At 35.3% G+C, this 288,358-nt stretch overlaps 6 protein-coding genes and 2 long non-coding RNA genes across 17 annotated transcripts in view; 5 read left to right on the top strand and 3 right to left on the bottom strand.

The window, feature by feature from the left end:
* Positions 1 to 25,104: 25,104 nt before the first annotated feature.
* Positions 25,105 to 30,472, top strand: RpL31 (ribosomal protein L31). 2 transcript variants are annotated; one of them, XM_069830148.1, is made up of 3 exons: positions 25,105 to 25,245; positions 25,472 to 25,701; positions 30,284 to 30,472. In XM_069830148.1, exons 2-3 carry the CDS (start codon positions 25,478 to 25,480, stop codon positions 30,432 to 30,434), a joined length of 375 nt encoding a protein of 124 aa, XP_069686249.1. In that variant the 5' UTR covers positions 25,105 to 25,245; positions 25,472 to 25,477; the 3' UTR covers positions 30,435 to 30,472. The 2 variants fall into 2 exon arrangements, with proteins under 2 accessions (XP_069686249.1, XP_069686258.1); XM_069830157.1 differs by lacking the exon at positions 25,105 to 25,245 and adding an exon at positions 25,273 to 25,380.
* Positions 30,473 to 39,622: 9,150 nt separating this feature from the next.
* On the top strand, positions 39,623 to 53,469 carry LOC138702792 (RWD domain-containing protein 2A). Its single transcript, XM_069830093.1, has 3 exons — positions 39,623 to 40,308; positions 48,310 to 48,738; positions 52,019 to 53,469. Exons 1-3 carry the CDS (start codon positions 40,024 to 40,026, stop codon positions 52,271 to 52,273), a joined length of 969 nt encoding a protein of 322 aa, XP_069686194.1. The 5' UTR covers positions 39,623 to 40,023; the 3' UTR covers positions 52,274 to 53,469.
* A 25,105-nt stretch (positions 53,470 to 78,574) lies between these two features.
* Positions 78,575 to 112,334, bottom strand: LOC138702743 (acid ceramidase-like). Of its 4 annotated transcripts, none has more exons than XM_069830060.1 (8): positions 112,195 to 112,334; positions 102,053 to 102,186; positions 89,509 to 89,549; positions 88,882 to 88,966; positions 86,941 to 87,224; positions 86,706 to 86,850; positions 84,733 to 85,188; positions 78,575 to 80,478 (listed from the first exon to the last, which is right to left on the bottom strand). In XM_069830060.1, the coding sequence occupies exons 2-8, from the start codon at positions 102,143 to 102,145 to the stop codon at positions 80,389 to 80,391; spliced, it is 1,194 nt and encodes a 397-aa protein (XP_069686161.1). In that variant the 5' UTR covers positions 102,146 to 102,186; positions 112,195 to 112,334; the 3' UTR covers positions 78,575 to 80,388. The 4 variants fall into 4 exon arrangements, with proteins under 4 accessions (XP_069686161.1, XP_069686152.1, XP_069686146.1 ...); XM_069830051.1 differs by lacking the exon at positions 112,195 to 112,334 and adding an exon at positions 112,048 to 112,186; XM_069830045.1 differs by lacking the exons at positions 102,053 to 102,186; positions 112,195 to 112,334 and adding an exon at positions 94,620 to 94,957.
* A 58-nt stretch (positions 112,335 to 112,392) lies between these two features.
* On the bottom strand, positions 112,393 to 123,816 carry APC10 (anaphase-promoting complex subunit 10). Of its 2 annotated transcripts, none has more exons than XM_069830083.1 (4): positions 123,361 to 123,816; positions 120,816 to 120,944; positions 115,696 to 115,858; positions 112,393 to 112,678 (listed from the first exon to the last, which is right to left on the bottom strand). In XM_069830083.1, exons 2-4 carry the CDS (start codon positions 120,925 to 120,927, stop codon positions 112,393 to 112,395), a joined length of 561 nt encoding a protein of 186 aa, XP_069686184.1. In that variant the 5' UTR covers positions 120,928 to 120,944; positions 123,361 to 123,816. The 2 variants fall into 2 exon arrangements, with proteins under 2 accessions (XP_069686184.1, XP_069686179.1); XM_069830078.1 differs by having other exon boundaries at positions 123,349 to 123,651.
* A 23,730-nt stretch (positions 123,817 to 147,546) lies between these two features.
* LOC138702734 (uncharacterized) lies at positions 147,547 to 149,098 on the top strand. Its single transcript, XR_011332889.1, has 2 exons — positions 147,547 to 147,973; positions 148,744 to 149,098. It is a non-coding gene; the product is annotated as an uncharacterized lncRNA (long non-coding RNA).
* A 1,739-nt stretch (positions 149,099 to 150,837) lies between these two features.
* On the bottom strand, positions 150,838 to 153,674 carry LOC138702724 (uncharacterized). Of its 2 annotated transcripts, none has more exons than XR_011332886.1 (5): positions 153,305 to 153,674; positions 152,277 to 152,468; positions 152,019 to 152,077; positions 151,802 to 151,871; positions 150,838 to 151,065 (listed from the first exon to the last, which is right to left on the bottom strand). It is a non-coding gene; the product is annotated as an uncharacterized lncRNA (long non-coding RNA). The 2 variants fall into 2 exon arrangements; XR_011332881.1 differs by lacking the exon at positions 153,305 to 153,674 and adding an exon at positions 152,900 to 153,212.
* Positions 153,675 to 168,608: 14,934 nt separating this feature from the next.
* Positions 168,609 to 271,499, top strand: LOC138702705 (putative helicase mov-10-B.1). Of its 2 annotated transcripts, XM_069830030.1 has the most exons (20): positions 168,609 to 168,793; positions 195,485 to 195,748; positions 209,323 to 209,539; positions 215,539 to 215,753; positions 222,547 to 222,662; positions 224,474 to 224,595; positions 225,867 to 226,004; positions 227,394 to 227,577; positions 229,296 to 229,438; positions 234,572 to 234,739; positions 237,761 to 237,911; positions 238,112 to 238,263; positions 241,563 to 241,682; positions 242,027 to 242,241; positions 244,240 to 244,406; positions 245,620 to 245,741; positions 250,362 to 250,485; positions 254,266 to 254,442; positions 254,975 to 255,185; positions 256,410 to 271,499. In XM_069830030.1, the coding sequence occupies exons 1-20, from the start codon at positions 168,769 to 168,771 to the stop codon at positions 256,451 to 256,453; spliced, it is 3,075 nt and encodes a 1,024-aa protein (XP_069686131.1). In that variant the 5' UTR covers positions 168,609 to 168,768; the 3' UTR covers positions 256,454 to 271,499. The 2 variants fall into 2 exon arrangements, with proteins under 2 accessions (XP_069686131.1, XP_069686135.1); XM_069830034.1 differs by lacking the exon at positions 195,485 to 195,748 and having other exon boundaries at positions 168,610 to 168,793.
* Positions 271,500 to 283,792: 12,293 nt separating this feature from the next.
* LOC138702597 (BBSome complex member BBS7-like) overlaps positions 283,793 to 288,358 on the top strand; it is a 35,251-nt gene continuing 30,685 nt past the window's right edge. For 2 of the 3 annotated variants that reach the window (XM_069829940.1, XM_069829938.1), the window contains exons 1-2: positions 285,392 to 285,504; positions 286,267 to 286,378. In XM_069829940.1, the coding sequence (XP_069686041.1) occupies positions 286,277 to 286,378 (102 nt within the window). In that variant the 5' untranslated portion in view covers positions 285,392 to 285,504; positions 286,267 to 286,276. Of the gene's footprint in view, positions 284,042 to 285,391; positions 285,505 to 286,266; positions 286,379 to 288,358 lie in introns of those variants that run through there. The other variant, XM_069829939.1, reaches the window with a different exon arrangement.

Here is a 288,358-nt window from a genome sequence, read left to right as displayed (position 1 = left end):
ATACATACATACATACATACATACATACATACATACATACATACATACATACATACATACATACATACATACATACATACATACATACATACATACATACATACATACATACATACATACAAGCCACCGGCGTGGCTCAGTCGGTTAAGGCGCTTGCCTGCCGGTCTGAAGTTACGTTAGGGTGCAAGTTCGATCCCCGCTTGGGGTGATTACCTGGTTGGGTTTTTTCCTAGGTTTTCCCCAACCGTAATGTGAATGCAAGGTAATCTATGGCGAATCCTCGTCCTCATATCGCCAAATATCATCTCGCTACCAACAATCTCATAGACACTAAATAACCTAGTAGTTGATACAGCGTAGTTAAATAACCAACTAAAATAAAAAATACATACATACATTTTTTTATTTTTTATTGGGTTATTTTACGACGCTGTATCAACATCTAGGTTATTTAGCGTCTGAATGATATGAAGGTGATAATGCCGGTGAAATGAGTCCGGGGTCCAGTACCGAAAGTTACCCAGCATTTGCTCGTATTGGGTTGAGGGAAAACCCCGGAAAAAACCTCAACCAGGTAACTTGCCCCGACCGGGATTCGAACCCGGGCCACCTGGTTTCGCAGCCAGACGCGCTGACCGTTACTCCACAGGTGTGGACCACACATACTTACAGTCCACACCTGTGAGTAACGGTTAGTGCATCTGGCCACGAAACCAGGTGGCCCAGGTTTGATTCCCGGTCGAGGCAAGTTACCTGGTTCCTAATAATAATAAAAATAATAATAATACCGGTACATACATACATACATACATACATACATACATACATACATACATACATACATACATACATACATACATACATACATACAGTATAATGTACGTGTGTGTGTGTGTGTGTTTGAAAATTTTAAATTTGAACAATTGCTGAAAATATAGCATTACTAAAGGCAGCCTGACAAGATATCTGATGTCAACAGAACAACTTGGCCTCAGTTTGACAGGTAATTTGACCTCGATATTACTGTAACATATCTTAAACATGAAGAGTAGCAACATTGCAATGGATCTGTGAACGTGAGTGAGGTTCCCCCTTCACATTTCTTGCTCCATTGCTCTTCCATTCATCAACCCCATTACCCAATTGAGTATCTTGTTAGCCGCCGGCATTCATTTGCCATTCCCTTGTTTAGACTGGCGGGCGATTATACCCCCTACGGTCCCTTCGTGCCCTCCCTGCCACAACCCTCATCTCATGGACCTCCTTCCGCTCTTTCCTATCTGCCACCCTCTTAATCAGCGACCTATTATCACCGTCAAAAATATAGCCCCGTGAAGGGACAGCTGGCTTTCAGGAATAAACAAACACAGCACCTCCTCACAGAGTGATATATTGTAGTGGGAGGAAGGTGAGTTCTCCGGCATTTCCTTTCCTGGTCCAATAGGTTTGTTGGAATGGTTTTCAAAAGGAAAATACCCAGCCATAGCTTAGTGAAGTAACGTCTTCTCATCAAAAAGCCAGGGTTCAAACTCCGACAGGCTCTGCGGTATTTGTGTATCAGAACGTATGCGACACATGTTTTCTCCGATTAGGTACATCAGTTGACATCATTTTAATTCTTATCTTCCTTCATTATTGACGCATGGGCTTATAGCCTGAACGGCTTTTATGTAATTTAAAAGGGACATTAAATAATAACTTCAAATTTAACTACTATAAGTAGTCACAAAAAACGTTTACAGTTGATGCAGTCATCTGGATCATAATATATAACATATTATGTTAAGATTTTCGGTGGACAGTGTAGCTTTATGGAAGATTTTCTCCGATAGGCCTATTTCGGGTTTTCTGTCATTTTCGTTTCATGATTGCTAATTACTAGAGACGAGAACATTTTCATTTTTATATTCATAATTCTTTATTTAGGATTGCGATGTGCACATAGGCTAACAATAAAACTCAGCTGCAACGTTTTGTAGAAGTCATGATCTTGCATTTGAGATCCACATGGGGAGCGCTAGCGTGCTAGTTTTCCATCCAGGCGGCCCGGGTTCGATCCTCGACCTGGTCGTAATGAAATTTGTGGGGGACAACGCAGAAGTTTCGAAAAGGTTAAATAAATAAACTTTAAGAATTTTTTATTACAGCTGGCCCCAGCGTTTTTGGCGTGTGTCCTAGATATATAGTGCCCAGTTTGTGAGCATGTTGCTAGTGCAGCTGAGAATGGTACTACTTCCTATACACGTCACACCAGCCATTTGCCAAACAGAGTTGTCAGAGTGACTGCGGCAAATGTAAAACACTCGCACTTAACGTTCCCATTACTTATTTCACACGCCAAAAACGGTGATGCGGACTGTACAGCATATAAACTATTTGACAAAAATCACATAGGCCTAAATCGCATGTGCGTGCATCTATGAAGACTGAACTTAATGGAATCTGTAACGATAAAAGTGACAATGGGTAAAATCTATATTAACTTTCACTTCATTAGCTTCTTATAATAATTGAGGCGCTAGGTGAAAAACAGCTTAAGTTGAAAACCTATGTTTTGAGAAAAACAATGTCATAGTTTTAGAACAATGTAGAAATTTTATTAGTACAAGTACTCGTATAATTTTTTTCTATAATACACACTTCAGAAAAGGTTTTGCATCATTAATATTTTCTATTAAGGCTTTGTCAAAGATAATATTATAGGGATATATCAATAGTAAGACCTTTGTTGAAACAAATTTAGCTTCAATAATTCAACTGTTTCAGTATTATACCCAGTCTAGTATATAGAATCACGAAGCTCAATACGTAGGGAATATGCATCCATAGATAGTTGCTAACCACTAGGATCGCTACTATTGCCTCATCACAGACAATGCGAAATAGTACCGGCATAGTCTATTGTTCCTAGTACCCTCACCAACTCAAGCTTCCTGACTGTATACACTGTATAGACTGTGATTATACGCTATTATTACGTAGTTTATTGATTAGCTACAAATTGTAGACCTACAGGCAAATTAAATTTTCTTTGAATATAGTGGTGTCTTCTTCTTCTTCTTTCTCTCAGTTTAACCTCTCCCTTCTAGGTACATTTACACGACCCACGCCACCCGGGCCTTACAGGGCCGCGACCTGTCGGGAGAGGAATTACTCTATGGATCACATACATACTTTTTTGACCACACAAGGACATGGAGGGCCTCCCCGGATGAGGGATCAGCTCAATGCCAGGGCCACCTCCGATACAACACAAATATTTAAGACATTACACATCATTCACTCACACATATGAAAGGATTAAGGGAAGGATCGCCGTCCATGGCCGGACTTTCAAGAGGTACAATCCCGGAATTTGCCTGGAAATAACTGAGGAAACCATGAAAAACCTCAGTTAGGATTGCCGGCCCCTGGGATAGAACCCCGGACCTCCCGAATGCGAGGCCAGCCCTCTACCACTCCGCTAGCTAGTGGTGTCAAGCAGATTATTTTTTGAAATGGCATTGAATAGAGCAATATGGGAGCTTATTTTTCCTTTTGAAAGGCATAGAATTGTATCATGCGTCAACAAGGTCTAAATATGAGAGAAATTATTGCTCTTGAAGTCTAAAGATCCCAAAGTGACGTTTTTCGGACATGTAAACGGTTTCAAGACACTGAAATGTTGAGGATAAGCCACGAAGTGGACGTCCAAGATCAACTAGAGTTCACGAAGACCGTTGTCTCATGTTGATGGTTCGTAGGAGCTCACTGCAGAACGCAACAGAACTTTACCGACGGTTTTTAGATGCTACTGGAAGGCGCATATCTACACAGACAATAAGAAACCGTCTTCATAAGGGAAATCTGCGCTCAAGACGTCCTTGGAGGACACTGAAGATGACTCCTGCACAACGGTACCAACGAGGAAGATATCACAGCGGATGGTCTTTAGATGATTGACACCGGGTACTGTTTTCTGACGAAGTGCGAATCTGCTTATCACCTGATTGTCGTCAATCTATGAGCTGAGAATCTGGTGAAGCGCCCGTCTCCAACATGCAGTTCCTCGTGTCCCATATGGGGGTGGTTCAATCATGTTCTGGGTCGGTATCTGTTATGGTGGCCGGACAGTACTTGTGCCTGCCAAAGGCCAATATGACTGAAGTCCAGTATAGAGACTCCATCCTAGAACCCACTGTTGAACTCTTCCGTCAACAGTAGGGTCATAACTTCATTCTACAAGATGATAATGCCCGAGCACTTCGAAGTCATCTTGTAGAAGAATACACTAGAGAAGTTTGCACTATGAGGTTGGAGTGGCCCGCGAAATCAACAAACATGAATCCTATTGAACATGTCTGGGACCAGCTAAAAGGCATCGCAGAAACCCTCCAGGCACCCTGACAGAACTCAGAGATGCAGTTATTCAAGAATGGGATAGATTGAACCAACAATTCATTGATGATCTTATTAACAGTATGCCAAGAAGGATAAGGGCTTGCTGCAATGCAAGAGAGAGTGTACACAATATTAAAGGCTTGCCGTAATGCTGTAGAGAATGTAACACAATATTGAGTAATTAACTCCAGTGTTGATAAATACATATTGTCATTTGTTTTTGTTCATAGGTTGTTGTTTTCAATAAATATCCTCTTGAAATAATAACCTACCAAAGTCTGTATTTTAATTTATATATTCCAAATTTATGGTAGGTCTTCAATTACTGATATAAGTTTGGTGGTGCAAAACTTTTTTGATGTGTGTATTTTAGACTATATAAATTATTCAAATCTAATATCGGTTATAATTTAAACACAACCCATTTTTAAAAAGCAAGGAAAACTTATGTCTTTATTGCATAGAAAGTCTAAGAAATCAATGGGAGACAAGTACTATGAGACAAAATGTCGCGTCGCGCCGCGCCGCGCCGCGTCTGATTCTTTGTGCACCCGGCCTAAGACTTCTTAAATTAGAATACTTAAAACCAGTAGTAGAGTGTTATTTCACTAACATACACGGACTTTATTGAATGAATAATAAGAAATAATAGCCCGTACAGCAATTGCCAACCTACTAAGAAACAGAGGATGGGAAGTACATGAGGAGATTCATTGTGTGTCTGAAGGTGATTCTCATAGAAGAGTCGATATAATTGCCATCAATAGAAGAACCCAGAAAGCGATAGTCTTAGACCCTACGATTTGCTTTGAACGAGACACAAATCAAGCACTGCAGATAAATGATGACAAGCGAGCTAAATATGTACCTTGTCTTCCATACCTCAGTGAAAAATATGGCATTTCGCTTTACAACTTGGATGTTACATGCTTACTATTTGGAGCGAGGGGTTTTTTACCAAAATTTACATCTAATATTCTTAAATCCTTTCAAATTCCCTTTTATGAGGTTCAGAAGATTGTAATGGAAATTCTTAAGGCCTCTCTTCAAATTCTACACTGTCATCTATATGTTAACACGTAAATTTTTGTTTTAATGTACAAATCGAATCATTATTTTGCTCGTTTCATTTTCCTTTATCTTTTATGTTTGTTAATTCCGGATCCCAATGGTCAACCTCACTTGAGGACAGATGATTTGTAATAAATCTTAATAGTATCTACAAATTCTCAAAAAGGTTTCAACTTATCAAAATATTACAAAATAAGAATTCTTAGCCGATAAACCCTTACATTTTTATGTAAATATATACATACTGCAGTCCACACCTGTGGAGTAACGGTTAGTGAGTGTGGCCGCGAAACCAGGTGGCCCGGGTTCGAATCCCGGTCGGGGCAAGTTACCTGGTTGAGGTTTTTTTCCGGGGTTTTCCCTCAACCCAATATGAGCAAATGCTGGGTAACTATCGGTGCTGGACCCGAGACTCATTTCACCGGCATTATCACCTTCATTTCATTCAGACGCTAAATAACCTGTGATGTTGATACAGGTCGTAAAATAACCTACTTAAAAAATAATACATACTGCAGAAACAAAATAACATTTGTTCTAAATTTCTAATAAGAAAAACAGAAAATGTTTTAAGAAAATGAGTTCTGAAACTATGCTACAGAAGAAAACTTCTCTACTATAGCCTAGTGTCAAATATTCTTATTCATGTTCGCTGATTTCACTTTTAGAATGATTTTCGTCCAGCACAGGTTCAGGATCCAAAATATTTTGAAGAGAACATGCATTTTCTGATTTCAAGAATTTCAATAATGAAATTATCATTTTTCTTTGACTAATACACTTTTACTACGCCATACTACTTTTGACCAATAAAATGGTACGAAAGGATGTGTTTCCACCAATCATGGCTGTTTAGCCTACAATTTTATCATCTCTATAGCATTTATTTGTTTATTTTATCACTTCCCTAGCATTTGTTTTTATCACTTCCCTAGCATTTGTTTTTATCACTTCCCTAGCATTTGTTTCTTTGTTTGCAAACATTTCAAACTGCAAATTCTTTACGTCTTTACGGTACTATAAAACATGCTTTGGGATCGTCATTTGTTTCCCGCAGAGATAGTCGACTGAAAATGGTAGCTCCGTTCAAACGTTCTGGTGAAGCTAACATTATTGAAATATAATTTTAGTAAGTCAATTAGTATCTATTTTATTGTAGATTCTTTCTTTCTTTCTTTCTTTCTTTCTTTCTTTCTTTCTTTCTTTCTTTCTTTCTTTCTTTCTTTTTGTTGGGAAAAAGTAATTTTGAAAAATATTGACACTTACAGCCTTCTTTTATGTCAAGTCTTCAATTAATTGTTGAAACCACTGTATTCTATCATAGCCCAAGGAGGTAATTCCATGCGAACCGTACAGCGAAGTATATCTCATCAGCTAAGTAATCACTGGGAACCCCTACACTTGGCGCCAACACTTGAGTCATCACTATAAGGTACGATGTCCGTCAATCAGTCAGTCTCAGTGTGAACGATACTTTATTCACCAGAAGTTTCGCAATTTATTGAAAACAATTTGATGAGCAAGTGGGAAGTTGTAATGTGATGAAGAAGGGTAAGAAAATGATACCAGAACTCGAAGAACACAGAGTGATTTTCCTGACTTTTGTCATGCGTTTGGTCGGCCTGGGTGGCACAGTCGGTACAGTGCTGGCCTTCTGTGCCTGAGGTTGCGGGTTCGATCCTGGCCCAGGTCGATGGCATATAGGTAAGTGTGCTTCAATGCGACAGGCTCATGTCAATAGATTTCCTGGCCTGAAAAAGAACTCCTGCGGGACAAAATACCGGCACACCGACGACCCTGATATAACCTCGGCAATTGCGAGCGTTGTTAAATAAAACATAACTTAAATTTGTCATATGTTGAGTCCATCCTCCTAAATAATTCCGTGTAGGGTAAAGTTGCCTAATGCCGTGATACCCCTAATTCCGTGATACGCTTTTTTCACTGACTATCACGGGATTGGGTATCTTGCTAGGAAGTTCACCGATGTCTCAAAAGTAGCTGAAAGGTGTACTCTTTTGAGAAAGATGTCTGGCGCTATCGTCGAACGGCAGAGCTTTGAATGACATTCAGTTTAAAAAAAGTATCACGGGATTAGGGGTATCACGGCATTAGGCAACTTTATCCTCTAGACTCTTTTCCGACTAAACTCTACAATAGAGGAGGCAAGACCTGTCCTGTATCCTTATCATGTACCGTGGCTAGGCCTATTTCACCATTGGGTATGGAGGGGAAGATAAGTTTCAGTCTGAGATGAAGTTCCGTATCAGTAGATTCGTATAATATTAATAATCCTGAAACTCTCTTTCTAATAGCTCATTCTTTCTCTTCTCGCACATCTCACATGCCAGGTCTCGCCTCCTCACCTTTGCCTGTAGCCTAATGTCCCTAACAGTAATTCTGACAAGTCGATAAATATAACAGAAAAAAGTCATTATAAAATTAACTATTGTTTGTAAAAGCCAATTAATTCGTTCCTCAAACATAAAATAACTGCATTTATTACAACGCTATTATTAGCCTATTATTATTATTATTATTATTATTATTATTATTATTATTATTATTATTATTATTATTATTATTATTATTAAACCGGATCACTAACAAGAGACACCTACTTCCCAACAATCCACGACCGACTCAAAAGCCATCACTTCAAACCTACTTTCGTAACAACGCAGTTTCTTTCTGGACATGAGAAATTTGGAACTTACTTCGACAGATTCAACATTCCAGCAGACATCGACTCTACATGCTCCTGCCGCGAAGACCTTCACAGTGTGAAACACCTTCTATTTGACTGTCCTATTATTGAAGCAAAGAGATTTCAAATAAAGACACATCTTCTGGACTGCAACACCGAATACAGGACTTCACTATGTGAAGTGATCAAAAAAACCTTGTTGCTATAGTCAATTTATAGACTTGCTAAACTTTATCTTTAAAAGACTGTAGATATATATTTCACCATTATCTGTGTAAAAATAAGTAGTATACCGTATAACAAAACTAAAACCCTAGCATACCGCTTGGTGAATTAGGGTTCTTTTCCACGGATATTTAATTATTATTATTATTATTATTATTATTATTATTATTATTATTATTATTATTATTATTATTAATTTTTTTAACAAGTCGCTGAGGTTTATCAATGTTGAATATGACATATGAGATACTTACCAATGGACGTATTACACAGACAATAGGACTCCACAAGCTTATAGTGAGCACGACAAAAAGTCACGTATAAGACAATAAAAGACAGACACTAAACAAGGAACAAGCATTATACTTATGTAAGAGCCCGTATTCTCCTACATAATCTCAACAATAGGCCTACATTTGTTATTATTTTTCAGAGCAAGAAATCAATGATATGTCCATATAGACCTACTGCAATTACCTTAGTTCATAAAAGTTTGTAAGTTTTTTGAGTACAATAGGACTTATTTTTTTAAATTACAGTATTTATGTTACAAGGATTTTTAAATAGTTCTACAGAGACTAATAATTATATCGGTAAGGTGAAGGTATCATGATGCTGGAATGTTAGTAAAATAAAGTTGACTGAAGGAAACGAAATTCTCATACACAATCAATCTCATATTCCCTTTCCAACCACAAATCTGACAGGAACGAATCCCAGTATTAATTCGGGTACTGAAATGAAATACTTCAGACGAAGTTTCATAATTGTTACATAAGGGATTGATCTATCAAATTATATCTCTAAATTCAGCTGTTTAGTCTCGTTCGATTTTATTCGTATCGTTTCGTAACTATGAATTTCGGATAGGGTGGAAGGGCATTATCTAGCGAAATTTATAAACTTGTACTTGCAATTTGAGATAAGGAAATTGTACCAGAACAATGGAAGGAGTCCATAATCGTACCTATCTTTAAGAAGGGGGACAAGACTAACTGTAGTAACTTTCGAGGAATATCACTTTTGTTGACGTCGTACAAAATTTTGTCCAATATCCTTTTGAGAAGATTAACTCCATATGTAGATGGAATTATTGGGGATCAATAGTGTGGTTTCTGGCGTAATAGATCCACTGTTGATCAGATTTTTTGTATTCGACAGATATTGGAGAAGAAATGGGAGTATAAGGGTACAGTACATCAGTTATTCATAAATTTCAAAAAGGCGTATGACTCGGTTAAGAGAGAAGTTTTATATAATATTCTTATTGAATTTGGTATTCCCAAGAAACTAGTTCGATTAATTAAAATGTGTCTTAGTGAAACTTGCAGCAGAGTCCGTATAGGCCAGTTTCTATCTGATGCTTTTCCAATTCACTGCGGGCTAAAGCAAGGAGATGCACTATCACCTTTACTTTTTAACTTCGCTCTAGAATATGCCATTAGGAAAGTTCAGGATAACACAGAGGGTTTGGAATTGAACGGGTTACATCAGCTTCTTGTCTATGCGGATAACGTGAATATGTTAGGAGAAAATCCACAAACGATTAGGGGAAACGCGGAAATTCTACTTGAAGCAAGTAAAGCGATTGGGTTGGAAGTAAATCCCGAAAAGACTAAGTATATGATTATGTCTCGTGACCAGAATATAGTACGAAATAGAACTATAAAAATTGGAGATTTATCCTTCGAAGAGGTGGAAAAATTCAAATATCTTGGAGCAACAGTAACAAACATAAATGACACTCGAGAGGAAATTAAACGTAGAATAAATATGGGAAATGCCTGTTATTATTCGGTTGAGAAGTTTTGTCATCTAGTCTTCTGTCAAAAAATCTGAAAGTTAGAATTTATAAAACAGTTATATTACCGGTTGTTCTGTATGGTTGTGAAACTTGGACTCCCACTTTGAGAGAGGAACAGAGATTAAGGGTGTTCGAGAATAAGATTCTTAGGAAAATATTTGGGGCTAAGAGGGATGAAGTTACAGGAGAATGGAGAAAGTTACACAACACAGACCTGCACACATTGTATACTGATATAATTAGGACCATAAAATCCAGACGTTTGAGATGGGCAGGACATTTAGCACGTATGGGCGAATCCAGAAATGCATATAGAGTGTTAGTTGGGAGGCCGGAGGGGAAATGACCTTTGGGGAGGCCGAGACGTAGATGGGAAGATAATACTAAAATGGATTTGAGGGAGGTAGGATTGATGGTAGAGACTGGATTAATCTTGCTCAGGATAGGGAGCAATGGCGGGCTTATGTGAGGGCGGCAATGAACTTCCGGGTTCCTTAAAAGCCAGTAAGTAAGTGTGTGGATGGGTGGGTAAATGTGTAGATAGTTGGATGAGTTGATGGGCTACTGAGTGAGTGAGTGAGTGAGTGAGTGAGTGAGTGAGTGAGTGAGTGAGTGAGTGAGTGAGTGAGTGAGTGAGTGAGTGAGTGAGTGAGTGAGTGAGTGAGTGAGTGAGTGAGTGAGTGAGTGAGTGAGTGAGTGAGTGAGTGAGTGAAATGCATTAGGATGAAATGGATTGTTGGATGGATGGATGGATGGATGGATGAACATATTATGTACTGTATATCACAGGTACAAACATATGTAATTCTGTTTGTGTCGTACATACATTACTTTACGGTAGCTGTTTAAGTCACTACCTGAATATATGAAAAGAATATAAATGATATACAGAACAAGAGAAATGTCAGTTATGAGTATGAGTCGTTAGGTAAAAAAAACGAATGAAACAGTAAAATTGCTGAATTTTGTTCCTAACTACATAAATTAATTGCGAGGTAGATTAGCAAGACCTGTCATTGCCGTCAGTAATGTTATACTTTAGCACAAGCGTTACAGTTAGCCAATTAAAAACATAAACTGACACGAAACAGTCAATACAAATTAAAAGATCAAATGGGTTACAATGAAGCTGTTAACTTATGGCGCGTGTGCCCAGAGCAACACGCAAGATTTTCATAGCACATGAAATGTATTGTTAAACTATAATCGTTTCTTTCCCTTTCGTTTCCTTTTATTTTTCCCTTTTTTCTTTGTCTGGCCGTCCGATGTTTTATAAAAACCGCACGTTACATCTACATACACAATAATTACAAAAAGATAATGTCTCTCTTCTTTTATCAATGACAGCCCTTCAATCATTACTATAATATCCCCAATATTCTTACATTTTTTATGAAAGACTGGTTGCTACATATACACATAACCACTAATAATTCAGTAATTCAGTGACAAAATGGCTTACTTAATTACAAACACACCGATGGGTGATTATATAGGGTGTTTAAAAAGTATCGCATATTTTTACAGGAGGTAGCATTGGTCGAAAGTAGAAAAAAAGTTTCTCTAAACATGTGTCCGGAAACAAATATCTGTTGAGATACGGGCCATGTTGTATTGTGACCTGCGATACCAAGCCTACCTGTCTGTTACGTAGACACTACAGAAGATGCTCTATGTGGTTACCATGCATTGTTGCACATGCTTCACGCCTTCTTCTAGTGAATCACAAACTCTTGCGACCACACCTGGCTGTTGTCGGATTTGCTCACATGCATTGGATACACGCTCCTATAACGTTTGTGTGTTGTCGATGGGTGTGGCATTCATCAATGTCTTTAATGTCCCCATAGCCACAAATTCAAAGGACTTAGGTCAGGTGATCGGGGAAGCCATTCTACTAGACCTCCTCAACCAATCCATCGCCCATTAAACGCACGAGGCATAGAAAATGTGGTGGTGCCCCGTCGTGCATAAACACAAGAAAACCTACACCACTGAATGCTGCACATACTGTACGTACTTACTAACACAAGTAAAATGATAGACTCCGTAGTATCCCGAACCTTTGTTTACTACTACATTCTCTGTTTACTTCTGTTGAGGGATGCTATCCACTCTCAAAACATGCACCATTATTTTGTGTTTTTAAACGAATGACGATCATAGGCCATAATACAGCATGGCCCATAACTCAACAGATATTTGTTTTTGGACCCATGTTTATAGTAACTTTTTTTGTACTTTCGACCTATGCTATCTCCTGTAAAAATATGCGATACTTTTTTTAAACACTCTCTATTTGTAAGAGATAGACTACATTGTATTTCCTTCGCAGAAGTTATTGATATTGTCATTAATTTGTTCTTTGAAGTGAAGTTTAAACAATGTATAATACATAATTTCATGTAAATACCTCTCCCTTGATCGAAACGATTCGTAGATATTATACATGAACCAAATTAACTCAGTACTTCAACACTGTACAAAGACAGACAGACAGACGGACGAGAGGCTGACAGACAAGCCAACAGAGAGAGAAACAGCATAACAGAAATTACGGTTTTAACTATCAGGACCGTATAAAATGTATGCGAATATGCACGAAAATCTCGAGATGTTGATAGGCCTTAACCGCTACTATACAAACTGTCCCCTCTTTGTTCATTCATAGTGTTCTGCCCAACGTCTTTCATTGCAAACCCAGTTTTACTAAAATCTTTCCTATTTTCTGCCTTCCTCTTAGTCTCCGCATATGATCCATACATCTTAATGTCATCTATCACCTGACATCTTCTACCCCGAACTCTACCCCAATTTCACCATTCCTTCCAGTGCATCCTTCAGTAGGCAGTTTCTTCTCAGCCAATGACCCAACTAATTCCTTTTCCTCTTCCTGATCAGTTTCAGCGCCATTCTTTCTTCATCCACTCTTTCCAACACAGAGTCCACACCTGTGGAGTAACGGTTAGCGCGTCTGACCATGAAACCAGGTGGCCCGGGTTCGATTCCCAGTCGGGGCAAGTTACATGGTTGAGGTTTTTCCGGGGTTTTCCCTCAACCCAATATGAGCAAATGGAGGGTAACTTTCGGTGCTGGACCCCGGACTCATTTTACCGGTATATCACCTTCATCTCATTCATACTCTAAATAACCTAAGATGTTGATAAAGCGTCGTAAAATAACCTACTAATATGAAAAAAAAATTCCAACACAGATTGATTTCTTATTCTGTCTATCCACTTCACACATTCCATTCTTGTCCATATGTATGTATTTATTCACACTGCAAATGGGTATATACCCGGTAGCAATGGTAACTAATTACGCTCAATAATGGCAATTAATAATAAACACAATTAATAATAATAATAATAATAATAATAATAACAGGGAGTATCCTAAATTAAATGAAGAACGATCACTTAAAATAATATTTAAAGTAAATCTAATTTATATCTTAACCCTAAGTTCGAACTAAAATCCACGAGTATGATAATGATCATACCTGCACAAGTACCTTTCAGCACCACACTCATATCGCTGACAACTCACTCACTGCACTGGAACTACGACACATTTCACTGATTCTATCCTGATTTCACTAACACATAGGCTATTTCAAATGCTTCTAATCGCTTCTCTTCACTTCGTTGTAATGTCCATGTTTCTGCCCCATACAATGCTACACTCCACACAAAGCACTTCACTAGTCTCTTCCTTAGTTATTTTTCCATAGGTCCGCAGAAGATACTCCTTTTTCTATTAAAAGCTTTCTTGTCCATTGCTATCCTCCTTTTGACTTCCTGGCAGCAGCTCATGTTACTGCTTATAGTAGGCCCATACCCCAAGTATTTAAACTGTCCACTTGTTCTACTGCCTCATTTAGAATTCGCAAGTCTATCGTCTTCATTTTTCTTCCTGTGACCATGGTCTTTGTCTTATTTGCATTTATCTTCATGCTATGCTGCTCACAGCTGTCATTTAGCTCCAGTAGCATATCCTTTAGTATCATCTCCTCTTCTGCTAACAACGCCATATCATCAGAAAATCTTGTACAGTAGTGGCAGAAAAAAACCGGACCGGCCCTTGTAGCTGATTTCAGAGCCTTGTTTACTCCAGAGCACGATAGACTGGTAACTAAGACTTTCGTGGTTCGAATCCTGCCTGGGAAATAAACTTTTTTTTTTGTTCCTTATTCAAATTTATTCCTAATATTTTTCTATTGCAGCGATGTTTTACTACTTAATTAACTTCTTATTCCCAGACATGAATTTTACCAGCTTATTTTCTAATGGCTTTCGAAATGGGCTACGTCAGCAGTCGAAACTACAACAATTTCAATAGATTACTCGCTATTTTGTGAATGCGGGAGTGGCATGCGCAGTGGCTCATTTCGGGAACTTTGATTATTCCGTCGGTCCGGTTTTTTTTGCCACTACTGTCCTACTGTCCCTCCTACTGCCCCATGTTTTGAAAACAGTTCTTCGCTAAATCCCCCTCTTTATTGGAGTATCCTTTTTAAATTATGATGACTATTCAGAATCATTCACTTGATAGCACAGCGATATGGGACTATGGCAGAATGAGAATTTCAGAAGAAACAGAATTACTCGAAAGACATAGGCCTACAAACAATAACTATGTTTATCATAAAGCTCACATATTGATTTCGTCCTCGGTGGTCTTGCGGTTAACACGCTGGCCCTTGTATCCAAGACTTGCGGGTTCAAACCAGCCGACAACGATGGATTAGGCGATAAAATCTTAGCGTTCGGAAAGTAAAGATGTGTATCCTATATCGTGGATTTATGGTAGGGCCTACGTAAAACAACCCTGTGCCTTTTAGAGAGCTCCAGTTAAAATCTGTCGGCCTTTCTCGCCCACGTTGAATTTCAACGCTGAATGACCTGTGCAGTTGAAACGTAAAATAAAACACCTATTTATTGTGTGTTATTATTGTTTATTATTTGTAATTATTGTGTATTTTAATTGTATTGTGTATTATTTTTATTGTGTGTAATTAAGTTACCACTGCCACCGGGTATTTGCCCACTTGCAGTGTAAATAAATACATACAATACCACCATCACTGGGTCGTGGCGATCATGATAATAATATTATAGTGGAGATTGTAATGATAATGGTTATGGTGATGATTTTTACGGTTAATGTGACAGTAAAGAAGGAAATGTTATGGAAGGAAGAGAGGAAGAAAGGAAGAAGAAGAAGAGGGAAACGAGTATGAAGATGATTGTAGAATAGAAAGAAGAGCCGGAGGATGAGGAAGAGAAGAGGTGAAAAATGAAGAGAAGGAATTTTTTTAGTTGATTATTTAACGACGCTGTATCAACTAGTAGGTTATTTAGCGTGGATAGCGAGATGGTATTTGGCGAAATGAGGCCGAGATTCGTCATACATTACCTGACATTCGCCTAACGATTGGTGAAAACCTCGGGAAAAAACCAAACAGTAATCGAACCCGCACCCGAATGCAACTCCGAATCGGAGAAAAAAAATTAAAATAATAATGATGGTGCTATTGGTGGTAACTTTATAACACGTGATTTAATGTTCGATCTTTTAAAAACGATCATTTTAATACTGTACATTAAAGAGCAGAACAAAGTTCTTTCATGCAAACAAGGGATTATCAGAATTACTTACTTTGTCGAAAACATGGCAGTAATGTACAGTACAACGAATGCAACTACGAATAATATAGAAATTAAAGTACTAAGACAATGTAGGAAAGTTTAAGAACCCCTGAATTTATAACTAGACTTTTTTATTATTATTACTCTTCCCAACACCAATGGACCATTGACAATTGTATGGAGATTCGGTATAGCCTATCGTTCCTACTTCTCGTTTCTCCTATCTGTTTCTCCCTCCCCTGTATATCTCCTAGCGTACGCACTTCCCTGCATCTCTTCTTCTGCCGTTCTATGTCCTTCTGATGACCTCTGGAAGTCTAGAGACTTGAGGGTCATTGAATTTCGACTCTTGTCCTCTATCCAGCCAAACTTTTTTTACTTGGTCTTTTGCGGTGCAATGCCCTCCCAACAATCTTATGTGTATGAACAACACATTCACTCTTAAGACCGCTGTCTGGACCACGAGACTTTGTTAGTAACGCCAAAATTTTATAATGAACATATCACAGTCTATTGTTTACGTGACAGATCACATTGGCAAAAACACAGACTGTGCAACAGATTGCAGTCTTCTTGCAACAAGAGGAATTTAAAAAAAAACTTCACATTTCTTTACTTCGACAGGTGAAGTGTCGTAATAGGCCTACATGATATGGAATTGTGTTGGACGCAGAGAACCCTGAAACGTTTTTAATCTTTGAACGAATAATATCCCAGATCACATATAGATTGCTCATTCCTATGTTAAAATCGGTTGCACTTTGAAGAGAACAACCGCCAGGATCGCCACCCGTCCGCCGTAAACGTACACAAGATGGCAGTACAGTCGCTAATGCAATTCAAATGGAAGTTATAGATTGAATCATTTTATGATTTCATCAAAAGAATTTTAAATAACTTTTCTCGAAAGTTGCTGTATCATCCTAACCCTCTCATTCGAGCTCTGTCTACCTGAAGCGAAATTTGATTAATTAAATGCCTTCAAGAAAAGGATAACTAAGTTGGAACGAAAAATCATTTTAATATCTTCTTATATTACTTTAAAGTAAAAGCCTTATTTATACATAAGGCTGAAACTTATGTACAAATCAACATCACGACAATAAAAAAAAATGGAAGTTATGATGTGACTCCTTATGTAACAACTAGATGGCAGCATAGTAAACCTGACAAAGTTGTTACCGTCAAAACCTATAATGCCGAGCAATCTGGGTATATATGATCTAGGATAATATTTAGATAACTAATGCAAAGTTCTAGCCGTATTTAGCATCGGAAAAGAACAAGAATGTTCACGTTGAGACAGGCCAAAGCTTTTATAACGAAAAATGCATCTTCTCTGCTGAGGATTGAAGCTACTCCCTTTCACTTCGCATTCATTTTTTCTGTCAAGTGAGGTAACCATACTTTCAGCTTTAAGGATGATTAAGATAATATACTTGTTTATTAAGTACACGTTTTACATGTTCAGCAGCAATTCAGTTCCTGCATCATGTGCGAATGATACAACCGTTTATAGTTCCTTGTAACTATTATTTAAAAATTAAAAAACTATACCTAAGTGAAATCAATTAATGTTCACCCAAAAAAAGGAACTTAGTCCTCTGGATATGTGAAAAGAGGTATATAGTGAGAGACGGTATTCGGAGAAAACCTACGTCACTGTCATTTTGTCCACCATAAATCTCATCGGATCTGATAGGAAGTTAAATTGTGTATAAACAAGCACTAGAAAACGGATACAACCCTAACATAATACACAACATAATACGAAAGACAAAACATAAGAATACGACACAAACACAAGAACACAAAAAATACATCACACTAACATACGAAAACAAAAACACACACAAGATTGCAACCTCATTCAAGAAATTAAATTACAACATCGCATACAGAACAAAATAATAATACTCTACAAAAACATCTCAACACACAAACAACACAAACAAACAAATACAATCACACAGGCGTAAACAAACTCAAATTTAATACCTGCAACAACTCCTACATAGGACAGACAGGCAGATCATTTCAAACATGTTACAAAGAACACAGCACAGCCATAACAAAATTACAAAACATTTCCACAAATGCAGAACACATCACAAATGCTACCCACACCACAGAGACATCAACACAGACATGGAAATTCTACACATCCAACCAAAAAGCCAGAAACTAAACACACTAGAACAACACGAAATATACAGGCACACAAAAACACATCCAAATGAAATTCTCAACACACAACTCAATTTCAGAACACTCACACTCTTTGACTCCACACTACACTACACAAACACACCTCCACAGGAAACAAAACAAAAGGTGCCAAGACCAGCATCAACCAGTTCTGAAGAAGGCCAATAGCAGGCCGAAACATGTTAACCAGGTATGGTAAAATTTAACACGAGAAAGACATATAATATATATTCTGATGTGTATGAACATTTGTAGGGACACAAAAACCAGGTTTGCTTAGTTATCAAGATTTTAAATACTCGTAATTTTCAGAAGTTAAAATTCTCAACATCAAATTGTCTAATTTTAAACTCAGGCTCTTTTTATTTGATTAACCGAGATAGCCGTGAGCTAGAGAGCTGGCTAAGGACTGTGGAGATAGGAATTCAATCTTCGTGACAGATTAAAGTAGGAAACAACTGCTCCCGTTTAAGTTGTTTCTACTTGCAAACTCATTTTATCATGTAAGTTTTAGGTTTTCATGATGATTGTGTTCATAAAAAGACTTTGGATATTCTACCGTGTGCTGGGATTTAACACATCCAACGTTTCAGAACTGCATACAGGTTTGATTTTCAGTTCCGAAATGTGTGACATGTTAAACCTTGGATATAGTAGAATAGCAGAAAGTCAACTTCTGAACACAACCATCAGAAAGCATAAAATGTCATACCATCAGCCTCTATAGGGAGCGAATTCACCGTAATATTAGAAAATTTTAACGACTTCTGTTGGAAAGAAAGAAATTGCTATGTTCTCTAACATTCCTTTCTATATTTCGATCCATAGGCGTAAACATTGCCGACAGAGAAATATAATTGCTATTCAAACAATGGCAGAGGTCTCATTCCACGCTTTTCTTGAAGTTTGGCGAAGTTAGAGCGCTTCAGACCGTCCAACGTCAAGATCTCTCCTCTAGCTCTCTGCCGGCAATGTTTACGTCGCCTGTCATTGTGGAACGAAATATATGTGACGTTACACAAACACTATAATTATTAAATTCTTACAATTATAACATAATGCCTAAAATAAAGTCGCTTACCGCGAATAGAATCCATTTTTGTGCAAGAGAGAGAGAGAGCGAGAGAGAAAATAAACTATATTTTCATCAATAATTTTGTCCCTCAAGTGCTTTGTACGCCACAATCACAAAATCTGCCGATAATATAATTAAAGCCCGTGGTGACATGCCGTTTGCTGAGCTATGACCTATGCTGAATAATTCTATTTAGCTCCAATGTTGAACTTGCTCCTATAGGTCACGTTGATACATTGTACAGTACATATAACTGACTAGGTCTACTCTGATTCTAAAGCAATACAAAAATCTTAAAACGTGCCGCGAGCATTAGAATGTTGAATACAAGCATTATGACTCGAACAGTGAAAAGATGTTGACCGAGCCGTGGCTCTTTGTATAAGAACAGAATCAACAGCCTCCAGCAAAGCTTTTTATTCAATAGTGGCTTGCAGATTGTGACTTTTTATTCAATTCTCGAAGTAAGGGACTGCTTATCTGTCTTGTCTCCATCCTTAGGGACTAGAATTCACGTAAATGAAACTGTGCCGTACATATTTTATCTTCTGTCCATTCTAATTAAACCATCGGAGAAAGGGAGAAGCGATTACGATAATATTTGAAACAGCTAATTTTACATTAAGTATATGTACCGACTGTAACAACTAATGAAATCGAAATACGAAAATACTCGTACTTACGAGTTACTTATGCCATTAAGATCTAGCTCACTCTATCACGTAATTATTGCTGGCAAGGGGTTATGGCTGAAGTAGTACATTAGGTTGCCAAAAGTGATGTTAATTGAAGGAAATGTCAAACTATGTAAGGATACGTTTTTTTAAGATGTTAGGTACAGCTTACAGCAGTAAATTTTTTTAAATATTCAATATATTTTTCCCTCCATTACTATATCTTGTACAATAATGAAAATTAGTAGCCTATGTGTAAAACACTGTCCTTCTGCTATACGAAAAAAATATTTTTATGATTCTTAAAAATTATTTAAATTTTTTTCTTTCAAAATTCAATTCACTGTGCAGTGATGATGCGTTAACTATCCAACTTTTTGTGATGAAATTTTTTGTATATATTTATGCATCTCATATCTATAATATGATGCAATATCACTTCTCTACCTTTGTTAGATTGTCTGATAAAAAATGATCAAATATCAGTATTTTCTATTACACAAAATAAAAAAATGTTATTTATTAAGGAATGTAGTTGAAAGAGCATTATATTGTAAACATGAGTTTCAGCAATAAAATAAAAGAGAGAGAACATGAAAAAGTTAACAAGTTTTTAAGTTATGAGGGAAACGCTTCATCACTGCACAGTGAACTGCTAACATTTTGAATTTTGAGAAAAATGTAAATATTTTTTTAAACCGTAAAAATATGTTTTCATATAGCAGAAGTACAGTGTTTTATACATACCAATTTTCATTATTGTACAATATACAGTAATGGAGGAAAAAAATGTTGAATTATCTCCAAAAATTTTAGAGCTATAAGCTGTACCTAACCTCTTAACTGACATTTCGAAGTAACTTAAATTATACCTCTTTTCATGCGACTTAGTTGTCCAGAACAACACGAGTTATTCGTGCTTAAGCAACGTTACTTAGTTGTGATGTTAAAACCCAATCGCTGTTAGTTACGGTGAGTTAAATATTACATTCGCCCAGACAAAACACTGTAACCACGAAGAATTTTTTTTAGTAGGTTATTTTACGACGCTTTATAATATCTTCGATTATTTAGCGTCTGAATGAGATGAAGGTGATAATGCCGGTGAAATGAGTCCGGGGTCCAGCACCGAAAGTTACTCAGCATTTGCTCAATTGGGTTGAGGGAAAACCCCGGAAAAAACCTCAACCAGGTAACTTGTCCCGACAGGGAATCGAACCCGGGCCACCTGGTTTCGCGGCCAGACGCGCTGACCGTTACTCCACACGTGTGGACTAGCCACGAAGAAGATGAGAAGTATGAACTAAGTACTATAATGTTCGGATAAGTAGAGCACTAAAGTTGTATCAAGTTAAGTTTGATTATGATAAGATGGGGTACGATGGAATGGGACGGGATGGAATGCTAAGGAATGGAATGGGATGAAGTTCGGTGAGATGGAATGAATAAGATAGAATTGAAGAGGATGAAGCTTGAATTGACTAGGAGGTGTTGAGATAAGAAGAAATAGGATGGGTTTGGAAGAGATGGGATAAGGTGGGCTGAGATGATGTAGGATGAGATGGAATGGGATAGGTCACACAAAGAGGAAGCTAAAGGGGAAGGGGAATCTGGCCGAGCAAATGACCCGAGCTATGGAAGAATAAGAAGAAGAAGAAGAAGAAGAAGAAGAAAGGCGTCAATAGCATGGCAACCTATGGCGATGGCGATCTGTCTTTGTGTTTGTTTTGTAAAGGGGATGTAAGGAGTTTAGTCTTTGTCCCGAGTAAAAGAAATCCCAATTTTACGTAGATTAGACTAAATTATGTTACTTTTTACTTATGTTATTATATTAGATCATGGTAAATCGCAGTTGCTACATCAAGTCAGATTAATATTAAGTTTCCTGTAAATTATTAAAACAGTCAGTAACGTGAAGAAGACACAGGCTACTTTCTAATCAAGGCTATACGTTCTCGTTTTTCACAAAGATTCACTTCTTTGTCATGTTACTCGTCATATTACCATCTGCAGTTTAAGGTATTGCACTGAATTATCATTTAAAAGGCACACAGAAATGACATAATCATAATACTGTGCACAGCCTATAAAATACCTTCTTTACATTCCTTTTTGTAGTCCCGAAAAATAATATGACTTCAATCACACTGTACGACTAAAGAAGAAATTGTAATGTAATTAATTTTGCACAAAGAAATTGATATAATACATTCCTATATTATAATCGCTTTTAATATAGCACCTACATATGAAAAAGATATACAGATCGTTTGCGGAGGAAGGCGGAAAATAGGGAAGATTGGAGAACGCTGGGTTTACAGTGAAAGACCTGCCCTTGGACAGAAACTATGAACGAATATAAAAAAGTGTCAGTAAATTATTATAATAATACACCGTGTTTCAAAATGAATATCGGGGTTTTAAGGCTTTATAGTACTTATTACATTTAATGTACATAATAATACAGTTTTGTATGCGCATGCATTGTTTCCTCTGTCTGCCGTTAGAAAGCGCGTTGAACGAGTGAGAAACACAGCAGTGTATTTGGTGAGAGAGTCTTTCAAGCGCACCCCCAAGAAATCTGTTCCGAAGACTAGTCGTGAATTAGCAATTCCAGCGACGTCTATGTGGAGGATTTTAAGGAGACGCATATGGAAGTATGCGACTGGTTAAACGACCTTGTACCCGACCGCTGGATTGGCCGAAAGAGGCCGAATGACAGAGCTTGTTTCGCATGGTCTCCACGTTCACCAGATCTTACGCCATATGATTTTTACCTTTGGGGATTCATAAAGGATCGTGTGTATGTATCTCCGCTACCAGCTGACCTACCAGACTTAAGCCAGAGGATTGAAGCAGTTGTTGAAACACTTACTCCAGACAAACTGATCAAGGTTTGGGAAGAACTCGCTTATCGACTCGATGTGAGCCGAGTGACGAATGGTGCTCACATTGAGCACTTGTAGCAAAACTGTTTGAGTTGCTCTTTCATTTGGTGTATTATTTATAATTGTACATTAAATGTAATAAATACTAAAAAGCCTTAAAACCCCGATATTCATTTTGAAACATCCGGTATTTTAACTAAATTACTTACCAAACAAGCAAGAAACCAACAACACTATGCAAACAGATTTTCCAAGAAAAAATATTTTATGGAAAAGAGTTTCGGGGGAAGGTAATTCGGGAAATCGGATTCGGGGAATGTCCATTCGGGTGATTGTCTTCGGCTATATGTCCGGAATCTTCCCGCAAATATAAAATGGTAAGTGATTTACAATTCAATGTGAAATCCAGGTACTCCTTCATTACAAAGTGTGATCGAATGTATTTTAAATTATTTGCGGAGAGGAAAGAATTCTGTCTGTACAGTTTGCAAATAAGATAGTATTTATTTTCTGTAACGGCTAGGATTATGTTAATTTTGCAAATTAATTCCAACTTTTTTTTTCTGCAGAGGTTCTTAATTCTAACATAATTTTATAGACATTAATACAGGAAAATGAAGTCTTTTTTTTTAACTCTTTTTGCATGATGCATAGTGATACCACAGTCTAATATATATACAGTCACGAAGCTTGAGTTGTGAGGGTGATAGGAACAATAAACTGTGCCGATACTATTTCGCATTGTCTGTAATGAAAGTCATTGGTAAATCAGAATGTTTAAAAGTAAATTTCCGTGCCTAAAAGTACTTTTAAGCACGCTAATTAGAATTTATTGAAAACATAAATTGATTTTTGTGGGATCAGCATACTCATCGCAGCTCCTGCTGCATTTTCTATGTCGGAATTGACTTACGAATCACTCATTTTCCTAATTATATTTATCATTTTCGTTGTAATAAATGTAGGTATATTCCAAAATTACATGACAAGTAGAACTCACTTTTAGCAACTTCCTAATAACCAGCAAAACAATCACCATAGCCTATTACATATCCGAAGGCCGTGAAATCTCTTTCCATACGTCTTTAACATCAGAAGTTCGCCATTGCGAGAGAACGAATCAACAATTTTATTCTCTTTAAAATATGGATACATTGGGGATTCTCAAGCGACTGCCTAAAAAATCTTGTATGAAACAGTACAAAACTAGCTTTTTAAGCACTCGCTGTGTTGTTCACCTCCCCTCACTTCTCGTGCTTAAAACGCTATCATTTCGCAACTTGTTGCATAATATCTATTGCCACTTTGATTTGTTTCTAAACAAAGCTTCAATGTGTTGTGTTGTTTGGTCAGCAGTCCGAAGAATAGTTGTAACCTCATAAGTGATACCAATAAGGCATCACTCGTGAGACAACTAAGCCAGGAAATAATGGAGTAGGCTGGGCAGTTCCTTTCTCCATCAATTGCATACATCGCTGGCTGATAACATAATTCACTAATCATACTTGAGATGTATGCAACAATTAATCCTTCTCAGGTGAGATGTACTGTCTGATATAATAGATGTATCAGCCAGCACCTCAATCAGAGGTAATTATTCTCAAATAAGAATACATTTAATTTGCGCCATTTCCGGTTGATTTGACTAAACTTATAGATACTGAATATGAACAATAGTTCAGTACCTACTTGTCAAATCGCTGTGCCTGAACAGACGGCATACCGAAAACTATTTCTGGAGTGCTGAAAATATCTAAATATATCATTTTCATCATCATAATATTTTCTCTTTATATAGGCCTATAATGAGAATGTAAAAATGTCGGTGGTTTCGAACTGATCTTAATTTCATTGACATTATTACAATGGTACTGTGAGTTGCATGAAAAGTCGTCCGATAATAAAACATGTTTTCACACACATACACACACACACACACACACACACACACACACACCCATACCGGTACTTTTGTTTCTGACAGGCCTATTGCTGATACACAGCTTAAAATAACATTGTTTTCACACAAATAACTATTTAATAATCAGCGTTTATCTAGTTCACAAGCGTTGTATATATTTGTAGAAGGAAATACAACTTTGCATTTTTTATTCTATTATTTTTCTTTCGTCTTGTGGAAATTAGCAGTCACATCATCAGCTCTTGCTAGCGTTTGTTTCCACCCTAACGATAAGCTCACGCCTTGTTTCACGTGATTAGACTGTCTCTCCTTGGGGACATCGGAAGGACAAATGCAATCTACCCACGCCCATTGCATTGTCTCGTTTACTATGTTGTAAAAAAACTCGACGCATCTCGGTTGTGGCCGGAATCAAGAATACGTCAAAACACGCACGTTACTTCACAGATGCCCCCAGAGACCGGAAGTTATTTACTTCTGCTTTCAACAACTACCGTCGAGGCAGCACTGAACAATATTGTTAGCAGACAACATCGTTTCGATATATTGCGGGAATCGATTGTGTTTCACATTTCTAGCACAAGATAGAGTTACAAATTTCCGTCTTTTTCGCATCTTTGTGTATGTAGTGTTGATTGGTAAGAAATTGTGTTTGATTTTTCATCTGAAATCATCTGTAGTAAATTACGCTTATGTTGATCATAACTTAAAATTTTATATTTCGTAATTATTATTTTTCATTACTGAATTTATGAAAACATATTTTGTGAAGTGTAAGATATCCTACTTGAACAAACTGTGACTGTAGAAGTATACGATGTTGGCATGTGCCTTGAGTACAGTTTATTAATGTATTTATTATAGGTAAAAATGGCAAAGCCAAAAGGAGAAAAGAAGAACAAGTCTGCCATCAACGAGGTAGTGACGCGTGAATATACTATTAACTTACACAAGAGGTTACATGGCGTGGGTTTCAAGAAACGTGCACCTCGTGCAATCAAAGAAATCCGTAAATTTGCAATGAAACAGATGGGTACCCCAGACGTCCGAGTCGATACTCGACTCAATAAGCAAGTGTGGTCCAAAGGAATCAGGTATGTTGATGTTTAATGTAGACCATTTTATTACTACAGCGACTAAATAAACTTACTGTTCTAAATCAGCACAAACTAACCTCAAAGTCGTTAGTCAACTGTCCGAAGACAGGTCTGGGCCTGAACCTCACAAGTGATAGCACTTATGAGGCAACTAAGCCAGGAAATAATGGGGTAGGGTGGCCAATTCTTTCCCTTCCCCTCTTTACATACATTGCCGACTAGCTACATATTATAATCCCTAATCAGACTTCAGATGTATATGATTGGAAATGTTCAAATTACAAATTTTCAAAAATAAAACAAGTTAGTATTAATTTAAAAATTCATTTTTGCAGGACGCCTCTTTTTCTATTACAGGTTTGTAAAATTTGACAATCTTTTGAAAGTTATTTGCGTATAACCTATTTATTATTGCCAGTAAAAACATATTTTGTTCAGCCATAAACTTATCTCCACATCACACGAAATGAGGACTACAAAATTTAGTCTAGAATTAATGTCCGCAACTTAGGGTTTCCATACCAATAACACAAAGTTTAAGGCATTTTGACGTGATAAGTCTGCACTTATTATGTCTTTTCAAAACTCCCATTGCATTGATAATATTTGAGGATATCGTATTAATAGCACAACAAAATAACAAACTGGATTTTGTACAGTTACGTATTGTTTATGTTTACATTAATGTTTTGTGTAGCAGTTATACTTATCAGCTTGGGATATTTTTTAATACAAGACCCCATCTTTATTCATGAGGTAATTAGGAAATGCAACACATGTTATGTCTTTAAAATTATATTGGCACATTAAAATTACAGAGATCATTTTAAGCCTATTCTTTTCATCATTTTATTCATTAGGAAAAAATCTTTTCTACATTGGCATTATGCCCATGTAGACAAAAATAAAACTGAGACAGTTTCAGTAATCCTGAATTTTCCTCAGAATTCTTATGAGTTTTAAAACATTAACCCACTTTTCGTAAATTACGCATTTAGCGGAGAGTAAATAAGGGCTGAAGCTGTCATTTTACTCCAGCTCTTGAAAGACAAATTTGCTTAATAAGTGATTGTGTGAATGTCACAGAGTATTCCACTTTACATTCCCTTCCCAGCAAATTTTTGGTGCTTTTGGACGGATGTGGTAGTTCGATTTGATATATACAACGTTCTTAAACCTTTGCATAGGTGATTCTCATTCCCCTGAAACTTATGTGTCATCTTTCTGAATTTTAGTATAGGAACCCGTTTTATATTTTTCAACGATAATAATTAAATAAGATTATGACTTGAGATAATGGTAATATTTTCCTGTAAAATAAATTGGTAATATTATTTACTTCATTATTAAGGGGATGCATTTAAAGTACTATAGCATCATCAACCTTCAATGCTCTAACTAAAGGAAAGAGAAGTTTGGAATGATTGAATAAAGGACTGATTAAAAATGTAACAGATCACAGTGCCTAGAATGGGAAAAGAATAATAGTAATGATTATAATACAGTAGTATTATATATGTTTTTGTCTATAATTTAAGAGCACATTTTGGAGAAGAAAGAGTAAATGGGGCCTGTTTTGCCCATTGCTAGAATTATGGGAGGAATAGTATTTGCTTTAAAAATTGGGAGAAATTTGGTGACAAAAATAACCCAAGAAAAGTGTTAGAAAAACTTAAATGAGTTGGACAATGAAATCACAACACCTGTAAATAAGTGTCCTACAGAAACAACTTTTTTCAGACCAAGTGGTGTAGTAAGGAGGCAAATACATTAGGACCAGGGTTGTTGTAATTTAACCCGACCCAAAAAAACCTTCAATAAAACCCGACACAAAACCCAAAAAAACCCATATATTTATTTCTCGTAATTTAATCAACATACAAAATATTACAAAAAGGTGCATCATATTTATTTACTATAACAATTTGTCAGCAGAAGTTATTAATTAGGTAATGTTTCATTATAAAGAAAAAATTACTTTCATCAACACGGTGTTTTATTGTAGAATGGTATTAATATTAACTACATCACAATTCAGTCCTTAACATGCAGAAATCTGTAGATCTTCACTAATTTCTCAGCCTTTTCCTCACCTAACTTATTTCTTAACTTTGACCAAACAAGCCCATAGGTGGAGAAGATTCTCTCAATGGATGCAGTGCTGGCAGGGCAAGAAATTAAACTTTTCACAAAGCTAATAAATCCTGTTGGCAAGTTCCCCTTTTTTTGTTGTTTTCAATTTCATTATTTTCCACCATTTGTTTGGACTGAACTGTTGTACAACTGCGTCAGAAAACATAGTAGCAGGAAAATAATCAGAATCAGCAATCCTAAAAGACATAACACTTGTCACCCACTCTGGATGAATCTCTGTGAGCCAATTTTCTGCACTTTCCCCTTGATCTGCAGTTATTCTTGCCCCTCTGAATCTTGGATCTAACATATTAGCAAGATAGTGGAAGGGCAGGCTGCCAACTTAAGAATATTTAATAATAATTTACCAATCTTTGCTTATTAATTTACCAGTTTTTGCTCATGAAGTAGTTCTTAGAATATGTTGGTGTTCTGAATCACTTAGTCACGAAATTGAACTATTTAATACCCATTAGAGAAAAACCCAATAAAACCCAGTAAAACCCACTGGGTTGGGTCTTTTTTTAATACCCGGGTTTTTCTCAACCCTGATTAGGACAGATCGAGGAAGTGCCTGACACTCATTTGTGTAATTTACAGAATGTGTTGAGATGCTGTCCATTTACCTATTCATAATTCATCCTACTGCAAAGAGTGTTTGAGTGCAAGAACAGCACAAATGAATGTAAGGCTAATGATTGAGCCTAGTTACAAGTCTAACCCCATTATCGTAGTAATCTGGAGGCTAACCGTATTATTATACTGTACATTAAAGTTTTAGCGGGTTTAAGAAGCTACTTGTGCAGAAGTAATTACGTTTTCTATAACTTATGTAGTCATAATCACGGCCCCCTGCAGTAAAAATTTACTGAAATATGAGACAAGTTTACTGTGATTATTGCAATTTTTCTTGTAACAGTGTTACTATTTCTCGATAGAAGACTTGGGTCTCACAAGTTAACATTTCTTTTGGTACACTACAGGAGCATCGCACCTGATTCAATCCAGCTACTCAAGGAAGACTGTAAATTGAAATCGAAAAATAATATTCTGAAAACTAGTTTAATATAACCATTTAGTGAGATACGAGGTTCATCCAGGAAGTAAGTTCCAATCGCGTCCAGAGATGGCATGACTAGTTGGATAGGAATGCTCATGCATAGCAGTAGAGAGGAAATAATGCAGTGCAGTTTGTCTTGTTACGGCAGTAGTTATTTCACAGTGCTAGGAGAAAATGGCTGCACTGATATTGTCTCCCGCTAACTGCGAGATTCGTGCAGTTATCCAACTTCTGCATGCTCAGAAGCAATTTTCAGCAGAAATTCACCACCAATTGTGCAACATGTATGGACTCGACATTATGAGTGGCAGTATGGTCAGACAATGGTGCAGGCAATTCACTGAAGGCCGAACCAATGTGCATGACGAAAACTGTAGTGACGCCAGAACTGATGGAAAGTGTACGACAGTTTTGCAGAACCAGCACATCACAATTTCGGAACTTTCTGGTCAATTCCCCCCAGATGTCTCTCTCATTGCTGCACGAAATCGTCTCCTGGTGACTTGGTTTTCAGAAAATGTGTGCAAGATGGGTGCCAAAGCAGCTGACAGATGAACACAAAACAAAACGTTTGGCCGCAGCAGTGACATTTCTCCAGCAATATGCAGAGAAAGGTGACGAGTTTCTCGACAATGTTGTCACTGGGGATGAAACATGGATGTCGCATGCCACATCAGAAAAAAACAATCCATGCATTGGCAGCATAGTTGTTCACCTATGAGGACCAAATTCAAGCAGATAATCTCTGTCAAGAAAAACATGTGCACTGTCTTCTGGGATCGACATGGTGTTCTCATGTGCGAGTTTGTATCATGAGGGGAGACTGTTCATGCTGAGCGGTATTGTCAGACATTGTGAAATCTGAGAGACGTATGCTGACAAGAAGCATTGCACTTTTTCACGACAATGCACGACCCCATAAAGCCAACACCACACGGAATCTGTTGCTTCAGTTTGGATGGGAGATCTTCGATCATCCACCCTACAGCCCCGACCTCATGCCAAGTGACTTTCATCTCTTCCATTTCATGAAGCGCTTTCTGGCAGGAAAACATTTCCACAACGATGCTGAGATACAGATGGTAGTGATTTCATGGCTCCAGACTCCTATGACACAGACTTACAAATGTTGGTGCACCAGTATGGCAAATGCTTCAATAACAGTGGTTACTATGTTGAGAAGTAGCCGGTGAATCTCTGTAAATAGTGCAATAAATATTTCTTACCTATTGATGTTTTTGTTTTCTTTATCGGCCATTGGAACTTACTTCCTGGTTGAACCTCGTACGTAACTGATTATTTTCTAGTTTAGAATGTTAGTTTAACAATCAAAAACTTGATTTATATTAATTATACATTAATACACTGTGGATGTAACTTTTACAGAAATGTACCTTTCCGTGTGCGTGTCCGTCTTTCCCGGAGAAGGAACGATGATGAAGATTCTCCCAACAAGCTGTACACCTTGGTCACATATGTTCCAGTTGTAACATTCAAAGGACTACAAACAGAAAATGTTGACGCAAGTCAGGAATAATTTTATGTACTCGATAAAATAAAATAAATACTGTTCTATTTTGTGTTTTAATTAACAATGGTCTTAATATCACCCTGCTACAAGTAAAGTTCTCCGCTCTTTCACATAGTTTCTCTCTCCTACACTTTTACAATTTTAAAGTGTAAACATACCTACTTGTTATTTACAGTAAATACTCAAAATGAAAAATGATCGCCATCTATTTGTACATATAGCTAATAGCTTTGGAATATGTTTATCAATGCTTAGTAAAGATCTTCACGTAAAATATTAAGAATTTTTATTCATATAATTTAGGTTCAGGTGATAGAGCAACTGACTAAGAACTGGAAGGTCCCAATTAGTAGCAGAGTTTTTCTTGTTACCAAAACTTCCAAAATGTCCCAGAGGTTCACTCAACCTCCTATCATATTATTCAGATTCACATGTATTTCCTTTGAAAGATTGTGGTATGAGATGGCTTGAAAATTGAAAAATCTTTGAACATGCTATAAATGTCCAACCTAATGTTGACAAGATATGTGGAAGGAGTAAAAAGAGAAAAACACTAACAGCTTCAAAGTAGCGACAACTTCAATAAAATTAAAGATAAACTTCTTAAGGCAAAGTTGTCATTTTTATTATCACTTGTTGGAGATTTGAAACCATTCTTAAAACAGTTTCAAACATCTCCCATTTGCACCATTCCTGTATGAATTTCTCATAGCAACAATGAAGACAGTGAAGAAAATCTGTCTACATCTAAAGTTGATACAGGTTATACTGCTAGAGCAGCACTTCGTGGCACTCCTGGGTTAAATGATAGAGCTGTACTAGAGTTTCGTACCAATGGCAGCTTTGTGCAAGAATTTATTGGAGCTGTCACCTCTGGCATATATACTGACTAAAGGAATATCCTGTTTCGTTCCTAATGTAGTCAAGCAACCATTACTAAGCAGCAAATGGCTGATCATAGCTTCCAATACCTTTGTTGAACAAAAATGGATCTCAGGTAATGAAGCTGATCATATACAAAAGGAGTTCACTTCTCTATGTAAGAATGATAGTTTCAGAGAAGTAGTAAATACTTTGTTTACAAAAGATGAGATGTTAGATCACTTCTGGCTCCACACTGTTTTTCCAACAGTAAATTTTAAAACACAAAAGTTGACTTCATTTTCGAAAATGATACTAATAATGTTCTATAGAAATGCTTCACTTGAACGTGGGTTTTCTGTAAATAAAGTAATATTATAGTAGCAAGAACCCCTTGCAGCATAAAGAATAATATATTGTTGTCGTTCCTGCAATAACTCCTATGTGACTTATTTATCAATTTTTCTTAAATAGTGATACAGCAAATAATAATTTTCTGTATGTAATTATATTTCTTTGTTTCGAAAATGTAAAAATTCACAGTCTCCTATGTATGGCTGCCATAGGATGAAGAAATGTGTTTTCTCTTCCTACTGAAAAATTTTATATTTTGCACATAGGAGTTATTGCAGGAACAACGACGATATGATTTTGTTTCAAACCTTTATGGTTTGGTGGAGTTGAAAAGGTCTTCATTAATAAGAACATGCTCAGGAATTGTATTAAAAATGTAAAGGATAAACGTGAAGCATTGGAAGTCCAAGGTGCTTTTGAAATAAGGAAGAGAAAGGCTGCTTTGTTGCTGAAAGAATTAGAAAAAAAAGAAGAGAAGATAGAAGAAGCTCGATAATATTCAGTAGCTATAGCTGAAATTTCCTCACTGAAACAATAAAGGTACTTCATTTTTTATCTTAAAAGTAATTTAATTGGATTAAACTTAAATTTTGAAATTTAATAAGCATTACATTGTGCATTTATTTTTTGGATATTAAGTATTTAAAACGCATTTCAGAATTATTGTCATAGCTAGAAACTTCATTTCCAATTTCATTTTTAGTTATGTGTCGGTGAAAAATGATTTTTGAATCTGGAAAACAGGGAAATGTCAGGGAATTAAAAAATTTGATTTTGGTAGCCTCTTTCAATTAATTCCAAGAGTCTTAAAATTCATGCTACTGTGCTTAATGAGTGTTAAATTTAAAACATTATTTCGATAGTTTAATTTCACTTAAAATTATCAAATAGTTTAAATACTCGAGTGTGAAAGGTTGATGACATACAAGTAACATTTGTTTACATCCATGGCCAGCAATACTTAGGCCATTGCCACCGGAGGAGGGTTGAGAAGGTGATGCAGGCAGTGCACTGTTGCCAAACTGCAGACTTTCGCCAATTTTCTAATTAACCATAGATGTATTGCAAAACAAATAATAGGTGTTTTATTTATTTTTACTCATTCCATTGCCTTTGACAGTTATATTATACTGTATATTTTTAGTCGAGAATAAAAAAAACTTCTATTTCTTTATTGATGCACTTAAAGTTGCTAGAAATGACTCATACAGTACAAATTTCACGAGAGGATCCCTGTGAGGGGAGCATGGTCCTTTGCAAGATATGAGGAGAGGCTAAGCTTGTAACTCAGGTATCTCTGAAGGAGTAGGTGGATGGGGGTGATGTCATTGACCACCTAAGACAAACAAGGCTCAGTCATTGGCCGGCCAGTTCTGTGTTGGGAGTTGGTTGTAAGAGTGGGGAGAGGGGAAAGTTTGCATTCCTCGCTCGGATCTTCTCCTGAAATGCGAACAGTATATGATTGACTTTGATTCATTCTTAACACATTTTCATTTCCTTAGTATTTAGAAATTTTATTACAAAGCACTACATTATAATGGCACAGTACATCCGAACCAATGTAGAGGAACAATATGATTCCATAATGTTGTGGTATCGAACGTTTGTAGAAACTGGTTCTGTGTTAAAAAAAAAAAACATGCAGGAGATCGCAGGCGAAACCCAGTATGAGAAGCAGTCTATTCCATCTACCATTGTTAACTTGCCTTTTCTCTTAGTAAGTAAACACACACAATTTCATAAGACCTTTCTGAAGTTCTTGATTGAAAATTCACATATCTCCTACGAGCTTTAAAGGTCAAGTCCAAAAGTTAATGTATAGTGTGGAGTGAGCCGCAATGAAGTGTATGGACCATTCTTCTTTGCAGAAAAGACAATATGCTATGGATCTTAATTAGATGTGTTGCAGTTGTTTCTGTTGCCACAACTTGAGGAAGACATCAATATGAGCACTGTAGTCCAGCAAAATGGTGCACCACCTCACTGGGCATGGGAGGTTCGTCATTTGCTAAAGCTTTCAATCGTATGTGGTGTGGTCGTGATGGACCAATTGCTTGGCCCCCAAACTTCCCAGATGTAACCTCTCCTGATTTTTTCGTGTGGGATTTTGTTAAAGACACTGTCTATTCACAGAAACCCAGGAAAATTGATGATCTATAGGTAAAAATTACTCAACCTTTCCAACAAATCACCCCTCTAATGTTACATGGGGTGAATTGCATCGCCGTTATGAGTTGTGCAGAGTGCGCAATGAGGGTATGTAGAGTTCTGAGAAATCTCCTATCTTTCAATGCTGTATACACAAAGTTTCAACAAATAAATTTCAGTAATAAATGTTTAACAGTTTTTATTTTATCCATACCCAAACTGATCACCCTGTATATTCCAGCATTTTTCTCATCCACAACCAGAGCAGTTTCCTTCCCTGCATACCTGAATCCTTTTATTCCACAACAATACAGCGTCAGTCTTGACCCAGCTGTAAGCCTGTAAATATATTCTCAGAATTTATCTCTCCATTGTTTGGTGTGAAAATAAACCTACAGATGATAAGATTTTTTATAAGAGTTTATAACATATTTGTATAGATTTCGTCTAAAATATTCAAGGCGTGTAGTGAGCAAGATCCAGAAGAACAAAATGGACACGAGGACATAAAAGATGTAGGTCTATGAAGCAAGATCCTCATTCTGTTATTTGTATTTCTGATTCTGCTTGTGATTTCTTGTTATGTTTGTACTTTTCTGTTTGTGTTTCATATATTCCATGTCTAGATTTGCATAATAGCCTACTAACATTTATGTCCAAATGTTTTTCATTACTTACTATTATGTGACACACTAGGCCATCAAAAAGATTTAGAAGACGATTACGACATATTACATAGTTCAAATAAAATGTAGGTGATTCCCTCTCTAATTACTGATTTATTAAAAATGAGTATTTTATTAAAATATTGTTTAGAATTTATTAACACTTTGCAATCAACTTAATAAAGGAAATACACTTATTATAACAAAATTTCGCGTGCATCTAAATACGTAACTCTGAGCACGCGACTAATGCAGGATTATGGCCACAATCTAGTATATACAGTTACGAAGCTTGAGTTGTGAGGGTACTAGGAACAATAGACTGTGCAGACTATTTCGCATTGTCTGTGATGAGGTGATAGTAGTGATCCTTGCGGTTAGCAACTATCTATGGATGCATATTTACTACGTATTGAGCTTCATTGACTGTATATACTAAACTGTGTTATGGCCATCTTCTAATCCATACCATCATTCTTCCTACACAACTGACTAATCCTCTCATGAGGCTAGCAGTCTAATACATACAGTCACGAAGTTTGAGATGATTTTTTGCATTTCTCGCAATACAATGTTCTAAGCGGTTAGCAACTGAGAGTACTAGGAACAATAGACTGTGCTATAGTAGCGATCCAGTAACTAACAACTAAAGTTCAACTGTCATTGGATGCATATTCCCTACGTACTGAGTTTCGTGACTGTATCTACTAGACTGTGGGGCTTACTTACTACTTACTGGCTTTTAAGGAACCCGGAGGTTCATTGCCGTCCTCACATAAGCCCGCCATTGGTCCCTATTCTGAGCAAGATTAATTCAGTCTTCTATCATGTCCCTCTTCCCTCAAATCCATTTTAATATTATCTTCCCATCTACGACTCAGCCTCCCTAAAGGTCTTTTTCTCTCCAGCCTCCCAACTAACACTATATGCATTTCTGGATTCACCCATACGTGCTACATGCCCTGCCTATCTCAAACGTCTGCATTTAATGTTCCTAATTATGTCAGGTGAAGAATACAATGCGTGCAGTTCTGTGTTGTGTACCTTTCTCCATTCTCCGGTAACTTCATCCCTCTTAGCCCCTAATATTTTCCTAAGCACCATATTCTCAAACATCCTTAATCTATGTTCCTCTCTCAAAGTGAGAGTTAAAGTTTCACAACCATAAAGAACAACCGGTAATATAACTGTTTTATAAATTCTAACTTTCAGATTTTTTGACAGCAAAATGGATGATAAAAGCTTCTCAACCAAATTTCCCATATTTATTCTGTGTTTAATTTCCTCCCAAGTATCATTTATATTTGTTACTGTTGCTTCCAGGTATTTGAATTTTTCCACCTCTTCAAAGGATAAATTTCCAATTTTTATATTTCCATTTCGTACAATATTCTCGTCACGAGACATAATCATATACTTTGCCTCTTCGGGATTTACTTCCAAACCTATCTCTTTACTTGCTTCAAGTAAAATTCCCGTATTTTCCCTAATCATTTGTGGATTTTCTCCTAACATATTCACGTCATCCGCATAGACAAGCAGTTGATGTAACCCATTCAATTCCAAACCCTCTCTGTTATCCTGAACTTTCCTAATGGCATACTCTAGAGCAAAGTTAAAAAGTAAAGGTGATAGTGCATCTCCTTGCTTTAGCCCACACTGAATTGGAAACGCACTGACAGAAACTGACCTATACGGACTCTGCTGTACGTTTCACTAAGACACATTTTAATTAATCGAACTAGTTCCTTGGGAATACCAAATCCAATAAGAATATTATATAAAACTTCTCTCTTAACCGAGTCATATACCTTTTTGAAATCTATGAATAACTGATGCACTACCCCTTATACTCCTATTTTTTCTCCATTATCTGTCGAATACAAAATATCTGATCAATAGTTGATCTATTACACCTAAAACCACACTGATGATCCCCAATAATTTCATCTACATATGGAGTTAATCTTCTCAAAAGAATATTGGACACAATTTTGTATGACGTCAACAAAAGTGATATTTCTTGAAAGTTACTACAGTTAGTCTTGTCTCACTTCTTAAAGATAGGTATGATTATGGACTTCTTCCATTATTCTAGTACAATTTCCTTTTCCCAAATAGCAAGTACGAGCTTATAAATGTCGGTAAATAATGCACTTCCACCCGCTTGTATTAATTCTGCTGGAATTTGATCAATACCTGGAGACATAATTTTTCAGATTTTCTATCGCAATTTCGATTTCAGAAAGTGTGGGTTCGGGTATAAATGGCTCAGCAGTTTGTATTTCAATTTTGACCCGATTATTTCTAATTGGCCTATGTGTATTTAGTAGTTGCCCAAAATAGTTTTTCCATCTGTTCAGGATTGAATGAGAGTCTGCAAGAAAGTCACCATTCTCATCCTTGATCACAGTTAGCCTTGCCTGAAATCCGTTCTTAAATTCCTTTATGCCCTTATATAAATCTCTAATGTTTTTATTTTTACTATTTGTTTCTACATTATTCAGTTTTTCCTTCAAGTAATCTCTTTTTTATTCCTAAGTGTATGATTTGCTTCCCGTCTTTTATTGAAATAATTATCTCTATTCACCTCAACTGGATCCTGTAAGACAGGTGTGCTCAAAATTGTAAAAGCACCGATTACAAGATTGATGCTGCACTGCATAACACACACACAGTGTATGGACTGGGCTCCGCAACTACATTGCAGCTCCGCCCGTGCCATAGCTCTCACTCTCTTACAAATATGGATAATAAACTGAATTTGAAAAAGGAAAGTGTATACATTGTAATATTAAGTTATTACATTATATTTTATTATATTTAATATAGTTATGATATTATTATATCATAGGTAATGTTATTTTCATATTCAACCACACATTGCGGTCTATTCAATATGTGCATTCTTTTCTGCAAGTAATCGGAAATCTATTTTCAACGAATTTATTGAATGTGCAGCTGGCTCAAAAGATGCTCATCTGTTAATCGGGACCTATGTTTGGATTTAGCAATCTTCATTCTGGAAAATAGTTCGCATACTTAATGTCGAGGCAAAGATAGTCAACATAGTTAACATAGTCGCAGCGAATAAGCTCAATAATAATAATAATAATAATAATTGTAATATACCTAATAACAATAATAGTAATAATAATAATAATAATAATAATAACAACAACAACGTTGGTATATGAATACATATCACAGAAAACAGCTTGTCTGTCACTTCGCCAAGTTCTTGATGGCAGAGCATATAATGTCGTTTTATGTTGTTCAGTAGTAGTCCTGACAGTATCTTACACATAGTAAACACTTTACGTTTTCACCGAACGCACAACAAAAATAGTCTTCTTCCCACACTGTACGGAATGATTGTTTGCTTACAGAAGGTTTTGTCTTGTCATTGTCCCGCACTGTTCGTATGTTTACTAAGTACTTGAACTGCCTTCCGCAGTCATCCGTCGAGCTTCGAACGAGGAACAGCACGCTCTACATTCGAAGGTTGTGATTACAGAATGTAATCGGGAGTCAGAGAATGAGCATACCTGCTGTAAGAATTTCAGTTTTACCTGTTTCCTTCTTTCTACTACCGTGCAACAATCTTCACCAAACCATGGTTTCTTTTTCTTAGTTTAATAATAACCTATGCTCTATTTAGCTGCAATTTTGATATTATCTCGGATATTTTCCCACACGCTATTAACATCTAACTCTTCCTAAACTTCGTTGGAAGTTGCTAATATGGAAAACCTATTTGAAATTTCGACCTGATAATGTTGCTTAGTTTCCTCGTCCTTTCATTTCAGAATATTGAATCTTCTAACATTAACTTGTTGCTCTACTCGCTTGGCTACTGATAGTCTTTCTCGTAGTTCTCCAATTACCAAATAATGGTCAGGATTACAGTCTGCCCCCCCCCCCCGAAGGTTCGAATGTCTACTATACTAGTATGTTTTCTTTTATCTATCAAGATGTGATCTATCAAGTTATGTGTCAATCCATCTGGAGAAGTCCAAGTATATGTATGTATATCCTTATGGGAGAATGTTGTACTTTTGACAATTAAATTTTTTGATGTGACAAAGTTGACTAACCTAACTCCATTATCATTACTATTACATGTAGGCTCTCTTTTCCAATAGTCGGTTTAAAAATATCCTCCCAGCCTACTTTAGCATTGAAATCTCCCTATAAAATTTTCATGTGATATCTAGGTAACTGATCAAAAAGTGTGTTCCAATTCCTCATAGAAGCTAATCTTTATATGGTCGTCTTTCTCTTCTGTAGGGGCGTGAGCATTTATAACTACGATATCGCACCATCTACCCTTAAGTACTAAATACGATAACCTGTCACTGATAAATTCGACCTTTTTTACTGCTGATTTTATTCTTTTATGGATAAAGAATCCTGTTCCTAATTGGTGATTATCGTTTTCTTCCCCATAATACAAGTAACTCGTATTTGTTTTATGCCATTCCCATCTAACCTAACCTCCGGTACTCCAACAAAGTCTATTCTATATGTAGCTAGTTCTTTTGCTACTAATGTTACCTCTCCTGTTCTATATAGACTTGTAACATTCCAAGTATCAAATCTCATAACCTTATTCCTTTGCTGTGTTCGTGCCAGAGAATCAGTCCCATTCCGAGGCTTATTTTGTGGCTTCGTAACAAGCTGTTTTTTTACGGTGATGGGTTGTTAGCCCTTCGCCCAACCCCCAAGCTGGAGGACCACCCTCATCGGCTGTCCGTGACTATTTATTTAATATATTCACAACTATCCTCCATATCTGGATGTCGTCTCCTCGGTGAGGACGCGCCATGCCGTGGTGATAGGGACCCACAATACATGGAGACTGTGGGGCTAGTTAGGATAAATGAGTAAAATACTCGTATGCTTAGTTTTCGTCCATTACCTTTGTTTATGTCGATAACATACAAACACGGATCCACAATCATTCAGCTTCGGAAAGGAGGGAAAGGCACCTTTATTTAAAGGTGTCCACAAGACCCAAGTAAGTTACTAATTCGATTTATGTGGTGCGAATGTTTTATTAAGGTTTTATGTATTACACCAGTTTTAAATATACCGCCACAACTTGGTACGCACCATGTGACAGTCTCACTTCCGTGTTGTCCCGCTTAAAATATACATATTGCGTTTGGGTATAGAAGGCAGTGATTTTGTCTTCTCCGCAGTCTCAATGAAAATGTTAACGCTTATAATCTTCGATATTCTGTATAATAGGAATCTATGAAGAAAAGTGTGAGAAATAAGAGGGAATTACATCTGTTTCAGTACTAATTTAAATGATAATAAAGTAATTTCTCGTGTTGATACAATCAGTAACATGAAAGGACATAAAAATCAATACAGTTTCTGTGTGCGTTTTGAAATTGTCGACGGACTGTTTACAGCTGTAAAGCGAATGCGAGCACAATAGATTGTCATTTATCAAATCCACGTGCCTCTCCAAGTTGCCATTGAACACAGATGTTTACAACAACAAGAAAAGGAACAGTAGTTTGGTAGTAAATATATTCCAATTTACTATTACTAGAATGAGTTTCGATGAAAGTACAGCGTGTGATTGGAAGGACAACGAATGTTTGGACTTTAAGGAGTTAGAAGAACAAATTACACAAATTGTAGATAATGGAAATCTAGAAGAGATGTTGAGAATACAACTCTCGGAAGTGGAGATGTTACAATCAATGTTTTCAAATCCAGGAGAATTTTGTGTTTATGATCACAGTGTAATAGCGGATATAAATGAATTTGTTGATGGAAAATGTTCTATTTATCCTCCACGACTTGACTTTACCATAAATTTATTTCTGGACAAGGTAGGCCTCCCTATCTATTTCATCAAAATTTTCATCACCTCTAGTTTTCACAGTTGTTATTTCTAAACCTTAGTAGAATTAGAACAGAGGAATAATGGACCTGACGTTCACTTGTGCGAAGCATTTGTTATTAATGTATCTCGTGAAATTTTTCTTGACCTTACCATTGACAGTATGGTGACCTGTCACTAAACTATCTCTCTCTGTAAGAACGGCACAAGTAAACGTTAGATGATCTTATCATGCTATTCGGCAGAAGTAATATAACCGTGTTTTAAATAGGGCCTACCTGGTGTTTTTATTATCAAAGATGATTTGTCTCATAGTTTAACAATGAACAGTGATTGTGTGAATATGAAGAAAATTACAATAACTTAAGTATTAAATTTCATACAATCACAAGTTGTGTACACTATTTTAAGAGCCAGGTAGAACTGTTGTGATATAATGTAAGAGGGACATGACTGAGACATGTAATAAGGATGAATGAAAAATCCATTTCCAGGCAACTTTTGTTTACTGACGTAGAAGGCAGCAGACGACCAAACTGTGACATGAACTTAGCCGAAGGGGATGGGGCTAGACCTACATAATTAGAGAAGGAAAGTTCAGAGACGGGAAGTTTGACAGAAAATAGCTGAATAAGCCAACGACCACTCTGAGCTGTGAAACTCCTGATTATGGATTAAATTTACTGCAAGATATTTTGATGTGCAGGCCAAATTCGATGTTACTTATTACATTTTGTAGATAAAACTCTATTCATCTATAGTACGTGCTATGTCAACTTATCAGAGTGCTGCAGAACAGCGCTTACAACCAGTTTATATTCGACCAGTTGCAGATCAACCGGTGAGGTTGGACATTCGTTCGAATATCCGGCCTTGAAGTGGTTGCGCCTGGCTAGACAGAATCACAGATATAGAGGACAGAATACTAAAGGCATTTCACCATACAGGAACTCTGATGACATTTTGTAACTGCACAAATTGAGTAACAATTGAAGGAAATTTACTCTTCCTAATTAAAACAGTGTTAGCTTGAAATTCTTAGGAAAATATTTGGAGCTGAGAGGGATGAAGTTACAGGAGAATGGAGAACATTACACAACGCAAATGCACGCATTATATTCTTCACCTGACATAATTAGGAACATTAAATCCAGATGTTTGAGATGGGCAAGGCATGTAGCACATAGGGGGCGAATCCAGAAATGCATATGGAGTGTTAGTTTAGAGGCCAGAGGGAAAAAGACTTTGAGGAGGCTAAAACATATATGGGAGGATAATATTAAAATGGATTTGAGGAAAGTGGGATATGATAGAAGACTGAATTAATCTTGCTCAGGATAGGGACCGATGGCGGGCTTATGTAAGGGCAGTAATGAACCCGCGGGTTCCTTAAAAGTCATAAGTAAGTTAGCTTGGAATAGGGTTATAATTGATTGGATACTTTGGTACATTTATCTTCATGTCCACACCTGTGGAGTAACGGTCAGCACGTCTGGCCACGAAACCAGGTGGCCCGGGTTCGAATCCCGGTCGGGGCAAGTTACCTGGTTGAGGTTTTTTCCGGAGTTTTCCCTCAACTCACTACGAGCAAATGCTGAGTAACTTTCGATGCTGGACCCCGGACTTATTTCACCGGCATTATCACCTTCATTTCATTCAGACGCTAAATAACCTAGATGTTGATATAGCATCGTAAAATAACCCAATATAATAAATTTATCTTCATAACTAATAGGCTATATAAATCAACTAATGGACACCAGTAACAACAAAGAAAATAAGAGTAATGCATAGATGAAATCTGACATGTAAACAAATACAAGAATAAAATAAATTAAAATTACTTACAAAAGGGAAGAGCAAATATGTACACACTTACTATTGTGACGTTCATACTCTAAACTCAAAATACATAGGTTAACATCTGAAAGAGTAGTTGTTAATATAGCCTATGTCTTTTAATTATTCTAAGTGGATGTATTATTATTTCTCTAATAAATCGTTTTTAGGGAGATAACAAGTTATTAACAAAAATAAAAGTACTGTCAAGTATAATGATTGTAGTTTCATTATGCGTGCTTCAGTCAATGAGGAGAGAGGATGAAATATCATTTGAAAGGTACACGATGATAATCGCGTTCTTGCAACGATTCTTGGAACTCCTCAATATTGTCTTTCACGGTCCAGAGCCGTCCAACCGAGTGAGACTCGGACATTCGTTAAACCGAACATTGGACTACTCTGCGAGATGGAAGAGCTTTGCATACTGTCTATAATGCCAGGCGTTCAGTAGCAATCTATCTTTTCTATCTTTCTTAACCGGTTATGCAGGACTCTACTATTTATATTATTTAAACGGAAAAATCGACCAATAGGCCTATAGAACACAGTGGGCATGGCATGTACTATGGATGAAGAACAAACATGATACCGTAGACAGTTCTACATGACACATCATTATGGCAGGAGGTTGTGGTGGCAGCAGCTGTGGTATTCTGAAAGTATTGCTTTATTTTACGTTGATAGTTTCATATGCCTCAATTTTGTTGTGTGGATGGCAAAAACAAGATTAGGCCTCTATATACAGTATATAACAGTGTTGTTTGTACACCTCGTATATTATTATTAAACTAACTTTATAATTAAAAATATATCAATAAAACTAAATCCATTATGTTTGATGAGTTAAACACGAACAGTAACATGAATAAAATTAATTTACTTACACCTGTTACTTACATAAAAATTTAAAACTACATATTCCGTGAAATTCATGTAACACTGTTGTTTGTACACTTACTCCACGGACCAGAGGGTAGTTACGTTTAGATGCGTAGTAAACAAGCATGCAGTGCGCACAGGGATCTCTTTCAATGGAGGTCACTTGCTGTTAATCTGTCATTCAGAATTGTGTACAGTGGAGTGTCTTAAGGAGCTCAGTTCCGATTTAAAGAAAGTTATTGTTTGTCTGTCTCTGAAAGGCTATTCCTATAGAAAAATAGGTAAAGTAGTGCATAACATACATTCTACAGTACAACACATTGCAGGAAAATTTCTAAATCATGGAACTTGGAATAATTAGCAAGAAAAACCAAGCAAAAATTGCTAAATGCACGTGACGAGAGATTCATAGTTAATCAAGTTGTCAAAAATCCAAGAATAAGTGCTCCATAAATTCGAATCATGATTAAAGAGTCTTCAAACACAAAGATCAGTAATCAAACTATCCGGTGTGTGTGTGTGTGTGTGTGTGTGTGTGTGCGTGTGCGTGTGCGTGTGCGTGTGCGTGTGCGTGTGCGTGTGTGTGTGTGTGTGTGTGTGTGTGTGTGACATGTTGGTAAGGATGAAGAATTTTGGAGAAGGATGATTTGGTCAGATGAAACGAAGATATATCTTTTTGGTTCTGATGACATTCACAGGATATGGAGGAAGCCCAACACAGATAACGACAAAAGAACACAATGGCTACAGTAAAACACAGGCGTGGATGCATACTGTTGTGTGGGGTGTATGTCTGCAAATGGTGTGTGAAATTTTGAGTTTGTAGATGGGATTATGGATAAGTATGTGTACAATAACATTTTAAGATCAAATGTTAGGCAGAGTGCACAAAAATGGAGATGTCACCTGTGTATATGTTCCTACAAGACAATGACAGTAAACATAATGCTCAAATTAATAAGGATTGGCGCATATGGAATATATCCAGCAACTGCGAACACATCCTTCATCACCAGACTGAAACCCCATTAAACATTTGTGCGAAATTTTGCAAAGGAGTGTGAGAAAGTGTAAGTGTAGAACCATAGACGAATTTAAATATGTAGTGAGAGAAAATTGGGCTAAAATCAAATCAGAAACAGTATAAAACTTGGTAAAATCAATGAGGAGGAGATGCCAAGCAGTAATAAAATCGAAAGGTTATGCTATAAGATATTGTTTTTCACAATTGTAAATAATCAAAGTGTACGAACAAGACTGTTACATAGAAATTGAACATGTTTTTGTTTATTTTGTTTTGTTTAATGTATTCAGAAATTTATATTTCATTTTTTGACTTTAATATGTTCCAAAGTAATTTTTAAGGCTTAACTCTCAATCCTTAAAACTCATAGTAGTTTCCTAGAAAAGGTAACACAGATTAAATCCAAATTGAACATTCCTAACACCAGAGAAAACTTACTCATAAGAGAAAATCCATTGGAATTATTGCAACCTACCTTCAGTTTGGAATTATCAGAGGAAATAAGTAAATCAGGCACACCAAAAGAAATACAAAAACTTCTAGCACTGGAAACGATCAATACTAGATACCCTACAGAAGAATGGCTACACATATATACCGATGGATCCACCACAGAAAACCTTACTGGAGCTGGGGTTACATGTACACATTTTTCCTTTTATCATTCTGTTGGCAGAGACACAACAAATTATGATGGTGAAATAGAGGCTATACATATTGCTCTCCGACAATTATTAAATCTTCCCTTAAATAAATATAACAAAACAGTAATTCTTTCAGATTCTAAAGCTGCAATTCAGGGAAAATGTTCCAATACTACAAAGAAGTCAACAAAAATAAGAGAATGCTACAAAATGTTAACACAACTCCAAAAAGTTAATAAGATTGTCCATCTCCAATGGATTCCAGCACACTGTGGAGTCATGGGGAATGAAACCGCAGACACACTTGCAAAGAAAGGCACAACAATAAAACAAAAGCCTAAATTTAATTTCTCATATTCCTCAATAAAACGCTTGATCACTACAAAATTTTCTCATTCATACCTACAGGAAATAGAATCAACTGCTAAAGACAAAAAACTGGATTACACTATTTTCCAACCCATATATAATTCCCCAGAGACCAAGGAAAACAGCAGTTGCAGCCTTCAGACTATTGACAAATCATGACTGTCTAGCAAGTCATCTCTGCAGAATAGGTATCTCAGCTTCACCAATATGTGTCCTGTGTAATGATCCAGCAGAAATGAATGAAGATCACTTGAAGACCTGTGAAGCATTAAGATCAGAAGAAACTACAGTTCAAAAGTATTGGAAAGCTCGATTGCTAATGGCTTCATTGCCAGATGCAAGGCACTAGACAACAACAACATATATTCCAAAGTCAATGTGTAATAAATAGTTCTCTCATATTAAAAGGAATTAAATTATATATTTTCATAAGATATATTAGCGATTTATTTGGAAAATAGAACTGTATGAACAACAAATTTCTGAAGCTTAAAACAGGACACTTACTAGTAGACCTACTACAACTTTGCAGAAAACTCCCTTTCCTAGTCGTACAACATGCAGTACCATCATAAATTGAAATTTAAGTTAATTCTTCAATTTTAAAATAAATATAAACACATGATGTAGGCAGTGTCTGTGTTTGCGTGTGCGCGCGTGCGTGCGTGCGTTTTTTTTTCAAGCCAGACATGGCTATCCAACAATATCACAAAAATTCCATTTCTTGTCTTAATTGCACCTTCTTATCTTAATCTACCTTGTGATAAGCATGAATAACTATTTCCTTAGCTGCAGAAAGCTACAATAAATTGTGAGATAAAGTTTGGCACCATATGGATTTAACTGTTCACAGTTAAACTTAAAGCTTGAATTTATCCAAAACTGTTTCATGTGGCACTAGCCTGACGATCTGGAGTTGCGCTCGGGCGCAGATTCAATTTCCGCTTGGGCTCATTATCTGGTTGGGGTTTTTCCGAGGTTTTCTCCAACCATAAGGCAAATGTCAGGTAATTTATGGCGAATCTTCGGCCTCACCTTCCCAAATATTATCTCACTATGACCAATCCCATCAACTCTAAATAACCTCGTAGTTGATACAGCATCATTAAATAACCAAGTAAAAAAACAATATGCGAACCCTGAACTTTGTAGTCTGCAAGCAAGCACTCTAGCACAGAGCTATCAGAATGCTTACGATGAATTGTCATAATCATGTTTGTTTTTGTTTAATAATAACTCTTAGGCATTAATGATGTAATTTTCAGATTAATTTCTTATTGGTTGTGAACACTTTTCACTTCCTGTAATACTATTCAAATAACATTGGGTTTAAAACCGTTGTTAAGACATTGTGGTGTGAATCATGCTCTGAAAGAAGCTTCAAGAGTGACGCCATTTTTTATTTCTGGAACTATACCAGGGGTCGGTGTACATATGCTAACATGCTGACAGAATTACAGTGTCAATAATATAATAAAATTCTCGGACATGATGTTATCAGTCCACTAATCTTTATTTTTTCTCTCAGTTAAATCCAAGTATTTGAAGGATTTTTCGTAGCTTGAATATGCTGCCATAAATAATTACAGATTTTAATTGAGCATGGATTTATTTCGGGTTGGCCTCTGCTTTCCCGTTATATACAAGTCTCATTATATTCAATTAATAGCCTACATATCTTATCATTTTTACGATTCCTAAATTTGAACCCCTTGCTCTTTATTAGGCAATTCTTTCTTTAATGGCACTAAGAAGCATATTTTCCTACTTTATAATACTAGAAGGAAGTTAGGCACACAACACTTTTATCAAATTCGTCGAGTTCTGATTGTTCTTCCAACATGAATGATGTTTCACTCAGGGCTCTAATTTCATTTCCATCCGTTTCGACTTTCTCAAACTGCCTGGCAATGTTACACACAGTTTTTTCCACTTCTGCCTACCTACAGCTTTAGCAGGTCCTTCCAAAGTTTTCTTTAACAAGATAATGGAATCGATCTTGTTTTCCTCTTTACAAAATTTTATAACATAGCAAATAATTTTTCTACTCTGAGATTGGTTCACTTCGCGGTATTTCTTTGGAGGCATTTCCATTCTATAACAATAATAATTATATGCTGAAAGAACTATAGTTGTTCAATAAGTAACACTACTGAAATAATAGAAATAAAATAGGTATGTTCAATAAGATTGTACATCTGAACAACAGCAAGGCATATTACTGTTGCAATAATTCATTAACTGTGGTGAAAATTGGAGTGCACTGTCCTGCTATGTCTGAGATAACAGATTGTGGTCACAAGGTTCATGTAGAGTATTGTTGGTAACTCAGGAGAAGACGAGTGCAAAGTGAGGAAAAATGGTATTTAATAGAGAATGTTACGACAATAGTACAAGTATTGCACGTGTTGTCGTAACATTATTAACCACCCTTTTTCCTCACTTCGTGCTCGTCTTCTCGTGAGTTACCAACTATAGTTCCCTTCACTGCCATGGGTAACAACTTGTCAGACAAATAGTACATGAACACATTTATAAACTATAGATGTGCTACTAGATAAATACCTTAAAAATAAATAAGCAAAAATATACCTTTAAGATGAACAGATTGGAGATGGAAATCAGGTAGTATGGAAATGGAGACAAACTTCCAAAGTAAAACTTGTTGCAGAAGAAGAATATAACTAATATTCTTGTCATATTGATGTTTAATGTAGTAGCTCTCATCTCTCTTACATTCTAATTTTAAAAATTAACAACAGCACCAACAAGAGAGAGACATCTGAAATATAATATTAAATATTAAAATCTTAACAGTTAGATCTAGGACTGTCCAATGATTTGCAAAAGAAGCAAAGTCTTTGTTGTATTGCAGTTTAAGAATCTACAGTTACTGTTTCAGTCTTTGTAGTTGTCTTAACTGCGTCCAGCTCAAATTTTAATAGCAAATATCGGTTATTTTCAAGAAGAGGTAAGTTTCTTTTCCTATACAATAGATTGTAGAGGAAAAGAAACTTACCTCTTCTTGAAAATAACCAATGTCAGTTCTCTTGTTCCTTGATTTTAGGTAAGGTTAGATGAAGGGATGCGAATTTTTCTTGGTAACCAAAAATATTACTGTGTTGTAATAGTAGGCCTGCCTCCTACTTCTGCTTGTAGAAGAATATTTTTTCCGTCAGTCATTTGTTTAGCTCTGTCTTTTTATACTTTGATACGTAATTTTTTTTTCTAGGTGAAGTTGGAAGTATGCATAAATTTACCACATGATTATCCTGCTAATGAACCAGATATTTATGTCCGAAGTGACACATTGGATCGCAATCAGCAGCATATTTTAAACAGTGATTTAGCCAATTATATATCAACTCTTGAGAGAGGAGAGATTTGCATCTGCTCTGCAATATCATGGCTCCAGGAGAATGCATCACGATACCATGTTGAGTCAAGTAAACCTGAACCAATTGTAAACAACAGTGATGATAATGACAAGTTCTTTACACGTTACTGGATATATTCCCACCATATTTACAGTAAAATTAAAAGGAGGGAGATTCTGGATCTTGCTAATGAATTTAGCATTACAGGATTTTGTTTACCTGGCAGACCTGGAATTATATGTGCTGAAGGATTGGCTAGAGATTGCAATGAATGGTGGCATAAGGTATGATTTGTATATGTAAGTTATATACGAGTGTTTGTCATTTATATTGTTTGGAAGACTAGACCGTTCGAAACAGTTATGGAGACAGGAAAGAGATTTTTAATTTCTGTAACATGTTCAGAGTCGCTGTAGAATGATTGTGCCATTCTGAACTTGAGAGTAAAGCAGACGAAACACAGATTAATGTATAGCCATGTGAAACCCTGTTCCTGGACAAGGGAACTCTTAAGATTTATTGCCTGTTTCTTAGGGTGATCATTTTTTGAACTGAAAACGGGATATGATCACAGTTGCTTTAGATAAGGTGAGACAGGTACCAGAGTCAGTTTCCCCCTCCTTCCCTTTCTGGAAATAAACTTATAAAATTAATGTCAGAAAGTTGTGAATGCAGTGCAGTCGAGAAGTCTCTCCACATTTCCATTAGTTCCAGTAATCCAGAGGAAAGTTGGCACTCACACATTCATTCTGGTTTGACACCCTCACATCCATACAGTCCATCATATGCTTAGTGGCCAGTGCTGCCACTTGAATTCTCGTGCCTAGTGGATTCTCTGTTAGACAAGAGGGACTTCTCAATCACACTATATTATAATTTATGTTAAATGATATCACAACAACAATTATCTTCTCCCGTTACAAATGTATTACAGTGAAACCTGTTCAAGATGGAAGTGACATGGTCCTAATTTTTTTTCCGTTGTGGACAGGTTTCCGTATTATTCAGATGTGACATTAAAATGGAATATTTTGTCATTCATATATATGAAAAACAAAATGGCATGCTGCAAACTGCAAGAAGTACAAAATATTCCATTTAACACTCATCACATTAAATCAGCTTTCTGTCGCTCATTACGTTGGTGAATCATCTTGATTAAAATCTCATTTTCTGTATAAATATTATCGTAACTCACTCAGTCATTAAACATTACTAAAGTTTACTAATATAATTCTATTTAATATCTAACACTATACTCTAATACTGTACTGCATATCACTGCACATTATTAATTAATTGAACTAGGAGCCATCTATTAGAAGCCTTGTATTGTGGTTTATTTAATTTCTTTCCCAGTTCAATAGCTTGCTTTGCAGAATAGATCCAGAAATTGGCTTGTTCTTTGAAAGGTCATGAAGAACCCACTCCCACAACAGTTCATTTATTTTCACATAAACAGTTGCTTTCTGGTTCATTTTGTGTCACCAATATTGGCTGCACGCCACTAACTCATTATGATCTTTATTTTTTAAAGTGTCACACCTGAGTTTTCCACAACTGTACTTCTATATTATTTCACATAGATTTTGTTTCTAATTTTTCTTTATTTCGATAACTTTTACTTCATCACTTAATGTTAATGCCACATTTTATGCAACTTTTTTTTTACCTGGAAATCACTACACTTGCGCTCTGTTTAGCTACGACAGTATATGGGTGTGAAGCATTGAAAATCTTTGAAGGGACTCGTCTGCCTAGTCAACAGGGTAATAAAATTTATGACCGACAGGCCAACATACCCTCGTACCCTCTAGAATTTTGCAAAGAAAACTTGTTTTTATCTTAGTGGCCTACATATTTCGTACAGACGTGGACAAATTATTAGACTAAAAGTTTTCCTGGAAACATAATATAATTCGTCATTAACTATCAGTATAATTCACAGAGTCTCTATTGTTGTAAATATGATTCTTCACATCTTCTGGTATATTTTTTCCAATGATTAAGTATATTTTTCTGGCTATGTTGGTACTACTGATGTTTTAATTATATACTGCAGAAGATATTCTCCCATGGCCTGCAAGAAGACCGGACATTAACGAAAATGAAAATCTGTGATCTATATTGAAGAAGAAAGTGAACAAAAAGAGGCTTACAACAAAACATGGACTCCTTTAAGCAGTGTGTGATATCTGGCTAAATGATGCTGATATTCAAAGAAAGTGTCAAACTTTGGTTTCGAGCATCCCTGACAAAATCAACGTGTTATAAAGAATAAGGGAATGTTCACAAAATATTAGTAACCTCCAGACTCAATTTTCTGTTCATTATTTATATGCAAAATACTTTTTGTTTATTATTTCTACCAATAAATACAGCTTAGTTGCACATATAATTAATTTAGTCTAATAATTTGTCCACTTTTGTATATTCCTTGAAATTACACGCTGTTTCAAAATATAGTTACAAAATATAGTGTCCAAAATATTGTTTCCGTTTTGAATAGTAGCAGACAGTTTCCGTTTCCGTGTTGAACAGTTTCCGTTTTATTCAGGAAAAATTACACATAATACATACAAATTTCGCCTGGACCAATAAATTGTTCTGAAATAGACAGGATTCCGGATTATTCAGGTTCCGATTTGAACAGGTTTCACTGTATTTAAAATAAACACTAGAAACTATAGATAAAGGAATCAATGACAAGTAACTAATAAAAGGGTTGCCTAGGTTAATGTTTTCACTTTCCACACTTTTTCAGGAAACTGAAAATATGTTAATTTCATACTGGCATTGTTAAATAAGATGTTCTGAGGATCATACCGATACTTTACCAGGTTTATGCAAAATTTACACATAAGTATTTCGTTCATCACCCAAACGACAAACTTTTTATATACTTACAGTGGAAAAACGTTGTAGGCATCAGACATAAATACAGTCCAGATTTCCTATTTCAGAATATATTACATTCAACATTAATAATAAACAATAAGCAATGCAGTGAAATCCTGATTATCCAGGCTAATCATTGGGAGAATGGGTATGGATAATCCAAAAATCCTGCTTTTATTTTAGATATTTGCTAGGACCATATCTGTCATAAGGTTCGTATTATGAAACGTTTTGCTGTGCAATAATATTTAATACTGTACATCATTGTTGTCATAGCAACCCCTTTCTTCAGAGACCATGACATCAAGTATATATCATTAACAATATGATGTTATTTCTTTATTAATTGTTTTATAATGCTGTCATACAAAAAATAACGTATGAAACACGTTTGTAATGTTATTCAGTTATTGTACTCGTCAGATTCGCTCGTTTCCTAAACATTGACTCATGCAATTAAGTATAAATTGTAAACTAGTTTTGTATTATACTATTTAGCTAAACTCTGACTTTGGTTAAAAAGTGACTTACAACGTTATTTTAAGCAGCTCTTCAAATGTATAAAGCTCAGCATAGCATACATATATGAAAATTTCCTTGTATTTAGGCCTACAATATGTTGTGAAATATTAGTAGGCTTATACAGTTTTCGATCTTCATTTTCAGGTAAAATGTATGAATTGGAAGAAGATAATGTGCAAGAAAAAAGAAGTTGTTAATATAAACTCATTGAGTGTGGACACTCTTCGCAAATTTGCCACATTTCAAGAAATTTCTTTTGAATGTGGGAAAAGTAAATCCAGGGATTGCCACATGGATATGGGTGAATTGTACCGCTACCTCGCTGAACATAACTGTAGTTATGTTTTCAAAGATTACTTCGGTGTTGATGGCAAGTGCAGCAGTAACCCTCAACATTGAAACACATCACATATGTTCTGCTTAGCAGCTTTCTTTCTCTTAAAATTTATTCTACATATCAAAATAGTAAAAGACATACCAGATAAAGTTATTTGTCGGGAAGAATTATGCCGATTATCGTTTGTAATTGATCTATTTATCAGTGGTTTATCTGGTGGTAAAGTACTCGTAGGAATGCTGTGATTTTTATAGTTGTGAGTCTAAGAATATTTCCTAATAATATGTTTGATATCATTGTTGGAATTTTGCTCATTTTTTCATGAATAGGTATACTGTAGTTGTAGTGGCTAGTTTTGTCATGTATGACTATTTTGTAAACACCTATATTGGGAGCTTTAAATTTTTTAATGCCAATGATTGGCATATTACTTTTATATTTTTGACGACCCATAGGGTTACCAAATTTCAAATACCAAAAATTTATTACTATATTATTTTTAAAGTTATTGTTAATTGTAAACACTGCCTAAGTTGTATCTTTACTCTTTAGCCAACTGTAGCCTACAACTTTATTATTAATATAATTTTTTTCTTTGTCAATAGTAACTACAGACATTCCCCTACTTCATGAAAATGCTTTGCAAGTTCTTGCATAAAGGAATTAATTTGTGTATTTATTATTTCGTTTATGAAATTGTTGACACAAGTGATGATATGAAGAAGAACTGTAAGAAGTTCAGAAACACTATTTATTACAAATTAAGAAACATAATATTCTCATAATATTAAAATGTACTTTGATCCAAGGGAAAAGTTGGATATGTCAGCGTTCTTGTAAGTCTGGGAATATCTGTAATTTGAAGCTTTTCATTTTTAAAGTGCAGTATGAATGAGAATAATTTGTAGATACTATAGAAAATTCTGGCCAATAATAATACTAGAAACTTATTTTCAATTAAACACACTCAGTACTGTCTCAGTGCACAAACTGAAATTTTTAGATCATAGAAATACTGATAAAAATATACACTCTTTCTCAGTAAAAGCGTGTATTTTTTTATTATATGATGTAGTTATTGGCTAATTTTTACCTTACTGCCTTATGTGGAATATATTTTTGCCACTGGGAGAAAAGAAAATATGAACCATTCACATGTAAAATGTTAAAAATCATGTTAAGTTTGAGTTTAATGACAGTTTTTAATTTTCTTTGTAAGAAGCTGAAAAAAATGATTAAACACAGATATTGCAAATGATGCCGTAAAATATTACTTTTATTGTTATTTCATTGGAACTGAGAGGCAATGAAACAAAATATATGATTAAGAATTAAAGTTAATAAAGCATGTACAATATGTTGTGCAACCTGCCAGAATTCCAACACATGCAGCATGATTATGATGATTTATTTCACCTTAGAAACAGTGTGCACAATGCATAAAGTGAGTAATTGTCAGACTTTCTTGATTTGGGGAACTCTGCAAATTAGTACCATTACTATGCGCATAAATTCTTTGAAATCATTTAATATACCTATTTAAAGACATAAGACAGCACATATCCCACAGAACGTTCAAAATAAATTTTTGTTGATGACATAATATAAATCATATTAGCCTGCATGAGAAATAACATTAGAAGAAGAAGAAAGAAAGTTAGCTTCCCTTTTGAAAAGGTTGCCAGATTTGACAAAGCGTATTACATATAATTTGGAAACACACCTAAAAGGTAAAATGATATGCATTAGAAATGATGAGGGAATCGAATATACAAAATGTCAGAAAAATTTACACCTGAGTAGCGTTTGTGCTCATTTACAGTTAAGAAAGGGGGGAAAAAAATATCATCAGATAGGTTAGAATGATATGAATGCCATATACCGCGAGAAAAATAATAGTACGGATATATTGGCATTGATATCTAAACCATTCAACAGCCATCGGTTAAGATGACTTGAAATTTCCATTATCACTCCCATACAAATGATTTCTCAATATCTGAACCGATCCTTTGAGGGCACTAATGGCTATTTCCTTCACAATGCTGTGTGTTAGCCCCAGGTTTTTACATTTGTTGGCAAAGAAGGAGGGTATGGTACCTCGTGCTCCCACCATCAGACCTATTACATCATTGTGGGACAGGCTATATTTATCTTTATAGAACAGGATTGTTGGTTCATAGATCCGTTTCTTTTCACTGTCCAGCTCATGCAATTGATCTGCATGTGTCTCAAATCTGATGGTGGGATCAAGAATGTATGCCGAGTTGTTCTTAACGGCAATGATATCAATTCGCCGAACACTTCCTTGTGTGGCTAGTCCCTGCACCTCTTGATGGACTCTAGATTGTATTATTTGTGCCCATTATGGTTATTTATTGATACGAAATCACAAGTTCCCCCCCCCCCCGGATTTATTCATTTATTGCTTGAGCTACACAGTCAGTAGTGAATTTTGAATATCATTTGAGGAGCTTTAAATTCTCAACTTAATCCTGAATTCTGTATCATGAAAGGTTTTTTTTGTGCAAACAGTTCCAGTATTTAAGGTAATGTCCTTTATTTACAGAGTCAATACTCTTGGTGTATCCACAGAGTGGAAGTTCTTGTTCCCTAGGTAATACACCACTTCAGTAATTAATCTGCCAACAATTCGCCTAATGTGGGTTATCAACTCATGCTTTATAGATGAAAGGTATGCGACTTCTGATATAACACATGCTCAATTCTGTGTTTACCTAGAAAATGTAAATGCTCAATATTCTGGGTATCTTTTCAAAATATGATGCTTACAGGCTCTTTTATTAAAATTGTTAAAGGAACTTATCATTCTCACATTGTTCGCTGTCATCTCCATATAAAATGCACCATTGCTAGACATTTTTCCCAATCAACTATTCCCAGAAATATTTCCCCCAGACAATTTTCACAATGACTTATTCCCAGCAAAATGGCTAAAACTCCTCATGTACTTGTATCACCTTGAGGAGGAAGAAATTATTGTTGAATGGTTTATCTATTATAGACGGGATTCTAGAATCACAAAAGATTACTGGTATGATAAGCTTACTGCTCATTGATAACACAATGTATAGCCACTGTTATTACACAGTATGTAGGCCAGAATATTCGTGTCGTAAAACAAAACATACCCATGCACGAAATCAAAAGAAATCGCAGGTTGAAGTAGTAATGAATAGGTTGAAGTGCATAGCTGCTGAGCATCCCGAAATTACGCCTGCGCAAATTTTAAGGATGAAGCTGCCACGAGTTTCATCAGGAGTGTTGATTCATCTAACTGATTGTGAAAATTTAAAGAAATCTCTGCACAAGTGGATTGCATGAGACCTGGGAGCTGTGTAGCAGAATTGACAGAGGCACCCTGGTAAATAACAATGTCTACAGTAATGCAATCTTCAGGTCAATATAGGTTGCTCACTTTTCTTAAATTTTTCAGGGGAGCATTTCTTAAGTTTAATGCACTGCTAAGACATGATTAATTTACAAACCATTTAGTTTAAGTTACCATGTTAGACTGCAGGGTTTTTGCCATTCTGATTTACTAGAAAGATACTGTAGTTCACTTAATGAGCTAGCAGATGGCACACGCATGCACACACACACACAATAAAAAAAAAGTGACTTAGCATGTTCTTTCCATGGACCCTCATATAGCTATACCCTTCAGAAAAAAGTGTGCAAATGTATGGACTTCTGGGCATTAATTATACATGGGTTGTAAATAAAGTGGTGGTAACACTGCCGGTAATGGGTCATGAGCATTTGCATGCAATACGAGACAACTAGTGATCTAGTTGGAGATATTGCCGATGTATTGAGTGATAAAACTGGTTGCTATGGAACAGATTTTATTAAGCGTGGTTAAATATAGAGCACTATTTTAACTGCTCTTAAGCATATTTACTAAACGAGTGGCGATCGTGCATAAAAATCGAGGTAGCCCGTGGTAGAAATGCATGCGAATGTCATCAAGGGTTACTTGAAGGTTGTGGCAACAATGCACTACTGTGTCAGACTGTTGCAAGATGGGGGTCTGCATTTCTTACGGGTCGGAATGAGACGAATGATATAAACTCTCTAGGGTGAAAGTCATGCTGATAGTGGCATGCGACAGTGAAGGTGTTATCATTAGCCATATCGTACCTCATGACCAAAATGTCAATGCAGCGTATTAGCAACATTTTCTTGAACACAACCTACATCCAGCTATGCGCCGCAAATGTTCACATTTCCTGAGAGACAATTCAAGTTTCATCTTGCATGATAATGCTCGTCATGTCTCAGGAGCAATGGCTGAATTGCTGCAGAGATGGGATTGAAAAGTATTGGAAATCCTCCTATTCCCATGACATGAGTCCTTGTGACTACGACTTGTTTCCACATAGAGCCAAGAGGTTTCCAGATATTGCATCAGTGCTTCATGCAGTAGGGCAGTTCATTAGAGAGAGCAACAGAAACAACCTCGCTAACGGTATTCAACGGTTACCACAGATTTTGCAAAATATATAGGAACACACTGGTGATTATATTGAAGAGATGTAAATGTATTTTCCATGTAAGATTCAGTAATATGTTCGTACTGGCTATGTTACCACTACTTTATTTACAACCCTCGTATGTGAGAAAAATAAGCTAATGATACTGTTTAAAATCTAATTTCCAAGACTTTCTATTGCCTGTGTACTGTTCACCTCAGCAGCTGAATCTGACAAACACAAGCCTGGTTGCTAGCTGGGACATGACATTCCTAGACAATGCTCCACAAGATCATTGCTTTATTGTGCAATAGCAACAAAGGTAATCAGCAGTCTGAAATCTAGATAGTCAGTTTGAGATTGCACAATGAAGAAAACAGACAATTTCCTTTTTGTTTTCTCGGGTTTTACCCCATGTTTTCTCTTGTGCTTTAGTATGAATCAAAATAATTATTGGCAATCTAATTAAAACTTCATTCTCCTTTTTCTCTTTTGAAGAAAAGTGCACTCTTCAAAAATGACAAACAACCACAACTGTCTGAATATTGTGCACAAGGATGAAAACCAAATAATATATCAGTGGTAATGTTATAGGAAGTAGGCCTATCCATGACTCACAGCAAGTGTAATGAATTGTAAAAGAAGTCTATTGTTACATATGCATTTTGATTCTCGTACAGTTTTCCTATTTCAAAATTACCAATGCCCTTTCTTCCGAAAATATTTAGATCCAAGCTGGTTTTCCCAAAATTATTTTCTACCTTTTTCCCAAACACAACTTTCATATTCCAGACATGAAAAATGATACTTTAATGAAATGAAACATCATCGAATTTACTAAGATATTTCTCGATCCTGTCTTCATTTTAAAAATTTTCGTACTCCAAACAGTTGATTTAATTTGATTTTGGACCCACTTCTTCTGACTTGCCAAGTGACAATTGTGTTACAAGGCCATTTCTACATCAGCTTCTTCCTTCTGGAATTCACCCAGTGCAGCATTGTGTTTCCTTAGTAACAGTTAAAAGCATTGTGCCAACCTTCACAAATGTAATATGTATGATGAGATCTGGCCCAAGTGTCTTCATACATGTTCCACAATTTTGGGGAGTATCGAGGGGGAACAGTTTGTCCTTTATAAAATTTGAGTTCAGCCTACAAACATTGATTATACGTTTCCCCAAAATTTTGCAAACCAGGATTTCAACCTTAAGGCCTGGAAACGAAGGTGGTAATGACCTCTAGTGACGGATCATTTGCAAGAATTGAAACCACTTGCAGAACGTAACTCATGGATTTTACAATAATTTGCCAAACCAAACAAGAATATCTAACTTATTGTCTTTAATTTCTTTAATTGCAACACTGTATTTGCAAAGTTCCATTGGTTTAAACAGATCATTTCTTAAGTAAAAGTGAATAATTTTTATTTTATATCGATTTGTAAAACATTGCTTTACATTTTCTGTTCGATTAGTAAAACTAAATGCATGTCAAAATAAAGATCTATTTGATAAGTGGTAAGCACTTTTAACATAAATTTAGTATAGAAAGTCTGAAAAGTAACATAGTTGAAAAAACTGTGATATGTATGTTAATATAAAACAACTTTATATCTCCTAAAAATTATATTTTGCACAGAGGTGATTCTTTCCCAAGCCAGCGATAATATAATATCATTTAAAGTTTATCACTTCTCAGAAACCTCATTTCTTGCTTCATAATATTTTTATGATACCTATACTATTTCTTATGCAGTTTCCATTATAAGAAATTGTTTCAGACGGAATTGCTTGCTTAATATTTTTGAAGTAAATTTATGTTAAAATTAAATTAAATATTACAATATTCGTACCCATATTATTCAAGAACATCTGTTAAGAGTTCTCCACATTACAAAGTCACATGAATGATCTACTATAGGTAGTAACATAACAAAAATACTAACATAATATTACAGACATTTGAAAAGCATAAGATGAAGTTGCTTTGCCCCGTTCCTTCTTTTTGTAAGGTTTCCTAGATAGTATGTCTCTTAAATCTGATGTAACCTTAACTTAGATGATATCTTTTCACTTTAACTATATTTATTCTACTGAAGAATAAACTACATATACAAATCTTTTACGGGATAAAGTACATTTTTTGCAGGGATGAAAAACTCTTGCATACTTTATTGTTACCATCGCAAAAATGTCTCACGAAGCTGGCTTCTTGTTGCTACTTTAATATTTTTCCTTGCAGTTAATAAAATCAAAAAGTAGAAATATTATGTAGACTATAAAATGTCAAAAAGATAAATATATTATAATATTATTGCTTAGGATTGAGTTGGGCCTCACAAAATTGTTTTACCTTCTTAAAATTTCAAAAGAGTTAAGTGGAAGTATTATAAATAATATTGCATAACAATTATATATAGTTAAGAGTAATGTATTTGAAACTATATTGGAATATTGTAAAACTGTTCTTTTTATGAGTGTTCTAAATAAATATGTATAAATGTTTATAGAGTATTAGCTACTGATACCTGGATTAAAAGAAATACTTACGTGTGATAAAACATAAATATTTTTTTGCAATAACTTACGTGTGATTTATCTTGTGCAGAAATAGACAGTGCTTAAATGTTTAAAATAAGTATATGAGGCACTTTAATTTTATTAAATAATTGCTGTATCTATATCTCTACTCATTGGATCAGTTATCAGGAAGATAAACTTACTTTCATATCTAATATATTTATGCTATAAATATATTATTATTGGTCATATGTTTGTTATTTTGAAATATCTTTGACTGAAACACCAAATACTTCATGTATGTATTATATAACTACACTGGTCAGCAAAAAAAAGTGGTTCTTTTAATTTTTTTAAGTATAATATTTTTATAGGAACAAAACCTATACCATCTACATTGAGCCAGCTATTAGATATGTATGGAAGTGAAGCTGTAATAACAGCAAGATTAAACAAACTAAAGACAATACAAAATAATGCTTTAAGATTAATTGCAGGAGTAATAAAAACTATCCCAATAACAACAGTACAACTGTATGCTAACCATAAACGAGTAGAAGAACAAATCAAGATACAAGCAGCCATAAGTTATCTACAAATAAAAAGTTTTCCAGATGTTACATAGATAAAGGAAAAAAACAGCAGAAATAGCGAGGGAGACCCAAATTGACCCTATAACAATAACAAAAAATATTTATTAGACTTAGAAATCAATCTGCAGGTAGAACACTTAATACTACAAGATCCACTTGACTACAAAAGCTATATTTTAATTATGACTTGATAGAAAATATAAGTAAAGTAGACACACCTCCTGAAATGTTAAAACAAATTAGTATAGAAACATCCATTAGAGTTATTCATCCACAAGAACAGTGGTTGCATCTTTATAGAGATGGTTCATACACTGATAAAGAAGGTGCAGGGGCTGGAGTATAATGCAAACTATTCAGCTACAATATTTTTTTTTAATCCAATGCCACCAGGTTGTCTTTTCGACATTTCTGGTCTTCTCTCCTAGCTGTGGCTTAGTTGTAACCCACTTCTGAGGTTGGGGCGCCTGGAAGGCAGAGTTACATTACCCCGATGATGTGATAGGATGATTATGATAATGTGGTCTTAAATCTAAACTTAACCTAAATTCCAGACCATGGACGAACACAGGAATAATCCCCTTTAAGGAAAAATTCCTGTGCTCTAACCGGGAATCGAACCCTGGACCTCATGAACTATAGCCAGAAGCTCTGACCACTAGACCATGAGGCTGGTCACACAGAATAAATATGGGAAATGCCTGTTATTATTCGGTTGAGAAGCTTTTATCATCCAGTCTGCTGTCAAAAAATTTGAAAGTTAGAATTTATAAAACAGTTATATTACTGGTTGTTCTTTATGGTTGTGAAACTTGGACTTTCACTTTGAGAGAGGAACATAGGTTAAGGGTATTTGAGAATAAGTTGCTTAGGAAAATATTTGGAGCTAAGAGGGATGAAGTTACAGGAGAATGGAGAAAGTTACACAACACAGAACTGCATGCATTGTAATCTTCACCTGTCAGCTACAATATATCAGTAGGAGACCATAAAACCAATTTTGATGCCGAACTAGAGGCAATTCAATTCTCCTTACTCAGTTGATTTATTGATTGACAAATTTCAAGAAAGTAGTATTCCTAGTGAAGTCAAAATTTGCCATACAAAAAATAAGCTCAGAAAATTGCACACTAACAGACATAAGCAAAATACAAATATTAACTAGAATGGATGAGGAAATACTTTTCCAGTGGGTCCCCACACATATATGGAAATGAACTCCCTGATAATCTTGCAAAGAAGGGAACCAATATAACAAAGAAAAACAGCCTATATTTAAACTCACAAAAAAAGTCTAAACATCTGATAGAAAAAGTGAACAGCAACAAACTGAAATAGCTCAGAATAAAATTTGTAAAAAAATAAAGAAACTTTACGGATTGAATCAGGAAGAAACAAGAAAAAAAACAGTAGCAGCTTTTCAACTCAAGACAGGGCACAATTCTCTAACAAAGCACGCATATAGATTCAAAATTTTAGATTCTGGCAACTACACCTTATGCAGACTACCAAATTCCATAACAGATTCGAACCACCTGTCAGTGTAACACTGATTAATGTAAGTAACTGTATAGAGATATAACAGCTCTGTATTAGGATGCTCAAAGGAGAACTGTTTAAATACCAGAAAAGATAATTTTATAGCTTATGCTTTATTTTTTGTACATTCTCACAAAAACTTATTGTAAAATGAAGTTAACATGTATTTTTGCACTTCATTATCGTCATCATCAAAATGCTTTTTTGCAGTTTATTTTTTTAAGTTCTAAAATGTAATTTATGCAAAATTTCAATAATGCATTTCATGCAATTATTATTGAGGCAGTGGCACATTAACACACGAGTATCCCACTGAAACTGTCTCTGTATGCAATCTTGTTCTAATATTGGTCTGCTAACACCTCCATTAGGTATTGGTGCACATTCAGGGCATCTGCATCGACGAAAACAACAAGCTTCGTCTGGGCCTCAAAGATAACACTGCCCCATACCATGACAGAGTCTTCCCCAAACTGCATTTTCTCGGAGAACTTGCAAGGCGAATATTATTTCTCACTTCCTCTCAACACTCTCTACCATCAGGTGACTGGAAGCAAAATCTCAACTCATCCATTAACAACACAGTGGTTCCCAGTATAATTCCAGTGTTGATGTGCAAACTGTAATAATGCTGCCTGCTGGTGCGGATAGAGCCATAGAGCAATTACAAGTCTTCTTGAGGTAAAATTGGCTTCCCAGAGACTTTATCTAACAGTCCTTTCACTCACAGTGACGCTGGTCATTCCTTCAATACAATTTCTGGTCTGGTTTGCAATCATGTGGCAATCTCATAAGACATGGAAAACCAGAAACTTGTCATTTATGATAGATTTAGACCTCTCATGGCCTGATCCCAGTCATCTATGGTAGGTACCAAGTTTATGGAATCGCCATATGGCATGTTGGATGATTTCAAACGATGCAGTGATGGCATTAGCCACAAAATGAATGCTCCATCCATCCTCAACCAACGTGACAGCTCTTGGAAGGTCTTCTTGACTAAGAGAAATCTTAATTTATCAAATTCAAAAGAGAAACTGAAGAAAAAAAGTTGATTCGTTATAGATTGATAATAATCATGTCTAGTGATCCAGCTTGGGGGTTGGGCGAAGGGCTAACAACCCATCACCGTAAAAAACAGCTTGTTACGAAACCTAACAGTAAGCCTCGGAATGGGACTGATTCTCCAGCACGACCACAGACCTTTAGGGAGGCCGAGACATAGATGGGAAGATAATATTAAAATGGATTTGAGAGAGGTAGGATATGATGGTAGAGACTGGATTAATCTTGCTCAGGATAGGGACCAATGGCGAGCTTATGTGAGGGCGGCAATGAACCTCCGGGTTCCTTAAAAGCCAGTAAGTAAGTGATCAACACACATTTGTAAGATTTTAAAACTTAAAAGGTTTTATTCTTGGTCATTGTAAAACCACAAAGCACATGGTCTGGCAGTTAGGGGTAGAAAGTGGCTCATGAAATGGCATTTTATGACTTTTAAAGTCATATTCATCTAAAAAAAAATGTTGAATACATCTTTCGAAAGTCATAAAATCTCCTTTCATTTAATAATGCTCTCTCAGAATTAGTGGTTTGTTGATGAAGATTCGGTTTATACGAAGTACCACATTTTTTGCTGGTCAGTGTAGTTGGTTTTGATGATATTTTAAAGGAAGCATTTTATCAGCCCTAAACATGAAGAAATGGACACGTAACATCTGAAGCATTGCGCAGAACTCCAGAATTTTCAAGATATCATCTCTAAATATTGAGCAGTAAGAAAGAATAACGTCACTGTTAACTCTTCAGCATTAGATACATACATATTTTTAAGGAATGTGTTTTTATTCATTTGCTGTTTTATGAATAAATTAAATTGTGTCTTTATTTGATGAATGTAAGCCTATTTAGTGGTAGATATTTTCAACCAGGTGAGCTTCATTAAAGTTTAACTATTTTTTTCATCAGAAAATAATGTAATGAACTTAAAAATTATTTTAAAGAGTGGGATGTCCACTTAAGAACATTGGTTTCGGTATGAGAATTATCTATGAATCAAATTTTTAAATTTGATTTTGAATAAAAGAAAATGTTACTGGTTAATTTGAGTGCTTCAGGTTGTTATAGAAGTGATCGAGAAGTCACAGTCTCTATTAAATTATCTGTTGGCCTTAATTGAACATATTTTAACTGGATTTATATGTGTCAGTATGACAATGAGTATACCAAAATAGAACAGCTTAAGGAAGGTATTTTTATAATACATTTGCGCCAGTTGTCTTTCAATTTTTTCATATGCCAAAGTGTCCATTTTCAAACGCTACCTTAATAATGGCAATGTTAATAGTTCCAAATTTTATATAATGAAAATCTGGTGTGATTATTACAACCATTGGTTGGTAAATCCCATAACACAGAATAGTCTTTGCAGTTCAGTACAAGCCAAACTAAGCTGATTAACAGTATTCCTATAGCAATAAGAGTCAATCTCTTGCAAGTTTTTTTCTTGTCTCCTTAACATTAACATGGGGCTTTTTGTTTAATTTTAAAACTCGTTCATATACCATCTTCAGAACATACAGAGAATATTAAAGTATAATAAGTGTGTAAAAAAAATCTACATTTTCTTTATATGTACACCAGTGGTTCCAAAAGTGTGGGTTATGACCCCCCTGAGTGGTCGTATAAAGAGATGAGGAGTTTGCAACATGATTTACAAAATAAAACAAAAAAGCCTTATTAATATACATTTATGCTGTATGTGAACTCTATATTCAATATAAACACAGTGATGTCAGTTTCAATTTCAATGAGATTATTCTCTTATTTTTATGTCGATCACAGACTAAAGTTATTTGAGTTATGGGCCACCTGAGCACAGCTGCTTACTGGGGAAGTGCAGCCGCCAGAACTGGAAAAAAGGGAGATAAGAGTTGCCGCACATAAAGCTAAAAATATTTTAATATTTATATTTTTACTGAAAGTATAATATGATGCTGTGTTTAAAATTTCTAATAATATGGTAGGCACTAACCTGTTTAACAAGAGATGTTGAAAATTATGCCCCTCAGCACCAATACATTTCCAGCATCTGTGTAGATTAAGTTCTCCCATTAATAAAACTCACAAGGAGTCAGATCGAGGCTACAAGCTGGTCACAACCCTGTACTGATAATTTTGTCCTCAAAAATGTCCGCAATACAATTACGTGATTCGTGAGTACAAATTCAGTATTTGTTATATTATGGTATGTAGCTAAATTTTCCATGAGTTCTTTAATACGCTGAAATGAATGAAATTTCTTTTTGTCAAGTGATGTCGACTAGAAATCAAGTTTCCTCATAAATCTGACAGTTTCATATCTGGCTGTTATTAAGTTAAAATCTTGGCCTTGCAAGCTACTTATTCAAAGTGTTTCAAGTGTTCGAAAAATATATCAGCAAGGAAGATCAATCTAACACGCCAAAGAGAATTGGAAAATGGGTTTGGATATTCTGATTTCTCGTGTTGCTGGTATTGATACATTAGAAGTTGGATGGTATCTACTGGTTTTGAATGAAATTGTTGTTGTGTTCGATTTTACAGGGATTTGTATTTTTCGAATGAGGTTAAGTTCCAGTACGGTAGTGGAGGGTCACACCTTCAAAAAGTATGGGAACCACTGATATACATTAATTCTTAATTCAAACGCCATTTCATGTTAGTTTATGTTTTTTAAAATAGAGTTAGTGTCAGAAGCTTTCAAGAAAAGAAAAAAATTGTCATCCAGTGAACAATGTAACACAGAATACAGTACGATAACAATATCATAACTTTAATTTCCATTTTCTACAGAGAATGTTACCAGAAAATAATTATGAAGCTTATATCTTCTTTACAACTTACCAGGTGAGTGTGCTTTTAAGTTACGCAACAATCCACAGAAAAATCAGTCCCTTATTTATTCATTTAATTTTATGGTGATATATCTATTTGTCAAAACATATAAGAAAAGCTATTATATCTATCATGAATACGAAAATAAGAATTAATTTTGTAATTTTTTTAAAATTATATTTCTCTCTTAAATGGGGGGGTCAGAAGCAAAAAGGGTACAAGTGACATTTCTAAGAACATGAGTTAAATGCATCCAGGGCAAGCTAAAGCATCTAAAATTTTAGTGGCAACTGCATCACACACTAAAATTGAAATAAACAATTTCACGGAATTTACGAAAGCTTAAATACTTTTAACCAAATTTTCTAACAAGTAACTTAAGTGCACTTATACCCCTTTGCTTCTAACCCTCTCAAATATCTTTCAATTTTGAACACAATATAATATTTTACCCTCCAGTATTTTCACATAAATATCCCAACAGAAAAAAACTAATTCAATGCATATTATTTTATAATACAGCAGTTGAAAGGAATGGAGAAATTATGTTTCGAAGCATGAAACTACATTACTAGAGAAAATACAATTTCTTGTTGACAATAAATTTCAGTTTTCGGGTATGTAGATAGACTAATACAGTGAAATCTGATTAGTTTGTTGTTCAAAATTTTCAAGGATGATACTGGTAATTATTGTTTTCGAAAATTAAAACATTCACCCAAAAATCGTATGCTTACTGAACAACACTCTTTAAAATCTAACTTAGTAAAAATATCTTGGAATGAAGGTACACTAGTCACTATTATTATGCAGGGTGAAAGTGATATAACTGTGCAGATTAAAAGGGGCAATAAGATGTATTAAAATAAATAAAAAGTCTACGTAGTTTGGTAACAATGCATCTCTGGCTCACGTACAAATATATACACACACACCGTTCATTTTACTTAAAAACTGTAAAGGGATGAATTATTCCTTAACATCTTCTCTAATGATACGAGTAAAAGAATCATATTATGGATAGTACTTATTGAGTAAAACCACAGTCTAGTATAGTCACGAAGCTTTAGTTGTGAGGGTGCTAGGAACAAAGACTGTGCTGGTACTATTTCGCATTGTCTGTAATGAGAAATATTAGCGATCTAGTGGTCAGCAACTATCTATGGATGCGTATTTACTACATATTGAGCTTCGTGACTGTATATACTACTGTGGTAAAACAGTGTTAACATTTAGAGGAAAATTATTTCTTTCTGAGAAAAATATTCATTTGGGATTAGTACGTTATTAGAATTTGTTGTACTGTATCCAAGGAATAAGCCATTAAAATCTGCACGGTTGTATTACTTCCATTCTGTATAGTTATGTTTGGATTACCAGACAAAAAGAAAAGAACAAATGAAAACAGTTGAAACGAGATACTTCAGATAAATAGCAGGACACACTTTCAAGTGAGGACATTTAAGAAGAATCGAAAGTAAGTCAATCACTAACAAAATAAAAAAAAAATATCAAAATAATTGGTTCGGTAAGTCTTAAGAAAGAACAAAAACACAATATATAGAAAAAATAACTATAATACAAAAAGTTGCAGGGAGGCAAAGAGAGAAATAACTAATAAATGAGGCTTTTACCAGGCCTATTAAAATCTAGTTTGTGACTGATGGTGATGCCTTAAAAAATGAAATTTGGAAAATTTATAAGATAGAAAAAAGTTTGTGTTTCAATCACTATACTTGTTATAGAAATTAAACCAAAATTTCTTATAACAAAATTATGAAAATTATCCTTTAAACAAATGATCCTCCTGCACTGAAGAAAGCAGTAATATTGCAAACATGCCACATTACAAGGAAGTTAATCATGGTCGAAAATGCATATTTATAGGTTGATTTATGAAGTACACGAAAAAACCAAAAGACTGGACAGAAATAATATGATGGTGGTACTGGTGGCAGTGGCGATAAAGATATATACAGAAAAAGTAGGAAAAAAGACAAATGATTACTTTTTAAATGATTCCAGCTGTCTTTGCAAGTGGCAAAAGATTCAAGTTTAGTTCCTTGAGATAATACGAATATTAAAATTATTGAAATATTTTGTACCTATGTGAAAAGTGCCAACGTGTGTGTTATGAGAAAAGCAAATTAACAAAGTAATCATGATTCCTTGCCAGATTTTTTCAACTTAATGATTTTTAAATGTATATGATAAAATATCAGAGATAAATATGTATTGTTTCAAAACTTTATATATTTTAATCTATTGTGGTAATTGGAAACATACAACTATTGTTCCAAGATCCAAAGCATATAAATCTAAATACTGACAAAAAAAGTACCTACTGTGAAAAAAATTATGTACATTTGTATAACATAAATCTCGCGGTTTAACTGTACAGTTTTCTCTTATACATCAAATGTACGTCGATAATAATCTAAATAAGTTTACTTCCTCCCCTCTCTCTTTATATATATAGTATTTTCATGTTTCTCCATTTCAGATGCAGAATAAAAGAAAAATAAGTTAAATTCATAACGATCAAATATTAATCATGATAAAAAGAATGTCAAGTTTCAGAGTTTTGTGTTATTGAAATTTGTCAGAATTAAATAAATTAATTTAATGTAATTGGTAAATGTTCATGCTGTTTGTTAGATGTAGGAAACACTTGTGGAATACGCAATATGTTGGCCTAGTTCTGTAGCAGTGAAATTCATTCCAGCAGTTTCCCAAATCATCATAAATTATTTTCATAAAGTAATTTATTTTCGTATATCTGAATAGCTTCAGAATTAAGATAAATTGTATTGTGTAATTTACAGAAATAATCTCTAGCTGGGGGCTGAAAAAAGAATATAATATAATATATTAGCTGTTTATTTATTACTTATCTATATTTGAAAGTGACTCATAATAATAGTGCGAATGAGAACATGTCATCTCTTGAACTAGAAATATAAGAGTGAGAGAGTATTAGATAATCATGCATATAAAATCATGAAAATTTATAAAGTTACCAGATCAGATGTAGGCAAGTTAATATATCATATGTGTAAATTTATAACCTTCAAATTGAAATAAATTTGTGGAAAATTTCATGAGTTCGTGTAATTGAAATATATAATTAAAAACAAGCAACTTTATAAAAAAAAATTGTCATGTTCAGTATATGAATTTTATGTGGCATAATTACACTTTTATCAGAAGACGAATCACTTTGTATAAAGTGTCTTTATTATTAACTAAATAAATACTTTTATCAGTGTATCAGTTTTATTTTTGTAATATTTAAATGAAATTTTGACAGCATACTTGATAGATTTCATTTTGATCACTTTGATAAAAAAAACTTCACTATATTTTAGCCTGTTTAAATTTGCATGGTTATGTACATTTTAGCCGTGAGAAATAAAATAATGCAAGGGGCCTTAATTTCTAAATATAGATCGACGCACAACATATGAGCTCATTGAAATTTTGATGACAAATGATTTATACTTTTTTATGTTTTAAAATTTTTATATAGTTGCTTTTTTGATTGGGTGCTAGTGAGCTAAAATAACGCTTACTTAAGCTCTAATCTTTTTTCTTATCTATGTCATTTCGAGTTGTTATATATCATATGGGCACATGTCTTTCATGTTTTTTGTTTAAATTAGAATAATGCTCAGCAAATTTCAAGCACTGCCAAAATACATTAATGAAGCTCAAACAGTACCTACATCTGTTTGGAAAAAGAAGAAAGAAAGGCAAAATTTACTAGGTGTGTTAAAAAAATATTTACTTGACAGCATTTCCCTCTTGTCAAGAACAGTTTTTTATTAATTGTAATTAAAATCTACTTTTCATACAATTTATCACCAATTAAAAGAATGCCATTTACATGTGTGCTTTCATTCATTCATCTTTATACAGTAGAACCTCAATTATCCGTGATAATGAAGGGGGTGGGCTGAACAGTCAATAAAAAATCGGATAATCCATACATGAAAGATTTTCGTAAATAATGTTTACAATCTTGTAAGCTCCTCTATGGTCTTGTATTGAATACGCTAGGTAGTGGATCAGAACTTCACTGATTTAAGTCTGGTTGTTAACAACGGGTTGTTAGTTGCAAGGAAACTCCTTGTAATGGCTGTCTGTTCAAACATAGGAAGAGTGGACGTCTCATGTTATAGATTTACGTACCTTATACACTTTATCCTTGATTTTTATTAAATTGCATACAGTTGTGATTCCAATTTCGTATTCTGAGATGAGCCACAGTTTCTCGTTCCCCAAACCACTCTATTTGCACTTCTTGATACTTAGTGGCCTACAACACAATTTATTTTGATACTCTTGGAAGAAATTTTATACAGAAGTTATACAATATGACAACTTGAACAGTAGACCATACTGTGTAAGGGCAAAGTCTTGTAATAATCCTCTCTCGAAAAAACCGTGCTAATATAATGTACAGAACTTCACATATTTCTGTAGCAAAAAAAGAAAGCGAGAGAAATGCAGTTGGATAATCCAACAATCGGTTAACAATGTGACAGATAATCGGGGTTCTACTGTATTACTCGTACTTGTATTTATAAGATTACTGTACATGTTGACATTTCAAGTTTTAAAAGTAAAGGCCTAATTGAATATCCTAAAAACGGTTCTGCAAAATTTTTTATATCATGAGAAAGTATAGGGTAGTTCAAAAGTAAGTTATATTTTGAAATAGATACAACATTTTAAAAAATTAACATACACAAAATGGTTCATTTATCACACTCATTTGTTTTGGTTAACGTGGTAACAGGTTTTGTTTATGTGTCAAAAGTAAATTTACTTCTTATTGAATTTTTAAATCACTATCATTGACTGTGTTTTAAAATGGTTTTGACTCTACAAGATCGAATTAGTCTTGTTCAGTGTTACGAATGTAAAAAAAGTCTAACAAACAGCTTGCGAAAATTCAAAACAAATCATAATTTACCTAACACCTGGCCAGCATGTTCCCCTGATATCAATCCAGCAGATTTTTGACTGTGAGATTATTTAAAAGATCGAGTTTTTTTTAAACTAATCCTATGACTATTAACGAACGAAAATATACAATTTCACGAGTTGAAGATATTCACCAGATCTATTAGTAAATGCTGTTCACAAAATAAAAGAAAGATTGTTGCTCTTTGAAGAACAAAATTGCGGACATATTCAACATTTAAACTGAATCCAATAAACCCCATATCTTTATGAGTGTGTGTTCTTGTTTTGTGTATATCTTAATTCTTAAAAAGTTTATGGCAACGTCAAAAAGTAACTTACTTTTGAATAGTCTTGTATGTTTATATGGTACCGGTACTACTAAAATAAAGTGGGTCAGGTGTTCCATATAGAATACAAAATGTGGTAGATTATTTAGAAAACTACAGGCCTAAAAATTACGATTTTAAGAAAGGTATGCTAAGTAAACGATAGATCTTATGATTCCCATGCAAACCAAGGAAACTGTATTAAGGGAAGCTCTTTACAAATGCCATTAGCTGATGTTTTTATAGTGACGAGCTAGCCATCTGACAGAACATTGAATTTATGATTGAAAAAGTAAGTGTACATAAGTACTGTTATTTACGTTAAAACACTCAAAATGATTAATACATGTATGCGTGTCTTGCATCTCTGAAATATGATTCCTGAAATGTCATGAAATTAATCTGAAATCTCAGTATCTTTTATTTTAAGCAGTTTTGTGTTTCAGTGCACAATTTTTTGAGGAAGGAATGTGCTAAATGGCACACTGATTCGACCAAGCACCAGTTTCGTCCAAATTCGTCAATTATATGAGATGCCAGTTGCTTTTGTGGTTTTATCTGACATAAACCTGGATGCAGAAAATTTAGCAACAAATAAGTAGAACTGAGAACTTCTGAGGAATTTTCAGTGATGCTTTCTCCACAAAGATCACTTGATGAACATTGGACATGTTACACATACCAGTAACAATTTACTCTTTGAGACATCACCCCATTTACTTAATAAATTGAATTTGTCCGATTTTCCAGTCTATACTAACATTTACTCATGCAACAAGAAGATGGAAAAATTAGGCCAGAGAGACATTACATCAAGTCTTGATAGCATCTGTACAGAACTTCCCTATTTTAAAATATAGTAACGAATACAAACTGAAAATGTTTCGTACAGCACTTCAAATGATGAAATTAATATATTTTAAATAATCAAAACTTAAGTTCTAATTATATCAATGTTAATTAAGCTCAAGTATTTAAAATACTTCATAAAAATAATAAACAAGATAAAACTAAATTTATGCACAAGCTGTCCATGGTGTTTTTCCTCGTTACAAAATAGGAACAAAATGTCATAAAATTCATATTCTGCAAGGTCTACTTTTCGAGATAGCAAGTGCCATCAAGTGGAGGTAAATATTATTATGAAGTTACAAGAGTGTTTAAAGTTCTCCATCCATTTCAAGACACTAAACAGTGAGCTATATTTCACTATCTCGAATGCAGTGTAATATGTGGTATCAGTCTTTGTAATGGCACTATGAAGATTGCCACCAGATCTTTGATGGTCTTAGATGTGCTCCTTCAGGTGTCTCTCCAGAGAAAATCCATGGGAATCGGATTCAGCAAAGGAAGTGGTCATGGAACTGCTCCTTTCTTCCAATCCAGTTTCCTGAATATGTTGCATGTAAAAATTGCCAAACATTTTCTCTATAATGTGGTAGAGCACCAACGAGCTGGATCATCATACTCTGGCTCATGGCTAAAGACACATCTTCCAGCAGTCCACAGTCCAGAAACATAAGAAAATAGTGAACATTGAACATCTGAAGTAGGACGTAGAGGCTGATGACATTGTTTCCAATATCAACTCACATGTTGATGTTAAATTGGATGTAATGCTCTCCTTGAACAAGGATTTTCATGGGATCATAAATGGTTGTTGTGGCGTGAAACTAGCTCCATCTGTCCAGAGAATGCTGTCATAAAACAATAATTCATTTTCAGTTTGTTTTGTAGTCATTCACAAAAAAGCATCCTTTGAGGGAAGTCAGCTGGAAACAAATGAGCATCCTGTGCTGAGTGGTATTTATACGTTTGCTCATCATGGAGGACACTCAACTGAGACAGTTCTGATTCTTTAGCATTTCTTCTTGATTCGAGTTCCACAGACGAAATTACAGCATTTTCGTCCACTTGACAGTGCCTGCTATCTCGAAAACTAAAGCCTGCAGGCTGTGTGGTGTATATTTCGTTATTTTGTGACGAGGGATTATGTAATGAAGAGTTTGTGCGCAAATTTACAAAGCAATACACTGTATTGAGTGTCACATTTTAAGTTCCATATTTTACTAGGACAAAATAGTGGGCTGAAAAAAAGGTTGAAAACATACTAAGATGAATATAACTCTTTTTTTTTTGTAACACTATTAATTTCAAAGATAAAAAAGAACAAGTTTAACTGTGATTTTACATACACCAGTAACCATAATAATAAAAATGTTTGATTCAGACTTATGTTACGGTTGCTGGTTGTTTGCAATTTATGATAAGAGTGATGGCTTAAGTCATTAATGTTTGTGAGCATATTTCTAATTCCTAACCCACATTAGAAGTTGTATTTTGCATATTGTTCAGGGTATCAAGTACTTGAACAAAATATGGCTGGGAAATATGTATCATACACAATGGAAACTTTGTATCATTTTGCAGATTTAATTACATACCTATATCTGAAGGGTTTCGAGTCAGACGTGACTATTCCATGATATCACAAAAATTAAGTTCTTTATTTTCATCACTCTTCATCTTGATTTGCCTTGTGGTAAGCATGAACAAATGCTGAAGGCTGCAATTGTGAGATTGAGTTTGACATCATAAGGAATTAGTTATAACTGGTTTGAAACCCTTCATTTAATCAGCTCAATAGCATTGCATACTACTATTGATAAATACGTGCACTTCTCTATTTTGTGAAATTAATTAGTTGTCAATCATTCCAGCAAGGAAATATCGAATTGAAGTAAGTAAGTTTGACTATGTAGACGTGGGTGCATATTAGCTGTACATTTTTATATGAGGAAATTCAGTAATATTTTATTGCTTTGTATTATGAATGTTGAGTGTATGTTTTAATATTTTCTATCTCCAGTTTGTATGAATTTGCTTACATTAAAATTAGCATAAAATATGATCTGTTGTTTTTATTTCCTCATTTAATTTAAAATTAAATAAGTATACTGACGAGCAAACATTTTGATGGGGGCAAATAAAAAAGTTATTTTTTTTTTCACCATGTAAATAATGTCAAAAGAAGTGCTTATACAAATTTTGCCCACTCGACCGCAACTACGAGGGTCGTAAAAAAATAAGTTTGCCAGGGCCTGTTAATAGAAAGAAAACATAATTTCATTGGAAAAATTTATTGGAACAGACATAGCAATTTTTGAGCTACTTTTCACCATATTCCCCACCGGAAATTGCGATATTTGTCATATCATGGGATAGACACAGAGGTGAGACAGCTATCAAATGTTGGTTCTGATCCCAGACTGCTGACTTCTACGATACAAGGATATGCAGTTATATTGTCAGACTCCAAAGCAGCTATTCTATCAATAGTCTCTAGACACACACCTTCATCTCAAATAGCAGAAATAAATAAAATGCTCTCTCAACTAATAACACTCAATAAAAGAATTGTATTCCAATGGATACCATCCCATTGTGGAATCCTGGGAAACGAGAATGCGGATGCTTTAGCAAAGAAGGGCAGCACTGCTACTTACAGACCTGTTATTAAATCTACGTATTCCTGTGTGAAAAGATTGATTAAATCTACATACTTAGACTTCAACAAATAAAAATTTGATAACACAATCTCAAGGGAAAAAATGGAACTCTCTGCATCATAATCCACAGTTGATTCCCGATTTACCACACAAATCGTCTGTAGCTGCATTTAGATTGGCAACAGGCCATGACTGTTTGGCTAAGCATCTGCATAGAATTGGAATATATCAGTCTCCTAACTGTCCATTGTGCAACTCAAATCAAGAAATGGATTCAGAACATCTCAAAATCTCTGCGTCAGTGGCTAATCATGACAATATCTTTGAAAAATATTGGAGTGCAAGAGGTCAAATGACTTTGTCAAATGCCTGGCATTAGAAAACAACAACAACAACGATACAAAAACTGATTCCATGGTATGACAGATGTCTCAATTCCAGTGGGGGATATGTTGACAAATAGTGCAACAATTGCTGAATCTGTTTCAATAAATCTTTCCATGTAATTGTGTTTGTTTTCTGTAAAAAAAAAAAAAAAAAAAAAACAGGAAAATCACTTTCTGGACGGTCTCGTAATTGTGGTCGAGTAGCCAAAATTTGTATAAGCACTTCTCTTGACATTATTAACATGGTGGAAGGAATAAATTTAACTTTTTTATCTGCCTCCATCAGAATGTTTGCTTGTGAGAGAATTATATTAAGGGAAGAAGTGATCAATGTCAGTATTGGACAATGCACACACATACGGAGGTGGGAAAGAGGGTTATAATCCTCCCACATGTCAAACATAAAAAAGAAATTACGAAGAAAAGAATTACAGTATTAGATAATGAACGTAACTGCAGATATAAATATAATTACATAACATACATATGTGTATGTTCTCTGTAATGTTGTAACAGTCAGAATCTGGAATACTCAGCTGAAGTTAACTGTCATACATCATGATGTGCCTACTACGTACAGACCAAAAACAAAATTTGGGCCACCTAAATTTTCCAAGTTCCAGTTATAACAGTGCTTACTGAGCATGCACAGTATGTTATAATTGGAACATGGAAAATCCAGGTGGCCCAAATTTTGTTTCTGGGTCTGTAACAAAGCAAATATATATTATACAGGGTACTCCATATATGACGCTTCCCTCACATTGCAAGGTTAGCAGCATTTTCTGTTACATGCCTTGCACAGTTACAGCAAAATTGTGCTGCCATTTCTGTGGTAGTAAACTTTAGTTTCTAAAATCTGTTTAGTGGTAAAAATGCTTATAAACAACTTAAAAATGAACACAAGTGCATTTTAACTGTGTCACAAGGGATGTTCAAAGTGTCCTTCTCCTGCTTCAATACATCTTTGACATCTCCGAAGATTGTTCTGAAATACTCTACTAATCTCTTCTTGCAAAATGTTCGAAATCACTTTTCGCATCACTTAAAATTACAAAAGCTCGCTGCAATTATGTATTACACAATTTTCAAACAATTATTAAAAAAAATAGCTTGCACTACACAATATACGAATCAGTAATCCCTTCAATGCTTTCAAACAATAAGAAAAAACGCAATAGCGAACGAATGAATAATCTCTTCCGTAGATCACAACAGACTGACGTGAACTGCACACAATGCCCAACAAACTTGAACTCTGGCACTTACAACAAACACAATGTGGAAGAAAATATTTCTGTACATTCTTTATATACACACAACGAAAACCAACCTGAGACAGGCAACAGACAAATTGAATGACGACTTGGCAACAATATTTTCATGGACAAAAGCTCATGGACTTAAACTTAACACAGACAAAACGCAGGCTGTCGTAATGGGGCACCAGCACTTATTAAATTCGACGCAGATAGAAAGAATTCCTAATGTAATAATGACTGGGGACACTGTAAAATATAGTAACTCAGTTAAAAATCTGTCCACATGGATATAAATTTAAATTGTAATGTACAGGTTACACAAATCACTAAAAAAAGTGTTTTCGGTACTCCATTCACTTAGGCTCTTAAATGACATCCTCCCAGCTGCCCTCAAAATACACTTTGTAAATGCACTTGTGATACCTATTTTGACTACTGTGACATTCTCTTCACGGACCTAAACAACTTTCTCACACAACATGTGCAATGTGATCATAATGCTTGTGTGAGTTTTGTCTGCAATACTCACCGGCAAGACCATGTCACGACATGCTTCCCAATGTTATCATGGTTGCGCCTAAAGGAATGTTAAAAAATTTAAATGTTATGTTTTATTTAACGACGCTCGCAACTGCCGAGGTTATATCAGCATCGCCGTGTGCCGGAATTTTGTCCCGACAGGAGGAGTTGTACATGCCAGTAGATCTACTGACATGAGCCTGTCGCATTTAAGCACATTCAAATGCCATCGATCTGGCCTGGGATCGAACCCGCAACCTCGGGCATAGAAGGCCAGCATTATACCAACTATGCCAACCAGACCGACAAAAGGAATGTTGTCAGCTACACAGTCTATCACTTATTATTCAGAATACTACATTCCTCAACTCTTCAGTAACTTGCTTCACCGCTTCCAAAGATTGTCAATCTCAAGAGCAAGTGATTTAGCTCTACTTCTAATCCCACAACATTGAACTTCTGCATATTCTTCATCTTTTAGTGTTGCATTCTCCCGACTTTGGAATTCTGTCCCGTGTGAGATCAGAGACTGTCGGACCCTAATGACATTTCAGAATAAGCTCAGAAAGTTATGACATAAGAGCTAAACATGTCTATTATACGAGTACTTATGCCTGTGTGTAAGTTAGTGTTCCATAGTATTTTCTTTTGTCACTTAAGGATTTAGCTTAATATTTATTCTTATTTGTTTTATTAACTCTCTATGTTATTTTTATGTATATATTGTATATTCTACATTACAAGTAGTCTATGTTTTCAAATTGTAAACTATGTTATATTATTACTAACACCTCAGAACATCAAATAGTTGAAGCTCACCACATGGCAACAAGAGATAGTAATGAGGTTAAGAAACCACATGACAACGAACGAGGAAGTATAAACATGATGACCCGACATGGAGAGGGAAGCAACGTTGAACTGCAGAGTAAGAAGAATGAAAGTCTGCTAAGAAAACACAAGGATGAGTGGCACAAGGAGCATGGGAAAAGGAAAGAAGACGAATGATGGGAAAAAGCTAGTTCATAAGTCAGGAAGTGAAAATGGGGGAGGAAGTAACAGTAATAAGGGTGGGATTGAAAGAAGTAATTTAAAAGACTCGAATGCAGTGTCTTTTGGGGATATTGAAGATTTCAGAAGCATGATTGTAAAAAAAATTCGAGGAATTAAATTAAACTTTAAGTGAGTTGTTGGGGATAACGAAAAGTGGTGAAAAATATGGTGGAGGAGACGAGAGTTGATAGCTGTAAGGAAGACAAGTGAGTGAAGAAAGTAAAAGCTACGAAGGGGGGGGGGGGGAGTGGTTAGTGAAAGAGGTAGATATCAGTGGTGACAACGACCTGTTTTACTAAGTTAAAAAAAAAAAAAACTAGTGAATTGTAGTTTTCGAATTAATGAGTGGCCAATATTAGTGAACTAGTAAAAAATAAAAAAAAGAGTAAATGGAACTGTCTAGTGGTACTGAATTAGATTAATATCAAGGCATCAGAGCAACGAAGGTGTGAATTGTAGGAATTATTGACGGTGCAAGTAAATTGTGAACTGAATAACGAAGTGAACTTGTATAAACAGTACAGTATATGTGAACTAGTGCATAAAATTTAATAATGAATTGCAAAAACAAGGTAGGTTAAATATGTATTAAATAAACGATGGACTGAGCAGCAAGAGGGGAAATAGCTAGTGTGATTAGGGCAGTTTTAATAAATTGTACTGTAAAGAAGAGTTATTTGTAATTATGGTTAATGCTGGCACAGTATATGTGAAAATGTGATATTGCTAGCTGTGAAATACTGTGACGAAATATATATCATTACTAACACCTATGTCATGTATCATACTGCTAATACCACTGAATGTAATCATTTTATTATATTGTATGAATTACCTTGTACCTCAGGTTAATTTATGATGAAGTCGAAGAGAAGGCCTGATGGTCTTACCTCACCCTAATAAATAATTCTAATTTATAAAGGAAAAGTATTTGGGGCTAAGAGGGATGAAGTTACAGGAAAATGGAGAGTTACATAATGCCGAACTGCATGCATTTTATTCTTCACTTGACATAATTAGGAACATTAAATCTAGACATTTGAGATGGGCAGGGCATGTAACACGTATGGACAAATAAAAAAATGCATATAGAGTATCAGTTGGGAGGCTGGAGGGAATAAGACCTTTGGGGAGGCCGAGACGTTGATGAAAGGATAATATTAATATGGATTTGAGGAAGGTGGGATATGATGGTAGAGACTGGATTAATCTTGCACAGGATAGGGACCGATGGCGGGCTTATGTGAGGGCGGCAAAGAACCTATGGGTTCCTTAAAAGCCATAAGTACAAATAGTTTGAATAATCCAATATTTTTATCATAAAGAAAAATGATTTACTTCACTCAGGATTGAACCAACATCATTCGAGTTCACAGAAAGAACTTACAAAAGTTACAAAATTCTCAAATTTATTATAATTGTAAATTACTTGTATGTACGTTAAATATAGGCCTAATACTATATCACATGTTTATACAATACATAATTAATAATGTGTATACATGACAAAAATGTAATAGAACACAATACTTAAAACAATTTCTGAAATATTAAAATGCATATATTTATATCCTGAGTTTGTAAAGAAATCACACGTCAACAGGATACTTCAGTGTAATCGATATAAAGACATCTTAAAGAAAATTAAAATAATTACAGTCCTTTCTACTTTTTTGTTCACAATGAACACAACTTAAGGAACTTGAAATATTAAAAAATACTATTTTAACCTTGTATGTTCCTCAGAATCCACTTAGTGGATTTCACACATTCAACCATTGGTCTGATAACGTCTACAGAGATAAAATATCGAAGATTTTTCTTCGCAATACCAGCTCGACTGTTGCAGATAGCTGAAGTAGAAACATGTCATTATTTTCAGCTTGTGTTTACTCCATGTGTATGTAATTGCAACTCAGATCTTCTTTGCGCTGTATCTCTTCATTACAGCTAAAATTCTCATAAAAATCAAATAATATCATTAAGAAGTGTTATCCCATGTGACAGTGACTTGTATCTCGAAAACAAAATGTCACAGATTATAAGTTGCATAACAAATTCGACTTATTTTCTGGCAAAGAATCACACTGTGAAGAGTCCGTGTGTGAATTTATAATTACCGTAATATACACACACACATACACACTATCGAAGAAAGGATTAAAAAGAAAACATTCACCACATTCACATTCATAAATTTCTGAAGACGAATTGCACTGAGACAACGGAAACGGAAATTTTTCCGCACACGTCAGCAGCATACATAAGCCAACTATGTGAGTGAGTACATTTACACCGGGGACTGAATAGCTAGAAGCTTGGAGACCGTTACTTTTAAGCAGTCCGATCACCCTTTCCTCCCGCACTAGCAGGTATGGTACCATTCGGCTGCAAAACATTTTCTGAACAGAAGTTATTGTATTGTGAGAGCACAGCTGGATCAGTGAAAGTAAGTGGTCAACGTTTTCAGTTTGTACTGCAACGAACAATTCTATTGTGCGTGAGTTCTTCTGTAGTGACGTCACTGAAGCCTCTAGTTGTTCTGTCCCCGGTGTAACACTATCCTTTCTTACCTGTCAGCTATGCACGACAAATAGCTGGGCTACAATGAGTTCAACTGCCAGTTAACAGACTGAAAAATGTTCGCACTCTTTTCTAAATTCACCCTGTATATATTAAGTAGTTTATAGGTAAATAGCCAGAGTTTGGGAAGTGTAAGGATTGTCTTCAGGTTGTACGTTTTTTGCGGGCTCGTGAATTTTTAAGATTTTTTTTTAAATTTTTTTTCCTGTGCTGTAGATCCCAGAAGAAAGTGTTCAATTGTTTCGTCTTTTGTATGACATTTGCAACATCATGGCGATATTGAAAGCTTAATCAATGTAGGTAATGTTCAGTGACAAGATGTCCAATTCTGGCTCTGACAGCAAATATTTGAATGTGTATAATAAAATCATTAATTTATATTAAAATAACCTTACAATCATCATCTCTGGAAAGAGATATGAATTTCAGTATTTTGTACTGATATTAAAGGTTAACATGTAAGACCCTGTCTTCTCCAAGAGCTAATTCTTGACTGATGAAATCTATACAGTTGCTTGTTCTGAACCCTTCTTCTATGCAATCTACCAAGGCCAACATGGATCTTCACAGTCTCGTAACTTCGCTTGTAACATGCCACTGTTCACATCCATTAAGGCTGTGTACGTAGTCAACTAAAAGCAAAAAGAAAAGTCACAAATATCTCTGCCATTACTTTATTATGCCCAATTCAATTCCTTATTAAACTGTATTCCAGTGGTATTCAATCAATATTTTTTGCTAGTGTATCCCCAAAATACAGTAAAACTTCATTTATATATTTTTATGGGAGTCTGAAGAAAAAAACCTATAAATGAAATGGCATTTAATTACATCTGAAATAGCATTAATAATTAATAACATGTTATTATTTTACAAAAAAAAGTCGGTTACAAATACACTTTCTCTTTCTTACACTCGTCGGAATTCAAAAATCAATCAGCAACCTTCTCGTCATATCAGGTTGAGTCTTCTGTAAAAATATTTTCAGTTTTGAGGGGTGTTAGGATAGTTGTATTCAGTGCGTCACAGCTTCAGACCTAGATTCTTATTGTTTAAAATGTTCCATTTCTCTCCCCTCTCTGAACTGATTCTCCTACTGGCGCATAATCGATTTACTGGAGCTAGTACATGCCAAGACAAAAATGGGCAGCTTCGAATTTCAAAGCTGGCCATATCTTAACAATGAACACATACTGTACCGTATTTACGTAATTATAATACGCAACTTTTTTTTTTGACAAAATGTCGTCTTATATTATATTAAATTCGCACTCAGTAACTCAGACTCGAACAAATTAAAATTAACGATCTATTTATGTTGTGAGATATGGTGGGTAACAACTGACAGAAACGGCCATTGCGAGTTCGTGTTTTCTCGTCTTTTGCGTGCTTTTCATTATAATTTCTTGTCCATTTTTGACAACACTCACTAATAAGAATAATATTTTTAACTTCTATAATAACTTCTAACATTTTTTTCCTTTATTGTAAGATTTTATGAATATAACTCTCAACAATTGCACGTCTTTAATTAAACTAAAAGAATTTAACTTACCGAAAATTACCGACTTATGAAACTTGGACTCTCAGTTTGAGAGAGGAACAGAGATTAAGAGTGTTTGAGAATAAGGTTCTTAGGAAAATATTTGGGGCTAAGAGGAATGAAATTACAGGAAAATGGAAAAAGTTACACAACGCAGAACTCTACGCATTGTATTCTTCACCTGACATAATTAGGAACATGCTTTGTGACATAAGATTTACAGTGTATATGATGGAGTTAGGAACTTTAAATTCAGACGTTTGAGATGGATAGGGCATGTAGCATGTATGAGCGAATCCAGAAATGCTTATAGTGTGTTAGTTGGGAGACTGGAGGGAAAAAGACCTTTGGGGAGGTCGAGACGTAGATGAGAGGATAATATTAAAACAGGTTTTAAGGGACGTGATATGGAGACTGGATTAATCTTGCTCAGGATAGGAACCGACGGCGGGCTTATGTGAGGGCAGCAATGAACCTCCGGGTTCCTTAGAAGCCATAAAGTAAATAATAATTACCGATGAATGATGATGATGATAGTGGAATTTGAAGGGCATGTCAGCATCAATGGCTATTTGCACCCATGCCTATAGTTTTTCTTTTTGGTGTGGTGAAATTAAATTATTATTGCATAACTAAAATTCACACTGACTAAAAACGTTTACACATTAAAACACTCTAATATTGGACGAACAAGGTGACTCCTGACATAAAATAACATTAAAACGAACACGTAGTAGTCCCAAGATAATGCGAGACAATCATTAATTACCGACAAAAGAGTAGCATGACGTTAGTCATTGTCATCAATGTTCTGACATCAACCCAAGACCTATTGACTGAAAATTCAATTTTGATACTCAAATGAGGATGAATGTGATGTAGGTATACAGTAGCGTGCAAATTAATCCGAACACGACATATTTTTACATTTTCTGTCATTGTTGGCCTTACAGCTGCTCATACCGCTTTAATTGACATCTGTATTATGTGTAATTCCATTGTTGAAGGTCTGTCGTTATTATTTTTTTAATAATATGTGACATTTTGCCTGTCATTTTGTACTTATAAGCATTTCAGTTGTGTTGAAGACTTAATACTGCAATCCTGTGTACATTCTGTTGTCTTCACAAATGAATACAACTCCACGAAAACGGTCTAAAATTATAACATTAGCAGAGCATTCTTCTATGACACAGAGGCAAATTGCTGCAGAATGTCACATCGGTTTGGCTACTGTTAATTCGATCATAAAACGATACAGGGAGACTGGATCCATCACACCCCAGAAAAAAGGTAACTGTGGCCGGAAAAGGAAGACTTCACCTGCAGATGATCGTTTAATTGTCAGGAAAAGTAAATTAAATCCTAGACTAACTGCTGTCGACTTAACCCGCGAGTTAATGGCTACCACTGGGGCGAATATTCACGTCACAACAGTGCGGCGTAGGCTTTTGGAAGCTGGATGAAGGGCTCATAAGCCTATTAAGAAGCAACTGCTAACCCCTGTTATGTGCAAAAAACGCTTAATGTGGGCAAAATTACATCGACACTGGACAGTGAATGACTGGAAGAATGTACTTTTTTCCGATGAGTCTCATTTCGAGGTCCACGGCCACCGTGTTTCTTACGTATGGAAAGGATCCGAAAAAGTAACAGCAGCTCATCTCCAACAAGCACCCAAATACCCCCCTAAAGTAATGTTTTGGGGTTGTTTTACACATGAAGGGCCTGGAGCATTAATACCTATCAAGAGAATGATGAATTCTGACAAATATATTCACTTATTGGAAACCAGAATCGTACCCCAGCTGCAAAAATCATTTCCGGATGGCAGAGGTGTGTTCCAACAAGACCTGGCACCATGCCATAGGTCTCGAAAAACTACAGAATTCTTCAACAAGAAGAATATTCAGGTACTCCCCTGGCCAGGCAACTCACCCGACATCAACCCCATTGAGAACTTGTGGTCAATTTGCAAAAGAAGAATGCAAAAAATGGATTGTTTTACAAAGGAGAAGATGATTTCTGCCCTCATTGGTGGTTTTGCGAAGAAGAAATGAAGAATATTTGTGGGAAATTAGTGGAATCCATGCCAAATCGTCTCAGAGCTGTTATTAGGAACAAGGGAGGCCACATAGATTACTGAGGTATGTCTTAGATCCTTTTTTTTTATCCCGTTTGAGTGTTTTTGCATAAGTAATTACGTTGTTCAGATTAATTTGCACGCTACTGTAGCTAGAGATAAAGGAGTGCCTTTATAACCTGTTGTGAGTGGTTTTTAGCACAGATGCATATTATATTCGCCAGTCTCTTTCCACATTTTAGAATAAAAAATTGATATGCGTATTATGTTCAATAGTGTAAATATGGTATTTTCGTATTCTTACATTTTCACAGCAAACCTAATTTGAAGCAAAATTTAAAACATATAAATGAAGTTTTGTACCTTTCGGGATTTAAAATATGATTGTATAAGTGTGAAAAACGTTTAAAAGAAAAATGTATTTAACTGAAATAAATTAATATGTAAAGTATAGGAATGTATAATGTATTCAAAAAAGAATGTGTAAGTGTGAAAAAAGTATAAATTAAGTTCTGCTATACATGTTTTTCCCCCAAACTGCATTGCAATTAGGCTATATAAGAAATAACAAAAGACTATGATTGATATTGCATGCAAAATAAATAATAATAATAATAATAATAATTATTATTATTATTATTATTATTATTATTATTATTATTATACATAGCTACAGCAGTATTGAATTATGTAAAATGTTACTGAAGCAAGGAAAAACAAGAATTGATATTGTAAAAGAAAATATGTGAAATGTAGTAATTATCAACAAGTATAATAAATTGTAAATATCAGCAATTTTATATAGAGCCTACCTAGTCCTAATCCTTGAAACCACCCCACATACCCTCAGGAGTATGTGTACCATAGATTGAGTACCACTGCTATATTCAACCATAATATTAAAATATCGTAACTTATTTATTGTTAGTGTCATCTTAAAAATGAGGTATTTGTCAGAAAGGTAGTTTTTCATACTTTATATCCAATACAACATAAAAATGAAATAATTTTTTGCAACTTGAAACAAACTTTCTCTTCAAGAATATAATCTAAATAATGAAGTACTTACGAGCCAGGTAATTTTTTTCATATATGATAAATGAAAACAACTGAAAATCTAACTTAGTATAGAGTATGCATGCCATTATGACAATGTAGTGAACAAGACCCACCCTCTCTTCGTTCTAGCTTAAGTGAATTGCTGAATTGCTCAACATCTCCAACACAAAGGAAGAAACTATCCTAGTAATAATAACTTACTTTGTTAAGAATAGGCCTGGTAGACAGTACGTTGTATATTGTACTAAGAGGATCGGCCCGACCAAATTCTTCCATACAATGAATGGCTGGAGAACGGCGGTCATCAAAGAATGGTGGCTTCTCCCAATGGTCATAGTTGGTTTGAACAAGATACCAGGATTCATTCTGATGTTCATGTTTCTCACCAATATTCCAGATATCGAATTTAGTCCTGCTTCGAGTAATAATACAGCCTTCATCTGACTTTGAACCAGCCAGAATAAAGTAAACAGGAGCTATAAGATGTGGCTTTGCTAGCATTTTTTGTGCAGTCTTATAGTTATCAGCAGTTTCCATCACTTCGCGAGTCAACAGCCCCATCCACTTCTGATTGTGATATCCCAAAATCCATTCCGATATTCCTATGTATCCCCCATCTAGCTTAAATCTCTCGTCTACTGTTAAGCTGAAAGCACCCTGCAACACAACAAGAATACAGTGGCATACATAACATAGCATGAGTTCTAAAACTGGGAGGTGACCCACATTTTAAAAATAAATATGAAAGGTATTTACTGCATATATTATGTATAGATAGGGCAGTTTAACAGTCCCAAAACATTTCTTGGCCAGTTGGCTGCCCAAGTCCCATGCAATCGCTGGCATTCCCCTCCTTCCTGCCTGCAGTCAGTCGTGAGTGAGATTTCATCAGAGTACGATAGTTGTGTCGTGCAGCGGTGAGATATTCACTGTATCATCGTATATTCATCAGTGCAAGTACTAGAGTTCCATACAACAGATGCATATTCAAGCTTGAATCTAACCAAAGTATCTATAAAATTATAAGACAAATAGGAATGGAAAAAGAATAAGTTACAGATCTACTACTTACTGGCTTTTAAGGAACCCGGAGGTTCATTGCCGCCCTCACATAAGCCCGCCATTGGTCCCTATCCTGAGCAAGGTTAATCCAGTCTCTACCATCATATCCCACCTCCCTCAAATCCATTTTAATATTATCTTCCCATCTACATCTCGGCCTCCCCAAAGGTATTTTTCCCTCTGGCCGCCCAACTAGCCCTTTGCTGTGGTCGTGCCAGAGAATCAGTCCCATTCCGAGGCTTACTGTTAGGTTTCGTAACAAGCTGTTTTTTACGGTGATGTGTTGTTAGCCCTTCGCCCAACTCCCAAGCTGGAGGATCACCCCTTATCGGCTGTCCACGACTGCTTATTCAATATATTCGCAGCTACCCTCCATATCTGGAGGCAGTCTCCTCTATCCGCAACCTGAGGACGCGCCATGCCGTGGTGATAGGGACCCACAATACATGGAGTTATAGATCTAATTAGACTAATTAATAATAAGTATAATAATAATAATAATATAATAATAATTTTAATTGGTTAATTAAAGACGCTGCATCAAATACTAGCTTATTTAGCATTGATGGAATTGGTGATAATGAGATGGCATTTGGCGAAATGAGGCAGAGGATTCGCCATAGATTACCTGACATTCGCCTTACGGTTGGGGAAAACCTCGGAAAAAACTCGATCAGGTAGTTAGCACAAGCAGGAATCGAATCCATGCTTGAGGGCAGTTCTGAATCAGAAGACAAGTGCCTCTACCAATTGACCTGTGCTGGTGGCTAATAATAATAATAATAATAATAATAATAATAATAATAATAATAATAATAATAATAATAATGGTAGTAATAATAATAATAATAATAATAATAATGATTGTTGTTATTTAGTAAACTGTCCAAAGACATGTCTGAACCTCAATTGATACCAAGAAGCCACCACTTATGAGGCAACTAGGCCAGGAGATAATGGGGTAGGGTGGCCAAATTATGAATGAATGAATCTAAAAATTCTACAAGGAAAAAGTTTTTGATCACTCAAATGAACATAAAAGCCCAGATATGATCAACAACTAAAAGCACTTGAATGAATTGTACCAACTTTTTAGAATGGAAATAATATACCTTTTTAACAGCTGTTAAAATTCCTATGTATCCTGCAAAATTGACAGACCTAAATAATGTTTTGTTATCCTTCATAAAGTCCAATTTGACAACTAGTGGTTTCAGATACTCTGTAGTCAACCAAGTGTTATTGGTCACATCCCACCTAGAAAAGAAAAATTAGTACATAAATTAACTATTTTAGTTAATTATTACAATATTCATTAGGCAATGAATGTATGCAATAAAAACTCACCCCAAAAATAAACCGAAATCCAAATTTCGTCCATGGTACATTTCTTTGTTGTTGCCTTGTGCAATTATGGAAGTACAAACACTAAAGAATTCGTAAAATACATTAAAAAGTGTTATTTCTCCAAGACTGATGTTTGTGGCTTGAGAAATCCCAACAAGTTCATCGTAATAGGGTTGTGGCAGGGTCCGTGTAAGATATGGTAAGTAGTTGTCGACTAGATAAAATAACTCGAATCCAAAAAGCAATCCTGAATTCTCTTTAATACTGTTCAGTAGACCTATCATCTGAAAAGTAAAATATACATGTTAAATCATCTGAAATACAAAACATAGATGTTAAAACAGAATTACAAGCAGAAGTTATTGTATTAATGACAGAATTTAGTTGAAAATGTAACTTAAAAAGGTCATACCAATTTAAATATTGAAATAATAACATTATTAATTTATAATTTAGCATTTGTACTAATAAAAACCACAATTTAATTAACAGAAATGAAGAATTTAGAACGTTTTAAAATTCGTTAGGCCTATTTAACGATCCTGTATCAACTAAGAGATTATCTAGCATTAGTGAAATTGGTGATAGCGAGACAGTATTTTTGTGAAATGGGTTCGAGAATTCACATTGAGATTATCTTATATTCGACTCACAGGTATAGAAAACCTCGACAAGAGCCCAACCAGATAAAGAGCATACCGGTAGCAGGATTGCAACTCCAAATCTAAGCATGGCCTCTATAACCGCTGAACTATGCTGGTGGCACTATATAGCTTACCTTTTTTTTTTTTTTTCGATGGGACATGACAGTTAAGTGGATGTACTTGGAACTACAGTGCTACATGCCATGGTCTGGAATTTAGGTTAAGTTTAGATTTAAGACCTCTCCTGGCACCACATTATCATAATCATCCTATCACATCATCGGGGTAATGTAACTCCACCTTCCAGGCACCCCAACCTCAGAAGTGGATTACAACTAAGCCATGGCCAGGAGAGAAGACCAGAAATGTCGAAAAGACAACCTGGTGGCATTGGGGAGGGGGGGGGGGAACACTGCCAATTTGGATGACCACGCAATCAGCTGATGCGAGCTACCAGCTCACATTAAAACATTAACAGACAATTGAAGGTATAAAACAATATAAAAATCGACAGAGAATGAGATATGAAACACATTAATTGCAGGCATTGTGTGAACAACAAATGGCGCCAAGAGAATTACTGAGCACTCATCAATGTTTGGCAACTCAACTGTTGTTACTATAGCAACAGGTCTCCCATGCTATGTGATATTCAGTTGTTTCACCAAGCACAGTGCTAATGTCATGTCCTATCTTTCGAAAAAAGAGGTGTATAAGAATGTTGATAAATTATATTTGCTTACAATTTCTTTAACTTACTAATATATAATCCCACTAAAATTTCTTCTGAAGTGTTGTATTAGAAACAGAAGGCTAATTAATCTACAAGCAAGTTATACATTATTAGTTTTAAACATTTCAACTACTATGGGGCTACTGTGTATGAAAAGAGCGAAGTTAGTTAAACTGCTGAGGACAGTAAAGTGTGGAGTGATATAATATGTAAGGTAGCCAGAGTTCTGCAAGAACTAGTTAAACAGCACCACAATCCTAATCAAGTTTTGAAACTTAATCACTAATAGAAGCCCTGGACTCATGACACCAAACAACTGATATCTTCAGATACTTCATTAATCACAGATTACATGACACTTAAAATTTCCAACAATCGGTCTAATCAAGTCAATCATTTTCAGGATTATGACCTGTTTAGCTATTCCTGAAGGATACTTTAATCATATGTCCATTATTTCTCAGCCCTTATAGGAGATTGAAGTATATGTCGAATTCCATCTCTTCTTTAATGTGGAAACTACTAAAAGTTACATCTAGACCTATGTTGATCATATTTACCCACCTGTTTTTTTTTATCTTCAACTAGATTACGCCACCTTTGCTGAGGTGGTAAGTTTAAATCTATTTGGTAAACTGGAACATCATCTCTGAAATTAAAATAATAAAAAAGTTCTTGTGAAATGAAAAGTTAGATACAACCTACATGTTTCAAATTATTACAATAAACGTGCCAAGGACGTATATTCAGTGTATAGATACCCACTGAATTTAAGCAATTTATTGTGGGTAGATATTTAGTTTGGAATGTATGAATGTATGGTTCGGCTTGTAACATTAAATTTAATGACATTTTTAAGCACTCTTAGTAATCTGGCATTCTCACTAATCTGACACAAGGAATGGCCAGATTAGGAAGAGTCTACTGTATTAGAAACTTGTATACCGTACAAGTCTAGTAATCATAATTATAGATAGGTCTAAGCTAAAATTTTAATGTGATTGAATTCAGGTAGTCGTTGGTAACATACCCCATCACTCTATGTGCAGATGTCTTTAACATTTGGGGTTTGAGACAACATTCTTACTAAAAACCCAGTATAATACAAAAGTACATTCACAGTTACGGTGGAAAAATATTGCACAACCATTACAATATAGATTTGACAATGATCATGACAACTTAACTCACATGAAAAATGACGAACGTGGTTCCCTTTCACAGCCCTTGAACTGAAAATAAAATGACATATGTTAATATAAGACAGACATTGCAATAAAACTCTTATTAAAGCTATTAAAAATCCCAACGTAACACCGCTATTTACATTGTAGAAAATTGTAATTAATAATACTTATCAATATATATGAATTATCAATTACAAATCCCCATGTAACACCGCTATTTACATTGTAGAAAATTGTAATTAATACTTATCAATATACATGAATTATCAATGGTAATACTGGAGGACGACCATTCCAAGATTTTCGAACTTTTTTTCACAAACGATGATTATATGCTCGATTTTCGAAAGGTAACAGAAAAAAATTTCAGAAAGACATCATTTTTACTGTAACCTAACATAACCTATCACAAACTAAACTAACTCAACCTAACCTTAGCTAATCCTAACTAACCCAAGCACAACTAGCTAACCTAAGCTAACTTAATAATGTTATGTTAACTCAGGTTAGTTTAGGTTAGGTTAGGTTAGCTTAGGTTAGTTTTGCTTGTGTTAGTTAAGGTTAGTTCAGGTTGTGATAGGTTATGTTAGGTTACAGTCGAAATTATGTGTTTCCGAAATTTTTTTCCATTACCTTTCGAAAGTCGTGCATATAATCATTGTTTGTGGGGGGGGGGGGGAATTCGAAAATCGTGAGTGGTCGTTCTCCAGAATTACCGTATCATTAAAGTCAGATATAAATTTGTGCAGTATCACAATTAAATATATCACTCCATAGTGGCACTCATAGAAATATGTCCAGGTTCTCTAGAAACTAACTTTTAAACTCACCAAGAAGGATTTCATATGAGGCCAGTCATTTTAGCCATGGTAACAACATAAAGGATGCACTAATAGGCCTACTATGCATTGACATGGATACTCGAAGGAGGGGTAGAGGAAGTCAAAGGGGGGCAATTGACCCCCGACCTTTCTTTTTTTCGTAAAGAGCATATAAAATGCCTATCCTAGAAAATTCAATGAATACAGGGAATTTATAAAATATCAGGACTTTAGTTGGACTGGTACTCACCAGTACTACTCAGTCCTGGTAGTTATAGAATTGTCCAAAGAGCACACCGGAAGTTCTAAAACAGGCAAATCTATGGCAGTACACACCGGCTCTTACAAGACCAACTCTGTTTCAGTTGTTCGGATAAAATTTTATAAATTTACCGAATAGAAAATTATGTCATATACCTAATGACAGGGAGACGATAATATTGATGAAAGAAATTTATTTTAACCGCACACTACAAAAAAATAGAAAGAAAAAATGGGTTTCAACAATGAGTTACTTCGATCCACCTGACATTAACAAATCTCGACCGCTTGTACCAAACCAAGTTAAATATTAAACATACATCTTGATTTGATTACACAACTTTTAACACCATATCACTTCGGAATATATACTGTATTTCTTTCACGTGTTAAAATTAATTAATTTAAATAATACAAGATTTAATCTTAGTTTTATAGTTAACCAGGCTTCTTGTATCTAGAGTTAGAAAATTATAATTTACAAAACAAAATTGAATTCCTCAACATATTTCTGACTTCTTCACTACAAATCACACGATGCGACAATGTTAAAACAATTCTGTTCACATGTGAAACAAAATCCCGATCGCAGTTGGTTTTATGACTTGTTAGAAATTAGTTAATACGAATGTGGTCGTGAGATAACAAGTAAAATGAGTTTACTGAAGTGGATGAAGCAAAAGCAGTGTGGTGAAGGTGAAAGTAATAGTGCACAAGTTTCATATAAAAATAGTGATAAAGTCAAAGGTGAAGTGAAAAGACCTGAATGTGAAGAAACAATTGCCGTAGTGGAAAGTGCAGTAGGTACTTCTGAAAACTCTGCAACAATTGTGTAATGCGTTCTTCCAATGACACCCATCTTTTGCCTTCTTGTCGGCCCTCAGATCAATGGAATTATTTTAGTGCTGAGAATCCATGGATCATCATTAATGAAGGTAGCCTAACTTAGGATGTAAGATATGTTCAGAAGCAAATTTTATTCCTAACAAGTCTCAGGGATTTCACATATTGCAAGAATGGGTTCAGGAAAAAATAAACTGCTATGGAAATGATAAGAAAGCTCAACAACAAAGTTTGAGGAAAACAAATTCGTAAACATGAACTAAGTAAATCACACATAGCTGCATCAGAAATAGTAGAACTGAGTAAAAAGCAACACTTAGAAAATGGGGTTATACCAATACAACAAGAAGAAGAAGCTAAAAATAATGCACGTGTTTTAAGAACAGCTTACAAAATTGCTAAATATCAGAAACCTTCATGATATGCAGTTGATATAGATATCCAATCTCTTAATGAGCTCAATATGGGAAGAATCTTTCACACATATTTCTTTTGCATTAACATTACATCTCATATCACATGAAAGGATCGTAAAACACATTGTAGAAAACAAACGGAAAATAAGCTGGCTACCAGTATATTAATAGATGAATCTACCACACTGTAAGCAAAAAGCAGACACGAGTTGTGTGTTTAAAATTTTCTATGCAGGATACTGACAAGTGTCAAACTATGTTTTTAGATATTATTGAACTCGATAGTGGAACAGCTTCCAGTATTATCACTGCCCTTCTTGAAAAACTCAGTTTGTTCGGAAGGAGTGAAGAATGTTTAAAAGAATGTATCATATTGTTTCATGTGATGGTACCTCAACAATGATAGACAGAAAGAGTGATGTAGAGGTGGAACTTAAAAAATTAATTCCCTCTATCATAATCTGGCATTGCAGTAACTGTAAACTAGAGCTAGCGGTTAATGATTCAATCAAAGAAGTCCATGAAATAAATTACTTTTAAATATTTTTAGAAAAACTATATGCTCTATACCAGTGGTCGGCAAAGATTACAACATATAAAATGAATCCAACGATACACAGCAAAGGGGAAGGAAGAAGGGGGAGGATATCCAAACTGCTTAACATTAAATGAACAAGTAATGGCTAAGGAGAGGGAGATCACGCCTTACCCCTTCGCCCTGCTTGTATATTAAGGGGTTGACTCGCAAGTCACAAAATGCCGACCATTGCTCTATACAATCAATCTCTCTCCTAAGAATCAAAGAGAACTAAACACCTGTGCGAAAAGATTGGGGCAACGAATTTTGCATACTGGTAAAATTTGCACAATTCGGTGGGTTTCATGAACTAAAAGAACTCTGCAGGCTGTGTGGCAAAACTTTGAGGGTTTATATTCCCATTTTGAAGAGGCTCAGAATGATGATACAAGAGATCAGAAAGAAAGAGCAAAATATTGTGGTTTACGGAATAATATTCGATGCACTGACAGAATTAGCTGATCTTTCATGTGATCTTCAAAAGAGGGAAATGACACTGCTAACAGTAGATAAACTGATAAAAAGAACTATTAGAGTATTTCAGAAATTCAGCAGTGGCAGCCTTCTGCCTTTTGGCCGGGTATGATTGTTTGGTAGCCTAGTTCATTTATATAGAATCAGCAACTCCCTCTCACCCAATTGTGTGTTATGTGGAAAGGACGTAATCATGGATAAGTACCACCTGATAAATTGCGAAGCTTTGCCTGTTCATCTCAACATCACAGAAAAATACTGGACTGCAAGACGGCTGATGGCTTCATTGTCATGATATCAGAGCATTGGCTACCAACCAACCAACCAACCAACCAGTATTTCAGTCATTGCAGTAAAATACAGACCATTACGCCAAGGTAGCTAATAGTATGACTAAATTAAGTAAATTCACATGTGTCTCTATCAAGAAGCAATAAAATACAAAACATCAATGCAAGACAGTTGTATAGGAGTCTTGCTGCCAATTTAGAATCAAGATTATTAACTACTCAGTCATCTCACAGCGGAATGAATGAAGATTTGCAAAATAGTAGTAACTATAAATGATCTTCTCTGTCACTTAACTGTGTTACATCCATCCAAATGGCCTGAAGAGCTAGATGTAATGTATGGAGAAGAAAGTATAGTGCACCTCTGTAATCAATTTACAGTCTCAGATAACAGGAACATTATTACAGCTTTCTGGGAGTACAAAGAATATAGAAATTACGAGACAAAGCCAGATGATCTATTGCCACTTCTTTGCTGGACACTATTGCTACATTAACAGCTGAGTGTGAACGGCCATTTAGCTCCATGAAGGAGATTGTAACCCCAATGAGAAATGCTCTTTTGATGGAACATATACTAGCTGATTTGATGTTCATCAATTTAACTAGACTTCCCCTTTCTGAATTTGACCCATTGCCATACATGAAATTCTGACTGTCAACTGCGAGGTGATCAGCAGAACTATCCTGTCATAGATGAAAAATGACTGCAAAACAACACCCCTTATAGCCAGTCTGGAAAATTTTAAAGTGTTGGGTGTGTATTTGCAGTTCTAATTTTTCAACTAAAGCTCCACAAAATATCAAATATGTTCACAATGAAATGACTAATGTTACTAAAATTCAAACGCTAGTACCCAAACCTAATGTCACAAATTCGTTTATGCAATACGAAGGGAACTACCTCAGCGCTAGTTTAGCCTATTTTTCTTCTGCATTGTAAACTGAGTCTATATTTAAGTGTTTCTGTATTACAAATGAGACATAATATGCGACAACGCATACCGATAGACCTACTGCTAATGATTAGGCTATCTCGTTATATTTCAATCCATTAACGTAATTAGTATATATGAAAATGTCTTACACTACTGCTTTCAACCGGTAATTATTACTACACCATCAAGGAAGATACGAATCTAATTACAATATTCGTCTACTGAAAAAACCTGGATTGACTCTTCTCTACCTGCAGAAAATCTTGCGACCGTCCATGTATATAATATCGATACCACGAATTTAAACCTAGACAGACTCCCAAAATAAGTGATTAAATGATAAAAATAAATTATTGTTACTGACAATACACAACTCTCAGAATCTCAATGTTATTGTTACAAAACATTATACAAAATACCATGTTTAAATATACTCTACGTTTCGAAACATGCATATTCCAAATTAATAAAATATTTCATGTTTTAAAATATTACCGGAGGAAACTGAGATCCATTTGACGTCTTGTAGGGATACAACAAACCGCTTTTTAATACTTTCACTTTATCTCTACAACACACACCAGTCAAGGAAACTATAAATGTAATAAATACTACTTTCACATAATCCATGACTTGAATTTAACATAAATTAATGAATTAATAATAATTACTGCATATAAAGGCGACTATACGAACTGCTTCCCTATTATGCTGCAACTTCCGTGAATTCTCCTTTGTTTGACGTTTATTGTGAGTCAAGCAAAGCACATGACTTTGTTTTGACATTTCGTAGGATGTCATGCTCTACTCAGCTGTCGCGGTGATAAACACTGCATAGCAGAGAAAATAGGATACTCTCTATCTGTGAGAACTGCCATTGACCTTGTTCACAGATGATCGTATAGCATACAATCAGTGTTGCCAAGTCAGCGATTTTATACCTAGATTCGGTTGATTTTTGGACGATACTGGAAACTGGATTAACTTACGAAATCGGATTGCTTACTCCCCCTCCACTTCTACCTTGTACGCTAGTCACTTGCAACCAGTCTCCCATCTCAGATTTGCTACCGAGTTTGGCAGTCAGCGACTATACAGAGTATAAAAAAAAAAAAGAAGTGTCCAATATTTTAGGAGGTGCTAGTATGCATCAAAACAAGAAAATGTCTAATAAACATGGGTCCTACAACACATCTGATATCTGAAAACTAGTTCATAGGGGTGCTCAATGTGACGTCCATTCATGGCAATGCATTCCTCTGCCCTTTGGCGTAAGGAATCACGCCCTCTTTGAAATTGACCTGGTTCCTTCATGTGTCTCCATAACCTAGGGGATTTAGGTTTGGGGAACGAGCAGGCCAAGGTGTGGGGCTTCCCCGACCCATCCAGCTGTCCTGAAATGTCAGCATTAGGTGTTCACACACATTGCGGAGAAAATGTGCTCTTGCACCATTGTACATGAACCACATCTTTAGCCTCTGCTGACATGGCACATTCTCCAATGAGGCAGGCAATACGTTAATAAGAAAGTTCTGAAAGTCTCTGTGGTAGCACATATAGCCCTATTAATCTATCACCAAGAATGCCTGCCCATATGTTGATTGAGAATTGATGCCGATGCCTTGTTTCTTCAACTGCATGGGGATTTTCATCATTCCATAGATGCTGATTACGAAAATTCACATCATCTCTGCTGAAACTTGCTCATATCCGCAACCAGACTTTTGTATTCAGTATTCCTTACGACATATCATTATTTCATGCCAAGGGTGTCAACTACGGTATGATTATCTGGTAGTCTGCTGTATTATAGGGCATGGAATAAAAGTAATCCATAAACCTCCACCTAAAATTAGGAACAGGGTCAAATCAGTAAAAGATGGTCTAGGCCTCAGAATACCAGATATCTACCATATTCCTTGTGAATCTGAGGCAGCTTACATTAGCCAGACTGGACGTACAATAACTACTCATCTTTCTCAACATCAACAAAGCATCAGGTTAATGCAGACAGAAAAATCTGGATTGGCCGAACACTATATTGAAAAAGGCCATAGGGATAATTTCAATGAAACCAAGGTCCCGAAGAAGTGTTCAGGCTACTGGGATAGGAGAGTTAAGGAAACCCTAGCCATAGCATCGCGAAGCGGTAATCTGAATCGGGACTCAGGTCTCCAACTTAGCGCTGCATGGACATAGGCGATAAAAATTCTCAACACCCAGACAGCGACCCATCATCAACGGAGGATGAGACCTGTGATCAGTCAGCCACCCCACACAATACAAGGCAACACGTCGGATGTGTTCACACCGTGGTCTGCAATGCATGAAACATGGAAAGCCAATCAGCACCCAGCTCCTCGGCTGACTACTCCCCCTGGCACTATAAATAAGGAGCAGATATCCCCCTAATTACCAGTTAACCCTGAAAACGAGGAAGATGAACATCCTCGAAACGTCGGTGGATCACCAACTTGTTACCTGGCTGGAGCCCGAGAAAACTTCGAATTATCACGTCATAAGGAAAGCTTCAGTAGTTATTTATACATCATAATTTTTTTTTTTTGACACTACTGAGTTCCACTATGTTTTACTGTGTTATAAAATTTAGCACCCAGTTCAAGCCTATTACAGATTTCTTATTGAATTTTTTCTGTGTATGAAATCCTCCTTCCTAAATAATCTACTTCAACTTCTTTTAAAATGTGATTCCCGATCTTAATGTAACCACTATGTGATTGTCTTCTTCCACTCCTCATCACTAAACACTTCTCAAGATTTAGATGTAGGCCATATGTTTATACTTCTCTTTGCTACTACTGCAGTATAGACAGAAGAGTGAAAAAATCAAAATCTACTGCATTTATAGTCCTCGTAGAAATAATAATACTCAAAATCTGGACATCCTCGGTAATTCTACATCTACTAATTATAGGAGACTTGAAATTGTGATAGAAAAATCTGAAAAATTACAAGTTTCCAGGTATTGATCAAATTTCAGCAGAATTAATACAAGAAGGTGGAAGTGCATTATCTAACAAAATTTATAAACTTGTACTTACTATTTGGGGAAAGGAAATTGTACCAGAACAATGGAACGAGTCCATAATTGTACCTATTTTTAAGAAGGGGGGGCAAGACTAACTGTGGTAACTTTCGAGGTATATCACTTTTGCTGACGTTGTACAAAATTTTGTCCAATATTTTTTTTTGAGAAGATTAACTTCGTACATAGTTGAAATTATTGGGGATCATGTGTGCGGTTTTAGGCGTAATAGATCGACTACTGATAAGATTTTTTGTATTTGACAGATATTGGAGGAAAAAATGGGAGTATAAGGGTACAGTACATCAGTTATTCATAGATTTAAAAAAGGTAATTAATGGGGATCATCAGTGTGGTTTTAGGCGTAATAGATCGACTATTGATAAGATTTTTTTGTATTCGACAGATATTGGAGAAAAAATGGTAGTATAAGGGTACAGTACATCAGTTATTCATAGATTAAAAAAGGTATATGACTTGATTAAGAGAGAAGTTTTATATAATATTCTTATTGAATATGGTATTCCCAAGAAACTAGTTCGATTAATTAAAATGTGTCTTAGTGAAACTTACAGCAGAGTCCGTATAGGCCAGTTTCTATCTGATGCTTTTCCAATTCACTGCGAGCTAAAGTAAGGAGATGCACTGTCACCTTTACTTTTTAACTTCACTCTGGAATATGCCATTAAGAAAGTTCAAGATAACAGAGAGGGTTTGGAATTGAACGTGTTACATCAGCTTCTTGTCTATGCAGATGACGTGAATATGTTAGGAGACAATCCACAAACAATTAGGGAAAACAGAAATTTTAACTTGAAGCAAATAAGGCGATAGGTTTGGAAGTAAATCCCGAAAAGACAAAGTATATGATAATGTCTCGTGATCAGAATATTGTACGAAATGGAAATATAAAAATTGGAGATTTATCCTTCGAAGGGGTGGAAAAATTCAAATATCTTGGAGCAACAGTAACAAATATAAATGACACTCGGGAGGAAATTAAACGCAGAATAAATATGGGAAATGCGTGTTATTATTCGGTTGAGAAGCTTTCGTAATCTAGTCTGCTGTCAAAAAATGTGAATTTATAAAACAGTTATATTACCAGTAGTTCTGTATGGACTCTCACTTTGAGAGAGGAACAGAAATTAAGGGTGTTTGAGAATAAGGTTCTTAGAAAAATATTTGGGGCTAAGAGAGATGAAGTTACAGGAGAATGGAGAAAGTTACACAATGCAGAACTGCACACATTGTATTCTTCACCTGACATAATTAGGAACATTAAATCCAGACCTTTGAGATGGGCAGGGCATATAGCACGTATGGGCGAATCCAGAAATGCATATAGTGTTAGTTGGGAGACCGGAGGGGAAAAGACCTTTGGGGAGGCCGAGACGCAGGTGGGAGGATAATATTAAAATGGATTTGAGTGAGGTGGGATTGATGATAGAGACTGGATTAATCTTGCACAGGACAGCGGGCGGCAGTTGGCATGCTTATGTGAGGGCAGCAATGAACCTGTGGGTTCCTTAAAAGCCATTTGTAAGTGGCTACACAAAGATTGTAATTTAAATTTCCGTGACACATTCACATAATCTTAACCAGTGGTTGCTAACCAGAGGGGAATTTTTTGCTTAAAAATATATGTAAAATACGACATTTTAAAAGTTGGTCCATAGTGACACTTATGACTGAAAAGGTCGCAGTTGGGGATTTTCTCGGAGTTCTCCTGTTTCCCCATATTAGGCATCTACATTATTCTGTCAAAATCTCCCCATTCTGTCATCATTCCATAACATTTCCCAAACACCGGCTGGCAACACATTGAGGAGACTGGCCTAGGGACAGATGGTTGCCTGCAAGAAACTTATGAGGGAGCCTGCTTAGGGATGTGTGAGGTTGTCTCTCGAAACCTGGGTAGACAGTGAACCTTAAGTGCAGTCAACTGGTGTGGGTTGGGAAAGCGCCTAGCTTGAAGTTCAGCACAGTAGTTCTACTAAGATCGCAGTGATGGGTCGTAGTGCCCCCTCCCTTAAATTCAATTTAATTCAAGGTTGGTACAATATTCTAACTTTACTGATCTGGCAACCCTGGCTATGCGCCAGTCATTCTCTTTTCTGCTGCTCTCACTGTACATTACGTTTACTGAAGTTTGCAATGTGCCACATTTACCAAGAGTTGACTCTTGTGGACTAATTTTTCTTTTATTACGCTTTCATTTTTATTTGTAAAATTTTTGCTAAGACAACCTTTACTATTTTCATTTTCTCGCACCACACCAGCAGATCATTCGTGGCACATCAGTTGAAAATGGCTGGCCTAAGAATTAGTTTCATGCTTACTGCCCAAGAGTTTGTGGTAAAATTATTGCAGTTATGCTTAAAGTGTTCAGTTGTGCTGTGCATTCAATGTGTGAGAAATGACATTAGTGCCTATGCAAGAATAGAGTTCATCTGAAAGACAGTCATAAGGACACTAACGGCAAAATATCTACTTTTCATCACTCTGCATATAATTTGGTAAGTAAAGGGTAATAATGCATCTTAATAATCTCTCGAATTACCCGTTTTTATGCTGCACCACGCATAAAGAAGAAGTGTTCTGTTTATACAAATATTCTGTTTAAGATTGTTACAAAAAATGTTCATTTTCAGTATTTCTGATGATGAAAAATGAATTTCAGCATGCTGCCGTTCTATCTGTTTGTGTACGATTATTTATCCCTAATTATTGGATGTAAGTATTTTCCTATTGAACAGGAGTTTTCTTTGGGTACTCTGGTTTTCCGTGACATCCCAATAATTCTCCATCATCATCATCATTAGGCCTAATTATGAATGTAATGTGGATCCACCACTTACAGTGCACTCTGGATATACTTTGACGAACTAAGTGATCCATGCTTCTCGACACTACTGACATCTATGAACATACTTATATAGTCAGGGCGAGAAAAAAACTAGGAAATAATTCAACCAGAAATAATACACATGAAATATAAACATATTTACAAAAATTAATGAGCATTTGAAATTAATTTACTACAAAACAATTCTAACAGTTTTCTTACATGCACACATTTTTTTTCTTTCAATAATATAAGATAAATGAAATAGTACTAATATAGGCAATATTCCTGCAAAAAACCTCTTGACGCAAATAATTTTGATAAGATATCTATACGAACTATTCTGCAAAATTAATTTAACCATAGGCATTACAAAACTAGAGCAAAAATTCTTTTTTTTTTTATGTAAAAATTTAGCATCTACTTCATTTAAGGAGAAGACAGCCATCTGTTAACTGAAGAGACAAGTTGCATGCAACACTTCTATTGTCTGGACCTGTAGAACAAGCAGGAATTCAAAATAGGAATTTTTTAAAGTGACAATTCATTAACAAAATAAAACTTTACAGAATCTGTTTTCTACTGTTCTGACTGATATGTACAGTAGTGGCAAAAAAAAAACCGGACCGACCCTTGTAGCTGATTTCAGAGGCTTGTTCACTCCAGAGCACGATAGATTGGTAAGTAAGACTTTCGTGGTTTGAATCCTACCTGAGAAGGAAACTTTTTTTTTTGTTCCTTATTCAAATTTATTCCTAATACTTTTCGATTGCTGCGATATTTTACTACTTAATTAACTTATTATTCCCAGAACATGAATTTTACCAGCAATCGAAAAGTATTGGGAATAAATTTGAATAAGGAACAAAAAAAGTTTCCTTCCCAGGCAGGATTCGAACCACGAAAGTCTTAGTTACCAGTCTATCGTGCTCTGGAGTGAACAAGGTTCTGAAATCAGCTACAAGGGTCAGTCCGGTTTTTTTTTGCCACTACTGTACACAAAAAATGACCATTTGTCACTTATGAGGTTCACACCTGTGTAACGTGAATTTGTCTAAGTCCACTTTGGGCAGAGTCTGGTTCACAAGACTAGGGAAAGGATGTTCATTTTGCACCTAATTTACTCCTTGAATATATCTTCGTTATAGATTATTCATAACATTTGACCTATAAACAAACAGAAAAAGAAACACACAAACATACAAAACAAAGGAAAAACAGAGAGGAGTCGTGCATAAGAAATTCCTTCACATGTAAACCTAAGCTCTCACGGAATCAACCGAAGTCTTCCGAAGGGAATTTAGCATTGTCAGCCAGTCATTTTTTTGTCTAAGACTGTACATCTATTATCAGGCAGCAGTATATCTCACTTGATATGTGTCAGAGTAAGAACAATTGTTTGTATACATCTGAAGTCTTATTAGTATATGTTACTAGTCAGTCAGTATTACATGCAATGGAGGGGAAAAGGAATTGGTCACACTACCTCATCTGCTGACTTAGTTGTCTCACAAATGATGCCTTATTGGTGTCACTTATGAGATTCAAACCTGTCTTCAGAAGTTGATTAAACAACAAACATAATTATGATTAATATTACACTGGGATACATACACAGAAAACAAAATATTTAACACTCTTAACTTCGTTTATTAAGACAAGAATAAAACAACTTCATTACGCATTAATTCATAACTTTCTTTTCTTTGGGATTCTTGGAAACAAGTTTCTATTCTTTCAATTCATTTTGTTGCAGCAAATAACACTTTATCAACACACACTGATGAATTTATTTGGAATGTTGTCTGTTTTAATGCTGCTGTCATCAGCACTGTCTTCTCTCTTCCTTTTATGTGAACTGACTCTGCTTGTTAGTGCTGATTGTGAGTACAATTACTTCACAGATTCAGGAATGGAACTGTACCAGTTTTCAGTCTAAAAATGTGAAGCCATATTATAATATTTATAATAATTTTCCTTAAAGAACAATTTATAAGCTGCCATAAAATCAACATACTAGATTTTTAAACTTACCCTGACTGAAGAGTTCTGAATTCCTGAACTATTTCTTGGTAATGTAATCTGAACAAATTTTATAGATCTTGTACATCTTTTTATATAAAACATCTAGATCACTCCTATTGCATTTCAGCACTCACAGATCACATCTATAAATACAAAGATTTGCGTTAGTAAACTTAATTAAGCACTTAACCTCACTTACATTAAATGCGTTGATTTGCTTTGTCAGTATAGAACAGCCTAAATTCCGTATATACAGAGCGTTCACCTACAGGTGGGGCCAGGAAAGCGGCATGTGCTGATAAGCTAATAAATCTCTAAGACGTGTTTCACAGGACGTGTTTAAAAAACATCAGTCTTTACTGCTACCAAACTTTTAAAATTAAAATCCTACAGAGTGAGTATCGTGCATGAATTACGACCCAGAGACGATGAAAAACGAGTTCAGTTTTGTAATTGGAGTTTACAAAGTATTGTGGACGGTATAGTGGATCCTCATTTAATAATTTTTTCTGACGAGGCGTGGTTTCATTTACAAGGTCATATTGCCTCACAGAACAATAGGTATTGGAGTACAGAGAATCCCCATTTAATTCATGAGGTTCCATTGCATGATGAAGAGATTGGCGTTTGGTGTGCTGTTACAGCGAAGTGAATTATTATTGGGACCATTTTCTTTCATGATACAGTAAATGCACAAAGATATCGCACTCTAATACTCGCGCCATTTTTCCAAATGTTTTCAGATGATGAGAAACTCAATAGCTATTTCCAACAAGATTCAGCAACAGCCTGTACAGCCCATGAATTCATGAACGATATAAGTGACTTTTTGGAGAAAGGATTATTTCTCAGGTCTTATGGCTGCCACATTCCCCAACCTTACAGTGTGCGATTTTTATTTGTGGGGAACTCTAAAAAATAATGTCTATAGGAATAATCCTCACAGCATAGATGAATTGAAGGCAAATATAAAAGAGAGATTAGGAAAATTACCGAAGACTAACTTATTCGTGTGAATGCTAATTTTAATAAAAGGTGCCAGAAATGTATGGATTCAGATGGACATCACTTCCAACATCGCCTATAACAAGGTTAGTACTACGTAGAAAAATTCTCGTGTGCATGCTATTAATATGGAAAGCGGAAGCTTATGAATAGACGATTCCTGCAGGCAACATTGCAGGCAGGCAGATTTCCTGGCCCCACCTGTAGGCGAACGCTCTGTATAAAGCATGCACAAAGTATAGGGAGTACATTAATTTATAAATTTGCGTTATTATAACAATTCCTCAACTCTGGAAGCAAACCCAATACTTACAGATTTTTCTCTCTTGGGAAACGAAAAAAATGAACAAGTCCTTTTCAATGTCATAATTGCTAGATCCAAAAACTGCACAAACTTTTCCAGACATATCTGATTAATTAGCAACCATACAGTCTAGAGCGAAAAAATAATTATAAATCCTCTGAAGAAATAGGAAATACTATATTTAAAATATTACAATATACATATGCTTAGCTGTTATATTCTCTGTACTAGGTTGAGCTACTCTGTAGTCCTGCGATATATCGAAGAGATGGTTATCTTCTCCTTAAACGTCATTAAGTACAACTTCAAATGAAAAAAATCTTTCAACAGAGCTTAGAGCTATCGAAACTAATTACTTTTGTAAAATGATCATACAGTAGTCTCTAATATTATGGAAATAAAAAAGTTATTATTTTTCGACAATTGTTTTATTTGCAACAAATGTCCAATGTGAAAAGTTAACTGGTATGAACACAAACAGAGAATGCCACACACTTCACTATACTATATGCCTGAAGGAAGATGAAATACTGCCTGTCCATTAACAAGATGGAAGGACTTAGTGTCTTGAAGTGGAAACAGGTATATAGCCTAATTTCAGGAAAAGGAATAATAAGAATAAAGAGAAGAAGAAGATGGAGGTTTATGTCAATGTGCTGAGAGGAGAGAGGATTGATGAAGAAGGCCGATGATCCGACAGCGGGTAAAGAAATAAGGGAAGAAAACGAGCAAACCAACTCCATTAATGCAAAACACAAAGAAAAAACAGAAAGGGATAACATAAAGGAGAGAGAGGAAGTCGAAAGAGAAATTATGATAAGAGAAAGTAAGCACCAAAAAAATACACCCAGGAACAGGATAGTCTGCAACAAATCCCAGGAAGAAATGTCACCAGTAAGGACATGAAGGAAGCAAGGCCTAGCAAGATAACAGCGAAAGAAAACGAAACACAATAGAAAGTAAACCAGCTGAGGAAGAGGAGGAAAGCGAAGCAACCTACTCCCAGGTAGTAGCCAGGAAAAGACTACAGACAACAAGGTGACAACTGGATCCAAGCCAGTAATAGGAGAAGACAACGAACTGCAAGCAGCAGTGAAAAGAGCATGGATATACATAGGAACCTTGCACAGCAATACAACGCAAGAGAAGGTAAAAGGTTACCTGCAAAATAACGGCATTGACGGTGAAATAGAAACAGAAGAATTAAATATCATGGGAAGAAACAAGGCCTACAAAATCGGGGTGGACTTCAAACACCATGAAATTGCCGAAGACCCAACATTCTGGCCAAAGGGAGTGATTGCGCATCCTTTTCGTTTCTCAAGGTAAAAAACAGGCGTCGCACTATAGAACCCAGGAAAAAGAAACCAGAATAAAGACTTTGCTATGGAATATTGAAGGTCTGAAAAATGCAATAAACATGATACCAGAAGACGCCTTCGACACACATGACTTTTAGTGTCACTCACAGAAACCTTCTTAACATCCCAATGGAGTACAGACAACTTCTACTCAGTACATTCATACGCAAGCCAAGGAGAAAGAGGAAGACCAAAAGGAGGCATAACTATGTTAATAAAATCCAGACTAGCACTGCTAAACACAAAAAAAAAAAAAATCACACTTCTAGTAAAGACAAAGCTATGCACCGTGATGAACGTATACTTCCAGCCAGAATAAAAAGCAGATGAAATCCTGGAGGAGATCGACCATGCCCGCAGCATGACGAACGACAAAGATACTGTGATCTCAATGGGAGACCTGAACTGCAGAGTCGACGCACCCACACAAAAGATGGAGACAGTAGTCAATCACATAGAAAAAGAAGACCTAATACTAATAAATGACAGAAAAGAAAAAACCTACCTCGTCTTCACAAACAGCAACAAGACCTACCAGGAGATACGAATCCTTCCAGTAAGAAAACATATACCAGTCAGCATCTACATTTATGTAAGAGATGCACACCAAGGAAAAACTCCAAACAAGCAAACAACCAGACTATCCAGAGAAATCGACAAGGACAAAATAAGCACGGAAGAGACGAGAATCGTCTCGCAAGAAATCAAAGAAGGAAGAATAGATGAAGCACTCAGCAAACTTGAGAAACACACAAAACAGGCAATAGTAAGGAAAGAACGGAAGAAAAGGACAGCAAAACCATAGTTTAACCAAAATGCTATGAAGCTAAGAAAGCCGCGCTAATAGCTATCCACAGAGCAAGACGCACACAAACACAGGAAGACCTAAGAGACTACAATAAAACCAGAAGAAGCTACAAACGAACACTGGAAAAACGCAAAATTGCATATCAGGTGGAAGAAGAAACGAAACTTATCGAACAGGCAGAGCAGAAATGGTACAAGGCAGCAATCCCAAAACAACTGTATTTCCCAAGAGACATCCTATTTGAAACATGGAAAAACCACTTTAAAAAAGTCCTCCAGGCCAAGGAAACACGACCAGACAGCACAGACCCAGAAGAGGCAACAAAATCAACTCACCCTTTCTCAATGGAAGAAGTCTGGGAACAAATCACATACTCAAAGAACAAAAAAGCCTGTGGACCAGACGGAATTTTCTACGAACATCCTAAAGAAACGGCACCCGCTCTCATGGAAACATGGACAGAGCTCTTCAATGTCTGCAATAAGGAACCATTTCAAACAAATGGAGACTAGCAACACTGAAAGTACTCTATAAGGGCAAAGGAGACATGAGAGACCCAACTCATACAGGGGGATAGCCCTGGAATGTACAGCACTCAAAATTCTGACAAGCCTACTAACCAAGAGACTAAGCAAAATGACAGCCCACGTAATTCCAGAACAACAGTTGGGATTCACTAAAGGAAAGTCCACAATCCACACAGTAAAATGTATACAGGAAGATATCGCGATGGAGTTAGAATGCCCAAGATGTAAGCTGCACGCAGTCTTCATAGATTACACAAAGGCATTCGATCTATTAAACAGACAACTAATAATAGAAAAAATTATAGGAAGGAACCAAGAATCTAGACTCATACAAAGCATCCTGTCAAAAAGCAAATATAAATAGACAATCAAGTGTCAACATCTGATCCGGTAAAACAAACAGAGTACTCCAGAGTGACCCCCTAAGCTATTCATAATAGCCACTGCAGAAGTGTCCAGAGAAATAGCCACAGAAAACGTAAAAATATACGCATACGCAGACGATATGGTCATTGTATCCCAGAACCTGGAAAACGCCCAAAAAGCCTTTGACAAACTCGCCAACTGGGCCAAAAAAAAAAAACGATCTAACACTGAATGAGGACAAAAACGTAAAAATGACCTTTAGAAGAGGCAGCAGACTCTCAGCAAAAGACCATCTGCTGTATAAGAACAAACCACTGCAAAAGTCCAGCATTTTAAATATCTAGGAATTACACTACAAACACAAGGAGACGTATATGATCTACACATCAAAGAGTGAATTGCAGCAGCAAAGATGACAACAAACAGCATAAAGAACCTAAGCAAACTTTCACTGAATACAGCCATCACCCTGTTTCGCCTAAAAGTGGCACCAACAATACCTACAGACTAGAGATTATCTGGGAAAGCCTGAAGAACTTAGAAGACAGAAAAAATGAAAGCCAGTTTTCTTAAACGAGCCTTAAGTCTGTCAAAGTATATACCATTGCACCTCTATGAGCAATTCTTCATAGAAGAAGTTGTTGTTGTTTTATAATGCCAGGCGTTTGACAATAAAGTCATTTGACCTTTTGCACTCCAATATTTTTCAAAGATATTATCATGGCCAGCCACTGAAGCACAGATTTTGAGGTGTTCCGAATCCATTTCTTGGTTTGAGTTGCACAATGGGCAGTTAGGGGACTTCTATGCAAGTGTTTGGCCAAACAATCATGGCCTGTTGCCAATCTAAATGCAGCTACAGACGATTTTCGTGGTAAATCGGGAATTAACTGTGGATTTTGATGCAGAGAGTTCCATTTTTTCCCTTGGGATTGTGTTATCAAATTTTGTTTGTTAAAGTCTAAGTATGTAGATTTAATAAATCTTTTCACAGAGTAAAACGTACATTTAGTAACAGGTCTGTAAGTAGCAGTGCTGCCCTTCTTTGCTAAAGCATCCACATTCTCGTTTCCCAGGATTCCACAATGGGATGATATCCATTGGAATACAATTCTTTTATTGAGTGATATTAATTGAGAGAGTATTTTAGTTATTTCTGCTGTTTGAGATGAAGGTGTGTGTTTAGAGACTATTGATAGAATAGCTGCTTTGGAGTCTGACAACATAACTGCATTTTTAAATTTATTGATGTGGCATAGAAGATTCCTGAGACTTTCACTTATTGCAATGATTTCTCCAACAAAACTTGTTGTTCCATACCCAAGAGATCCAGAAGACAGGAGCAAGTGCAAACTATGTGGATTGAACTGTGACTGATATATATTTTGGTGCAAAAAAAAAAAAAAAAGGAACAGCTCACTAAGAAACTTCTGCAAAAATTGAACAAAAGAAACATGCACACTGTGCGATATTCTTCTATTATTAAAACTGCTACTATGCACCATAAAATGTTAGTGATGACATCCCTCTGGGATGATGATAATCAGATAATAATGAAAAATATGTGGAATAATCACAGGGGAAACTTGAATATACTGAGAAAGCCTACCTAACATTGTTCTCCTCCACTCTTCCCCACCAAAGATTCCATTTGGACTCATTCAGTGGCGCACCCATGGGGGGGGTTAAAGTCCCCCACCACATAAACAGCTAAATTCCCATACTTTCACTTGTGCAGGTGATTTTAGTGGTCTTAGTGATATTCATAATTTAGCTGTCTGAGTGTTGGCAGCCTGTATATTCTGACTGAAAGCACTTGCAATGCTCCTCCCTGTAGTGCAAGAACATGCCATAGTGAGTGCGAGGCAAATAGTTAGACCACTCATGACAGCGGTCCCATCGTACCCTTGACCTCTTAGATATTGTGTTGATATTACACTCTTTCAGTCCATCCAGTTGTTTGTACTAAACTTTCACCTTTTACATTCTCTAAAGGCATAAATTGTAAAAATGTACTCTTTTAAAAGCCATCATCTTTTACAAAGTGCACACAAAGAGAAAATTAAGACACATCACCAGTCTCATTCAGTGGCACTAACTTTTGGAAAACATTGGGTGGGCTCAAACACTTGAGTTATAAGTTAAAATAAATAAATCTCATAAATGATGATGACGATGATGATGATGATGATAATAATAATAATAATAATACCACCACAAATTATTGGGTGGAATTGCAGCCCATATAAGTTGGCGCCACTGGTCTCATCTAAAATAACTGAGGAACATCTTGCACTGTTCACATCTTAAACTATTTTTCTTTTAATTACAGAATCACATGAATTCCGATGTACGATTTCGATTTTGTATGACGTACAAAAACGGAGTTGTCTCATGCCTCAAATATTACGAGAATTTCATGCAAAGGACAGTTTTTGTTAAGTTATATAAACTAATTACATACACAATTTTTACTATTTATAAATATAATAACAACAATAATAATAATATTTTATTCCCAACAATAGTGTCAAATGATGATACATTTACTATTACTTGCCAAGAGATTATATGATTTGGTTTTAGATATTCAAACATAAGTAGGATTTCTAAAAAAACTCGAAAAATGGTTGCTTAAAACACTATCTCCCACATTTATGCAAGTTCTTAGAATAGCTATAAAATGTCCTTCGTTTTCTACTAGGGGTTTAGTCATATCAAATTCACCATGGTCCCTATGACCACATAACAGCAGACCCTGTTGTCCACATAGTATGACTGTTTTGATTATTGGCTTAAGTTTTTTTCCTACTTTCCAAAGCCTGAATTCTCTTTTTATCATTAATACTTAAATCAATAGACAATTTCTTTCCAGACATCATATCTACAAAGTTACCTGCTTTCAATGTGGCAGTGATGTGATACTGTGTCTATGAGGGTGCAAGAAGGCTTAATTTTGTACTGTAATGTCACTTTCTGTATGACCTAATCTTTTAAAGTTTCACATACTCTGAAAATGAGATTTAGATACTGTACTTTAGAACAAGTAGCAGGCGAGCAGACCTACTAAAAATTTTCAGTAGGCTCAAATTTTGTAAGTTGTAGGGGAACAACTTGAGAAGATTAGCTCCGTACGTAGATGAAATTATTGGGGATCATCAGTGCAGTTTTAGGCGTAATAGAACGACTATTGATCAGATTTTTTGTATTCGACAGATAATGGAGAAAAAATGGGAGTATAAGGATACAGTACATCAGTTATTCATAGATTTCAAAAAGGCATATGACTCGGTTAAGAGGGAAGTATTATATGGTATTCTTATTGAATTTGGTATTTCCAAGAAACTAGTTCGATTAATTAAAATGTGTCTCAATGAAACTTACAGCAGAGTCCGTATAGGTCAGTTTCTACCTGATGCTTTTCCAATTCACTGCGGGCTAAAGCAGGGAGATGCACTATTACCTTTATTTTTTAACTTCGCTTTAGAATATGCCATTAGGAAAGTTCAGGATAACAGGCAGGGTTTGGAATTGAACAGGTTACATCAGCTTCTTGTCTATGCGGATGACGAGAATATGTTAGGAGAAAATCCACAAACGATTAGGGAAAACACGGAAATTTTACTTGAAGCAAGTAAAGCGATCGGTTTGGAAGTAAATCCCGAAAAGACAAAGTATATGATTATGTCTCGTGACCAGAATATTGTACGAAATGGAAATATAAAAATTGGAGATTTATCCTTCGAAGGGGTGGAAAAATTCAAATATCTTGGAGCAACAGTAACAAATATAAATGACACTTGGGAGGAAATTAAACGCAGAATAAATATGGGAAATGCGTGTTATTATTCGGTTGAGAAGCTTTTATCATCTAGTCTGCTGTCAAAAAATCTGAAAGTTAGAATTTATAAAACAGTTATATTACCGGTTGTTCTGTATGGTTGTGAAACTTGGACTCTCACTCTGAGAGAGGAACACAGGTTAAGGGTGTTTGAGAATAAGGTGCTTAGGAAAATATTTGGGGCTAAGCGAGATGAAGTTACAGGAGAAAAAGACCTTTGGGGAAGCCGAGACATAGCCGGGAGGATAATATTAAAATGGATTTGAGGGAGGTGGGATATGATGATAGAGACTGGATTAATCTTGCGCAGGATAGGGACCGATGGCGGGCTTATGTGAGGGCGACAATGAACCTTCGGGTTCCTTAAAAGCCATTTGTAAGTAAGTAGGGGAACAACTTAGTAAACTCCATTGGTCTGCACATGCATCAAACTTAAAGAGTGACACAATATACTATTCACCTCCTTCTTCCTAATTGTCAGCCAATAACGGAAGAAAGCATTACTTACGTAGGCTTTCAATGAAGCAGAATATTTTCATATTTCATATACTTAATAATAACTCAAAAAGTAGTAGTCAGATTCTAATAAGGAGAAAAGCATGTTGAAGAGTATTGTTTGGAGATTTCTAAGATGTTTGAGTCACCGCAATGTAACAAATGTAAGACTTCTTAATTGAGGTTTGTTTTATACTACTGTAGTGTGGGGAAAATATGTTTTTGAAGTAGAAAACCCATTGGCAATAAACTTGAAGAGATAAGGTGGGTAGTTGTAGTGTATGAAATCGTCTAAATATATTCTACTTTATGTTGAAAAAACCCCATTTTAATAGAATGAGTCAATAACACATCACCAATTGTTAAGTTTATGTCTGACTGCTTGTGGTCTGTCAAGTAGTGCATACATGAACATTATCTTCAAAACCCAACCATGCTTTAAAAATAAGCAACGATTGTTTTAATTGGTTTCATTTACTTAAAGGGACAGACTAAAATAGTCAGCTGTCGCCAATCTTTTCAATTGGATTTTTTTGTAACTGAAATTGGATCCCAACTTAAAGTAAAGGAACGATTGTGTCGCCGCCTTTTCGCAGAATGTGGAAAAGACAAGTGGAAGAAATGTGGTGATCACGTTAAAAATAATGAACAATATTTTTCTAGTGTTAATGTAATAGACAGTGAAACTGACAGAATAATTTCGTTAGGCAAATGCTTCACTGATAGCAGAGATGCATCAGATGACTTGTCAATCAGTAGTGACAATGGTTCAGATTAATGGAGGGAAACTCCGACTCTGCCTCAAGCACAGCAGTGAGATTTGGTAACCTCCCATAGCGGAGTTTTGCCAGTTGTTAACCTATAGTGTCCCTACCTCTATGCCTTTACCTTTTATAGTGTCCTATATTCCACAGTATATTTATGTTTGTAAATGTAAGTCCGTTTCTTTGAAAATATTTGTAACAAATGAAATTGATATTTAAATTAAGTTTAGCTATAAATTATGTGCTCTGAAAGTAACTAACATTACAAGTACAGTATAGCCTATTATCTTAAGACCCGCACACACGCACGCACACACAAAGTGCGCTCCTGGACCCATTGGAATTTGAATTTGGGTCTTCAGCATGAAAAGTTTAAGCTCTACTGGTTTGACTAACATCTCTGTACTAAACATGAGAGAATATTATACAGTACATTCAGGTTAATAAACATATAAATTAAAATATTTGACTATACTGTTCATATAAATGGTAAAAAAATAAACAGTCAATACATTCATCATATATTTTAATACCTGGAACATATAAAATGTTGATCGAAATTATGAAGCTTAACTCTGTGCTTAACAAGGTAAAAATTTCCTTCTTGAAAGTCAAGAAAAATACACGTAATGTCTCTATCTTCAGTTGAGATGTAAATAATCTGAATTTTAAACACATACTTGCTTCTTAGTTCTTTGTTATAAAAGTCCCAGTTTCATGTTGAGCATTAATTAAAATAATATTGATGTCTTGACTTTGTTTTGTATCACCAACCTGAAGATTCATCATTTGTCAGTTTCATTAACATATTCATGGTTTGTCAGTTTCATTAATGCATATCACTTCACTTTAATAATAAAATTACACTTCTATGTTATTTATCTTATGCAACTATATTGCTGACATTCTACAGTCACAAAGTTTCCAGATTCTTCTATTCCAATCCCCCTGCACTCCATTGGAGAATGGATTTTAATTTGTCTCATATGAGTATCTCTCCCATTCTGATGGTTGCTTATCACTGCTATTTGAATCATGAATGTCCTTATCGGCTTTTCATGAATGTCTTTGATTGGAATGAGAACCCAGCCTGTAGGTTCATTCAAGTCTATTACTTCAACTTCTTGAAGGTCGTTAAAATTTGTTCCAGCTCGGATAGAAATGCTGAAATGAAAGGAATCAATGTGAATAAGATCGTATTTAATAATTATTAATTACATACTACTCAAAATAATCCATAGCAGACACTGGACAGGGAGTTCTGGGGTGCTGCCATCCCTGTTGAAAGAATTTAAAATGTTTATTCTGTTTTCATTTGTCCAATGAGTTGACTTGAATTTTGCTATATATTCAATGCATGTTTTGTCAATTATTAGACAATTTGACTTTTCATAACTGAGTCCTTCCATCACTAAACTTCACAAGGTGTCACTGATGACAAGCAATTAAAGTGTTGTGCAAAATTATGAAACATGGATTGTTTACAATTATAATCCAAATACATACTTTTCTCTTAAGAAATTCACAAATAACCTATTCTAGCAAAACTATGGTAGTTGGGGAAGTACTAACGATATTGGAAGAAAAAAAAAAAGTCTGATGAAGGTTGAAAATACTTGGAAGAGTTTGTTCGTTAAAATAAATATTGTAGTGGTCAGTAGGGCTAGGATTCTTAGATAAATAAATATTTTATTTGCACTGTAATAGAAACTCTTAATTGTGCTTTAAGTTTCGGACAGGGCCACTTCAGCATATATTTTAAATTTTATTTCACATAAAAATACATATTTTTATTTTTTTTGTAAATACGTATTTTCTAATATTCACATAAAAACACACAAAAATTAAGTTTTAATCAAATGATTTTCGACAAAAGCCGAATATTCAGTGCAGTTGCTTAAATGTGACAGCTAGCAACTGTTTCTTGGAATTGCCTATCTGTGGAACTGCAATCTGTTCTCTCGCCACAAGTGATAAGAGCTGTCACCACTAAAAAAATTGTACTGTAACTAACACATAAACATTGATGTGTCATTTAGGAGTGCTTTGTAAGTTATTAAACGTTGATTTGAGAAGCAATTATAATTTCATAAACATCAACTAACTGCCTTTGTTTTCGTTTTCAATCATAAACCTGTCTCTAGGGAATGCATGTTCTTCCTCAATAGCCAGGGCTTCTTATCAATCTTACCATAAATATTTGAGAAGTATTCTGTTCTTTCAAAATGGAAGGGATCCTTCTGTCAGAAACAGTTCAGCATGTTCGTGATGTCGAGAAAAACTTAAGTCTTAGTGGAGTTAGTTAGTTAGTTAGTGCAGTTTAAAAAGGGCGCGTCAGCTACTATGGCTATTTGCGCCCTTAGTCTTTAGTGGATCTAAGCACATGTGTTATAAGAAAAATACAGAAATGTGCTTGAAAATAATAGTGGGTTTCACACTATGTGTAAGATTTCGTGTGTGTTGGATGGCCAGCAGAAAAATTATATTGATGTGAGTGTGAGTAATATGTGCTATTATAAATTTGCCAGGCTGACTTCTTGTGGCGTGCTCTTTTTCCCAGTACAAGGCAGTGTTCCGTGATAATCGTCATTCATTTGTGATGGACAACTTGAGGACGAACCTCTTTGTGTACTGTAATTCTTCAACAGTTGTTGGCGAGACAGCATAATTTATACTGGTGAGTATTGCATATTGTTTATATTCATATAAAATAATTGAAACATAATTAAATATTTTTCCTTTTTTATCACATATTTTCCCGATTTTAGCACCTACTGCGAGTAACTTCACAGGAGAAGGCACAGTATGTCTCCTGGTTCACAGAGACAAGATCAGATAAACAGGTTCAACAAAATTTCAGGACTAAGTATGGAAGGGAATCACAATCAAGACCAACAATCTGTGAATGGCATATAAAGTTCTGCATCAAAACGGTTCCAACAACCAAGCACAAGTGAAGATGTTAACCGTGTTCGTGAAGCTTTTGTTTGTAGCCCTCCAAAATCTGTTCGTAATGCAGCCAGGCAGTTGAATATTCCATGTTTAACCATACACAAAGTGCTGGACGTTTGTGACTGTATGCTTACAAAGTGCAGCTACTGCAGTATATGCTCAAAAATTGCAGATATTCAAACTGCAAAAGAGTATTCTTAAAATTTATTATAGTGCCTCCATTCGAACAGAAAGAAAAAAAGTTTTTGAGAAACTGAAATTTCACATTTTGCAAACCAAATAAATTATACATCAAAATATGAAATATTTTAAAATAAATTCTATCATCATAATACAAGGACAGAGGACAGTCAATAACATACAGTACATCAATCACTATGGGTTAACTACTAAGTTCACCACGGAACAGGTTTTGCTCAGGTAAATGCTGCTGTTCTTTTGCTGATATTGATCGCGTGTGACTATTAGGGAAACAGTGTGTATAGTCAGAGCCACTGATTTTAACGTGTGGAAATATTAAATAGGATGCTAGGATACTCTTAGCTTATCTTCTGCAGCAGATTCCAGAATACAGTCACTTCAGAATATAACATTGTGGTCCATGCATATTCTCATCTACTCTTTACATTTTTTCTTGTTTCTCGTTAAAAAAAAAAAAAAAAAGGAAAGTTCATCGTGCACAGTGGTGTAGAAGATTGTTGCTGAAGAGGGGCAAATTCTTCAAAGTGAATTTGCATCAGAAATTATGCAATGAATCTGGAGGTTGGCTTAATTATTTGCGAATGGTTACAGATACTTATTTGAAATTCCTGCCATTAGTAACTCCATAAAAAAAAAAATCACTAGATTGAGAAGGGCTTTCATACTGCTTGAAAGACTGACAACTACTAAGAATTCTGGCGGCAGATAGAAGGAGACTTGAGGCAATGGTCGAAGGAAGGTTCTCCCTCCTCTCCTCAGAATTAATAGACTCTGGACATCAGAGTGAAGTGAATATTATACTACTATGGACATTTTTGATTCTGGACAATTTAACATGGACATTATTCCATGGACATTTCGACATATGGACATTATAATCCTGGACTGTATGTCTGGTAATCATTAAAATAAACCCAATTAGATTCTACTGGTTCTGTTGCAGCTTGAAACTACTGCTCCAGCCAAATCTGTGAAAACAGTGTCCACCATGCAAATGGCTTGAAATTAGACTATCTTGCAATACATACCGGCTAGGAGTATAACTTTCGTCCAACTTGTAATCAGTAAAAATACATATATCATGTACAGTTGTCTTCCTTCGAAACTGAATATTAACCAGGTGGGGTAACTGTCCATCAGACTGCCAATAAGTATCCATACAATCATCTCGCAGTTGGTCCACTCCAAAACCTAACAGAAAACATTCAGCAATTTTCTATTGTAAAAGATTCTACTAGCATATGTAATATACACGAATTATAAACACTACAGCTAATTAATGTAATTAACTTCATGTAAATGTCGAAAAAGTCAAGCATTAATTGACGACTTTCAGTTAGAAAAAGCGAAAAGAGATTAGATTACATAGATACATGTTTTGAATCCAGTGATAGCTTGTCAACTAATGACTTCTCACACCACCATTCTCATTCAACAACTCCAATACTTGCTACAATACCACTTCGTCATACCTAAATAGTTTTTGACAAATGCCTCATTGATTTACTGAAAGACTGCAACAATCAATAAATTTATGATCATAACAGATGGTCATCAATTTATCGGTCTGTTTTCCACTCTTCCTATGCCACAAAAACATTTTGCTACTGCTACTTTATGAGAAACTTCATCTAGTCTGAGAATAACGAGAAATTTCCCACGAAAGATTTCAACATAATGTTGATAAGGTTTAGTCACAAAATACTCCTCTAATAACGTTCGTGGCTGACTGGCTCACAATTCTGGCATGTAAACAATCAGGTGGAAATGTTATGTTTTATTTAACGACGCTCGCAACTGCAGAGGTTATATCAGCGTCGCCGGATGTGCTGGAATTTTGTCCCACAGGAGTTCTTTTACATGCCAGTAAATCTACTGATATGGGCCTGTCGCATTTAAGCACACTTAAATGCCATCGACCTGGCCCGGGATCGAACCCACATAGAAGGCCAGCGCTATACCAACTCACCAACCAGGTCGACAATCAGGCAGATGCAACATATTTCATTCCATGGTCATATTTCATTCCATCAGTTTGGATCCTAAAATCAATATCTTTTTCTACATTTTGAGAAGTGAAACCAAAAAATATTCTACTAATAAATAACTTCATCAGTCTGAGAGCATTACATAATATATGAAGTTCCTAATAGAAAGCCTCAAAATGATACACGATATAAAAAAAATACAATGGTTCTCTTTGCGACAATAATGTAGCTTTCCCTCACTGGGATGGTGAATGTCAAGAATGTAAAGGCAGAAAAAATAGTTCGTAATGATAAACCAGCAGTACCAGTGACGTGAAGGGAAGATAACGAAAAATTGAAGTATATAGTAAAAGAATTAACTTATGTGTTTGAAAATTGAAGAAAACATTTAAAGAGAAATCTGGAATGATCATACATAACATATAAATTAAAAAACCGCCACACTATACACAAAGAAGTTAAAAAAAAAGATTATAGGAGTTTCCAGTTATGTCCAGAATTGAAAGAATCAATACATTCTACAATTGGTAGAAAGAATACAAACAGGGCAGTAATTTCAGGGTGGAAAACTGAGCACTTGTCCAAGGCAACAAATTTCTGGAAACTTGTACGAAAACTTGTATGAAACGGAATGTATCTCTGGTATGGAGTATAAATTTTAAAATATAAATGTCCTGCTTGTCTGCCTGCCCACATGAAATTTTCGTCGTTGTTAACTTGGGTGGCACAAAGTATATGATTATGTCTCGTGACGGGAATATTGTACGAAATGGAAATATAAAAATTGGAGATTTATCCTTCGAAGAGGTGGAAAAATTCAAATATCTTGGAGCAACAGTAACAAATATAAATGACACTCGGGAGGAAATTAAACGCAGAATAAATATGGGAAATGCGTGTTATTATTCGGTTGAGAAGCTCTTATCATCCAGTCTGCTGTCGAAAAATCTGAAAGTTAGAATTTATAAAACAGTTATATTACCGGTTCTTCTATATGGCTGTGAAACTTGGACTCTCACTCTGAGAGAGGAACATAGGTTAAGGGTGTTTGAGAATAAGGTGCTTAGGAAAATATTTGGGGCTAAGCGGGATGAAGTTACAGGAGAATGGAGAAAGTTACACAACACAGAACTGCACGCATTGTATTCTTCACCTGACATAATTAGGAACTTGAAATCCAGACGTTTGAGATGGGCAGGGCATGTAGCACGTATGGGCGAATCCAGAAATGCATATAGAGTGTTAGTTGGGAGACCGGAGGGAAAAAGACCTTTAGGGAGGCCGAGACGTAGATGGGAGGATAATATTAAAATGGATTTGAGGGAGGTGGGGTATGATGACAGAGACTGGCTTAATCTTGCACAGGATAGGGACCGATGGCGGGCTTATGTGAGGGCGGCAATGAACCTTCGGGTTCCTTAAAAGCCATTTGTAAGTAAGTAAGTTGTTGTAAGTAAGTTAACTTGGGTGGCAACACTGATCATATAAAACACTTATGTAGAAATTATGATGAATAACTATTTAAGAACATTATAAATACTTTAGAACATTACCATCAAGTAACACTAGCATACATGGATAAATTCTATCCGTCAAAATACAGTCATGCAACACGTACTAAGTTCAAACCAATGTGGTGGTAGGCTAGCATTCAGCGTGAAACTAAAAAAGAAAACACTTAACTAAAATCAAGAAAAATATTGTGCAATGCTTAGAAGACTTATTAAGCATCAAAAAGGATTATGTGAGGGGAGTACATGTTGAGTACAATCACAGTACCTCGGCTAAAACAATATGGACTTCAATTAACTTATATGGTTCAATAGTAACTTAAATGGTTCAATAGTCATAAAACCACACTTTCTTCACCACTATATTACGAATATTCAATTACAATGTAACTTCCTTAAGATTATTGCTCCAGATGTTACATGATTCTTCTTCTATTACTATAGATTGCAATCCAAGTCATGAATTAATCACTCCTATACAAGTTACGGATATATATATATATATATATATATATATATGATGTGTTACAAAAGTGTAGACCCAAATTGGTCCCGGACCAGATGGTATTACTTATACAATGATTTACATGATGCCTTCAAATATCATAACAGTATTAGCCAAAAACATGTCTTGGACTCTACATCAACCTCAAATACCAGATAGTTGGAGAAATTTCTGTGTCATACCTAATCGAAAATCACATACCCACATACCATTGGAAACCAGGTTACACATTACCTCTCCTTTGTTTTAAGCAATGTTCTAGGAAAATATTAGAAAATCACAAGACTACTGTAGAATTTTACCTGGAAAGATACAGATTATGGCCTATTCAACAATATGGTTTCCGCGAAGAGTTTAGTAACTTACTACACACAATTTACTAACATTGTTGACAGAAGCCCATACAGTTTGTTTACAAAAGAAACAACTATCGGTAGTTTCTGCATCTTATCTAAGGCATATGATACAGTAAACCTAAATATCTTCTATTAGCACTCAATAATCTACATTTACCAGGACATGTTTTCATCACAAAATATTAATTGTATTTAACATAATAACAATTCATTAATATGTCACATCAACGTCAACGTATATACGTCACCCAAACATCGTAAGATGAAGATTACATTTGTAAAGTTTCTTTCCAGCCATAAGCAGTGCTGACTAAGATCAGACGCTATGGACAGTACTCTATAACAGAGTCGCCAGTATGAAAGAATAATTCCGAGCCTTTGGCGTGAGACGAACTCGATAGCTCAGTGGTAGAGCGCCTGACCGGAGACCAGGAAGTCGCAGGTTCGATTCCCGCTCGAGGTTGTGAAATTTTTCTTTCATACATGGCATGATTGTGACTATAATAGTATTTAATTCATTAATTAAAATAGTTGTGATGTCATTAATACATTTTGTAAATACACATAATAGGTTTCATTTATCTAAAACTATTATGCAGGTTAAATAGTAAGTGGAATTCTCTGAAATGTTCGAAAATAGACCCCTTTACACTATTTGATTAAATGTTTAGAGTTAGAAAGTGCAAGATTAATGTGCGAAATGTAATATATTAATTTTTATATTTAATATAATTGCTCATGCTACACTAACGTAATCAGGCTTATAAAAATTAATGAAATGCTTTGAAATAAAAATTATACGAAAGCAAATGTATTATTTATTTGAAAGTATAATATGAATATAGACAAATATTGTTTCAATCTGAACAACTTAACAGACTATATCGCAACATAAGAAAATTAGGAGGACATTAATGAGATCTCGAATACCTGTGCACAAAACTAGAAGTGAACAGATACTGGACCTTATGTTTGCTACTTAAGAGTACACTACAAATGCATGCATAGTACTGGAATTTCGTTGTCTGTAAGAAAAAGGCACTATGCAGAGAGAAGACAACCAGAATCCCAAACTCCATTGGTCATATCCAGCAAAACCAGCTTCATTGTAAACCACCAATTCAAATAGAAAAAGACAATTTGGTGCTTATCCTAAAAAAGTACTAGTACGCCTTTTAATTTTATTAGGCCTCTTTCTGGTCGAATCAGTGAGATTCACTGCACATTGAAGACCTAATAATGCTGACACTGAGCCAAAGCTACTTGAACTGAAGTGTCCAAAAGACATCAGAAATTCTCCTCCAGGTTCGAAATAAGTTCTGATATCAATGAATAAGACTCTGCTGGGACAGGTACTTTTTCATAGTAACAGTGCACAATCAATTGTAATTTGGAAGTAGGCCTATATGTTTTTTAACTCTCTTTTTTTTTTTTTTTTTTTTTTTTAATTTTAGCTACCAGAACACTGTCTTATTGTAAAACTCCTCGAATACACAATCAAACTAACAACAGCTAGATCCTTATAGCTACTTTCCTATAGGACTATCTTATTATTCCGATTAAATTTTCAGTACTTCGTTCATATAAAGCTGTAGTGTGTAGAATAATCTTTACTGGTATATAAGTTAGGTCTTTATTTATTGATCTTTTAGATTACATATATTTTTCCCTTTTAAATTGCACGTCCTATTTCGAATTAAGTTGATACATACAAATTTACTTGGAAAAAAAAAAAATTGAAATCCATGGGTATACATACAGACTATACTTAATACATATTTAAAATACCTGGTTTACATGATGACAAACTCCATATTGCTTGAGAACCGACTTCTCGAACCTTGCCAGCTCTTTCTTCACGAACTGGATCAACAGTTTCAACTCCTGTCTTTGTACTCATTATAGGCAGTTAACCATCTGTCAAAAATACATACAACCTATTACAGAAGAAAAAATTGACGAAATTGGAGCTGCTTTGGAATGTACAACTGAAAAGTCTCTGAGACGTGTAGCACAGGAGACTGGAATTTCAAAAACATCTGTCCATCAAGCAACAAAAAAATTACAATTAAAGCCCTTCATAATAACTGTAGTTCATCAGTTACAACCCCTTACTTTTAACAGAAGACTTTAATTTTTGTAACTGGTTGGTAGAAAAAGACCATAATGACGAAATTGATCCCAGATCAATTTCTTTCTGATGAAGCATGGTTTTTTGTTAATGGACATGTACCATCACGTAATAACAGGCACTGGGCAATAGAAAAACTTCAACATGTGATCGAGGTTCTACAGCATGGGCAAAAATTAGGAGTGTGGTGTGCCATTAATGCTCACAGAATTATTGAATCTTTCTTCTACGAAGAGACAATAAACAATGAAAGATACATACACCTTATTTTGGGACCACTGTGTGAAGAACTGACATATCATGAATAGTTAACAGGATATTTCCAATAGGATAATGCGACCATTCATATTGTCAATGCATCTATGACAGAGCTCAATCGTATCTTTTTAGTAGGTTATTTTACGACGCTTTATCAACATCTTAGGTTATTTAGTGTCTGAATGGGATGAAGGTGATAATGTCGGTGAAATGAGTCTGGGGTCCAGCACCGAAAGTTACCCAGCATTTGCTCATATTGGGTTGAGAGAAAACCCTGGAAAAAACCTCAACCAGGTAACTTGCCCCAACCAGGAATCGAACCCAGGCCACCATATCTTTGGGCAGAGAATTATTAGTAGCGGGCTATGGCCGGCTCATCCCCCAGATCTAACACCATTAGATTTTCATTGACGGGAAACACTAAAAGACAGAGTGCATGCAAATAATCCTCGCACAATTGAACAACTGAAAGATAATATTTGTGACGCAATTAGACAAATTAGTGCAGTGGAGCTCATGAATGTAAACCATGGTTTTTTACAGCAATATGGTCAATACTTCCAGCAGCTACTATCATATGAGTGAGTACAAAATTCTCTAATTAATGTAACATATAATAATTAATGTTAAATACAACATAGGGCCTATTATGGTTAGTAAGTATGCTTGTAAATTTTAATTTGGTGAAGCACCGTCAGTTTAAGCGCCCAGTTGCCGGTGGCTGCTCAAGCACCATGCCACTCAGCAGCTGAAGAATAAACTGGTACTTATCGCTGGAACACTGTACAATGTAGTAAATGGACCAATTCAACAACATGAATGGCTTAATTTCATTAAAACACAAGCAGCGTAACATTCTGAATTCATTAGAAGTGAGATTTTTGTACTTATCAAATTTATTAATGATTACCAAATACAAGACAAACTCAAGAAAACAGAGCATACACACAACACAATGAACTGTAGCTCAGAATGAATTCACAATACAACCGGTGACTTCACCAGTATTGTATACACCAAACATTAATTATACCATACCACTGACAAAACATAAAAACTCGTTATGCTCCCAGAGACTACTGCATCATAAAGTCGCAAGTATTGATATCTTTAAAAAGGAACAGTGGGACTCTTGTGCTTTTTGTACTAACCAATGAGCAAACCTTAGAAATGCATGAAATAGTCATTAACTTATTTCCTCAAAACATCAGATTCATGCCCTTTTTCGACCATATCTTTGGATCATTAGTTTACAATTCGAACAGAAGGATAAAGATTCTGACGTTCGCTTGTGCCGTTCTTAATTGAAAAATTTGGTTTCCTTCTCTATCACTTCCTCCTCATCATTAGCGACAAGTGGTCCCAATGCCAGTGACAAGAAGCCCCATTGTCTATGACAAGGTTAGGTATGATTTGATGAGACAGTTTAGTAGCAAGATGTCTACGATGATAGCGAACCATACTTGACAGCTGCGATAGATTACACAATAATGATCATACACGTCAAGAATGAGGGGAATAAGTCGCATAGCATGGACCATTTCGTGATCTGAATACAGTACGTTTAACGGAACCATGGAATAAGTTACATAATATCTTGGCCAGAGGCAATAAAAATTATTTATGTGCAATCTGTAAACTAGCCAGAATAGTTGGGAACTATAACAGGCAACCCATATAACAACGTATTATCACTAAATATTGCTCTTCAAAACAATGTAGCTGCTCTCAGAATATATATGATGTTTCGCTGTCACGCCTGTACTTATTACATGTTATAAAAAAAAAAGGACATCCGAGAGAAAGAGAGACATAATACCTTACATATGATTTAGAAATTTCATAAATATGCACGAAGTACACAAATCACAATCTAATTCTTAAATAATATAATTTTTTGACACAATTATTCCAATTTATCAATGATAATACCGTATTTCGCACTTTTCGCAGTAGGATCGCCCAATCCAATTTCCATAAAAGTCAGGAACTAAAAATTTGAAATTCAAAATCATACAGTACAATACAGTTTAAATGCGACATTCACAGATTCACGCCACCAGTGCACACAACTGACACAACACAAAAAGTAAAAACACAGACGATAGCAGACGACACAAATTTCTGCCACTTCAGCTAATTCATGTTGGCAGAATTTGTTCTTATATTCTAGTTCTCGAGATTGCCACTGTCACCAGAGTTATTCTTTTTTATCCTCTCAGGTTATTCCGAATCCCAGCACTGAGCAATCTGATGGCATCACGGTGTTCCGAATTTCAACGATGACGTCACTAATGCTCTACCGGTGTCACACCGGTTCCAGCAAGCGAATGACACAAAAACAGTCTTCTATTCCCGCCCTTTGTGAGAACCAATCACATTCATTGATGGACTTCGCCACCACCTGATGGAACCCACTGCTCTGGATGGAACCGGTGCAACACGCCACGGGAGCATCAGTGACGTCATCGTGGAAATTCGGAACGCCGTTATGCCATCAAATTGCTCAGCGCTGAGATTCGGAACACGTAACGTGATTTGTCATCGAATTGCAGAGCGCGAACTCTCCAGGTGCGTTCGGTACAGTCACAGTCTGTTAATATAAAAATTAGTTTCAATTACTAAGAAGACAGGTATTAAATTCTATAAAGTAATGCTTTTTTTTTTAGGACTAGGTTGAGTATTCACCGGCCACTGAACGAATATTGCACATTTTATCGCTGCCAATGTGGCGCTATAATAGTAATATACGCAAGCCCCTACAGTCTCGGCTGCGCGGAACGAGGAAACCGGGGCAAATTGAACGCTGCGCTTGCCGCCATGATGTAGGAGAGCAGACGCATAATAGCAGTACGTAAATCACACAATTTAACGCTGTGACGATCTAAAATTGACAGATTATGTCCATTTTCGACCTTTAACGTGAAATTAGGACGAAATAAATATATTCAAAGTTTCATTGATATGGGTCAGAGCATTAAAGGAAAGAAAATACGTAGGCAGCAATTGATAGGAAACATGCTCTTACATCCATAAATAGGCCTACACAATACACATTATAGAATGTATAATTTTACGTTAATCAGCATATTGTTAGGTTTCAGAGAATCGAAAATTATATTAACATACATTACTCTTAGATCATAAGACGTAAATACATGCACCTTGATTACACAAGTTCTTATTATAATCAAATTCTTAAGTGAAATAAATATGTAATAATCAGTATAGACCTGTTGTTAAGTTTTAGAGAATCGAAAATTATATTACCGGTACTTTTAGACCACAGGACATAAGTAACCACGCAAAATATAATGCGCAAAGGTAGCAAAATTACATTGCATTTACAAGTCATTCTTCAATTAATAAAGGGAATGCTGTCAATTATAAAAAAGTAGCCTACCGGTATCTAATACATTGCAAAAAATAGGTAACATGAAGACCTAAAAACTAAACATAATCACATTATGTAAAAAAACATACTTTTTATAAGTGGATTTCTTTACATAATATATTGTTATTTTAAATAAATAAATATATATCATTGCTTGCGGAATGATAGTACGTAATTCTATGCACATATGTTATATCAATAAGATGACATTCCTTGCTTTTTTAATAATATATATCCAGAAAAATATAAACGGGTTATTTGTATGTGAACTATATGCATTTATAATCCCCCCAGTGAAAAATAATGCACTAGGAATATCTGCAAAAACAAAACAACAACAAAAATTGCTGTGCAAATGACAGCATAGACCACTCACAAATATAAAGTAATTTTAATGGCCTACGGGGTGGCGTCTCAACCTACAAAAAAACAACCTCTATTAAGTTACAAAATCTGCTACAATGTAATATTAAATGTTTAAATATTTATACACTTAATTAGGTAGATCATATGTATTTGCTGTTAAACGCCAAAAGATGGTTGAACAGAAAATAATAACTTTTCTCTCCTTCCCCCCTCCTAGAATCCCATTAGTGATATTTAGTTCCCACAGGAAATTATGTATTCATTTCCTTACATCTGAAACATAGCATGTTCTCCAACAAGATCAAACCCACGGCTGCCTAATTTATTAGTCTAGTTAGGCCTATACATATTGATCATGAACCCTGAATCATAAGGCAACAAAGTAGGCTTAGCTATAATAGCCATTTATTTATTTACTTACTTACTTATCCACCTATAGATTTTGAATCGATTTTTATTATCTTGCAGATAAATTAATTTACATAATAAAAACAAATAGTTATCTTTCCACTAATTGTGTTTAATAACTGATGTGTAAGTCTAAATAATTCACTCAGTGGGATTTCTCTGCAGTCTGATATACTTGTACTAACAATTAAGTATTCTTTATTGTCGTAAACTACTGATTGATTTTTAATGATATTAATAGTGTAACAACAGAGATAATATATCGTACATTTTGCAAATGGCTTGGAAAATTAAACAGGGATGGTACAGCATCATCTTTCAAAATTCTATTGTCATTACCTTTCCAAATATCTGTGTCTTTAAAATGAGCCGAACACAATTTTACGTTAGGTGAAGGCACAAATTTGCCTCTTTTAATAGCAACAAGCCACTTTGCAAGTAGCTCGTGCTTCGTGTTTACCGCTGTTTCTACCTATTTAATGGCGGCGTAAACATGCGCAGACTGGTTTCAATTTTGGACAGCACACCAGCGCTCCGTGTGAGTCTAGTATACTATAAAACGTCTTTGAATATACGTTACAAGAGCGGTATGTTGACGTTTTCATGGTCGAGGAAAAGATTGAAAAAGCGAAACGTAGTTGAGCTTTTTTAATTTCCGAGAACATGAAAACAAACATACCGCTCGTGTGTCGTACATTATTTTGTGCGAAGATTGTTTATTACATACCTGAAAGACGAATTTCTAATTAGTTGCAATGAAATCTCCATGTTTGTTTCTGTTTAATGACGGCAACTTTGGAAAACCAAAATATCTTTCTTCAACATTGTTGCTATAAAATGTTTTTTGTGTTTACTATACTCCAGCAGGCCGTGATATACGTCTCTTCCCCCCCCCCAGTCTATAAATGCGAACTTAAAACAAACGGTAAGGTTATGTAATGATTTATTTTTCAATTCAATATTTTAACAATATTATTTATATAACATATTGCAGTAATAACATCCGCATCTGGAATCTTGTTGATTTTTTCACGGCTTCCTTAATGTTACGTGTATCAGGAATGCAATAAGTTTCGTGGAGTAGTAGACTTTACTTAATTTTTGCAAATATTTAAAAACAATAATTAACATTTCAATTTAGGTGAAATTGCAGTGGTAAGTTTCCAATTTATAATTATTACTATGTTAAACGTCTCTAAAAATAATATGTTAAAAGCCTAAAGCAGTAAAATGAATGTCGCGCTTAAGCGGTAAGAAGAGGGAAATTGTTATGTGTGTTACGTTGGGAATACTGAATGTGGTATTTCACACTTACCGCGTATTGGTTCTGTGTGGAAAACAAGTAAATACGCACGATCTCGCACAAACCAATTTTCGTCTACACCTGTGGAGTAACGGTTAGTGCGTCTGGCCGCGAAACCAGGTGGCCCGGGTTCGATTCCCGGTCAGGAGAATTTACCTGGTTGTGGTTTTTCCGGGGTTTTTCCTCAACCCAATATAAGCAAATGCTGGGTAACTTTCGGTGCTGGACCCCGGACTCATTTCACCTGCATGATCACCTTCATCTCATTCAGACGCTAAACAACCTAAGATGTTGCTAAAGCGTCGTAAATAATCTACTAATAAAAATAAACCAAGTTTCAGTACTTTTATCACAACCACAACAGATTTCAATTCTTATTGTACTATGTGCGTGTGTGTGTGTGTGTGTGTGTGTGCGTGTGTGGAATTATCACTACATTAACATATCACAAAACATACAGAGATAAGTTTGTAGGGTTACGAAGAGCGAGACAAGTCTCGGCATTACATGCAAAATGGTATAGGACATAGATTATGTTAGGTTGTGATCCAGGTTCTATTTGCATGAAATGCAACAGTATGGTCTAAAGGAGACCGCCTACTTTACACAGTTAATATTAATTTTGTGAGAATGGATTTGTGATAACTCATATCTGCATTCTGAATTTATCATGATTCACTTTTGTCTAAAGCATTATAAATGATCAACATCTTGATAAGGAATTACGAACTAATTTATAGTACATACATCATCACTAGCCAATAGTTCTGAGAACACGTATGATTTGGTATGATGGTATGGGAGGTGGTAACACTCCACCCTTTTGTTTACCTCAATATTTATCTTATCTGGAATTCAGTAAAATTCATTAAAAACTTGTGTCTATAACAGTCTTGAGTACAGTTGAAAAAATTTACAGTGAATGTCCAGGTATCATAACTGTATAAATAATTTATGATGTTATAATTCGAATATAATAGGTAGGCTATTGAATACCGGTACTACCTCAACTATAGATTTAGAAAACAAATCAAATATGCCATTTCTCGCTAATATACTGTAATATAAATTTTGGAATACACAAGTCCAAAGCAAAGTTGCTAGATAACCCAAAATACTCTAGCTTTTCAGTTACAAAGTTGAAAGTAATATTAAGTCAATCCTCTATTTAATAGCGTTATCAATCAATCTTCAAACAGGGGTGAAATCATGAACTTTTTTATTTTCCCTTCTAGTTTTTTAGAAGCTTTTCTAAATTCATGTTCGCTTGCTTTTTGGGCTCTAAATTCGGGTCTTGACTTTGTCGTCATTCTCGCCTGCCAAGCAGCCAACCCTACTCCAGACCCTTGCAGTTGCTCACTTAAGGATCATTCCATGTCAACTCAACCAAAGGGTATTGCATCAACATCACCAAATTGGCCCATTTTTTTTTTCAAAAAGTTAGTTCACATTAAAGAATTTGTAAAACCCGCAGGGAAAACATTCATTGCATTAATTTAGGAACCAGGCTATCCAAACTTCTAAAACCCATATTTTTGAACAAATAATATTTTAATGACAACTGATTCATCAATCATTGCATTTATTTTTATATATTTTACCACTGAATGTTGTAATTCATTACTTAAGAAAAACTTGTTCCTAATACTGCTTATTAGACATAATAGGCAGGAAAGTTTTCCTAAATTTTGTGAAAATATTGAATTTTAGAAATTTATTTTCCATATACGAACATGAAGTCTAGTTTTTATTTCCAGTGCAATGGAATCTACATAATTATATACTGTACATGTATTACAGGGGAAAAAATCTGTCCTAATACAGCTAACCAGACATGGAGATAACATGCCCAGAAGATGGCAAAAAATAAAAAAAAATCGTAAAAGAATGGCATTTTCAGCTGTTAAAAATATATATCTGGTAATTACATACCTCTCTTCTCTTGAAGAAAGTTTCTGTGGACATCCACTTCTTCAGTTGCTTACTAACACTATTTTACATTTGAACCTATTTATTATGCTTTTGACATTTGATCGGCTCCTTCCAACTGTTTTTGCTAACTTGGAATATTATTTTCCTTCATTGTGAAGCGAGAGAATTATTCGCTTTCCTCAATAGACGTTTTCTTACTTTTTCTCCCCAGTTCGACAGAGCACTCTCTCTCCAGGAAGTAAGACCTTTTCTATGAGCATGTAGTACTCAAATGAGACAACTACGTAGGGGGTGGATACTTTTTTACTAGTGCATCTATCATCCCTTTTAACTCACACTGTACGAATACTTCTGTCCGGGCATAAACAAATACAAGTTCGTCTTATAACTTTATTATGTAATGTAGAAAAAGTATTGTATCACATTTATATAATTCGTACCCTGAGACCGTATTTCATTATAAAATGAATCGCTAATAAACACGAATGTGTGAGATAATATATATTAAACTTGAATCATGACTGTGTATGAATACTTTTGTCTATGTCTGTATCTCAATTTCGATAAAAATTGGACTCATGTTGTTTATGCAACTATACATTCAAATGTTCTCTATATATAAATTCCACAAAGTAACTTGCCCTTCAGTAAGGGTTGCCAAAAGACACAGCATACTAAACAAATAAAAATAAAAATAAACATTTGTGTTATCAGTATTTATGATTATTATTTTCAAATGGAAGCTACCCTTGGAAAAATACATTTATTCAATAATTATTAGTAATCAGATACAATATAAAGAAATTTAGGTGTACAGGTGATTATGTAAAATCTGAACAGAATATTTCATTACGTATATAGCATTAATTTTCAAAAATTTTAAAGGAATTCCAAAAGACTTCAAAGTTAAAGACTTAAGTTCTCGTAAAAGTTAATATATGAATAAAAGCCAATACCGTACCTTTTGGTGAAGGGATTTGAACTAATTATCAAGGTCCTCTTGTTCCGGATTTAGAATAATAGACTATTATTATGTTGTCATGTAAATAAATGTAGGTGTATGAACCGAAACGAAAAGTCTGCTGCCGTTCACATCTAGTGGAATCGAACCGAACAGTAGTTTTGTGTTTTGTCATATAAAAGTGGATAGATTTATTAATTATTTTTCGTTCATATTAAATTGTGATTTTTGTATACGCACTATTTCAGGAGTAACTTTCAATAGTAAATGAATTAAGCCGCCAAGAGTGAATACGGTTCATTTGTTTTTTCACGAAGGCTTCACGAGAACATCATACCCGAAACAAGAAAGTCTGTTCCGGCAGTGGAATAATATTCTAGCTCCTGAATTCTGTTCTGTTCGATTCGACGCGCCGCTTTCTGTTATCTTCCATTTAAATAGGCTACACTGTGAAGAGAAATTCTGTTCGATTCGATTCAACTAAGTGGGAGCGGGCCTTTACAACTTCTGTGCCACTTGGCATAGATGAAAATGTATTTCGCTGTGTAATTCGCAAAATCAACCCATCACTTCAATACAATCTTAACAACCATTTTCTAAACCACTTAGAAACATCGTTTAATTATGTAATTACGAAAACATGTCATAAATTCATAATCATTTAACATATGACATTATAGAGCATGCGCAGAAAATGTTATGGAAGGAAGATCGAAGAGCGGAAATTTAAATTTCAGTTATGCAAGATGGCTGCTCACATAGAATATGTTAAATATCGTAAAGGCAAACAATTGAGAAATGTGCGAAAAGCAAATTGTTCTGAATATGTTCAGTAAATTCTGTGAAAAATATTTAACATCAAGTCTTCAGGGTATCGTGTATTTGACGGCTAGTTTATGAGTTTACTGGTGTTTCTTCACCAAACATGAACTCTGCATGCAGTGAAGTGATAAGTGAAGGACATAAACTACACCGGGTAAAACACATAAACGCAAAAAACCTGTGACAGAAGTGCAGTGTGACGAGTTTGTAACAAGTGTAGTGCGTCGTAAAATGGATCACTTTTTTTAAATGAACGAGCCACCTACAACTTCAAGTAAAGTCTTTACAATATTCTGCGGAGATCGGATTCGAGTTTGTACAGAGACAGCGTTGCCAATTGTACGGTTTGACTGGATCGCACAGGTGCTTCGAAATTATCGTAATTTTCATTGGAGGATCGTACACTACATAATATAAAACTAGGCTTGTTTGGATTATTTTACCTAAACCGCCTTGACAGTGTTTTATTTAAACGATTTGTCAAGTTCTTATAAAGAAATAACTGCTAAAACTTAAATATGGACGCACAAATGATTTTTAAACACCCTGTTTTTTGCTTACCTTATGACATAATCTTCCTTCTCAGGAGGAACAGCAACAGAAGAATCAGAACCTACATCTAGCCCTTACACAGTTCGTTTCATCACACCACGCTCGCGCGCACACACGTACACACACACAGATACATAGGCCTATATATTCCGTCTTTTATATTGAAGTACACCGGATGTAGATTTTTGGAAGTTGGGCGTACAGTGTACATAATTAAAAATGGGCCGAGTCTTGGTAGCAGTCCTCTATGTAGGCAAGCTTCGCAAGACTTTACAAGTAGCATACATTTAGGCGCTCTTGTTTATGCACATCCGCAATGCGTTGTATCTGGACCTTAGTAAAATTATTAATAATAATAATAATAATAATAATAATAATAATAATAATAATAATAATAATAATAATAATAATAATTCGTGGCGGTACAGCCCACGAAGGGCCAAGACTGACCAGGCAGCTGCTGGCCTCACGGGCACATGTCGAAGCAGAGGTGGACGATCATCCAACCAGAATGGAGGTATCGTGTGGTTAGCACGATGAACCCCCCAGCCGATATAGCTGGTTTGCGTAACCGGATTTCGCTACCTATCGTAGCTCCCCAAGTGCATCACGATGCTGGGTGGGCACCGGTCCTATACACTGGCCGAAATTTCATGAGAAAATTTCTCCCCCTATGAGGACTCGAACTAGCGCGCATTCCGTAACGCGAGTCCTAGGCAGAATGCCTTAGACCACGACGCCACGGCGCGGGACTTAGTAAAATTAGGTGGCCCAAATTTTGTTTCTGGGGCTGTGCTGTGATCAGGGGCGGCTTTCGAAGAGGGGCTGCGGAGCTGCAGCACCCCCAGACATTTGTGGCTCTTGTTTCGTTTTATGTTGTGAAATACATTTATTATACAGTCTCTAGTTAGCGGCTCGAATTTTTTTTAAATTACGCTCTCATTGACATGCACGCAATCGTTAGTGAAGTCACTTTCTCCTCTGGTGCTGCCAGAGCGAAGTCAGAAACAAAGACTATGGGTGAAGCCACTTCCTCCCCTGGAGCTGCCAGTCTCGTCTCTTATGCTTTGCGCGTTAGTTATTCCCCTCCCCCTGCTGCTCCTCGCCATGAATCCAGAGTTTCCAGAAGTTGCAACATTTGCAGCAGTTTGTCAGTAGCGCGCAGTTTTAAATACAGTTTCTTTAATGTTGTGAGTATAACAAGTGCAACAATGTTTAATTCTGTACAATATTTACAGCTAGATTTACAGTCTATTAAGTTCAGTACCTTAACAAAATCAGGAGAAATGTGAAATTAAGTGCCCATCAGTTGAATCTCATAATGGAAAGGGCCGCTAAACAAAATACAAAGGCTCGCATATTTTTTTTCTGATTTATCAAGTATCCCTGCTTTCTTCTCTCGATCTCCATGCAGTCTGTATTATATTAATGTGTTTCAAAGACAATTCCATCAGCTGGGGCAACAAGATGGAGTTTTAAAATAAGAACAGTAAATGTTGTTCATAAGAAGAAGGAGCCATTGCTAGAATGTTTTCAAACCATAATGGAATCTGAAACCTTTAACAACATAATAATAAATGAGGCAAGCGCCCTGGTTCGTGCTCTTGAAAATCCTGAATTCATTTTATGGCTCAGATTCTTCATTTATTGATGTATCATGTAGATATATTATACAACCAACTACAACATCGCCAGTTAGATATTTCTAAGGTTAAAATCTGCATATAAAAATGAAATTATGGCTTATTTAACGACACTCGCAACTGCAGGGGTTACATCAGCGTCGCCGGTGTGCGGAATTTTGTCCCGCAGGATTCTTTTAAATGCCAGTAAATCTACTGACATGAGCCTGTCTCATTGAAACACACTTAAATGCCATCGACCTGGGCCGGGATTGAACCCGCAACCGACTATGCTACCGAGACCGACTCTGCATATCAAGCTTTGTTAATGCCATACAGACAATACGAAACAGTGCACAGTTGAGCAGCGAGATCTGTGAAAATGAAATCCCTAAAAAGCGTCGTAAGGTCGAAGGGATTCAGACAAGGGTTGCGGCAGCCAAGGAAGTGTGTGACCTCATTATCGCACAAGCTAACACCCGATTCCAATTCATAAATCATCTGATATTATCTTCTCTTCTGTGACAAGAAAAATTTGAATGCTACAAAGCTCATTTCCTGAAAATGACCTAAATATATGTGTGAAGCTTTTCCTAATGTTCTATAAAGACAAACTAAAAACGGAACTCACTGTGTTGTATCAGAGACAAGAATTCAGAAATATCAGTGACGCAGTGAAACTCTTGCAGTTTCTTCTATCTGAGAACTTGCAGGCCTCATTTTCAGAAATTGTGAAACTACTACGCATAGCTACCTATCACCATACCAAAGACAACCAGAACGTTGCTTTTCGTGTTTGAAGAGAATAACATCCTATCTTAGAAATACGATGAGAGAAGAGAGACTGACCGCATTAGCTATGTTTTCCATTGTAAAGATTATGTTAAACGACATATCGGATTTTAATAAGAAGATGATTCAAAAGTTTGCAACCTACAAGACAAGGCGCATGGAACTAATATTTAAATAAGGTAAGTTGCATGGTTTATTTTTGTATACAGGCCCCCTGAATTCAATACCCACGAGCCGCCGCTGGCTGTGATCACTATCACTATCTTCTGATTCCATTGCCACTGTTGCACGTCCGAACTTATGGCAATGACACCTGATTTCTTAACCCATGCACTACTAGAAAACACGAATGGCACAAGGAAGTAATGTTACAGACTGTTTCGTGTTCTTTTTTTTATGTATATCGACTATGTTAATTTTCTTTTTCTGTTTCGGGATTCCCAAAACATTATTACCAACTTATATGCTTACGTGATAACAGTAGCTAATTATGTTGAAATTATTGAGAGGATTAGAGAAGCCATATCTCTGAGAAGTTTGAACGAAGAAAGAATCTTTGTCCACATCATTTTTGAACAGCCACAAGTAATATTTGATTTCTTAGCGCGTCACTATAATAAATAATGTGAAATGTAAGAAATCACGTTGTCGTCTAGACCTGGAGACATAATATGAGAGCATTGTTTATAGAAAGCTGTGTTACGCCAGCGGACTGATAGCACTATAGCACTTGTAGCCAGAAGTGCTACACGCAGAAACTACTTTAAATACATAAGTGAAATAAGCTATAATAATTAGCCTACTGCAGAAATATATACGCGTATAAAATTCCAAATGTCGTAAATTGTAACAAATTTTATAAATACCTTTTTCAAATATATTTTTTCCTATTTGCCGATAGGATCGTACATTTTGCGTACTATCCGTAGTTTGGATCGTATGATCATGGGCCTATGATACCAAATTATCGTACATGTACGATACAGATCGTACGGTTGGCAACACTGTACAGAGAAACAAATATAACATTGTTGTTCATCGTGAAGATATGTTATTGTGGCGTAGAAAGTAGGCCTATTTGAGAAAAATACGAGAATATAGGCGTGAGGAACGTAAGTTGTATTTTCTTGACGAGCCGTGGGTCAACGAAGGTCATACTGTTTCTAAAGTGTTGAGTAGATTCTACCATAATAATACGGAAATGAGCAAAAGTTGTGCATATAACCAACTTGAGTTACTTTCACTACTTTTGCTTCAGTTTCACAGTTTATGACTTCGTACAGGTCTCAATTAATGATTTGGATAGTTTTTTTTTTTTGCATGATGTGACGTGGTATCGGTCACAAGCGACTCACATAGTTCACACACGCATGTCTCGTTTGGGTCGGGGTAGGTCTTCACTTTACACACTTTGTGACGGTAGCCTTGCGTTGCCATAGAGTTCACGAAGTGGCGCAGGTCTTGATTGGTTTCCATCCATGTTCTAGATCAGACGTCTCCAAAACCGTACTCGCGAGTAAGCCCCTGAACGGAACCGAAGCCAGTACGTAATGAGCGCGTTCCGCCTCACCTATCCCCACCTGTACTGTACTCAATGTTTATGCGCAAACGAAGAGCAGTGGCGGACTGCCATTATCATTGTGTTGGTCGGCGTGTTCCACCGTTTCACAATGTCTTCTAATCATGGACGTAGTACATTCAAGGATGAAGAGGAAGAGAAATTTTTTGTGTTAGTGGGGAGAATGTGAAATGCTTAATTTGTTCGAAAATTCTTAAGGGTGTGTTAAAATTCAACATGCGACGACAATACTCGACTCTTCACAAAGCATATCATATAATTACAGGCATGTTGGATATGTGAAAATAATTTATTTTGGGGCTATCTGTATAAATGTTGATTATACATAATAATCAGTATATTATACTACGTTTACACTCAGTTCCGCATGACATACGTAGGCCTATAGTTTTTTTGTTTAATTTTAGGTGAAATGCTTAGGCCTACAAATATTTTGATAAATATAAAACAAGAAAATACAAACACAAATCATACACGTGTTCTCAGTCTTAAGCAAAAAAAGTTTCTTGCTAGCTATGTTCTAGCTTGGAATATTGGAAAATCAATGAAGCCTTTACAGAAGCATCATTTGTAAAATCGTGCATACAGAACGCTACTAAAATATTGTATCCAGAACAAAGTCAAAGTTTAAGAAAATTGAATTGTTTCTGGTTACAGTTCAGAGAAGGAATTTCAAGACTTACTTACTTACTTACTTACTTACAAATGGCTTTTAAGGAACCCGAAGGTTCATTGCCGCCCTCACATAAGCCCGCCAGCGGTCCCTATCCTGTGCAAGATTAATCCAGTCTCTATCATCATACCCCACCTCCCTCAAATCCATTTTAATATTATCCTCCCATCTACGTCTCGGCCTCCCTAAAGGTCTTTTTCCCTCCGGTCTCCCAACTAACACTCTATATGCATTTCTGGATTCGCCCATACGTGCTACATGCCCTGCCCATCTCAAACGTCTGGATTTCAAGTTCCTAATTATGTCAGGTGAAGAATACAATGCGTGCAGTTGTGTTGTGTAACTTTCTCCATTCTCCTGTAACTTCATCCCGCTTAGCCCCAAATATTTTCCTAAGCACCTTATTCTCAAACACCCTTAACCTATGTTCCTCTCTCAGAGTGAGAGTCCAAGTTTCACAGCCATATAGAACAACCGGTAATATAACTGTTTTATAAATTCTAACTTTCAGATTTTTGGACAGCAGACTGGATGATAAGAGCTTCTCAACCGAATAATAACAGGCATTTCCCATATTTATTCTGCGTTTAATTTCCTCCCGAGTGTCATTTACATTTGTTACTGTTGCTCCAAGATATTTGAATTTTTCCACCTCTTCGAAGGATAAATCTCCAATATTTATATTTCCATTTCGTACAATATTCCCGTCACGAGACATAATCATATACTTTGTCTTTTCGGGATTTACTTCCAAACCGATCGCTTTACTTGCTTCAAGTAAAATTTCCGTGTTTTCCCTAACCGTTTGTGTATTTTCTCCTAACATATTCACGTCATCTGCATAGACAAGAAGCTGATGTAGCCCGTTCAATTCCAAACCCTGCCTGTTATCCTGAACTTTCCTAATGGCATATTCTAAAGCGAAGTTAAAAAGTAAAGGTGATAGTGCATCTCCCTGCTTTAGCCCGCAGTGAATTGGAAAAGGATCAGATAGAAACTGACCTATACGGACTCTGCTGTATGTTTCACTGAGACACATTTTAATTAATCGAACTAGTTTCTTGGGAATACCAAATTCAATAAGAATATCATATAATACTTCCCTCTTAACCGAGTCATATGCCTTTTTGAAATCTATGAATAACTGATGTACTGTACCCTTATACTCCCATTTTTTCTCCATTATCTGCCGAATACAAAAAATCTGATCAATAGTCGATCTATTACGCCGAAAACCGCACTGATGATCCCCAATAATTTCATCTACGTACGGAGTTAATCTCCTCAAAAGAATATTGGACAAAATTTTGTACGACGTCAACAAAAGTGATATTCCTCGAAAGTTACCACAGTTCGTTTTGTCCCCCTTTTTAAAAATAGGTACAATTATGGACTCCTTCCATTGTTCTGGTACAATTTCCTTTTCCCAAATAGCAAGTACAAGTTTATAAATTTCGCTATATAATGCACTTCCACCCTCTTGTATTAATTCTGCTGGAATTTGATCGATACCTGGAGACTTTTACTTTTTCAGATTTTCTATCGCAATTTCGACTTCTGAAATCGTGGGTTCGGGTATAAATGGCTCAGCAGTTTGTATTTCAATATCGTCCCGATCATTTCTATTTGGCCTATGTACATTTAGTAGTTGCGCAAAATAGTTTTTCCATCTGTTTAGGATTGATGAAGAGTCTGCAAGCAAGTCACCATTCTCATCCTTGATCACGTTTACCCTTGACTGATATCCGTTCTTAAATTCCTTTATACCCTTATATAAATCTCGAATGTTTTTATTCTTACTATTTGTTTCTACCTCATTCAGTTTTTCCTTCAAGTAACCTCTCTTTTTATTCCTAAGTGTACGACTTGCTTCCCGTCTTTCATTGAAATAATTATCTCTATTCTCCTCAACTGAATCCTGTAAGAATTTCAATTTTGCCTGTTTCCTTCTTTCTACTACCATGCAACAATCTTCATCAAACCACGGTTTCTTTTTCTTAGTTTCATAATAACCTATGCTCTGCTCAGCTGCAATTTTGATACTATCTCTGATATTTTCCCACACGCTATTAACATCTAATTCTTTCTCAACTTCGTCGGAACTTTCTAAAGTGGCAAACCTATTCGAAATTTCGACCTGATAATTTTGCTTAGCTTCCTCGTCCTTTAATTTCAAAATATTGAATTTAGTAATATTAACTTGTTGCTCTACTCGCTTGGCTACTGATAATCTTTCCCTTAATTCTCCAATCACCAAATAATGGTCAGAATTACAGTCTGCACCTCTGAAAGTTCGAATATCTACTATACTAGTATGTCTCCGTTTATCTATCAAGACGTGATCTATTTGGTTGTGTGTCAATCCATCTGGAGAAGTCCAAGTATATTTATGTATATCCTTATGGGGGAATGTTGTACTTTTGACAATTAAACTTTTCGATGTGGCAAAGTTGACTAATCTAACTCCATTGTCACTACTAATTGCGTGTAGGCTCTCTTTTCCAATAGTTGGTCTAAAAATATCCTCCCGTCCTACTTTAGCGTTGAAATCCCCCAATAAAATTTTCATATGATATCTAGGGAACTGATCAAAAGTATGTTCCAATTCCTCATAGAAGCTATCCTTTATATAGTCGTCTTTCTCTTCTGTAGGGGCGTGAGCATTTATAACTATGATGTCGCACCATCTACCCTTAAGTACTAAATATGATAACCTGTCACTGATAAATTCGACCTTTTTTACTGCTGATTTTATTCTTTTATGTACAAAGAATCCTGTTCCTAATTGGTGATTATTGTTTCCTTCCCCATAATACAACAAGTAATCTCCTATTTGTGATATGCCATTCCCATCTAACCTAACCTCTTGTACTCCCACAAAGTCTATTCTATATCTAGCTAGTTCTTTTGCTACTAATGTTACCCCTCCTGTTCTATAAAGACTAGTTACGTTCCAAGTGCCAAATCTCAAAACCTTATTCCTTTGCTGTGGTCGTGCCAGAGAATCAGTCCTATTCCGAGGCTTACTGTAGGAATTCGTAACAAGCTGTTTTTTACGGTGATGGGTTGTTAGCCCTTCGCCCAACCCCCAAGCTGGAGGACCACCCCTTATCGGCTGTCCACGACTGCTTATTCAATATATTCGCAGCTACCCTCCATATCTGGAGGCCGTCTCCTCTATCCGCAACCTGAGGACGCGCCATACATGGGGAATTTCAAGACTGTAAATGTAATTGAATCTGAAGTCGAAACCACAATTAACCAGTTTGTAACTTACTCACTTGCATTGGACGAAAGCACAGATAGAAATGACAAAGCTCACCTAGCCAATTTCATCCGAGGAGTTAATGAACATTTTACTGTCTGAATGTCTTCTAGATGTAATTACAAAATACAACTGGAGAAGATCTTTTCCAGGCACTGAAAGGCACCATAGAACAGAAGAGGTTGAATTTGCAATGACTTGTGTCAATAGCAATAGACGGGGCTCCAGCTTCATAGTATTTCAAAATAATATACAAACGTATGATATTTCTTATTCTTTTGATGTTATTATTTGTAACCATAAGCAGACCGTTGCCGCGATCCCCCACTGATCGCTCCCATCTGTTGAGGTACGAGTCTCTTCCCCTTCTCTAGTCTTATAGCACACTGTGTTCGACGGGCAGCATCGAGAGCACGAATGTTGATACGCTTTTTGGAGACCTCTGTTCTAGATTCTACCATAAAAATAGGCGTTTTTGTCAGGGCTGACTACCGGGTTGAAAAATCCAACTGGGAAAGGTGGCGTCTCATTTTACTTCACGTAGGAAGTGAAAGTGGCTTTGTGGAGAGTGGGGAGTTCATTATGGAATCAAAGAAAACTGTGGACTATCATGAAGAGATGACCGACGACATTTTCATAAATTGCCTTCTCTTGCACCTAACAGTGTAATTATTATGGACAATGCGTCCTACTATAGTGTGAAATTGGCGTTCCCACTAACCAGTGGCTGAAAAAATACATGGTCGAGTGGAGGATGCGAAAGGAATAGGTTAGGCCTACAGAAAGGACATGGTGAAGCATTAAATAATAGAACAGATAAAGACAGATAACGTTAACAAGAAGCTGGACAAATACGTTGTAGAACGTTTCTATGACAGAACAGGCAAGTCACACATTGTTAAGACTTCCTCCGTATCATTGTGTATTAAATCCCATAGAAGAGGTTTGTAGCAAAGTGAAAGGATGCGTTGCCCTAAATAATAAGTCTTTTAACGGAATGAAGTTAGGACCTTACTAAACGAAGGCTTAAAGTTGGTAACGCCTGATATCTGACGGTCTTTCATACGCATGGGATGAGGAGAAATTATGGAAATCGGACGGCCTCACAGTGGGACGGATTGCGATTCTAGCCGGAACAAAATCTAATATTGATAAATTCCTTTCGAATCGTTGAAAATAGCAAAATGAAGGTAAATTATTATGACATTTGATGAAATATTTGTATGAGAATTATTATTTTGGTATAGAATGCCTATTTATTAAAAAATAATCGTACAGTAATAGAAATTGCATACAACTAATGCAAATAAAAATTAAAGTAAATAGGAATTATTTCACACACTACTATGAAGAGAAAAGTAATATATGTAGTAAATTTTATGACTCATGTTTAGAAATCTGAAGCGTCTGTTGTATCTCCAGAAGTGTCGGACCCGCTAGCGCTACTGTCGTCCTCATCTTGGGGTTGCAGTTGAGCAGTGCTGTTGTTGGCACTCGCAGCTGGTACTTGTAGCAGTTTAATTATCTCAACTTACGTTTTTGATTCTTGTCGATTGATGTGGGATATGATGGGCTCAGAAGATACTAACAACATGTGTTGGACATCTAAGTTTCTCTCACGAGGAAACTTCCTAGCGTGGTCTAACCTGTACTTTTGTAAATGTTTGTGTCTTGCCTCTTGAGGATCTTCAGATAACATCCCAATAGCAAGTATCGCAGTTTCTGCAATTTTTTCTACATGTATAAATACTTTATGCACGCTGGATAGCATGTAGTACCATGGATATATCTATTATACACATAAATGGGCTGTATCATTGGTGTACCTACTTCTCAAACTCCTCAATATACTGTATATTGAATATCCACATGAAATGGTGCATAACATTACAGAAAATCTGTGAATGAGGTCTTACTAATGCCCGTAATATTGGCTGTAATTTGTGGGTTTTCAAAAGGCCAACGTGCTACAGAGGTGTGAAAATTATTAGAATAATCTTAATTTTAAAGATTTTTTAATAGTTCCTTCACAAATATTAATTGAATTGATGAATATTGGTATATATTAATATACTGATGTAGGATATATTTACTACTAACAATGCCGGAAAGCATCAAGTTGTACATTGGTATTTTTCTTATTTTACAATTATTGTTATGGGAATTCAGAAATTATTATATTATGTTGGCGGAATTGGAAACATAAAAAATTATATGCACAAAACAGATGTATACGTTCATTTGAACCTTCACAACAATGTAAACGCAAAGAACAATTTGTTTAAAGCATTTCTTAATTAATTTTTTATGTTTCCAATTCCGCCAACATAATATAATAATTTCTGAATTCCCATAACAATTGTAAAATAAGAAAAATACCAATGTACAACAATGCTTTCCGGCATTGTTAGTAGTAAATATATCCTACATCAGTATAGTAATATTATATACCAATATTCATCAATTCAATGAATATTTGTGAAGGAACTATTAAAAAACCTTTAAAACCAGATTTCGGTTTGTCAATAAGAAAACGTAATTGAGAGCGAAATATAGAAATAAGCCCCTGTTTTCTAGCTTAAAAAATATCTTTATTGTTGCCTCTGACCTGCCAAGAACAATGTTTTTTAGAAAATAATCCTTTTTACGGTGACACTGCATCCAACGTATGTTAAAATTACTTAGAATATTTTTCAAAATATTATGACTGCACTTCTCACTATTAGAATCACATGTTTCAATACATAATTTGTTCAAAACATATCTATATAGTTCATCCAAGTCGCCACTTTTATTGGCAAGTATTGGAAATAGATCACGGCGCGAAATCACCGGTCGCGGTTCCGAGTCTGAAAAAAATTAACCAATGCAGAGCGGTCAGTAGGAGCAAATGAAACTAGGTTAGTCTTAAAGCGCACACTTAAACCTACATTCTGACATAAAAATAAATGTGACTCTGTGTGACTCTCCTATTATAAGTCAACGTTTACTTTGAGAAATAGTTTTAAAAAATCGCATTTCCCGCCGTTAAGTTAACATGCAGTTTCTAAAAATTCAAAGTTATTATGAACATAAAATTTATATAATAATTATCTACCAACCTTGTTCTTCATTTTCCATTTCAGAATCACAAAATGTTTCACTCCCAGATCGCAGAAAACAAGCTTGCTTCTTACACTATTTCAGAGTGGCTGAGCAATAAAACTGGTTACGGGGGGGGGGGGGGGGGATCCTCGTCAACATCACTGTGTGACGTCCGTATGTTTAGTGTCAAAGCTTTTTTCTCATAGATAAGCATTCTGTTATTCATTAGCAACAACTTGAGATAGGACACGCATAAAAATGAGAACATGTGAAAATTGATTTTGTTCCGGCTAGAATCGCAATCCGTCCCACTGTGGGCCTATGCGACACCACTGTTGACCGGTTCGTTATCAATCCAGATGAGAGAAGCAGCTGCGAAGAGGAAGAGAGGAGTTTCCTGGAAGGAGTCTGAATACGTGATTAGGTAAGAAATTAAGAGAGTTATTTTTATGGTTTTCATACATATTAGTACATACATTGGATCTGGATAGCATGCATTCATATTTACTTACTTTAGTCGCCATTTTTTCGATTTTCTTGTAATAATGTGACCTCGACCAAGCCGTGACAGTAAAGTTATATATAGTTAAAAGTGACAACCACGTGGTAGGTAAAGAAGTGCCACAATTCTGCCCAATCACAGCAGCTCGCGGATGGACAGCCTACCTTTTGCAGCTTTGTTTACAGTACCTACAACATTCTAAACCCGGAAATAGTGACGATGCAGTGGGGCAGTGTTTACGGAATTGTGTTTAAACGGTGGGATTGTGTTGTCATTTCATAATCCGCAGGATCAGTAGATTCTTACGATACAGGGTTCATAACTAGGTGATCCCTTAGACTACTGTGTGAAGAATAGTTCTAATAAACATGGATTAGATTTTTAACAGTTGCACAGTAGGCCTATAGTCTTACAATGTAAGCAGACATTTAGCTTTTCCGCTTGCTTCTATATGTTTCTGCCAAATATTATTAAATCTCAGTCATTGGAATTGTTTTGCATAGAGAATGAATATATTACAACCCATTTTGTGACAGGATGGCAGCAAAATACTTATGAAGTTCTCACAGTTTTCTGCCCGTTTGTTTCCCAAGAAATGTAGGTAGTTCCTCGGAAAACTTCCCATACAGCCTTTTCAACATCGATAAAAAGCTACCATACTCAGAGAAACTTTACAATATTTCAGGAACCAATGGATCAGTGAATACTCCCTATTCATCTTTATTTCACTTATCCTGAGGCACTTTGTAAGCAGATTATTTGGGTGCCGATCCTTTACGGTCCGAAGTCTTTAAAAAGTTTTTGACAAAACCAAGCTTTATAAGAAGAGGAAGAAGAATTTTCGAAGATTCTATTGACGTACGTACGTACATACATACATACGTACATAGCCTACATACATACATACATACATACATACATACATACATACATACATACATACATACATACGTGTTCTGCCTATGGGCAGGTCTTTCACTGGAAACTCAGCATTCTCCAAGCTTTCCTATTTTTTGCCTTCCTCTTAGTCTCCGCATATGATCCACATATCTTAATGTCGTCTATCATCTGATATCTTTTTCTGCCCCGAACTCTTCTCCCTTTCACCATTCCTTCCAGTGCATCCTTCAGTAGGCAGTTTCTTCTCAGCAAATGACCCAACCAATTCCTTTTTATCTTTCTGCTCAGTTTGAGCATCATTCTTTCTTCATCCACTCTTTCCAACACAACTTCTATTGACGATGGATATTCAATTATCCGGGTCCCTTTTATGAATATTTTTTATCTCTGCTGTTCGATTTGCAGAAGAAACAACAATGGCCTGTTATAGTCTTGTTGCAGCCCAGTTAATACTTTCAAGTCTGCACAGGTTTTCCTTATTATTATAGTGAACTGAAAGAGGAAGAGTTTCATATTACTATACGATTCCTTAATATGACGTGTGGAGTTCAAAACTTGGCTTGATCTCCTAATTTGTATCCAAAGTAAAGCTTATAAGCTATTCTCATAATTGAGCTGATATTTGTACTTCGGAAGGTAGCACAACCTGACAACAAATGTAACAAACTATTAGAAGTATTTACACAATTACATGACATTATCGACACAAACAGATTGTTTGTTCTACGAATATTACACCATGTCGAAAACTTACTTAGCTATCCAAGATGAAAAATCAACATTAGCGTTGGGCTGAATAACGGTCTATGTTACAATTTTTCAAAATCGACTTTTTAATGGAATAATGTTCTATATAGTCATATACAGCTGTCACAAAAATTGTTTTTCAATATCTGTACCAGAGGCGCTTCTACACCAGTTATAACCATGACTTTCCTGGTTGGAACAACGATCTACGATGTAACATTTTTGTTTCTCCTGCACAGTTAGCAGATTGTAACATAGACCGTTATTCGGCCCAACGATTCAAATATTTAACTGCTGGACTTCAAAAATAACATATGTATTCAAGAAACACTTCAAATACTATTAAATAAATAAATCAACATTGGTATCCTCGTCTGTCAGTCTCTTCCGTTTGATAATAAAGACAAGATAAGTTGTTTTTAGGGATGTTTATACCCATCTCTTGCAACTCAGGGAACTTGACTACTGAAAACTTTCACGTTTTAGCCATATGTTATACTAGCGAAACAATAACCAAATAACAACTTTTATCGTTATTTTCGTATTTAGAGGCTCCAAATGTACTAAAAAGGTCACATTTCACTTGCGTTGAATTTTTTTTGTTGACCAGTGATAATTAAGATTATGATAACTTATTTGCAACTAATGTAGACCTACTATGGATTTACTACGTTCTAGCGGCAATTCAGTAACCGCTGTTTATTAATAGTTGGTACACTTTTCGAAAGAAATAGTTGTATAAAATGTAGATACAGTATATCACATGATACATTAGCATAGCAGTTGCGACATATAAGCATAATTATTGGTGTGGTATGAATTAGGGATTAAGGGTGGACAAGACCATGTGCATTTAGGCCACTTGTATGGGTCCATTATGCTACCTCAAAATTTCGACCACTTTTGTGTGTTCAATGTATTATCTAAAAATTTCGACGTGGGCAAGAAATATCCGACAAATTTTGCCTGAAGCCTAAGCATTTTCCGATAACTGCCGGCTGGTTTGCTAACGGGGAGAGAGAATTATACAAACTGCACTCTTATACGAGTACCGGTACTAAAACGATCTCAAAATGACGACCTTCGCCTTTGATATGTGCCCCGTTTCCTATAAAAACGAGAACAGCATAATTATTCCAGTCTTGTGATATTAAATATTCCAACTCAAATACATCTTCGTCGGGTTAGTTACAAACACCCATCTCGCCCAGTTTCTTTATTTCCAGTTACGCCTAGTTTTATCATAAATACTGTTACAAATATTGTAGTGGATTATGAGCACAGTTTTAAAGATATATAATGTCTTTATGATATAGGTTATTGACAACATTGAGTACAAATCATTTTTCAAAACGGCCACCTTTGGCCTTCACACATTCCGTAAGTATCTGTGGTCACTCATCGATTCCATTACGTTGCTGGTAGTGGTGGCACGTAAATGTGTCTTTTACATACTCCCAAAGGAAAAAAATCACAAATCGTCAGGTCGGGAGATCTAGAAGGCCATGGAAACAGCGCTAAGTCAACTTCAGCACATCGCCCAATCCAATGGCGTGGAAATTCTGCATTCATGTATCCACGCTCTTTAGCGTGCCAATGTGGCAGTGCTCCATCAAGTTGGAATCAGAGCTTTTTTAGTGTGCAGTCATACACAATTTGTACAGCAATAAAACAAATTTTGTGCAGTAATAAAAGTTAAAAGACAATAATAGAGATACCGTATCAAGTGAAAGCAATAGTCTTGTATTCATGGAAATTTACATTGTATAAGTTACACACAGTTACAATAAACAGAAAAGTACAAATAATGTAAACAATTGTAGCATAATTATGCAAAATTGATGTAAGAAATTAACAGTAACAGCCAACAGTATCTTAGAATTTTGGTGCCGATTTGTGCAGTAATAAAAATTGATTAAAAAACTCTGGTTGGAATGTAAATGTATTGGAATCCTCTGTCACTTATGGAAACAACCACAACTGCATCATATCGAGGAATGACATACCCGTATAGAAATTCATTCTCTTTATACCTAACAAGCTACTGAATTTCAGAATTAAATAGTTAAATGGCCGATCTCCAAATCTGTTGAATTCAGTGGCTCCATTAGCTTCTAGTCTAGAAGATAGATCCAAACTCCGAAACTAGAATCACAGGTTGAAATCACTCCCCTCGACAAAACCGACGCTACAAAGTTGAAAAAAAAAATTGGCTCCAAAATTGTCGACCCACAAGTCATTCCTTCAAACAGGGATTTGGTAATTGGAAAAACTTAGTGCAGCAACTGAACATGAGCAGGGTACTGAAGATCGCGAGTGCACAAAGAAGTAACTTATGAAGTTATGAGAGAAAATTTGTTTGGCAAATAAATTCTGCTTTCTATTAACAATACTGTACTTAAAGTTTGTAATTATGGCGATAGTTTCACGCCTAGTTGTCAACAACATTATTAGGGCTCGGATTTCTATGACATGTCATAGTTTTATCCCGATCTCTTTTTACAAACTTAAGTTAAATTAAATTCACTTCTAGATTTTCTGAACACAACAACACGGTTTTTATTGAGTATTACACTTTTACTACGTCATACTACTTTTGACCAATAAAACAGTATGAAAGGACGTCTTTCAATCAATCATAGCTGCTTAGCGCACAATTTTATCACTTCCATAGTATTTGTTTATTTTTATCACTTCCCTCGCATTTTGTTTGTTTTTATCACTTCCCTAGTTTGCCAACATTTTAAACTGCAAATTCTTTACGGTACTATAAAACATGCTTTGCAATTGTCATTTGTTCCTCGCATAGATAGTCGACTGAAAATGGCGGCTCCGTTCAAACGTTTTGGTGAAGGTAACATTAGCGAAATAGAATTTCAGTAAGTCAATTAATATTTTATTGTATTAGAGTACTTTATTTCTTCTAATCTTTATATACTTTCTTCTAATCGTGTAATAGTCAATTAAATCCCCTCGAGTTTTGATTTTCTCTAGATAAATCAAAACCTCTAGTGAGATTACTATTGATCATTATAGCATTAGCCTAATTCATATTTGACTAAAATTGTAGAAAAGCATATTTTAGATCATGTTGCAATAGTTTTAACAATTACCCAAGTATTATTCACATGTTTTGTGCCAATAATGATAAGGGATTTTGTGAGTCTTGTTACTTATTTTGGAATTCCTTTCCTTAGAAATATATTGTGATTATATGAAGTTCTAAGGGCCTGTACTACGACTCTCGGATAAAGTTCTAGTTTAAACTTATCCGGCAGATGGCATATTTATCCGGAAGTTGGGTTGTAATTGCGTACTACGACTTTTGGTTATGTGCAATCTGGAGGCTAAACTTCCAGATTAGCAATCCGGAAGCCAGAGTGGCAGATAGGCGTTATCCGGAGGTTGGAACTCAGTGTTGAAATCAAGATGGCTGCACGTCGTACAACTGGTGATTTGAAGGATCAATTTAATTTTGATACTGATTCTGATGATAAGTTCTGGAGCAGATGCTTCGTTATATCAGAACAGCAAAACGAATTAGGCTGCGTCCAAATAATTTTGAAGAGTGGGATGACGAGAATTTTTTTAGACAGTTTCGAATAATGAAACCTACTACATGAAATCAATGATCAACTGAAACAAGACACAGATCGTAAGTACACAGTTAATAATAAGCTACACTATTTCGGTAGGTATTACATTAATATTTTGTATATAATAGCACTATAATAATTATTTTGAAGTACAGTAACCTGTAATAGGCGTACAGTAGAAGTGAGGTTAGAATGTTGCTTCATGCAGGTGTTCTGTTACCCTTACAAGGTATTAAGGTGATTGATATAATAATATAGGGCAACCTACAATAAGTTTCAAAATACTTTCATATAAAAAATAATAACCGTATATAATATATCAAAATCCTTTATATGTTAAACTATCATTTCTTCACAATTGCGTTACCACTTTAAGATACAAATGTATTCACATATTTGGCTTCTAGTCAAGGAATATGTACCGTAAACGAAAGAAAAATTGAGTGCCGATACCAATTTCCCAAATAAAGGTGGAAAGTTGCTGTGAAAGTGGAGTCCGATGGAGAGGTACGGGTAGGTGGGATCGCTCTATCGAGATAGAAGGAGTAGGTGGCAGGAAAGGGCAGCACATTCATTTCATTAACTGTGTTTCCTTACTAATTAAAGGGAAAAGACAAGTTTTCGTAAGATCGAGTTTAGTGACAGGTTAGGTTAGTTTGATTTCCATATATTTACAATTGTCTAAAAAAAAAAAAAATGTCAAAACTACATCCAAACCTCTCTCTTCCAGGCTATCCTGTAGGGAGTCCTTGCTTTCTTTTGGTAACGCTATTGTAAAGATTTACCGGTAAAGGTGTAACCAAATCTAATTGTTTGTTCATTTTTCCAGAAATAATGCCTTACCTCCAATGGACCAATTACTACTGGTATTGAGATTCTATGCCACTGGGAGAACATTGACAACAGTAGGAGATTTTTGTGGGGTCCACGAAGTTACAGCAGGAATTGTTGTCAATCGAGCTAGTGCTGCACTTACTGCTTGGTATAATTGAAGTGATGACTTTTAATGCTTCATTGGGAGTAGTTTTATTTGCTCCAGTAATTAAGTGCAAGGCTTGTTTTTTTTTTCCGAGGGATTCTGTCTCTCTTTTTGATGCTGTTACGAGTACTTCTGAATAGTATTTTAATACAGGTTTTGTGTACATATTATAGGTCTTGATTAAAGTTTTCCTAGAACTGTTTCATTTTGTGTCTGCTAGTTGTTTAATCAACTCTCCGAAGATAGATTGGAATACCAATAAGGCATCACTCATGAGACAACTGTCAGGAGATAATGTGGTAGGGTGGCAAGTTCCCTTCTCCTTTCTTGCATATATCGCTCGCCAGTAGGAGTAGGCCTAACATATTTCACTAATCAGACTTAAGATATGCTTGCTATATATTATTATTTAACAAACTGTAACAGTTTATTGAATTTTAGACGTGACAGTTTTTCTTCATTTCCTGAAAGTTTTGGAATTGGCATTTATGTTTTGCAAGGGAGCTGTTTCATTCACGCTAGGCCTAGTGATTCATGTATGCAAACATATTCATATCGTTACTTTTTAAATATATTTTATTGCTTGGATCCCTCACAGTGATCTCTTAACAGGCTAATGCACTGTATCTGCAATTCAAATTTATTTTACATAAGCAAAATATGGTAAAACAACATTTTTCAAGAGGCACATTAATTGAAGCGTCGGCTGGAACAACATTATAAGTTACATTTGGTAAAATTTACAGGAGCTGCAAAAATGTGTATGCGTACAACTTTGTTCTTATGAGGGTAGCAAACTTTTGAGTGGACAAATTTCACGTACTGCATTGATGGACAGTTGCAAGCCAAGGAGTATAGCAAAGTAACATGACATACAACATTATTACACGGAAACACACCAAATGAAAATTTTGTAACTTACAAAGTTGTTCCAGCTGACGCTTCAATTATATTCAGGTACTCTGTGAATGTGTACTTAAAACAAGAGAGATGGACTATAGCTGCAATTAAGTTTAAAATTTATTTATTTATTTTGTGTAAACAAAACACGACATTTTTCAGGAGATACAATAAGCATAATCATTTATTACATCCACTGTCTCATTATATATGCTATGGTACATGTCATATTTACAAATTAATAATATGCAGGCTAATACATAAGAGTACATAGTAACTGTAATTAAACACAACACAAATACATATGCAAATACACAAAACTTGGAAAACTGTGGCAGAGCCAACTTCAGCTATAAGCCCCATTTGTTAGAGATCTGCACTGGCCATAATTCTTAGGCCCGGCCCATCTCGGCCTGATCTGAACCAGACCCGAACCCAACCAGAAACCTTAGATTAGCTTATAATTATCACTTGACTCGAACCTAATCCTGAAGACTAGCAGATAAAGCAGAGACCATATGGATCAAGAACAGCTGGAAGAGATTATCACTCCATTAGAAGGATGAGAAGAAGTAATCTCCCAGTCATCCAGGTCAAACAAATCTGGTCAACAAAATTAAACATATTTTTTTTAAAACATAAAGAATGGGTGATTTTTGTAGCATTTACTTTCTGCCACTAATTGAAGATGTCCTTGTAGATGGACCACCCATTAAAGAGGAGGAAAAAGTAATGTAAAAACTCCAAATGTTACTTTTGATATTTCAAACCCCATCTCTTTCCAAACATGAGGACATGACTTACTTTTATTTCAAATCATTCTTTGTTATAATGTTAGCATCCAACTTTCAACTAATGTATTTTTTAAAGAAATTCACTGTAATAGTATTGAAGTTCATGCATTTCCAACATCTCAAGTATAATTAAGTAAACATTAAACTTACAGTTCACAGATGGAGAAGGATTTTTCGATGTGGCTAGTGCATTACTCAGAGGCTTGCTTTTTTTTTTTTTTTTTTTTTTTTTTTTTTTTTTTTTTTTTTTTTTTTTTTTTTTTTTTTTAAGCATCCTTGGGGTGTAACTCGATCAGCTATTATTCCATTATCAGCTGAAATATTTAAGAGAGGGATATATGCTTATATTCAGACCTTTCTGGGTTTAGCCTACACTACCTACACTGAATAAACCAGTAATTTCACTTAAAACTTACTTTCATTACACTGTGTAGACACCCGTACAGTGGAAGACCTTCATCTGCTGCACCAGCTAACTCTGTAATATTTTAAGAGTGGAATTAATTCTTAAGATATTTAATTCTGGAGAAAGATGATGTTTTATCATAAAGGTGTGGACACTTCAAAGTCAGCAGCTGTAACAGTATTGTATTTTCTAACATGCTATTAATCCAAACTCATTTTTAACAATAAGAAAGTAAAGCTGCAATAAAAAAGAGAGAGAAAAAACCAAGCAAATAGTTCTATTGTAAATAGAGTGTAGTCAGTTTCTGTTTTATCTTATGAAGAGATATTTTTCAATTTTTCTGTACACAAGAAATCATTCACAAGTTTCAAAGTGAGAATCCTCACAGTAGAATTGAAATACAACTTAACATAATGTGGCCTAATCTGATTACAAACCCATTACAGAGAAATCTCAAAATAAATTCTTCAGTTTAATGTACTTTCTATTTTAGGCCTACATTTATAAATTTCAAATTCCCACTCAAATCCCACATAATATTATAATACAATGATGTTTACTTTTTATGACATCCATTTCTTGTGACCATTTCATCATTATGTACAATTTATATTTTAACATTTTTTTTTTTTAATTTTTGTATCTTATTTATCTACTGCTTGCTGCAGATTTCATATAGTATGTGTGTTAGTTTTATTTTCAACATGTTGGCTGAAAATGTGTTTACATGTTACAGCTATTTCAGATTGGAAAAGTAAGCATCATACGTAGAATGTGAAAGAACGTTTTGTAGTATAAATCAAATTACCTGGAGATATTGTTGGGATGTCCAGTTTCACTTCAAAAACTAAAGAATTGCACTGTGAACCTGAATGGTACTGTAAATAAAAAAGAAATAATAGTATTATAATGTAATACCGACATTAAATTAAATTTGTATAACAATTTTCAAGAATCTAATATTTTTTTTTTATCTCTAAAGCTCATCATCTCTTCTTCTGACTCTTAATTCCTTACACACTAACCTCATTCGTGTTATTAGCTGCACTGGTATCAGTGGAACTTGGTTTAGTTACTACTTCGGCTGTAACAAAAGTAAGTAAATAAATAAATGAGTGAATGGATAAATAAATAAATAAAAAGAATTCAAACTTGTGTTATACAATTTCCTCTGCTTATTATTTAATAATTGTATAATTTAACATATAAGTGAACTTATGCATTGAATATGAATCAAAATCACTGAGAAATCACTCAATTGATAGGAGAATTAAATCACTTACCCTTGGCTAAGTTTGGATTTGGTTTTGCTTCAGTTGGAGGGGTTCCAATTGTTTGTAGCCTGCATTGTCTCTCTGCAGCAGCAATTTTATTTGTGTTCTTTTCCAAGAATTCAAATTTGCTTCTCAGCTGTTTTCAGGTCCTTGTATTTGTGCTGATGTTACTATATTCTTCCCATGCTTCATTCTATATTACTAAAAAGGAAGTAAAACTAGGTTAATTCCATATGCAACCTACAACATTAGAAAATATACTGTATTTCTCTTTTTCCCTTATCTAAGTTTCTATACCTAAATAAGCAAAAGCTTTTAATGGACGATTGTCAGTACAATATCAAACATATGACTATACTGTACATAGAAACTTTGGAAAAAACTTAATATCTGCTGTTTCTGTGTTATTTTACGAGGTGTTGAATGTGCATTACAAAGAGATAACTTAGGCCTATTGCATTTTAGTAGAAACGTCTCTCCACCTCATGCTGTTCTTTTAAAAAATAATGTTAGGCCCTATCTGTGATCGAATGGTATTATGGGCCTAATACAAAATATCCGCCCATTTATTAACAGTAAAATACGTAGGCCTAACATACTGAAATATTGGTAATTTGCTAGGAACAGTGTACCTTGCTGTACTAATGTTGGTTAGAAATCCCAGGCCAAAGACATCATTCATTATTATCAGTACCAGTGAACTTTTCTCTTTTAAACGAGTTATTGTGCCTTCGACCCATGATTTGAAGCCGTGAAGTACACTATTTCTAAAAAATTACCGAAATAGGCCCTATTCACTAATAATGTAGGCTATACAACAAACTGAAAGCACACTTAATATTAATTGCAATACAAAAATAATTGCCACCTACACTTCTTGTGCAGTTACACATGAATAAAACAATGATTATGGAGAAAAACGCACTTTTGCTGGAACCCGCACCCGTCCTGTTTGGGTCTACTAATTAAAACCAAAATACTATCATATGGTAGGAATTATTACTATTCGAAAAGAAACATAACCTTTCAAATCTTACCTTTTGCTTCCATGTAAAGTTTCTTCATACAGTATGTGTAATTTTCTGTTCTTCACTCTGTTATTTTTTGGCTGGAGCTTCAGTATTATAATAAATAATAACAATAATGCTTACAATAAAACCTCAAAATAAATAGTATCATATAAACACGGAACATAAACATGAAATATGCGGGGAAAGGTATACCAACGCAATAAATTTCACTACATTTTCAGTAACTTCATTGCCAACGTAATAAAAATGTTACTATATCTTCCGTATAACAATCCTGCAGTTAAAATCTGCTGGTAGTACAGAACAAAATATTTAACTTCCAGATTGCTAAACTGGAGTATACGAATCTGGAGCTTTAACAGGCGATCGTAGTACAGGCCCTAAGATAACTGGATTTGCCAGCAGTAAGTTGTCAAAACACAAAGGACAAAATAATGTTAAGAATAGGCAGATTGCTGGCCGGTCTCGCTTCCTACCCCCTTTATCCCTACCAAACATGTGACGCTTAAGAGGTTCAAACCCAGTTGTTGCCAGGTAGTAATTCATAAAGTCAGTGACCCTGTTAACATAGCTGTAAAATAATTATACATTTTTTTAAAGATAGGACACGACAGTAGTGTTGCGATCGGAAAAACAACTGAATGCCACATAGCGTGGTAGGCCTGTTGCTATGGTAACAACGGTTGAGTTGCCAAACTTACCGTTCCCACGTGCGAGTGATTAATATCTCTCTTGGAGACATTTATTGTGCACACAATGTTAGCATTGTTACATTTCGTCTTTGATCTCTGTCGATTTTTGTATTGTTTTCTTACCTTCGCATAAATTGTCAATAAATGTTTTAACGTCAGCCATCTTAACGTCAATTGCTAGCTTCCATCAGCTGGCAGCATGGTAGTCCATATTGGCAACACAGCACTGTAGTTCCAAGCTCGGCCGCTTAACTGTCATGTCCAAAGCTCGGAACTTGGGGACTTGTGTGTCGTGTGCATGAGTAAGGTTACAGGTACAACGTACACAAAGCTCTCCCTGCAAGTGCTCAGGGACAGTCGTGTGTACTAAGAAAGTGGTCACATCGAATGACAGGAAGGCTGACGAGGAAACTGTGTCGTGTCGAAGCCAATGACATTCAGATAATTAATTAGAGGTAAACGGTCTGTTTGAAAATAAGAAAATACGTATTATTCGAATAGGTATTGTATACATTTGAAAATATATTTCTTAAAATTTAGGTACAGAATTTCGTGGAGGAATTCTGAGGAGATACATTATTTTCTTCGAATGGAGAGTTTATATTTTGTAACTTGTGTCAAACACAAACTAGAGATTGGAAACGGACATTCCTTGAAATACATTGCAGTCCCTTAAATCGGTGGAAAATTTGTCCATAGCCATGGATCAAGTCGTAGTGGAACCTTCCCTAGTAGTGACATAGAAATTGAAAACTATTTTCGAGACAAATTTAGGATACTTATCTTTCTCAGATACGAGATCAGCTAGCAACTGCTGAAAATCGAACAGGAAACAGTGACAGTGAAAACATTCGATACTTTATTTCGGCCTAAGACTTTATAATACAATTACAAACCATTTTCCAAATTTGAAATTTTTTAAAATTGAAGTTTTTAAAAAATAAATTTGTAAAATTATCCACGATATAATATAATATTAACAAATGTATTTTTTTTACCTTTTATTTCTGTCTACTATATTCGAATTGTCAATTTATATTAAATGTGTATTTTTCTCTCTTTTTCTCTTTCTTCTTTATTCTTGCTCTTGTGTTGTATTTATTGGTTTGAATTAAGTTACCTACTGTATTTAGTAAAGTGTCCTTGTAAATTTTATGTTACATTATTGACTAAGACCACACCGTACACGAACCTGGCTCTTACGGTAGTGGCTAGAAACATTTTTGTTTTATAAATGTAATTTGTATTCAGTAGGTAGCTAGTTAAAATAAATAAAATAAAAAAATTAATTTTGCTCCCGTCACTTCATGTGACATGGAAATAGGTTTCTTTCGTTTCAAATCATGTTTAACTAACAGACGAAGAAGGTATGGGTTCGAAAAATATTCGAATGTATGTAGTCATACACTGTAATAAAATATACAGAGCAGAACTGTAAATTTGATATATTTGCATGTTTATTTATATATATGCTATAAAATTACTTGTTTCAACCTACCATATTATTATCATTATGTTGTTCCAGCCAGGAACCACTTTTATAGCAGACCTTACAGTACCTCTGTGCTGGAAGCAGGAGTTTGTTGACATTGAAGTCCGGTCGCTTAGCCACGTACAAAGACACAAGTCCTCAAGTTCCGAGCTTTGGTCATGTCCCATCTTTCACAAAAAAAGACATAGTCACGCAAAGGATAGACGTTGGACTTTTCCATCCCTCTTTTCCCCCTTCTATTTTTGTAGGCTGAACAATCCGCTATGGCCGATACAAGGAGTTAATATTCACAAAAACAATTTTGTAGAATGCTAAATAAAAACGTTTCTTATGTAATTTTTTGACAATATTTTATTCGTTTTAGTCATATTTCCAAATATTATGTCATATTTTGGTGTTTTTCATGGTATAAGTGCATGTACATTTCCAGAGCTTTTAGGTTATAGATATCAGTCATTATATTTCTTGGCGTTCGTACTTTACAATTTCGAGGTAAAGATGGCAATGAAATGTTTGGTGCAAATTAAAATGAAAATGGTAGGCTATAGTACTTTTAGAATTTATAGAGCTGAATATGACTTTTTGAATAAACAAAATCAATACACACGGTAACTCGGGGAGTGAGAAAACAAGTTGGGCCTATGTCAGAAACATTTTTTGGATACATTTTTTATCTACTGCAATAATATATATATATATATATATATATATATATATATAGTAGTGTAAGGAATTAAGTCATCCAAATGTCAATTAGGCTAATTATAGTGTGTAGTACTTAGAGATTAAACTCCTGATATTACAAATTCTGATTAGTTTAGGGCAATCTCATACTCAGGTACGTCTGTGAGGCTGGAATACCTGTGGAGGAATAATTCATTATATTATAGTTACCGGTACCTGACTTTCTGGCCACAGCAGTTGAATTGAAGGGAAACATTTTGAACACCCTATCGTCCTTAAACGTTGCTATAGAAGACAGGTTATGACAATACACATATTTCATGTATTGTCATAACATGTCTTCTTATCATATTTTGATAGTACACTCTTAACACGCTAGAATTCAGTCTCGCAATCCAGTAGCTATTTTCGTGTTTTGTTCTGCATATTCATTAAACCTGGCAGGTACGGCAGCAGTTAGCTGTTGTCTTCAGGCAACAGAATTCTTCATGTTTGTTCAAGAAGTGAATGTATTTCTTAGTGGATCTTTCCCACTTTCGCCGAAACTTCAAAATAACATAGAGATGCTAAGAAATGATACCTCGTGTCTACAAACATAGTCATTTTGTTTAACTATATTATTATTTAAAATAACTACGTTATTATTATGTTCACACAATTGAATTCTGATCCCTTCAATTGTGTGAACATAATAATAACCATAGCGGGCCAAGCGCCATTTACTAAAACCGTAGAAAACAAGGGTTAAAATGAAGTTATTACCATAAATTCAATGGAAACATATAGCAAGAAATATAAAGTATACACATTAAAACTAAATGATATGTCAATCTTCATTAAACTATGGTATTCACTTAACTTTAACCCTTGCTTTCTCCGTTTTTAATAAATGGCTCTTGGCCCACTATGGCTCTGAACCCTTCAATTGGACAGTTAACTAATATTTTGTCCTCGAGTAGATGGTGTTGCAAAGCAGAAACATGCATAAAAAGTTTGTATATTTTGAGATAAATTAATTTTGAAACCAGTTTTCTGATTCACCTGCAAATTCACAGATACCAGATATCATTTCTTAGCCATCGATAAAGAATGACAAGTGATATCATTCATACGTTGGCGGCATGATGAGACACTTGTGGGACATTGCTAAATAATATTGGACGTATTTCTAAACTTCAGAAGAAAGTTTTTGTGATTCCACCCAGAAACCAGATATTAAAATTTAAGCTAATGGTTTATGTAAATATTTTTAATGACTGAAAAGAGCCATTTTAGCTATTATTTTGGATTAGTAATTTGGAGCGCGTTCAGCATAATGAGGCATTACAAGCTGAAACTGTTATCATGAGTGACGTTGTACATTTGCATAGTTCACTCAGTTTTTGTGTCACAGGCTTAAGGAACGATTCTTATTTTATTTAAAAAATGGGAGGAGGGGTAAAACTGTCTCAATTAGTGTGATATCAAGTAGAGGAGTCAGAAAAAGGCAAAGAAAAGGATGATAAGAAAGCAGGCCCGGATTTAGGATTCTAGCCAACCTGAGCACAGTATAAAAGTAATAAGTATGAGTATATAGATTTAAATATTATTAGGAATAAAAGACAAGAGACTATGCTTAATTTTGGTATTTCATACTGGTGTTTGTAACGCAACAACTAGTGATGCATTCACCCCAAGTCCACAGAGCGATCTCTAGGATAAACAAAAAGAGGGAAAAACTACCAACACACAGAAAAAAAAGTTTGCGTTCACTCTTAAAATTTTATTTCGCCCTGACGCTGACCAATTGTCACGGTCACAATGTGACATTTATGCTACTGTTGAGGGAATTGGGAATTAAGGGTATTTGAGAATAAGGTTCTTAAGAAAATATTTGAACCTAAGAGGGATGAAGTTACAGGAGAATTGAGAAAGTTATATAACGTAGAACTGCACGCATTGTATTCTTCACCTGACATAATTAGGAACATTAAATCCAAACGTTTGAGATGGGCAGTGCATGTAGCACGTATGGGCGAATCCAGAAATGCATATAGAGTGTTAGTTGGGAGGCCGGAGGGAAAAAGACCTTTGGGGAGGCCGAGACGTAGATGGGAGGATAATATTAAAATGGATTTGAGGGAGGTGGAATATGATGCACAGGATAAGGACCAATGGCGGGCTTATGTGTGGGCGGCAATAAACCTGCGGGTTCCTTAAAAGCCATTTGTAAGTAAGTAAGTTGAGGGAATTGAAGCTATTAAGTAATCGCAACTTTTTCGAGATATTCAACACAAAATATTCCAATTTAATCAATAAACACATTGAATTCTTCAGGAGTAAAAGCGATGCACTTAAAGTGGGATCGGGCCCTCGTCTTATAGAAAAAGAATTTACTGGGCCTCGGTCTTTGAAAGGTTGAGAATCACAAACCTAGATCGTTATAATGTTCTTAAAATACACCAAATTTCACATTACTATGTTACATGCTACATTTAAGGACAAGGAGCCGCACTGAAGTAATGTGTGGAGACCTCATAATCCAAAAGGCTTACTGGAGCAGAATATAGGTCAGAGTAATATGAGATTCTATATCAATTTAAAGGGAAAACAAATTAATTATGTATTTATTTAATACAAAATAGTCAAGTTTAAATTGCCAGAGAATAGCTTTTACAAATTATTATTATTATTATTATTATTATTATTATTATTATTATTATTATTGTTACTTTTATCATTATTATTACTATTGGTGGAAGGACAGTGGGTTAGCAGAGAAGATTGGAGAGAATGTTTAAAATTAATTTTCAAAAACTAGAATATTGGGCAGTGGAAGATGTATACACATTGTTAAACCAGTTTTAGATTATTATTATTATTATTTTGTTCGCGTCCTCCCATTAACTGCTCTGCGGGCCCCCAGAGTGCCGCGGCCCCCCGGTTGAGAATTATTGCTCTAGAGTCTAGAACATGATTTATGTTTATATTTGTATAACTGTTTTTACTAGGAATCAATTTGTATATAGTCTAATCGAGGACACGATCCAAAATACCCCGAAACCTCGCAACACGTTGATCATTGTGAAAGTCTCAAATCAAACATTACATAGGCAATACAAGCAGAAACATTATTCAGTAATTAAAATCCCACTACTTTCAGTCTACGAAAGATATTCGTAAAGAAAGAATCACATAACGAAATCGTGTTCTTCTATTGGATCATTCTAAAATTTCACTCATGTTCTGAAGAAAACGCCTGGTAGGGATGTTTAATAAGATGAGTATTATAGAAGGCTATCTTATATCTTAGTCTACTCACTGTCAGAAAGAAAAACAATTGCGTTATGTTAATATACGTTCTTGATAATACGTATGTCGCTATCGATTATCGCATTTGTATTTCATCAAACGTTATTAACAGGTAGACAGATTGGACCTACTTGATGTTTTTGTGGAGATACTGGATATGACTGTAAAGTCAAGCGGCAGGAAAAACCCTATATCGCTCATGTTGCTAAGTGTGTCGTCCTTGACATTTCTATCTTCTATACGTCGTCTCACGTAAGATTGTTCGAGATGTAAAGATATGGATGTTCAAATGGTTGGTAAATACGCCACGTAATTCGTTGGAAGGTATAAAAAAAGGTCTCGCAAGTACGGATTACCGACGGAAGGAATGCGAATCAAACACTTCGATAAAGAAAAGCGGGCGAGAGGAAAGGTCACGAGATAACTTGAATGATTTTCGAGAGTACAGTCGGAAGAGAAATGACATCGATACAATCAGTCTTGCGTTGTGATAGTTACATTACGACTTTAGTTTGTTCCATTGCATGTGAATACGTGTCTTGAATCGCACGGTATCATTATTTCATTCGTAAACATATGTTGCGCGTTTAATTAGCTTCGAATTTTTCTCTTGCTACGTTCTTTATTTCCACAGCGATGTCCTCTTTTGTTCATCTTCTTTGAAGAGACAGTACTTCCATCGGCTCGTACCTCTCCCCCATCGGCGTGCCTACATACACACGTCAAAACAGACAGCAGCGCCACCATTGGTTTTCGGTAATCGTTTCTTGCGCGAGCTAATACCCTAGATCATATATGTAACAGATAACTCCTCGCTACGTTAAAATCGGCAGCACTTTGAAGAGAACAACCGCCAGGATCGCCACCCGTCCGCCGTAAACGAACACGAGATGGCAGCACAGTCGCCAATGTAATTCAAATGGGTATTATGACGTGACTCCTTATGTAACAACTAGATGGCAGCGCAGTAAACCTGACAAAAGTTGTTAACCTCAAAGCCTATAACCCCGACATATCTGTTACATATATGATCTAGGCTAATACACATAGCCTACGTGCTTGTAGTCGCCGACTTTCGTTTTCCATCTGGGGCAAGTTCATGCTCATGTATACACGATCCTTGGAGGAAATATTTTGTGACGTACTGTAGATGAAATCAATAATTTCCAATGATATTTGATGTAGGGTCATGCCCCATACAATTAAATTCATGTGAGACGTGTCCCTTTGCTCCATTATAATCGACGCCAATATCCGTGCTTAAATTAAGTACCCAGTCTATAAAAGTTAATACCGGTGTTTTACACGTATTAGATGAGCAGCTTTCATGATGCTTGAACATCATAACGGTGGGTTCGAACCCCACCTAAAGCAGGATGTTTTTCTGTTGTCAGTGAGATTCCTGTGTTGTCTTAAGAAAATATCGGGTGACTGCTAAAAAGATTTTCTAGTCTATAGCTATCTTCTTGTGTTTTGCTATCTGACACTAGATAGAAGAGGGACATACTGTGAAACTTCTGACGTGTGCGGGGAAGAGGGAGGGGCGTCAGTAAGCCGCCAGGCTTCCACGCAGAGTCAAAACTGAGTTTTAACCATTCGTACACCATTATTTGTATTGAAAAATCCATAGGTATACAGTATGATCTCACACTGATCCTACCTGACTTGCACACAGAGTCAAAACTGATTTTATGCTCGACCATGCCGAAATGTAGTAATTATATATCTGGTAGCAGTCCTTTAATGGACCTCATTAAAGTACACCTATTCATTAAAGTTCAGGTATTCCACCAATCAGAAAACACCATTGTAGCAATATGAAAGCGCAAGTATCGATTATCCTCGGATATGCAATCGAAAGACAACTAGGGAAATGTCACGGAGGCTGGAAATCCAATACTGTCGCAGAAGATTATGTTCTGTTACTATAATAATTAGCATTAATTGTAAATACTATTCAAATAAATTCAATTTGTCATCTCGTTTTTCAATGTCTAAATCAATTTCAAGGTTATATCAAGATTAATGTTTATTTTACTCTCTAGATTATATCAAGGTCAATGACATTTGTTTCTCGAAAAAAAATCAATACTTTTGCGTCTGCGCATATCTCACAATTTACGAGATATTGCACAAGGTCAGTTCCGCTCCCCAGTCAGATAAGAATAACATGAATACTTATGAATAATTTCAAGTTAGAAATATGGTCGAGCATAAAAAGTCGTATGAAACTTGCCTATAATGGTAATTAAGACGCTCGTATGAAAATTATGAAACTCGCTTGCGCTCGTTTCATAAACATACTCGCGTCTTAATTACTACCATTATAGGCTCGTTGCATAATGTACTATTAATCATTCGTACAGAATTCGTTTTAATTAAAGATCCATATATGAACTCAATCCGTGGTTTCGTTAGACCAGTAGTGTCAAAAATAAGAAAAAAACTATTCATATTGACAAGTAGATAGTTTATAGAAATTAATTGCAGCACAATACATATAATGAAAATTAAATACCAATCATTCTTATTTTGTGGAACTATTTTTAAGAGTCCTCATCAAGTGCATATACAGACAACGTCTCAACTATGAAGTCATATGCGATGAAATAAAGAGCGGTTGGAAATATATAAAATGAGAAGGGCCCTGGAGGAAACGAATAATTATTCCTTCATGCAGTTATTATAATAAGATGTGTTTATATCAATATATACTGACGGTACTATGACGATTTGGATTCTGAATTAGCGTATGATGAGCACATAGGCTACTGTGTTTTGAATTAGAATAGTAGTTGGATGGATGGCTGGCTGGTTGACTTTTCGAGTGTCGGATCCGGAACGGTGCCATGTACTTAAGCTATATTGGCACATTTTACGTCCTACGTATGTATATGCTATGATTGTTCCAATCCGACAGGAATCTGGGTGATATTCGTGAATTCAATGCTGACAGGCGAGCTATTCTGCCTCAGCCCTGATAGCGAGATCCCATCCCCAGACGAGTACCTGATAAACCCTAGAACCCGGATCCCCAAACCCTTAAATTCTATATCAGCATCGGAGACCCGTACTGCTTTCAAGACCACTCCAGCCTATTTTTAACTACTGAAGATTATGAAATAAGGTGGAGAGTGTTGTCAGAATAAAAGAGGGAAACATTAATATCCTGAAGAAAAAAAAAAAAAAAAACGCTCTGCAACGTCTGTTTTGTTCACTACAAATCCTATCACGACCAAGCAGTGGATCGAGCGCGGGCCTTTTGAATGGAACACCAGAGCTTAGTCATAGTTGTAGTTCATTTCATTGTTGTTGTTGTTCAGCCAACTGTCCGAAGATAGGTCTGAATCTCATAAATTATATCAACAAGGCACCACTTATGAGTCAACTAAGCCAAGAGATGGCCAGTTCCTTTCCCCCTCCATTGCATACATCGCCGATTAGCTACATGTACACTAATCAGACCAGATGCATACAAACAATTGTTCTTCCTCTGGCACATATCGTCAAATGAGGCGTACTGTCTGATGATAGATGTACAGTTGTCAAAAAAAAAGTGGCCGCACTCGTGAACAGCGAATATTTTCTAAGTCCACTTCGGGTCATGGGGATGTTACACGATGAATATCCTTGTAGAAGCAGTTCCGGAACTATAGAATTATTTCATATCTGCGTCTCATAGACCAGCGGTAGAGTGCTCGCTTAATGATTCGAAGAGTGTGAGTTCGGGCCTTGTTCGAGTTTTCATTTTATTTTTTTAATCGTTCTTTAGTGATATAAATATTATTCAAATTATATTTTGTATTGTGTTATCGTTCTTTAGTGTTACAAATAATATTCAAGTTAACATTTATATTCTGTTGTCGTTCATTATCGATATAAATAATATTCAAGTTATTTATATTTTGTTATCGTTCTTTTGGCGATATAAATAATATTCAGGTTATAATTTTTTTATATTCTGCTATCGTTCTTTAGTGATATAAATAATATTCAAGTCATCATTTGTAATCTGTTATCGTTGTTTAGCGATATAAATGATATTCAAGTTATCATTTATATTCTGTTACCGTTCTTTATCGATATAAATAATATTCAAATTATTTATATTCTGTTATTGTTCTTTCGCGATATAAATACTCTGATTTTATAGAAGTAATTATTGTAATGTAAATAACCATTTTTCTTTGTAAAATAGGATATTTTAGTTAAATAATTAATTATATATTATATAATATCTTATATTAATTAACTGTATAAATAACATTGAAGTTATTTATATTCTGTTATCGTTGTTAGCGATATAAATAATATTCAAGTTATCATTTATATTAAGTTATCGTTCTTTAGCGACATAAATAACATAAATTTAATATCAGGTTTGGAACAATACAGTTGCATAATACTGGTGTTAGTTTTTTCTTTTTATATTATTATATTATACTATCTTCAAACACAATAACATGAAAAGCAGTGACGAGGAATTGAAACTGAGACGTTTACATCTAAATTCTGACGTTCTTCCGACTGAAATACGAGGGCACAAGTAAAGAAACATTTGCGGAAAAAGTGGCCCAATCCCCCTCCAAGATTTTCTGATGATTTGTAGAAGTTCGTCCAGGATGCGGGGGGAAAAGTCTAATTGGGATTCACCTTGCGGTGAATTTCGGTGAAGTCCAAAGGGCCCAATTAGTCAAATCCACTCTCTCACCGCCACGCTTGGGCTCCTGGGATCTATTAAGATTCGAAAGAGACAGTGGTGTGCGGAAAGCAATGGGAAGTTAGCGCATTTATCCTTCCCAAGAAAAACTGCAAAGCTGAGCAAAGGAAGCTTTTAACAGAAAAAGGAGCAACTTCTGCTGACCTCTGGAAAAAGAACTAAGGAAGAGCCTAGTGAAGTGTTTTGTGTCGAGTGTGGCACTGTATGGGGAAAAAACGTGGACATTACGATGAAATGAAGAGATACGAATAGAAGCATTTGAAATGTGGATGTGGAGAAAAATGGAACATGTGAAGTGAACAGACAGAATAAGAAATGAAGTTGTGTTGGAAAAAGTGGATGAAGAAGGAATGATGGTGAAACTGATTAGAAAGAGAAAAAGGAATTGGTTGAGAAGAAACTGCCTACTGAGGGATGCACTGGAAGGAATGGTGAACGGGAGAAGAGTTCAGGGCAGAAGAAGATATCAAATAATAGACGACATTAAGATATGTGGATTATGTGCGGAGACTAAGAGGAAGGCAGAAAATAGGAAAAATTGGAGAATGTTGTGTTTGCATTGAAAGATCTGCCCATGGGCAAAACACTTATGTATTCCAAGTTGCTTGGAATGTCGTGGCTGAGAACAGCCGCTATTTGAAAAGACTCTAGTCGATTCCATGCCCACTCGACTGCAAGATGTGATCGAGATGTGATCGAGATGTGGGGAAAATAGACTAAATATATTGAATCGTGGCTTTTTGTTTTGTTTTTTTTTTAATTATTAATTTTTTTAATGTTCTAAGGCAGACGCCAGTAAGTTTGTTTTGTGTATGTCACGAAACAGATTTTTGTTGAGAATAAAATCTTTTTTTCTTTTCATTTGCAGCCATAATGTCATAATAAATAATGATAAAGTAATGGCATAATACATTCATGAACCTGATGTTAATTACTAAAATAATCATAAAAGAGAAAGGAGCAGTTACGTATATTTTGTATCTCTGTCTTAAAAACAAAATAAAAAAGAACATAAAAAAGCAGTAGGTTATATTCGAACGGAGGACCTCACGCATAAGAGGCGGAAATGCTACCATTACGCTATTAAGTAACACAAAGAATACTTGAATTATAACTGTATATATCAGGCAACGTGGTATAACAACATGTAACATCGCCTGTCTCCGAATTGTAGCGAAGATACCCGAAGGGAACTTTGCTTCTGGAGAGCGGCCACTTCTTCTTTTGACAACTGTACATATCAGCCGAAACCTCAAAGGCACTGCATTCATTCTAGATTACAAAGTTGTAACAAGTACAAAAACGCGTGTGGTATGCTTCCAATTTTGAATTTAAAGGGAACTAATTTGTATATTAGGCTAGGTCCCGCGTCGTGGCGTCGTGGTCTAAGGCATCCTGCCTAGGACTCGCGTTACGGAATGCGCGCTGGTTTGAGTCCTCATGGGGGAAGAAATTTTCTCATGAAATTTCGGCCAGTGTATGGGATCTGTGCCTACCCAGCATCGTGATGCACTTGGGGAGCTACGATAGGTAGCGAAATCCGGCTGCGAATGCCAGCTATAACGGCTGGGGGGATCATCGTGCTAACCACACGATTCTGGTTGGATGATCGTCCACCTCTGCTTCGGCATATGGGCGTGAGGCCAGCAGCCGGCTGGTCGGCCTAGACCCTTCACGGGCTGTAGCGCCACAGATTATTATTATTATTATTATTATTATTATTATTATTATTACTATTATTATTATTATTATTATTATCATTATTATTAATTTGTATATTAGGCCGTTTACACACTCAGGAAATTTGTGCAAATTGGCCTGTGTCAGAAAGTTTATATTTTTATTACAAGTAAACTGCATATGTAATAATCAGGCTTCGAGACTTTGGACCCGATACAATAAGTTTACTGTGCTTGTACTATAGGTTGTTGACTCGCTGCAGGTAGTGAAAGGAAGAGATGTGTTGAGATAACAACGTTGCTATTTAGAATAGAATACGGTAGTATGGGGAAACGCACACATATATACATTCTGAAAGTGAATATACATTACACAATTACAATGTCAAAAGAATGTGAAAAGCATTTACTCTCCTGTTTTTGTAAGCATTTGTGTTTAATTATACACAGTGTCAATGGTGGAAATAAACATGTAGCAATTTTAATTTCTTCATTTATCCTATTGGTCGTCTTTAGGAAGTGCAGTTCCAGTACCGAATTGCAATGTACTACAAGATACATTTTCAGTGTCTCAAACGTAAATCTTTTTCAGTTGTCTACCAAACAAAGTTTGTATTGTGAAAAGCTGCGCTCTACGTCGCATGACGTGATAGGAGCAAAACGGAAAAACCTAACATCATTGCAGTCTCTACAGTCCTTCATTCTCGGGTGATTCTATGTCCACTAATTTGCTGTTTATATTAGACAATGTTCCATATCCGTTATTTTTACATAAAATTGATTTCCACTTCTGTTTTACACTTTCAGTAACCGGTGTAACTGATGTCTCATTAATTCGCTGGGTCATTTCCTCAACTAATTTGAGGGCTTCCGGCATCTCTAGCTCTGACTTTTCTAACCGTGTAATAGTTTCAGACACAGTTTGAAAATAGGTTTGTATGAAAACCAAATTATTCATCAGAACCTTCAAATCCAGAGCGTTTTCCTTTGCGTATTTGTTGTCATTCATTCTACAATACCCCCACCCACTGCACGCTTTACCATTATACTTAGTACGCCGTTATGCAGATTTCCCACTGAACTGTTCTATCGGGTCCGAAGTCTCGAAGCCTAGTAATAATAACACTTCAGCAGCGCAAATGCAATATTTCTGAAAACGAACAGACTTGTGCAAACAACTGAACATAGCGTATACGTGCGTTACGACTTTTACGAAGACAAACATATGTCGACTCTGATGAAACCAATGTCAACTGGCCAACATACAGAGATCGATTTTAGATCGACTCCGAAACCATCTGGAGATTAGTGCACACGCGCACGAAATTATAAAGCGTACCGGTACAGAGTTATTTAACAAGTCTCCGCCAATAGTGAAATTATTTTTACGAAAACTGCACTTGCAAATCAATTCGCGTGTATTTAATGAATGTGTATTATCGCCGCGGCCTCATGCTTAACCCAGATAAGACTGACGTCCTACATATAGGACACCGGACGTTTCACACAAATATGATAATAACATTAACTATGACAGACTAAATATACGAAAAAAAATTGGAGGCAATTTATAACACATAAGGATTATGGTATCATGATTGCCGACTATGAAAATCTTACACAGCAATGTTAAAAAAATAAAACGTCCGGATCCTATATATAGGACGTCAGTCTTATCTGGGTTAACATGTCGGCATCATACAATAACGTGCGGTGTGCTTTTAAAACATAATTTTGCCGACCGATTGTTGCTCTGTAGGTTTCACTCTAAGCGTCACGTTGTCACGTCTACTTCCTCGATAAGAATAAGCACTATAGTCCCGACGCTGTTATTTCCGGCGTGACTCCGCCTCTTTGTTTACGTCTTAGAAAGTGAAGGCTCTATAAAGTCTAGGTAGGTAGTATCGTTCGCCATTTTTGTTCTTACGTTGCCGAGTTACCATACGAGGAATCTATTTGCCACACCGTTAAACATTATCATGTCGTAGCTCCTATGATAATAAATCAAACGCACTGTAATTCAGCAAATAATTGAGTGGCAAATAACGTCTTCTTGTGCTTTCTGCGAACGCCAACGAAAGAGCTAAAATGGCGGGCGATTATATTAAGTATTTATCGAGCCTTAAGAAATGAATAAGCGAATCACAAGACGCACACGTTTAAATGTAGCCGACCTGCAACGCGATTGGCTGCCGGAAATTAGAGTGACGGGACTATAGTTTGTTATATTGTTAAATGGCTATTATTATTATTATTATTATTATTATTATTATTATTATTATTATTATTATTATTATTATTATTATTATTATTATTTCATATTCGATTACGTTGACTCTTAATAGTAATTTTTGATCACATACCTGAACGTTCGTCCTTAGCACAAGACATTGCAACCTCGGTTTTAGTCCACGTGGATTAGACAAGTGGGTGTCATTTAATAATGGAAGCAGCTTATTGGTTGCAATATTGAAATTGAGGCAAGTGATTCGAGCGGCAACACAAGAAATTGAAAACAATAATACAATTAAATTTCAAAGACCTGCCGAACGTTATGTACGAGGCCGCTCAAAGACCTGCCGAATGTTATCTATGAGAGTGCGGCGATAATATACGGACTTCAACAAATAACCTTACGTGAGCTACAGTAGCGTCTGTAATTTAAACGCTGACAATGCAATTTGCGCATGCCAGACTCAGCTAATGGTGGGGAAGATCACGTGTGAATCGAATGAGTCAAGGTAGTTCCCTGCTTTGCTTGCGTCGATCGTATATCAAGAGTAGGCAGTGAAGGTTCGTTTGCAGTGTAATATCGCGTGTTGGGTGTTGTGGTTGCATCATGTGTTGTGTTACGAAGACAAGAAGTTGTAGTTAAATTTATTGTGGTGAAACGTGTATGTAGTGTAAACACCATGGCAGAAAGGAGAAGGGACACAGGTAAAATCTATTTGCCATGATTTTAGTATCAGTCTCGATCAGGATCTTTCATAAATGTATAGAAGAATACTTCATTTTGTTTGCAACTAATACCATAAAAACATGTTCTACAAAGCTTCTTATACACTTGCATTTTATTACTTCATACTTAGCTTAGTTACAAGTGACGTGTTAATATTTAAAAAATCACTTTTATTTTAATTTGTTACATAGGTTTGGTTACAGCGTACTATTATCAAGTTGAAATTAATAAAATAAAATAATTATTTTATGCTACTAATATCACTTGTAAGGTCCATACAAATACTTCTAGGTACGGTGAAAACTTGTACCATTTTAATATTCACATCGGCTTCCGAAGCGGCCATTTTTCTTCACTTTTTTCCGATGATTTGGTCCAGGGCGCATATTTGTATCTTGACAATCAGTCGACAACTTTTAATGTTTGCCGCATAAGTATTAACTTTCATGTGGTTATTTCCCACTTTCCATATTTTTCACGATTTTTTTTATCGTACTTAGAATTATTTGTAAAAACTTTTACCATTTTAATATTCACATCGGCTTACGAAGCGGCCATTTTCCTTGCACTCGTTTCCGATGATTTGGACCAGGCCGCATGTTTTGTTTCTTGAGGATCAGTTGACAATTTTTAATATTTGCTGCACATATACCAACTTTCATATGAATATTTTCCAGTATTTTCACGCTTTTATATCGTACCTAGAATTATTTGTGAAAACTTATACCATTTTAATATTCACATCGGCTTCCGAAGCAGCCGTTTTTCTTCGTACGTACCTACTCGTTTGCGATTAAGTCCAGGGCGCATTTTTTGTTTCTTGAGAATAGGTTTGGGAAAATTATAATATTTGCTGCACAAATATCTGATAAATTAGCGCACAAGTACTTCCGGTAATTTTGGAAGTGACGCTTTGTTATGTTGTTAAGACTGAAGAAACAACAGCTGAAACAGTTGAAGGTGTATGAGTGGAGCACGAAAGGAAGTACCTATGCGCGACTTGAGCCCAAATATCAACTTTCATGTTGATATTTTCCACTTTACAGTAGGTCTAATGTTCGCGTTTTTTTTTTTTTTTTACCGTACCAAGAAATATTTATATCATTCTTACATTCACATTGGCTTTCAAAGCGGCCGTCTTTCCTGCACTCGTCTTCGGTATCAGCCGACAATTTGTAATATTTGCTGCACAAATATCAGCATTAATGTAGGTGAAGATTACTTATGTCCCTGGCACTAGATAAAATTGTTGAAATACCTTGAATATGTCTAGGATTGAAAGTATGGAGTAGTGGAAATTGGATGTGATCACTGGGAGAGCTATGTGCCCACCCAACCAGCCCCAAATAGGTACTGTACTTTACTTACATACCAAATTCGTCGTGCGTGAATGAAAAAGATGGCCATATTAGCTAAATGTAACCGGTGTTTTCAATGTCGCCAACACCTCTCACATAATAATACATATCTAATCCAACCTAACCTCTCACATAATACTATACACCTAATCTAACCTAACTTCTCACATAATACACACGTAATTTAATCTGTCACATAATACTACATACCTGTAGTAACATTCCTCACGTTTAGTATAATTTCGTTTGCAAATGTTGCCCGCCTTGGTGTCGTGTCGGGAGCCATCTAGTGGAAGAAGTCGAACTTGATGGCGAGCATCTGTTGTCTCCATTCTTCATAATTACTTTTAGTTCGTTAAGCGTGTGTTTTATGCATAAATCAATGTGTTAATGCAGTGATAATTTCATATATAAAGTACAGTAAAAATTGAAATGTGTTGTGGCTGTGATAAAAGTGTTGAAAATTTGTTTATAGCGCCACATTGACGTTCAGTAGAGTATCAAGAAAGTAGAGTATCCACCGGCCACTGAACGAATATTGCACACTTCTATCACTGCCAATGTGACGCTATAAACCAATTTTCAACACTTTTATCACAGCCACAACACATTACAATTTTTACTACACTATATAGGCCTATGGATTTATCACTGCATTAACATCTTGATTAATGCACAAAACACACAATGAACTAAATGTAATTATGAAGAATGAAGACAAGAGATGCCTGCCATCACGTTCCACTTTTTCCGCTAGATGGCTCCCGACACGTATACACCAAGGTGGGCAACATTTGCAAACGAAATTATACTAAACGTCAGGAATGTTACTACAGCTATGTAGTATTATGTGACAGGTTAGGTTAGGTTAGATTAGGTGTGTAATATTATGCCAGAGGTGTTGGCGACACTGAAAGAACCGTCACATTCAGGAGAATATTGCCTTTTTTTCATTCACGCACGACGAATTTGGTATATAAGTAAAGTGCGTATTTGGGGTGGGTTGGGTGGGCATATAGCTCTCCCAGTGATCACATCCAATTTCCATTACTCCATACTATAAATCCAAGGCATTTTGAAGGTATTTTAACAATTTTCTCTAGTCGCAGGGACATAAGTAACCTTCACCAAAAAAAAAAACTGTTAATTTAAATAGCTAACTGACATCAACACTTTTGAATGGGATGAGATATAATTTTGATCATCCTGTGCATGAAAGCGAAACACTGCAGTTGGACATTAATTACTAACATCTCTAACTAAAATACTTTGTTATTTATCAGTTATCAGTATCATATACTACAAAGGGCATACTTTCTTGATTCACCATGGAATGTCTTGACATTTGCCTCACAGTTGGAAAAAAAAAAACCCTCAGAAAAATCCCAACCAAGTAATTAACTCAGCGAGATTCGAACCCGTGTTCTAGTTCTGCTTCGGAGAACAACTCGTGCTATCTCTAGGTAATGCCGATGATCTCTTCCTTTCATTTGTTTGGAATGTAGATAAATGAACGAATTATGACATCACTTGTCACGATGGTTCAACAGTACAAATGCCAAGTAATGTACATAATAAGCACTTTTATATAGATACCGGGATCAATGTGCGCTTGGCGACCGTTGCACAACCGTTACAATGCTTGGATGAGGGGTGAAGTGAGGCGAGGGGGTGCCGCGTCTGTGGCTCAAGTGATAACGCGCTGGTCTTCCATCTAGGCGGACAGGATTCGATCCCCAGCCAGTTCATGACTGAATTTGTGGTAGACAAAACAGACGTTGCAGAAAGTTTTTATCGGGGTGCTCCCGTTTCCTTCTATCATTCCACCAACACACTCCACCTCGCATTCGTTTCTTCTATCATCCGCAGTAGTAAAAATAGAATGAAGTGTGGGGTACAGTTCGCGTCACCATTTTTGGCGTTTGAAATAAGCAATGAAAACATTAAGTGCGAGTGTTTTACCTTTGCCGCAGTCAGTCTGAAAAATGGCTGATGTGTCGTGTGTAGGAACTAGTAGAGACCGGCAAATCACACAAGACTCACTCCCGTACCCGGTTGCCGTCAGGCTTGGGTTCCGGTGACGCTACAAAGCAAGTTAACTTTTAGCCTGAACCCATTGAGCCCGGGTTTTATAGGTTCAGTACAGGCGGGACCCAAGAAAGCCTGCCTGTTTGCTCGTATTATAAGGTAGAGTGACTTGCATTCACGGAAGCCAGTCTGCGCTGGTTAAGATGAAACAGTACTAGTTTGAAACCTAAGTTCGTTGGCTATTTAGTCACTTCAAAAAATCTTTATCTTATGATCCAACACGGCAGATATTTCTTGATTAAAGAAACACAGTTTTACGATTTATTGCGCTACAGAATTCATAAATTAATAATACAGTATTATACACGTCATATTCCTGCAAAGTGCATCTGACTCAACAAAATAGCAACATTTCGTAACTTGTGACTAGTTGAGAAGGGAAGGGAAGGGAAGGGAATATTTCATTTTAACTTTTTCCTTATCAACAATTAAAAACCTCATGAATACCTGTAAAATGTATAAAAGTTTTTCGTTCTTCAGTATATTGATTTGCTATTTAACTTCTGAGGGACAGATTTCTTTTTATTTATGAAGCTGAAAGTTTGAATGGTTTGCATGAAATTTATATTACTACGATGAAAAGGAAAGTACAAGCAATTTATAATAACTGTTGGCATTTAATGGATATTATGTGGACGAGAAAGGGAAGAGAAGAGAAGAGAAGAGAAGAGAAGAGAAGAGAAGAGAAGAGAAGAGAAGAGAAGAGAAGAGAAGAGAAGAGAAGAGAAGAGAAGAGAAGAGAAGAGAAGAGAAGAGAAGAGAAGAGAAGATATTGGTAACAATTATTATGAATATCAACAACTATTATAGAAAAATATTTCATTTCAACTTTTTCCTTATCAACAATTAAAAGCCTCATGAATACCTGTAAACTGCATAAAAGTTTTTCGTTATTCAGAATATTGAGTTGCTACTTAAATTCTGACGGACAGATTTCTTTTTATTTATGAAGCTGAAAGTTTGAATGGTTTGCATTAAATTTATATTACTACGATGAAAAGGAAAGTGCAAGTAATTTATAATAACTGTTGGCATTTAATGGATATTATGTTGACGAGAAATAGTTTTCTTTGTCTTTATTAACGGTACGTTTCAGAAGACAACAAATTAAGTTTTCAGTAGTTTACCTATATCTATAGGCTTCTTGTCAGGTTTGAATGATTTGGTTCATATTTATCATGCATCTGAAAGCAGCAGTCTGCTGTAGGTCGGCGGAACCCAACAGGCCTTTCGGGTCACTCGTAGGACTGTTTGGGAGTCACGTGCAACCACACTGCCTGCCTGGTTATGAGGGAAGGTTGCAGGCGGGCGAACGATACGAAGCGTATACTGGTGACAGACTACAGTACTATACTTGGGAAGGTCTATGTTGGCAGAGCTACCTGATGTCTTGGGAAGGGTCAGGGAGGGTGAGTTAAACTAATCCTGGGACACAAGACACTTGTATAACAGCATTTCCTCGTTCTTTCCTCCCTCTCCCTCCCCAAACCAGTCCATCAGGAGACGTTGTCAGTGGTGGATGTTATTACAACTGTGTGTTAACAACATTTTTTCAGTGTAGTTTGAGAAGGTGCCTATAATCATTTTATAATTAAAATGTCACAAGTATTGTGCTTTATATTAGGCCTACTTGTCCTAGTGTTTGTGATTCTTGGTGTAGGAACATGAGGCGGTGGTACGATCATCCACTCCTCTTTATCTTTCTTATATTGGCTGCTTTCGCCAGGTGGAGGGCACATTGGAAAGGATTGGATGTGCGCAGTGGAAGACTTTTAGAAATGAATAGTGTGGATTTGTAAAACAAATATAATTAACAATAATAATTAACAATATACATAAATGGAAAATGAAATAACAATAATATGAAATAGGTGAATGAAAGTAGAACAAACTAATCTGAAATGGTATCCCCAGAATATGTAAATCATGAAAGTATCACAAGGCTGAGGCCAACACACTTATAAGTGATGAAACAATCTAATATGGCCGTCTCTCGACAATCAGTAACTAATCTATTAAGCATATGTTCATGAACCACTCTCTAAATATATATATATATATATATATATATATATATATATATTTACATTAACTATCTGAGTACGAATCTGAACACAACACCCAGCCACCACTTTAACTTAATACATGATCCATTCGACCATAGATACCACTCAATCTGAGTAACCAAACCATAAATACATGTACACTCAATAAGAGAGAAACTCTACCCAGCATAAGGCATTACATGACTGATCACTATACATTACCCATAGCAGATATTGCTCACATAACCTGTGCAAATTGCACTAACACAAATCTCTGCACTTTACAAAATGAATGCCCCACGGAGAGAGAGAGGGATGGAGACTGATACACGTAATAAGTAAACGGACGATAATTCCAACCTCAACGATCATTTAAATAGCAATAAACTCGACGCATATGATAACAAAATAGCGGCGAAGGAAACCAATAATGAAATGGAGCAGGGATTACACTAAAACCATATGTGAGACCGTAATCGCTGCCTTATCACTCTAACCGTCTCGGAACATGAACTCACGTTTCAAATCAAAAATCCTTACATAATCCCCAAATACAATTTACCTCAAACACATATATATCCCACAAATATATTACTCGATGCAAATACAAAACTTGCCCCCAAGACGTATCACTAGCAAGCGATGTTTCAAACTACGATCCACTAAAATCCCAAACACACACGACGCAATATAACTACTCCACTGATCTATCTCAAGCGCGTACAAAGCCCGAGTCAGTTGTCCATATCTGCCGCGTACTAAAATGCTAAATCTTATTAAATGTTTATGTCGCGTATGAGAGCCTAAGTCTTGCTAAGTGTATCTGCCTTGTACCGGAATCCAAGTGTCGTTCCGTGTATCTCCGTTAAAACAGGTAAACTCTCTCCCCCTCTATCCTCGTGAGACGTAATGAACCGGTCAATAGGGTTATTTGGAAAGAACAAATGAAGGGATTGATAGCGCTATCTATACTGTGCAGAGGCGTATACTGGTTAAAGGATTTGGGCTACCGCTGACCCTATTATTACACAAAATAAATCTAACAATTACTTTAATTTTAATTACTATGGTAAAACTAATAATACAAAATTATTACATTATGTTATATTATAAACTTTTTCTTTTGTAATTTCCTTGGGCTACCGCCGGTAGCCCGCAAAATACGCCCCTGATACTGTGACGTCTGAGAGCGCTCTGACGGATGAAGTGACGTACTAGATGAACGGCCGTGGTAGTAGGCACGGCTCAAAGAAGAGGAAAGCCACTGCAGTCTGACACCAGGGAAATAGTGTGCAATGTACATACGTTTTTCGTAGAGGAGTACGATGCCTTGAAAGTCGGAAATCCAACAATAAGCGTATTCGAAGTAGCAAAGCGAACTGCTGCTGCGTGTGGAGTATCTGAACGCACTGTTTACCGTATCCTAGGCCTAAATGAAAAGAGAGAAGCAGATGAATCAGGAAGAAAAGTGTCAACTCCGGGCAAAAAGCGGCCGCAAAGAACTCCCACGAAAACCAGTATAGATTCATTCACTGCTGCCGCCATCAAGAGGCAGATTTACTCCCTGTATAAGGCTGATTTCATTCCGAGTGTGGAAGATATTCGTGATGCTCTCGATAAGTCTGGCTTATTTTCTGGCAGTAAATGGTCGGTGCGGGAATTATTAAAAAAACTTAATTTCCGTTACGCTAAGAGTAACTTCGGACGGAAGCTTCTGCTAGAGAAACCCGACATAATTTCTAAGCGATTCCATTTCTTAAGGATGATGCGCGACTTAAGAATAACCGGCCGCCCTATCGTTTACCTAGACGAATCATGGATAAATATTAATCACACGAAGAGCAAAATTGGGATTTGTGACGATGGTGACATACTTCTGAACGTGCCCTTAGGAAAAGGAGGACGATTTATTATTGTGCATGCTGGATCTTCCTCTGGATTTATACCAGGAGCCTATCACAGTTTTAAGTCAAAATCTACGAACGATCCCCATGAGGAAATCAACGCCGTTAATTTCAAACATTGGTTCGAAAACAAACTCCTTCCGAACATTCCACAAAACAGCATTATAGTAATGGACAACGCCTCTTACCATTCTGTACAGTTAAATAAAGCTCCCACTTCTGCATCTTCTAAATCAGACATGCAGCCTTGGTTACGTCAGAACAACATAGAGTACGACCCAATGGCGACAAAAATCGTACTGTACGACATAATAAAATTGAAAAAAGAAAAAATGGTAAGGTACGAACTGGATACATTAGCTCAAAGTGAACCACACCGGCATACCGTAGTACGACTGCCACCATACCACTGCAATTTTAGTGCCATTGAGTTCATCTGGGCTCAAGTGAAAAATGATGTCGCTGAACATAGTGTATCTTTCAAATCCAGTGATGTTATAAAATTATTTGAAGAAGCGTCGTCCATGGTTACTTCAGAGAATTGGAAAAATGCGTGTTAACATGTTAAAAAGGAAGAGGATTTTTATTGGGAAAGGGATGGAATGATAGACAAGGCGGTGGATCGTTTCGTAATAAGTTTGGACTCTGATAGTGACGACGATGACGGTGACGACAACATGGAAGTAGAAGTAGAAGAATCCGCCACTGCACATACAAACATTTTCATAGAAGGTGACTGTCTCTTGCCACCATCCCCCCCGCAGAGTTCCGGACAGCCACTGAGTGAGTGAGAGGTAAGAAATATATCTTTCTCTGTCTAAATTTCTCTGCCAACTAAAGAATTCTATACTTATAATCGCGATTAGCACTTATCGCGATCAGGCCCGATCGCGATTACCGAAAATGTGGTGACACACTATAGGTCCCGTCTGGTCAACAGCTTGAATTACCATAGAGGAAACAATTTTCTCTATGTACATACGTTTTTATTTTAGTAGGTTATTTTACGACGCTTTATCAACATCGTAGGTTATTTGGCGTCTGAATGAGATGAAGGTGATAATGCCGGTGAAATGGGTCCAACACCAAAAGTTACCCAGCATTTGCTCATATTGGGTTGATCTATGTACATACGTATAGGCCTATGTTTGTTTCCCTCCTGGACAACATCTAAAGTTCACACTTTCTTTTGATGTTTGTTCATTTTTTTTTTTTGTTTCTTGCAGCTTGTTACGGGAATTTATTTGTTATAATTGTTATATGCGTTACAATGTAAACTGATACAATTTATATCATTACTGTTTATATTATTTTGAAAAGAGATTTTATAACCTATAAAATTTATAGCATGCCAAAAATTTATATTATTTTGCAATAAAAATATATTTTTAAAATCAACCTTAACCTCAACGATAGCGTCGTAATGGAGACTGAAATTGAAAATCTGAAAAAGAAACCAGTTCCAGTTTGTAATCCATTATTTATTGAAATGAAACATCTTTCAGCAGCCTTCTATTGCTCTCTATATATATGAAATATGAATAATTCGTCTGCCATTTGTAATATATTTCTTTTTACTTTTCTCACATCTGCATTAAATTTCTCCACTACGTCTAATAGTAGCCAAATTCATTTTCTAGCCATTCATTTTCGTTTCTATTTCATATAATACAATGGAAGGGGTAACAAAATTTCACAGCAGAAGCTATCGCGACTTCCTAAATAATACAAATCAAGGTGATTCGAAACCAAAGATTACTGAAATGTTACTTTCGTCCACTGGGCGGTGCCTCAGCGCGATTATCTTGTTCTGGAAACAGGATTAAGCTCCTAATCGCGATCAGGACGGTGACACACTACAAACCCGATCGCGATTAGGTCGATAATCGCGATTAGTGACAGTAGTCTGTCACCAGTATAAGCCCGCTCACGGACGTAAACAGTCATGGGCAAGCCTGATCGACAGTTTGCCGGTCTCTAGGAAGTAGTACCATTCTCAGCTGCACTAGCAACATGCTCACAAACGGGCACTCTACATCTACGACACATGCCAAAAACGCTGGCGCCAGCTGTAGTACGGGTTTCCGATCATGATATGGGAAGGGCTTGGGCTTATTACGCTGTTCGTATGCTGATGGGACCTGGCTGTATCAGGGGCTGAGGCAGGATGGCCCATCCTGTGAGCGTCAGATTCACGAATGCCTCCCAGACCACCTGTTGGACTTGAACAATCATCGCATATACAGTATAGGACGCACAATGAGCTAAAGCGTGCCAAAGTGTACGGACCCACCTTCGTAAAGCCGCCAGCCAGAGGCAAGGAGTCTGCAAGAAGATAGTGTTCTGAAAATAAACATTGCTTTCCACCGAAACGGACCAACATGTATTATAACAGGTAACCTAACTCACGACCAACGTTTTCAGTTTAGCAGTTATGGCAATCCTGCTAGTCCGGGTACGGATTCGTAACGTAGCTGTGACGTAAACACCAAGCGCACAGATTGGTCCCGGTATCTGTACTGTTCATACATTTTTTGTATTGTACGGTGTACAGTATTGCACATTTTATTGATGGGATATATAAGGTTATTGAAAAGTAAGTTGCCATTTTGAAACAGCTGTATCTTCTATACATATCAGCAGTTTTGGTTTCATATAGGTATCATTACTGTTTAAAAGGTTTGGGGGTTTTTTATCGATGCGTATTTCGTTGCTATGGTAAATGTGTCACGCTTGTACAGGGACATCATTTTATTTTTACTAATATTTCTAATATTAACCTGGCTATACCTTTGGATCAACGGTTGATATCAGTTTGCTACCCCCTTCCACGACTGAAGTTCGATGATACTGGCATAATATACAAACAAATCACTTTACTAGGTATAGGAGGGAAGAAAAGTAGTTCATCCATTTACGTAAACTAGGAAATATCACGCTTTTGAGTTTGATAATTTTTCATTAGGTTTTTGTTTAATCAAAATACAGTACAGTATTAACAATAATTAAGCGTTTTTACTCATGAATTGAGCTGTCCATGCGGACTAATTCATTATGCAGTGTACATATATTATACTGTCTACAGCACATTAGCGTACACTATAGAGAATGAAGTTAAATTGAAAAAAATCTTAATATGGATATTTAAACATATTTTGAAAATGGTGGCCGTTCATTTCGATATAGGCTTCAGTTCTAATGTGTGTAATTCCAATGACCAGTTTCGTCCTTTGTACTAGTAACTCATGTTGAAATAATTCTGTACCTACACTGTAAAAGAGTACATTACGTACTGTAAATTCAATCTTCACTTCTGCCCGGTCTGAAAAGATGAAATTACTCAGACATGCTATCTACTGTCCGTCCAAGTGATTATGTCGCAGGGTCGTAGAAAGGGGAGAAATCACGTGACAGTTAATTACTTAACGAGGCCCTTTTATTTAAGTTATTTTAAACAGTTGTATGGGTATAATATTACGACGTCCAATTCCTAACAGAAATTAATGTTCTCAGAAAAGAGCTAAGACAGCCCAGCCACTAGCATTTACAGAGAGGCGAATAGAAGCAGGTGGGGGAAACCGGGATGCGTCGTAGGCAAGTGGACGACAGTACTTGTGCGAAAATGTTGCAATATTGAAAGCTCTTTCGTCACTAGAAAACGCGAACATATTTTTGGAACGTACTGTTTACTATGACCGTAAGGCTACTATGACTGTGTATGCTGTCTTGGATCTGTGTGGAGGACGGTTGAACTTCATTAGTGGAAGGGGTGGGAGTGAAGTACATTCAAAAACTCAGGTACAATAAAAATTGAAGTAAAAATAAAATGATGTCCCTGTTTAAACAACAATTCTTGTTCAGAATGCAGACGGCAGTTGTAGGAGAGTAATTTTAATAATTTTTACAATGGTTTTACCTTAACAAGTTCGAATTGACCTCCTTCAATGCTGTTACGAATGAAATAGACAATATGCTTATGCATTGAGAAGATATCGAACGTTACATGCATTGAGAAATGGATAGATGAGGCACATTTCGAATTGACGGAGGGGTTATCACTCATTGTAGGATATGGGCAGAAGATAATCCGAACATAATACATTACATGATATCAAAGTTACTGTCTGGTGTGCTTTTACGTTACATTTCATAATAGGACTGTATTTCTATGAAGAAATTGAAAATGGACAAACAAAAACAGTGACGGTAACCGGGCAGCGATATTTTCAAATGTTGCAAGAGTTCGAGCTGAGTTTTGCTTGTAGGATACCTATACCAGACTATGTCAACGAACAGAACTTCTTACGGAGATTTTATCAGAGTTATATCTATAATAAAAGTTAATTATAATTAATTATTGTTTTAATTGTTTTTAAGATAAATTCTTAGTATACAGAATGTCCGGTCTAAAGATATACGTAAATAACTGCGTATAATGTGAAGAATAGTATATTATAATTTTGTACCGTAAAGCGCAATCGATAGAAAATTTCTCCGAGATTTGTTCTGTCAATCAGACCTACTTGCAAGATCATTGTTGCGTCACCTGCCGCGCAAGCGCAGAAACGGAATAAGGACAAGTTATTATCAGTCGTTTCCTTGTCAGTCGAGATGTGGACACTTCCAGTCAAGTAGAAGCTTCAAGAGTAGTGCGAGACGCAACGTTAACATCACCTTATCATATTTGGCCTTTCCATTTACCTGAGTGGATTAGATTTGTGAAGCTTCACCTAGCATACAAGTTGCCACTGAAACAAATGACGAGTTTAGAAGGAAGAAAAACGTAGGGCCTATTGTAGCGGAAAAAAAAAATTGCAAAAGAAGTCTAAAGATGAACTGGGCTTCGTGATAGATAAACCATAGAGTGCCACAAATTATTTCGTGCGGTTTAGTGATAGCAGTAAAACGGCTGACTTACCTGGTTCTTTCACTATTTCGCTTGACTTACTTGGTTTTTTTTTCCGGTACATCAAAATTTTGGAAACAAATAACTCTTGACCAAATTGCTTCTTTCCCCATTTCAGCGCTCTGATAGAAGCCTTTCTTCATCATGGATCGAATGACACCACTGACTCGATTTCGAGAAAAAAAATGACTTGTTTTTTTTCTTCTTATCCTTCATACGCATTCATGTGATGCTGATTTTCTTTTACACTGACCAGTGATAACTAGGGAGAGGATTTTTATGTGCTAAAATACAAAAATATTTGTCGTAAATAATTTATGTTATGTGCTAAAAATACAAAAAATATTTGTCAGAACATTAAACATATTTAGCCAAAATTTGACTCAAGTACCTCCTATTTTACAAAAGAAAGGTAACTTGTACTCCCCAATAACAGTAAAACAGTTGCATCTAGTTTCAGTGTTGCAGTGTAAATGTGTAATCGATTGTCTTAGAACAATGCCTTATACTTTTGAAAATACTCGTTCTATGTCACAGGACGCAGTCTTAAATATTTAAAAAACGAGTTACAAACAAACACTATCAACTTCATTTACAGCTTATTCAGGGATTTTGGCCCCTGCAAAAGTCAGGTGACAGACTACGAGCGAGCTACTCGTCACTGCTGGCGGACTGGGTCACACAGGTCAGGCCGCGCAGTCATAACACCAAACACTTCCTTCTTATAATGTCGCGGTACACTCCGTCTTAAAACACAATATTCTTCCACACGTCCCGTTACTAACCACTACGTCTGTTGACTGAACAATGTCATGATGACATTTTTTTTTATATGAGTGTCACAGCTACGAGCATAAATATTATTTTCATTCTTCCTCTTCCCTCCTCCCCTCCTATGTACATTTGTGATTAAATTTCTTTCTTATGACGTAACACACAGCTCGCTCACTAGCCAAACAATCAAGGACAGGGACCATTAACACTGAATCGAGCTGTACAAGGGAACCGTCTCAGGTCATGGTGCTTTAATTTAGTGAAAATGTATATTCAAGCTAAGTTTCGTTCGTTAAGAAACGTGGTGATAGTCGTTCATTTCGCTTTTCCTCGTTTACTGAAATATAATGACTTGAAAATAGATTATACTTATGCCGCTTCTTACGCGTACTCCTATTCTCATAGTTCCGTGACACTGTATCACAGCTCTCGTAATGATGTACTAGTCTATTTTCTTTTACTCTTAACTTACATTAATACAGTACTCTTGCCGAAATACAAACTAAATTTGAATTTAAAATATACATTAACTTTGTTTCTCACCTTAAATGTGATAGTGTGGATTCGAAATGAAGTGAAGTGGAATCCAGAAGTAGTAGTGTGTCTTTCTTAACATCCGGGAGAAATACATCATTCTCTTAATCATCTTCTCGCATGATTGTGGAACTACTTGCATCGACCACGACATTAAATGATTATCTTTATCTACACGTTGTTTTACTTTAAGTCCAAATTCTCCTTTCTGTTCCTAGACTTCCAGCTGCATACCTATGGATTTGGACGACGTACGAATGTGTGACAGATGCCATGGATTACATTACTACCACAGTCTAGTATGTACAGTCACGAAGCTCAATACGTAGTAAATATGCATCCATAGATAGTTGCTAACCACTAGGATCGCTAATATCGCCTCATTACAGACAATGCGAAATAGTACCGGCACAGTCTATTGTTTCTAGCACCCTCACAACTTAAGCTTCGTGACTATATACTAGACTGTGCTACTACTGTATTAATGTGAGTTAAGAGAAAAAAAATTGAGTAGAGCATTAATGCGAGAGCTGTGATACGGTGTCGCGGAACTGTGAGGATCCGAGTGCGCGCAAGAATTTTTTTTTTTTTTTATTTTAGTAGGTTATTTTACGACGCTTTATCAACAGCTTAGGTTATTTAGCGTCTGAATGAAATGAAGGTGATAATGCCGGTGAAGTGAGTCCAGGGTCCAACACCGAAAATTACCCAGCATTTGCTCATATTGGGTTGAGGGAAAACCCCGAAAAAAACCTCAACCAGGTAACTTGCCCCAACCGGGAATCGAACCCGGGCCACCTGGTTTCGCGGCTAGACGCGCTAACCGTTACTCCACATGCGCGCAAGAAGCGGTATAATGTTTAATTAAACGAAGAAAAAGCGAAACGAACGAATATCACCACGTTTCTTAACGAACAAAAATTAGCTTAAATATGCATTTTCATTAAATTCAAGCATCATGACGTGGGACGGGTCCATTGTTAATCACACTCTCCAAAAGTTGAGCAATTTTACACATCGTTTTATATCCACAGTTTTTTCATGATTTGAAATTTGTTTTTTAGCGCTTCTACTTTTGAACCTGGTACAGAATTGTTTTTTTTTTTCAACGGCTTGAACCTCCCTGACCGTTTCACAAAGGAGGTTTGTACTTTGTTATTGTTTCATACAAAAAGCTTATATTTGCGGATATGAACGCCAAATTATTTTTTAACACTCGTCTTTCACTAAATTTTGAAGTATCTCAATCGACGTTATATCGTTGCTGTCCTATTTATTTACAACAGACGCAAAACTTTAAAAATGTTTGGCATAGTATGTGACATTTAGCCATGCACCCTAGAGTGATACTAAAGATAGAGAAGAATAGATTCCTGGAGAGGATGGAGGCACAATAGGATGATAGAGAAAAGCTAATTAATAAACATATTTTCATCACCAGCACACGAATGCGTCCACACGCATAAAAAAGACATTCTGTAGTTTCAAGGTAAAATGCAATACCTATGTCAGTTTTTGGCGGAAATGAGATTTTGCGATATGTTATGCATCCTGGTGGTATCTTCATTGTGGCAAAAGATGACATGCATATAGTTCTACTCTGTTATTTTTCTGTCCAATCCGTTGTTGTGAAACATGATTCTTATGATTTCATACTGTCGTTAAAACTTAAAACGTTCGCTCCTGAAAAACTGCAAGAAATGACATCACACTTTGCCTTGAAGCCACAGAATTCATATATTCAGAGTAAACCGTAATGCCATTAATTTCAGGGGGTTACTCTTTGAGATATTTAAAACAAAAAACTTTAATATAAGTTTGCTCGTTTTTACTTCCATTTCGAGGTAAAAATAGTTTTCTATGGCAAATGTCATAGCGTGTTTTGGGAAAGCCATTCATTTAAATCCCAATATGTTCGGTCAATTTAAGAAATCAGCGTGTTATGATAATAAGTGATTGACAGGATTTTAGTTTTGTTCTTTAAATATGCAGAAATTTGATTCGAACAAATGTAACATTTTAACTTTCCTTTTCAGAACGAAAAGTTATATTTGATCGGGTAAAATTTCCGCACATCTAAAGGGCAAAACTAAAATTCTTTCAATCATTTATTATAATACATTTCTCTCTTACATTGAGTCAGCATATTGGGAATTAAATCAATGGCTTTCTCAAAACACGTTGTGAAATGTTTCATATAAACAATTTTTCTCTCGAAAAGGAAGTAAAAAACGAGCAAAATTGCATTAAACTGTTTGGTTTGAAATATCTCAAAGAATACCCCCCTGAAATTAATGACATTACTTACGATTCTTTCAGTATAGTCCACAAGTTAAAAAGTCTTCATTATGCCCTCTAGACCTTATTTAGCTAAGTATGTATGTATGCATTTATTCACACTCCAAATGGATATATACCCGGTGGCAGTAGTAACTAATTACACTCAATAATGACAATTAATAATAAACACAATTAATAGAAATACAATTAATACTACTACTACTAGTAATAATTAATATTTACTTACTGACTTTTAAGGAACCCGGACGTTCATTGCCGCCCTCACATAAGCCCGCCATTGGTTCCCTATCCTGAGCAAGATTAATCCAGTCTCTACCATCATATCCCACCCCCCTCAAATCCATTTTAATATTATCTTCCCATCTACGTCTCGGCCTCCCCAAAGGTCTTTTTCCCTCCGGCCTCCCAACTAACACTCTATATGCATTTCTGGATTCGCCCATACGTGCTACATGCCCTGCCTATCTCAAACGTCTGGATTTAATGTTCCTGATTATGTCAGGTGAAGAATACAATACGTGCAGTTCTGTGTTGTGTAACTTTCCCCATTCTTCTGTAACTTCATCCCTCTTAGCCCCAAATATTTTCCTAAGCACCTTATTCTCAAACACCCTTAACCTATGTTCCTCTCTCAAAGTGAGAGTCCAAGTTTCACAACCATAAAGAACAACCGGTAATATAACTGTTTTATAAACTCTAATTTTCAGATTTTTTGACAACAGACTGGATGATAAAAGCTTTTCAACCGAATAATATCAGGCATTTCCGATATTTATTCTGTGTTTAATTTCCTCCCGAGTATCATTCATATTTGTTACTGTTGCTCCTAGGTATTTGAATTTTTCCACCTCTTCAAAGGATAAATTTCCAATTTTTATATTTCCATTTCGCACAATATTCTCGTCACGAAACATAATCATATACTTAGTCTCTTCGGGATTTACTTCCAAACCTATGTATATCTTTACTTGCTTCAAGTAAAATTCGCGTATTTTCCCTCATCGTTTGTGGATTTTCTCCTAACATATTTACGTCATCCGCATAGACAAGCAGCTGTTGTTACCCGTTCAATTCCAAACCCTCTCTGTTATCCTGCACTTTCCTGATGGCATACTTTAGAGTAAAGGTGATAGTGCATCTCCTTGCTTTAGCCCACATTGAATTAGAAACGCATATCTGACAGAAACTGACTTATATGGACTCTGCTGTACGTTTCACTGAGACACATTTTAATTAGTCGAACTAGTTTCTTGGGAATACCAAATTCAATAAGAATATCATATAAAACTTCTCTCTTAACCGAGTCATATGCCTTTTTGAAGTCTATGAATAACTGATGCACTGTACCCTTATACTCCCATTTTTTCTCCATTATCTGTCGAATACAAAATATCTGATCAATAGTTGATCTATTACGCCTAAGACCACACTGATGATCCCCAATAATTTCATCTACATATGGAGTTAATCTTCTGAAAAGAATATTGAACAAAATTTTGTACGACGTCAACAAAAGTGATATTCCTCGAAAGTTACCACAGTTAGACTTGTCCCCCTTCTTAAAAATAGGTACGATTATGGACTCCTTCCATTGTTCTGGTACAATTTCCTTTTCCCAAATAGCAAGTACAAGCTTATAAATTTCGTTAGATAATGCGCTTCCACCCTCTTGTATTGATTCTACTGGAATTTGATCGATACCTGGAGATTTATAATTTCTCAGATTTTCAATCGCAGGTTTTTCATGATTATTAATATCTTCACTTCCACATTGTTTCACACTTTTACAAGAGGAACAGATATCTCTCGAACTCATTGCTACATGAATTGAACTCTCTCTAGAAAATGTTCCTGGCTTGTCTCAATTCTTTCTTACCCATACTATAAATCGCCTAATGAATCTCTGTATTTAGAAACTTTATAAATGTTGATTTGTATATTAATTTGCAGATAAACCTATCACAGCTCCTCAGAATTAGCTCCTACCGTATTTACTTCAATATAATCGCCATTAATTATAATACGTCCTCAATTTTTTTTTACTCTAAAATCCAGAAAAAAAATACTAGCTAATATATATCTGCCCAAAAAACCACTGAAGATTACAATGATATTAAGACAGGCTATAACGACACCCTTACTTCTAGCTATACATCACATTCGTTCTCACTTGGTAGAGCCGGACAAACAGCCTCTCGTTACAGATCGTTCTCATAAGCGAGACTAGAGGACCGATAACGCCAGTTCCGAGAACTGTATTACAGTCGGAGCCAACGATTTTGGCGTATAACCTTGATGTCAATGTCCAGACGACGAGCTACTGTTGTCCTGTATGAATGAGTTGTAATAACGCTCTTCTTAATTCTTTATATTTTCACACCCTCCGCTCATATCATTATTATGAAACATAACAAATGAACCACTGTACAGTCCGAATGGATTCAGTAGCGTGCCACAGGCGACTTTCGTTCGCAATATTGTTATAGCATGTGTCCTACATTTTCTTAATTGAAATGCATAGCCAGAACAAAGTAACATATTGCTAATGCTTATGACATCATAAAGCGACTGGCGAAAAACAGATATGAACTGTTTCGAATTGTGTTCTTAAAGATTCATAATAGAAATTCATGCATTACAAGAACGATTTGCCCAAATAACACAGTTTTCGACACGTCCAATTTCAACAGCGTTAAATAACCGAGACACATTGAAATAAGAAACTTCATGTTCCGAAAGAAATAACAGAAATATATAAATATGAGAACTTTCTTAAATGGTTTAATTCACGCATGGCATGTGTTCAGGGCCGCCGACAGAATTTATGGGCCCCTATGCAATACTGTACTCGGACCCCCGTTGAAAAAAGTAACAATTACAAGTTACCAGTTATTCTAACCATAATAATTATTTGCAAAATAAATAAGAGATAACCCCATACACAGACAAGAACTTAAAAATGTACACTTTCATTATTTTGAAAACTTTTAGCAAAACTTCACATTAACACAATATATTATATTCATGAAACATTATTCTTAAACACCTGTAATTTCTAACTTGCAGTCCGACATCAACAAACAACTCTCCTTGACTTCATTGATGCAAAATCATCAACTATATCATCAACATTTAAAGATCTAGCAAGATCTCTCTCCAGACTAAGGAGGCCAAGATTACTCAGTCGTTCTTGACACATTGTTTATCTGAATACATTTTTTATTTCTTTCATCTTGCTGAAGGATCTTTCAGCATCAGCAACTGTCACAGGAATTGTATAGAGTATTCTAATGGCTATGCAAATAGTTGGAAATAAACTATCCAGTTTTAATTCACTCAGACTATTTAAGAGATTCATAGGTTTCAGTGTGATTGGCTCTAAATTAGAGGCATGAATTGATCTTAAATTTTTCGGCTCATCACTGATCTCATTGTTAATGTCTCCATAATATTTTTTTCACGCAGTCCAGCACCGTTATTAATGTCTTCCAATTTTTTTGTCTCTCTCCTTGTGCTTCTCAGCTCCCGACTTATGCCTGTGCTTGTCCATTGTGCAGTTAAACTATAACCAGTAATACTAATAAACAGAATTTACTAGACAAAAGACAACGAAAAGACGAAAGTTTTGAGACGAAACATATAATGTACTGAAAAGGAAACGTATCCTGCGACTTCGGTTTGAGAAAGTCCACTAGCATATTGCGGTGGGCCAGCGGGAGGGTGGGGGGGTTGGTAGTTAAAAAGAACAAGCCAATAAATAATTGAACGTGTTCGGTACAAGTGACGGGAAGATAGTTCAGGCAAATGTCGGGGCCTTCAATTGTCGTGTCGGTGAACGTTAATGCGGGAAACCGATATTCTATTATATAAAAGTCAGATGTTCACATATGAAGTGGTAATTTGTATTAATTCTACTATTGTTGAGCTAATAGGTCAAATTTATGTAACAAATGTTCTTACAATATTTTATTGTACCCGTATGTATCTACGAATAATTATTCATGATATTAAAAAGTAATCAGACTTACTTAATCTGACGGGCCCTTATTGCTCACGGGCCCATATGCACTCGCCCCCTTTGCCCCTCCTTCTCGGCGGTCCTGCATGTGTTTACAGGGTATGTACAGTAGGTAGTCTTTGGACAATGAGCCCGTCCCTCCTATTCTCCGCTACTAGCTTCCATGCTGTACTGTACAGTGAGGGCTTTTGAAAGCTAGAAAATTCGCAACGAAAAGTAAGAATAGTACTGTATACTGTACATATGTCTCAGTCAAACGTTTTCCATCGAATTTAACTGCATCATCTTTCCGCTGAAGATTGCACGGTGAAGGTAAATAAAATTTTACGAAATATGAGCCATTCAGAGCAGACGTGTTGTAAATCAAAATTGGGTAATGAGGTTTAAAGTAAAAATTCTGTAAAATACAGCGCAAAGTAGCCTTTCGTGCTATCCATTGACTACTAACAGTTTAAATAAATTGAATATTAATTGCTACTTTGCGCTGTATTTTACAGAATGTTTACTTTTACCCTCATTACCCATTTTTGACTTACACCACTTCTGCTCTGAACGGCTCATATATTACCAGATTTTCGTGGAAATACATTTTTTCAACATTTCTCGTTCAAAAAAAATTATTTTCGCAAGCCGTCTATTTATAGCGAATTATCCTAAATCGTAAGTGTAATTTTATTCATACCAGTATCCTTTATTTATTTTGCTGAAATTATACACATAAAATATATAGTCACAATTTAATGGGTTTTGTTATAAATTATAAGTAGGCCTGCAGTGGCAATTCAGTCCCAGACAAATTAAAAAATTATTTCATGATTATTTATATCATGTATAATAAACTAATAAATGAGAGGGTGAAGCTCTTCTTCTTAGTCACTGTCTCAGATTTTGAGGTGCATTAAAATTACTGGCGATCTTAAAGAGGAAACATGTGCTTAATATGCTATTACCTGAGACGTTGATACAGCGTCGTAAAATATCCTACTATAAAAAAATGCTATTCGACGTATTTATGCTATTCAAAATGTTTATATACAGGAGGTGGTAGTTCCGACAGTCAAAAAACTAGGACACAATTAGGTTACAAGGCAGTGTCAGCCTTACAACAAATTGTGTAAGTACTTACTTTCAAGTGCAAGAAAACTAAATGTAGTCTAATAGAAGAGTAGGTATCCAAAACAGTGAAAGCAGTAGCAGTGACTAATCTCGTCACAACAGTCAGTTCATGGAAGAGCAACGAATAACAGGGGTGGAAGAGTTAGAATATAAATCAGTGACCGAAGATTTAAAGCATCTAGTAGAAAAAAATATAATTAGATACGGTTTGTGGAAGTGATGTAGGACAACAGTAGTTCTATAGTTAGTGTCCACTGATACATTTTCGGGTCTGTATATTTACTCTTGTGAACTGACGCTGGAGCTTGTGACAGAGATATCAACTGACCTTGCACCGCAGCTTTGCCAACCTTCAAACACAAAATTATGGAATTGTAGTGTAAAAAGTATCGTATTTTCTGCGAAATTATCGCAAACATACAATATTAATAATGTAACACCGTAAAACTTCGTGTATCCTCACCATAGATTAATGTGGTATAATCCGAAGCGACCCCCGAGATTACGGGTTCGTTCTCGGTCCAGATCGATGACATTTAAATCTGGTTAAATGCAACAGGTTCATGTCAGTAGATTTACTGGCATGTAAAAGAACTCATGCGGGACAAAATTCCGGCACATCCGACGACGCTGATATAACCTCTGCAGTTGCGAACGTCGTTAAATAAACCATAACGTTTTCATTTCGATGGCATTTAAGTGTTCTTAAATGCGACGTCACTAGATTTACTGGCATGTAAAAGAAGTCCTGCGAGACAAATTCCGGCACACCGGCGACGCCGATATAACCTCGGTAGTAAGTAAAACATAATTTTAAATTTTTAATTGCGGCGAAGATCCAAGGTGCGAATTAACGGAAGGAATGGGGGGGATTTCCCCCCTTGTTGGAAATTTATCCCCCTCTCATAAATTAATATTAATATCCCTACCAGGGATAACTTCTACCCCCCCCCCCCACAAAATATAATTGGTTTAATAGGAGTATACTTTATAAAGTAAGCAAAGAAAATAATTTTGACCCACTTCAGTTATTATAAACATTACTTTCGAACTGAAATAAAAAATAAATAAAAAATATATATTTTTATTATTACATAGGAAGCCTTAATTGTTGTTACACAAATTCCACAATTTGGGACATCTGGCCGAAATCTACGGCTGACCACTAGGATCCAGAATACAAAGCTGAGGTTAATTTAAAAATACAATATGATTGCGGAGAGAATACGGAACAATGATAAATTTAAAAATAAAGTACAATTTGATTTCGGAGAAACATGAGATGAAAATATATTGAAGGGTAATGAAATGAAGTAAAAAAAAAATACATATTATTATACAAGTGATTGTGTAAAATGGATAATGAATCTCTCAATACCATTAGACAAATTTTGTTAATGTCCTCATTAGAAAATTTAAGAGAAAGGAGAATGGTTTTGGTTAACTTAAATGAGGTTCCCCTAGCGCCAAAAAGAAGTACTTTCACTTCCCATGTATTAATATTCATTTTGTATCTCTCACTGAAGTGAGGAATACATGGGTTGTAAATAGATCCATTCTCAGCCAAACAGTGCACTTCTTCGTAAACCTCCCACTTTGCCTTCCGAAGAGTGGTTGCGATGGAGCGATTTGTTCCTCAGTAGTTCTCCTTTAGGGCAATAACCCAAAACATGCCCAAGGGTTTCTACTTCGCTGCATCCTGGATGACGACAGTTTTGATCTTGAAAGGAACGACCTGGCACCGATCGTACTGCTGCGATGTTTGTGGACATCTTTATGGCATTGGTCCACTCTGAGGATGATATCCCTCTTCAACTACTAATCCAAGAGTTCTTTTTTGTATCTTCACTGTAAGTTACCACTTCTTTGCCTTTTTGTGGAAGACGACACCAGTATTATTAAACGACCTCCGCCGTAACTTTAACAGTAAATTTAAGAATGGTTAATAAAATTTAATAAAGACACTGATATCCTGCATTACCAACAGAATTTTACAAAATGAACACTTTATAAGGATGTTTTTATTTATACTTTTTCGCAGCCGAATTGGCACACGCACATAACCTTTTCAATCTGTGAATGCACATTGTCAACTGCTTAATTGAACCATTATATTTGGTTGGTGAATTTAAAGCAAACATTAGCAATATAAAACAAGGCCGAAAAATCCCTCAGTTTTTGACACATCTCCGTGTAGAAGAACCAGCAAATCCTCTCCAGGCAGGGCATCCATTTTTATACATACCCTGTCTCAAAGAAATTTGTGATGCAGATTCCCATGACTGTTTGATCTATACAGATGGATCGCGTTTGGATAAACTGTCGAATCAAAATGCCAAAGTAGGCTGTGCCTTTGTTGCCTACAGGAACGACAGCGAACACACCTCAGCCATCTTCAGACTCTCCTCAGAGTGCTCAGTGTTTCAGGCGGAACTGTTAGCTTTGCGAGAAGCAATCAAATGGTGTAGTCAGTCTGGTTACAGCGCTTGCGTTCACAGTGACTCGCAGTCAGCAGTAATATCAATTAACGATAAATATAACACTAACATTATAGCCTCAGAGATAACTTTAATAATGAAAAGTGCCGTCCATATTTGTATAACTTGGGTCAGAGGGCATACTGGGATAGTTGGAAATGAGAGAGCCGATGAATTGGCAAAGATGGCAGCCAACTCTGATGTGCCACTGTCGTACAATTTGTGTCCGATATCATATAACAAAAAAGTAGCCAAAGAACATTATATGCAAGAATGGAACGAAAGATGGGTCAATAGTGATAAGGGAATTCTTACAAAAGAGCTGTATTTTCCAACGGTCTATGATCGTAATAAATGTAAAGTAATAACGCCAAATTTCGTACTGACACAGTTTTTGACTGGGCATGGAAAATTCGGGGAATACTTAAATAGATTCCATATTAAAGACGATGCAACTTGCATTTGTGGGGAGGAATCTCAAGATGTCAAACATGTATTATATGATTGTCCAGTCTTTTGCCGTGAAAGATACGAGCTTGAGTTGTTACTGAACACTTTAAATTATACATTTACCAAACCGTTAACCAATATACTTACAAACTCCAAATCATATAAGTATTTCATGTCCTTCTTGAATAGAATATTCGTGAAACTGTAAAATGTTAAATTATTCCGGGGGGAAAAAATCGTATTAGTTCTAATCAACTATAATGAAACTGTAAGTCTTCAATTTCGCATATTATAATATTGTACTATTGGTTTAAAATTTTTATTTTAATTAGGCATTTGATTTCTAATTTTGAGCCATTTCTTGTAATACCTGATTATTGCCAATTGTTACTAAATAATGTATTTAATTCGTAAATTTTAAGCCATCTCTTAGTATAGCTATTTATTGCTTCTAAAATAACATGTTTAATAGCTAATATATATATCTTCCTATAACCATTAGATATAAATATAGAGACATGCCTTGAGGCTTTATGAAACGACCCATTCTTTCATTAAGGTGCATTCTTGTACATAATTCATGTGAACTGTAACCTTGACCACAATTTTGTATTATAATTTTATTATTGTTTATTGCTTATAAAATATGTATTTTGATACCAACTATAACCCTAATATACCTCAGGATGAAATAGGGTTTATTAAATTGGATAATAAAAAAAAACTGCTTAAATACAACAGTGACCTGGTGTAGAATACTTCACTGTTATAATTTTAAGATTTGAGTACTGATTAAGTAATAATTTCATCATTGCTAATCACATCATTCGCAATAATGAGCAGAAAATCTTATTAGCTGTGGTCATCACCATACCAAGTCTAGTACATACAGTCACGAAGCTTGAGGTGATTTTTTTGCATTTCTTGCGATACAATGCTCCAAGCGGTTAGCAACTGAGAGTACTAGAACAATAGACTGTGCGATAGTTAATAATAAATTGTTAACTGCCTCCCATTGGAGGTAGCCCTGAAGGACTCAGTATACTCTCCTACATGAATTTGACAATATTAAATGTGTACATAAATTTTGTTGAAAGAAAATTAAAATGTAACTAGCAACTAAAGTTCATCTGTCATTGGATGCATATTCCCTACGTATTGAGCTTCGTGACTGTATGTACAGTATAACCTCGATTATCCGTCACTCTATTAACCGATTGGTGGATTAACCGTCTGTCTTTGTCTCGTTTTTTTCTGCAGAAATATATTAAGTGCTGCACATTTAGCGCGTTATTTTTTCTAGATAGTGTTATTACAAGCCTTTTGCTTTACAAATTATGGTCTACTGTTCGAATTGTCGTATTGTATAACTTCTACATGAACATTTTATTTAATGTTTTGTACGGGTGTCAAAAGAAATCTCATTGTGCTAAGAATGGAAAAAAGTGTATATAAATGAATGGTTTGGGGAAAGAGAAACCATGGCTCATCTCCCATCATAATACGAGATTGGAGTGTATAAAGTACGTAAATCTACAACACGAGACCTCCACTACTCATATCTTTCCACAGATAGCCATTACAGGGAGTTTCCTTGCCCCTTAAAAACCCATCGTTGATAATCAGACGTAAATTAGTGAACTTCTGATCCACTATCTAGCATGTTAAACGCAACACTACGAAGAGAATTACGAAAATGTAAAAATATTATTCAGTAAATTTACGAAAAACTTTTATGGTACGGATTATCCGATTTTTCGATTAACCGTTCAGCCTACCCCCTCCATTACCACGGATAATAGAGGTTCTACTGTACTAGACTGTGGCGGGGTAAGACGGGTATACCAACCTGACTGCATTAAAATTAAGATTTAAGATATAATGCACGGGTTGAGGACATAATTAATATTCTGAAAATGTTAATACTAAATGCAAATTGTTAATATTTTTGATATTGAAGGACATAGGCATACATTAAGATTTAAGATATAACGGACGGGTTGAGGACATAATTAATATTCTGAAAATGTTAATACTAAATGCAAATTGTTAATATTTTTGATATTGAAGGACATAGGCATACATTAAGATTTAAGATATAACGGACGGGTTGAGGACATAATTAATATTCTGAAAATGTTAATACTAAATGCAAGTTGTTAATATTTTTTATATTGAAGGACATAGGCATACAGTGGTAAAAAAATTCCATTCTGATAAAGTGTTAAATTTCTTCGTCCGAGTAGTAGACGGTGAAAAGGCTGGTATGCCTGTGTAATGTATATACGAGTAGAATTTTTTTATTCGAAATTAAACATGACATATTTAATTTTATTACAAAGTTTTATTCAGGTCTGTTACTTCAATACGAACATACATTTGCATAGTATAAATTCTTATCTCTGCACATTAGCCCATTTTCCTTCATTTTCTTTTTGTGAACTATTTTCCAATGATTTCGGTGCTGTCAATATGTCGCTTGGACTGCATTACTTATTATTAAGCGTATTCTGAGGTTGAGTTGGATTACCTCTCGCTGGTCTATAGTAAATACATTGCATTAAGTTTTGAGTAATATAGACAATGTGTTGAACCAGTTGGACGGATACTAATATAGCCTACCAACACAAGTAATACATATTTAATACATTACTTTGAAAATGGTCACTTTATTATAACTGTAATATTTCTTTTGCAGGTGTTGCAGAACATTTCACATTCTTTCTGGTCCAGGAAGGTCTAATACAAGATGGTTATTGTATCAACAAGCAAGACTTGAAAGCTGCATTTCTTGATAAATATCAGCCAAAGTTTCATGTTCACATGAAACCATATAATCTTGTAATTTCTCTTTCAAAATGTAATTTGCTTAAAAAGATAAAGAAAAGTGAACCTGATGTGATATTCTTCAAGTCTAAAAGACTTAAAAATGTAGTGTCGCGGTATAAAGAGAAAGCAAAAGGTAATTTTAATATATTCATTTGATTAATAGATTACATTGTAAAATGTTTTAGTATTAAATTATTATACTTTTCTAGCGTTAATTTGTTTGTTATATAAGAAAGCTTCAGTATCTAGCGTAGATACATATTAACAGTATTTCTTCAAAATAGAGTAAATATTTATTTTGCTTATAAATAGGCTATACAGAGTGTCTGACTCAAGACGTCCATAAATTGTTTAGGCATCACGCACAACACGACTAGGGGTGCCCACTTTTCGTCGTTGAAATTCTCTAATTCGCAGCGGTTGTATTTTAGTTTTAATAGTGATTTAAAACAAGTAAAATAATAAATAAACGTAGACTGGTGGACTGATTAATATATTGATTCATACAATACGTTTGAGGACAGAAAAATGTATTTTTAATACGCGGATCTCTCAAGTAGTTCATGGCTCTCAGCTAGAGTAATGGATGTTCTGCAAAAAATAAAATAATGGCAAAAGATGGCGGTGGCAACAATGGGAAACCAATGACAAAAGGTATATGATGAAAACCGTCGGAATTATGCCCTATTATAAATTGTAGTAGATCTACAGTTCAAGTCCTATACAATTCGGCTGAAACATCGCGGATATGGATGTAACACTGTAAGAAACATGCCCCCCCCCGAAAATACCTTTATTATAATTATGATCATATTCCGATATACTGTACTGTACCATGGTCAAGCTGTAACAGGGGGAGGAGGTAAATGCCCCCATAACCCCGTTATATGGGGATTCTATGGTTTTGCTTTGCCCCCATCCAAAGGAAACAGTTCTCTCTCCGCATATTTGTGCATAGCAGAAAACTAAAATTTGTTGTTGTCCCTTATACAGGGACATCATTTTATTTTTACTAACATTTTTAATATTAACCTGTCTATACCTTTAGAGAACCGGAAAAACCGCTTGCTCCCCCCTCCAAGACTGGAGTTCGATGATACTGGCGTAAAACACAAATCACTCTACTAGGTGTAGGAAGGAAGAAAAGTAGTTCATCCATTTACGTAAACTAGGAAATATCGCGATTTTGAGTTTGATAATTTTCATTAGGTTTTTCTTTATTCAAAGTACAGTACTGTATTAAGAATAAGTGTTTTTACTCACGAAGTGAGTTATCCATGCGAACGTATTCATTATGCAATGTATATTATACTGTCTACAGCACATTAGCGTACAATATAGAGAAAGAAGTTAAATTGAAAAATAATCATAATATGAATATTTAAACACAATTTTGAAAATGGTGGCCGTTCATTTCGATACAGGCTTCAGTTCTTTTGTGCATATTATCGCACTATAGACTATTGCATCTAATTCCAATTGCCAGTTTCGTCCTTCGTACTAGTAACTCATGTTGAAATAATTCTGTACCTACTCTACGTACTGTGAATTCGATCTTCACTTCTGCCCGACCCGAAAATATAAAATTACTCAGACATGCTATCTACTGTCCGTCCATGTGGTTATGCCGCAGGATTGTAGAAAGGGAGGAAATCACGTGACAGTTAATTACTTAACGAGGCCCTTTTATTTAAGTTAAATTAAACAGCTGTATAATATTAACGTAAACGTCCAATTCCTAAGAGAAATTAATGTTTTCAGAAAAGAGCTAAGACAGCCCAGCTTTTACAGAGGGGCGAGCAGGAGCAGGTGGGGGAAATCGGGATGCGACGTAGGCAAACGGACAGTACCTGTGCGAAAATATGATTCAGTATTGAAAGCTCTTTCGTCACTGGAAAAGCGAACATATTTCTGGAACGTACTATACTCAGTAACTCAGTACTGCTTACTATCTGCGGTCTTGGTTCTGTGTGGAGTTGGAACTTCCTTAGTAGAAGGGGTGGGAGTGAAGTACATTCAAAAACTCAGGTACAATAAAAATTGAAGTAAAAATAAAATGATGTCCCTGTACTATTTTTACAGCAATAGGTACGAGTTTCATTTTTTTACGTAAAGCCATTGTTGTCCCATGTGATTTCGATTAAATATACCTGTTTTGTTATTTTATTTTTTTAAGATTGGACATATAGTTAACCTGCGGTACTTGGAACTACAGAACTATGTAGCCAATTTGGACGACCAAGCGATCAGCTGATGTGAGATACCACTTGACGTTAGATGGCCGACGTTAAAACACTTAAAACATTCATTGACAATTGACGCGAAGTTATAAAAAAAATACAAATATCGACAGAGAATGAAACACGAAACGTATAACTGACGTTGTGTGCACAACATATGGTGCCAAGAGAGCTGTTGAACACTCACCGCGTGGGGGAACTGTAACTTTGGCAACTCAACCGTTGTTAGGGGCTTACCATAGCAACAGGTCTCCCACGCTATGTGATATTCAATTGATTTTCCGTTCATACCGCTGTCATATCCCATCTCCAGAGAGAAAAAAAACAGGTACCATATCATCATGGCAATCCTAGTCTGGAATGCGTGTGCGAACTCTGTGATCAGCTCTGCGAAAGATATCACATAATAAAATGCAAGAACAGTATCAAGTCAATTAGCGAATATAGCAAAGAATAATAACAAATCAACCCTTGCACACATGTGCGCATTTCTTCTTATTATTATCATCAATGTCAATAAACGAAACCTATTTCCATGATAACAGTGAAGGAGAGCGTTAAAGAAAAGAAAAATTTTAATTTAAAACGAATTAATGCATATTTCCAATTTTATTATTACATTAATTTCAAGCTGACTAATAGCATTGTTGATCACTGACAATAATTATGCTGCTTATACCAGTTGATTTAACATTGTTAGCTCATAAAACATTATTAAAGATCTTAGTGTTCATATTATAAAATATAAAATAAAAAGTACAGATTGTACTAACTTACTGTATATTAAATTGTACCAAAAAATCAACTATACACACAAACGTACAGACCATTTAAAATTATACCACATCCGTACATTTGTATAAAAAATGAGGGGCTTAGAACAAAAAGCAGGTAAGTGACAGAAACCTAGTTTTGAGGAAATTGCAGTTAAAGTTCTACATGCAATGGAATATTATACACTAGCTTGGTGAAATGAAGCCCATATAGCAGCACTGCACAGTGTGATCACTTCCCTGATTTTATCCCAAAGAAACATCCTTTTGGGCTATCACAAGACGCACTTACCTCATTTTTTTTTTTTATAATGTCACTTACCTGCTTTTTGTTCTAAGCCCCTCAAATGACATCGCAAAGGCACTGGATGTCGAAGGAACTAATCAACAAAGTTGACGTTAAGGGCAGTCGACGGATAGCTTAACATTATAAACCTCAACAGACGTGCCCAAGCCTACTTAATCATGATATTAAACATAGAAATAGATATGTGTGTCAGTGTGTGTGGCGTGTGCATGTGTAGACAGCTGAGAGAGTGAGATATATTTTTTTATGTTTTTATATACCGTATTTTAAATTAATGGCGTTTTCCTGAATTTGTCTGACATTAAAAGAAATTTAAATTTATATAAAATTAGGTACCACTTGTTCAACCAATTGAGATCAGTGCTATGCATTTCAGTATAATTACCGTGGAGAACTGTTATCAGAATGAGCAATAAGTATGGAATATTATTAATAACTTCTTAAATTTTAATTTTACAAACAAAAAGTTTTATACAAAAGCTGTTGGAGATAAACAAGTATGATGCCAGTGTTCGAAAAAAGTTATTCAGGCATACAGAGTGTGACCACAGTCTAATATACACAGTCACGAAGCTTGAGTTGTAAGAGTGCTAGAAACAATAGACTGTGCCGGTACTATTTCGCATTGTCTGTAATGAGGCGATATTAGCGATCCTAATGGTTAGCACCTATCTATGGATGCATATTTACTACGTATTGGGCTTCGTGACTGTATATACTAGACTGTGGTGTGACAGTAAACTTTATTTTTTTAATGACATTCTATATCAAAATTTACATATTTCGAATCTCCATTAAATTTTACGTATGGATATATAGAAATTTTACCCATTCACCCGTTTCATGCCTTTTAACTGTTTATTAAACTTGTTTCGTGGACTTGAGATAAATATTAGTATACAGTAAGTATGTAAAATAATGTTGAGTAGTCATAAAAGTAAACAAAATACTATCACTAACCAAACCTGACAACATATACTCAAAATGAGAATCATTCACAGACAAACAATGCCCCAGTCTATCACGGAAATAGTGGATTTTCTTTCTCACTGTTACATGACTCATAAGTTCCATCTCATATTTACAATAGACTGTTTTCGTGTTAGATTGAGATTGTTTGGCTGTGAATTGTTCTCATTTTGAGCACCTGTGGTAAAGTTTGGTTAGTCATAGTGTTTTGTTTACTTTTATGGCCTACTCCAGCCATGTCAATTGATGCCCATAGGCGCAAGCGCGCACTTCAGAGCTCATTGTGTTCGCAGCTCTCTTCGGGAGATTAGACGAACATACTAACGAACGGGCTTAGTCTACTAATAGGGGGTTAGTGAAAGCTGTAGGCCAGGGGTGTGTAACGCGTACTTATGTTACATGCAAGATAACGTATAGCAAATTTAACCCAGAACGGAGACTTATTTTTGAGTAAAAAATAAGTAGTGGGGACACAGTGCATAATATGCAAAAAAATCATCAGCAAAAAATGTAGTGTGAAAAGACATTGCGAAAAATATAACGAAGAAAATTATAAAAATATTGAAAGTGACCACAAATTGTAACTTAACAAAGAATTTACTTCTGATGTAAGTATATGCAATTAATTACGAATTGTATTTTCACTTCTGATTTTTAAATATCAATCCTCTCGTAACAGTTTATTATGTACTTTCATTATTTTGCAGACTGCAATATCTGATGAAATTTGTATGACATTATCAGTTAGCTATGATATGTTCCTCAAAATTGCATTCTTTCTCTGATGGACCTTTTAAAGAGTTGTATTCTAGACGTTGTAGCCAAAATATCTCCCAATGATATAAGAAAGTACGAAGAAATATATTTTTTTATCCAGAAACATTGTAGCCACGAAGATACAAGAATTTTTTTTCTCTTTTTCTGTTATACTCGCTCTAACATCTTTGGTCATATCGCGAAATCCGAAGGTCTGTGTACTATTGTTGAGACTGGTTCTATTGTTGTGAATTGGATGGCGACTGTATATGTATTACTGATATGTTATGAATATGATTTCGGTGATGAATGAGGCCGGTGATATTCAGGGATGTTGTGGCCTGAATTTCCTGGCATTTGCCTTACGTTGAGGGAAAACCCTGAAAAACCTCAACCAAGAAATTCAACCCGACCGAGAATCGAACCCAGACCCTTTGCGTAAGGGACCAGCATGCTGACCCCTACATCACATAGGTGGTCAAGATACAAGAATTGTCAGGGGATACTGAAGAAAAAAAGTAAATAGTTATGTAAAGAATCTTTTATTTTGTTTCTCATTATTTCTTGATGAAAAAAGCACAGACGTGTCTGACACCTCGCAGTTTGTAGCTTTTGTTTGTGATATATTGTAAAATAAAACCTCATGCTTACAGAAGAACTATTATTGTATTTCGAAATCGTGGAAAACATATTTAAATTTTAGATAGTGCAAATATACAGGGCTACTACAAAGGCTTTATCCGATTTCATAGCCCTGCATTATGAAAAGTATGAGATATACATTATTGAAAGTTATACCAATAAAAAGAGAAACTCATCAAGTTTTTGGTCCATCAACTGCTACAAGTGCTCGATGTGACATCCTCGCGTCACGCGACAAACATCCACTCGGTAGTCTAACTCCTGCCACACCCGCTGGAGCATATCACGATCAACTCTAGCCACTGCCGCACGGATTCGGTTATTAAGTTCTTCAAGATTAACTGGCAAAGGAGGTACATACACTTGATCTTTGACAAACCCCCATAGAAAAAAAAATCACAGGGAGTCAGATCTGGCGACCGAGGAGGCCAACGGAGAACACACCGATCGTTGTTAGAAGCCCGTTGATGTAGTTGATGCCTCAGTTACATGAAGATAAACCAGGGTTTTTATTTCAACAAGATGGGACTCCACCACATTTCCATCTGGAAGTGCGTGAGTATCTTAATGAGCATCTACCACAACGTTGGTGTGGACGGGCTTTATAACTGGTGTATAACTGAGTGTTGAACACTGTATTACTTTAAAGTGCCTGTTATGTTATATACTTTTTGAGAGGAAGTTGTTTATGTTACTAATTTCAGTCGTATCATATTCGACTATTATATTTTCACAAAAGCAATGTACAGAATATTCGCACATATCAGCATCAGATACAGGTAATAATAAAAAGAGGACTGATCCGAAATCGACTCACTAAACAATTCCAGATGTTCGATGTGTTTTTCAGAGTCATAATGTTTTTATAGATGATGACATGTAACTTATACACTTTACACGATAATATATTTTCGTTCTTGACTGAAAAATAGTAATCTCCGAAGCCTTGTACAACCACAATCAAAGTTACAAATTTTATTGGTGGCATTTCAGTACACCTTCACGGTACCTTCACTAGATCACAACTGAACTCCTGACAAGAAGCTTTACTTTCTAATAGAAAATAGACACGCTGTGTCGAAACAACCTATTACAATGCAGTAAACAATACAAAACCCACACCATTCGAATGAACAGAGCACACTTCACGCGACGTCTTTCATTTTGCGTATGAATCTGAAGGTACATAAATCAAGTATACAATTGACGTCTTATATAGTCAGTGTTTGTTAAACTTGTAATCGCCTCTAGGCAATGTTTTGGTGTCCAGACTTCGTTCCCTAATCATAAGTTAACAACATTACTTTTTGCATTGTTAATTTGCTCTGTGTGAACCATGATCCATCGATTTCCGTTTCCCACACTGTTTACCTTGTATTTTTCGATACGCCCACATGAGTCCACCTCACTTTTATACTTTTTTGTACATTTCTTGAAACTCATACCAGAATTATATGTTTCGCAAAACATTTCACTCTTAAGTAAATCATAATCACATGAAAAAACACAACATATTTATATTCCTATATACAAAAATTAAAAAGTTACTGTTTATAATTCCATAATTTCCATTTCTAGGCTTACATTTTAAACCAACACGGAGAAGCTGATCAATTTCTTGGTTATAATTAACTATAACATTCGTAATTGCCGCCATGATTATGATCAAACTAATTTACAACAATATTGGTTTGTTGGCAACATAATAAAAACAATATTAATCGAAATACTACTTCCGGTGACATTTTTATTGCGGCTCTGTGTATTTTTGTACTCGGACTGGGTCTTATAATTAATCTAAATGGTAATAATGATTGTATACTACTGATGTGGAAAAATACTTCTAATGATGTCCATTGTAAAGGTAAGGCGAATTTGAAAATAAAATAATGGTGCGGTGTGTCATTTCTTTAGTTTGTATATCTCAGCCTTTCTTTTGACGTTTGAGAGAAGAAACAGTTTATACCAGCATAGATACCTGAAAATTTTGAAGTTAGTACGTTTTATCAACAGACACATACTATGAAATTATCTTCTAGCCTGATACGGCTTCTTATCATTATTCGCAAGTCTCTCGTGACCGGTTGACACAATATAACATCCAATTTGTACATAAAGAAGATAATCCTAATATCGTCTCATAGAAATATTTTGGAGCTTACTTAGTCGTGAGGTTCACAGCAACAGTTGGGAAGCCCAAAATGAGGAACAGTTACGTAAAATAAACCTTCAGAAATTGCATGGACCCATCATAATTTTGTAAATTAAACGTGTCCACTGTCCAAGGGCTGATTTCTCAGGTTAGGGCGAAATTCGATCAAATTGGAAATCTAGGCTATAATTATACCACAGTCTAGTATATACAGTCGCGAAGCTCAATACGTAGTAAATATGCAAACATTAGGTAGTTGCTCACTACTAGGATCGCTAATATCGCCTCATTACAGGCAATGCAAAATAGTACCGTCACAGTCTATTGTTTCTAGCACTCTCAAAACTCAAGCTTCGTGACTGTATATAGTAGACTGTGATTATACTGCCGTTTAATTTTGGAAATGTTAAGACAAAAACATGTAGGCTATATAGCATCATCATCGTCATCATCATCATTATCATCATCAATTACCATCATAGCCACCGGCGTACCTCAGTTGGCTAAGTCGCTTGCCTGTCGATCCGGAGTTGCTCTCGGGCGGGGATTCGATCCCCGGAGACGTGATGGCCTGTTCCGGTTCAGTATTCCACTGTTTTTTCGGCCTTTCCGAATTTCTTCTAGAGTATAGCAGATATTGCCTTGTTGCTTTTGGAAAGCGACCACAGTTCATTATTTTTTTTTCCGATGTTCAATTCTTTTAGTTTCATATTTCATTGTCTGTTCATTTATAGGTTCAGGTTCAAATTCTGGTTGGGACATATTGCTTGGTTGAGGTTTTTCCGGGGTTTTGCCTTCACCCATTAAGAGCAAATGCTGGGTAACTTTCGGCGCTGGACCCTGGATTCATTCGCTGGCATTATCTCCTTCATCTCATTCAGACGCCAGTAACAATACCGTAGCAATTGATAAAACGTCGTAAAATAACCAATTAGAAAAAAGTTCTAGTTCTTTTCGCATTTTGCCATTCCTAACGTGATCCAGTCGTGAGCGTCCTTTCATTGCATGTAAACATGTCATTTCTAGGATTGTATATTGGCTTTAATTTTTGCATTTAGTTTTCCTGCATTCACTTCCTTAAAGAGTAGCTACAGTATCACCATACATTTATAAAATTTTACCAGAGTTGCCTTTCTAGTTTGTTTACCTAATACGCTTCTAATTATTGTGCCACACATCACTTACCTGATATCGTGCTAAGTTCATTTGAATGTCATTACTGGAGCAACCCAAAAGCATAAAAAGCATAACAGTATTTTAAACAGTGGTTGATACCTTGCACATGATTTTGGTTACCTAGCGATCTAAATTAAATAATTTTGAAAGCTTAATGAATCATAATTTTAGAAATAAAGCAGAAAAGCATAATATGTAAAAATAAAGCACAATTCTTGAAATATTAGCTATTTATTTAATTGTTAGTCAAAAATATTGTTAATATTTGTTGTAACCAAGAATTTAAAATTCCAGCAACAATGCAAGTTTAATAAATGCTTTTCAAGAATGGATATCTTAAAGAAAACAAGACTGCAGTTCCACAGTGTTCTCTATACTGTGGCAGTTCTATGAGAAACAGGACGACAATGTTATTGATTGGTCAGTGCGCACTCTGAATGAGAGCAATTTTCATCTATTAAATACTAGCATGTCAAAATCGTCACCATTACCATAATAGTAAGACACGTTGTAATCCAAATATTCCATTGATGATCCAACTCGTAGGAAATGTGGGGTGTATGTTGAGTCGTCACATCATATTTTGCTGTATTGACCAAGTTTAAACCACATCAACCATCGATGCCTCGGGAATACTTCGGAGAAACATGGTGTCTCCCGAAGAATGTCAGAAAGTAAGATCCATCACATCGCGAAGTTAGTCATCTACTGCGGTTTTCTGAGTTGATCTTCAGTTTATGGGTTGCACAAGTACCTAAGTGTTTTCGTAACAGTCTACTTCCTTATTGAGGGGGAAGAAGAAGAACCCAAATAGTTAAAATGTGATGTCTGCTTTAAAAGGTTACCATTAAATGCAATTTTTGACCTCACTGGGGCTTTTTTCTTTAAAAAGCCAATGAGTACTATCAAGAAGTGGAAAGGAGGATAGCATGGCAAAGGAAGATTTTATTAGGAAAAGGTGCATCTTCTGCTGGCCTTTGGAAAAGTAATTAAGAGACTAGTGAAGTGCTTTGTGTGGAGTGTGCCGTTGTATGGGTGCAGGAACATGAACATTATGGCGAAGCGAAGAGAAACGACTGGAAGCATTTGAAATGTGGATATGGAAAAAAATGGAGCTTATGAAATGGACAGACAGAATTAGAAATAAAGCTGTGCTAGAAAGAGGGGTGAAGAAAGAATAATGCTAAAACTAGTCAGGAAGGGAAAAATAAATTGACTGGGTACTGGGTAAGAAGAAGATGGGTGCCTACTGAAGAATGCACTAGAAGGAAGGAAGGAATATATGCAAAGGATGGATTGTATGCGGAGATGAGAAGGCAAAAATAGGAAATATTGGGGAATGCTAAGTTTGGATTGAAAGACCTTCCTTTGGGCAGAAAAATATGAATTAATTAATTCCCGTTTTCGTCAATAATATTTCAAAGTTTTAATGTTTGACCGTTTGGTTTAATTTATACATAGAACATTGCAGTTAATAATTGTGTGCCTCTGTAATTATTATCTGATCATCTGCGAATAGCACAGTTATAATAGTATACTTTTTTAAACTTAATTCCTGTTGGCTCATTCTGAAACCACTCATGAAGCATCTCGTATAGATATATGGGTATATTAATAAGTGATGTTGATAAACTGCAATCCTGCCGAATTCCTTGATTGCTGTCATAGTTCCTTTAGAAATGTTTGGTCCAGTATCGAAGCATTGAAATGCCTTTATACCTGTATCTTATAAGCTTTTTGTCACATTTACTAAATGATTTTGAATTCCTGTTTTCCTTATCCCACAGTTAAATCCTGTTAACTCTATCGGACGCGTTTTCATAATCAATAAATGCGGCGTGTCTCCAAATTGAACTCACGTCTTTTTCCTATTAACATTTTTAAAGTGAAGACGCTGTCAATACATGACCGTCTCTTTCTAAGTCCATTTTGATTAATTAATATTGCTTCCAGAGTAGGGTGTTTAATTTGTTAGCTATTTTGTATCCTGCTGTTAGGCTTATACATCTATAATTTGAGCATATGGATCTATTTCCTTTCTTAAATATGGGTATTAGGCCTACTACTGCTGTCATCCGTTCACTAGTGTTTCACGTTTTTTAACACATATTTGTGAAGTATGATAGCCGTAGGATAAGAAATAGGCTCCATATATTCATATTTTCAACTCCTCTTGCTTTCCTGTTTTTAAAGATATTGGTACCAAATAATATATTTATTTGTAATCAAGTTTCCGGTACTCCTTATTTTAAGTATCATTTTCATCTTCTCGATATGCCCTTTCTTTTATTTTTTCACCATTTCATAAATTTGTTAATAATATTGGAGTCATTCTTCTTCTTTGAGTATTTAGTTATTCTGTATAATTTTCTTATTTATTCTGGTATTTCAAGATCTTTCTCCCGTGTGACATAATCTTCTATTTGGCTAATGTATGTTTCCCAACTATCGGATTTCTCGTTTCTCAATGGCTCATTTCCTCTTTATTCAGTTTCATTGTCTTGCACTTTATTTTGTAGCATTTTATATGCTTCTTTCTTGCCTTTTACTAATATGTTTAAATTTTCATTCAATACTTAAATCTCTTTTCTTCTATAGTTTTTATATCTTACTCTTACGGCTTTAATCGCAGCTTGTTCCATTAATTCTTTTATACTTCTCCTACTCTTTATTAATATCTATATCTGTCATCTGTGTTAGTTGGGAGGCCGGAGGGAAAAAGACCTTTGGGGAGGCCGAGACGTAGATGGAAAGATAATATTAAAATGGATTTGAGGGAGGTGGGATATGATGATAGAGACTGGATTAATCTTGTTCAGGATAGGGACCAATGGCGGGCTTATGTGAGGGCGGCAATGAACCTCCGGGTTCCTTAAAAGCCAGTAAGTATCTGTTACTCTCATGTTTAGCCGTTGGTTTAACGTGTCTGATATAATAGTCTTATACTTCGTTCTTGCAGTAAAAATGTACTTCTTAATTTTATTATTTTCGACTACAAAATGTGTCAGCGACATTGCTACAAAATACCAACCCAGTTCTCAGCACAGGAAACGGAAAGAACAGTCCCTACTCCCGATCATGTTTGCCATATCAATATTGTTAACTAATAAGGAAAATATGCGGAATCTCACTCCCACTCATATAGAGGAGTATGAAACATCTTTCTTCGTCAGAGATAATTCAGACCTTCATTATGTATCAAAGAGGCATACCTCAAATTAATTTAAACAAATGAATGAATATAGGTCTAAGGTTAATGTCATATTATTATTATTATTATTATTATTATTATTATTATTATTATTATTATTATTATTATTATTATTATTAGGTTGGTGCATAATTCCGTAGCGATTTTTCATAAGTTTATTGAAAACATCAGATACACAAATTAAGAGAGAAGTTAATCATCAACAATATATTCTCCTTCTCTATTTACAACAGTCTGCCAATGCTGGAGTAGTTTTTCGATTCCACGCTTGTAAAAATCGCGTGCTTTTAAGTTAAAGAAATGGTCAAGCCATGTTCGGAGTCCATTTTCATCCGGAAAGGAAGTTCCTTGAAAGTTGTTCGATAGAGAGGGAAAAAGGTGAAAATCTGAGAGCGGAAAATCAGGTGAATAAGGTGGGTGCGGAATGACTTCCCTATCCAAGTCCTGGATAGTGTTTTGTGTCAGGTTAGGGGAGTGTGGAGGGGCGTTATCGTGGAGTAGCATCACTTCACGCAGTCTTGTTTGTCGTTTTTCTTGGATTGCGTGTGCAAGACGTTTCAGTTGGTGGCAATAAATGTCGGCAGTGATGATTACACCTCGGGGAAGCAATTCGTAGTACAGCACACTCTTGTAGTTCCATCAGATGCGCTGGCCTTTGTACGGGGAGTTGCTTTTTTTATTCGGGCTCAACCATTCCTTTCTTTTCCTTATGTTAGCATAAAGACACAATTTATCGTCACTATTAACGATATTGGATAGGAATGTTCGATGTTGTTCACGAGCCAATCGATGACGAACAAGCAAAGATGCATATATGGCTAACCGCTGATTTTTGTGGTTTTGGCTTAGAGCATGCGGTACCCATATACCTGATTTTTTAACCTTGCCCATTGAATGCAAATGTCGCACGATGGTGGAATGGTCACAGTTCATCACATTTGCCAGTTCTCGGTTACACTGACGTGGATCACGTGTTTAAACGGTCTTCAGGAAGACCTTCGGGATTTGATGAAGAACATGGTCTTCCTGAACATGGAGTGTCACTAATGTCAAAAGACCCTACTTAAAACAAGAAAACCATTTTCTTGCCGTATTCTCTCCGATAGATTGTCCCCATACACGGCGCAAATGTTTCTGGCCGCCTCCGCTGCTTTCGCCCCGCTATTGAACTCAAAAAGAAGAATATGTCGGAAATATTGCACTTTCTCCACTTGACACTCCATTTTCTAGCGTCCACGCCCTACTAACTATCTGCAAAAAGGAAAACTTCAATATATAAACTCAAGCACAATAATTGAACTTCAAATAAAAAATGTCAGTAGATAAATAAACCCATAGCAACCGGAGTACCAACACGCGAAACAAAAACGCTACGAACTTATGCACAAACCCAATATTATTATTATTATTATTATTATTATTATTATTATTATTATTATTACTATTACTATGTTATGTTATATTATATTTTTTTTTCACAGATTCTTCAGTTCCCCCACCGGACAAATCGCTAACATCTACAGTAGAGAAATTATATGTATCTCAGCAGCATGCTTTCCAAGTGAAAGGTACAAGAGCTCCATCAGCCACCACAAGCGAGTGTAAACTCTGTGATACAAAATTCGCTAATGAAATTGAATATAATGCTCACCTAGCGTTGGAGTCTCACATTGTGAAAGAGAAGTTCAGGATTGATAGGTAAGGTTATGAGCTATGTTACGAGTGTACATAATATGAATATTTATGATTTTGTCTTTGAATATTGTTGTAATTCATTGATAATGTTGTGTAGAATTTGATAAAAATGAGAATCACAATGCTGAGCGCTTCTTTAATGAAGTTTATGTGATGCTGCTGTTTCAAACATTGAAATAGACTAGCCTTTATAAAAAAAATGTGACAATACGTGACAGTTTGCCACTCAACTTCATAAATGTTCGTCTGTTAGTTACGATCTTTGTTTAGACATTACAGGTGCTATGCATAGACATTTCGCTAGCCCGCGCTACGAGCGTGCTAAACTAGCCCCGGTTATGGACTGATTACTTGTACAGCTGTCAAAAAAAAAAAAAAAGTGGCCGCACTCGTGAACAGCGAATATTTTCAAAGTCCACTTCGGGTCGCGGCGATGTTACACGATGCATGTGCTTGTACAAGCAGTTCCCGAACTATGAAAGTGTTCCGTGTCTGCGCCTCGTAGGCCAGCGGTAGAGTGCTTGTTTAATGATTCAAAGTTTGTGGGTTCGGGCCTTCTTCAAGTTTTCATTTTATTTTTTAATCGTTCTTTAGCGATGTAAATGCTATTCAAATTATCATTTATATCCAGTTATCGTTCTTTATGGATATCACGTTATTTATATTTTGTTATCGTTCTTTAGAGATATGAATAAAATTCAAGTCATCGTTTGTATTCTGTTATCGTTTTATAACGATATGAATAACAATTATTATTATTGTAACTCCAATGGTGATTAGCCCTATTTTACATATGTATGTTAGGGCTATAGTTTCATACACAAAAAAGATAAGCATAAAGAGAAATAGAAAAGAAAATTAAATTAGCTTACACGATGTAAACAAAACATAAACAAACCGTAAATTAGGTATTGCGATTGCAAAATAAATATCAGGTATCAATTTGAAACATACAAAAACATTAACAACACACATACGTAACACTTCTATAACACAAATACGCAGCTTTCCGTCCCATATATCATAAATTAATACACAATAGTCACACAAACACAATCAAACTATAATTACGACATTGTGACGACATCAAGCATCACATAACTGACTCACATACATAACAAATCAAGCATCCGTTACAACACATACACTTCAACATAGTAACCACACTTTTAAAAAGTTACAAATTTGACTCCAAGAAGAATAAATAGGACACTGTTACTAATTACTATTCTTCTACAATTTCTTAAATACATCTGTAATAAATCTGTGAAATTCCGATATGAATAATATTCACGTTTTTTATATTGTTATCGTTCTTTAGCGATATAGATAATATTCAAGTTATCATTTATATTCTGTTTTCCTTCATTAGCATTATAAAATAATATTCAAGTTATTTATATTGTTATTGTTCTTTCGCAATATAAATAATCTGTATTTTATGTAAGTAATTATTATAACACAAATAACCATCTTTCTTTGTAAAATAGGTTATTTTATTTAGATAATTAAATAAGTATTATATAATATCTTATATTAATTAAACAAACCGATATTTATCATTTATATTCTGTTCTCGTTCTTTAGTGATACTGTATAAATAATATTCAAGTTATTTATATTGTAATCGTTCTTTAGCGATATAAATAACATAAATTTAATATTAGGTTTGGAAAAATCCAGTTGCATAATACTGGTATTAGTTTTTCTTTTTGTATTATTGCATTATACTATCTTGAACCACAATAAAATGAAAAGGAGTAACGAGGAATTGAACCTGAGACGTTGACATCTAAATTTCGACGTTCGTCCGCTGAGCTACGAGGGCAAAAGTGTGGAAACATTTTCGGAAAAATTGGCCCAATCACACTCTAAGATTTTCTGATGATTCGTAGAAGCTAGTCCAGGATGCGGGGGGCAAAAGCTAATTGAGATTTCCCGGTCTCTGATCGGGTCAAACATCCTGATAGAATTAATATTTAACCCTTGCCGTGACTTTCGGTGAAGTCCGGAGGGCCCAATTAGTCAAATCCACTCTCCTCATCTCCATGCTTGGGTCCCCTGGAATTTAATAAGATGCGAAAGAGATAGTGGTATGCGGAAAGCAACGGGATGTTACCGCATTTAGGCCTATCCTTCCCAAGAAAAACTGCAAACATGAACAAAGGAAGCTTTTAATAGAAGAAGAAGGATATTCTGCGGACCTCTGGAAAAATAACTAAGGAAGAGACTAGCGAAGTGCTTTGTGTGGAGTGTGGCATTGTATGGGGAAGGAACATGGACATTACGACGAAATGAAGAGAAACGAATTGAAGCATTTGAAATGTGGATGTGGTGAAGAACGGTGCATGTGAAGTGGACAGACAGAATAAGAAATAAAATTGTGTTTGAAAAAGTGAGTGAAGAAAGAATGATGCTGAAACTGATTAGAAAGAGAAAAAGGAATTGGTTGGGTCTCTGGTTGAAAAGAATAATAGACGACATTAGGATATGTGGATCATATGCGGAGACTAAGAGGAAGGCAGAAAATAGGAAAGATTGGAGATTGCTGGGTTTGCAATGAAAGACTTGCCCATGGACAGAACACTTATGTATGTATGTTCAGAATGCCTGGAATATCGTGTCTAAGAACAGTCGCTATTTGCAAAGACTAGTCAATTCCATGCCCATTCGACTCCAAGATGATCGAGATAAGAGGAAGATAGACTAAATATTGAATTGTGGCTTTTTGTTTTGTTTTTTGAACGCTTAATTGTTTGAATGTTTTAAGGCCGACGCCAGTAAATTAGTTTTGTTTATGCCACGAAAGATATTTTATTGAGAATAAAATCTTTTTTCTTTCCATTTGCAGCCACAATATCATAATGATAAAGTCATAGCATAATATATTAATAAATCTGATGTTAATTACTAAAATAATCGTAAAAGAGAAAGGAGCCATTATGTATAGTTTGTCTCTCTCAAAAACAGAACAAAAAAGAACATAAAAAGCACGAGGTTGTAGTCGAACGCAGGACCTCATGATTAAGAGACCTGTACGCTACCATTACGCTATCGAATCACAGAGGGAATACTTCAATTATAACTATAGATATCAGGCAACGTGGTCCAATAACATGTAACATCGCCTGTCTCCGAATTATAGCGAAGATACCCGAAGGGAACATTGTTTCAGGAGAGCGGCCACTTTTTCTTTTGACAGCTGTACAGGATTCATACCATATCATATCTCTAACACTGGTTTATGAATACGAGAAACGTTAGTTCGCTGATCATCCACCGGAAGCCCACGCTAAGAATGTCTATGAATATGGCCCTACAAGTTTTCGTTCAGTAAGCAATTGTTCGGAAATATACTGAATTCTAGAGCCAAACATAGCAGGCGACCTAATATAGGACTAAAAAATTATGGTTTATTTAACGACGCTCGCAATTGCCGAGATTATGTCAGCGTATCCCGCAGGAGTTCTCTTACATGCCAGTAAATCAGCTGACATGAGCCTGTCGTATTTAAGTACACTTAAATCCATCGACCTGGGCCGGGATCGAACCCGCAACTCGAGCATAGAAGGCCAGCGCTATACCAACTACGCTACCGAGGCCGACTCATAGGACCATAGATTTTTTTTAATAGAGAGCATTTTAAATAAATCTAAGCCAGTGTGGTGTGTTATAAAATGAAAACGTATTTTTATGTCCTCACTTATTTCCAGCTCTGTTAAATATAATACGTTAGTCCATCTAGTAGACTTTTTTAAAGTCATATTTCGAGCACCGTGTGTTACTACAGATACAAGTTGCTTTACATTCAGATTCTTTTCTTCTATACATTTTCTTCGTGCTTGGAATAACTCTTCTTCTATTGTATTTCCTTTAAGTGGAATGACATCGAGCAAAATATATACTATTCTTATATGGAGAGATCCTCCATAACCCCGCGGATGAAAATGACCAATCTACTATACCAGTATCTGTGCTTTCATTTAAAGCGAGAATATTTCTCGTTCAGCTAGTTCATTACCCTCCTTTGTATTGTCCGTGGAGATAATTTCAAACTATTAAAAACATAGATTATTCGGGACAAAGAATGTTAGAAACTTTATTCAGGCATGTTTTAATGAACGTTCCTTCATTATAGCACTAGAGTGATTTTGCGATTTCCAAACCAGTAACACAACTTGCATGGAGTTCCCTTTGACTCGCATCTTGATCATCGTATTTTAGTACCGGAACTATTATTTGAATGTATTATTTTTAAAATAATTGCTTAGCCTCGTCCAGCCCTACGAAAATAAAATTATTTTTATCCTTATTTTCTAATGTATATAGGCTATTATTTCCGTTTACAATGGCTATTATTTCCGTTTACAATGGCTATTATTTCCGTTTACAATGGCTATTATTTCCGTTTACAATTAGATTGGATATGATCATGCTTATCTATAATTTCGTCGTATAATAATTACGGCATGGTCGTAATGTCGCTCGATATTTGATTTATAAGTGCCTATTACAATTTCAGAACACACGAGGCATCTACATATCGTGATACGCTCAGCAAATACTGTTCCTCCCATTCTTCCTTAAACATACGTTTCCGAACAGATGTTGTAGGTTTTGAGAAAGAAGTAATCTAAATCTAAGCAGGTAAATCGCCACTGATAGATGCTTGTGTACTGGAGTTGTATGGGACTTGGATGGAAGGGTGGAGGTGAAGCGAAGACAGTTGTTTACTGCGCTGCCCCTGCGACGTCACTTTTCTAGTGATCATGATTACATTTTTGCCGATGCCTGTTATAGAGAATAACAATCTTATAGGTCCAAAGAAATTTGAAGTATGATAACCCAAAGACAATAGAATATAATGGGTCTTGAAACTTTTAACTTGCTTTCCTGTAAAAACAGTAAAACGTAACTTATCAGGTTTTTCCCCTGTAGTCTTCATATTATTTACGCCAAGAAGTGTACTGTGATAGACGGACAGTCATGACATCACAACACGTGGATTTGCTGACATCAGGTTTCACTTTTGATTTGGATGAATAATAATTAGTGGCTTGAACAACGAACGGTACATTTATTATCTTGTAATATCTTCTAGTTACGATGTGACTGTAATTAAAAGTTTAAGTTCTTTGTTTTATGATGAAGGATGGGTAGAGCGGAGAAAAATTCTCTCCGGCACCGATACTCGACTCGTTGTTTTATGATTATGCTAATATTATTCTCATCAAGCGGTGATCTACAATTACTTGAAATCATACACCCACCGATCACTTAAAGGTTTTACGCAATTTAGGGATTCTACGAATCCCCTGGCATTCTGTTTTTATCTCTCTCTTCTACGGAGGGACCCCAAGGTTTACACTGCAGCCTAAGGCTTATTGTGCTTACCACTCCTATTCTGTAGATGATAGAGTAGCCGAACGGCTGCGCTCTTGAACAAGTACAGCAAGCCGCACCGTGAACTGAACCCAGGCTATGGTATGCGTGATGATGAATTGTTAATTTATGTGAAATGAGTCCGAGGTACAACGCCGAAAGTTACCCAGCAATTCTGCTTCAATTGGTTGAGGGAAAACCCTGAAAAAACCCCAACCAAGTAACTTGACCCAACCGGGATTTGAACCCGGGCCCGCTCGTTTCACGGTCAGACGTGCTAACCGTTACTGTTGCATGTATAAATGTTTACCGTTACTGTTGCATGTCACTCAGTAACTTCAAAACACTAAAAGTCATTTACCATGTTTTACTCCCGAACTCCTCATTTGTATGCATGTATGTATGTATGTATGTATGTATGTATGTATGTATGTATGTATGTATGTATGTATGTATGTATGTATGTATGTATGTATGTATGTATGTATGTATGTATGTATGTATGTATCGATTCCTTTTTCCACACGATTTTCTTGGATTTCACATCTTCCAATCACGTAGAAATTTAAAACAATTTTCATGATAATTTCTTATTTAATTTATTTTAAACAATGTTACAGAAAATCTCTGATGTCCAAAAGCAAGATAATAGTGAAACTAAACAGTGAAAAATACACAGAAGATATATTTGTTAGAGAAGGTGTTCCTTACACTGCTCCAGTCACTATTCTAAATGAAGGAGAAGAAGAATGTCAAGTTTTGGGCGTATTTGACTTTATATGCAATACAGGAATTAATATAACATGGCCAACTTTCCCGCAGGTATTAAGACCAGGTATGGCCCAAATATTTTTTATAATGTCTATAAGAGGGTATACAGAGTGTTTTAAGCGTATTTTAGTGTTGTTCCTTTTACAGTTTGAAAATCTTCTAACTATTAATGTGTTTTTGTGGAATATTTAAATTTGTTTAGAGTCAAGCTTCGATAAACCGAATTCAAGGAGAACGGCAAATTACTTCGATTTATCGAGGTTTCGAATAATCGACGTTCAATTTTAGTATTACTTTAGCTGTCTTCAGTATCTTTCAAGAACAATTTTGATTGTATAAGTTTGTTATTGTTTCTGCGCTGCTGAAACCACTTTACCAAACATTCTTCAATGTCGGTTTTTTTTCTCCAGTAGTTGTCCCCTCCATAATGCGAACTTCGTTTTTCAGGATCGTTGAAAGTTTCCTGGTTGAAATCCCGAAGTCGGCCATTATGTTCTTTAACTTTGATTTGAGGGCAGTTCGTCCAAGATTTTTTATCCAATTCTATTTTCGTCCAATGGAATACATGTCCGGAAAGACATTTAGTCCATTGTGACTTTTTGTCCAAAATAAATTACCGTAGTCCAATGTATAATTTTGACCAATCCAAATTTTATTGCTTTTATTTATTATCTCTTTTCATATACTTAATACTTGTTTATTTGTAATTAAATCTCAATTAAGGTGTAAGAATGAATAATAAGCGCAGTCTGGTAGCCCTTTGAAAAGCGATAATGTTGCGAAATATTTGGAAGAACAAAAGGGTTTCAATTTGAAATATATTATTCAATCGGCAAGTGAAGCTTCGGGAGTTTGTATCAATTGGGTGAAGATAATATTACAAGAACCACTGTCAGATCAAATTTTCAACCCCAAAGAGGAAGTCGGAAGAGAGACAGAAGAAAGTGGGGTACCGTAAGTGGAGCTCGATTACTTTGCTGAGAGGGTTGTTAGAAGGAAAAGATTAGTCACCATTTAAAATCAGATAAAGTTATTGTTGTCATTCACGTCTGACAAAATCCAGAAACTGTCCAAGTTTAAGCAACAATAGTTTGAAAATAGTTACACGTTCATGCGCATCATTGTTTAACGCGGAAACAAGCCTGGCGGCATTCAGTAGACGAGTAGAGCATTTCGTCATTGTACCTTTTTCTTCATCGAGGCGACAGTCACAGAGAATGTGTATCTGGACATATTGCAGAACTTTTGTTGTTGACCAACTCCCTCTAGAATCGTATTTTCAGCAATATGGGGCTCCACCCGTTTGCTATGAAGCAGTAAGGGCCGCCGACAGAATTTATGGGCCCCTATACTGTAGTCGGACCCCCGTTGAAAAAAGTAACAATTTATAAGTTACCAGTTATTCTAACCATAATAATCATGTGCAAAATAAATAAAAGATAACCCCATACACAGATATGAACTTAAAAATATACATTTTTATTAACGTTGAAAACGTTTAGCAAAACTTCACATTAGCACAATATATTATATTCATAAAACATTATTCCGAAACACCTGTAATTTCTAACTTGCAGTCCGACATCAACAAACAACTCTCCTTGACTTTATTGATGCAAAATCATCAATTATATCATCAACATTTAAAGACCTAGCAAGAGATCGCTCTCCAGACTAAGGAGGCCAAGGTTACTCAGTCGTTCTTGACACATTGTTTATCTGAATACATTTTTTATTTCCTTCATCTTGCTGAAGGATCTTTCAGCATCAGCAACTGTCACAGGAATTGTATAGAGTATTCTAATGGCTATGCAAATAGTCGAAATAAACTGTCTAGTTTTAATTCCCTCAGACTATTTAAGAGATTCATAGGTTCAGTGGGGTTGGCCCTAAATTAGAGGCATGAATTGATTTTAAATTTTTCGGCTCATCACTGATTTCATTGTTAATGTCTCCATAATATTTTTCACGCAGTCCAGCACCGTTATTAATATCTTCCAATTTTTTTTTGTCTCTCCTTGTGCTTCTCAGCTCCCGACTTATGCCTGTACTTGTCCATTGTGCAGTTAAACTATAACCAGTAATACTAATAAACAGAATTTACTAGACAAACAACGAAAAGACGAAAGTTTTGAGACGAAACATATAATGTACTGAAAAGGAAACGTATCCTGCGACTTCGGTTTGAGAGAGTCCACTAGCATATTGTGGTGGGCCAGCGGGGTGTTGGTAGTTAAAAAGGACAAGCCAATAAATAATTGAACGTGTTCGGTACAAGTGACGGGAAGATAGTTCAGGCAAATGTCGGGGCCCTTAATTGTCGTGTTGGTGAACGTTAATCCGGGATACCGATATTCTATTATATAAAAGTCAAATGTTCACATATTATATGAAGTGGTAATTTGTATTAATTCTACTATTGTTGAGCTAATATGTCAAATTTATGTCACAAATGTTCTTACAAAATGTTATTGTACCCGTATGTACCTACGAATAATTATTCATGATATGAAAAAGTAATCAGACTTACTTCATCTGACGGGCCCTTATTGCTCACGGGCCCATATGCACTCGCCCCCTTTGCCCCCCCTTCTCGGTGGCCCTAGTGCATGACTTCTTGGATGCAAACTTTCCCGATACGTTGATTGGGAGATGAGTTCCCCTTGCCTGGTAAGTGGTACTTAGGTCACTCGACCTGACCCCCCTTTGAATTTTTCTGGGGCTTTGTGAAAGGTGTTGTGTACTAACATGGTAGAGTTGACACTTTGGAAAAACTAAGGTAACGCATTACAAATTCTGTTGTGCTAATCACTCCACAAATGTTACAAAACACTTGGCAGGAGGTTGAGTATGGTTTAGATGTCTGCAGGGTAACTCGAGGCGCACACATCGACTTACAATGACCATTTTCCGAAATTTAGAGTGTTATTACATCAAGTTATGTTATAAAACCATTATTTACACTTGAAATTATCACATATTTCTTGATTTCTCTAAGCGGAACACGATATATTATTAAGTCAACTTTGGCAACACTGAATTCTGATTTACAGAATAGTGGAAGTTCAAAATGCAGCGGAGAGTACCTGAGGAAACCTATTCTCTCACTAGGCTTGAAATGGAAGAAATATGTGTCAAGAAAAAACTTCTTATTGAAAAATGCGAAATATTTTGGCAATCTCATGACTTTTTGTTAAGAACAGTAGGTAGCTGTGAGCTGTAGGTCTACTGTGCTGAAAGGAATTACCTCCAAGGCTTAGTTCTTTTTTGCCCGGTATATTAACGGCACTGTCACGGACGGCTTTTTCAAGAGGGAACATTAGATATCCCTCATTGTTGAGTGGGCTCACAGCTGCCTACTGTTCTTCCGTTTCAATCAGTTTTATGCAGTTCTTTCAACACAGTATGTTGCGCCGTGGTGAATTACTAAGGATATAGTGATAAAAGAAAATGTCAAAATAAACTTCGTTTATATACCATTGAGATTGTTTCCTGGCATGCTAATTACTTCTGAACAATTCGAAAATACCATCAACAGAAGAGGGATATTATATTACAATATTTGAATCAGCGGTCTCCATTGTTGAGTTACCAGTATTCAATGTTTTGTGACATAAGACTTCCATGTGCCTTAATTAGTAAATAGATTATTTGTTTCTTTATTGGCTGCTTTCATTTCGGGTACTCTGTACAATATAGGCCTACTGTATTGCACTTTAATATAATACGAGTAGGTAGTGGTTCTTATACCTTATAAATTATTTATTATAAGCTATATTATGTGATAACAGTAAATTAATAGTACAGTGGGATTATTCATTCATGAGTTAGCTTTTTCACTATCTGTTACCGGACGTGAACATGTCGCCAGCTGGCAAGATCAAGCTATGGTCATTGTCGGTTTAGCGGTATTGAGCCAATTCTGTACTGAGTGAATAAACTTACAGTAGCATGATTTTAGTGTTCCTGTCTTTGTGAGAAAATAAGTAATGTTTCTTTACAGTGTGAAGAATTCAGTAATGTATAGGCCTAGAGCCTTTGTGACGATGACATCGAAATTCCACGTACAAATAATATTCTTCACAACGAATGTTTCTGTACGATACATTTGTTAAAACTGAGTTAGTGGGTAGGACAGTAAGACTGCTTCGATGTGAATTTCCTAATACTAATGTTCAGAGTAGAGAAACTGTTCGAAGGTCTGTAAAAAAAGATGACGGGAACCAGTGGCTATTACTGGGTATGCGCATAATCGCATGTGCAGACTCAGAAAAATAAATAAGATGCCTTTTCTTTGTTTTAAGAATTTTTTTTCAATAACGTATGATTCATTCTGTTCCTACTTTGATTTCCATGAAGTGAAGTTTTCTGCAAGGTCCATCTTTGCTTTCTAAGCACTATAAACATATACCCTCGCGTATGTACTTCGAAGGCTGAACATGGATTTGTGTCTTTGACGGTGGTGGAGGGGTAAGGGTGCGACAAAGAATGTCCCAGAATCACATCACTGTTAAGGATGGTTCACAATAAACTGGGAACGGAAACAAGAACGAGAACGAGAATGGAAATATTGTTAAAGTACATTTAAATACATTTATTTTAACATTATTTCCGTTCTCGTTCACGTTGTCGTTTCCGTTCCCGGTTTATTGTGAACTAGCCTTTACCCTGCGAGGGACGAGATTCTAGTCAATGACCGAAATACAACAGCTCAGCATACATTATCAGAAATAAATCTTGAAACTAAATAGCAGTAAATTACAGGTTATTAATGGAGAAAAATTCGCTCTGGCGCCGAGGATCGAACTCGGGACTCTCAGTTCGATCCCCGGAGCCGAAGCGAATTTTTCTCCATTAATAACCAATGGTAACCATAACACATAATTCTGTAGGACCAAAAAAATAAATTATAGTTATGAATGGTAGAGATACAATAAGAACTACGGGATATAACTTTTAGTACCGGTACCAGTAAGTTCAGTGTAATTTCTATATGTACCTAGTATTAAAACGAATTTTTAGCATCTAAGCACCGTGTAGTACTGTTAGCAGCCCTGCCAGAATGACATTACTACTGTATTTCGAAAGTCTTGTTTGAATTTTCAGTTCATTCCTAAAATACAGAGGAAGTGTATCATTCTTCATAAAATTGAAAAACTGAATGACCGTGTATTGTGTTTAGCATTCTTATTTTATTTTTAAACCTGTTTAATAAATAGTGCATATAGTGACAGTGATACAATTTAGATTAGTAGCCTAACTGTACATATTAACTGTGTTTATTTGTTATAGACTAGTGTGAGAAACTGTTTCAATCTATGTGTACATTATGGCTACAATTCAGCAATTAAAACAAATTTCACTGTATTAACTTTATAAGGTACCGGTAAATTGTAAATAAATAATGGTACGATTTTATCCTTACTTTAATTATAATTTCCCATAAAATCTGCTTGTTTAGATGTAAATCTGTCTAGTATCATGCAAATCAAGCTTTCAGGAATAACTCCCTGTAAAGTTAATTTGAATAATTTCGAAATTATTCTGTCTAGTATCATGATTGATGTATGGTATAACAAAATACGTTCTGCAAGTGATAATGTACACCCAATTAGAAAGTGCAGGAACCTCCATTGTTGGGAACATTACTTGAATAGGAACAAACATGAAATGCCATGTTTAAGCAAAGCAGAAACTAGACGAGATTGGTGAACGATTTTAAAACACACACACCAACTAAATCAGTTAGTAAACGTCTTGGGCAAAAGACTGAGGTGTCTTAAATCTTAACTCAAAATGCCACAAAACTGCTTAGATTAAATTCGTGTAAAACAACCTCAGTACATTAGCTTATGCCTACAGATAAAAGCAGTAGGCCTAGATAAAATTTTTGTTGCTGGATTTTGCGATCGTTGAAGGTATTAGACAATGAGTGTGTGTGATGAAGGAGAGCATTTTCAACATCTGCTGTAATTAAAGTAAGGTTTCTTAAATAGACACCTTTGATATGCATGGTTAAGTGACTCTTATTTGGCCTTGCCTATAATACTCGTCTTTGTAAAAATAATATTTCGTATGCAGTATTCTGATATCGTCACAAAGACCCTATGCTTGTACACTACTGAATTCCTCACACTGTAAAGAAACATTAAGCCTAGGCTACTTATTATCTCATAAAAACAGAAACACTAAACTCATGCAACTATAAAATTCACTCACTCAGAACTTACTGAATACTGGTACTGCTAACTGCTGAACAGGCAAGGTACTTGATTCACCGTAGCTTGACCTTGCGAGTTGGCGAGCTGGTATCACCAGCAAATAGGAAGTAATAAGAATGGACACTTGAGCGAAATTCCCGGCTCTGTTATTTTTTTGCGCATGGGCTAGGTTAGAGTTTAATTCCATTTTCAAATGCTTAGAGGTCAGTATAATTCCTGATCACAATATATATTGTGATCAGGGGTATAGGTTAATCGAGCACCAGCAAACAGTGGAACAACAATCCCTGTTCTCTGGCAAGTCTGCTAAAATGTATTTCTGGTGCGATATGAGCGCCAACTCTAGGGAAAAAGATAGAACCTCACGCTGATGCCAATACAGTTGGTTTCGAAGATCGCTGAAATAAGTCACTGCTACATCAAAGGTATTGATGTATAGTGTCCATACTTGTAATTCCCTATATGTTATCACTTCTTTGAATTTTCACTTTCATTCTTTAATTTATGTAAACACGACTGGAATGAAACTTTTTTATGACTCTGCATGACTCTGATAGTAAGACTCGACACTTGGTATGCTATCATATATTTTTTTAACTTTGTTATTATGCAAATATTAATTTGTAGTATTTTTAGGTCACTTCATCACTGGCACTTTGAGTTATGAACTGCATATCCCAGAATCATATACATCCATTTTATTGGTGCTAATACAGTCGCCAACAGAAAGGTCGTATGTTTGGAAAGAAATGGTAAGTTTATTAGAATTTCTTAGAATTAATTGTGATTATTCTAATAAAAGTCTGTAGTGTATTCATTGCAAGACATTAATTATATTATTATATAATTATCATGTTCACAAATGTCCACTAGTGGAGATAGTGGACGCATGATCATATAGAATTCAAATTTTCACTCACGCATTTGTTTACATAAAACTCATAAAAGTAGTACGAGTATGTATTCCAAAGAGAGGCTGCAGAACAATGCTCCACAGCATAGTGCGGTGCATCATGATCGATACTCATCAAGAAAAATATTGATGGTGCGTGTGTACCACAATTGTAAGTTGTCAGACGCTCAGGTTTTTCCATTCGGGGCTGAATTGTTGACATAACGGCTGTATTTTTATATACGGTAGTCTATCTGTGTGTCTTAAGGGAACGCACAGATGAAATTACTAAATCTTACAGTTTTCATTTTTTTTCTCAAAGACCAAGGACACTAGAATAAAATTATGTGACACGTTTCCTTATTAAGATGAAATAAAAGGCAGGAATTTTTTTCAACGTGATTTTCTTTAATTTTCGACGTGTGGAACCATTTATATATTAATTAATGAATTAATTAATTATATAAATATATAATATATAAATGGTTTCACACGTCGAAAATTAAAGAAAATCACGTTGAAAAAAATTCCTGCCTTTTATTTCATCTTAATAAGGAAACGTGTCACATAATTTTATTCTAGTGTTCTTGGTCTTTGAGAAAAAAAATGAAAACTGTATTAATTAATGTATTAATTAATGAATGAATTAATTATATAAATAGTTTCACACGTCGAAAATTAAAGAAAATCACGTTGAAAAAAATTCCTGCCTTTTATTTCATCTTAATAAGGAAACGTGTCACATAATTTTATACTGGTGTCCTTGGTCTTTGAGAAAAAAAAAGAAAACTGTAAGATTTTGCAATTTCACCTGTGCGTTCCCTTAATGTATTTGTAGGTAAGGAATTAAAATAAACGGATTGTGAAAAAATTATTAATTTGGAGGAGAAATATCTATTTATTTATGACAAAAGTCACACATACTATTATAATAATAGTCTGGGTGATAATACCTGGAGGGAAATACTACAGATGAGAAAATAATTTTTATCTATTACTGGTAGGCTATCTAAACTGGTCTTTATTTCATCATCGTTAGAAATCTAAACAATGGCTTTATTCACAGCAGTGAATTAAAATGTTTTGGGAAGTCAGGAACAGTGAAACGAAGAAATATCAGTAATATGACCAAGCTCCCAAGGACTCGCTCACCTTAGGAGTCTACTTATGAGCAATTCCCTGTGACAACAGGAGGCCCTTGCTCTTACGGGATGTGTACGGGCTAAATTTATTTATTTATTTATTATTTATAAATCACTCTCTCAATGACATTAACAACAATAAAATCCGTACATTCATTCATTAAACAACGCATTACAAAGATAATGCCTACAATTATTTAAAATTAAATCTAGATACTAGTCATGGATAAAATATTATACAGTACCCGATAGTAAACATGTTTTATGCATTTGTGGAAATTATCACCCTCAGCTTCGCCTTGGGCACTAAACTTTCCATTAGCAAATGAAATCTAATTTTTATTCTCTTATACATAAATTACTATAATCCATTTTGTTTACCCATGTCATGCCATGCCATAGAAAACTGTATAAAAACAATATTTTTAGCACTATCAGTGATACTGAAAACTAACATGTAACATATTGTTGGTAGTATTGAATTATCCCTACCAAAACATTTTGTTTTAATTTTAATTATTTGTATCAGGTGTTTCGAGTTCAACCTGAGTTTCTAGATGACCTGAAGCCCTCATCTCCATATAAGACACTTTCCAAATCATTCAGAAAGCAGAAGGAGGCACCTATTGTCCCAGGAGAACCATTACCACCGTAAGTTATATTTCATTAACTATTCAATTGCTGCAGATTGCACATTTTGATCTTATCTTACACGTCTAGTTGTCTGAAAGATTTTCGAATAAACGTTTCTGTATCAATGATATTATTCATAATTCATTCATAGTATGGGTATCTGTGATGTCCATACCAGTTTTGTTTCTAAGTCCACCATTTTGAAACTGCTGGAGATACGAATTTATTGTGAACAAATTTATCATGGTATTTACTAAACTGTGTTTCATGTAACTACCAGGGTAAAAATAATTACTGTAGTAACTGCTAAGAGAAACTTTCATTTACTTTAATCTTTTACTGAGGTAGAAAAGGTGTTTCATATATTTTATTATAGTAATTTTACTTTAGTTAAATCCTAAGGTTTTTTTACTCAACTTTATAGCTGTGTAAAATTAAGTACCGGTATTAGTGCACAATATTTAAGTAAAAGGAGCAAAATTATCCAAAAAAGTGTTCAGAATCAAGTGACAATGATAAAGTTATTGTGGAATATAGAAGATTTAGGCCGAGGTCAAAGTTTTATATATTTGAAAATACTTATGAATTCAATGAATGTTTCAATTTATGTTTTCAGCAATTTCAAATCGTACTAGAAAACACTGCTCCATATCTTCAGCATGAAAAATAACCATGATCTTCTATTATATTTACATGTCATCCTACTAGATGGTCTATTCATAAATACTGTCAAGTAGGCTATGGTGTACTAGAATAAAAGTTTTACTAAGGTCGGTAGTAAAAATTTTATGAAACTTAGGTAGAAGTTTAAATTTACTATAGTAAGATACTAGAGTTTTTTTTACTAAATTTTTATGAAACAGGCCCCTGCTGTAATATTTCTAATTTATATTTTAATATTTTCTTGCAGATCAAGTAATGTTAGTGAATTATTTGTGTATTTCTTAGAGTTGATGCATCTCCAAAGGAAATAATCACAGGGGGTAATTTCTTGGGAATAGACACACTAACATTCGTACTGTCATTAATGTCGATTGTCTGTACAGGTGGGAGCCTCAAGCTCCTGCTACCCTATGGACCTTCATGTCCTGTAATGACCTTACCTACCTTACCTGTTATCTTATATAGCTATAGGCCTATTCAACTTCAAGTCTTCAATGTTCTTTATTCTGAACATGTTCTATTTCAACAGCACTGGACATTATTCATGTCACAATTGTCACATTCTTATCCTTATGAAAAGATGTCAGTGATATTTTTCTGTAATTTTATACCTTTTTTTATTTCAGAATACCATCCCGCCTAGTGCCTGTAAGGAAGTTGAAGCAATACGAAACATCTTCAGTTTTACGTCGTATTCTTAATACTGGTTTACAGCCAAAGGACAATCTGAGCCCAAATGATGTCCAAGAACTTACGAAAGTAAGGTACGGGTGGCATGTATTAAATATAAACAATTGTTTCATATTCTAATATTTTATTAACTTATTACGAACAAGGATGGTTAAAAGTTTTAAAGAAAAAGAAACTAACGTAATACTTTTAATTCATTAAAGTGTTGCAACCAGATTCCTTAAAGTTTATTGATTTTACCAAGATATTTCTTATTTGTAATGTTGCGGTCTTCGTCATCATCATTGTCATCCACCACCGCCATAGTATTAATCCATTCCCACTGTCTTAATAACAATAATAATAGTAATAAATATAATAATAATAATAATAATAAATAATCAAAAAAGGAGTTTATGTGGCTCATTTGCTTGGGCCTTCCTGAGAATTAAAATCCTCTGTACTGGTATTTGTGTTTAAGAGTAATTTGATCATTCTACAGTCCAAAGAAATTTTTTACACATATATCACCTGATGTTGTTTTTATTATCTTCTGGGAATGTATAAACTTACTCTATGGTATTCATTATGCTATATATGCCGAATTTTTTTCTTATATCAGTACTTTCGTTTTGTTTCGTTTCTCGTCCGTGAAAATATATTTAATAACTACATCCCTCAGATGTGTTGGGTGAATGGATGGATGGATGGATGGATGGATGGATTGATTGATTGATTGATTGATTGATTGATTGATTGATTGATTCCCTTACATGAATAGATAAACTGTTAAAAAGTTTAACTGATACTGTTTCAAAATTATTTTGAGTAATGTTGAATTTGTTTTTATTAAGATAAATGTTTGAACAATTCGTGTTGGATAATTATGTAAATTAGAACCAAAAATGTATTTAGACAAATTATTCTTAATATAAATAAGGCAACTCAAGACATACCTATAAAGACGTCAGTGTTAATACACCAAGCTTGGAAAATAATGATCTACCATGGGTACGAGGAGTAACACCACAGATAATCCTCATAGCTCTCTTCTGCAAAATAATTTTTTTTTTTAGACGAATTATGTTTACCCCAAAGCAGAATACCTTAGATGGCTAAGTATATAAGCATAATAAACTGAAATAAGTGAATTTTGATCTATGCTATAACTGAGAATTCTTAACATAAATATACCTTTACTTATTTTGTCTGTAGTAAAATCAGTGTGAGATTGCCCTCCAAGTTTAATTGTAGGTAAATACCTGAAAATCTGTTCGAATTACCAGGAACGAAATTGCTTCGATTGAGACTGAAATTGATATTAACAGTCTTATTGTTATTGAGACGTGACTTATTAGCACTACACCATTCAATAACTTGAGATGAAATGTTATATCATTTTATGTGTAAATGAATAAATAATGGCTTATTGTATTGAATTTTTATAGAATAAAATCGAATTTCTTGTAATCGTGTTATTCTAGGTCTCTGCTGAAAATGAATGCTGTAACTCCAGGTGTAACAAGTATTGAGGAAAAAGACTATGTTCCTTTCTTCAGGCACCTCTTATACATAGAGGAACATCAGATGGAAAATGATATTCATATGTATGATGTCGATGATGAAGAAATGCAAACAATACCAAATAGTAAACTCTTAAGTTTACAGGTATGATATCGCTGCATCTTTGTAATGTGAAATATAGACATTATACTTTGACCGTTAAAAACTGATTTAAATGTTATCATAATATTCATGATCATTAAAAATTGAAATCGGCTAAAATGAATATGTCATATTTTTAACATATAGCAATGAAAGAATCACAACAATAGTCCACAGCTTACTAATATAAAGATCACACACACGCGCGCGCGCACGCACGCACACACATATCTCTCTCTCTCTCCCCCCTCCCTCCCCCTCCCCTTCCCCCTCTCCATCTCCCTCTCCCTCCCTATCCCTCTCTCTCTCCCTCCCTCCCTCCCTCCCTCCCTCTCTCTGAGATGTTAAGGCATGTCAAAATAAACGTCACAAAAAAAATCCGGGTTGGTTGTGTCGGAGACAGCAGCCAGTTTTATGCATGAATATGTCTGTCGAGAAGGGATGTTGACTGTAAGGTATCTGTTGCATGCTCACTCCATATGCGCTGCATAGGCCTAGACATTGTGAATTTTCTCTCTTCACTCAACATTACTTGCAAATTTTTCTAGTTTAACTTGTCGACTGCTGCTTGTTGCTGAATTGAGAATGTAGCCTCGTTTGTTACCAATGGTTTGACACCACTGTGACTCGAGTTTGCCTCTGCTGCCATGCAACTCGCCAATTCGTGCCTCAACTTCCCCGTTCTCGCGTATTACTAGATGACGTCACTTGCTTCAATCCAAGATCAAGTTGGATACATTGAGCCTTCGTATGTCGATCACCGTTTAGTTCATTGGAATAATTTTGTCGTATAGTTTAGAAAGTATAGATGCGACAAAACTCGCCTAAAAAGAAATTTTAAAATTCCATAGGGTACTTGATTTATTAATTTTTATCTCCTGATCCTATTGTCATCCAAAATTCAAATTTGGAACATAGTTAATACATTAAATCATACATAAAATATATTTTTTGAAAAAAAAAAAAAATCATTTTTTTTGTGTTGGATGACCTTGAAAAGTTAAAGAATTTTTCAGGTCATGTCATATTATCATTTGAAAGTTCACTTTATAAGCTTCCTAATGACACCTGTACCACAATTGTAACTTTAATAATCTTGAAAATATAACACTTTTAAAACTGGTCAGTGCATCAAATTTTGGCTGATTGTACCTTGAAAACTGGTCACTAAAAAACCTAACACCAACTACTTTTTGTACAGAATTATATCTTCTAAATGTGGAATAAGTTTTTTTTAAATAAAAAATATAAACATTGAGAATTGTACTTTTCTGTGTTGATTTGATATGGAATGACCATATTAATATACTGTAGGCAGTAGGCACGTAGGATTGACATCCCTACTGTTATTAACTTGCCGATTGTCTGTAAAGGTGGAAGCCTTACTCTCTCGCCCCACACTCTGGGCCGTCCTGGCCTGTCATAGTATGCCTTTACCATATTAATATCTAGTATACCTAAAGAAGTGGTATTTGTGTCACAGCCTGAAGATGAAACAGTACGGTTGATTTAATATGTAGATAATATTTGTGTCAATGGACAAATTAATGAATTTGCAATGTTATTTATTAAGTATACAGAAACTGTGAGAGAGAATAAGAAATATAAAATTATATCAATTAAATTATTAATTAATTGAAACTTGATTTAATGTAAAATGTGTGCTGGTAATAAAAAGATATATTTGAAATGTTAGTAATTTTAACAAATTATTATTTTAGGTTCCTGGACTGTCTGAGAATCGGCCCTCTGTACTTCGTGGTGACAGTGTGTACGTAATGATACAAGGCAATGATTCAGTGAAATATGAAGGAAAGGTGCACGAAGTAAGAGAATCAGATGTGAGGTTGGGCTTTCACAAATCGTAAGTGTATTTTTAAAATCAGAACAAAAAAAAATAAAGGAAGTAATGATAATTTAGAACATTGAATTAATGGGGTAGTACCAGTGCTAACATAATAATGACTGACTGACGAAAATGTTAACACAAACCGTAGGAATTTGCCGAATTTATGTGTGCGTGCATGTGTAGACCTACGTTGTTTCCCCATTACTTTTTACAGTACCGGTAACTTGATTTGTGAAGAAACGAGGGTGAATCAAATATAAACGAGACTTTGTGTTCTGAACGTGTAATAATTAACAGAGTGGGCGGCAACTTCACTGACTGGGTGGGAATGGCAGTTGGTTGGCCTCCGCAGACCCCAGGTGGGTGTATTCTGGCTTTCTGCTCAATTGTCGTATCGGCTGTTGTGACGTCATTGGGCAGACACTACAGTCGTCACGTGATTATATTGAGTTTGTGCGTGGTTAGCAGTGTGTTCTGTGGTGTCTTTATTACTTTTTTTGGTGAAAATATTTAAGGGCCATTCATTCCATGGTTACGGGTGTGACATTTGCACTCAATTTTTTGTTTTAAAAGTAACTTTAATCTAATATACAATGTTTATTTTAGCACATCAATTATTGGAATGTCTTCTTCTCAAGAAGAGCAAACACCTCCAACAAATAGATTTAGAAAAACCATTATTACAAATCAACAAATAGATTTAGAAAAACCATTATTACAAATGAAGTATTTAACTTTAAATCTTGGTTTCGGGTATGACATTTTTCGAACATAGATTTGTGATCTTAAACATTCTAATGAATAACTTTGTGAATTATGTTAAGAGTAGTAAATATCACAATTTTTCCAAAAATGTAAGTTAATGAGGTATCTATTCCATAGTCTTAAATTATTTTTGGATTATAATTCTTTTAGATATGAATTTTTTTGTTTGTTATGGGTGTGACAAGTGCAACAAGGTGTTGAATTAAGCGTGCAATATGTAGGAATAAATGCTTTATTTTACAACGATATCTAGGTACTATACAAATAAAGTCATAAATAGGTTTTGAAACTTATTTTTTTAGTTAAGTACCTGTAGTAAATCTGTCACATAATTGCAAATCATGCTTACTGTGGACTTTGTAGACCGACTCCCTTGTAGGTACAACACTGATAAAAAATTAACATCAACAGGCCCTACTTAACTGATCTTTTTGAAATTGCAAAATGTTATTTTACTTATTAACTAGGAAAACAAAGTAAAAAGTAATAAAATTTAGTCAACAATTGTTGGATCTTGTTAACAATGTAATGAACCTTGAACCTTAAAAAAGGTGAATCTTAAGAGTATGTTACACTCTCAGTGTATCTTAAAGTTTTTGACAAACAAAAGATATTCTAACACTATGAGATAAGCGGTGTGGCACAAATTGCGATATCTTATAGCTAATTCGAGAGATAAATTTCACTGCACTCATCAGTGTTTTATTTTAGAATACATAAGGCCTAAATAAAATCCCAAGGTGTTGTATACTTGACTGCAAATGAAATTACCAGAAGGGAACTTAGTGGCGATATTTACTTTTCCTTCTGATGAAGTAACAAAAAACAGGAGTAAGGTTAGGAAAATAGTATTTAAAATTAGCTTACACATGTCCTGTCCATACGCATTTGTAAATTGACATTACACTAAATTATTATAATTCTCTACTGTAAAATGAATGACTTTGATTTATCATTTCATTGTTTTTAAAGTCTTAGTCTGTGTGTCTTTTACATGACATTTTATTTTCGCTTATGTCATTGCTAAAAAATTAAAGCATGGCCATTCATTTTACATGGTTGTTTGTACTTTCATTACAATTTTTTTTTTAGTTATTTGCATGATTTTTATTCTTTATTTATTGTCAGGTAGGGGATAAAAGTTTTTTGCCTTGTATATTCTTTGACTCTCCTTTGGGATCTACTAAAGTGGAAATAAATATATTAATATAAATTTCATTTTTAAAAATATTGATTTCATAATAATAGGAATTCCCAGTAACTAACAATTACCATATTGTTAATTCGTTTAAAGGGGAAAATTAATTGGTCACAAATAGGCCTAACATGTCAGATGCTTGCCCCTAAGTTTTATTTTATTATTATTATTATAATTATTATTTGTTTCTAAAATTCATTTTCCCCAATAAAGGATTATTATTACGTGTGGATAGTCTACTGAGAGGGGAAGTTTTGTAGAATAATTTTACAGCATATTTAAATAACTTGAAATTTTTTTGTTGAGTAAAGAGACACACGATTATCACTTTATTAATGGCTTTATCGCTGATCATTGGTTGCTATTATTATTATTATTATTATTATTATTATTATTATTATTATTATTATTATTATTATTATTATTACTATTATTATTATTATTATTATTATTATCATCATCATCATCATCATTATTATTATTATAATAATACCGGTAATTATTATTATTATTATTATTATTATTATTATTATTATTATTATTATTATTATTATTGTTGTTATTATTATTAATATTTTAAAATTACGAAATGTACTATATAAAAAAGTTTATACAGGTTTTCCTATATGTGATTTAAACACTACAAAATGCCAGATTGTGTCGTGTTCGGATGCAACAATTATGCAAAAAAAACCAAAGGCAGAGAAGTCAAATACTTCCAATTTACAAGAAATGATGACTTGGCTACAATATGTAAAAGAAATGACAAACATATTGACACACCAAACACATCGTGGATACATTTGTAGCGACATGTAGCCATCCAGCAGCAGTAATTGTCGCCACGTCTGGCCACCCAGCAGCAGTATTTGTCTCAGAAGAAATGGACCCGGGTACATTCGAGTTGCGACATGACCTTGGAATGGGCTTAACAAGTTACATTTACTGCTTCATGTGGCCGCTTGCATTTAACCCATCACATTCTATAATTCCAACTACATTTGTCGCAGAAAACCTGTGACAAATGTAGCTCGCCTGGCCATACCCTTTGTTATGCGGTTCATCATATTGTAATAATACTGGTACGTTTACGTAAAGATTTCAAATATTGTTTTCTGACCACAAAGCCGGATCGTAGCTCATTGTTCTCTTATCGTCTCTGTTTGCAAACCAACACATGACATTATAAATTTAATAGGTATTGACATATCACTGGATTTACACTCACAAAATGTTTACTTTACATTCTGACTTTATGTTCTATACTGCTTCATACACCGTAAATAGATAAGGGCGATCTTTCTAATAGTGGGGCAAAATATAATGTAAAAGTATAGGGTGGTATAATCCGTTTTAGGTCAGTGAAAGTAATTACGATAGTGGACCCTGGTTTTTGTAACATAGCATGGAAAAAAGTATATTACACATATATTAGAAAATTTAAAATACCAGTAATTAAATTGTTAGGCTCTGCAAGTCATTCTGTAATTAAAATGTTGTTGTTGTTTTCTAATGCCAGGCGTTTGCCAATACAGTCATTTGACCTCTTGCATTCCATTATTTTTCAAAGATATTATGATGGTCAGCCACTGAAACACAGATTTTGAGGTGTTCCGAATCCATTTCTTGGTTTGAGTTGCACAATGGGCAGTTAGGGGACTGATATATTCCAATTCTATGCAGGTGTTTGGCCAAACAATCATGGCCTGTTGCCAACCTAAATGCAGCTACAGACGATTTTCGTGGTAAATCGGGAATTAACTATGGATTATGATGCAGAGAGTTCCATTTTTTCCCTTGAGATTGTGTTATCAAATTTTGTTTGTTGAAGTCTAAGTATGTTAGATTTAATAAATCTTTTCACAGAGTAATACGTAGATTTAGTAACAGGTCTGTAAGTAGCAGTGCTGCCCTTCTTTGCTAATGCATCCGCATTCTCGTTTCCCAGGATTCCACAATGGGATGGTATCCATTGGAATACAATTCTTTTATTGAGTGATATTAATTGAGAGAGTATTTTAGTTATTTCTGCTGTTTGAGATGAAGGTGTGTGTCTAGAGACTATTGATAGAATAGCTGCTTTGGAGTCTGACAATATAACTGCATTCTTAAATTTATTGATGTGGCATAGAAGATTCCTGAGTCTTTCACTTATTGCAACGAGTTCTCTTATTTAAAATGTTTAAAAGGGCATGTCATTGGCTGAAAAGTTGGAACACTGACTTTCCGTGCTGGGGAGAGGAATTCAAGTTCCACTGTGTTCAAGTGGAATTTGTTGTCGACAAAGATGGTATTGGCCATGCTTCCCAGAATACTCCAGTTTTCCTATCATTGGCTGCGTTCAGCCGGGACAGCGCTGAAATAGCGACAGCACTGAACGCCTTGCTGGCCGACAGTGCTGGAATAGCAGCCGCCATTTTTCATAGCAAAATTTTTTTCGCTGCAAGCCTGCTGCTAGCCAGCGAAAGTGGAGGGGGTAGACATCAACCAATGGTGCCGGAGTAGACAGAACAATGGCGTGTTTGTTTGTAAACACAGCGGACATTTTGCAGTCTGGTCGTTCAGCCACTAACAGCTGCTGTAACTCAGCAAAAATGAATCGCTACCCCAGCACTGTCCCGGCTGAACGCAGCCATTATTTCACCATTTCTTCAGTCACTATCATTCATAAAATGAAAAAGACGAGCAAATCATACGGTCATTGTGATGTGTACATCGAACAGATTATCAACATCTCACAATAAAATTACAGATTCTTATGAGGTTGAGCCAATGGATCTCGAAATGTTGCACTCGCGCACACACACATGCGCAGAGATATTTATAAATATCTAATATATTTTTAATTATTTGTATTTTATTAATGTTACATTAATAGCTGATGCAGTGGCCAATTTGGAAGTACCTGCATTATATTGATATGGAAAATTATACATTTATAAAATTATATTGTTTTATTGTCAGTATTGGTATTTCTCACAAAATTTATTTTACTGATATTGTGGCATACAATTTCAGTTTTGCTGTTGAACTTGATATTATTTGGAATTGACAAGATTATAGAAAATATTTTACAACTGACATAACTGTTTATCATAAAAATGAATTTAATTTGTGCAATTATTATTTTTGCTTATACATTAATCAGTTGTCTAATTATACTTATTTTTTCTTTTCTTTTTTAGTTTTAGAGATAAGTTTTTACCTAAAATGAAGCTGCATGTGGAGTATAGTTTCAATCGTTGGCCTCTCAGGGTTCAGCATCGAGCACTAGAAATGATGAGAAATCATTCAGTTTCACATGCATTGTTCCCAAAACAGCATGTAGCAACCCCAAGAAATGTAACAATCACGTAAGTAGCAGGTGTGAGTATTCAGACTGGCTGACTGACACATCCTTGTTTTAAGAGTTAAAGAAACATCCAGCAATAATTGACTAGTTTCTGTGGTAAATGAAGTGATTCAATTAATGTTAGTCACAAAAATGAAACTAATAAGACGAATAAAATGTTTTAAATGTACAGGATGATTCAGTGACTATATTACAGCCTCTTAGAGATGATAAAGGAGACAATTATGAACAATTTTCATGTAGGAACCTATGTTCAAAAATGTTCTGTTTGGTAATTACAAACCTATATATGTTATAGATATGCAACAGGAAAGAAAGAGGTGGTTGAAATGAGGTTTCTACAACAGGTGGCAAATTATAGATTCATAAATAAGAGTAATGTAGATATTAGAAGGGAGTTTGATATTGAAAGACAGCTTACTAGTGGTTCCCAAACTTTTTCGACTCGCAAACCCCTTTCAGAATGATCTGAATTTGGTGAACCCCTTATTGATGGAAATAATATTTAACAACCTTAAATTAACATAAAATTGCTGTAATTACGGTAAATGGGCCTACTCTAGGATTCCCCTCCAAAAATGACGTAACAACGCATAAAATATTTAAACTACATAAATTCATACAATTATACATTTAAAACATTAAAACCCAAATTGAATAGGTAAGTTAATAATACAATAGTGGCCGCCATAGTGGTCTCGCGACTAGAAGGCTGGACTTACTGTATAATCCTGTGGACTCGGGTTCGATTCCTGATGTACCCCCAATTTATAACTTAAGTTGGGCAAGTCGTGGTCCAGGTAACACAGGAATTTTCTCCGGGAAGCTCCAGTTCCCCTGTGGCATCCCAACAAATCTCCATAATCATCTCATCGCAGGTGTAGTGTAGACCAGCCTCCTATGGCGCACCCTGGGCAACAACTCTGTCGGTAAGTTGGTCTACATAACTTGCTTCACATGGGTGATTGATGTAAATTAAATGCCCGCCGTTTGTTAAAATAATAATAATAATAATAATAATAATAATAATAATACAATAGCACATTTTGCTATCTTTGAAGTCACATTATTGGAGATCACACATTTTAATTTCAGCATAATATACTGAGAATTGGTTTATTGATATTATGGAAATATTTTATGTAGTGACAGAATTTCATGCGGACTTAAGTTGCAGGGTAGTTTCAATATTTTAAACTTGTTTCTTAACCTAGTCGTTTTTGTTATAGAGTTATTCACCTCTTCAGTTAAAATTCGATGAGAAGGTCGTACTTAATTTCGATAGCACAGAGCTTTGAAGTCAGGAACTAAAGAAGTTATAGGAAATCTCATATCACTTTCAGCACAATGTCTATTTCTGGATTTATTTTTAGATAGGGTTATGAAGAAAGAGACTTCTCGCACAAATATGTGGATGCAAAAGGTAATAAGATTGTTATGGATTTATTCGCTAACATTGGGAGTTCCTTAAAACTAATTAATGGCAAAGATTTATAACTTTTCTGTAATTGAAAATCTGTGGAAATGGCTTTTAAGTAGAGAAAGACCACTGTTAGCAAGAATGTCACCACAAACAACACACTGCGGTCTTGCACAGTCCTTGTCACCTATATAGGAAAATCCAAATCTAATATTACTATCATCGTACTTTCTTCACTTTATACATGGTTGACCTTTGTCACATTGACACACATCACTAGAAGTTGAATCACCCTATGGGCTTGACGCAGCACTCACTCCCAATTTCTGTTCCCGTATCAGTTTCCACGTTTTAACCAATTATCCATTTTAGATGTGAACTGAAACAATTCTGATACCGATATACAACTGCATTTGCCAACCAGGGCAAGTAGAGGTAGCTTATTGTTGGAGCTACAAATTTCTACAGTTGTGATTGGTTGTTACATTTGAAGTTCTTATGTTTAGAAATTTGCGATTTACTTGGTTGTTAATTTTCTGCGGTGGAACTTAACCATTCCTAAGGAAAAGTTTAGAGTTTAGAAATTAACGCAGGAACGTCTTCATCACGTTTTATGACTGCTCTAAGTGCTACAGAAGACAACAGAAGTTCAGACATGATGTCTGAAAACTATTGAACAGATCGGAAAGACATCAATCAAAAGAATTAACAGATGGTATACATAATTGCACATGTAAGTATACAAAGATCGTTCAGGACCTAATTGAATTGAATTGAAGAAGGAGAAATTTAAGAGATACGCAAAACGCGTCCTCACAAAGGGTTCGGGCTAAAAGAAACTGAATATGTGAGCTCCAAGCCTGTTGATCCATTGTCTCCAGGTTATGCTGCTCCACTGAAGGAGCTCTAGAAAATTTTAAGGGGGGAAAGGCGAAAATGGACGTAACCTCTTATGTACCATATACGCGAGGGGAGGGAAATGTGATCAAACTGATCACAGGACAGGACGAAATTTCAGGACTTAAGAATGCACATGCTCTACAAATATACCTCCTGACCGCCTCTTTGCTCGGGTCATAAATACTGCACATCTGCTCTTTATGACAGACTGCAAATTCTATCCCCTGTCACTATTCAATCACATAAGGCCATAGGATAGCGGCATGTGTCTTTGTACCCGACCATCTATTCCTCCTTTCGATCACGTGGCACATATCTCTGTGTCAACAACAGTATCTTCTCTTTATAACAGATTGAGACAGCTATTCTCTGTCACTATCTAAACACATGCTTCATTTCAAAGAACTGAAAACAATATGTCTAATCCACATAGAGTCATAGTTGCTGCAGATCGATATTCCAGGTGTATTTTGTAATAATATCATAACAATAAAAAACAAAAACCTCAAAATCCGCCATTAGGTAAAAATTTTGGCGAACTCCTTGCAAAATTTCGCGAACCACAGTTTGGGAAACGCTGGACTATATCATTCTCACACCTTTAATTATTTTAATCTTTCATCTTTGCATGCCATTTAAGAGTTGTTTGCAGAGCACTGGTTGAGACATTCGAATTCCAAATGGTAATGAAATATCTTTCAGAACATGGTTCAACAAAAAAATAAGAGAAAACCCACAGCAACAACAAGCAGTGAGGAACATTGTGTCAGGTACATCTTATCCTGCTCCATATCTCATCTTTGGACCACCTGGAACTGGAAAAACTGTTACAGTTGTGGAAGCAATTACACAGGTACATGTAGAGTTATTTCTTACAGGAGTAGGATAGAGAATTTTAGTTATTACATATGGTACTAATGGAATTGCAATTATGAAAAGGTAAGGTATTCTAATTTATCGCTAATTAAAGAAAATAAAAATAGATACAAAAAAGTTAATGAATATTTGAATTTTGTTAGATATTGTCATTGCATAGTGTGATTTTCTTCACAGCTATACCATTTGCATAAATCCAGTGCACATTTACTGGTCTGTGCACCATCAAACTCAGCTGCAAATGAAGTCACCAAAAGGTTGCTTATTTCGGGACAAGGACATATACCAGACAGTGATGTATTACGACTGTTTGCCTCATCATACAACCCGTAAGGAACGAACGTCTAATGTAGTTAAAATCAATCAATGTAATGTGTACAAATTTTGTGTGATACATTATACAACATTGCGTTGTCACTTTCTAACATGATCACATTCTGCTATAACCAGTCAAATGGGATCTGGAACACCAATCTCAATGTTTGTTAAATTTGCTGTTTGATACTAAAGGGGGACAAGACTGACTATAGTAACTTTCGAGGAATATCACTTTTATTGACGTCGTAAGTTACAGTATTTACCAAGCTCACATTCATTCCTTAAAATGTCCTCCATTTACTGCAACATACATTTGACATCTTTTTATGAAATTTGCAGTCACTCTCGCAAGTTCTTCAGCATTGATAGAATTTAATGCATCTCTTATATTCTGTTTAAGTTCGTTTATGGAGTGTGGGTTTCTTGCATTCTTGTATGCCCTTAATTTAAGTAATTTTATCGCTACAGAGGAAAATTTTTACGTATTCCAGTTTCCTGCACTGAATGTCTGAGGGATTTTTGAGGGGTGTTCCAATCTTTCACCAATTTCGTCTAAATTTCTCTTCCGACAGAACATAGCGTTCTCTTTTCACTTTTTCATCGTTTACCGAACCTGTCCGCATCAACTTCTTATAAAGTCCCCTTATCATACTCGCAGCTGGAACAAATCTCTCTGGAAACTTATATCGAAATTTGCATCTTGTCGCCACACAAGATTTTCGTTTCCGTATGTATGTATTGTACAAATAAGTACGTTCACGTAATGAATAAGTCATTACAGCAGTAGCCTACACAGAGCACTTCAAACTTAACTCAAACTTTTAAAATTACAACTTTCACCTCCAACTTACTTCTCACAACACAACTACAGCGAAATTGCAGTGTCACTCATTGCTTGTGTGCCGAGAATGCGAATGCACTATTCCCGGTGATCATGCCATTTCTTGACGGGGAACGGCTCCTGCAAAACCCGAGCGTTCCTATGTAACCTCACTGTGTGTTGTGCGTGCGTGCGTGCGTGCGTTTGCTGATAATTTAAAGCATGGAACAGTGATAAAAAATTATAATGGTAAAAAAGTGACATCCGGTAAGAAGTATACATTTTCGGTTGTAAATATTGAATACATAATTTATAACTAAACGAGCAGTGTTCCTGAATAAAGAAGAAAAAGACTACATGTTATCACAATCCGAAACCCTTGTTATTACATAGTATAAATTGTAATATGAAAGAATTTGTTTGTTAATTCGGCCTTGTTGAAACTTCCACGAAGAAGTTTTGTATTTGAATTTATCTTTAGAAGAAAAATTACTTAAAATAACGTATTTTAATATGTGATATGAATATTTTGTGTAAGTAATGAACCACTAACGCTAGAATTTTTGCCCCATTCTTGGCATATAGTCTCTCCTGATGGCGAATATTATTAGTCCTCACTTATCTGATTTTGTTAGGACAAATATTTCCTGAAGTATGAACTTCTCACTGTGATACATACAGGATATTTGAACTGAATATGATCACAAGTTTATAGTTGACTATTTGGCTTGAAGACGAGATGTCAGTTCTGCCACTGATTCTATTCCGACCAGATAATATAAACTAACAGCTCCATAAGATTTCTCCTGCTGTTTATTGTTCAGTGCCAAGATGTATAATAACTGATAAGTTATTAATTATGTTATACTGTTTTACGTTATTGCAGAGTTACAATTATTCCAATTAACTGGAATAGCCAATAGCCCGGAGAAATTCCTTCTTATTGCCTTAAGATAGAGCAATATATATTCAACCTTCGAAACGCCATTATCTTTCACTCACATGGAAATTGGCATAATAAACTTCCAAATGGAAAGGCACGTGATGTATATATGAGTACATTATACCTGTTAAAAATAAAAATGAATACAGTTACTTGAAGATAATAATTATGGCGCATTATTCATATTGTTGCATTTTCTCTACTGGTACTCATTTGTATTAGTTCTGCTGTGATTCCATATAATTTTAATCAACACATCGAAATACTGTAGTATTGGTATGTTAAATTTAATAGCTATGATTATTGTGAATTATTATAAATTTACATAGTAATTTTTCTGCAAGAAAGAAAGTTCTTTTATTAATCTGAAAGAATAATATTTTGTACTATTATTCACTAATGATTTTTAAGTAAATATCTGATTTTCTTCATTGGAGAAATACTAAACTGATTGGTATATAGAAATACTTGCCCAATGCATTAAAAATATGTGTTCTGGAATGTTATACACAGTGAAACCTCGGTAAGACTTCTTCAAGGGACTGCATAAAAATAGCATATTAAACGGGACTACATATTAGCGAGAGTGGGTCATTTTTTGGATTTTTTAAATTTTAACACAAAGGTATGAATCAGCATAAACATTTGTTGAAGAAATTTAAGAATTAAATACTGTAATTATGCAGGATAAAAGGTTATTCTATTTTCTTTCCTTTCAGAAAATATCAGAACAAATACTGTAACAGTGTCTAATGCCATGCTGTTGCATAAAGCTGTCCAACCATCCATTAGATTCGGAGAACTCAGTTTTCATCGTCTCTGCAATTTCTCGGGAATGGAAGCATCTCGAGGCTGGTGAAGCCATTCCACAATTTTTTTTCCTTTTTCCAGATTTCGCTTCATTTGCTTGCAGCCTCCCGTTGTAGCCTCGTAAACAGCTTCACGATTCTTCACTATTGTTTTAAGCATTTAAGAATGGATTCCTAATGATTCCGCCAACTGTTTCTGATTCATAATGGTGTTTTCATCATATTTACGGAAAATTTGTAATTTCTCCGATATCAATAAAGGTTTCCGTTTCATTCCTTTATTCATATTCGCACTAACGAGTCACTTCACATTTGTACACTGTGCACACCGGTCAAGTCTTAATTAACAATGCGATTTAAAACTGCCAGCAAGGAGGACAGGCTCTGAATACAGTAGTCTTGTAGGTACTGAAGGGTCGCATTCTATTCTATTGTATTTACCAAATAAAAAACTCCTACAAATTCTTGAAAATGCGGGCACTAACGGTAAATGTAAAAGTTAATGAAAATTTTCCCAGTACCCCTTTAAAGTACAATATTTTAGAATTTTCAGCAGATGAAAGAGTGTATTAAACGGGATGATGAGCGTATTAAGCAGTGAATTTTACACGGTTTTATATAGGGATGTCAAGGAGCTGGACGAAAAGAGCGTATAATGTGGGATAGTGTAATAAACGGACGTGTATTATCGGGGTTTCACTGTATGTATATCCTACAGGCATATATATTATGTTTCAGAAAATCAATTCCTTCTCAGCTGAAGAAGTGCTGCAACTATAATGGAGAGTTCTATTATCCATCTGTAGACGAAATAATGCAGTATGCAGTAGTAATTGTTACGCTATCTTCTGCAGGAAGGTAAGTTTTTGTTTGAATTAGAGAAATACATATGTTAGAGTTTAGAAATTGTAAAATAGTTTTTAATTCAAGCTAAAAGCAGGAGAAATTATGATGTGGAAGCAGTGGAATAATGGAAAACTGAAGTACTAGGAGAAGTCCTTTCCAGCAACTGTTTCTTTCACTACAAATCTCACAGGATCTGGCGGAGATGAAATCCTGTGGAAATAACTGAGTGGGTGAAGAATATTTTCGTAATGTATGAAGTTTTGTCTTCACACACTATGAAAAAGTCTCATGTACCTGTTACGTCACTTTGTTCACCAAAGTGAAACTGTATTAGTAAACAAAGTCTTCTGTCTCAGATTGGTGACTGGAGGAATTCCTGCTGGCCATTTCTCACACTTATTCATTGATGAGAGTAGTCAAGCTATGGAACCTGAAACATTGGTACCAGTAGGTGGTCTTTTCACCAGTGAAAAAGAAAAGGGAAAATTATTTGGACAATTGGTACTGGCAGGAGACCCAAAGCAATTAGGTCCAGTTCTCCGGTCTCCAGTAGCCAGTAAACTTGGCTTAGGTGAGTATGAAATATATTTGCTTATTGGACAAGATAATCATATGAATTTGTTAGTAAGAAAACTTGTGTATAGTGAAGTTCATTTGTTAATTGTATTACAAGTTATAGTTCTCCATTATATACTATAACTAGCAGATACTGGGAAACCAGAAGTAAAATGAATTTATAACCATTGTTATGTTCATGTCGTTTGAATAAATAAGTAAATACTTCTTCATTAGGAATGTAAGTTTTTCATTTTGGAGAATCTGGTTCGAATCTAGGTGCAATTTTTAGTAGACATACAGTGCCTGTCAAAAATTTTCGGATACTTTGGTTTTACTAATTTTATTAATTTATATTTATACTTTTTAATTCTAATTTATATTGTAATAGAAATGAAATTGGAAAGAATCGCAAAATGCTCCTTGTGGCTATGTAGACGAACCCTATTCTAGTCCAAGCCTTCACTGTTCTAAGATATCATCCCATCTCAACTGCAGTTCGTTCCAGGCGGTTAGTCATGTGTACCGTTCAAAGTTGGGGTTTCGAACTCACTTCGTATCACTAGTTACAAGCTAAGGCCCAATGCAGGCTAGCGTCATAAAGACGCGCGTCCAATTATTTGGTTAACGCTGCATTCCTGTGTCTACCCGTCCACATGTAGTGTCATAATGACACATTGTTCTACATCGATTTCGCTGTCCATACTATAGCCGATAGACGCTAGTGTGTACTGAACAATAGTCAACAATGAAGTGCCAGAACGCAGCAGCCAGCGGTGATGCCGCGTTCTGGGTGAACCCGCAACTAGATAATTAACTGCTGTCCATCTTTACCTGACGCTGCATCCCAGGAACCACGTGTGTATTGGTCACTTAGAACAATGTGGCTGACCATGATAATATCTTTGAAAAATATTGGAGTGCAAGAGGTCAAATGACTTTATTGTCAAACACCTGGCATTAGAAAACAACAAAACTTTTAAACTGCGCATCAATGGAACGCTGCGTCACAGCATCCTTTTAGCGCTAGTCTTCATCAGGCCTAACTCTTCAAAAGCGAACTACAGCCACCCACACAAAAGTTAAAAAATTCCACTCTCTACGAAGGTTAAAACGTACCAGACCAGACACAAAATGGTGGACCTAGGTGCACTTTCAGAACAGAGGACCAGTTCATAGTTATCACAAGCAAGAGAAATCGCAATCTAATGCACCTCATGACCATTAAATGTCTTGTCAGTACAGTTAAGCGAAGCCTAATGGCAGTAAATTTGTGGGAATGAATTAATAACAACCAAAGTGTCCAAAAACTTTTGACCAAGAGTGTACATACCCATACTTGTATCTGCTCCCCCACATGAGATGGACCAGTGATGTAATGAAATTTTCAGGGTAACTGAAGCACTTTACTACGTTGTCAGACGAACTTCATAGAATCAAATGGGATTTGAGACTTTGTTGTTAGTTCTGTTGTGATAAGTTTTTGTTTATTTAAATCCTTCAGTAAAATGAAAATATAACGCAACATAGTAAAATATTTTTGTTTTGTATATGCAATTGTACATGAAGATGCAACCAGTAAATAGGAGGCTACTTTCACCTAATATTGTGATCAACCATTTCGTGCCCCATACTGTTCTAACACGGAAATATAAAGTGCTAGAATCATGTTCGGTTAGCCCTAGGCATTTGTAATAAATAAAAATAATATATCATTAAACAGTTCTGATAGCTTAATGAGCTTCAGGACTTGACTTATAAATCTTTCTGGATGATATCAAACAATTGGTGTCTTCTGAGGTGTCATCACGTTTATAGAGTAGGCCTACATGTCAAGTGAGCTATTTTTCTAGTCTAGAAAATTAAGTTTCTATTACAGATTCCAATCCAGGGTACAGTGTCTCATTCCTGAGTCACAATTCTCATGTTGATTCACTTTAACATACTTTCATTTTTAAGTTGTTTCATGATATGTGATTGTATAAATATACTGTATATATCTTTTTGTCATAAGGCACATCACTTCTTGAGCGACTGATGAACCAATGTGATTTGTACAAGAAAGATGAGTGCAGTAACCAGTACAATGCTGCTGTACTTACCAAACTGGTGAAAAATTTCCGATCACATAAGAAAATACTTACTATTCCAAATGATATGTTTTACGATAATGAGCTCCAGGTAAACAAGGAAATATGCCATATTGTTATTTTTTTTTTCATTGTTCTATATACACTTTTAACATTTATATATCACTGATTAACTTTTCAACTTCTTTACTGTGTTAATTTTTAGGAAATTATCTGGCTGATTAGTCTTATTAAAAAGTATCGCATCAGCATATTTCCCCATTTTCCGACAGGCACAAAAACTGTAACAGAGAACATTTTTGACTTGTCCTGCTTTAGTGGTACCGTAATTTAGCCCAAGCAAATAGTTTAGTATGGCAATAATAATTGTATTCATAAATGTTATATTATTGATATTGTTTAGATCTAGGAATTGTATGTGAATGACTCACTGAAAATAAAGTTAAATTTACACTTTTCATTTAGGTCAGATTTACGTATCTAGTCATTGAGAAGAAAGCATTATCAATTTTTTAAATAAATTTACCTTCAAATTTTATAGAGTCTTCTGAAAATAGTGATCCCTAGCATTATACAAACACTTCATATTTTCGTAATAAAATTTAAGACACTTGTTGAAATTTATCATGTTCAATTTTCAAAACGATAACATGTATGTGGTGGATTTTTTTTAACTCTAATGCTTACCCCTATAGACCTACATGGAAGTTTTTATGTTGAGTATATACAGAACACTTTTGTGTTTCTTATTCTATTCAGTGAATTGATTTGCTAGGGTAACTTTCAAGCTTACATTAAAGTTTTGTAATGTGTCAATTGTTAACATAGATTTTAATCTTTGCACCTCTTTTGTTCTCAGTGGAACCTGTTTCTTCTCTAAACTTAATACCGGTATACAACTTTTTAACACACTCAACTCGCTAACACGCCGTTTTGTTGAAATAAGAGAATATACGTTGTTTAACACTGTATCTCACTGTGTTCACACCACACTCGAGAATTAAAAAAATGAGACTCGCGTTTAGTTTGTACGTTCATACATCACTATCTGCAGCCATATAGTTACGAAAGATGAAGACGCATCATAAACTCCTGTCTGTTTTCCTTGATGATGGACATTGAAATTGCGGAGCAAAAAAGAGAAATTCGCTGACATGATGCTTTGATTTGAGACACTTGTTACCAGTAAATTTAATTTTGAAGCATATATTTATGAACAAGGGTCCTATATAAAATGAAGTAAAAGATTTTCATAATTATGTGGTTTTTATATTCCCTCTGCTATCAAGTTCTTAATGTTGCAGGCTTGTGGTGACACGTCTTTGACTTCTCTGGCATGTGATTGGGAGGGCCTTCCGATGGCGAACTTTCCGTTGATTTTTCATGGAGTGAAAGGCACAGATGAAAGAGAAAAAACTTCCCCGAGGTAAATTATCCAATTATATAGATGGTATACAAAAATATACTCGGGATTCTTTTTAATCAAAGAATAACTTTACTGCAATGAATAACTTTTGTGTTGTTAAAAGAATATTTCTTCGTAATAAAATGTATGTATGTATTTAATGCCTGCCCACAGCCCACTTCACTTACGTGATTTAATGTAGAAGTATGTAATACTGGTATTGTATAATACTGTATAAAATTATTTCTTGAGAGTTAATATTCATTTTATGTTCCAATGTAAAATATAATATGTAGAATCAATTTAATATCTATAACAGCATTAACAATCAATTTGCATATCACTCTATCTTCTTTATGATTGTCCTTATATTTATTGTCCCAATTGGTCGTTATTTATAAACTTATATTGAATTGAGAGAATTTTCACTCCTTTGTATACAGTATTATTTTACCACTTGAAACAGAGCTTCCGGGCTAAGATGCCGTGGCCTACTTCTACGGCAGACATCTTCAGTGGTTAGGTATCCTCGGTCGAAGTCTTCTGCTCGGGATACCTGTAGCAACTGATGACCTGAATCGAAAAATCGAAAAATCGAAGGAGAATTGGGAGGAAAATTTAAAAGGTACGCAAAACGCGTCCTTGCAAGGGGTTGGGGGCTGTACAAAACTAAATATGTGAGCTCCAAGCCTGTTGGCCACTAGTCTCACTCCGGGTTACGCTGCTCCCCTGAAGGAGCTCTAGAAAATTTTGAAGGGGAAGCCGAAATTGGACGTAACCTCTTAGGTACCACATACGCGAGGGGGGCTGAGATTGATCAATTGATCACGGAACGGGGCGAGGAGGAGTTGGCTGGTGTTTGGCGTTAGGATGGCAAGACGCCATCATCTGTTGTTCGATGACAAAGCAGGTGAAGGCCGTCGGAAGAAGCGCCGTGAAATCTAAGCTGCAATTTGAGAGGTCTCTGACCTTTCAATTTGCGACTTATTGAGTGACCTCGTATGTTTAATAGACTATTAATATTATCTGAACTAGGGCATACATAATTTATAATAAAGGTGGAATATATATGGGGAAGGGCATATAGGTCCGTGGCCCATTTCTTATAGGGCTCATCCCGACATTTGTCTTACGCCTGAGGAAAACCACGGAATACCTTAGGCAGGATGAGTTGTCTCATATAAGAGACTAGCCAATTTGGCTATTATGTAGGAGGTCATGAGCCTTGTTGATTTGTCTCAATTTCGAGACCAGCCATTTGGCTATATGATGGCTCAATTGCGAAGAGGGGGGAGAGATGTAATTGTTAATTTGGGAGATTCATGGGGATATGAGTGCAGGTCCGTGGCCCATTTCTTTTAGGGCTCATCCCGACATTTGTCTTAGCGCCTTAGGAAAACCACGGAAAAACCTTAGGCAGGATGAGTTGTCTCAATATCAGAGACTAGCCAGTTGGCTCTTAGGTTGAATGACTCTATGAATCGATGGATATATACTAGCCAATTGGCTCTATTAGATTTCCATCGATCAACAAAAGTAGATAATGTTATGGAGGGATTTTGTTTAGCCCAGTTAAGACAAGGTCATTTTACAGCGGTTGCACTATCCAAGGAGTCTCATGGAGTTGATGACCTGACTGGTTGCTCGTCCTTATTTATAGCGCCGAGACTTGGTGTTCCGTTGTCGCGGCAGTCCGCGCCCGTCAGATCCTGACCTTGGACTGGCCGTGGCGTTGCTTGGTCGCGGCGGCCCGCACCTGCTCGGTCCCGGTGGCCTTGGGCTGGTCGTGGCGCACAGTTGTTGCGGCGGTCCGCGCTCGCTGGAGTGCGGTGACCTTGGGCTGGCCGTGAAAGCCTGCATGCTAAGATTATTTTACCACTCCTCGTATAAATTTTTTTCCCTCCTCATTTGGAAATATATTTTTATTTTCGTCGTATATTTAAGATTTTATTTAGTCTTTATTTATGCATTACTTCGTTATTTTAGATACTAGTACTGGTACTTCATTTCTGCGACTTTTCTTTAAATTATCCTTATTGTCTGCACCTCGCATTTATACAAAAATACTGAAAAAATCATTACCTTGTAGAATATTAGATTCGTTTATTCTAGTTTTTCAGCGTTCTTGTATTAGGCTGCAAGTTGGAATTTATTTTATTTGTTATTTATATTTTGTATTTTGATATGATACACTGCTTCTTATGTAATCAGAGTTATTTTTTAAATTTGGTTAATTAAGACTAATTTTTATATCATAATTTTTTTTAATCGGGTCTTCAACGCATGGTCCGTGGGTCACTCCCCTGGAGCTCTTTGCCGCAGCCCACTGGTCATATTGAAAAACTAACTACTTAACATGAATTTAATGAAGGAAACATTCATGATGAGTAAATATAATATATACTTGAAAAAGATAATTTACCATGAAGAAAACATGGTCTCGAACTTTTTGCAATGTCAATGGGAAACTTGGTAATGCTTTTCCTTGTCCAGCTTGTCGATGTTCGCATCATTGTGTTGGAAGTTGCTATGCGCAGAATATTCTCGAGATGTTGGTCCATAATCAGAGCTCTTGTCTTTGACTTCATATGCTTCATTCTAGAGAAGAACTGCTCACATAAGTACATAAGTATGTGCTTCTAACAAAGTGCCTATCTTCAAAGTGTACCAGCAAATATTAGGAGCTGCGTTCTCAGAAAAGTAGTTTTTGTAAAATATAAGCAAAGGCACATTGAATAGTTTTTATCTAGGAAGAAAACTTGGACGTGACAAAATTATGTCTGAGTTCTTAAAACTTCTTGGCCGAGTTTCTATGGAAACATTATTAAAATTAATAAACCAAGTACTGGTATGATATCCATCCATACTTGCTGTTTGGAAGAAATCCATAATTATTCCAATATTAAAACAAGGGAAGCAAGCAGTTAAATTGGAAAATTACAGGCCCATATAATTATTACCTGATTGAGGTTCTGGCTGATATGCATATCTATTATCAGGCGGTACATCTCATTTGACGATATGTGTCAGAGGAAGAACAATTGTTTGTATGCATCTGAAGTCTGATTAGTAGCTAATTGGCGCTGTATGCATTGGAGGGAGAAAGGAACTGGCCACCCTACCCCATTATCTCCTGGCCGAGTTGCCTCTTGAGTGATGTCTTATTGGTATTACTTATGAGGTTCAAACCTGTCTTCGGACAGTTGACTAAACAACAACATATCATTAATAGGTATAATAGCAAAAACTATGGAGAAGATGATAAAGTCTCGTTTGATATGGTATGTGGAAACACAGAACCTTTTATCAGTGAACCAAGGAGGGTTCAGGAAATTCCACTCAACCACTGATCAGGTTTTAAGCCTATTATAGGATACTATTGCGATGTACCGAAGTACATATGATATTTCCGTGCAGGAATTCTGCGTTATCATATGATGAAGGATGGGTGGAGCGGAGAAAAATTCTCTCCGACACCGGGATTCGAACCCAGGTTTTCAGATCTACGTGCTGACGCTCTATCCACTAAGCCACACTGGATTCCAATCTTGATACCGCATTGAATCCTCTTAGTTTAAGCTCCACCTCTTAGTTTCCCTTTAGTGGCCAACCCTCATGCACTGTGTCACAGATGTGTGACAGTGGCACAATGTCCAACACACTAATGTGCAGAGGTGCACTCATTATGAGTGACTAAGTGACATGAGTCAAATGAGAAATGAAAGTAAAAAAAAGAGAAAGGAGAATCCTAATGAAAAAGTCTGGCAATATAATATCACAATATACTATGGCTGACATTGCATACCTGCTTGCGCTTGTACTCAGATATCACACTGTTCATGACTGACTGATTGTGGATGAGGTCCTCTCGTATTATATGAAAATAATGAAGTATCGAAAACCTTCGAGAAGTATCTGGGAAGCGCTAAACAACGCACTTTGACGACTTACTGCTTCAGCCATCTGCTTGTGACATTAGTACTAGTACTTAATATACTGCTTGATGCTAGTAGATGGCTGAAGAAGCATGTCTACTTCAAGGTCCGTCGATAAGTGAGGTCGTTACATGCTGCCATATTTGCGCCATCTATTCGATTTGTTTACATTGGATTGTGAAAGGAATTTGTGTTAATATTTATATATTTCATAAAATAAGTTTTCAGAATGCCTGGATGTGCAGTCCCAAATTGCTCAAGATACTCCAATAAAGGTTTTTAGATTGTTTGTCTTTCCAATGCTTAGACATTGGTGGAATGGGATGAGAGGAACTGACTAAGAGGTGTTCGACAGCGACATTTAGCGACCTTGGTTTACTTAATATTTATAGGACTTTATGTAAAGCATTAATTGCATAGCATTCCTTGTGAATCTGGAAAGCATCTTAACATAGTTAAATATCGCAGTATAACTTATTGGCCCACAAGCTTAATTGAAATTTTTAATGCGGCCTGCACTGTCTGAAAGGTTGAAGACTCCTGATGTAAATTATAAATTTCTAATTGTTTGTTTGTTTTTTTCAGCTCATGTAGAGTTTTTTTTTCCTCAGTTATGGACAGGGTAATTTTTTCTGTAATGCTAATTGATATAATTTTTCCTCATTCTTTTAACATTTTCACTAAGTACTAATTTCTTCTTTTCTAGCTATTTCAATGTTGCAGAAATTGGTAGAGTTATGAAGTATGTGGAGAGACTCCTGCAAGATCGCCTGAAGGGTCGGAAACTCAATCAACAAGACATAGGTGTTATTACTCCATACAGGAAACAAGTAAGACTTGTGTATGACGAACAGACTAGATTACTGCTTTCTGTTCATTTTATTTGGCGTTTTATTACCTTTAAGAAATTAAGAATGGTACAGACGAATTCAGGACAAGACAATTTTGTGCCCTGTAATTTCTGCCTCACATGCTCTCTAACAACATTATCTTCAAAAACATAAAAATATAGGCCCTATTAAAAATTGAACATATTCTGTAATAACATAACATAAAACTATGGTGCCTACACCTACATTAAAACAGTTATACGCTTTGCTACAACTCTCTTCTATGTATATTCGAGAGCAGGAGAGTTAATAGCTTTATTGCCAAGAACTCAGAATTAGTTAACAACATATTACTGATATCTATAAAATAGTATCGTAGTTTGATAATCCCGTTTAATTTTAGACAGACATTTCAAAAGTAATACAGTATGAAACTAATACCCGCATGTACTGTATGCGTCTTTGTGCATGCGTGTGTTTTTCCTCTTCTGATATGGTAACTATTTTATGTCTGAAAGGATACTATATATTTTGTTTTTTTACGTAAAGATATGCAGCATATGAAAGTTGTGTGCCTGTCGATGTATTTTTATAATCTTAAACTAATGGACACTGCAGATGAAGAGGATACAATATTCTTATTATCCATTTCTCGAATGTACTGCAATCCATTGCTGGGCCACACCTGTGGAGTAACGGTCAGCGCGTCTGGCCGCGAAACCAGGTGGCCCGGGTTCGATTCCCGGTCGGGGCAAGTTATCTGGTTGAGGTTTTTCCCGGGGTTTTTCCTCAACCTAATATGAGCAAATGCTGGGTAACTTTCGGTGCTGGACTCCAGACTCATTTCACCAGTATTATCACCTTCATTTCATTCAGACGCTAAATAACCTAAGCTGTTGATAAAGCGTCGTAAAATAACCTACTAAAATAAATAAATAAAATAAAAATAAATCATTGCTGTTACTGCCATGTACTATTGAAAATTCTCTGTTACAATCTTATAGTATTTGCAGGCTTCTTTATATTTATCAGCACTATTATTAAACTAGAGGTGAAAGCCTTCTTTCAGCCCTGACTTTCGAAATGCATACAATCTTTTTGTTTTCTTTCTCTCAGAAGATTAGGCCTACTCTGCATTTAAAACTTATCTTGAAACACGTTGTGCAGATTAACTTATCACCTCGACAACAGTGTCTACACACCACGTTTGCTGGGAAGAAAGTAGAAAGAGTGCATAAAGAGTAGCGAAGCACTCACAAGATGTAAAACGGATGCTGAACTGGAACTGAAATCTGTCCCATTAAGCATCTGCGAAAGTAAATTGATGTTCCGCTGATTTCCATTGTATAGCAGTTACACTGTAACCATTCAGAAACGTGGATGCAGCCAGAAAAAAATGTAGTTTTAAAATATAGGGCATTTCATAATCCAGATGAGGGACAGGATATTTTACTTAAATAGGGACTGTCCCTTAAAATCTGAGGCTCCTTGAAACGCTGTCTGTTCTATAAAAAAGTAATAAGTATATATTATCATAAGGCAAAGATTCCAGAAACTATGTGTGAAAGAAATTATCAAAGTTGTTTGAAAATCAATTTGCTATATATAAATCCCATAAGGGTAGCTGCCCTTCAGTAAGGGTTGCCAAAAGACACAGTATACTAAGCAATAAAAATAAACATTTGTATTATCAGTATTATGATTAATTATTATTTTCAAAAGGAAGCTACCCTTGGGAACGGAGGGAAAAAGACCTTTAGGGAGGCCGAGACGTAGATGGGAGGATAATATTAAAATGGATTTGAGGGAGGTGGTGTATGATAGAGACTGGATTAATCTTGCACAGAATAGGGACCACTGGCGGGCTTATGTGAGGGTGGCAATGAACCTTCGGGTTCCTTAAAAGCCATTTGTAAGTAAGTAAGTAAGCTACCCTTGGGAAAGTACGTTTATTCAATATTATTAATAATCAGATACAATATAAAGTAATTTAGATGTACAGTTGATTACATAAAATCTGAACAGAATATTTCGTTATGTCTATAGCAATAATTTTCAAAATTTGTAATGCTTCCTTTCCTCTTTCATAGCAAATGGGCGTGAAATTAAAACAAATTGCCTCTTATAGTGGGAGTGAAGTGAGGGAGGGGAAAAAAAAGAATGCATCTTCTAGTGTGAAAAAATTTAGCATGTAATTTACAGTATGTAATCAGAATTGGTGAAATTTTTATGTATATATTATGAAATTCCACTCGATTTAATTTCTTTTTTTGTTTAATTTTATTAAGATTACGAATTTGTGTGTTAATAGTTAAAGCAAGAGAATCTACTTTTCGTCATAGTTATTATGGTAATTTCTTTTATTTGTTGTGTTTATATTCACTATTATACTGGAACAAAATCCACTAAAATCTGTTACGATTATGTTGTCGGAAAATTATAATTGAAGGGGTGAGAATAAGGTAGTCAAAAGTCACACATTTAACAAAAATAGTTTCTGTGTGAGTTCATTTCTTATACACAAACGGAGATGCTACTATAGGGGAACAACTTCCAAATCTCCGTTGGTCTGCGCATGCATCAGTCTTAAAGAGTGACATAATATACTATTCACCTCCTTCTTCCTAATGTCAACCAATAACGGGAGAAGGTGTTACGTAGACTTTCAATGAAGTAGAATATTTTTGCATTTTTTATACTTAATAATAACTGAAAAAGTAGTAGTCAGATTCTAATAAGGAAAAAAGCATGTTGAAGAGTATTGTTTGGAGATTTCTAAGATGTTTGAGTCGCCGCAATATAACAAATGTAAGACTTCTTAATTGAGGTTTATTTTATACTCTTGTAGTGTTGGAAAAATATATTTTTGAAGTAGAAAATCGATCAACTATAACTTTTTTTCTTTAAAAAACTGAATGGGTAGTTGCAGTATATGAAATCGTCTAAATATATTATACTTTATGTTGAAAAAAAACCCTATGTAAATAGAATGAGCCTGCAAGATAGTATCACTTGTTAAAGGTATATGTCTGACTGCTCGTGGTCCATCACTTTGCGTGCGCATACATAAACATTATTTATCTTCAAAACCCAACATTGCTTTAAAAATAAGCATTTATTGTTTTGATTGGTTTCATTTACTTAGGGCCAGACTAAAATGTTTAATCTGTTGTCTCCAGTCTTTTCAATTGGATTTTTGTAACAAAAATCCACTTAATGTAATGGAACGATTCTGTTGCTGCCAAAAAAAAAGTGAAAGAAATGTGTTGATCACGTTAAAAATAACTAAGAACAATATTTTTGTAGTGCTAATGTATTAGACAGTGAAACTGACAGAATAATTTTGTTAGCAGTTTAAATGATAGCAGTGATGCATCAGATGACTTGTCAATCAGTATGACAGTGGTTGAGATTAATGGAGGAAGACTCCGCCTCCAGTGCAGTGGTAAGGTTTAGTAACCTTCTACAACGGAGTTTTGGCAGTTGTTAACCTATAGTAAAATATAAAATTTACTCAACAAATAACATATATATACGCTGAAGAATTTATGATACCACACCTAATATCATTGGACTCTAAATGTTCAATATGCTCTCCTATAAAATTTTTGTCTTTGTGGCTTAGGATTATATCATTCTCATCCCTTCATTTATTGGTTTCCTTGGAGTGTACCTACAAACAACTTCTCTTATCAGAATGCATAAATAGTTAGTATTTCAAGTATCTATTTAGAATGTATGTTTATTGATACTAATCTCTGGAATCTTATGTAATTTAAGGTGGAGAAGTTGAAGAAAAAATTCGGGGAAAAAAAGTGGAATGACATCACAGTAGGTACAGTAGAAGAATTCCAGGGGCAAGAGCGTCTTGTGATTATAATCTCTACAGTACGATCCAGAAAGGAACTTCTTCAGGAAGATTACAAATTTGGTCTCGGATTTCTAAAAAATCCAAAGGTAGGCCTATAGATGCTTTTAGTTTAGTTTATAGCTAAAGTCCTAGCATGGTAACAGGACCACCTTGGACGACAATTGCTTTGAGAATTATTTATAAATATTGTTCTTGGGATACATTCTAGCCGCACAAAGGAAATGAAGTGAAATTAATTTGGCATATAATTCTCAAAGGAAAATATTTGGGGCTAAGAGGGATGAGGTTACAGGAGAATGGAGAAAGTTACACAACACGGAACTGCACGCATTGTATTCTTCACCTGACATAATTAGGATGTTTGAGATGGGCAGGGCATGTAGCACGTATGGGCGAATCCAGAAATGCATATAGAGTGTTAGTTGGGAGGCTGGAGGGAAAAAGACCTTTGGGGAGGCCGAGACGTAGTTGGGAAGATAATATTGGTTATGGTCTGGAAAAGTGCTTTACTTAAATTTTGTGACATTGCTCACCACTGCCTTACAGAAAGCTCTGATCTTCATGAGTACATTGTCGGGTTGTGTAGTGAAATCTTGCTAATTTTTTTTTATGTTTCAGAGATTCAATGTAGCCATGACACGTGCGAAGGCACTTTTAATCATTGTGGGAGATCCTGATGTTCTGCAGTGTGACTTACATTGGAGAGAATTAATTTTGTACTGCAGGCAGAATGGTGGTTATGTCGGTCACCCTCTGAAATTGATGCCTTTGCCACAGCAAATGGAACAATTGAACTTTAAACTATCATCACTGACTATTGAAGCACAAGGTAAATAAGGCTATGGTTATTACAAAAGTACATATTTTTAAAGCAATAAGTTTACTACTGCTACAGCTGCAGGGTGAGACAAGTCAGATTACATAAGAAAATATTCTGTTTTCTTTCTTCCATTCTGTTCAGTGATGAAGCCAGTTTTTACATTAATGGCGAAGTCAGTAAGCAAAATTGGCGGTATTGGAGTGATATCAACTCCAATTGGATGTATCCATCTGTAATGCAAGGGACAGGAAAGTTGATGGTTTAGTGGAGCTTATGAGCAACAACAGTCATTGGGAATTTTTCATCGAAGTAGCCTGACTGCAGAAAGAGACACGGAAATGCTTGAAGAAAGTGTTTTCCAGAGCATTATGAATGAACAAGGGAATTTTATTGATATGTTTCAACAAGACAGTGTCCCACCTCATTATGGCCACCAAGTTTGTTTGTGATTAGACGAATAGTTTCCAGGAATCCATGTTGAATCTTTCGTACACTACTTTTAACACTTGAATATAAATAATTGATTAAATGGCGATCTTACTCGTGTTAATTATGTAAGCATGTGTGCTTACAGCTGTTTCGGTGCTACTTGACACCATCCTCCAATTAAGATGAATAGGTCCTTAAAGTCCTGTTGAATGACCATCACAATAGTCCACACCTGTGGAGTAACGGTCAGCGTGTCTGGCCGCGAAACCAGGTGGCCCAGGTTCGAATCCCGGTCGGGGCAAGTTACCTGGTTGAGGTTTTTTCCGGGGTTTTCCCTCAACCCAATACGAGCAAATGCTGGATAACTTTCGGTGCTGGACTCCGGACTCATTTCACCGGCATTATCACCTTCATTTCATTCAGACGCTAAATAACCTAGATGTTGATACAGCGTCGTAAAATAACCCATCACAATCACCAGACCTACCACCCCTGGACTTTTACTTTTGAAAATATATCTTAAAGGTCATCGTGTGCTCTGAGAAAATGAATAGCATGTACAACCTTAAAGAAAGGATTGCAGAAGCCTTGTCACAAATCATCCTGACCACAATAACATAAGTTTCACACAACTGGGAGCAACGAATTGAGGCGTGCATCAAGCTGATAGTCTTGTATTGAACATATACTGTAACTTTTCCTGTGCAACCTCACTTCTGTCTCACCTTATACTATTAATTACTAATTCGACCACTCATTTCTATTCATGGCCACCACCGTTACAACTATTGTTATTTTTTACAGGTGTCAGAAATGAGGCAGAGGCAGGTTGGCGTAGAGATATTTAATCATCATCCCTTGTTACAAGAGTGTCAACACTAAAGGGAAAGTAAAGATGAATCCTTTCTTTACTAATTGAAGAGCTTGATAACAGACCAAGTTCTATGTATTTTGTAAAGTTTTTAGGAGAACAGAGAAACTGTAACACGAAATTAATTTCTGACATTAACTTTCTACTTATTGCAGGTTGTTCAAAGTATTATGTAAGCCCCTTCTGAATGCAAATATAAAATCCAAACATTGCAGGGAATATATTATTGAGATATACAATTTCTTAACCAGAGCAAATTAAGTTCATTGACTGTTTTTTTTTTCTGGAAAATTGTCTACTTTACATGAGGATGAATTATGTAATTATTGCTCACATCTCTAGAAAATATTAATTTTTGATGTAGGTACATGTTATACACATACAGTACATATTATTATACTGTGATCTCTATCTGTAGAAACTGAACATAAATAATATTGCAGTAGTTTAGAGTTATCGTGTTCTTCCACAATTAGCTCACACTGCAGTTACTCAAAGTTATCATCGTATTTCTCAATATCACCTTCGTTTTTATCATCTGTAGGCTGAAAAGTCTTTTCCACTTTCTGGGACCTGAAAGAATTCCATTAGTTTTGTACATCTTTTGCATTCTCAAGAGGCACTTTATTCTCTTGTGGCAAAACTGTGGTGCAACTTGTGTACTGCTTTCCTTTCTTCAGAACACTAATTTCTGTATCATCCCAATCACTTCAGGTGTGGTTGGTACTTACAGCAACAGTGATTTTTCCAGTTATACTTTTTCTGAACTGCATAACATTCACCTCAGCAAATGTAAATGTCTATTGCATATAGGAAAATGTATATGAACACACTGTAGGTAAATTTCCCATGCAAATGAGAATGAATGTGACAGAACTCTGATGATACACTGTGTGACTTATGTGTGATACTTATTTCATCACAGATTGTGGACTGAATATTATATTTCCACGAAGATCAGGGGTAATGTGATCTTGCTTTCTTCTCCTATTTGACCGAATAACTTAAAGTTAAGCATCTGTTGAATAAAACTGGTTTCCATTTTCAGTTTGAAATTAACTTGTTTTGGGAATGAGCTCTTCAGTTGTAAATGGTGGCATTTAATATAAACAGTTAGAATATTAATTATCTTATTTAATTGTTATTGAATTAAAATCAACTATCTTAAAATAGATAATGAAAAAACAACTTGATACTTAACAAAATGTTATAAATAACATAATTGTACAAATGTAAGTTGATAATTGCAGCTATGGGAAGGTTTATTTTTTTATCACAGTACATAATGTATCTTAAGTAGATATGAAATCTATTATATTTTTGTTATTTTATGATTGTTTCCTAAAATCGTAATTGTTTCTTAAAATCTTAATTCATGAGAGCAAGAGAGAGATTCATTATCTGATATCTCCTACAGAGTGAATCCTTTATATTTAAGTCATGTTTATTGAGTCTTAGTGTTGTGATACAAATGCTATGTAGAATGTTAAGCATTTTATACCGAATACATTGATATTAATTGACTAGAAATAAACAATTTTAGTACGAAATATTGTGAATATGGTGCAATGTGATTTTATTGTGAATAATGATTAGTCATTTAGTGTATAAATCGTGCTTAATTTCTCTTCTTGGTAATGATAGCCTATATGGGTTATTTTCACAAAACTTACATATTTGATGTCCCCAAGCTAAAATAATAAAAATTGACACATTATTTCTTAAATTATAAAATTAAATTTCTCTTAAATTTTTAAACACGAATACTTGATTTTAAGAAATTTTATTTCCCGTTTTCTATATTATTACAAGGTCAATTTTAAAATGTTGTCACTGAGAACACAGAAATGCAGTACTGTTTTTCAAATACTTATAATATAAAATGGTATATTTATAATATAAAATAGCATTATTTTAGGTATTTTTATTTTTTATTGTACCGGTATTCTTCTTATCCTATAGAAAATATTTAATAAGTAACTGTAATTGTCCCTGAGTCTGCCTCAACTCTGTTACTAGTCAAAATAGTTAAAAACATTAATGTGCTAGATGGTGCTAGTGTCAGTAGAAGAAAAGTCTGATTCTTTATGTACCGGTATATTCAAGATGGTTGCAAGCTGTGTAAAATAGAAACTGTGTCCTTTAACAAGCTTGAAATCCAAAATTATGGTGAGTATTTTAATTCAATCTCAACTCTGTTACAAATACTATTTACTTATAATTAACTACAATTGTATAATTGTTGTACAGTGTTGTTAGAATGGAGTTACCTTTGAAAACAAACCATATTAATTTGATTTCAACAATAATTTCTCTGTAGTATATAATTTTATGAACATATTTCTTAACTCATTACTCAATCTCAGCTCTGTTACTCAGTACTAAATTGGGAAAATACCGGTATACTTGTTCTGTAAATTGTATTGAAGTAAATTACCAAAGCTACTGTTATATGGGCTAATATAAAAGACTGAAGTATGACTTCCCTAAAAGTTAAAAATAGACTTCGATTTTTGGGGAAAAGTAACAGAGTTGAGAACAAATAGTTTAGGAAAGGCAAAATGAGTTACCGGTATATACAGTAATGTTTAATAATAATAATAATAATAATATTTATTTGTCAGAAACCAGTGTACAAGGCCTGGATATGACGTCAGGTTCGATAATATACACACTCACACATACACTCACACATGCACAAACAAACTTAGCACAAATAAATATAGACAAGTAAACAAATAATTATAAGCAAATAAACATACATAGTCAAATAAACAAACACTGAGAAATAAACAAAACAAACACTGAGAGATAAACAGAGTATGCTGTAGGTTAACACATTTATATAAGGACAAAAGGTTTGCTTAAGAATGAGATACAGTTATAAATATTAAATTGTTTTGTGCGAGATCGTGTGTATTTGCTTGTTTTCCGCACAGAACCAATAAGCGGTAAGTGTGAAATACCACATTCAGTATTCCCAACGTAACACACATAACAATTTCCCTCCTCTTACCGCTTAAGCGCGACATTCATTTTACTGCTTTAGGCTTTTAACATAATATTTTTAGAGACGTTTAGCATAGTAATAATTATAAATTGGAAACTTACCACTGCAATTTCACCTAAATTGCACTGTTAATTATTGTTTTTAAATATTTGCAAAAATTAAGTAAACTCTACTACTCCACTAAACTTATTGCATTCCTGATACAAGTAACATTAAGGAAGACGTGAAAAAATAAACAAGATTCAGATGCCGATGTTATTACTGCAATATGTTATATAAATAATATTGTTAAAATATTAAAATGAAAAATAAATCATTACATAACCTTACCGTTTGTTTTAAGTTCGCATTTATAGACTGGGGGAAAAAAAAAGACAGACGTATATCACGGCCTGCTGGAGTATAGTAAACACAGAAAACATTTTATAGCAACAATGTTGAAGAAAGATATTTTGGTTTTCCGAAGTTGCCGTCATTAAACAGAAACCAACATGGAGATTTCATTGCAACTAATTAGAAATTCGTCTTTCAGGTATGTAATAAACGATCTTCGCACAAAATAATGTACGATACACGAGCGGTATGTTTGTTTTCATGTTCTCGGAAATTAAAAAAGCTCAACTACGTTTCGCTTTTTCAATCTTTTCCTCGACCATGAAAACGTCAACATACCGCTCTTGTAACGTATATTACTATTATATAATTGAGGACCGTTTTTGCAAAACTTGCTAACTGCAAAATTTACAAAATTGAGATTTTGGTGGATTAGTTAATATGAGACAGGCCTCTACATGATGTTAAAGGCTTCTTAGAAAAATCTTATTATTTCCTTCACAGTAATGTGTTATGTGATCGTTTTTTTCAAAACTTGCTTTCTGCTAAGTGAGAGTTATAGCAAAACTTGCAGTGATTTCAGTTTTTTGTGTCTCCTATAACATTTAGTTTTTACAGTTAGCAAGTTTTGCAAAAACGGTCCTCAATTATACATGCTGTCATCAATTAGGTGATTTAAAAGCAATATATAAAATACGGTAATAGAGTTGAGGGAGAAGCTATCACTGATGAAAAGAAACACAGATTTATGAAATGAGGCAAACCTGAGCAGCATGAGTTAAGGGGAGAGAATCGTATTTTCGCAAACTTTTTTCCTACTTGGTGTAAAATATTAATTTTTTGTATGTAAAGAGGTCATAGCTGTAGCAACTCAATCAAATATAAATATTTTGAAAAAAAAAAAAAAAAATTATTTGGGAGCCCAGATTTGAAAAAAAAATATACCCAATGCAGGATTTTACTAAAACCGATATATCTAAACCATTTTTAAAGATAGATTGAAACAGTTTTTTTGCAATCTACTTGCAAAAGCATGCTCTACAAACTGTCTGTAACAGAATTTTTATATTAGTCCCTACGTTTGTAAAATAAACAATTAAAATGTAATAACACCTTTTTTATTTCTTTTTTGCAAACAAACGGACATATTTCTAAAATGAAATCAATTAACAGAATTCTATTGCAAAGAAAAGTTTCATAATAGTCTAAAGAATGTATATTCTAAATTTCATGCATGTATCTGTAATAGTTCAGAAATTATATCCATTTTTGTCTGGCAATGTGGCAAAAAAATGTAGTTACCGGAATCAACGATAAAAGGCGGCATGTAATTTAAAAATCCTTAGCACAGGAAATTTAAAAATGGCGTCTCAACATCCGATAAGGGCACAAATACCTACAAAATGTTATGCAATGCATTCCACACATATCATAGAGTATTTTAAAGAAATTATTTTTTGAAAATTTAATTTATCGGAAACAACAATAAAAGGGGGCGAGTGATTTAAAAATCCATAGTGCAGGAAGTCTAAAAATGGCGTCTCAACATCCAATAAGGGCATAAATACCCACAAACTGTTATGCAATGCATTCCACACATATCACAGAGTATTTTAAAGAAAATTTTTTCCTTTTTGAAAATTTACTCATTTTTCACCAAAAATACCATCCTCTCCCCTTAAGTTTAGGGTTTGTGTAAAATGCAAATGATAAAATGTGTAGGTTATTTGAAAATGACCCATATATAAATAAATATATATATATATATAGGGTGATTCAAAAGGTTTTTATGAAATTCTAGGTGGTGAAAGATATGGCTATTTGGAACAGATAATATAAATAACTTTTTTTTTTTTTTTTTAAATACGACATCGTTTCAAAGATATATTTTGAAGTGTGGGTCATTTGAAACACAGTGATATTATGATGCGATTTCTATAACGTGGGGTTGCTATTACTTAATTAGGATTCTAATAACATCAAAACAATATTAAAATATCATTAAATAGTTTGTTATTGTTAATCAGAGAATACCCGTTTGTACCAGCAGTATTATATCAATATTTACCGTACTGCAAAACCTTTCCTTTGTTTGTAAGATCTGTTCAAAGTGTCCTCCATCCATAGCGAGGTCCATGTAGCAGCATTGTCAAACAGCTATTATGACACGTGTCAATACATGACGTATGGACAGGTAAACAAAGTTACTAGACCTGTACATTATAATTGATTTTGTATGTTAGAATATTTCTACTGTAATTATTTCGGAAACTACCGGTACCACTATTCCAAATAATGGATGTGTTTATTTACATTCTTTATTCCAAGTAATGTTATTTTTCATCATTTAGAATTTCACATATACCCTTTGTATCATCCAATATATGTATGTATTTTTTCGGACATATGAAACATTACCATTTTGACAGAAAATGTTGCATAGTATTGCAAAACTATTTCAACTATATGACATTTTTATCTTTCACATAAAAATACATTATTACTGTGTAACTTAAAATAACACAGTGATCCAGATTTAATATTTGCAAGAGAATAAATATAATTCATACAACATACTAATCTATAAGGATCCATAATGTTGTGTACTGAATTGAATCTGGTTGTGTTTTCGATTGTTATAACTTTGTGCAAGGAGTATTTCCAAAGTAATAATATAATTCTACCAGTTGAGCAGAATTGCAGTTATAATTTTACGTACTTCTGATGAAATATATGGGTTTATGTTTGTATAAAATTTAAGCTTTTCATACTTGCGTATAGCCTGAGCTTAATTATGATATCGTCATATACTGTAGGCCCTACACAATGCCAGAGGTTTAGTTTTTGTCAAATTAATCATAAATTTATTTTAATATATAACGTTTATGAGACACTAGTGGTTGATTCATTACCAGTACAAGATGTCACTCTCGTTTTATTTTAGTATACTTGTGAGATTTGTTATGTCTAGGCTGATCAGATTTTCCAAAGGAAAGACCGGACACTTCGATTTAAACTGTACTTCAGTACGTACCATTCATTTGCTGACCTAGATATGATGATACTGGTAATAAATTTTAATGCAGCAGTTGAAAACCCATGCTAAGAGCAAATTCATCTTGAATATTGGAAAGAAAAATCGATATTACACACGAAAAAATTAAACAATCCAGTAATTATGTAATAAATGTTAATACATTTGATCAAATAAAAATATAATAACCCGAGTGTATTTACTGCAGTGCATAAGCTATTGCAAATTACTGAATTACTAGTACCGGTACTGTAAAACGGGGTGACTTGATATGATGGGGGGTGACTTGATACATGTTTCGAAACGAAACATCAACCTACAAAACATATCAAGTCCCTCCAGCGGAACCGAAACATCAACCTACAAAATGTATGAAGTCCCCCCAGCATATCAAGTCACCCCATTTTACGATACAATATAAAATAAGAGGTAATATTCTATAGTCCATGTGTCAATCATTTCTAATAAAACATGAACTCTTTTGATCCTACGATTTATCATCAGACTTACACTTGTCAATTGAATGAATTGATTTCAACAAGCTGTGGTAACATGGTATGCGCACGTACTTAATTTCATAGTGATAACTGTAAACGCAATGATGTATAATAATGTAAGATTTTGAGAAAAAATAATAAGATTCGGATCATTGTGTGTGCTTGTGCGAGAATATGCTCGTTTTCTTTAATCAAAACAGACATCAATAATTAATCAAACTAACGTGCTGTAAATTGAGGAAAATGTACAACTGAATTAGTATAATTCAAGTTTTACTGTATTGCGTTAGGAATAAAATAAGTTATCACATGTTTAAGATCATCTCTCTATTTGGAGTCCAAGTAATTACGTACCTATCGTAATACACGATTAGCGAAATTAATTAGTGGTGATAATATGTTAAAATATGTGTGGAGCTAAAGAAAGAGATTTGTACCTTTTAAAGGGTGATTTGATTTTAAATATTCAAAATGTTTTAAAACTTAATTTTATGCTTCGTATGAGTGTTCTAATTATGATTATTTAAATTTTTTTCTTTGCATCAAATATTTGTTTACGTTAGACCATGTTCCCAAAATGGGAACATTGTCATGTAAAGACAGTAAAAGTTATTGACAACTATATGTGTGCTTTTTTATTTAGGCAACAGTTGCAGTATATAAATGGAATGTATGAATAAATATCTTAATTTTACAATGAAAATACTCGTAGAAACATTGCATCACTTCTCAGTCTATAAGACACTGAGCACACGTGTGTTTTAGACCTGTGAAACTGTTCAATTTATTTATTATGGAAAAATTCATCACACACTTTTCTGTGAAGCCTCTTTCCACATTTTTTCCACATCAATCTTGTATTTTGCATGCATGCTACAGATCTACCTTGTGTGGTTTCTTTCATGAAGTGGTTGATTCTATCATACCTCACACCCTGAAGAGTAGATCATGTTGGTACCCCTCACTTTCTGTACATCACACCAGACTTGATCAATGTTAATGCAATGATTCTTCGGTACAGTACTCCAAGTGGTTGATTTTACTATCTACTGGGAAAACCGGAAAGCAGCAACAACAGAAATATTCTGTCTGTTTAAGAATAAATTCCATCAAAATCTTTTTGATCGCAAACGTGATCTGTAAGATGATGACAATCTATCTAGCAGATCAACCCCCCCCCCCCCTCCCATTCTCTGATTGTATATGTGAATCAGGTGTGGTTGTGGAACTTCCTGACGACTTTCCTTCTTCACTTCCCAACTGGCCTTATGAATTGGACTAACAGCTAAGTAGTTACTTGCAATTGTAACAACAGAGTTGTCATTCCATCTCACACAAATAATCTGCCCATCAGATCTATAATCGTGTGATCCACGTCCATAATTTTTCATCACACTTGAAGATTTTAGCGAACATTTGTTAGTTCTGTTTTCTCTTGTTCCACATGCACGAAAACCACTTTCTGTCAAATCCATCAGGAGAGAAATGTTGGTGAAGTAGTTGTCGAAGAAAACTATGTTGAGATGGGTTCTCACAATTGAAAGTATCTGTTTCACGACATGACTTCCTAGTGTCGTTTTTGCTGCAGTATATTTCCATATTGTATGGGTAACCGTTTGATCCACATAACATCCACATTTTGAATCCAAACAGAATAGGCTTATTTTTTATAAACATCTTGGCTGAATGGTGACTGTGATTCATCAAGATTCATCAACGCTCAGGTGTTTATGAAAAATACCAAACTGTAGGACATTTTTAGCTAAGGTATCATAAAAGGGCTTCACTTAGCAACTTTTCAATTTTCATTATTATTATTGTCAGTTAAAATGAATTATCTACATAACAAATAATGAGATTATTTGTCACATTTTATTGGCTTGAACATTTTCAGCTCGAAGGAGCCATCTTCAGAAAATTATGACTGAGAATACATATAATTTTTGTCACGAAAAGATAGATAGAATTATGAGTCTCAAATATGAAACTTTGAATAAGAAACTAAATAATTTGTTGGATAAAAAAAAATTGATACATACACATTTTATTCCGTATTACAGGTGAATTGTCTCCATTCAAGACATGCTGGAGCCTAAGTCACAGATGGTTCAGCAAATCATAATCAGAAAAACATTTTGTATTTTAATATTTTATTGATCACAGCTTATATAGCTTTATCCTTTTTAACTTTTATTCACTTTTGAGTTCATAATTGTTTTTAGCAGAGGCTCATAACTTGCTTATTGTTCACATTGTATCATATAACACGTATGTATCAACTCTTATTTATATGTATTCTCAGGCATAATTTTCTGAAGATGGCTCTTTCAAGCCGAAAACGTTCAAGCCAATAAAATGTGACAAATAATCTCATTATTTGTTATATAGATAAGTATAGACGGTTCGTGCTCATCCCCAATTCAATGTATTAGCTTATCAGTTCTCATCATGTCTCTTAAATAAAATGAATTAGCTTTTTTATCAATCTAAATCGGTCTCTGCACATTGTTTTCTGAAAGATGGGGCTCAGAGATCCTCTGTTGTAGACCAGTAGTCATTCTCATCAGGAAGGGAATGACAGCCACTGATCAGTAACAACCCAAGAAACTGGCACATCTCTTCGTTGGATATTTCAAATACGTGATAATTTTTATCCCTATTGGTATATAATTTTATCTGCATAGCTGTATTTTAAATTATTTTTGATATTACATAGAGTGTAAAGATTTTAAATTCGGATTTTCCTACGTGTTCACTCTCTGTGTACATCAAGAGACAGATCCTCAAAAGCCATCTTCTCACTTTTCATTCAACAATCTTGGTGAGCTTTCTTTGATGAGGGGGCCGTGCTTGCAGGTTATTCAGTACTACTATCACTATCATAATCGGTATGATGCCAATCTACTTCAGCAGGAATATCTCTTGAAATTCAATTTTTATCAGGAGTATCTTCTGTTAATTGTTCTGGTTACGGACTCTGGTGGAATAATGACAAAATCCATTACTGATTGATGAATTTTCAACAGAATCAACTGCCTCTCACAAGAAACTATCACGCAGACAGTACAAACTGCAATGATGAAAAATTTCCACAAAAAGAATAATTTACATGCCAACATTTTCAAAATGGACATGTATAATTTTATTAGCGACACTCGGATTTGTGATATTTTGCGGCATATTTACGTATGTTTCATTAAATTAAAGTATAATTCTTTTATGAAACATTATATTCTATATATATAATAATATTCAATAATAAATTATGGAAAAAAAATGTAGTATGGGTATTTTTTTTAATTTCCAAATATTTACATAGATACATACAGTATATTCATATTAATGCAGATTATTCTAATGTTAGTTCACAGTGTGTAGAAACTAATACCATTAAATATAATTTTATAAATATATAAATATCTGTAAGAAAATAAAAATTTTATTTGGGAATGTTGAACATAATAAAAGTTAAGTATATGCTGAAAATATATATGATATCAGTGTAAGTATTTATATGAATAGAAGCTCAAAAACCATTGCTGTGTTCTAATATTCTGTGATAAGTATGATTTGTGATGTAGTTAGAAGCATGGAAAGACTTAGTAGATTTTGTATTATACTAATTATAGTAACTTATAAGCATAATATAATTGTGAGTAGAACAATATGAATATAACATTTTACAAAATCAGTACAGCTATAATGATGTCAATTTTTCAACAAGCAAATTGTCAAATTACGTACTAGAATTCGTGCAAGATTTCATCTGATATTGTTTAATTTTCTTGAAATTCTTGATGACTTTGTCAACAGGTTCAGACATGAAATGTATTATCAAAGCATTTTTTTTTTGTCAAATTAGCTTATTTTCTTACATTCTTATAATATGACAGTAGAGGCATGTTGACTGTTTTCAGAACTTTTATATTATACATTTGAATATTGAATTGTACAGTTCAGTTTATGGTAGTATCTGTCTTGCAAATTCCACTGCATTCCTACTAATGAACAAATGAAGAGGGAAATTAGTTGTACTATAGTCATGTCGCTGTTATTTCCGGCGTGACTCTTCCTCTTTGCTTACACCTTAGGAAGTGAAGGCTCTATAAAGCCTAGGTAGGTAGTATCGTTCGCTATTTTTGTTCTTTCGTTGCCGAGCTACCAAACGAGAATCTGTTTGCTGCACCGTTAAACATTATCATGTCATAGCTCCTATGATAATAAATCAAACACACTGTAATTGAGCAAATAATTGAGCGACAAATAATGTACTCGTGTGCTTTCTGCAAACGCCAACGAAAGAACCAAAATGACAGGCGATTATATTAAGTATTTATCGAGTGTTAGGAAGTTCATAACGTCATCAGCTGCAAATGACAAGACGCACATGTTTAAATGTAGCTGACCTGCAACGTAATTGGCTGCCAGAAATAAGAGCGACGGGACTATAGTGTTTCATTCGGAAATCTGCAATTACTATACTGGTACTAATTTTCCCCTTTGAATTGCTGTCCATACACAAAATTGATTTACATTGTTATTATTTACCGATATTTGCTAGTTTTGGAGGTTAATGTAAATGTATATTTTTTTGCAACTTCTAGAGTCAATTTGATGGAAGAATTCCTATTGGACATAATTTCACTAATAAAGTTTCTTTATGAAGAATTTATTTTTATGATCAATTTTATACACATTTGTAATTGAGGGGTTGGGTGCAAGAAAGGCACTTCTCTCAAATGCAAGTTTTGAGAAAATTTATGTTGCAAATTCAAACCATAATAATGTTTTATATGCACGCCTTTACATTTTGGGTATTCCTGATGTCTGTGACTCACAGTATTGAACTACAACTTGGTGATGATGTGCATAACAGATCAGAGAACACAATAAAGCGTTTTACTCAAAAAGGGCACTTCCTCTAAAATGCCCTTCTTGCACCCAGCCCCTCAATTATATAATTTCACAGAGAATTAATGTACATTATTTTAGTTACTAACTTTCTAATATCCTTATTTATATATACATTGATATTTTTCTTGCATGTAATAATTTCTAAACTGTGTCCTATAAAAATTCTAAACATATTACACTCAAGAGCAACATACATACTTATCGGTATTTGTATAATTATATTTTTATATGAAAGTGTTACTTAACTGGAATTGTAAAATTATACCTCTAATCATTATTTTTGATAAAGTACTTTTTAATATCACGAAGACTTAAATATAATTGGCAATTTAACAATCAAGAATGAAATTCCAGTTTGATAATACATTGTTCATTGAGTCCTCGGTATTGGTAGTCTAGTGATTATGTCGTTCTCACATTGGAACCAGTGTTAATGAGTTCAAACATAACCAAGAGAGATAAATATAATATGGCTTCTTTCGGAAGGAAAGTAAAGTTGAGACGTTGAGAGGCATGTGTTGTCAATTTATGGCCTGTAAACAACACTTTCTAAATTCAGTGAGCTTCAGACAAAATTTATTGACCTTTTCATGCCCACCTCAGAATTCAGCTCTTGGGCCTGTGTTGTGTTTTGTAAATGGAACTTTCTTAGTAATGTGCATTTTAAAGTATATCTTTCTTGTATGATGAATTTAAATTTATTCCGACATTTTACTAGAATTCCTCTGTGTCTAATTGTGTTCACAATGCGTTTAAAGTACCCTTGGATTTAAAGAATTTGTTTTCACTTTGTCCTAGAATTAGAAACTACTGTTAATAGATAATCACAGATTTAATTTTTAATCGGTTACTTAATGAGGCTGTATCAACTATTGGATTACTTACCTATGGAATCAATGATACAGATGTTGTTATAAGTGCAAACGTAATGGTACAGTATAGTCTGATACTCTGATGTACCTATACATAAACATTATCTAAAAGTTTGAATATTATGAATGAGAAACATATAATACGTGAGGAATGGATTATTCTACGGATTACTTCGTAATTTTGAATGCTGGACTAGATTTCAGGAGTTGATTGTGTGTTGCCGAAGAAAGAAATATTTTCATTTTCTCTTGTGTAGTTTTGGAGCTAATTTTGTTAAAGCAAGCAATTTTTGTGAAGATGTTCTTATTATTTATAGAAAACTGTTTGGACAGAAAACACGCCACAAAATATGATTGTAAGTTTATCATTTGCTTAGAATTGATTCTCGACCTTCATATCTTATGATTGACTAACTTATTAACTTTAATTCAAATTTTAATTTGAAAGTTGGGAGCTTGAGAATTCTAATTTTACATATTTACAATTACGCCCATGTGAACATATTGTGAATGGTCGCATTTAATGGAATGAATCCTATCTTTCATGTAACATTATGTTTAAATTTCAGTTTGCATTGTAAATGAGACCTTACAATCAGAATTTGAACTCGTACTGAAGGATCAACTAAATGGTGTTGTTGTTTTCTAATGCCAGGCGTAGGTACTGAGAGATTGAGATCCTTCAACCTTGTGAAATTAGTGATGCATCAGTGTCCACTAGGTGGAGTGTGGCAGTGGAGGAACATTACAGAAAAGCTCAACATATTTACTTCGAAAGATTTATTATTACAGATTTTTCCTTCCAACATGCCAGAGGGTAATATAAAAGATAACACTGCGTAACAAATTTGAACTTTTTTTTTTGCACTGGGCATGTGATACATGTTTTCTATATAATTTGAACCTCCTGAATACGAATATGACAATAAAACAGTTGTTGGTTACGGTATTTTAGAAATTGTACAGAAATTTTAAAATTTACATTTTAAGGCAAATTTTATTTTCTTTCATCTTCTTTCCTTGATCCAGAAAAAGTTTTAGTTTAAATATATTCGACTTGTAAATGGTTTATATTGAGTTTTTACCAGTAAAGAGTATGTTCTAAAGTAGCAACCATGATTTTTATGTCGGTACATTTATATCATTGAGGATTTCCAATGTGGTTTGGTAGAGACATAATATGTCTGAGAGGCTAATATCAAAGAGTTCCGAGGAAATTTATTTTTAGTAATTTTAAGTACTTTTAGATCATTTCGGCAAATATATTTTTATTTATTTATTTTTTATCTTCTCTGTTGATACGAAGGTAGTATAATGGTAACTGACAATAATATTATTGTATATTTAATGGAACTGTCTGACAGTACCAACATTAAGCCAGTACGGGGTACTTGTATTTTTTGTTTTTTTTTGCTACAGAGTGTAGTTATGTACCTACATTTTCTAGAGATAATTACTTGGACTGTTATTTATGGGAAAGATTTATGATTACTTAGGACTAATATTTTGCATAATTATTTTATGTGGTTCCTATTTTTGTAATAAGTGTGTTTGCACTTAGAATTTAACGTGTGTGTGCTTATATATATATATATATATATATATATATATATATATATATATATATACACACACACACACACACACACACACACACACACACACACACACACACACACACACACACACACACACACAGTGCTTTACTTCTGGAGAAAAAGGTTGTGAAACTCTATGTAGAATATTTTGGACAGGGAGATGATTACTATTCAGTGCACGAGAATTTTGTAGTTTTTAACCTCCTTTTTGTCCAACTAAGACTTAGGTCTAAGCGGAATTCAAAGAAAGTTATTTACACATATTTTGGTTCCATGATGAAAAAACGCGCATTCCGCCAGAAAAAAGCACTGTGTGTGTGTGTGTGTGTGTGTGTGTGTGTGTATATATATATATATATATATATATATATATATATTCATTGAAATAGTTCAAAATATTATACCACAAAATATTCAAATTGATGAAGTTTCAAAATTGCCTTACATGATACAGTTTGTACCCGTATACATAAAATAAATTGTGAATCACTATGAAATAACTGGCATTCTCTTTGTTATAATTTTTGTAACTTATATGTCTTAGACAATGAGTTATTAAAGAATAGTTGAAAATATTACCGGTATATCACAAAATGTTCAAATTGATGAAGTTTCGAAATTGCCTTATATGATACAGTTTGTACCCTTATACATAAAATAATAAATTGTGAATCACTATGGAATAACTGGCATTCTTTTCGTTGTAACTTTTGTAACTTATACGTTTTAGACAATGAGTTATTAAAGATTTATTCAATTTCGTAAGCTTACGTCTAATTTAAATAATTTGATTATATATGAAGGAAAGTGTCATGTTAATATATTGTGAGAATCACACTACTGTATTTCCACGTGGGAAAGTTGAAGATAGAAGCAGCTTTCAAAGTGTTGTATAGTATTGGTACCAGTATAGTCTACTGTTGTTACAGATTTTCTAGTCGAGGCTTATATCTAGAGGGATCCATATTCCTGATTCGAAATATTTGACTAATTAAAACTTCAGTGTTATAAAAGTCGCATATTTGAACAGGAAGCAAGCATGTGTGCTAGTAGGCTACTACAGGTTTGAAGTATTAAACGTTGAACAAAATAGGCAAATTGAGGACCGTTTTGCAAAACTTGCTAATTGTAAAAACTAAATAATTTTATAGGAGCCACAAAAACTGAAATAACTGCAAGTTTTGCTATAACTCTCACATAGGAGAAAGCAAGTTTTGAAAAAACGATCACACTTTAACACATTACTGTGAAGGCAATAATAAGATTTTCCTAAGAAGCTTTTAACATCATGTAGAGGCCTGTCTTATGTTAACTAATCCACCAAAATCTCAATTTTGAAAATTTTGCAGTTAGCAAATTTTGCAAAAACGGTCCTCAATTAAACATTTCAAGTATGGTACCAATATTATGGTAATAATACAAAATTATATTATATTTCAAATTGAACAACAAAGTGATAAATCAACACAATTAACCTACTCTAAAATTTGCCGCAAAGATAATACAACACTAAAATATCTCCCAAAAGTAATACAAATTAAGGAAAAAGAAAACAGGTTTCATAGTCTTGTTAAAGATCTTCTGGTGGTTAGAATTTAAAACTACTAGTACCGGTACTTTTGTATTTCCATTTGCTTTTATTTTAGCTTTCGACATAATGGCGTTGGGTCTACCAAGTTTTCATTTACTGTAGAAGGATTCTTCTTTCGTTATTCTCATGTTGAAAATTTGTGTTGATTTAATAAAATTTTTCTTATCAAGATAATTCCATATAATGTTTAGTGTTATGGAATCGATAGATATATACGAGTATTTTACAGGATCCATAACTACGTTCCTAAAACGATATAATTCTTAATATATATGTTACACGGACATCCATAAGACAATTCACACAAACGCACGTGCACACACACGTTTTTATTTAACAATATGTATTTAGTGAGTCAATTGCCTCATGAATGTCCATGTAACCTATCCACTTTTCTAAAACTAAATTTCTATTTCGTGTGCATGTTATTGTTTATATTGATCAGATTATAGATTACCGTATAGTAGATCATAGTTGAATGCCTCGCCGAGGAATAAATAATTTAAACTTTCGGGTTTGAGCACCACCTTCCTGCAAAATATATAGTTATATATTTTTTTTTCGTTTGCTTTTTTTCAAGTAAGTTAAGTGCAACTTTCGTTCTTAAATTGCAACGTTTTTATTTGACATTTTAATTGTTCATCATTTGAATTTTTTCAAGATTAAATACCACAAGCTGCCATTATGTTTCTTCTCCATCTATTAGCTACTTACCACTTAGAATGACATTTTGGGAATAAATCACTGTCTTTGGGATTAATTCATAATCCTAAACATTATTAAATATTTTAATAGCTTATATGCAAATATTTGTTTTAGAACTTTTGATATTTACTGTACCAGTATTATATGTCTTTCACTAACATAATTTCAAAAGCTATGAACATGTTTAACTGTTAAAATATCGATAACATATTTCCATAACATCGTTGAATTTTTTATCAAGTCACTAAACAATCTGGAATATTCTGGACTTTTACAAAATTCTGGAACATTCTCACGTTCTTAAACCTTCTCTTTATTCAATAGATATTTATGATACGGTATTCTATTACTCTGTTTAATTACAATGCTTCTTTTTTTTCTGCGTAAACGAAAAAATTAAACATAGGTACCATAAATTTATTTCGTGAGAATATTCTCATGTGAGATCACTATATTGCTTTCATGAAGCATAGAGTTCAGATCCAATTAAATAATGTGTGGGCTTTAAAAGTACCGTAATTATAAATTCAGTCTATTAATTCATAACATAATTTGAACTATACATATACAGATGGATTATTTTCAGCTGTAATTGAAACAATTGCATATGCATCACTTTCGGAATTTTCTTCACAGTCTTCTCCAACAGTTTCACGTCCACTGCGGTAAGATTCATTTCTGATGCAAGGGATACACACTTCATTGCTATGCCACATAAAATACGAGCAGATCATTAGCAGTATCCACAACAGAAAAATACCCATGTATATTACTATGTTGTTAACCACTAACTGACCATAAAGTTGTACAAGGAGCAATGGACATGTTAAAAAACACAGAGTAAGAAGAGCTACTCCTAAAAATATGGTAAAGAAGAATACAGCTACTTTCAAATTGTGTTTGTATTTGGCCATCTTTATGAAGATAATAGTCTACAGTACAGTACCATAGAAGGTCAGATTTAAAAGGTGAATGAAACTACACTTGCACACAAGTTACACCATTCGATGTCTGAACCGTCTCTAAGTTAATTACACATGTTGTTATCCACATAATGAACCAAAGTGTGGATTATTTTTCTTAACTTTTGTACAACAGATGAAATAGCGTTCACTGGAAAATTGTTTTCCTAATAACAGCTGATTCACACTAAATAGATTACATGGAAAGGATGTGGATCAAGCAAGTTCCGGACCAGTTTTATCATTACACTATTTCCTTTAGCTTTCTGCACCAATGCTAATGCTTCGAAAGACACTGTGACATACAATATTTGACTAGTACGGTACTTTATAATCACCATTTCTGATACAATAATGTATAGTACCTACGGTGCATTATACTTTAAAATGTAAAGCAATAAAATTAATTATAATAATATTATAAATAACTGGACTAATTACAATTAATATTGAAGAACTAAAGCTACCGTAATTATAATTCACATTAAAACCAAAACAAATTTTGTTTCCATTAGAATTATATTTAATTTAGTACTATTACAGCTAACGTTAAGATTATTTAAAAATGAATAAATACAGAAAAATTTCAATAATAATATAAGGATATTTTTAATACCGTAGTAATGAATGACAATCAATATACTTCGGAATATGAAGTATGTGTTAAAAGTTGTGTAATCAAGATGTATAATTAGTATATCTTTACAAGTATAGGTTGCAGAAATTAGTGCTATGAAGACACTATTAGATGTACAGTATTTAATTTGCACTCATATTTTCATTTTTGATCAATAAATTATAGAACCCAGATATATAGCTACCGATATGTGTGCAGAAACAAATACTGAAATATAATATTGGTACACACTTTGCTAAGAGCATTTACTCATACTATAAATAGACAATTACGATTGATGCATAATTATAATATGAAATGAAATGAAATAGCCCAATATGTCCCATGAAGGGCAAAGGCCTCCTACCCTTGGGTAGGGTTAGCTCAGTTTTCCTAACTTGGCGAGCTACTCCATGTTAGGTTCAATGCTGTTCGTTAGGTATAATGTTGTTTGACACTACACTTTTCACTGTTCACTATTAAACTTCCCTCAAACAATGATGCTTGAATGTTGCTGTTCTAGTCGTTGCTCAGTTGTCTGCCTAGCGACTTCCACTCTTCTCTGTCCCTTGCTATCCGTGTCCATTGGTGCCCTGTGTGATCTTTGAAGATGTCCTTCCATCTGCGTCTTGGTCTGCCTTGCGTCCTTTGCCCAATCCATGTGTCCCAAACAGTACTTTTGTAGGTCCATCTGTTGTCTTGTAGTCTGGCAATGTGTCCTCCCCACTTCCATTTGCTTTGTGTGGCTGTTTGTGCGACGTCTGTTGTCTGTGTTAGTTGTTGGATTGTGGTGTTTGGTATCCTGTCTCGCAGGGATATTCCTAAGATTTTGCGCTGCATTTTACGTTGACATATTTGAAGTTTGTTCTTTTGCTGTGATCTTAGCGACCATGTTTGACATACATAATTATAATAACATTAACATAATTCCAATGAATTTAGCTTAAGCATACTATTCTATTGTTGCAGTACATAAGCCTTAATTATAGGCATTTCGAGATTTTCCTCAAAGAAAACAATTAATTCTCTGAAAAAAAAATTAAAAAGAAAGAGTCTGTTGAATTTACCCCGAATATCAAGTAAGATATTGGTAAGATACTGGTACTAAATTTATCATGAATTTTATAATTTTTTATTTTACGGTAAGTGGTCTATGTTTCTCGACATTAGCAACATATATGAGCCATAATCTTAGAAACGGGGTGAATGGGAGTGAATAATGTTAAGTTAAGGGACTGTCTTTGCACAATAATAATAATTATAATGATGATAATTTTTTATTGTAGGAACACATCTTATGTTGAAAGTAATCTGACAAAACGAGGGAACATTAGGCGTATTAAATTACGTTCCTTTCTTGAGAAGAAGATTAGGTTAGATTTGTTTTTCTGCGTAGATAATAATTGGGCACGAAGCAGTACCTCCATTCTGTGTGGTGTCATGACGGAAAATTACGCGATTTTCTTTCAGTAACTGTTACTATAAAAATGTTCCTTTTTTTTTTTTTTAATAAATCTGAGCTTTGTAAAGGGCAAATACCAGTAAAAGTATGCATTTTCTTACAGAAATAGGGAATACGCACTTAAATTTTTTTTCCACCGAAATACAGGTTTACATGCACAATGAACTGAATTTAATTCTTAAATCATCGACAAAGGTATTATTTCCAAAGAGTTTCTTTTACATCTATTTTAGAATATATTCATTTTCAATATCAATTGAAGCTCTAATGACCAATAACAATGATGAAAGGTCAAACTGTGAAGTTAGGCAACAACTTTTCATCAACAGAACTGAATTTTTTTTCTGAGTAGATTACTGATACTAATATGTGAAACTCATGTTAAGAAAAGAGGTTGTAGGAGAGATAGTTTCTGTCAACACTTACGCTCTTCTCACTTTAACATTTCTCCATTAGTATATATAATCTAAACCAGTGGATCTCGAACTTTTTTTGGATTACGGAACATTGATGAATAAAAATAGTGAATGGTGGAACCATTATAAATTTTTACACTTTTGAATTCTGTTGGAAATTGATTTATGGTGTTCTATTCATTCATATAATTACTTTATACTTTTATGTAAATAATAAGTAATCCATATTCGAAAATTGAAACGCGTTTGGACATAACTATACTAATCAATTCTGTGATATCCCATTAATTATGACTGTGTGCCAGAGCTTAGTTTCTTGAAGTTTGAGAAAGGTGTCACAATGGTTAGTTTGCTACAACTACGTATTTTTAATAGTGTCTTCACAGTTCGCAGTTACTGTGGTTAGATTGGTTAAGATAAAATAAAAATGAAACAGGTCTTTCAAATTCACAAACAATATACTCTGCATAAATACAGCGCCTTCAACTTAAGATGCAACCCAGGCACCGGCAGGCGGGCAGTACTCTCAAGTGGTAACACCCAGCGGCAGTGTTTACCTCCTTATCTTAAGACATAAGATGTTCAAAATGACCTCCAGCAGCTTCAATACAATGCTCACACCAGCGAAGAAGATGATGATATACGTGGTCCAATTCCTGCCTTGAAATCCCAGAGATCACGACCCAAATATTTTCTTGAAGTTCCTCTAATGTTTGAGGATTGTTCACATACACATGTTTTAACATACCCCAAAGATATGTTACATGTTGGTAAACACCATGATAAATTTAAACTTAAGCAGAGCACAGTTCACCAAACACGTTAAATGAAAACAAACTGACCAAACACATTCACACCTTACAGAAGACAAACTAACACTAATTGCATGCTGGGTTGCACAACACCACTGGATTTTCCCACTTAAAATACCGGCCTATCCGCCTGCTTGTCTGCCTGCCTGTCACCGCACAACACCACTTGGTTTTCCCGCTATAGAGAATGGTCTATCACCCGTCCACCTGCCATGACCAGGGTTGCGTCTTAAGTTGAAAGCACTGTATTAAATAACTACATATTCTAAACAGTCATATCATTGAATAAATAAATAGCAATTACTAGGACGTGTGAGTCTGTTGTTCCCTGTATATCTTCTCAAATCTTGGAATCAAAGTGGACACAGTCTCCCTCATTTCCTGTACCACACTGACTTAGCACGATACTTGCTTTTTATCACAGTGACTGCCAAAAATCCAGCTTCGTAATAACGTCGCAAATGGAATTCAGGTTAATATACCTGAAAATCTGAAATTTACAATTCATTTTGAGAGTATTCAGATAAGTCTCTAGTTAATATTCAAATAAATGTTTTTGTTCTTGAAAATTATATGTATCTGATGATGCCACAATAGTGGCAAAAACTTTCATACAAATATGTAATATAAAGAGTTTTACTCTATGACATTCATTCATTCATTCATTCATTCATTTATTATATTCCATAGATCTTACATGAGCAATGAAGCTTTAAGATGTGGAACAAGTCAAAATTTTACAATTTTTACAAATTTTTACGATATTTTACAATTTTTACAGTTTTACAATTTAGTAATTTTCTACAATGATGAGGTGAGGTCCGAGGATTCGCCAAAAGATCCATTTGCCTTTTGGTTGGGGAAAACCTCGGAAAAACCCAACCAGGTAATCAAATCAAAGAGGTGAAATGAAGTGATGCTGAGGACTCGCCATAGACCATCCGGCTTCAGTCCCATGGCTGGGGAAAAAGCTCGGAAGAAACCATTCAATGAGACCAAAGGGGGATCCAACCCAAGCCCGAACGCAGCTCCGGATCAGCAGCCCAGCGAGTCTGCCGACTGAACTACATCGATGGCTTTACTAAAAATATACAATACATAGCCAATCAGATTATTAAATTTACAAACGCAAACGATCATTCATCAGTTGAGCTATATGTATAAAACAAAACAAGTAAGTTAATTAAATTTAAGGCATAAACAATTCAATCAGTTGTGATATACAGAAATTGATAATACATATCATGCAAACTACTTCAAATTACAAACACAATTTATCAATAGAGCTATACAGATTACTATTCAATTTAAAGCATCGGCCAAAACTATACAAACATATACAATACAAAGTAAGCAGATTAATTCAATTTACAAGCATACTTTCATTAAGCTATACAAATTTATGCAATTAATATCAAGTAGATTAGTTCAATTTATAATTATAAACAATTCATCAGTTGAGCTATACAGACTACTATACAATTTACAGCATATACAATTCATCAGTTGAGCTATACAGACTACCATTCAATTTACAGCACATATAATTCATCAGTAGAGCTATACAGACTAGTATTCATTTTAAAAGCATATAGGCCCTACAATTCATCAGGCAAACTATACAAACATATACAATCAAATTAGTTCAATTTACATACTTATTTTTGTTAAGCTATACAAAATAGTACAATTCATATGAAGTAGATTAATTCAATTTATAAGCTTAAAAAATTCATCAGTTGACCTATACAGTATTTTGTTCGGAAAATAATGTTTCACTACTGTCCAATTTCGATCCTAATAGTGATTTACCTGACAACATTACCGTTACTGAAGAAGACATTCATAAGGCTCTTTATGGCATTAAGATTGACACGTCCCCCGGCCCGGACTGCATTACTGTTCGCATATTAAGGCATCTCAAAACAACGAAATTCCTAACCTTATTTACCAATGCAATGCTACACTTTTCTTTTATGCCCTCTCCTCTGAAACAAGTTCGGACAGTTTTAATTTATAAGGGCGGTGATGAAAAAAATATAAAAAACTGGAGACTGATAACCATATTTCCTGTCTTGCGAAGAATTATTGAAAGAGTGTTGGATTCAAAATTAAGAAGTTATATTGCATTAAATCAATATCAGCGAGGATTTATGGCTCTGTCTGGCACGCATATAAATTCTTCAATTGTTAATTGTCTTCAATCAGCAAAAAAATTAAAAAAAAATTGTTGTATCGTATTTGTTGATGTATCTAAGCCCTTCGACTCCATCGGACATGAACATATAAAAAGAGCATTCCACGGAATCTCTACAATTTAATTTCTTCTTCGTTATCGGCCAATACTATTCAAATTGAATCAAATTTTCAAGAAACAAAACCTATAGCGTTAAATTGTGGCATAGCACATGGTTCTCTGTTATCACCCATATTATTTAATTTGGCAATCAATCATGTGATGCAAAATCTGACAGATTATGATATTTCTACTAAATATGGCTATTCTTCATCAGATCAACTACCTCATTTGTCTGCGCTAGCCTTCGCTGATGACCTTGCTTTAATTGGTAGCACTAAAGCAAATGCTACATCGCTTGTTGATTTAGCTGAAAGTAGCTTAACTGAAATTGGTCTTCGCATAAATCCAGCTAAAAGCAAGGCAATAGTTTTACAAAAGGGCAAGCTCTGTGCAGATGACATTATCTCTCTACAAGGGTCAGTTATTTCCTCGTTGCATGATAAAAATGAGCGTAACCGATATCTCGGAATAGATTTCACAGACAAAATCTCCTTTAATAAAAACAAGACTATCAAAAACTTATCTTCAGACTTGGATGGACTCGTCCGAACAAAATTATTAAAATCAGACCAAAAATTAAAAATCATAAACGAATATATATGGCCTGGTTTGATTTACCCTCTACAATGTGCTCCATTACCTCAGTTATCAGATACATTCTTACGAGATCTTGACAAAATTATTAGAAGTCCTGTGAAGGAAATTATGATGCTGCCCGTTGATACACCAAATTCAATGTTATACGCAAGTAAAAAAGTCCGAGGTTTGGGAATTCTTTGTGCAGAGTGGGAGGCCAGCATTCAACATTACAACATCTGTAATCGTTTTCACCGTATTAATGATATCCATCTTAACTTTGTAAGGAACCTGCACCTTGAACAGCAACTGATTCTACGTAGACTAAATATCAATAAGTCTTCTATTGCTCCCAACACTAAAGGTCGACAATTGAGGGAGATCTTGCGGAACAGAAGTTTTGAATCATGGTGTAAATTACCTCATAAGGGCAAAGGTGTTATCCTGTATTCTGAGTGCCCCTAGGCAAATTCCTGGATGCCATTAAAAGCAAATTTATCAATTTCAGAATACATTAATGCAATTAAAATGTCCAGCAATCTATCTGCGGTTAGATCTGTGCCCGGCAGAAGTTTAACACAACCCGTTACCGCCATCCCGGCTGCAACGAGACGGAAACTCTTGGTCACGTGTTGGGATTCTGTCGAAAAACGGAGCTGCTGCGCAACAATCGACACCATAAGGCCAGGACCGGTATTGCTGATGTCCTCAAGCGTCGTGGATGGGAAGTATATGAGGAGATCCACTGCGTTTCATCCTTAGATTCTAACAGAAGAGCAGATATTGTAGCCATCCACAGGACTCAATCTAAGGGAATAGTTCTTGATCCTACAATCCGGTTCGAGAGGAATGCCCTGCAGGCACAACACGTTGATGAGGAGAAGAAATCCATTTATGAGTCCTGCATCCCTTATCTAAGTGAGAAATATAACATTCCCACTAGTCAGTGGAGTGTTTCTGGTCTTTTGTTTGGTGAACGTGGCACACTCCCTAAATTCACATGTGATATTTTAAAAGCACCCGACTCCGATTTTTTGAAATCCAAAAAATTTTGTAGGATATTCTTAAGGATTCAATCCAAATATTACATTACCATTTATATTTTGGCCATTGATGATTGTATTGGGTTTGCATTTCTCTGAATTTTTTACTGAACAATTTCTGTCTTTCTAAATTATTCTGTAGTGCTTTTATTCTGGATCTTTATGGTCACCCTCATTGAGGGCAGATTATTTTCTTTAAATATTTATATATTCAATTTACAGCACATACAATTCATTAGTTATGCTAAACAACAGATTAAGTCAATATAAAAACATATTTTAGTTGGGCTATATTATAAGTCAGTAACGGAAATATAACAAAACATTTATTTGAATATTAATATACCTGAGCTTTACCACTGAGCAACAGGAGGGTAATGTGGTGTCCCGAAGATCGTATATCTGTAAAAGAGGCAGTGTTAACTCAAAAATTTGTGACACTCTAAGGTCAACTGAGAACGCGGTGATTATAAGAGGGCAATGACTGTGGTATTGTGGTACATTATAAGTTAAAGTAGTTTAACTGATTGATAATAGGACGATATAACAGGCCATTATAACGACTTAACCCTTAAATTGGCAAAACTTCATTTCTCACACTAATTTATTAAACTGTGTCGGACTGTAAAGAAAACAACTATCGCAATGTCCATATCGCGGTATATGGCATTCAAATCATTCTAACCTATCTGATGATATTTTTTCCCCCCTTTTCTTAACTGTAAATGAGCACAAACGCTACTTAGGTGTAAATTTTTCTGACATTTTGTATATTCGATTTCCTAACCGTTTCAAATGTATATCATTTTACCTTTTAGGTTTGTTTCCAAATTATATGTATAGTCCGCGTCACCGTTTTTGGCGTGTGAAATAAGTAATGGGAACTTTAAGTGCGAGTGTTTTCCATTTGCCGCAGTCAGTCTGACAACTGTGTTTGGCAAATGGCTGATGTGACGTGTATAGGAAGTGGTATCATTCTCAGCTGCATTAGCAATATGCTCATAAACTGGGCACTATATATCTAGCACATACGCCGAAAATGCTGGCGCCAGCTGTAATAGCTACGCTTTGTCAGGTCTGGCAACCTTTTCATAAGGGAAGCTAAATTTATTATTATTATATTGTACAATATTATAGTATTGTGAAATTTTAATTTTCCTACCATTTTTTTGTTTTATTGTTCTATTAAAATTATAGCATATAGCCTATTAACCTGTTGTATCCTATAGGATACTTTGCGAATTTAAGGGTTAAAAATATCCCTTTAGAGTTAAGGGATGATAATGGGCGAAATGTATGACAAAATTATTGCATTAAAACGAAAGCTACCGGTATATAATATGTTCAAAAGCCAAATGACTAACGGATTAATGCTTCCCATTTTCGAAAATTAATAAAGGCACTTGAGTATTCTCCTTCATCTAAAAATATTGAAGAGTTCGTACAGACACTAGACATTTTTCAATTGGATTTGGTACAGTATAGCATGTTCAGTTGATGTACCATAAATCACATTGTTTCAGAACTGAAATTGAAGCTTATTCATCTACAATGTGATAGGACGTTAGAGAATAGACAATATTATGTAAATAAAACCAGTTTGTGCGAGTTTCACAGAAAATTATATCCTATTCTGAGAGTGGAACGGGCTGAAGGTCTACCATGAAGATGATGATGATGATGATGACGATGATGATGATGATGATGATGATGATGATATATTTTGTTCCACATACGTTTACGAGCAACTCCTATCACAAAATTAAAATAACAAGTTCTGGCAAAGAAGTCAACTATAGGATTATAGTATAGAGTGTTCTTCAACTTAATGTTGCTCCACTCGTCCCTAGGTCAGCCCCTGCCGTGCATCACCAACAGGCATTCAGAGAATGCTATGAAATGATGACGAAATAGAGAAATATTGACTGAATGGGGTAGATGCCTAATGTGGGGAAATGGGAGAACCCCGAGAAAAACTCCAACTACGACCTTGTCCACCACAAGTTTCACTATGAATTTTTTAATGAAAAATCTGGGCCTAACTGGGACTCGAACTCAGACTGCCTGCACGGTAGACTGAAGACCTGACCACTCAGCCACCGCAGGAGTGCAGTACTATTTGTTTAGTCAATTGTCCAAAGACAGGTCTAAACCTCATAAGTGATACCAATAAGGAATCACTCATGAGGCAACTAGGCCAGGAGATAATGGGGTAGGGTGACCAGTTCCTTCCTCCCTCTATTGCATACATCGCCGATTAGCTACATGTTGCACTAATCAGACTTCAGATCAGTACTATTTACGTCCATATAATGGTACAGCACTACTGGTCTGTGGCTCAAGCATTAGTGCACTGGTCTTCCATCCAGGCGGCCCGGTTTCGATCCCCGGCCAGGTCGTGATGGAATTTGTGGTGGACAAAGCAGATGTTACAGAGGATAATCCCGTTTCCCTCTATCATTCCACAAACACTCTCCATCTCCCCCTCATTTCATTTATCATCTACAATAGTAAAAGTAGGCTGCGATGAAATCTGGGAGTCATACGGGTTTCCAATGCTAATATAGGAAGGACTTAGGGCTCCAAGCTACTGGGGCTCATCAGGCTACTCGTATACGAATGGGACCTGATTCTGTCAGGGGGTGAGGCAGGATGGCCCACATGTCAGTGTTGGATTCACGAATGCCACCCAGGCCATCTGTCGAACTTGGACAAACATCACATCAATGAATTAAAACATGCCTAAATGTACAGATCCGTCCCGGAACCGGCCTTCATAAAACCAGCCAGCCAGCCAGCAGGAAATGAAGAAAGGAAAGAAACAGGTACCTACCACCTATGCATAGGCGGAGAGAGAACCGTTTCCTTGGGGGGGGGGGGCAAAGCAAAACTATAGAATCCCCATATAACGGGGTTATGGGGGACATTATTTACCTCCTACCCCTGTTATAGCTTGACCGTGGTACACTATATCGGAATATGATTATTTAATAAAGGTACGAGTATTTTCGGGGGCCATGTTTCTTACAGTGTTACATCCATATCTGCGATGTTTCGGACCGAGTTGTATAGGGCTTGAACTGTAGGTCAAATACAAATTATAATAGGGTATAACTTAAAACAATCTCCCTCTTTTTTTCTCTCAAACAAAAACATATTCATAAATCAATAAAACTACCTAACAGTGCTAACAGAAACTTTTTTATATGAAGCTTACGTTCCTGAACATATCATAATATGAAATGTAAACCCTAATTATTTTATTTAATCTCGTCTTTAAGTTTACACATTGTACCAGGATCACTTTTCTTTTTTTCTGCATTGTTGTGCATATGTTATTTATACATCTCTAAGTGGCAGCCTGAACACCTGCAGACTTCTAACACATGAGTACAGGCTGTTACAAAAGGAACATTACAGTGCTTCCATTCCTCAAATGAAGTCTAGCAATTCTTATACATTCAGAAATTTCAAATAAATATTATAGTCCAGACACATGATCTGAAGACATTAATTCATAAATTTAAGCACACAAACTTAACCATAAACAAAAGCAAAATAGATTATTTTGAATTCAGTATTTTCTAATGTTAATAGAAAAAAAGAGTTCAGATAAGTTTGGGGGGGCAGTGCTCCCCCATGCCTCCCCATAGCTTCGCCTATGCACCTATGTCAAAATGTTTTTTTCTTTGCGTAAATTTAATATATGTAAATAATTATTTCTGTATAAATTTAACTTCCCGCGGTGAACTTTATGCAGAGTTTCCATGATTTAAACATACACGTGTTCAAAGACAACTGATATTTTCTGCAGAGTGTGCTGATGATTTCATTGTGGAAGCAATAGGTAAACTCGACACCGGCAAACATATCTGTCCCATGTAGTAGATTGCAGTGGCGTATACTGGTTAAAGGGTTTGGGCTACCGCTGACCCTATTATTACACAAAATATATCTAACAATTACTTTAATTTTAATTACTATGGTAAAACTAATAATACAAAATTATTACATTATGTTATATTATAAACTTTTCTTTTGTAATTTCCTTGGGCTACCGCCGGTAGCCCCGGTAGCCCGCAAAATACGCCCCTGGTAGATTGTCCACGGATTTAAAACAGATCGAAATCTGTGAGATTGTCATTTGAATTTCCCGCGTTCTCGTATGGTTGCCATGACAACATGTGTTATGAGTTGGTGGGATTCTTTGAACGTGAATACATTCCGTCTTAAATTAATATGAATTCACTTGTTTGGAATGGAAATTAGTGTTCGATAAGTAGTACAGGTGACCGTATTAAAACATATTAACAAATTAAAGAGATATCTTAAGTGTGAAAACTAAGGAGGAATTTGCATTTTTAATTAAAGACAGTTATAGGTTATGTGTATTGCAATAGATAACGAACTTTGTATATAAAAGTCAAATAATGAAATAAGGAGCAAAATACTGATTAATTCAGTATTTCCCGGAAACAAGTTTTGCAGGGTACTTGCTGTTAAACTCATATTTAAGATAAGTTTCATCATTCAATAAAATATGTTCTATACAATACTGGTAAGGTAATACAGGAATTTTATTCAGTCTTAAATATACAGAACAATTTAATTACGTCCTGTGAAAGGTTTACAAGGGATGCAGGACATTTTCCTGAAATATAGGGTTGCCTCTTAAATTACGGGATGCCTGGGAATCCTGAATTACTAAAAGCCGAAACAAACCAAACCTAATCTGTCACTGATCCTCGAACCTTACGAAAACTCGCTTATTTATTTTTCAGTTATATGTAGTAAAGTTATACCATCTCTCAGTTTCATTTCATCATTAATAACGCAATACAAATCCGGCGTGAGTCCTATGTGTGGTGCGTAGTGAAATCGAAGATTCAGTGGATTTTTATCGCTCTTTAAAATCCATTGTACTTCATCTGGTTTTAACCTACGAATCTCGGGAATAGAGAATTAAATATAGGCTATATGAACAAAAATTATGAGAATTTATCATTTATTCCTACAGATATAACGTAATTTTGCTTTTTCTTTTTTTTAGAGTTCCGAAAATGGAGTTAGAGTTGTCAAGAGTGGATTACACATTGGTGGGCATAACAGCTCCTCAGACAATGAAACTTTTACCTAGTATTGGACTAAGAATGATGCAGAAGGTATATTTATTTAGTGATGTAGAAATATAAGCTAGCCTACATGCTTTAGCTGTGTATTAATTACACTGTTTTTTGGTCTTACAGTAAAAAATATATACCTATATACCAGTATTAAGAAACAGACATAAGTTAAGTGTTCCTACCAAATTCTCCTGTATAACTAAGACAAATGTCTGTAGCACACATGCTGACAGTCCCATGCCGTGGCGTCGCTGTCTAAGGCATCCTGCCTAGGACTCGCGTTACGGAATGCGCACTGATTCGAGTCCTCATGGGGGAAGAAACTTTCTCATGAAATTTCGACCAGTGTATGGGACCAGTGCCAATCCAGCATCGTGATGCACTTGGGGAGCTATGAGAGGTAGCGAAATCCGGTTGCGAATGCCAGCTATAACGGCTGGGGGGATCATAATGCTAATGACACTATACCTCCAATCTGGTTGGATGATCGTCCACCTCTGCTTCGGCATGTGGGCGTGAGGCCAGCAGCTGGCTGGTCGGTCTAGGCCCTTCATGGGCTGTAGCGCCACGGATTATTATTATTACACATGCTGACATCTTAATTTAATAGTTGTTAACAGATTGAATTTCTCTATTCTAATGATTTGAATTTTTTTTTGTAACAATTATTTCAAGATTTTGTTGCAAACTTTCACTCCTTTCTATAATAGTCACATTACTGTGGTGAAATACAAGAATTTACCCTTTAATACATTCAAATAATAATCAACTTTCTGTCTTATAATGAAACCATCACTATCAGGATCACAACTCTGACAACTCTCTACAATGTTGTCAATGAGTCCCGAGTGTGACTATTGGAAATCTGTATTGTACAGCCTTATTTCTGAGATGAATTCATACTAAGTAGTCTACAGTATCCTCCTGAGTCCTGAGACATTTGTTGTTTTATTTTTAAAGTTATATAATCCTACACTTAAAAGAAAAAAGTCACTGACATGAGAAAAAATGCTGAAAAAATTCTGCAGGCTACAGTTAGGGCACAAATGCAGGTATAACCTTAATTGGTTATTTTAAGACGCTTTTTCAACTGCAGTGGTTATAATAGCATTTGAATGAGATGAAGGTGATAATGCCAGCAAAATGAGTCCAGGGTCTAGCGCCAAAAGTTACCCAGCATTTGCTCTTAATGAATTGAGGGAAAACCCCGGAAAAACCTCAACCATGTAACTTGTTCCAACCAGGATTTGAATCCGAGCCTGCTCATTTCACAGTCAGGAATGCTAACCGTTACTCCACAGCGGTGGACAAATGTAGGTATATATTGTAGCCTACTATATTTTGGGTCTCTGCACATACATTTTATATAATAACCCGTATTTAGGTAGGCCCATGGGCCCGAAAAAAAAATTTGCGTTCCCCACCAATTAATGTATGAAAATCTTAGACATTTAGTAGTTATAAAAAAAGTTGCATGTAACAACAATTTAACATATGCTACTATCTAAAGCAGGCAAGTAGGAAAATATCACAAACAGAACATATTTAAGTAAGGGCGACTAACCTTGAAATCAGAGTATGAAGATCGTCCTTAACTAATTGTCATGCTGGTTGCAATGTGTCTTATGGGCCTGCTTCTTCCCCAATTTCACAAGAGTTGTGAGTAATGTTATTGGTTTAAGTATAGCAACATAATGTGAGTAGGCTATATCTTAATGTAGGCCTAAGTATTCTTGACTTAGCTTTTTCAAGGGCCGAATCCTTGCATTTGGGGTTGTTTTGGCCTTTTGTGCGCCTATATATGCAAGGATTGTCCTAGTCCGACAGGTGGCCTGGGTGGCATTGGTAAATCTGATACTGACAGTGGGCCATCCTGCCTCAGTCCTTACAGAGCCAGGTCCCATCCTCAGATGAATACCTGATAAGCCCCAGGGCCCGGAAACCCAAACCCTTCCTATATCAGCATTAGAGACCTGTACTACCCCCAAGACTTCACTCTAACCTTACTTACGGCTTTTA

The sequence above is a fragment of the Periplaneta americana genome, chromosome 1 (assembly GCF_040183065.1).
Source record: "Periplaneta americana isolate PAMFEO1 chromosome 1, P.americana_PAMFEO1_priV1, whole genome shotgun sequence".
Lineage (NCBI taxonomy): Eukaryota > Metazoa > Arthropoda > Insecta > Blattodea > Blattidae > Periplaneta > Periplaneta americana.
This window is presented reverse-complemented; position numbering and strand designations above follow the sequence as displayed.

Coding starts and splice junctions, on each gene's coding strand:
- LOC138702705 (XM_069830030.1), top strand. CDS start 168,769: ATGGCAGAAAGGAGAAGGGACACAG. Junction 168,794..195,484: donor AGAAAGGAGAAGGGACACAG/GTAAAATCTATT, acceptor TTTCTTTTGCAG/GTGTTGCAGAACATTTCACA. Junction 254,443..254,974: donor GATTTCTAAAAAATCCAAAG/GTAGGCCTATAG, acceptor TTTATGTTTCAG/AGATTCAATGTAGCCATGAC.
- APC10 (XM_069830083.1), bottom strand. CDS start 120,927: ATGAGTACAAAGACAGGAGTTGAAACTGTTGATCCAGTTCGTGAAGAA. Junction 115,859..120,815: donor TTTGTCATCATGTAAACCAG/GTATTTTAAATA, acceptor GTTTTCTGTTAG/GTTTTGGAGTGGACCAACTG. Junction 112,679..115,695: donor GAAAGTTATACTCCTAGCCG/GTATGTATTGCA, acceptor CTTTCATTTCAG/CATTTCTATCCGAGCTGGAA.
- LOC138702743 (XM_069830045.1), bottom strand. CDS start 94,754: ATGGATTATGTGAAAGTAGTATTTATTACATTTATAGTTTCCTTGACT. Junction 89,550..94,619: donor ATGGATCTCAGTTTCCTCCG/GTAATATTTTAA, acceptor TTTTATTTTCAG/TTCAAGGGCTGTGAAAGGGA. Junction 80,479..84,732: donor CCAGGCCTATTCTTAACAAA/GTAAGTTATTAT, acceptor TTTTGCTTTTAG/TTGACTACGTACACAGCCTT.
- RpL31 (XM_069830148.1), top strand. CDS start 25,478: ATGGCAAAGCCAAAAGGAGAAAAGAAGAACAAGTCTGCCATCAACGAG. Junction 25,702..30,283: donor GTGTGGTCCAAAGGAATCAG/GTATGTTGATGT, acceptor TAACTTTTACAG/AAATGTACCTTTCCGTGTGC.
- LOC138702792 (XM_069830093.1), top strand. CDS start 40,024: ATGAGTTTCGATGAAAGTACAGCGTGTGATTGGAAGGACAACGAATGT. Junction 40,309..48,309: donor TAAATTTATTTCTGGACAAG/GTAGGCCTCCCT, acceptor TTTTTTTTCTAG/GTGAAGTTGGAAGTATGCAT. Junction 48,739..52,018: donor GCAATGAATGGTGGCATAAG/GTATGATTTGTA, acceptor CTTCATTTTCAG/GTAAAATGTATGAATTGGAA.